A 215,000-nucleotide genomic window follows, 5' to 3' on the forward strand; every position below is an offset into this window, starting at 1 on the left:
CAGCTTTCTGTATAGAAATGTCTTTGGTCCTGAGTTGCACGATGCTTAAAGGGATACTCCACCGTTTTTTCATATTAAACTATGTTATTCTCTTATCTAAGACGAGTTGATACATACCTCTCTCGTCTCAGTGCGTGCACTGAATCGCTCTGTCGGGCGGAGAACTTTGAGAGCAGTTAGCTTAGCCCCATTCATTGTATATGGGCCAAACAGAGATGAAGTTAGAAGCGACCAAACACATCAACGTTTTCTCTGTGTAGTTACACGACCAAGTATGGTGACACTAAATAAAATGTGGCGCTTTTTATAAGCGGGTAAAATGGATAACTATAATGTATGGCGGAATAGCACTTATTGGGAGCACTTCGACTCGGCGCTGTAATATCTTCACTCGTGAAAAGTCCTCTCCCCCCTCTCCCTCTCCCTCTCCCTGATACTTCGTCAACTCTGCACAAAAAAAACTACTAGGCTACTACTGCAGGCGTGCAGGTCACGTTGGTTCTATTGACGGAAATGACAGGGAGAGGGAGAGGGAGAGGGAGAGGGAGAGGGAGAGGGGAGAAGACTTTTCACGAGTGAAGATATTACAGCGCCAAGTCGAAGTGCTCCCAATAAGTGCTATTCCGCCATACATTATAGTTATCCATTTTACCCGCTTATAAAAAGCGCCACATTTTATTTAGTGTCACCATACTTGGTCGTGTAACTACTCGTGTAACTATATTTAAATAGAGAAAACGTGGATGTGTTTGGTCGCTTCTAACTTCATCTCTGTTTGGCCCATATACAATGAATGGGGCTAAGCTAACTGCTCTCAAAGTTCTCCGCCCGACAGAGCGATTCAGTGCACGCACTGAGACGAGAGAGGTATGTATCAACTCGTCTTAGATAAGAAAATAACATAGTTTAATATGAAAAAACGGTGGAGTATCCCTTTAAGAAATGGCGCGCTACTTTCCGCTTAAAATACTTAGAAACCTGTATGACCACTTGCAGTATTCACGTTTTCTATGCATTTACTTATTACCTATTATATTGAATACCGTAAAACTTCAAATAATAGCCAAGTCCCAAATAGACGCCTGTCTCTTTTACACGCCTGGTGTGGCTGCAGGTTTGGGTAAATAAAGGCCGGTCTCAAATAGAGGCCGGGTCTGTTTTTTAGTTTCGGGTTGTATTTAATCCTCTAAAACCGTCGGATCGTCCGCTTTTTGGCGGCCGCCAAAGTAAATTTTTGTCCCTCCAAAGCCTTTTTTGGTCGATGAGTGAGAATGACTGCTGCGCTTGACGAGAGAGAGAGCGCCCCGGCCGCGCGCGCGCACTCTCACGTCTTCAAACAACACGAGCGCTGTCTTGCTCTCTCTCCCTCGCGCATATTAATCCAAATCAATTGACGCGATAGTAAAAGGTCGGAAGACCGCAGTTTCACGTGGAGCATTTGGAGATTTTTAAAGATTAGAGACAGGCCTATACACTCAATGAACAACATCTCAACACTAAATTATAAAGGCCTGTCTCATATAGACGCCTGTCTCAAATACAAGCCGGTGCAGTTCGACGATTTGGGAAAATAAAACCCCGGGCTACTATTTGAAGTTTTACGGTACCCATTACCTACAAAGATATTTTCTACAAAATATTAATTATGCTGTAATGTTAAACACTCACCAGAAACTTGAGACGTTTTTGTTTTGAATGTCAGTTGCTGAATGTCAGATTAATTTACTGTGAAAACAGGCCCATGTTTCCCATTTGATTAACATTAATTAAATCAAAGTCCTAATGAAAGAACTGAAATTTCCTAATTACATCAGTCATTCTCACCAGATAAAATGACAGAGTACTCTGAAATACTATAGATCACCAACATTTGAATTGTACCTGTATAGAGTAAATTAGGTGAAAATATTGAGCCAAATACAACACATCAATGCGTAGACGACTTCACACAAAAGATCAGAGACCTATACCCCTGCAAAGCAATGCAGTTTATGCAATTCAGTGCAACAAAGAATACCCTGACATCAAGGAAACAGAACAATCCCTTTATAAGCCAATAGCTCAACACAGGAGAACGAAAAGTCACAGCCATTTACCTGCATTTGAAGGACAAGGATCATTCGTTCAAGGGCAGTAATGTAAAGACTGTGGAGAGGACTGAAAAGTGAGAATCACATACTCTCTTGAGTAGGTACTTATTTGAATAAGTATTTCCTTTGTAAGCTCTAAAAAAAGTGTTATATGTGGTATGAATGTGTGTAGTATGAATGTAATTTGCATACTATACATTCGCCATGTTGTCATTATCATGTAACCTGTGCAGTGTCAGTTGCATCAGTTAATCCTAACCAGCCTCTCAATTTAAGTACTGTAACATAAAGGGACATTGACAGTCTACGCAACTACCACTTTGATGCTTCAAAAAGTTCATAAAGAGATCATAAAACTAATCCATATGAATTGAGCTGTTCAGTCCAACATTTTCTGAAGAGACACGATCGCTTTGTATGATGAAAGTGGTAGTTGCGTATCTGTCAATGGAGGGACAGAAAGCTCTCAGAATTCATCAAAAAGATCTTAATTTGTGTTCCGAAGATGAATGAAAGTATGGGTTAGAAACGACATGAGTGTGAGTAATTAATGACAGAATTTTTATTTTTGGGTGAACTGTCCCTTTAATCTCAACTGCGTGTTTCCTAAAGGCATTGTTACAACAGTAGTATATAACAACAGCACTGGTAAATTAATAAGCGTCTCGGACAACCCACTCTAAATAATTTAAATCAACATGTATTGATTAATACAAACGAAATTTTACAATTACAAATTTAAAAGCTCAAATAATTTTTTCAAAAGTTGCAGTTGGTGCATACCATGTGATTTGCCTTAATTTACAATACATACATCAGGGTTTAAGGCCTTCAATAAGCATGTCTAATTAATAATAATAAACAAATACAAATCATTTAAAAATATGATTAAAACATGTTTTACACAAACACTTAGCAACTATTTATCAATAAATAAAGCACACATACGGTATATAACCTCGACAACACATGCAGCTAGGTAACTGCAGAGTCCCTTATGAAGGTCCAAATTACTCATAATCACATTAAATACAGTATTTTTTGTGCTATAGTTTTCATATTGGTGACACAAATCTATTGGAGATATTGGCATAAGTTTTGGCCTTAGCTCAGCAACTTTGAAACAGAGAGCTCTGTAACGGTGCACTTATGTGCTATTTAATATGTGCTGGCATGGGAAACATGCTGACTTGGCATTTATCAATCATAAAACAATGTACGACATAAGATACAATGATCTTTGAGTGTAATTTGCGATGTTATCTGGAAACCCAGCCACCATTTATATCAAACTATTGTCTGCTGCTTATAACGTTTTAGGTTTTCATTCTGTTTGGTGGACATTTAGGTTGTTGATTGTATCGGTTTCATTTGGCCCCTGTTTCCTCTGTGTAGTTCCTGTCTCATTAGTTTTCTTGGTGACTAATTATGCCCTTGTTAATCTCCATAGTAACCTATGATTTTAACCTGTGTCTTGTTTACTGCAATTCCTTGTTTGGCTGTGTGTATACCCCTCAGTTTTAAGATGTGCTTGTCAGTTCTTGTTACATGCAGAGTGGTTTTTGTTATCCGTCTTGGATTGTCGTCTTGTGCTTTTGTTTTAGTAATTAAAGTTTTTGTCTTTGTGTCCTTGCACCGCGCCCTAACATAACATCATTCTTGTACATTTAGGGGCTGTTTACAAGACACCATTTTCAACCAAAAATGGAAAAAATATATGCGTTTTGGGCGTTCATTTACACGACAACAGCGTTTTGGGGTCCTGAAAACGGAAACTTTTAAAAACGGGTTTCAAAGGGTCACTTTTTTTTTTTAAACAATACCATTATTGTCTCTGTGTAAAATAAAAAAAATGCTAATTCGTGAAAACGGTTACGTCATGCGCATGTGTATTATGTGTTCAGTCTATAGGCACGTAGTGTTTCTTTACAAAGTGACATCGCCATCTACTGGCCTGGCGTGAATAATACAGCGTTTCTAGTCGTTTTTCGCGGATCCGTGTGAAAGGGGATTCTTTGACAACCTTGTCATCTGTATGCGAAAAACGTTTCCGTTTTTAGTACATTAGACACTTAAGGGCCGTTGACAATACTTTTTATGTATTTTGACCGTTCATTTACGCGACAATGACGTTTTGGGGGCCTGAAAAAGCTAACTTTTGAAAACAGGTTTCAAAGTGCAAGGTTTTGAACAATACCATTATCATCTCCATGTAAACTACAAAATCGCGAATCTGTGAAAAACGGTGACGTCATGCTCATGCGTTTTACGTGTTCAGTTTATTGGTGCGTAGTGTTTCTTTACAAAGTGACATCGCCAACTACTGGCCTGGCAGCAGAATACAGCATTTTAAGACATTTTCACTGATAATTTTGACCATGTTGATGTGAAAAACGCAAAACGTTTTTGGTACAACGATGTCATGTAAACGTACCCTTAGTCTGGCAGTTGTGCTCCAATTTTCACAGCATTGGCGTTTATATCGTCAGAAGAGGTGATTTTTACAGTGATTCACAAATCTAATGACGTTACATTGTGAAATGACATGCCAAGAAATCCCTGCCATCCTACAACTGATGATGCAGCTTGGATAAGCGGCAAAATCCCTTAAATTAATAAACAATCCCAGATGCTCCAGAATATGCCTTCCATATTCCTTTCAGCCACAGAACAGCCTAGAGCTGAGACTGAGCAAACATATATATATATATATATTATACATATATATATGGTTTTCTAAGTAATTAATCAGTGCATCATATTTATAGCCAAATAGTCACTTTAGCTGACAGATAATTTATGTGTTTGAACATGGTAAGGCGGAAACATTAAATTCAGAATCTACTGCTTTCTAAAAGAGCTTTAGTGACACAATTAATCAATCAACCAATCAGACCAAAATCGTTATGTTTGGCCAGATTTTAGTGCTTCGCCTCTATAGTCTGTCTGTTCAAAGCATGCCTGCATCAATCTTTGCCCTATTACCTTGATTAATCCTCATGTTCTATTGAGATTGACTTTACATTCTTTATGTTTGGGGTCACAAAGTCTCCAGCACCTTCTGTATAACAGGTTTGTGCATTATTCAGAAATGAATAGTGAATGCCTTTTGAATTACCATTTAATTGGACTTCATTTGAATTGAGGTAGCAAACAGGAGGCAGAATTGCAATTTGAAAAGTAGAAATCAAACAAATCAAATATAATCAAACTTCAAAGATAATTTTAACTAAAAAAGCCAAGTTGTTTTCTAAACCGAGCCCAGATTTGTCAAGCCAAATTTCAAAGTTTGTATGATGTAGTTTACAGTATATTACATCATATTATTTAAATATCAACATTTTCATTTAATAAATAAATTAATAAATAAATAAATATTAAAAATGTTAACCGTAAATTAACTTTTTGAAAAGTAGGGTATGTTTACATGACAATGATGTACTAAAAATGGAAGCTTTTCCGTCACGTTTTTGAAAAGTTTTGCGTACACGTTGTCAAAACAATCCCAGTTCACACAAAACGGTGAAAATGTCAACAAAAAAAAAGCTGTATTATTCATGCCAGGCTAGTACGATGTCACTTTGTAAAGAAACACTGTAAAGAAAGACGTCACTCTTTTCACAAATTCGTGATTTTGTAGTTTATATAATGACGGTAACAGTTTTGTTTTCAAAAACTTGCACTTTGGAACCCGTTTTTTCAAAAGTTTACGTTTTCATGCTTCCAAAACGCAATTGTCATGGCCAAAACACATAAAAAAACTTTTAGTTTTAGTTGTTCCATTTTTAAAACACTGTCGTATAAACGGCCCCTCAAATACTGAATTTTTTCTACAACCCTAATGTATAATAGCTTGAAATATTTGGAAATGTATCTTTATGTTTCTAACTGTCACCGTCCCACAGGTGGGACGTTTGCCATTTTTTAAAATAAATTACAGAGGAGCCGTACTTTATCAATTTGCAACAAGAATATTTCCATACGCCCAAGGCGTGTTCAGACCTTTATTTTGAAATAGCAATGAACATGAAAAATCATGAAAAAATGGTAGAAACCTCAGTTTGTTTTAATGCCAAGAGATCAAAAGATAGCATCCATTCAATTATTTTAGAAAAAAAGGTCTGAAAATATTTTAAATATAAAGAAAAAAATAATAAATTCACCATGTGTGATGTGGCAGCGAGCTATGGCGCACATGCGTGTTCTTTGTATTTTCATGTCTATTCAAAAAAAGGGGGGTGACACTTAACAGGTTAAATGAGGTATTCCTTAAAACATACACTCACCTAAAGGATTATTAAGAACACCATACTAATACTGTGTTTGACCCCCTTTCGCTTCAGAACTGCCTTAATTCTATGTGGCATTGATTCAACAAGGTGCTGAAAGCATTCTTTAGAAATGTTGGCCCATATTGATAGGATAGCATCTTGCAGTTGATGGAGATTTGTGGGATGCACATCCAGGGCACGAAGCTCCCGTTCCACCACATCCCAAAGATGCTCTATTGGGTTGAGATCTGGTGACTGTGGGGGCCATTTTAGTACAGTGAACTCATTGTCATGTTCAAGAAACCAATTTGAAATGATTCGAGCTTTGTGACATGGTGCATTATCCTGCTGGAAGTAGCCATCAGAGGATGGGAACATGGTGGGCATAAAGGGATGGACATGGTCAGAAACAATGCTCAGGTAGGCCGTGGCATTTAAACGATGCCCAATTGGCACTAAGGGGCCTAAAGTGTGCCAAGAAAACATTCCCCACACCATTACACCACCACCACCAGCCTGCACAGTGGTAACAAGGCATGACGGATCCATGTTCTCATTCTGTTTACGCCAAATTCTGACTCTACCATCTGAATGTCTCAACAGAAATCGAGACTCATCAGACCAGGCAACATTTTTCCAGTCTTTAACTGTCCAATTTTGGTGAGCTCTTGCAAATTATAGCCTCTTTTTCCTATTTGTAGTGGAGATGAGTGGTACCCGGTGGGGTCTTCTGCTGTTGTAGCCCATCCGCCTCAAGGTTGTGCGTGTTGTGGCTTCACAAATGCTTTGCTGCATACCTCGGTTGTAACGAGTGGTTATTTCAGTCAAAGTTGCTCTTCTATCAGCTTGAATCAGTCGGCCCATTCTCCTCTGACCTCTAGCATCAACAAGGCATTTTCGCCCACAGGACTGCCGCATACTGGATATTTTTCCCTTTTTTACACCATTCTTTGTAAACCCTAGAAATGGTTGTGCGTGAAAATCCCAGTAACTGAGCAGATTGCGAAATACTCAGACCGGCCCGTCTGGCACCAACAACCATGGCACACTCAAAATTGCTTAAATAACCTTTCTTTCCCATTCTGACATTCAGTTTGGAGTTCAGGAGATTGTCTTGACCAGGACCACACCCCTAAATGCAGTGAAGCAACTGCCATGTGATTGGCTGATTAGATAATTGCATTAATGAGAAATTGAACAGGTGTTCCTAATAATCCTTTAGGTGAGTGTACTTTATTATCATATGCAAATCCAAATCCTGAAAAAATTTCAATGAAATCAGGGTGGAAAATGTGCACAAAATGTGCAACAAAAAAAAAAAGAGTCACTTTACCAATTTCACCCTTAAATATATGCTCCTTTTTTTATATTGGGGTCTCTAAATCCCAAACAGGCTATTAGGGGGAAATTTACAGCTGTTGTGTGCAGGACTGTAGACCTTCAGGGAATTTCACAGTAAAATACAGACCATAAATGATGGTGAAATGTAGTGATTGACACCCGTTGGAGATGCTTGATATTCTCCTGATATATGGTACATAGCGTATGCTGGATATTTTCAGGCTGCCCTTCAAATCTGAAAACAGATCTCCACACCACTGATGCTTTCCTTTGGTTCCCTCAGCACTGTCCGTCAAAGAGCACGCGGGATGGAGCAATGGCGGTTTCATCCTCAGAGCACCGTCAAGAAGTTACAGCCAAACCATTGAAATTCGGGCATACAAATGAGTTAGACTGTGATTATCTGGCTTCGCCTTTAGCCAGTTTGTTAAAAAATAGTCCAAAACATGCCAGTCAGTTGGTTTTTAACGAGGGTTAATTAGTGTTTTTGAACAACAAACTAAACGGCACATTTGGGAATCAGTGCTGAAAACGTGTAATAGCCGGAAAATGAGCGGGATGGCGTGACAAAAAGCTAATCATGCTTTCAAACTGCTGATAATTTAGCATTCAGTCAATGATGCCGCACGTCCTGCTTTGCCTTTCCAGAGATGATGGATTTGACGTACATTTGAAGGGCAGAGTGGAAATGAAAGACCGCCTTCAAACAATCATTCCTCCGAAACTTTCGACAATTTTAATTTTAATTTTCCTCATCATGAAAGTTCCATATGAAGGGGAAAAGATGCAAAGCAGCATTCCAAGAGTTGTGGCAGCATATCGAAAGGCAATAAAGGGTTGTAAAAATATGATTTCTCTCTCTTTCCCTCCCTCTCTGTAACGTTCGCTTTTCTCACACACTCTCCGCATGATACGACCCATTTGGACTTGTTTGTACTGAGATGTGAGCTTTTGCTGTGCCATTATGAAATATTAGCAATTATGGTCAATTTATTCCTGGTTTTCATCCTCGCCAGCATTAAAATATGTTTAGAGGCGGTGTTTGCAGAATGAGGCTTTTAGAAAGTAGAAAAAGATGGAAATGTTTATCACATGACCTCCACTTATTGCCTGGAAAATGGCTTTATAGGGTCTCAGGATTCAAGCACACATTACCCACATTAGTAATTGCTTTATATGAAAATGTCTTGTTTCAATATTTCACTTTGCAAATGATCATAAAAAGCAGAAATTACTTAAAAAGTGCTGATTTTTAGAGCAAAGGTGCAAGTTTGTCCATATGCTCCAAATGTTAAAAGAGAAAACACTTAAGGATTGTCATGAAACATCTTGAGATGTAGCTAACATTAACAAACAGATTTATAAAACTCAATAGTTCACATTTAATTGAATTAAAATTACTGTACAAACTTGCACAAAAGCAATATCTTAATTTTTCTTCTGAAGTTATTAATTTAATCTAGGTTTTTTTCTGGTTTTATCTCGTATTAAGGATGTTTAGAAAATTATTCTGGGGGGAAAATAATGGTTGATAAAATTGTTTTTGGTCTTCAGGTTTATGCATGGAAATGCTAAAAGGTTCGCATCTGTCCTCTGTTGTTTCGGGCATCTCAATCACTTGATAATATCTGTCCGTTAATATGTATTCACTATCTGTTCACCTCTGTTGAATATCTATTGAACCTTTTAGCGAGCAAAGCGCCGGTGATCTGTTTTGTTTGTGACACAGTGGTGAAATCATATTTGAGGGCCGAAACTTTGTTTTTACGAGATGGATCTATTGCCGCAGGAAAATGTCAAGACCCGAAATGCAGAGAGACCATTACCATAAAATTAACATTTTAATTAAGCCAATCCATAAACTGCATCAAAATACTTCATATTAATAAATGCATTTCTATTTATTGCAATCTGCAGTGGACTTCAAACAAGTGGGCCTGTCCTGACCTGAAATGAAACTTCCCACATACCTCTATAGGGATCCATTATATCCATTACTTTTGGCCATCTTGGCTAAATTATGATCCATGCATATGAATTCCAGGCCAAAGGCTGTGTGATTTTTCAGAGGGCGAATCCCACTGGGAGAAGCGATGAGGCAAAGCGCTTGTTTGGGGCATGATTAGGCTATAACTTCCGAAGTTCTGCAAACAAAAACACAATCAATATTTAATGAGTATCTATAATGACATAGGGAGGAGCTCACAACTCCTTCTGACCTCGGTAAATACTGTAAGTTAACTTTTTTTTTTAAACTTTGAACCAGGCTGACATATACAGTAGACTTTCTTTAATAAAAGTTGTTTTTGGATGTTGTGGTCATATAGGTTACATGAAGCATAAGATCATTTCTTTTTGAATCTTAATAAGGTGCATTCTCGTGCCAAGAAGGAAAGGGATTTAATAGTTGAATTCACACCTTAATTAAACCATGTTTTAGGTGATCAACCTCTGTGGGGCCAGTTATAATTGTGTTTAATATATTCTCATTTTCAACTCAGGCAGCCCAGTAAATGCTGGCCTCTGCAATTATGACTGTTGGCGCCATACTGGCTAATGTTTCTTTAATCACAAAAAGTCAATAGGACTTTTTGTTTTATTTTTGGTCCTTTGGGAACAGTAAAAGATAGATTCACATTCACGTTGCCTCACTGAGTCGAGACACGTGCATGAACCATCGTGCCACCACTTCGACATCAAACCAAATCATGATATGATTTGATCTCCTTAAAAAAAAGGTTAATTGGATTTTTGCATCTCAGGAAACTAAACAGTGTTTTAAAGAAAATCCAAAGTTCTAATCTAGTCTAAAGTATCTATCCATCCATCTGTCTCTCCATCCATCCCTCTGTCTGTCTCTCCATCCATCCATCTACACTCACCGGCCACTTTATTAGGTACCCCATGCTAGTAACGGGTTGGACCCCCTTTTGCCTTCAGAACTGCCTCAATTCTTCGTGGCATAGATTCAACAAGGTGCTGGAAGCATTCCTCAGGGAGTTTGGTCCATATTGACATGATGGCATCACACAGTTGCCGCAGATTTGTCGGCTGCACATCCATGATGCGAAACTCCCGTTCCACCACATCCCAAAGATGCTCTATTGGGTTGAGATCTGGTGACTGTGGAGGCCATTTTAGTACAGTGAACTCATTGTCATGTTCAAGAAACCAATTTGAAATGATTAGAGCTTTGTGACATGGTGGAAGTAGCCATCAGAGGATGGGTACATGGTGGCCATAAAGGGATGGACATGGTCAGAAACTATGCTCAGGTAGGCCGTGGCATTTAAACGATGCCCAATTGGCACTAAGGGGCCTAAAGTGTGCCAGGAAAACATCCCCCACACCATTACACCACCACCACCACCAGCCTGCACAGTGGTAACAAGGCATGATGGTTCCATGTTCTCATTCTGTTTACGCCAAATTCTGACTCTAACATCTGAATGTCTCAACAGAAATCGAGACTCATCAGACCAGGCAACATTTTTCCAGTCTTCAACTGTTCAATTTTGGTGAGCTCTTGCAAATTGTAGCCTCTTTTTCCTATTTGTAGTGGAGATGAGTGGTACCCGGTGGAGTCTTCTGCTGTTGTAGCCCATCCGCCTCAAGGTTGTGCGTGTTGTGGCTTCACAAATGCTTTGCTGCATACCTCGGTTGTAACGAGTGGTTATTTCAGTCACTGTTGCCCTTCTATCAGCTCGAACCAGTCTGGCCATTCTCCTCTGACCTCTGGCATCAACAAGGCATTTCCGCCCACAGAACTGCCGCTCACTGGATGTTTTTTCTTTTTCGGACCATTCTCTGTAAACCCTAGAGATGGTTGTGCGTGAAAATCCCAGTAGATTAGCAGTTTCTGAAATACTCAGACCAGCCCTTCTGGCACCAACAATCATGCCACGTTCAAAGTCACTCAAATCAACTTTCTTCCCCATACTGATGCTCGGTTTGAACTGCAGGAGATTGTCTTGACCATGTCTACATGCCTAAATGCACTGAGTTGCCGCCATGTGATTGGCTGCTTAGAAATTAAGTGTTAACGAGCAGTTGGACAGGTGTACCTAATAAAGTGGCCGGTGAGTGTATATCTATCTGTCTATCTATCCAACCATTTATCCAGCCATCCGTCCACCTGTCCGTCAGTTTATCCACCCGTCCATCTATCCATCCATCCTTCTTTCTTTCTCTTTCTTTCTCTTTCTTTCTTTCTTTCTTTCTTTCTTTCTTTCTTTCTTTCTTTCTTTCTTTCTTTCTTTCTTTCTTTCCTTCTCTTTCTATCCATCAGTGTGTCCATCCATCTATCTATCTATCTATCTATCTATCTATCTATCTGTCCATCCATCAGTCTATCCATCCATCTAGCCACCTATCTACAATTCCTTCATCCATCCATCCGTCTCTCATTTGTCTGTCTATCCGTCTATCCATCCATCCATCTCTCGTTTGTATGTCTATCCTTCTATCCATCTATCTATCAATCCATCCATCCATCCATCTATCCTTCCGTCTATCTATTGTGAAATTGAAATTGAGGGGAATGTGTAAAACGTGTCACTCTGAATAAATGATTTATATATTAAGTTTCTTCTAGCTCACTTCTCTTATGGTGATGGCACCACTGATCCGAGCTGACTCTAATGCTGTTGAACGTGATTTTGAATATAGCTAGGTAAATGAATTATTCACTTCAGCTGAAAATTTCATGAGGAAGGTGATTATGTAAAGTGCTGTGGTCCTTATCTTTGCTTTTCTCATCTATGTTGTTTAGTAAAGTGAAAATGAACTCTACTCTTAATAGGATTTTTACTAAAGGTCGTAACTAAATGCAAACATCTACCTCTCTTCAGGAAATTTTTATAATGTTTGGGTAAAAAAAAAAAAAAAACTGAGAATGCATTAGGCCATCTTGGATTTCTGTCATTAAAATCTGGGAATTCATAGAAAGCTTACCACAATACATTAATAAGAAATATTTCAGATTCTCGGTCACAAATCAAATAACAAAAACTGTGACGCTGTCCAAGTACAGACCAACCCGATCTCATGAGATAACAGTATTTTACAAGGTGGTGATTTCGTATGAATTTATATTCTAGAAAAAAGAACGTCCAACCCTAAACTTAACCCTCATTGAAGAGGACGCAGATTATACAAAAACGTACAAATGACATACAAATCCATAAAGTTTAGCCACGAATTGAGCAAAATGTACAAAGGAGAACTACCAGGAGATTTAGATGGTCAGATGTTCTTGCTTCCTTTGAAGCACAAGATGCTCTTTGGATCATTCTCAAATTATGCTGGAGAACATAATAATCTAATAATTTTCCACAAACTTGTGGAGTTCATGCAGCTTAAGCATGTTAATGAAAGGGATAGTTCACCCAAAAATCATTGACTCCCCATCATGTCGTGACAAATCTGTGACATTCTTTCTTCAGGGGAACATAAAAGATCATTTCAAAATGTTTCAATACAATATAGTAAACTCTCTAGTCTAACATTCTTTAAAATATCTTCTTTCCTTTTATTTTTTGCTGCAGAAGCAAGTAAATTATACAGGTTTGGAATGACATGAGGGTGAATAAATGATGACAGAATGAACTACTCCTTTTAAGGGAAAAGCCGATGTATCAGAATTATGAATAACTGTATTTGATCTGAAGATAAATGTTAAAGGTTAAAGACTTTTGTCTAAAAAAAAATGCGAAAATCTAAAGCCTTTGATGAATGCATCAAATTCAAATGAAACGCATGACGAAGCTCTTTTGAAATAAAGCTGTGATCTACACTGCCTGTGACAACCTGTTCTCATTCACAGTCCATGCACTGTTTCTCTGCGCATGTGACTTTGTGTCTCACAATCCGAATGCTTCTGTTCCACAATGCACACATTGTTCATTCAGAAGGAATTGCATTACACTTTCAAGTTTGTGCTACTGGGCACTTTATGTGTGTGTGTATATATATGTGTGCACATGTCTGTCTGCTGTGTACCCGGGACAAAGGGCAGTTAGCATTTAGAAGAATTAAGGACTGTCAGCCGCTATCTGATGGTGTGGGGAAGTCCTTAAATCTCTGAGCCGGTGCGATCAGTCTCTGTCCAGCCGTCGAGCGAGAAAAAGATAGATGCATTCAATAATCGTGGTCTTGAGAAATCTGCAGGAAATGATTAAGAGTGATAAATAGGGGACAGGGTTTTTTTTCTCACATCCATTTGACATTTTTATGCCTTTGGTGCCACAGACAAGGACAGAGGAGAGAGAGTATAAGACAACCAGCTGCCATTGAGTCAGATGTCATTTTAGAAACAATAAAGGGAGATTGTTTGAAAGCACTTTCTAACCACACTTGAGCAGCAGTCAGCATAGAAAAAGTTTGAATCTCGTCTTGAAGAGGCCGTATTATGCCTTTTTTTAAAGTCTTGATTTTGTTTTTGAGGTCTACTAGAATAGGTTCAATGTTCAAACACATCATTTTTCATTGTTGCAGCACCTCACTTCCGAGTCTGTCAGTAACGCTCTGTTTAGTTTTGATTTCTTATGTATGATTTAGCAAAAATCTTAGTGAGGTCGTATGCATTCGTACAAATTAGCCACCTCGTAAAATTTGTATGAATTAGCCACCTCATAAAATTCGTACAAATTGCCGTGAGATCGGGTTGCTGTGTCATATACGGCTCTGAAACGAAAGTTGAGGATCCAAACGCAGTATTTTTTGAAAGGGTAATCAGTCAACAATCAGTCAAGTTACAAAACAGGAAAAGGTCATAAACACGGACAGACAATACAAAACACACAACAGGGAAGGCACAAGCAAACAGGATAATCCAAAAAAAACAGGCGATCACAGATGATCAAAACCAAGGAAACAGAAAACCAGAGAGAGCACTCATAATTGCAGTGTTCACACATACAAGACTTCGCAATGAATGACTGAGTAGACCAGGCTTATATAAGCAGAGGTAATGAGCTAATGAGACACAGCCGAATGCAATTACTCATGATGAGTCCATGCAGTGAGTTCTGGGAAATGTAGTCTTTGATGGAGTGGATGGAGATCCAGCTTGTGATCGTGACATCCTCCTTCTGAAAAGCGCAATGTACTTTGATTGGTCTGATTCCCGCGTTTGGGAAAAGTTTGGGAAAACTTACCATAACTACGAGCTTCAACCAGGGACGGACTGGGACTAAAAAACGGCCCTGGACTTTGACTAGGCCCGGCCCAAAGCAATCGGTGCGCGGAAACTCGACAACAACAACAATAACGCCTACCATGAGTGTCACTTTAACTGTGGCACATGATACTATACCATCCAAATTATAGCTAACAGCATATTATACAATCTATTCCATTCTGTCTTAAAATGAATTTATTACTTAATAATCTTAATTAGTTTATGCAGTAATTAATCTTAGCTACTGCGCAAATAATAACACCACATCTAAATGAAAATACACCATTACAAATGTAACTTCTGTATTCAAAATCTTCAAAGTTTGTAAGCATTAACTGTAACATTACCAACATTTTTAAAAGTAAAAGCACAACATATTTCTTAATATTAGCAACTGCATGTGGCATTTTACAGCTAAAATGTTGAAGTTTAGCTGTTTTAACTACTGTAATCATTAAAAATGTAGCAAGCTGAATATCACTTCCTAACATCATCCCTAGCAAGTAACTTGCAAAGTAATTTCTGATTAATTCGGTTCGGGAGTAGTAGAGATAAAAGCCCGCCCGCACTGACAATTGATTGGTTGGGTCCTTACATGCGCTTCGTGAGGGACACGCGCACACTAGCACACACGCGCACACACGCAATCTCTCGCTCCCTCTCTCTCTGCCGTGCACGCGCTACGCATGCGCGCTCTTGCTCGCTCTAGATTCCGGGAGATTTTAACTAATTTGCGGACATCAGGGAGCCGCTATCAATATGCGGGAGACTTGGGATGTGTGTGGCGGCTGGTGGGCCGGCCCGCCGGCCGTCCTGGAGTACCGGCCGTTCTGTGATTCTCCAGATCACACAGATGGCCAGTCCGCCCCTGGCTTCAACACACGCTATAATACAACTCAACTCAGGCCTCATCCACTTATTTTTGCATATGCCTTGGCTGGGAATTATTTAAATGAGGAATATTGTGACGTGTTGGTTCCAGGAAGAGAACTGAAGACTACTATGGAGGCGTTTCAGGGAGTTCAGAAACAGTGCGCATTGATATAGTGAATAACTCCCTTTGGGGTGACTTTGTGCTTTGTAACTTTTCAGACATTTTTTATGCTTAAACAGCAGCATTACACACCAAAGAAAGTTGAACATTTAAAAAAGGCATAGTACGTCCTCTTTAAAACTTACATGGGATGAGAATGTGTTGCTGTAAAGGCATACTATGCGTAAAAGTGTTTAGATGCAATTAATGCATTGACATTTTACATCGTAGTGTCTAACTTTCCATGGTTAGCTGATAAAAGGATGTAGTATGAAAACAAGGCATGTTTTCTATCCCTCTTATATTTCTTTTGCATTCATCTGAGAAACAAGAGGAAACTTGTTACTTGAATTTTCACAAGAACTTTGTAATAGGTGATAAATATTATTTTTCTTGTTGTCTCTAAGTTTATTTCAAAGCTTTTTTTCTCTCAAAGCTTTTTTTCTAGATCAAGCAGATCTAGTTACAATTCAGCATCATGAGATTTCTATACTTAAAAATAGCGCATAATCAATTATATATATTTAAAATCTCAGTGTCTGACTCTTTCTTGATTTTATGTTAGCAATAAAGCACTCACTGAGAATCTGTGCCGTTGTAGGATATCAAGTGTCACAGTCTCTAAGACTTCTCTTCACATTAATAGGAGTGTCAGGTGAGAGTTGCCTCATCACTTCAAGATCTCTTACCCTGACCTCCATGGCAAATGAGCCATACACTGAGGCAGAAGTCAATGCAGGACATGATCTATAGACAGACAAATCTCTGAACAGCAGTTTCTTTCTGTCTAGGTCACTTAGTCATCAGCAAATCAAAGTGGGTCATGACATCTAATATTAAATAAATAATTCAGAATAATTTACTCACCCTCATGTTGTTTCTTTCCTCTGTGGAATGCAAAAGTGAAGAACACCCTGGTCACGCTTTTTTAAATAATTAGGAGTGAATGAGAATTGGATCTGTAAAGCTCTGAAATTACAAAAATTATATATATATATATATATATATATATATATATATATATACATAAAAGTACCATAGGTTGTCCTTACCACTTGTCCAGTATTTTTCCAAGTCCTCTGAAAACAAATGATAGATCTGTGTAACAACCAGTCTAAAATGTAAGTCATTATTAAATGTCAATCTTGACATCTGTCCTATCTCTCCTTGGAGCTATACATATCTGATGCATTGACGAATCAATCTTTTTTGAGTCAGCTCTTCAATGAATCAGTTGATCCATAAATCACATTGAACCGGATCATGAGTGAAATTTGGATTTGTTCCTCACACAAGTCATCAGCCAACTACACCAGTAAAAAATTCTCCATTTTTGTTCTACTGAGCAAAGTAAGTCATAGAAAGTATGACAGAATGTGTATTTTTGGGTGAACCATTCCTTTAACTACCAGTTAGCTGATTACTAGAAAAAGACTTAATTGTAGTATTAAAACAAGGCATGATTTCTCTCTCTCTCTTAAATATCAGTTGCTGAGAAACAATACTAACTGGAAATCAAGTTTTGGGACTGTTACAGCACAAGAAGTTGTGGATTTTGGCTTCAGAGTTGAATCATTGAATCAAGGCACATGTTGACTAGAGCTCAGTTAACAAACCAAAAAAGGGCCACTTTTAAATGAAATACAATAGATGACACAGAGCAACTCAAGTGACTTTAATAGATTATTTATCATAAGAAACCGTACTCAAGGAGTCCCGAAATCCCATGTAACTGTACAGAACAGCTCTGCCTAATACAGTGTTTGTTTGAAATGTATGAAATCCCAGGCCATTTCTTTTTTATATAGGTCACTCGAGAGAACTGATAAATGGGATTGTCCAGACTAACTTCTTATCTGTTCGTTTATATGCCTCATTAAGCAGCACTCAGAGAGTTATTGATGTGCTTTGTCTAATTCATCATTTATGTTTGTCTTTAGTCTGACAATCTCTCTCCAATATCTTATCTCTGGCTGGAAACAACACTTTCCAGTGATCATCTTCCTCGGAAGTTTGAGTAAGGAGATAAACTTTTTTATTTATATATCATATCTACAACATTCAAGTGAACACCGGAGTACAATGCATTGGAGCATGTGTAGTATAACACAGAAAAAGATCCAGTGATTAAGTAAATATATAAACAATATTGGTATACATTTTCTTTTAAAAATCTAGCTTGAATTTTTATTAATATTAATTATTATGAAAATGTATTAGATCAGGATAGATCAGATTAAAAAAGATACATCAGATTTGTGGGAAAATATTAGGTTAGAGTTATTCTAATTGGATTTCAAACTACATCTTAAAGGTGTATAGATATCACTCGGTCTGCAAAAACTTGCCAATGGAATTTTAAGTAAATCGTATTTGTCTGCTATGTCAAGGCTCTGACAAGCAGGCAGAATACATGCTTTTCTATGTGAAGTTTTATCATCATGTGTTATAATGCTTATTATGCATTCCATGCTCTTTTGATTCAATTGTGCCTGGGAAAAATGACCTTTCGCCCACTAAGAGAGCTTCTTTATATCTAGGCAGAAAGATTGTGCCTTGCAATTAATTTTGATGAATACACTTTTGTGGAATAGTCAGCGTGAAGGCCAAATTTCCGGGCGCAAATGTTATCTTGAGTTTCAGGCCCATATTTCCTCCTTCTGTCACTGTTTATGTCTCTCTTCCTCTTTCTCTCTCCCTTATGAAAACTGCAAACATTGACCAAGCTGTTCCTTTATTCATTTAATTGATCTTCTGCCAATCCACACAAATGCGGTTGACAATTAGCTTATTAGCAAGACAAAAAAAATTAGAATTGTTGGATCACAGAGACCCAAGTTTGATGTCCCAATCCTTCTTTCTGACCCAGGGGTGTCCAAACATGGTCAGTGCCACTGTACTGCAGAGGTTAGCTCCAACTTGCCTCATCCTGCCTGGAAGTTTCTAGTATGCCTAGTAAGTAGGGTTGCAAAATTCTGGGAATTTTCAAAGATGGAAACTTTCCATGGGAATTAATGGGAATTTAAGGGAATTAACAGGAATTTATGGGAAAACATGGGAATAAAGTGGGAATTTTCAAAGTTGAGGGTTGGCTCTTCATAGGGAACTTAAATATAGTTGAGGAAAGTATATTTTAGCATAATCTTGACTAAAACAAACAGATGCCATTCAAATACACTTGAATATCCCTGCCATTCCTCAATCACATGCACATAGAACACTGCTTACTGCATGGCTATTGAGACCACACCCCCTACTGGCACTGTGCATGCCTCCATCACATGTACAGAAGACCAAAGCACAAGACTATTGAAGGCACACATTTGAGCCTGTGGACTAAACAAAGTGAAGTAAGTTTTGATGATATTATGGGGAAATATATTTATTAAATGTTTAAATTGCAAATATCACATACAAATGTATTCATCTAGTAGCAATGCTGATAAGTTAGATGCTAAATAAGCTAGCATAACTTTATTTACCACATAAGGCAGATGTTAGCTACCTCATGTGGCTGTTTTTCTCTGCCTCCTGCAATATGTTTTCAAGATCATTCCAGTTGTTTAGCTAGCCTTACTATTTATGTATCTGTTCATGCCATTGCATTAGTATTCTTACTAGGGTTGGGCTGATGGACGATATCATCGTCCATCGTGATGGCTGACAGACATCACGATGTTTAGCCGACAAATTTTCCGCCCCTTTGCAACCCTACTAGTAAGACCTTCTAAATCGCCCCAATACCCTTAAATAGGGCACTATTTGAGGGGACAGCGATTTGTAGGGGTGTCTGTCTGAAACCATAGTGTACGTTATCGAGTGCATTCATTCAATTCCACAATACACCGCAATAATGAGTGTACAACCAATGTACGATCAAAGGCTAGAGCGAGATAAGAGGTATATATACGGCAGACCTCTCTTCCATGATAGTTTTCCAGCATCCCTCCACCAACCCATCTCCTCACTTCTAACTATTCATATCCCAACCTGGGATGGGGGGGAGTACTCTGGGTTCGGGCCCTCCCCTCGGACAGCAAGCCAAATACACAGAACCTTTACTGCAAGTGTGAACTCGTGAAATGATAACGAGTTTATTTTATGCGTTTGCATATGCAATAGCCTAAACCCTTTACTTCCACTTGTAACGTCATAAAACATGTCTCCACGGATAGGTACAGTAATGATTTTCTTCAACAAAAAGAACATTAAAGATTGTGAAATTAAGGTGGTGACTTTGATGCATGTGGAGTAAGAAGCCGCTCTATAAAGAGGGCAGAAGATTCAGAGGTGTGGTGATGTGGTTCACAATTTTGTTCTGTTCCTTGACCTCAAGAACACCCCTTGAATGTACTTCAGAAACGGCAGGGAGGAGAGACAAAGCGATGGTAGAATAGCAGCGGTGACAAAGAGCAATCAGCAAGAAAAGTGACTACTTTAGCAATAGGGCTCATTTTATGCAAATCTCAAATTAACTTTATGATGATGCATGTAGGATGTAAATTATATACAATTAAGCTTTATAATTGACGAGCATTCCATTTCTTGCTTTATGTCTGATTGGGTGAAAAAAGTTCTCAAACTGAGGAACTATTAACTAAATGGGACAGCTTTAAATGCAGTGCGAAGATGCAATCAAAAGCAATATAGAACAACTGTAAAACTGCCACATGCGCACACTTTGGATTTGCAGTCAATTACAAAAGCAATGGTTAAAACAGGTTGACAAAACCTTTTGCCGAAATTCCTTGACGCATATGCAGCCTCAATACAATTCAACAGATATTATCACCCTGAAATAGAAGCACAGATGGGGCCAGCAGAACACACACTCCCCACTGTTTTTATGCAAACACTTATAGTTATAGCTTTGTGCCAACTAAATGAGCACTAAAGCACTGGGGCTGTTCATAGAAAAAGATATGTAGGTTTGGGATTTCATTATACGATTAAAACACATGAGCAGGGTTATGACTACATCATATAATTTTAAATTCAAATTATAACACATTTATAAAAGCCTATAAAAATTTAATCTTATTAATTATCATTTTAAAAACAAACCAAACTAATTAAATAAATAAATGTAATTAAATAAAAATAAATAATAAAAAAGAAGATAGATTAGGGCCACAAACAAAGCCTACGTCTACATTAATCCAATTAACACTAATGTTTTCCAAAGGTATTTCATCCTCACTGAAACACCAGAAAACACTCAATTCACCATACTGCGCATGCGTAAAACCTCATAAAAGCTCACTGAGATGATATAGACAAAACAGACATCATCAAGGTCACACACAATTCTTCTGGCAGGATCATTTTATTTAGCAAAAAATCTCACCATTCACTGATGCCTACAGGTCGCACTCACTCACCATTATATGTTTGGTCTAAAACGCGACTGCTCTCATGTTTTGCCGCTGGACAGCAATTTTGAGTAAATGTTCTGTCATCTTTGCAGGACTGTAATATGAAGAGTGTACAAAGTAACATGTCTTTAGCAACAGTGTGAACGTGAATAGCACATAACAGGCACAATACCGGTATAAACATACAGTAGATATCTATCGGTTCATTATGTGTCACGTGACTAATGCGTCATCGTTTACAAATACCTCAGTTTTCACAGTCCACACTACAATGCGAAAACACGTTTTGCGACGTTTCAGTGTGGATGAGAACATTTTGGAATACGCTTGAAAACCCTAGTGTGGACAGAGAGCGTTTTGAAACAAAAACACCGTTTTCAAATTTATCCCCTTGGGAAAGCGTTTTCAAACAGCTGTTTTCGCAGGACAAAAACGCCGCCTCAGTGTGGATAAAAGGCCAAAACAGAGAGAAAAAGAAGCGTTTTCAAACAAAAATGCCAAAGAAGGTATCACCTCATCTTAGAGAAGCTTAGAAAAGTGGTGAATCATGATATTTTTTCTGATATCAGCTGACGTCTTGGAAATCAAGCAAGAGATTCTAGATGTAGGCTATTGCTCACAAACTCATCCATGATATCGGAGATCAATGAAACAGCATTTATGACACACTGAAACATTGTCTGGTTCCGCAGCCTGCCACATACTCTTCCTTAATGGACAAGAATGTCAAGGGCTGATATTTTCTGACAGTGAACTGAAACAGGTAGTGAAAATTATTCCTCTGCTTAACCCCTTTATGACAATTACACCCCTCTCGAGCACTGAAACAACCTCCTCTGTCTTAATGATCCTCCCTCTGGAGAAAATGATTGTCGTACTATGAAACCAAGAGATGAGGACAGTCCAACCATAAAGTCTGCCAAGACAGCCATCACTCAGGCCCTGTAAAACAGATATACAGAGTCTAACCTTCAGGACCATCTCCTCAGAGCCTCATCCATTGATCCAAGGTTTAAGGGCATGTACACACTACAATTTATGCTGCGTCAGTGAATACTGCAAGTACAACAATTTCAAAGGTGATGGTGCATCGTAAGGATGTAAAGGAAAAGGGCTTGTGAAAGTCAGGTTCTGACTCGTACTAATAATAAAAGTTGAGAAAACACTTACAGCAACACACTATGTTGTGGGGAATATGACTATTTTGTCTAAAATAACTTAAAAACTGGAATCAATCCTTTTAAATAATGCAAGTGAATTTCAGCATCATAATATTATAACGCTCATTATGAAAAATAGATATTAATTTTGAGATTTACTAAAGATTACATTTAACAGCTGTGGTATTTTGTCAAGTATTTAGACACGAGCCGAGAGACATGTCATCCACTACATACAACTTTATTCTTCTTCTCTTTTTCATCACAATCCCAGCCTGTCTCCTCACTAGCGCCCTCAGTGTTCACTAACAGTTATTAACCGGACACAACATTTCCCCTTTTCTTAAAGGAATTAGTCACTTAAACACGGTACCCGCAACCGCTGTAAAATACCCCCGTTAAGGATCATAGCTGAAAACCAAAAAAAATTAATTTAACAGGAAATTAGGCTATTCTTCTCTTAGCTATTATAACTCAGACCTCAAAACAGTATGACATTTTCTCACATAACAGAACAGTATGAGTTAAACAATCTGAGTATATATTTTTTTCAATTTGCACAGTTCACACGTCAGTATTCATCTCTCAAAGTCTGTTAACCCCCGAGGTGGGTTTCGGACTCTGGGGGTGCGTCTAGGGCCTGGTTCTTGCCCAACATGCACATTCTCGGTCACAGTGAGACCATCCAGTGTAGTCTCATTGTTCTCACTGATGCAAGCTAGAGCCTCCTTTGAGAAACGCGCCAGTTTTGAAGCATTCCATTTCCGACCATCGCTAAGAAGATAAGTACCTGGTCCGACCTTCTTTACGACTGTCAGAGGTTCTGTGTATTTGGAAGACCCCTTGTAAACGTGTTCCGGTCTCCTGACTCGCACAGCATCATTCACTTGGAAGGTGGGCACTTTTGCTCCTCGCTTTCTGTCTATATACTCCTTACTGTTTTGTTGATTTTGTTTCACAGTTTCTTTGACTTGCTTGTGTGATGTAATTTTGTGTGAGACAGGAAAGATGTTAAGTTTAGTGCGCATCTTCCTATTTCTCAGCAACTCAAATGGAGTAGTTCCAGTAGTAGCGTGCGGTGTAGCTCGGTAGATCTGTAAGAATTCTGTCACTGTTTGTTTCCACGGCTTGTGTGCTCTTTCTGCCGTCTGGAGACACTCTTTTAATACCCTATTAAATCTCTCAATCGCCCCATTGGCTCTTGGGTAGTAGACGCTGGAGCGCAGATGCTTTATCTCTCTCTCTCTCAGAAAGTTTGCAAATTCATGGGAAGTAAATTGACATCCATTGTCAGAGACTAGGTAGGTCGGATTTCCTTCACGACTGAACACTGTAGCTAAAAAACAGGTAATCACCTCTGTTGTGACTGTAGAGGCGAATGCCACTTCTGGCCATTTGCTGTAGTAGTCTGTGAGAGTGATGGCATAACGACAGTCCCATGTAGCACGTTCAAAAGGACCGGTTATGTCAATGGCCACCTTTTCCCATGGTCCCTCTGGCAATTCGACGGGTGTAAGTGGTGCAGGTGCAGTCTTCACTGTTTTGTCATTGTATTGGCATGATACACATGAAGCTATCTTACTCTGTACATATTTGTCCATTTGTGGCCACCAGTACAGTTCTCGCAGTCTCTGTTTAGTGCGCACCACTCCCTGGTGCCCTTCATGTGCCAAGTCTACCACTTTGGATCGCAGTGATGTAGGCACGATCAATCGGTCAGTACCTCTCATGACAAATGCTTTGTCTACAGCCAGTTCGTCTCGTACATTGAAGTATGAAATCAGCTCGTTTCTGACGTTCTTTCTGCATTTTGGCCAGCCTTTCTGTATTTGCTGCCGCAGTTGAGTCAGTTCAGGACAAGTGTCACATGCGGCGGTGAACTCTGACAAGGATATAGCATGCAAAGATTCCATAAAACGGTCGCTACTATGTCCGGTTCCACTTCATCTTCTCCTGTGGTGGCCAGTGGAAGCCTGGACAGGCAGTCAGCAGTCACATTCAGTTTCCCAGGGCGGTAAGCAACATCATATGTAAAGCAAAGTAGTCTTGCAGACCACCTTGCAATTCGCAATCCAGCACGGCCAGTACCCCTGGATGTGAGCAGGGTAGTAAGTGCTTGATGATCTGTGCGTAACACAAAGTGATGTCCCCATAGATATGTTCTCCACCTTTCTACTGCCCAAACGCATGCCAGTGCTTCACGTTCCACAGTGGAATATTTTCTTTCAGCCGGAGAAAGTGTTCTGGATGCAAACGCCACGACTCTCTCTGTGTTATCTGAATGAAATTGGCTAAGTACACCCCCTAGCCCGTAATCAGAGGCATCTGTAGTTACATATGTAGGCAGTTCAGGGTTGTATAGTGCTAGGGCAGGGCTACCAACAATCAGTCTCTTGATGTCTGTGAAACTATGCTCTGCCTCAGCAGTCCAGTTGAACTGCCGTTCTGTTGACTCCCTGAGTGTTTGACGAAGCGGTTCAACAACAGTAGAAAAATCAGGAATAAATTTACTGTACCATGATGCCAGGCCTAGGAAGGATCGCAGCGAGGATGTGTCATGTGGGGCAGGTGCATTGGCCACAGCTTTGATCTGATCTTGGTCTGGGTGAAGCCCTTCTTTGGATATGGTGTGGCCTAGGAACCGCAAAGAAGTCTGGTTGAGTTTGCACTTCTGCATATTTAGCTTAAGTCCTGCCTCGTTCAAGGCATGCAGCACCCTCCGTAGGTTGGCATCATGCTGCTGTTGAGTGGTTCCGTAGCAAATCACATCATCCAGGTATGCCTGTACTCCTGGTATGCCTGCTAGTATGGTCATCATCATCTTCTGAAAGGCTGATGGAGCTGAAGCAAGGCCAAATGGGACCCGACAGAAACGGAAAAGACCATCATGTGTGATAAATGCAGTCATATCACGGCTGTCTGGGTGCAGTAACATTTGGTGGTAGGCGGAGGCCAGGTCAATGGTAGAAAAGACTGTGGCTCCTCTAAGTTCAGAGAATAGCTCGTCCATGTGTGGTAACGGGTAACAGTCACTTACAATGGCTTTGTTAGGTTCCCTGAGGTCAACACACATGCGCAGTTTTCCTCCATCTTTTCTCCGCGTCACCACTATCGGAGAGACCCATGGAGATGCATCAATGCGTTCTATGACGCCCTTTTCCTGTAGGTCTTTGAGCTCATCGCTCACGGCCTGCCTCACCGAGAAGGGAAGTCTTCTGAGTTTTTGTTGTATTGGCACAGCCTCTGGTTTGGGTTGAATTTTGTGCACAAATCCCTTTGCACAGCCAATCTCCTGTACCTGGATCTCAGGTGTCATCTGTGGTATTGTGACTGGTACAGAAGGTGCCCTCTGTGCAATAGGACCCTCCGAGCTGTCAGCTGTAACAACTTTTGTGCCCTCAATACGCATGTGCAATGCCACAACTAGATCTAGCCCTAATAGAGCAGTGCCTGACTTTACCACTATGAATGAGCCTATAGTAGAATGCCCATCATGATTAACTGTGGCAGTCATACACCCTTTAACGGGTATTTTCTCTCTTGAATATGTAAACAGGTTCACTGTAGGATCAGAAAGTTGACATGTAGGAAAAAAGGTCTGATAAGTGCTCTCTAGAATAATAGAGACTGATGAACCTGTGTCTACTATTAGCTCAACGTCATGACAATGACCATTTGTGTTCACTTGCACAGTACAGAGAATTTTATCTTGCACAGTATCAGTCATATAAAGCACTGTCAGTTCGTTTATCACTATTTCACGCACCTCCTTTTGTCCGGATCGACACATTTTGGAAAAATGTCCCACTTTTCCACATGAATTGCACGTCACTTTAGCAGCAGGGCATGAAGGTTTATTTGCTAGGTGGCTGGTAGATCCACATCGATAGCATGAGCGGCGACTCGTTGTAGGCGCCATTGATGAAGGAGGTGTCTTTTGTTCTTTTTGGCGGGCCTTCCTATGCTGTTTATGTATGGCCCTCACCGACGCAGTAGTAACCGCCGTTGCGCTCGCGGCATGAGTAGTACTGTCGGAGAGAACGCCCGCATTCCGTAGCCCCGCCTCAATCTGCAGAGCCAGCGAAGTAGCTTTAGCCAGGGTCAGATCCGCTTCTAACAAAAGTCTGTCTCGTACGCGTGTATTGGCAACACGCTCTATCAGTTGATCTCGAAGCATTTGCTCCTCCATATCACCAAACTCACACAGTGCAGCCAGTTCTCGCAATGCAGCTAGGTACTGATTTATCGACTCATCTGGTCGCTGTGCCCTCTGACGAAATTTGTGACGTTCCGCAATCACATTTACTTTAGCAACAAAGTGATTTCTAAGTCCCTCCACTGCAGTAGCATATGTGGTACCTGTATCTGGTAGTGCGTAAAACAGTCGTTGTCCCTCGGTGCCAAGTGCATGGAGAAGAACAGCACGCTTTCTCGCCTCTGGCCACTTTTCCCCATTGGCATCGATTACTAACATATAGTTCTCGAACATTTTCAGCCATGTAGGGAAGGGAATAGCAGGTTCGCCTGGGCAAGGCATGAACGGTGTAGGTAAAGGCACATTAATAGCCATCCTCGTCGCCAAAAATGTGGTATTTTGTCAAGTATTTAGACACGAGCCGAGAGACATGTCATCAACTACATACAACTTTATTCTTCTTCTCTTTTTCATCACAATCCCAGCCTGTCTCCTCACTAGCGCCCTCAGTGTTCACTAACAGTTATTAACCGGACACAACAACAGCGTAATTCAATTATTAATTTAAATTAATTTAAAGATTGAATATAGCTGAAAGCAAGCATTGTCTAAATGTCAAAATAGAAAAAAGCACAATTACTGTAAATATATCTGCTAATATCCAAACCTGAGCAATGTCATTAATTTAAAAAAGTTAAAGGGATACTTCACCCCTGAAAAGATGAATGTGTATTTAAAATGGGTAATTTATGTAGAAGAAATGTGAAAATTTTTAGACTGAGAAAAGCCAGAAAATGTATTTTTAGCTTATGTGGATGAAAGACCACAACTCCCAGAATGCACTTGCTTCGCTGTCCCAGGAGGCCACGCCTACCGGTAACAGAGCGCAGTAGTTAAACAACAAGTCTAGGCTACTAGTGAGTCTCCGTGATGAGTCTGCCTGGGATTTCGAGATCGTACAAAATCTCCGGGATTTGGCTTTTGCGTTCTACAGTCGCCATTCATTATGTTTACTGTGGCGAGCAGGACGAGGCTAGGGCCGTGGGAGAACGGCGCGAGGCCGGTGGCGTGATTACCGATGAGCGAAACCTGTGAGACGCACCGGTCTCGTATCTCTCACGGAGGAGCGGGAATATTCTTAGCAATGTTAAAACGCACATCAACCGATCACTTGTTTAGCGTTCATGTAAACACTACATTCAGATTCACCAATCGGAATGAATTCAGTTAGATTGAAACAAAAGGTGTGCATGTAAACAATGAATGGCGACTGCAGAAAGCAAAAGCTGAATCCAGGACATTTTGTACGATCTCGACGGTCGGACATGTCCGGGAAAAAGAGGATGGTAACCCCTACTACTACTCAGCTTTCTCCTACTAAGTTACTCAGCTTTCTCCACAGAACAAGAGCCTGCTAGCTTAGCTTCCAAAAAAAGATGTCTGACTGACACTATGTGTACATTCTGTGAGTGAGATCCCACCCTCTATGGGCGGGTTGAGAACATGCGGGACAGCTCCTTCTACTGGCTGTAGTCTTTCGCCTCTGGCCAAAAAATCCTCAGATGACGCAAAATGACGATTTTTGCATCATCGGAGGATTTTTTACAGACAAAAAATACATACATCTCTCGTCTCAGGGGGAAACGAGGGTAGAAAGCACAGTAATTTGAAAATACTACAGGTTTTCTACAAATACAAAGCTTAATGCTAAATCCTGAAGTATCCCTTTAAGTCTTTTGCCGAGATCATAAGAATGAGGCGATGTCATACAACACAGATGATTGCATTCCCGGATGCAGATCTGCTTGAATGGTGGAAGACCAACAAGAAGAATATTTTTATATTGCTAAACTTGCAAAACAACACTGCTCAGTGCCAATTTTATCCACTGCAGGAGACCTTGTCACCGCAAGCAAGTCACCTTGCAACAGAAAACGTTATTTAACTTATTTTCTTGCAGCCGAACTCGAAGACCTGAGATTAAGAAACCTCACATACGATATAAAGCTTCTGCATGTTGAATCTATTTTGAGTTCAGTTGGAAATTAATTCAAATGATTTGTATATTGCTCAGCATATGCTTACTTTAGAAGTGGGAGTAGTTTTGGCCTCCCAACAAGTCATTTGTGTTACAAACACACACACATGTCAACAAAAACAATTTGTACTATTACACATTTACTACTTATTTCCGTCATTCATCAAGTGCAGTAAACACTCTCACAGACACAAACTACCTGATCGCTCTCTACAGTCATCATGTTTTCAGGCCATTTCAAGTTTGATTTTGACGGTGAGCAGTGATATACAAGTGGCTGAGTTATTTACTCATTTTTAATTAGTCTTCCCATTAACGCCATCATTTTGCTCGTTCAGACTGATTTGAGAACGCGCATGAAAACAAGAGGCGGGAATTATCGCACGAACCAATCATATCCAATAATAACCGATCATATCCAATCACATCGCGATAGAGTCATTGCCTCCTCTCACATGACTTTCCCCCATTCATTCTCAATTACCCCCCACTAAACCCATTTTTCGAGGAGGCACTGCCTTCCTTGCCTCTTTGGAGGAAACGCCTCTGATGCAAAGGTTTGTGATGGATCAGCGGGGTCTCGACTGGACTGCATGGTTTTGACTTTCACATGCTAAAAGAACAGATGTGCATGCAGCACTGTTGGGCATGACCTAACAAAGATAACCTTTAATTAGAGAACTGAGTAGTACATGAATTTAGTTGCCCTTTTGTCCTCATAAAAACGAGAAAGTGAGTCACTCTTTGATGCCAGAAGTAGTCAAGATATTGGGTCACTGTGAAAAATGTAATTTTCAACTCGTCGTTGCAGATATTGGAACACCACAAAAATGAAGTTATATTTAGAAAACAAGAGAATGGGTGTTATTATATGAGAGAGAGAGAGAGAGAGAGAGAGAGAGAGAGAGAGAGAGAGAGAGAGAGAGAGAGAGAGAGAGAGAGAGAGAGAGAGAGAGAGAGAGAGAGAGAGAGAGAGAGAGATGAAAAGAAAGTGATTAACACCAGTGATTATGTATTTGAAAAGTTTTTAATGTCCCAGATATCATGCTGGCCTTAAAGGCATCTAAACCCTGGAACATCACATATCAGTGCTGTTAATGGCTCTCACTTGACGGCTCTAAGATTTGCTATTTCCAAGATTTTGCTATTAATTGGCACTCTATTGAGATCAAGAGGATTGAGTCATTATTAAAATATCTAACATCCATCTTGGGTGATCAGCTCACAAGTAGACAGCACATTTAGTACTTTGTGATCCGATCAAACAAAAAACACATTCAAAGGTCAAACAAGCAAGTAATTACGTCGCAATTTATAGTGCAAGTGTAAATGCATAAAACTGAACAAGTTACTCAACTATCAATGGACCTTTTTCACGTTTCTAGGGTTCTCGAGGTCGATAATCTCGCCACAGTTGGGTAAACTTCAATATGGTGAATGGAAACTAGTCTAGAACAAATACACTCACCTAAAGGATTATTAGGAACACCATACTAATACTGTGTTTGACCCCCTTTCGCCTTCAGAACTGCCTTAATTCTACGTGGCATTGATTCAACAAGGTGCTGAAAGCAGTCTTTAGAAATATTGGCCCATATTGATAGGATAGCACCTTGCAGTTGATGGAGATTTGTGGGATGCACATCCAGGGCACGAAGCTCCCGTTCCACCACATCCCAAAGATGCTCTATTGGGTTGAGATCTGGTGACTGTGGGGGCCATTTTAGTACAGTGAACTCATTGTCATGTTCAAGAAACCAATTTGAAATGATTCGAGCTTTGTGACATGGTGCATTATCCTGCTGGAAGTAGCCATCAGAGGATGGGTAGGCTACATGGTGGGCATAAAGGGATGGACATGGTCAGAAACAATGCTCAGGTAGGCCGTGGCATTTAAACGATGCCCAATTGGCACTAAGGGGCCTAAAGTGTGCCAAGAAAACATCCCTCACACCATTACACCACCACCCCCAGCCTGCACAGTGGTAACAAGGCATGATGGATCCATGTTCTCATTCTGTTTACGCCAAATTCTGACTCTACCATCTGAATGTCTCAACAGAAATCGAGACTCATCAGACCAGGCAACATTTTTCCAGTCTTCAACTGTCCAATTTTGGTGAGCCCTTGCAAATTGTAGCCTCTTTTTCCTATTTGTAGTGGAGATGAGTGGTACCCGGTGGGGTCTTCTGCTGTTGTAGCCCATCCGCCTCAAGGTTGTGTGTGTTGTGGCTTCACAAATGCTTTTCTGCATACCTCGGTTGTAACGAGTGGTTATTTCAGCCAAAGTTGCTCTTCTATCAGCTTGAATCAGTCGGCCCATTCTCCTCTGACCTCTAGCATCAACAAGGCATTTTCGCCCACAGGACTGCCGCATACTGGATGTTTTTCCCTTTTCACACCATTCTTTGTAAACCCTAGAAATGGTTGTACGTGAAAATCCCAGTAACTGAGCAGATTGTGAAATACTCAGACCGGCCCGTCTGGCACCAACAACCATGCCATGCTCAAAATTGCCTAAATCACCTTTCTTTCCCATTCTGACATTTAGTTTGGAGTTCAGGAGATTGTCTTGACCAGGACCACACCCCTAAATGCATTGAAGCAACTGCCACGTGATTGGTTGGTTAGATAATTGCATTAATGAGAAATTGAACAGGTGTTCCTAATAATCCTTTAGGTGAGTGTATATTGGAGCAAATGGAACACAAAAAAATATCAAAAGAAACTCATCCACGAGAGCATTTCACATTTCTAAGACTTTCCATAAAATGAAAAATATTTAGAAACTGATTACAGAGGTCAGAAGACAGAAAGATTCCCTCAGCCGTTGTGTTAGAAACCCTCATGCGACAGTGTTAATTAATTTTATGAAATGTCATGCCAAGGTATTTTAACACAAAGCATAGAGTTATAAATGCACATTTTATACTTTTACGAAGTAGCACTTACATACAAATTTGTAAACAAAAAAAAAACAAAAAAAACATTAAGCTGCACCCCTAAACCATCCCTTGTCGTTTGAAAATTAACAGATGAGAATGTATGAATTTGCCACCAATTTGCCAAAAAGTAAAATAGTTAAGCTACCATGAGACGAGGAAAGGACGAGGCTCCACATTTGAACTCAGATTGCATCAATAGCTTGTGCTAAACTCAAGGCCACGGCTCCAACGCCCCCATTTTGAAACACCCTAACAACAGAAAAAGACACAACATCACCTCTTTAACCTCTCAATATGATAGCAGTCCATGTTCATCAGTTCAGCTGATCAGCTGGACCTTCCTGTCGGGGAGTATGTCACGCATCTCTACCCTTAACGATCTCATCCAGACTGTGGGTGTGCTTGAGATTCACACAGAAGCTCGTTGAGCTTAAGGATTCCACAGGGACATGTTTTCTTTTAATAAGACAAAAAAGATGCCAATTATAGGCCCTTTGGTGCTTTCTGACCCTCCAAGCTATGCCTTAAATTGGTTCGTTTCAAACACATCTCGCTGGGCTGCTCTCTCCCAGCCCGAGAGTTATGAACCCTTCTCTACTCCTTTTCTAAACAATCAGCAGCTTTTTGGGGGGAAATTGAGGGGATGGTGAATGTAAGTAGAGAAAATTACATAAGCAAGTTGTTTACATACCAGCCTCTTTGGTGCAAAAATTCAGCATATATTTACTTAAACTTAATCCTTGCAGAAATAATGAATGATAGAACATGCTTAATACACATTTTGTACTCCTCGCTCCTATTTAAAGTCCCCATGAAATCAAAATTGAAGTTTTTTGGCTTTAAGTATGAATATGTTAGCCTTACTGTTATCTATAAGCTAGTGTGCTCCAAAACATTGAAAAAATCGCATTTAGAAGATATAAGCATTCAAAACTAGTCTTTTACTTCCGCCAATATGGATCAATGATTTTGATGACATCACTCTGAACTTCAGCTTCTCATCAGACTTTCTGTCCAAATGCTCTCTAGAATCTGAAGCGTCCCGCCCCCTACATTATAAAGTCGCTGAAGCTGCGGCTAAAATCGGTCACTTGTTCACACATTTACTATTTTCTACATGGTGAATACCACGTAGTGCACTAAACAGGGGATAGGGAATGTTTAAGACAGTGTAAATGCTTTCCATTGGGGCAAATGAAGTCTGGTTTTCACGTTAGTGTCACGTGAACCGCTGCAGATCCGGTCCAGAGACACCATAGCACAGAGCAGATCATATGCGCCAGTCTGCGCAGATCACAAAACGTATGGGACCCATTTGAATTCTGCACAGAATGCTGTATTTTAAAGCAATATGGAAAAGGTTAGAGATTATGAGGAAAATACGGCTTTATTGAGCTCAACAGTACTGGCCAAACTGTGATAGGCCTATAAACTAAACGCTTTTGGCTATTTTAAAAAAGGTGAGGAGCTGTTCGAAATGTCCCGCCCTGTCTTCCTGTTTCAGTGGAAATTACGTCAACACATTGAAATATGCTGCACGTTTCAAGCAGTGGCGGAGCCAAAATGATGGACCGTCCCTCAGTGGCGCCAATTCACTAAAAGTCAAGTTATGCGGCTTCATGCAGGTTTTTTTAAAAAGAGGATTCAAATGTCATAAAATAATCCCATGCAAATCATGCTATATTTGTTATGAATGTATACTGGGTTTGACGAGAAACAAACCGAAAATGCTATTTTATTTTATTTATTTGGGTGAAAATCTTGGCATCGCCATTGCTACATACACGCGAGCGCGCAGCAGTTCGCGCCAGTGCGCCCAGGAAAAGGTAGCATATGTTTTATTTTTTTTAGGATTTCAGCTTTAATTTTAATTACACAAGGCTACAGTATAAACCGCATAAGAGTATGTGTATTTATCCAACAAAGGTCGTCAGACAGTCAGAATGACAGTTTTTGCGTGAACAAATAATAGGCCTATACCCAAGTCAATGTATTATTCTTTTCTTTTTGTATTAGTATTTAAAGATATTTAATTTACAACTAATTTAATAATTTATATCTTGATGTATTTTATTTAGAATTATTTTTTTAGCACTTGGGTATGGCAAAGTAGCTTACAGTATAAGCACTGCCAGGTTCTGCAACAGAGAGGACAGCCGAGTCCCGATCCACCAACAGGGCTGAGGCTAAAGGGGTATCCGTTAACCAGGCAGAAGGGTTTGCAATGTTGCTTTACTTTTGTAATTCCGCTGGGTGCCACTATGTGTAGGCTAGTAGCAGAAACGACATACTTCAACTTTAATACCTCATTTTAAGCTTCAAGCGCTATTGCTCAGTGCGATCACGTGAAAAAGGAAATCAAAAGCATAGCAGGAGAGAGAGAGACCTGAGTCCCGTCAAACAATATCACGAAGAGAAATTACAATGTCTGAGTCCTGTATCGGCAAACGTAGCTTATACAGATTTCAGAAAACCCCTTGCTCACAAATATCACATTCAAACAATATTGCATAGCCTAACCATGCCACGGCGGGCCAGACTAAAAATATAGCTTACCTTGTATGGATGTTTGTTCTAAACAAGTCAGTCAGCTGGGTTTTGAATTGAAGATGTCATAAACTAATCTGTTTTCTCTTTTCAAACGACAAAAGTGTCAAGTTGTTACGGCGTCCTGTCATCTTTGTCAAGATGTTTTTCTTTAGGCCTATTAAATGCATCATAGATAGCGGTTTAGCCATTTTTGTAATAACATAAAAAGGGCGCTGCTATTGAAATCCGGATATTACTTTTACTGTATATTTGCGCGAAGAAGAACACGGGGTTTCAAGGTACCGAGCCGGCCTTTAAATCAAAACAGATAGACGTTAACTGGGCATGAGCCCCAGTAAAATTGTATTTACAAATCTTTGTCTGACAAAGAAGCTTATGTGCAGAGAATATTTTTCTCCCTACAATATTTAAAAGCAATTTCGTGTAGTAGTTCATATTGCCTGTGCTGGTTTAGAATTTTTATTTTTTTTTTTATTTTTTTTTTTATTGGTTTGGTTTGTCGCTCTTCAAAAATGAAAACGTGAAGCGGTGCTGCTCAGACCGATTGGTCAAAGTATCGCGAGAGCGATACTGAGCCGCATACTTGCGGCACTTTGATGTCACACACCGATCGGTCTGGGCATTTCCGCTTCATGTGCACGTGGTAATTAATAGGTTCGCGATTCATGCTGAACTATTCTGACAGCTCACTCACGCACTGACTCGTTTGAAGCGGTACTAAATGCTTTAGAGTACAGGAAATCAAAAGGGAACTGGATTAAGAGGATACTTCCCTACAACCCATTGAAACCAAACCTGGAAAACTATTGTCAGCGACGAATAACCTCTTTGTGAAGTTCCACACCTGCACGTGCACTACTCAGGTAAACACATTTTCCGATTATTTTCTCAACTGAGGTGTCAGCCACAGCGCTTAGCCAAAGTGTATAATATTTGGTAGATAGGCAGCACTGAGAAAGTTGGTTCATCCCTACGTCTTTGGCCCTTTTTTGATCTACAACGAACGAAATACGATTGAAGCCGAGACGTCAAGGTGAATTAAAAAAATAACTGAAATTTACAGCTCAATGACCTTTATATTTGTTAAAACGACCTTGAAGCGTCTTTGTTTTTAAGATAATTGTTGTTGCGAATGCATAAACATAAATGTTCTTCTGTTTTTTTTTAGTGTAACGGGTATAATAAGAGAAAATATTATTGTAATTGTGTTATTTTAAGGTTAAGAATGTCATTGGCTCCTGTAGTCTATTATGATGCAGTACCAAAAGACCCCAGCAGGGGGTGGGGCGAGCATGGAGAGTTAAAGGGGTAGTTCACCCAAAAAGGATTTTAGACAATTTTATTGTCAAAACTTACACACCCTCAAGTTGTTCCAAAGCAAACCTCTATGAGTTTCTTTTGTCTGTTAAACACATAAGGAGATATTTTAAAGAATGTTGTTAACCAAACAGCTGATGGGCCCATTGACTTCCACAGGAGAAAAATACTATGGAAGTCAATGGGTGCCGTCAACTGTCTGATAACCAAATAACTTCTTTCGTGTTCAACAGAAGAAAGACACTCATACAGGTTTGGAACAACATGAGGCTGAGTAAATGATGACAAATTGTCTTTTTTGGGTGAACTATCCCTTTAATAACAGGCTCAAGGATTCCCTTCCCCCACTCTTATAATACACCTATTGAGGGAAACGCAAACGAAGTGTTGCTGTCTGTTCTTTAAAACATCTATGTTCCCATTTTCAGGGAGACTACATAAGCAACTTTGGTTCAGGACTTATCATCATGATTTCAATTTCAATGTATGGATCTTTGGAAATTAAATAAGTTCTTGCACACTATAGGTTAGATCAGTGTATTGATTTTCCTTAGATCTGCATATTGATCACTTTAAATCAATTGTCATACATTTGGTCACTAGTGAATGTCTCTCCAGTCATTCCAGGCCATTTAAACCAGTGATTTCTGAGTAGTCAGACATTTGACAGGAAAGATTGCTTCATGTTGTTCTCAAAAGACACATTAAGAACTATGAAATACTCTGGATTAGTAAGAACATGGAATCAATGCAAACATAGGCCTAATTACTTTACTTTGTGGATATTTTTCTTGCTTTAAGCATATTAAGCCTGCATGAAGCGGAGGTTTCGATAGGATGTTCTTTCTTGTTATATCTGAGTGAAAGTGCTTCTCGAACAAGAAAAAAACTTGTGGTTTGCTATTGCTGTAATATTATGTGAGTGACAGGTTGATCCCGCCCTCGTGACAGTAAACACATCATCATAAGACAAGAGAGGAGCTGCAAGAGGGAGGGACGATATTTTGAATAAAGATTATGAGGGTGCCTGAATTTAAAATAAAATAATAATGTGCACGGATAGATAATTTATAAACACTGCAATATTCAATAAAAAATGTGTCCATTTGGATTTCATGGTGACTTTAAGATGGTTTTATCTTACCCCATGAGTGTGCTCTGAATACTGTCGTACGTGAAAGTCATTCAGTCTGTGAACCTGTCTCTCTCTACTACCTTTGGCTGTCTCTCTCTCTGTTCTGACTCCTCACCTGTGTGCTGCCGTCATGTTCAAAGCCTCACACACATACACACAGGTGAAAAGAGGTGATGAGTTGGTAGCACTGTGAAAAGTGTGCTGGGGTGGATGCTGAATGACTGCGGGTCCAGTTGAGAATAGACCTTTCAGTGTGTAAATAGATGGATATTTGGAGCTAATTAAAGGATGATTGAAATTTCAGGTGGCTTCGAGAACTGTGAGTCACGGACGCCTCAATTAAGGGCATTGTGATAGAATTTGTGGGTGGGGTTGGGGGGATTCGGGGTCATTGGCACAGTGAATGGCACAGGTCGTCTCAGTCCACAATTATTTTATTACATTGAAATTACAAGGAAAATGACAGGAATAGGCCTATATTTAGCAACTCCTTAAAGAGATAGTTTGCCTCATTTGTTTTTTTAAATCTGTGTAAGTGCTGTTGCCTCATTTATAAATACGTGTGTATGATGATCCGTAAGTGTTCAACAGTTTCTGAAAATGTATAAAATGTCTGTCTCTGTATGCACAAAAATGCTCCTAGACAATTCAGGAAATCTTTTGATATAATTTCAGTTATGTGATTATTAAAAAGCAGTTAAGATGTTGTTCATTTTTACATATATAATTATATTAAAGGGGTCATGACATTTATAAGGAATCAAAATTGCCTTGATCTTTTGACATATGTATACGAGGTCTTTGTACCATTAAAACATCCTGCCAGTTTCATAGCTTAAATTATCCTCCTCATCATAAACAAAGCATTTATTTAATCAAGCTCTAAAAATGGCTCGTTCTGATTTTGTGAAATCTGAGACGTCACATGGCAATATACATTTGCATATGACTGCCTTTTAAGAGCAGGACATTGATGGATAGTTATACACTGGCACATCACATCACAATCAAATAGAAGACCCATTATAATCACTGACCATGTCTACAGTATAGACAAGCCTTAAAGGAGCCGCCTCTTAAATATATATATATATTGCAAAAAAACGTTATTAACATAGTAATTGAACCTCAAGGAACATATTAAAATAATCATACAAAAACTGTCATGACCCCTTTAAAGCATAGTGATTGACTATTAATCTTTAATAGTGAAAAGTGTGTAAAGAGTGCGACAGAAAGTGCATACGCAAGCTCTTCAGTTGGCATGCGCACAAGAGGATTTTCACATCAGTTTCTGCCTTTAGGAATCCCAAATCACTTTTGACATAGATAAAGTCCATGATATTTAATATCAAATCTGATCATGTGTGCTCTTTAAAAATGAGGCCCCAGGTATGGAGTGACATGAAGGTGAAAAAAAATTACTGAATTTTCACTTTTGTGTGAACTATTACTTTAATCAGCATTTAATGTACCAAAAACATAGCTAATAGGTCCTTATGGAACGGCACAGAATATTAAACTGCAGTAAACTTGGCAACTCTAGCCCAAAGCACTAAACTGTCTGCTGTCTTTAGCCAGCTAGCATATTTCAGCTAAAATTCACTTTCATCTCTGCATCCCCCCCTCCCTCTCTCTCTCTCTCTCTCTCTCTCTCTCTCTCTCTCTCTCTCTCTCTCTCTCTCTCTCTCTCTCTCTCTCTCTCTCTCTCTCTCTCTCTCTCTCTCTCTCTCTCTCTCTCTCTCTCTCTCTCTCTCTCTCTCTCTCTCTCTCTCTCTCTCTCTCTCTCTCTCTCTCTCTCTCTCTCTCTCTCTCTCTCTCTCTCTCTCGCTCTGCTCTGCTCTGCTCACTGAAACTCAATTTCATAGAAGTATGAGATATTGATTCCATAGGCAATGTGCTTGTGTCCAAGCTGTTACATTAGCTGTAGCCCTAATCAGGAGCCTGAACGTGCGGGGTTTGGGCATAAATCTCTCCCTTTCGCTCTCTCTCCTTCTCCAATCCCTGGAAAAGACCCTTTCATGGTGATGTATTAAAGCCAAGTAGATCTGAATATCCTTCAACAGGCCTCCAAACACAAATCAAAGCGCTGGGCAGGAGCAATATGTAAAACCATAGGCTTTGTGTCCATTGAGGGAAATCCTGCTGTGTTAGGGGTAAAAAATATAATGCGTCCCTTGTCAGTAAGGCTCAAATTAAATAAAACACTGTTTAGCGGAGCAAAGAGCTGCATATGTCGGACTTAAATACAGTGAATTTGCAATGGGAGGGAAGCGGCTAAGGGTGGTTAATTTTGGGTCTAGAGCCATTTCTCTGGCAAGCGCACCATCATTGTCAAATCAGGCTCACCGGAACATAGCAGGTCTTGGCAAAATTCACAATCTTAAGAATTGGCTCCATTTTCATTCATGAGCTGAAATTTGAATTGAATTGGCCCCGTGATCCCACATGATGCTTATTTGGATAGGCAGGAAAATACAATTCAAACCTCAAAGGGTTGTGTGTTTTATTTTTTAAACCAGCTTTATGTTCAGCTCCTTCTTCAAGAAGTTCATGTAAATCATCTTGGAAATCAATCAATTCTTGGAAATGAAGAGTCCTTAAGACTAGGGCTGCAACGATTCGTCGATGTTCTCGACAAAAATCGATAATAGAAATAGTCGACAATGAATTTCATTGTTGAAGTTGTCGCCAGACATGTTTTTTTTCCGACCGAGGCATCTCTCTTCATTACAATCTCTGCCGAGAGTAGCACATGCGCATTAGCTTCTCTGCTGAGCGATAACATACAGAAATGGCGGCGTCCAGCGCAGCAGCTGCGCGTACCAAAACATCTAAAGTTTGGGAGCATTTTAGCCTGGATACGGCGAATAAAAAGATTACCTGCATGGTTTGCAAAGCAGTCCTTGCGTATCACGGCAGCACCTCGGTGATGCACTAACATTTAAAGAGAAAGCACGTCGGACAGTTGAATGAAACAGAGTCTGACTCGCCTCGGTAAGATTTAAATAACATGGAAGCCAATACGTTTTGTTTTGGATGTACATTGTACATTTTATAAGCGTATTTTCGGTAAAAAATAAAACAAAAACAAAAAGGATTTAACGTTATGCCCGACTGTGCCTGACAAAAGTATTTTAAATTACTGTTTTATTGCTGCTAATGTGCCTGCCCCTGGTTTACAGGAAGAAAATGTTTACTTGATTTTAATTTAATTTTTCTTATAAAACAAATGTGCCTGTCCTTTATGAAAATGATAGAGTTTCTTTATTTATGTATTTATGTCTATTGACCGAGCACTGTGCCTAATTGGTTTTAGACAGGGCATTTTTATTTACTTTTAGTATGAATCGGCCTATCAGCAGCAAAGTTCAATAAAATATGCATTTTTAATTGAAGTACCCCCTTCTTTCTTGTGTTTACTATCATTTTCCACAGAATTAAAGCAATCTCATGCTAAATTTTTGAAAAATGTAATAATTATTCGATTAGTCGACTAATCGTTTCAATAGTCGGTGACTAGTCGACTATTAAAATAGTCGTTAGTTGCAGCCCTACTTAAAGGTGCTCTACGTAACTTTTAGCGGCCTCTAGTGGTGATGTTTCAGATTGCAACCAAATTTTACAAGAGCGCTCGTGCTCGAACTCATAGACAATACCGTCTATTACGCAAATATCTCAGCGAATACTAGACGGATTCGGCGAGCACCGAGCTCGTTGGGACCATCTAGTCGAGCTGAAAAGAACCATATAAGTTCCATAGTTTTTGCTGGTGTTTTCGCGGAGATATTAGCAGAAAACCATCGGGCGCGCTGCAAAATTGCGGACGCCGGTGACGTCACGATCTCAGAAAATCGCTCGTATCTCTGGAACGCAAAGACCCAGAGAGCTCAAATTCGGGGGAGGAGGTCCCAGGGGAACCCTTGCCCGAACGCTAGAGTGGCGGGCCTCGGGGATGCCCCCTACCGGATCGCCGTTCGCTGGGACCCCCGATTTCGAACGGCTATAACTCGGGGAGCCGGGCGAGTTTGACCTCGGAGGTGGGCTCGTTCGAAAGGCCCCGTCCAGCACTACGAACGATTAGATTCTTGGGAATATTGATCAAAGATTGACTAAGATATAAGCCAAAAAACGTGCGCCTTTAACCGGACGTAACTCCCTGACGTCTACAATAGACTGTATATAAGGAGAGAGGCTCGGGAGCGCGCATGCAGGTCACATCCGTTGGATTTCGCGGTAAATCCGACCCGGAGACTTCACATAGAAATAGGAATACTGGCCTTCAGAGGTAATAGCAAAACTCGACAAGTGGATCATTTTAATGTGTGATTGCAACCCCTTCACACACAGGCAATAAAAAAAGGATTCATTTTAGTTGAAAAGTTACATAGAGCACCTTTAAGACACGTCCCATTAAATTAAAGAAAATGTATTTGTTAAAATGAAATATATTTAATGAATAATTAACAATGAGTTGATTGATTATTGAAATATGTACAACAAATAGTTGTAATGCAGCCACAGCATGAAGCAGAGTGAATTTTTTTTAATGAAATGTTATTGAAAAATAAATAAGCTACTTTTAAAAATTAAATTATGGATTTCTTTGAGTTTTGTTATGGATTTTCTTTGAGACAGTTTGAACTTAAAAATGTTGAAAAAGTGTCTATTTCAGTCATATAAATTGTTTTGGTTTATAATTATTAAGTAAATCTATATAACCTTTTCAGTTTGTGCAACAAACTGATACACAAGTTAGACAAACTAAGTAATGTTAATGCTCAGCTTAAAATGCAAAAAGCTTATTGAACTTGAATCCACAAGTAAAAAAAAAAAACAACTTTATTCTTGAGTTTTATCAACCAGAATTATTTTTTTAATACAATTTACCTTAAATTCTAATTGCGATTCTACATCCTGTTTGCTACCTCAATTCAAATAGACAATAAAAGAGTCTAAGTTCAATTCAGAATGGTTTACTTACAACTTTGGGGGCAGTGACTAAATTGATTTATTAAGAAATGCATTTACAAGTACCGTACACTAGAGATGCGCGGTTGGCGGTTATAGCCGCGGACTCCGCGGATAAACCGCGGATCGGGCGGATGACGTGACGAAAATTTTTTTTTTAATTAAATTCGGGCGGATGGCGGGCGGTTTCTAGTCTCGCAGCTGTCATCAGCAGCGCCTTGTATCAGCGGATGGCGGGCGGGTGCGGTTTTGAAAATTGGTCAAAAACGTTGGTGCGGATGGATGGCGGACGGATGATGAGTTTTGTGATGCGGTTGCGGATGAAATAATAGCCCATCCGCGCATCTCTACCGTACACTGCTGTTCAAAAGTATACAGAGAAACACAGTAGTGTTGTGAAATATAATTGCAATTTTAAAATAACTGTTTTCTACTTTAATATATTTTTTTACCAATTCTATAATGGTAAATTCCCATTTTTAGCAAAGTATCGATTTCTTTTCTTTTTGTAATCTTACTGAGCTTGACCCCGAACTTTTGAACGGTATGCATTTCCAAAATCAAGTACAATGTGGTTGTTAATAAGAACCACTTATGGAATTGATATTCAGAGAGACATCTCCATAGTTCCCTTTCGAGGGAACTCGCGATGCGTCACTTGACGCTTTGGGAACGCCCCCAGCGTGCATGCGTCTGAGCATCAATGTCAACTAGTCCAATGGAAAGAATGAGCGTCACGGGCGGGTGACGTCATGACCAGGAAGGGATAAAGGCTCACCCGGTGAAACGCGGCATTAGCTTCTGCGTCTCAGCAAGCGATCTGTGTCATTTTGTCTCTGTCTATTTACTGTTGTCTGTTGCGGAAAAGGATGGAAACTAAACAAGTGTACAAACAGTGTGCTTCTCCCTGCCCGCGTTATTTAACGGGTGGGGATACACACGAGCTTTGTGTCGTTTGTTTGGGAGTGGAGCATGCGGTCTCAGCCTTCGAGGGGGCTGAGTGCCAGCATTGTGAGATGTTACCGCTTCGCATGCTCCGCTCTCGCCTGTCACTCTTTGATAAAGAGAGTGGGCAGGCTCGCGATCCACAGGGATCAGGACCCGCGTCTGCTGAGGCAGCGCGGAGAATGCATTCCTGGGGATCGCAAAAGGATCTTTCGGAGGGGTTGGAGACGGGTCCGAGGGCTCTTTCTCCTTCCTTACCCGAGAGATCCAGTGCTCTCTCCCCGGTGTCGGAAGCACGCTCTGCGGTTTCTTCTGCCCGGGGAGAGAGCCCTCCATTACTTTATTGCTCTTCCTCCGAGGAGGTTGATGCGATGAGTGTGGAGAGTGTAAGCACACACATGGGGGAAAGAGATTCACAATATATTTCCCCAGCATATGATGAGCTGGTGGATGTTATGTCGCGGGCTGTAGAGAAATTAAATATTGAATGGCCATCTGAGAAGAAGGGCGCTCGTCCTAAAAGCAAATTAGATGAGCGCTTTTTATCTTCCACCACATTATCTCCACCACGAGGGCTTCCATTTTTTCCCGATTTGCACAATGAAATTTCTAAATCGTGGAATAAACCATATTCATCACGTCTTTTCAGCCCTCATGTTAACACTTATTCGAGAATAAGAGGGCTGAAAGAGTATGGTTATGAGGCGATGCCCCAGGCGGAAGAGAATTTAGCCAGTTATCTTTCCCCTGGTCCCGCATCGTCTCTGAAAGCCTCGGCTTTGCCCACTAGACCGCTTAAAGCCACTTCGGTGTTAGTGGGCAAAGCTTATACGGCAGCAGGTCAAGCTGGAGCATGTCTGCATACTATGGCAGTGCTCCAGGCTTATCAAGCTGACCTGCTGGGGGATCTGGATAGTAGTGAGGGAGTCAGTCATGACGATATTCGTGAACTTCGTCGGGCTACCGATCTTTCTCTCAGGGCTACTAAGGAGACCGCCAGAGCAATTGGGCGGTCTATGGCAGCCTTGGTAGCTACTGAGAGACATTTATGGTTAAATCTGTCTGAAATTAAAGAAAAAGATCGAGCTTTTTTATTAGATGCTCCGCTTGAACCTTCTGGTCTCTTCGGCGACGCAGTCCACGCGGTCGTCGAGAGATTTCAGGAGTCAAAGAAACAAGCGGACGTTTTTAAAAAGTTTATCCCTCGCCGGGTCCAGCCCCCTGGGACTGCTGGGCGTGAGCAGCCCCAGCCGTCGAGCTCATCATATCGTGTGCATCAGAAAGAGAGTGTTGCGTCTCGTGCACCTCCACGTAGAGACTGGAGACGGACGCAACCCTCTCAACCGAAGTCTTCTAAGTCGAAGCCGGATCTGAGGACCGTTCTTCAGGCGAAGAAGACTTCGGTTCAGAAAAAAAAAGGTCCTGATGTTCATGCATCAGGCCTGTGAGGACAGCGCCGACCGAAGTGGAGCGGTGTACACCTCATTATACGGTGCCCGTTCCATTTCGGGGTCCTCACGAGACGGTTCTGCCAACCCTGCCACCCTTGGTGCTTCAGGGCGCAGCGGTCTCCAGCGAGTCGCTGATGCTATGCTGCGGCACAGCATCGGTTTCGCGCCCTCTGAGGGGGGCCTTAGAGCGGCCAGTTCAGGTAGTTCCTGCCATTATGTTTCAGGCTCCGGAATTGGCTGTCTCGATAACACCAGAGACCAGCCTCGAGAGGCTGGTTCCCTTAGTAAATTTTCTGGCAGCGTGGAAGCTTCTGCCGAATATTTCTCATTGGGTCCTGCAGATTGTAGAGAAAGGATACAGAATCCAGTTTGGTTCTCGTCCTCCTCGTTACAACGGGGTGCTGCCCACAGTGGTGCATCCCAAGCAGGCTCTGGTAATGGAGCAAGAGGTAAAGGCCCTGTTAGCAAAGGAAGCTATAGAACAGGTGTACTCACCCGACAGAGAGTCGGGTTTTTACAGCCGTTATTTCATTGTTCCAAAAAAGGATGGGGGGTTGCGTCCCATTTTATATCTTCGTCTGTTGAATCGTTCAGTACAGAAACTCAAGTTCAAGATGCTGACACTCAAACAGATCGTGACTCAAATCAGATCCGAGGACTGGTTTGTCACGATAGATCTGAAGGACGCCTACTTCCATATCTCCATCCTCCCTCAGCACAGGAAGTTCCTAAGGTTTTCTTTCGGGGGCAAAGAATACCAATATCGGGTTCTTCCTTTCGGTCTAGCTTTATCACCCCGCACGTTCACGAAATGCGTGGATGCAGCTCTAGCCCCTCTCAGGCTTCAGGGCATACGTATTCTGAACTACATCGACGACTGGCTGATTCTGGCGGAATCAGAGCAGTTGGCGGTTCGGCACCGAGGTGTCGTTCTCGCCCATATGCAGATGTTGGGGTTGAGGCTCAACGCCAAGAAGAGTGTTCTTTCTCCAGTACAGAGAACCACTTTCCTTGGTGTGGTATGGGATTCAGTGACGATGCGGGCCACTCTATCGCCCGTTCGTGTAGCTGCTGTCCTGACAGCCACCAAAGAGCTAAAGCTAGGCCAGTCACGCACTGTGAAACAGTTCGAGAGACTGTTGGGTCTCTTGGCGGCAGCGTCCAACGTGATTCCTTTTGGCCTGCTGTACGTGAGACCTTTACAGTGGTGGCTAAGGACCAGAGGGTTCTCCCCGAGGGGAAACCCACTTCGTATGATCAAGGTCACGCGGCGGTGCCTTCGTGCCTTAATTATATGGAGGAAACATTGGTTCTTAACCCAGGGTCCGGTATTGGGAGCTCTTTGCCATCGTGTTACGATCTCGACAGATGCTTCCCTCACCGGCTGGGGAGCGGTAATGGAAGGCCGCTCGGTTCAGGGTCTGTGGAAAAGTCATCATCTTTCGTGGCACATCAATTGCCTGGAGATAATGGCTGTCTTCAATGCGTTGAGACAGTTTCTCCCAGACCTGAGGGGCCATCATGTGCTTGTACGAACAGACAACACATCAGTGGTCTCTTATCTGAACCGTCAGGGGGGTCTGCGGTCGCGTCCGCTCTGCAAACTGGCGCACCAGATCCTCCTGTGGTCTCTGGGGAAGGTACTCTCCCTGAGGGCAGTGTATATTCCTGGGGACCAGAATGTGGGGGCAGACATCCTGTCGAGGCAGGAGCTGAGGCCAGGGGACTGGAGACTCCACCCCGAGGCGGTGGAGAAAATTTGGGAGTTTTACGGCCAAGCAGAGGTGGATCTGTTTGCGTCTCAGCACACGACGCACTGTCCACTTTGGTTCTCCCTTACTCACCCAGCCCCCCTGGGGCTGGATGCTATGGTGCAGACGTGGCCGAGGCTACGTCTGTACGCATTTCCCCCTGTTGCTCTGCTCCCAGGAGTTCTGGAACGAGTCCGCCAGTACGGAATAAGCCTACTGCTTGTAGCACCACGCTGGCCGAGTCGGATCTGGTTTGCGGACCTGATCCATCTCTTAGACGGTCCTCCCTTGGAGATCCCGATCAGGAGAGACCTTCTGTCTCAGGCCGGGGGCACAATATTTCACCCTCGACCAGAGATTTGGAACCTGTGGGTTTGGCCTCTGAGGGGGCCCAACTCATAGAGAGTGGTCTCTCAGCTGAGGCTGCTGAGACCATCCTAAGCTCCAGGAAACTATATGCGCTGAAATGGAAAGTTTTTTCTGTATGGTGTCACCGACATCAGTGGGATCCGGTTAACTGTTCTGTGAACACAGTACTCGAGTTCTTGCAGGAGCCTTCAGGCCCTTTCGGTTTCCCCCACTTGCCTTGAGTTTGCACCGGGGATGGTCAAGGCATTCTTATATCCAAAACAGGGATACGTCCCTAAGGTGCCGACCTTGATTCCGAGGCCTATCGTGCTGCAGGCTTTCTGTCCTCCTCCTTTCACATCTGCGGACCAGGAAAGGCTGAACCTCTTGTGTCCAGTGCGAGCACTGGATACTTATGTTCATCGGACATCTTCTATGAGGAAGTCCGACCAGTTATTTATTTGCTTTGGATCACCTAAGAAGGGTCTTCCTGCTTCTAAACAGACGGTTAGTAAGTGGATAGTCGAGGCTATTTCACTTGCATACGAGTACTCTGACCATCCGTGTCCCTTGGTGGTCAGAGCTCACTCAACGAGGGGTATGGCGGCCTCTAAAGCCTTGTTATTTGGGGTTTCCCTCCAAGACGTTTGTGATGCGGCAGGCTGGTCCTCACCGCTCACATTCGTCAGGTTTTACAGTTTGGACCTGGATGCTGCCCCAGGTTCTCAGGTGCTTAGTGCTTAGTTCCAACAGACTGACACTCAGGTACTTGGAATTCTGGCGTTTTGGGTATTCTCGTTCCCAAAGCGTCAAGTGACGCATCGCGAGTTCCCTCGAAAGGGAACGTCTCAGGTTACTACTGTAACCATAGTTCCCTGAGAAAGGGAACGAGACGATGCGTCACCCTGCCATACTTCCTGCTTCCCTGTGATCGGCTTGCTTCGACTTTTTGAAGCTAATGCCGCGTTTCACCGGGTGAGCCTTTATCCCTTCCTGGTCATGACGTCACCCGCCCGTGACGCTCATTCTTTCCATTGGACTAGTTGACATTGATGCTCAGACGCATGCACGCTGGGGGCGTTCCCAAAGCGTCAAGTGACGCATCGTCTCGTTCCCTTTCTCAGGGAACTATGGTTACAGTAGTAACCTGAGACGATATCCATTCACACTGACAGGTCAGTCATGACCAGTGATGAGAGCTCATCTTTTGCATAAATACTTTCTGCATGCTGATATATTGATGGAATGTACAGTAACAAACAGAAAACTCGAGAGAAACTGCTGTGTCATAAAACTGACTCATATTTCTGATCTTGTTGAAGGAAGATGTGTTTGATTCTCCGTGGCATTACCTTGAGAATGCAGTAGGCCTGCTCTTTCAAAACAAGATTGCATTTTAGTGATCTATCACTCCAAATACTCTTCCATCTTCTTCTCTTGCCATCTTAGCACAGAGTGAAGCACACAACACTAGCTTTACATTCATTTAGCCTGTGGTTAAAGCACCTCTTACTGAGATTCAGAGTAGGACAGACACTGAAACATTTCCCCAGACAGGAACATTAAGTACCTCCTTGAGCAGAAAGAACTCATATGTTAAAGATGTATAACTGTAGTAATGCATATGAATTGGTGCAGGCTGATTAAGTTTGACCCTCTGGAGATGTCTCAGATGTCTTGGATATGGCAATTTCATGCCTAGCAGTCTTACGTCAGGTTACTTATTTCATCTCTGAATTTCAATTGTTTTTTAATCTGCTATTATGACTGGCAGGTATGGGCTGGGATGGCACACCTATCTCCCTATTCAATACTATCAAGATACTTGAGTGCCGGTATGATATGTATTGCGATTTGTTTCCACTACCCGGAAATAACCTGATTTATTAATATAGTCTTGTAAGCGTGGTTTACTTGCGTTGTAAGGTTATTGGTTTGCATGTAGACCCGGACAACAGGTTATTTGAATAAGCTGATTTTTGTGAGTTATCAGCGTACTGGTGTTCAATGTCTGGTTGAGAAAATGTAAAATAGCACTGCATAGTCTTCACTGTATAAATAAAATGTAGATTAATCCTTATTAAAGTTACAAAAGTTATTCAGTCAAGAGCAGGAAGTGTTTTTTTATTCTTTGTCCTTTGTTTGATCAAGATTAAAACGAAGAGCTGCACGGATCCAATATACTGTTACACATGCATTTTATTTATTAAAGGAACACTCCGACTTTTTGGGACTTTAGCCTATTCACCTTATCCCCCAGAGTTAGATAAGTCCATACATACCTTTTTCATCTCCGTGCGTGCTATAAGTCTGTTTGACGCACCCACCGCTAGCCTAGCTTAGCACAAAGACTGGATGTAAATGGTTGCAGCTAGCATACTAATCCAAATAAGTGACAAAATAACGCAAACATTTTCCTATTTACATGTTGTGATTTGTATAGTCACAGAGTGTACAAAAAACAAAGTCACATGAGACACAGACATATTTTAACCGTATAAATACTGGGAACTATATTCTCTGAAGGCGAAGCACTGCTACTTGGGCGGAGTGATAACCGCAGCACCTGAGACGCGCTCTCTGCTCCTCACCATGGCACGTCTCAGGTGCTGCCTTCTGAGAATATAGTTCCCAGTATTTATACGGTTAAAATATGTCTGTGTCTCATGTGACTTTGTTTTTTGTACACTCTGTGACTATACAAATCACAACATGTAAATAGGAAAATGTTTGCGTTATTTTGTCACTTATTTGGATTAGTATGCTAGCTGCAACCATTTACATCTAGTCTTTGTGCTAAGCTAGGCTTGCGGTGGGTGCGTCAAACAGACTTATAGCACGCACGGAGATGAAAAAGGTATGTATGGACTTATCTAACTCTGGGGGATAAGGTGAATAGGCTAAAGTCCCAAAAAGTCGGAGTGTTCCTTTAACAGATTATGTTTGCTAGGATACTCGCGGAGACCTACATTTTTTTGACGTCATTTTGTGTGTGTATGTCCTTTCAAGTGCAAGAAGACGTGAAAGAGAGCTCAACACAGCCTTCTGGGCGCAAACTTTGTATGCGTCCATACAAAAAAACTCCTCACACTATTGAATTGAGTTTTCTTTCGTGTCGTCTTGCGTTTGAATATTTAAATTGGCAAGGCTTAAAAACACGTGCAAATGATAAACTTTCGTGACGCAGCACTGGCCCGATAGGCCTCAGGCTGCTGAAATAAGAGGTAACTAACTTCACTAACTTTGTTTTTCGTCTATAAGCAAGGACTAAAATAAAACAATTTAATGTGAATTAATATTGATTCTGGAATTAGAAGATTTTAAAATGGTAAAAAAAAACAAAAGCGTGATAGGTTATTCGTTTTTTTCCACAGCTAGAACATTCTGTGTGGAGACTCTCTCTTCTTACGAGTGGATGAGTCAAAATGTCTGGGGGAATGTGACTTTGCCACACAGCATTGTGTCATTAGTGTGACCTGTCATGGTTTTTTGCAGTTTGCTCATTAAAAGTCTCTGTCGCTTTCTCCAGTGCCGGATCAGCTGGAACTTAATCAGTGATTCCTTATGCAGGAATTTTTTTTTTTTTTTTTTTTTCAAACACACTACTGAGTAATTAGCACTAGGGAAGTTCTTAGAATGGGGAATGCTCATAAGTCTTTTCAAGTGTTTAGACATAACACTTTTTAGACAAAGTGTAAGAGAAAATTAAAGTTAAAGTCTGGTCACATGCAGACCAGTTTTGAGGGTTGGGGTGATAATGGGCTAGATTTAGGGACGGAAGAAGGTTCTTCATATGCAAATGTTCATTGGCAACACTTGGATATCCTGAAAAAAGGGTCTAATAATCAGAATTTGTATACTGAAACTTGCTCTAAAGCAGCTGTTGCTTTTATTCTATGCGAAAATAGCTGGCTTATCTGACTGTTTTGTAATTACAATATTGATCAGAGTCCACAAGAAGGAGGAGAGTCTCTTGACACTAATGCTCCTGTTCTGGAGAGAAGGAAAGAGAGAGAGAGAATGGCAAGTGTGTTTTAGGTGTAGATGGGAAACATAAAGAGTTTTTAGCAAAACTCCTGAAGGTTAATGGAAAATTATTATCTGATTCATTTCATTTAATTAGCCACAATTTATAAGCAGAATATGTATTATCTACTAAATGAGTGTCTGATGGCTGGTAAAAAGAAAGCTTATTATAAAAGTATTTTTTTCAGTTTTGGGTTTATGAAAATGAAAAAGAAAAAAAAGAGAGAATATATAAAAATATATATATATATATATATATATATATTATTGTCAAAATGTTTGCTTAAAACAAACAAACAAAAAAAACTTTTAAAGAAATACTTTTAAAATAAATAAATACGTAAATAAATTTGCCCCAAAAACACAAAATTGGAAAATTGGGACCTGGATCAAGAGGTGGATTGATATTCATACAGTTTCAGACACTAAGTAATGTAAGTTGCAGAAACATATTCTTTATCTGCTATTCATTAAACAGTGTTTGAGTCATTTGTTTACATCATAGAGAAGTGAGAGAGGTAAAGAGATGGAAGAAATCAATAAACTAATTTCAAAGTTTCAAGAAAGTTCATAACTTGCAAGACTTGCAAGGAGCCGAAACAATGGCCATTTGTTAATAGGTTTTCTATATTTCAAGCAACCACAGTTAGGACTGACACATGCTTTAAGACTTATGTTAACTAATGTCAACTACTAAGGGTGTAATTGTTGACCTGGTTGAGTCTGAAAGTTTGAGTTACTTTGTTTCACATCTATATCTTAATACAAGCTGTTTGTGGCTTTTCTTTGTGTGCTTTTCTTTTTTCTTTTGCTTTGTCTTTATAAGAATGAAAGGATCAATCAGACTGCCAAACAACTGTTAGTGAGTTAATTGTAACAAAATATTAGCATAGTAATTGTATTCAGGATTATAACTGAATATTTCATTGTGCTGTTTGAAGAACGATAAAGCAAAAACATTTTACAACATATGACTTTTTTTTAGGTTTGAAATGCTTATTTAAATGCAAATATGATGTGTAAATGTGTACGAAACTCAAAATGAGAAACAAAGTGTGCTATTCTGAGGTTTCATTTAATGAATTCATTTATTCCCTGCATTTTTGTTGTTGGTATTTTCTTTCCCCTTTAGTCTCTCCAAAGTATGTCTTGTAGTTTATGAAAGTACATTTCATTTCATTTATCTCTCAAGGACACACAATAAACATGCTGTTCACAATATGATATGTAGGGAAAAGGTTATATAGGTCGGGAAAAAGAAACAAATTTTGAATATTAAGTTAATAATACACATACGTATTTGTCTTTATGCAGAAGATATACAATAAAATTGTATTGTAAAGTATTGCCACTGCAGGCTGTGTTGTTTATGCTATATCAGGCTATATCAGTCCAAATGCAATGATACAATACCTATTTTCATACCTCTGTGCACCCTACTCGCACAGACATCACACTTCACCAGCGTGTTTCATGCTATGAGTTGCAACTGAAACAGCAGCCGCCTTTACAGTTCCTCCTGAATCAAAACAAGAAGTTTATGCTGTGTTTACGCTTTAACTAACGTAATTAAGAGATGGAAACCTGTGACTTTATACTCGGAGTGGTTCGTGACTTGAATGTATGCGTTTCAATGGCAACACTATCAATGCTGAAATGAATCTCCAGCAGTCAGGTGGTACAGGTCAGTGCTATTTAAGTGGTTTACGTTCATTTTTATTGTAATGTTATTGTAATGTGCTTTGAGACATGAGGTAATTTAATGCCATCTCTTGTGACTCATTTGTGTTTTGAAGGAGGCGTGGCTTTGGAGACACTGAAGGAAGGGTGGGATCTCATGCTTTGAAAGCTAACTTGCTATTGCTAGCCTCTTCGAAATTTCCTTACCCTACCTTTAAGACCAAAAGGTTGGGCAACTCTGGAAAATACTACAGAAGAAGCTCAATTTTCGATGCCAATAGTATTGTTTGATGTTGTGTTCAGAAACACTGCTCTAGGGAAGAAACTGTTCTTATTTCTGATTCTTTTTTGGTTTTGTCCTGAATCACTGTTTGGAGTTTAGCGATTTGAAGAGTTGATGAGCAGGACGTGTGGAATCAATGACAAAGTATGTTTCTAAGCTTTTCTAGACCTTGACCCACAGAGTCCCTGAGGGAGCAGCAGAGAGATCGCTGAACACGACAAATGAAGCCCTGTGGCAGATTGTATTTATTCAAAAGCTGTAGGAAGTACAACATCTGGCGACTCTTAAAAAAACAACAACAAAAAAACACTTCCCTTTCACATCAAATCCTGTCGCTGATGTTAAAGGAAGTCAGCAAGTAAGTCTTAGCAAGTCATTTCTTGTCATCTCAAGCCACTTCTTGTCCTGTCTGTGGACTCGTTGTTACTCACACCAATAATGCCAATCACACCAAAGTGCCATCTGCAGACTTGCAATGAGTCGTGGGATATGAAAAAACACCAGTGTAGAAAGATTTGAGGAAGAAAGGGTCTGTAGCACTCTAGGACTATGGGTCAGTCAGTGTGTTTGATTTCACGGCCTATTTGCCCTGTTATCAAATTGCACGAAGTCCAGTAGGGAGTCAATTGGTTTGAGTTGGTTAGCACAAGTCGCTCAAATGTTTTCATGACCCCAAGAGTCAAGGAGTGTTTGTAGTCATATCAAGTTTGGGTATATTTTGGACTCTTTTTGGTGGCTGAAACAGGCTGGAATAGAAGCCCAGGACTTTGAATTGTCAGTGAAAACTGTTGTGAGCTGGTCAGCACAAAGCTTCAGGGAGGAATGGAGGGACACTGTCTGCACTGGTTGTGTTTTTGGTTGTCTGTCCCCTAAGGAAACCCTCTCGTTGATCATTAGTGAGGATTGGGATGTGGTAGGACTGTTATAATCGTAGGAGGATACTCATGTTTGATTGATGTGGGCGGTATAAGGTTGGAGGAGGCTGGTCTGACTTTCCATTCTGCCCTTGATAGGGCAATTGGATGGTAAAGGTTGTATGTCAATTGGAGAGAAATCTCATCTTTTTGCAGTTGGAACAATCCCACAGGCATTTACATATGAGGATGGGTCATTGGCTGAAAACTTCATCCAGCTTTTTGCAGAGTAACCCTGGTTTGGCAGCTCTGACTTCACTCACTAGTTTGTACTTGGCTGCCTTGTAGAGGTTTTTATGCCCACTTCTCTAGGCCTCCTTTTTTGCCAGCAAAGCTGTTCCATTGTAAATCAAGGCTTGTTGTGTACAGCATTGGAAAAAGCCAATCAGCTACAGCACATTGTTTAGAGCTGTCTCACACAGACAGGTCTCGATAAAACAAAGGGCAATTGAAAAGTCCTTATGTATGTTTGAAAGGCATAAGGAGCACTAGTGGTCCCACTTTATTACCCCTACTTTATCTGAAGACCAGCAATAATTGCTGCGGCAATAGTTCAAGATACCTAATAAATCTCATTGTAAGGAAAATGCAGCAGTCTCTGTTGGTACCATGTTCCTGGATTTACGAAAGACCTTTTTTTTTAAGTTATTAGATGTTTATCTATCTGTCTGTCTGTCAATTCCTGATGGATAAAATCAAGTCCCGCCATACATTTTTCCTTAATTGAGAAGCTGTTTCACAATAGGGAAGAAAACACTTCCCTTTTATGCCAACTTTAAAAGGACAACTTTGTATCTTACCTGAAAGGTTCATATTAGTACTTTAGAGTAGTAATATGTATAGTTAAGGTACTACTGTGCAACTTTTAGGGGTAAATAAGGTGCAAAGAAGTTCCTTTTGAGGGTCCTGTGGTCCCAATGACAAGCTATTGTACCCCTTTTTCTGATCAATCCATCTATTTATCTATCTGTCTCTCTATCTTAGTATCTGTCTTTCTATCTAGGCGTATATAAACTTTCCAACCTAAAGGCTTTTTAAACTTCTTCAACCTTTCAAACAAGGCTTTGTGAAAGCAATATTCAAAATTTGTCTCGACAAACTTTTCTTTTCTTGTTACTAGAGTTTTAACCTGAGCAAAGAAACACAGCATGTTACTCATTTCACATGCAATAGGGATGTTTCTTAAAGGCATAGCAGATGTACTGTTTAATTCTAAGTTCTAGAGAGAGCGTTAAAACGTCATGAAAAAAAACAAACTTAAAAATTACTTTTTTAGGCACAAACTGCACTAAATTTATAAGTGGAACTCAGGGGAAAAAATGAAACAAATGTGCTATATGACCCCTTAAGGCTGCAGTGTGTAACTTTAAATAGAAAGAATACATTTCTGAGAGAAACGTGCTGGTTAAAACCTTCTTGGTGGTATAGTGTCTGGGCGGAAACACCTCAAACAGCAAGCAGCCAGAAATGTGTATGTACTTCATTCTCTCTTCCCTCTCCATTGTATTCTATCATTTTTCTTCTCTATCAATAATCGCTGTTTTGACCTTTTCAGTCCATCTCTTGTCTATAACCTTATTAGCAACCTTCGTGGACCTTTATTTGAGAGAATGTGTTAAAAAGGGGGAACTAATCAGATCTCGGAGCTGACAGTGGCCCGGCAGCAATCAAGCGTAATGGAACAAGCCTGTGAATCAATAGCACTAGCAGTGATCGTGGACTGACAAAGGTTGTTTAGTAGTAGGTTCGTGCTAATTGAAATCAATGGGTAATCTGATGACAGTTCTTTGCCTTGATCCCATGGAGGATTCAAATGATAGGTGAAGAATATTGAAATGGGTGCGCAAACTGATTGGCTGTATCTCTTTTTTGCTGATTCACAATTTAGAAAGCTAATCCGTTCGATGGGAGTTAAATAACTTGGATCAATAGGAGTGGTCATTTGGATTTAATGGTGATTTCTGTACATCCATGAAGGTTTGTCAATATACTGTTAAACACCTTATCTGACAACATGACTCTTCACTAGTGAGGGATTTACTGAGAGGGCACATCTCTGTGACTAAGTGAGTTAGGTTCGTCAATCTGAAGGCTGATTTAGTTTGTTTCTCCCCATCAATTTCACATTAATCTTTATGTATGATTCCTATGAGTCTTAACCAATTAAGTATTCTTGAAAACATGACGTATATTCTGACTATCAGACAGTGGTTTTTAATAATGGCTATTATTCTTTGAAATCTATTCATAAGTGGTGCTCACTAAGGCAATCAATATTATTTATTAATTCACATAGGTCCTATTCAGTGGCTGTGTTTACACTGCAAGTCTTAATGCAGAGATCTGATCTTTTAACCATATATAACCTTTTTTTTTTTTTTTTTTTTGCCTGTTTATATTCATTTTAGACATGACTGGTATCCAATGTCTGTGTTTAATCCCTGCCCAAAATGATTATGTTGGTGTACGCGTATTTTCACTAACTCTGCCCACTGACGTCTGGTTGGGCAAGACAAAATTACGGAAGATGCTGGTTTGTCAACAGTGGCAATAGTGTAGGGTAAGGCGTGTGGCAGAAAGTTTAGATGCTCTCCCGCCTTTTGCCGAACTCGCTCTACTCCCTTTTCCCATCACATATCAGATCTGCATTATTTTCAATAAAAATTAAGAAAATTTTGAAAAAGTTGAAATAAAGTGTCTAACGTAAGTGTTTAGGGGTAGGTGAGAGCTTTATTGTCCCAAAAAGGCGGCATCCATTTCATTTCAATATTGCCTTTCAATATTTACACTTATTGCAAAGAAAATACTGCCATTTTTACATAGTGTAAATCAAATCTTTGGCTATTTTAACTTAGAGTAAATAGAATCTAGTTGCTGTTTACACTTAGTGTTTTGAAATGACGTGAGGCGAGGATCAGTAGGCTAAATGATGATAGAATTGACATTTTTGGATGTTCTATCCCTTTAACAAAAGTAAACATTTGAAATCTCATACGCTGCATAGATTCAAATAATACGGTGCTGCACACGTCACATTGATGAAATGTCCTGTTGGCTGTTGTCCCTCCCAATGTCAGTTTCATCAAAAGTTTAAAGATGTGTCAAACGGGAATAAAATGACAAAGCAAGGTCAATAAGCGACATTTTAAAGATTCCGTTAAAGCAGATTCCCTCTCAGCGCTCCGAGTGCAGTTCTCTAAGCTCCGAGTCTCCGCTGGGAGACGTCTCTGAAGTGTCTACAGTCAAGGGGGCTATTAGTGAGATTATGTGGAGTGCAGTGTTTGATTTAATTAATCTGTTGGGAGAAATACCCGTGCAGATTTACTTACATCTGTTTTCCTAACGTTACTTTGACGATTCCCCATGCATCCCTAATTAAACGCATAAACATTAATGCAGACGTGGTCGCCAGTATCCCGCTGATAAGATGAAAACTGCAATGAGATGTCTATGATCTATGTTTTGTTTCGTTATGGGCCGCATATATTAACAAAGCCTGTGTGTTTCTCAGCCTTGGTGGTGGACGATCAAGTTAAAAGGCAGCTGTCAGTGATTCGGTGAGTTTTGTGAATGTGACATTTGGCCTGGCAGAAAGGTCCTTGAAATGCAAAGCGGGGTGATTAGAAAAGAGAAACCAGTATTCTTTATCAAAGCGCAAGCTGGTCCTGTCATTTGGCTCATTTGAAATCCGGGCATCGCCGCTGTATTTGTCCAGTGCTTTGATACATGCGTCTGCACACTTTCTTATCCCTCGGCTTAAGTCTTCAATTGCCATGGACAAGGACACTGTGACAATTTAAGGCCGGATCTCTATCCTCACGCCTTGCGTATTCATCCTGACCTATTCCAGCACATCTGCAGGCTTTAAGTTTCAGACTCAATTAATGAAGCTGTTAGATTTGATTGAATAGGTCCAATGAAAATTGTGATTTTATGGAAAAGGTGAAACAAAAAAAAAAACTTACAACTAAACAGTTTGAAGAACATTGGATAATATTGCCTATAGCTATTATGATGAGAGTAAATGTACTGCATCGAGTAAATGTATGTTTGAGATCTCTATATTAATCCAGTTGATGTCTACCCTCTAAATAGAAATTTCATAATATGTTAATATCAATTTAAGAGCAAAACATTAAACTATATTAGGGAGTGGAAATGGCTAATAAGCCAGTGTATGCTCCTCTGCTGCAAACTACTGGTTACAGTGGTGATTTATTTATTGGAACTAAAAGTGTTTGTTTGCTACGTCTTAGTTTTCCTACATCTTGCAACGTTTAGTTTTACAAATGGGGACAATCTTTGATAGATAAACAAAAAATGTATTTGGCCATCATCACATTAAAAATAACATTTAAACTGGAAAATATTTAGAGCTTTGAAGCACTGGAAAAGTCTTTTAAAGTGCTTGAATTTCACTCTTAAATGTTTGTACAAACCCTGATATGAATAATGTAAAAACATTTGACTACTTCTACCACAATACCATGGTTACAGTTAGCGTTACATAATGATAAACAACCATAAATGTCAACATTTAATAATAATTGCTATGAACAATGCATTTGCCAAGTAATACTTCATTGCTGTGGGATGTTGTTGATGCTTCCAACTAAGTAATGTTTTGAATGTTATTATTTAATCTACAGTCACGGGTGTGCGTGTGCATTTGTCTGTTTTGAGCGTGGCTTAAGTTATATAATCAGAATTGAGAACTATCTGGTTTATTACATAGGAAGTGTTTTGAAGGTTCTTTGAGAGCTGTACATCTCTCAATAATAGTATCCTTGGAAAGTTATTTGCTGTGTAAATGATAGTGTACCGTAGTCACAGAGGGCACTTCTCCACTGAGAAGAGAACAGCTGGAGTCTGCTGCCTCGCTGAGTCGTCTGCCTGACTTCCATTTTGAGGGTCACATGAATCTTGCTCTGGGTTATGCTGATATTAATGCAGAGCAAAGCTTTGGACTTTATGTAGGTTGTGTGACCTTGAGTATGATCTTATGTTTTATATTTCAAGAAACATTATTCTTAAGTTCCCTGTGCTGGTTTACTTAGATTTTGGAATTGTCTTTTTAAAGAAAAAAGTAGAAACCGAGCAAAAAGAAAAACGGTGAATGAAATAACCCATTGTACCTCTGTATTTAGACATGTTTTTGAAAGAAGCTGGATATTTGACAAGAAAAGTTATTAGATTCTGATTTACAATTTGTTTTATATACATATAACATGCACTGAAGAATCATGCACAAAGTTACAATGACAATGTGAATTTTAGTTTTTTCTCTCCCTCTTATTTATCTTTTGGTTATTACCTTTGTCTAGTAGCGTCTATTATTAGCCTCTTTTTTCATATTATCATCTAAATTTCTTATTTGACTCGGCAGTCACTCCCAGCGGAAACCTGATTGTCTCAGAGGTTTTTCGTTCAGAGCTCAACTGAACACTTTAGACATTGTTGAGATCTCTTTTGAATCCAGAAGGGGTCAATGACATGACGTGTACATTTGTGTACATTATTAAGCTGATGATTCTTTTTTGTATCAATATAAAACATGACTGTGTTGCACTGTAACCTATTCCAGTTCATACGAATGTGATGTCATGTGATTTATTCTGTTTTTGATCAGTTTATACTTTTACTTCAATAGAGACTGTTGATTAAAACGGTTGTATTTAGGGATGCACCAACATTTAGGTCGGAAAACGAATGACTTGTTCATAAATGGAATGCAATTCATTTTAAAATATGTTGTATGGTGGAGAAAATGCTGTATTACTGTTACCACAAATAAAGCTCTTTCAGATTATCCTATGTTAGGCACTTGACAAAATAGCATTGACTACGTTTACATGCAGCCAATAACCTGCTCAAAACCGGGATATTAGCAATAACCCGGTCGCGCACGGCCATGTAAACACCTGCAAAAACCCGAATATGCTTATATCCCGGATTTTAAAAACCGGGATATGAGACCTGGGGTACCCCTTTTCTAACCCAAATTTTTGGTCATGTAAACGCGCATCGGCATATCCCCATAGTGATTTGTGTTCTGCGCATGTTCTATTCGCAAGGAATCTTGGTCTTTTGAGTAGAGGAACTTCTCAGCGCATACAAAAACCCGCGTGCAGTATACCGGAAGTAAACATGGCGAGACGCAGCACAGCATACTTTTGGAGCGAGGTCAGTACCAGCACCAAAGCGCAAACAAAGGCGATCGTGTTGTTGTCTTTGGATACAGGAAGAAGAATCGGAAATGACGCATATTGCGTCTTAAGGTTGTCCGTACGTCTTGACGCTAACCGTGCGTCGCCGTTTACATCGGGATATTGCAATTCCATGTATACAGGAGAAACTCTCTCTGCTCACGCATGTAAACGGGTTATCCCTAATGTTTCAGAAACCCGAATAGTGACCTTAACCCGACCATAACCCGAAAATTGGCTACATGTAAATGTAGGCATGGTACAAACATTCCTCGAATCAAGAAAACGAGATTCAAACAATAAGACGAACCATGTTGAACTTTATAACAATGATTATAACACAGAAGTGTTTGATATTCGAGATTTTCGTTATTGTGATTTTTCTGTCCCATCTTTCAAAGAGTCCATGATTTGTTCCAGTCTGAAGCCGGATGAACCTGCAGATGGCCACAGAACCGGACTGTCAGTGTGACAACTGTCACATTGTTGAGTGATGTCAGGCAGAGATTAGTAGTGTGAGATTTGGAACGTCGTGACGTGCCGACTCGTGTTTCAGCAGCTGAGGCTCCATTAAGTTATCATCAATTGGGGCAGAGCGGAGAGGCATGCTACAAGTCGGCCTTTTTGCCAAAGAAAATGACACGCATCCATCCCTCAAAAAGCGTTTTTCCACATTGTTTTCCTCTCTCACCTCCATTTCAGAGAGTATTACAATTACCAAACCCCCATCAGCAACCCAAAATGATTCAGACAGCGAGGAAAAACCAGAGCCAGGCAGGCTTGATTCTAGCTTGGAAAACAGCAGGCCTTAAATTGGGTGGCATGTGACACTGCCCTTGGGGTAAAAATCTGTCGCGCACAGCTTTTCCCTGACGCTGCTTTTCCTGGCAGTCTAGACACGATGGTCCTCGTTGAGAACATTAGATGGTTCTGCTGAACCTCGGCCGGCTATAGTTTCATTAGATCCATGCGTGAAAAGGGAAGTCTGCAATGCATGCATCCAGCTAGACAAACATTTGATTTTGCTTGCATAAATCATGCGATGCAAGTACGAGACTGTGTTTGTATCTGAGTGCTGCGGTTACAAGCATCATATAGCAGATTTTGAAAGCATAATAAACTATGCATGCCTCCCTGTGGCATTAGATTAGGCATGTTTATATTTGCAACAGCCAGTAAACAAATCTGATGATGAACCTAACCTCTAATATACAATGGACATATAATCTCTCTCTCTCTCTCTCTCTCTCTCTCTCTCTCTCTCTCTCTCTCTCTCTCTCTCTCTCTCTCTCTCTCTCTCTCTCTCTCTCTCTCTCTCTCTCTCTCTCTCGAATCCCACGAATTTAGTTTCCAAAATAAAATTTAAAACATGTATATCATCTGGACTGATATACATATACAATTTTATGCAATGGGTATTCTAGTTCTTTTAGTTCGCAACAGCAACACATGCTTGGTTTACTTATTTTTATAAACCAGACTGCCTGCTTCTTTTCCTTGTGCATTTTTTCATCTGTACTATAAACTGAATTTCTAAGTTTGTTGTAAACTGGGTTTACGGCAAAACAAGCTCGCAAAGAGATTACAACCACCGCGTCTTCCTCCCTTTTGTGTAAACAGAAATTGTACAAAAGAGTCTCAGTTCCTCCTCGCATTGCTTAGACTAGTCCATTCTGTTTCAATTCACATCTCCTATTCATCACCGGATAGATAAGACCAGGCAGATACGGCCTGTTCACAATATCAACGCTGACAAACTGTGTTTATACTGGTGTGCAATGCAATGCATTTATAATCTGTGCAATGTTTAGCTTATTTCTAAGACACATCTTTTAATTTTTTATTTAATGCATCTGTATGAAACCACCTTGTGGACTAAGTTGCAAAAATTGTCTGTTCTTGGAAAGAAGTAGTTTTAGATTATTTATTGTACACGACATGGGGTATGGCTGGAATATATGGCTGGAATTGGCATTCCAAAGCAACATAAGGCCAGTAATGTGGAATGATCTAACAATGAGACACATCTGTTTCAAAATGGAGACCATTTCAACTGAAGTGGAATATCACCCTCGGGCTATTTTATATGTCTTTGCACGTGTACATGAGTCGGTCGTGTGTCTGAGTGTATGCGTGTGTCTGCTCGCTGCAAAACTTCAAAATGAACTCGGGAAGCTGGGGCAATTATTAATTTATCTCTGAGATTTATATCACACAGTTAAGTGTAAGCTGGGTATTTTTTGTCTGTTTTACTTGTGGAATTGGGAATGACTTGTGTTCTGGCGTGAGGAAACTGGTTTTGATCTGTCTACACACACACACACACACACACACACACACACACACACACACACACACACACACACACACACACACACACAAAAAAAAAAAAAAAATCAAGTATTTGAACATTTCACATTTCTGTCAGGCTTTTATGTGTAAATCATTTAAGAGGAGATCTATAATACTGGGAGAGAGCTATCCCATAGCATTCCCGTCCATCTCATTGACAGTTGCTGCTGGGCTGGAGCAGGAAACATGGAAGTACGTACAGTAATGTGTGTGACATTTTAATCTCAATTGTTACATATTTTAAATTTGCATAACACCTGTGTTGTTCTTGCTTCTAAGGGAACATAACAGGCTAGCTAGCTTCTCCCATGTTAACTGGTCGTATAAGATTACAAGCTTTCTTACACAATATTCAAAAGGAAGAGACAAATACCAAAAAACATAAATATGACATATTTTGAGAATGTTTGCAATTTCTTATACACTTAACACACACTCTTTCCTGAGGGCAAATGTAGTTGGGTTTTTGTAGTTGATTTAATTTGGGAGTAATTTTAGCCCACAGAACTACAGTAGCAATATAACCTGGGGCTGGACACAGATGCTAGTTAACATGGATTCACTTCAGATGAGATGGTTGGTTATCTTGTGGCTGTGGTCACTGGTTCCTCGTGCACATGGTTTCTGGCTGTCACATGATACGCGTCTGTTTTACACTCCTAGGCATGATGCAAGCAGCTGTCTTCTGTGTCTAGAGATGTTTTCTGATGTTTTCTGATGTTTCTGAGTAGCAGTCACCATTGTTGGCAGTTGAGTCAGTACTTTGACAGAATCTCACTTGTCAGTTCAACCTCTGTTGCTGAGATGGTGATTGATGGTGTAGGGCTGCGCGATATAGGCTATAGTTTTATCATTAGCGCAGGTTGTGCGATTGTAGTTTAACTGTACGGACCAGGCACCATATGATTCTCACACATGATTCTACGATTGCAAACATCTTTAACACCTGATAGCAAACTTTTCCCATCATGTTGCGAATGTTTATCATTTGCACGTGTTTTAGGTCCTCAGTTTAAACATTCAAGCGATTTTAAATCATTCGAGTGCAAGAAGATGCGAAATAATAGGGGCTTATTCTCTCTCTTCTGTGTCTATTTGTGCTTGAATGGACACAAACATGCAAAATGATGTCGTTTCAATAAGTATCCTCATAAACGCAGTCGCTTATGGCTTACTGTACATGAACGTAAACAATTGAGAAAGAAAACGGATGAGAATCATTACATTTGATCCATGCATTAGGTCTTAAAGTGACAGCAGCCTAATATTCCTGCTGCTGTCTGTCATTAATCTTAATTAAACAACAAAATACAAATAAAAAAAAAACACTTTTTTAGCTTTAACAATGATTCATTATATTTAATTGATACAGTGAAGACTATGCAGTGTGATTTTTACATTTGATTATTGAATTTCTGTACCTTATTGTTAAGCTTACCTGAAAAAACATAAAACACTGTTTATTTAATTTGTATCTTTGTTCTATTGTATTTCCCTATGATTGTAATTTATTATTTTCTATGCAGATGCACTTCCCTACAAAATCACCACAATCATTCTAGAATTTTTCATTCTTTCCAAATAGAGCTACTCAAGTCATCTGATGAAATTTTCATATCACAATATATATTTGCAGAAAAACAAAAGATTGCAATGTCTTTATAAAAATAAATGTCGTCTTTTGTGTAAAAAGTCCTTAAAACAAGGCACATTTACATTATGCATGTAAGATATTTTTCTTTAAGTTTACTTTTTTGGTTAAACCTGCATAAATCTCATAATTGATAGAAAAATGTAGTGTATACATGTAGTAATTTTAGTCAATGCATAGGTATCATAAACTAACAATTATACGGGGGGATGTTTGCATTTTTCAGTGTACATACATAATTAATTTACATATAGCTTAACTAACACTATTATTTTGTTAACTTTGACATCCCTAAAAATGTAAAACATTACATTTTTAATGTTACAAATGTACCATATTAGCATTGACAAAGATTAATGTGTGTTAATTCAGGCTTTCTCTTGCATGAATAATGTTGACGTTTACAACCTTATTGTGAAACATTAGCACTTTTACTTGGTGCAGAAAAACGTGTGTGTTCTCTCTTAATATCTTACAAAGCTTTTGCTTTTCAAATAAATATGACTCATTTTAAGATTTATCATTTTTAGATACTTATCTTGGAAACTGACTGAAAATATGAATATTGCAACGTTCAAGGTCAAAGCCTCACCTCGCGAACACACAGAGCTCTGTCGAACTATTTGCAGAGGGCATATTTTTTGGCCTTGTGAATGTGAATAACCTCTTATTCTTTCATCTCAGCCCAACAGAGTTTGTTAACTCCAGCCGGATTTTCTCTCTTAATTCTCTGTTTCTATCTTGTGCTGTAGGGGAGTGTATGTATGTGTGTGTGTGTGTGTGTGTGTGTGTGTGTGTGTGTGTGTGTGTTTTCAATGACAGTTCTCCCCAGGGGCTGTTTTTTAATTACATCATTTGGTGATATGGTTATGTCTGCGGCAGTCTGTTACAGTTAGTACATGTGACAAGTCCCAAATCACTGTAGCCACAAACGACGGCTCCTTGAAATACCCTGCCTGATTCATGCTATTCACATAACTCACTTTACGTTTGGATTGAACGGTCACATATCTCACCAATTCGGATGATCAAAGATGACAATTTATTTGAACGGTTTCACACAGATGATAGATGAGGCTGGACCAATACATTTCACCCGTTTTTTTTTTACTAGAATATTTATTATGTCACCAACTATGTCAATCAATTTCTATGATTTACATTCACAAAAACATCAAATGCAAGTTTGTGCCAAAGCAACAAAAGAAAGCAATTAAACCATCCTCATCAATCTGAAGAACAGGATACTTTGCCAGTTTGTTCGCGGACTTGAATTAGCGCTGACTTGTGTTCTGGCTCCGCCGCAGGGCTTGTGATTAACTGGCCACAGGCCCGAACAATTGAGCTTGATTTGACATGAAACCGCAACTGACTTTGATTGTGCCCAATACTGGACAACCGCTTGTTTTCTGATCAGTGTGTGCCAAACTTTGAGCGTTTAGAGGCAAACTTTTTGATATAGCAATGCTGGAAGATTCAGATGTGATTAGCATGAAATATTTGATATGATGAAGAATTGGACAGTGTTGGTGTTTTGGTAATGGAGGAGATTCCTGTTTCATATTGACTGGGGTCGGTTTTAAAAAAGCTATTTAACTAAAGGTTTTAAGGAATAATTTGCCTTTATAATTGTTGTTCCAAACCCAAATTACTATGTTGATGAATGTGCTCTATTCAATGAAAGTGAATGAATGAACTGAATGGTCTTTTTTGAACACTCATGCATTTGAATTCAATGACAAATTTCCAAGTAATCTTTAAATGGTGTATATTATTAATTCAGAAGAAATGTGAGGTAAGTAATTACAATGAATTAAACATTAAAGTTTGGTAAATGGCAAAACAACTACATTTGCATTAATTGAAAAAAAAAATCCTCTGCAAAGTTTAGAATATTTAAATTAATGTAAATCAGACCTTATAAAATATTGTTATATTTGTTATTTGACACCATCAATTAATATATATATATATATATATATATATATATATATATATATATATATATATAGCCTACACACGTGCATTATAACAAATGGTTTAGATTAGATTTAGCCTATACATTTTACTTAATGTAAATTAATATTTGTATTAGATTTTTAGGAATAACAGACTAAAGATAATTGTCAACAATGGAGTAAATACAGTATTTATCAATTGAATAATTTCCTTCAGCTCTGTTCAGCATCTTATGGAAATGCTTTCTGGGAATGCTTTATTGACAGAGAATGTATGTACTAAATATATGTCTGAACTTTCAAGGCTTTGCTACTTACTGTTAGGAACAGCCAAACTGTTGTGGAACACATTCGTGGAGGGAGTGAAAATGCTGCCTAGAAAGGGATCTTTTGGTTTTTTGGTTTTGGAGCTCTAGAGTTGTATAGTTCATGACGGACACATCTCATGTTCCTTCTCTAAATCAATCTGAATCGTTATATAACATCAGGGATCGTCATCCATATTCATTAAAAGTTTGTCCCTTTTGAAAGATGATGTATTGCCTCTGGGGGGAAATATGCCTGAATTACCTTTTTGGAGGTTCTAATGAAGTGTCTATATATCCTCAGGGTTTTCAGATGAAGAAGATACTCTTGTGCCATTATCGTCTGTGTTAAATATATACCTCTATAAACAGAGAAGTAATTCATTCGCCCCAATTTCAGTTACAAAGTATTTCCCAACTGGTGGGTCCTGGGTGTTCTTCTGTAAATAAAACAGAGTTAAGCGTATAATCATCCAGAGTTTGGATAGCTAATCAAAGTCAAGTATTTGAGGTTTTTTTTTTCTTTGACGGTATTGGGTTTTGTTTTTTTGTCGCACATCTGTCGTTTTGTAGAAGCTAGCCAAAGTAGCCAAATGTCAACATGGACGGGTTCTCTAAATAATTGATTTAAACATTAATTATTTATTCCATTTTTTATATAGTGTTGGGTTACCTGTAAATTCTGAAACAAAGCCAGCATTTTCCATTTTTCAAAGTCTGTCATGACTCATGCCAAAAGTTTAATTAAATAAAAAAAATAAAAAAAAGATAAAATGAAATCCTTTGCAGCAAGATGTCATCATGTTTCAAAGGATAGTTGTCATGGACAACAGTGATTGCACTACAAATCACATAAAATCAAATGGCAGGCCTCTGTTTTTCTCCAGGGTATGTCAAGGACATTTTTTTTTTCGTTCTACTCCACCTCGCCATCTTGACATTTTGCCTCCAAAAGGTTTCTTTTTTTTTTTTTTTTCACCACTGTATATCTTTAATTTTCAGTGTCAGCAAACCTGCATGTGTTGTATCTCTGTTGATTGGCAGGAAGACAGATGTGTCTGTGTGTTTATGTCTGTCTATGACCTTGATTGGGCCACAGAACTGAGAAAAACCCGATCATTACGCCCCGTGGCATCACCAGCTGAGAGGAAGAGCAATTTGCACACACTACACTGTAGAGGCTCCTCATGCTCATGTTTACTGATGGATTGAGGACCTGAAGGACTCAACTTGAGTGCCATGTTAGCCTTTGTCCTTCAGCTAAACCCAGGTGCACAATGGGAATCTTTTTTCACCCTCTCTCTCTCTCTCTTTCTCTCTCTCTCTCTCGTACGATTGTCGGTTGTCAAATTTTTTTTTGTTTTTTTGTTTTTTCTTGTTTTCTAGTAAATATATAATCAATGTAATGTTTCTGCAGTTCCTCATTGAAGCAGTTGCACACGTCACCTTTAATTCAAGATAAGTTTTAATATTTCATATAATCTGAGCAAGTTTAAGCAACTGCTTTAAAGATGTTTATATATAATACAGTTCAAAAGTTTGAGGTCAGTATTTTTTTTTTTATGAATCAATACATTTATTAAGCATGGATTCATTAACTATAAAAAAAAAGTAAAAATCGATTTTCTTTTGAACTTTGTAAGAAAATCCTGGAGAGAAAACTATGAAAGAAAACCACAAAAATATGAAGCAGCACAATGTTTTCAACATTATTAATAATAAGAAGAAATGTTTCTTAAGCAGCAAATCAGCATATTAGAATGATTTCTGAAGGATCACGTGACACATGTGACACTTAACTCAAGTGCTTCAGACTCAGCTTTGATCACAGGAATACATTATATTTTAAAATATGTTTAAATAGAAAACAGTTATTTTAAATGGTAATAATATTTTACAGTATTACTGTTTTTACTATATTTGTGATTAAATAAATTAAGTCTTGGTAAGCATATGACTTTTTGTAACAAAAAAAATTACTGTATTTTTACTGGAAAATACAGATTAAGAAAATTTTAATAATTCAGATATTGGGTACACGACAAGGCAGACTGTGTGATATCAATGGTCTTTTATGCCTGTACTGTGTAATATACTGTATACATGATATGATGTGAAAGAATAATATAGCGCTTCCTAATTTTGTAAACGTGAATGTCTAAAGTGGACCATTGAAATAAAGTGTTACCAAAACTACTTGCATCTCGTGTGTATTTGTTTAGCATTTAATGCATTCCTTAGGAACCGAAACGCACAAGCTTCTGTTTGAGCGACTGAAATGCTTTCATTGTCATGTTGCATATCAATTTTGTATAACATATGAATAAGATCGTATCAGGATTGTCTGAACATCTCTCTCCTTTCTCTTTCTCATACATCTGCTGTACGTCATCAGTTGCTGTTTTTCATTAGATGGTCGTCATACAAAATTCAATTGTCTACTAGATCTCTCTCTTTTTGTCACACCTTATTCTTATTTAATGTAAGTCTTTTTTTTAACACTATAAACATTTGAATACATCCTGAATGTGGTAATTAAGACCCCACTTCCCCTCCACAATCTCATTTCCCATGAGTCCTCGATAATGCTATGGATGGCAATGTGAGAGTCATCACTTTCTGTGCAAACAAAATGGCTTATCGCACCTTTTTTTGTATTGACACAGTGATAATTATCACGCCGGCCATGATGGAAATCATCAAAGCACCTTTACTCAGCTGGTTTTGTGGCTTTGTGCTTTGAAGGCCCTGTCAGCTATTTTTAGTATGTCTGCGGTATCTTCTCATCACTGGAGATACGCGTTGGGCAATTACCCCATGCTCTGAAGAGAACAGGGTGGCTCTGAAATGAAACGCCAGCTGTTTTTTTGTTGTTTTTTTCTGAGCAAATGCTCTTCTGAGTCGTCTGGTAACCAGGGAGAATCAAGTGTAAAGAGTTCAGAGGGAAAAAAAGCGGCAAAAAAGATTTGAGGACAGCAGTAGGAAGTGTTCTACTCCATGAGCTGAAACATTAATGATTAAATGAAATCTGAGCTGAAGCTCAAAGAGGGGGATATTTAGGAGTGAAGATCCCTAGTTACGCCACCATAACAGTAAATAAACCGAAACTCAGCGTATAGGCTACTTGCCTCACAAACAATATATATATAGAGAGAGAGAGAATGCTTGAAATATCCATTTTTGAATGAACCTATTCTAATCAAAAACAAATACTCTCTAATTATGTAATCTGTATGAAAGTTGCATTTTCTCTCTCTCTAAAGGTGCGTCAACTTCATCTTTGGTGTCGCCACTGACTCTAGTTTATCAATACATAATTGAAACGTCTCATTGCTCATTACCGACATGATAATCTTTTCTATTTATCGGTGCTTTGTAACAAGCTTTAAGCGTGTGCTTTTCATTTCAGGGTGAACAATCAGTGAGTCAAAAGCAATGTAGCTTGAAAGCCTGTCTTGAGTTTCATGCATGAAGCTTGATTTGGAGGTCTATGGGAATTTTGTGCTGTTTGAGTGTTACTACGAGAAAACCGTAAGTCCGATCGTCAGCACAAGTAATGGCAAATTCAGAAGAGAAATGTGTTTGCACTCTAAGAATAAGATAAAGATCAAATCGCTCATGCTAACCTGTCTATAGGACATACATTTGACAAGATGAAAAAAATCGCACTGCCTGATAGAGACTTAAATGATATATTTTACTTCAGCTAATTCAACTGAAAGGTAAATCCTTTATCAAGCTAATCAAGGGATGAACTTCAAATTGTTGTGTCTTTTGAGTATTGTAGCGGGAGGATACCTAAGGCCTTGCACTGGACTGATTCAATTCTGAATACATGATATAGGGCCATGTTAATACGTATAAATTGAGGTTTTAGCTTTAGCTGATGTTGTTTTGTGTTTGGGTATTGTCATAGACAGTATAAGAAGTGGACAGAGCCATCTCATTAGAACTCAGTTGAGACAGTTGAAGCCCATTTTTAGCGATTTCTGAGCACTTCCATTCCTGACGCGCAGACTCAAACCGACTCAAACTAAGCTTGATGACGTGAGCAACCTGTCTGACAGACGTTAATCTTCTAGTAGCTGTGCGTGAAAATTGCCAACGTTAATCTTGCAGAGACGGGGAACTTGAGCAAAGCGTTCTTTGGCGTGAGTGAGCAGGAGTAAGTATTCCGTTGCTTTTATGGACTCATTATCTATGGGCTTCTCCCTTGATGGGACGTCCCCCCGATTGCCTGCGAGCTTCTCCTCCTGTCTGTACGGTCATTTCTGTACAGCGCGACAGAGTCGAGTGGTTATGACGCAATCGTTAGCCTATTTTTACAAAAACTGTTTCTACGGGGCCAATAATGTAACATAGAAGGTAATGGAGCCCTTTATACATTGTCGTGTTTCTTTAGAAATAAATAAATATACACGGCTTGTAAATATACACACTTCCTTGTTGCGCAATACCACTATGTAAAAGGCCAATGAAATCGATGTTGTTTGGCAGATTCCGCAAGCAACAACCAATGGAAAAATTGCAGATGGAGAAATATTTTTCTTATCCAATCAGAGGAAGGTTACCATGACGTATCTAGCAAATCAGAGGACTCTGTAGCCTTGCAAGGGGTGGTACTATATAGTTAGGGATATGACGCAAACAGCGTTGAATGGAGAGGAGGAGACAGAGCGAACGGAGGCTTACGGAGCGGATTATCAGAGAAATATGAGAGAGAGACAGAACAATTATAATATATATATATATATATATATATTTATATACATACAATTATAACATTATTTATTGTTTTAGCACTTTTATGATGGCAAGCAGTAAAGATTTACGGTGGAACAAGCTCTGGAACAATTACTGGAGAGTGACGAGGAGAAAGCATTGCTTAGAAAATTCTAAGCATTCCTAAGAAAAACGCCTAGGACTATTTGTAAATAAAGTTACATTTTTCATTGTTCTTTACACATTTTATTTAACAATTACACATGTCTGTCAAGCAAAGGCTTTAACAAATATATTTTTTGTTCAAAAACTGTATCTGTCAAGCAAAGGCTTTAACAAATATATTTTTTGTTCAAAAACTGTTCACTATTGTTGTGTGATGTGTGATTTTCAGAAATAAATGACAAAAATCTAATTTCCGTTTTTGAAATTCTCTAGTTTATTGTACATTTTTCACTCATACTTCCTTTATAAACACATTGCATTGTTAGCTTAGGGTCTTCTGAATCCATAGATACCAAACACATAGTGTTCCATCTCCATTATGGTTTATAAGCCCAAATGTAAAAATAGAGAAAACGGACCAAAAAGGGCTTAGTCCCCAGAGGGTTAAACGCCTCAGATGTGAAGTTATTCGCTGTCAAAGTGACGCCAAAATGAATGGGAGTCAATGGAAATGCTAACGCAAGTGAAGTTCTGCTACAAGTTGGCGGCACCCGGCCGGCTTTAACTTTCGGTCGATGGATTACCCCCTTGGGTATTGTGTGCAGTTACTGTTAGGGTAATTGTTGATCATTATTCCATAAGTTGGACCCTGTTTTTGATACAAGCCATTTTTTTCCACCCCAGTGAGCTTATGAACTGTTATTATTGTGAATCACTCTCCTGTATGACTCAGTAAGTCAAATGACGACAATGTAGTTGCAGTCACTATTTTGACTTTGCGTGAGTCATTCAACTGAAATCAAAGTGCCGTCTGATTACAGTTAAGTAGTTTCCATTGAATTATTGCATTATCTCTTTGAGAAGGCCACATTAGGGTTAGAGAGATTATTGTTATTGTTATAATTGTTGTATTCATGTGTTCTGTAAAGTTTTGAGTCAAGTCAGCTTATTGGGGTTTACAGTGTACGGCAGAATACCGTTAAACAAATTGAAAAAAATGATTTTGTGGGGTTTGTGTAATGGGTTTGTGTAATGCACTATCATGTACAAATAATAAGATCAGGAGCTTCTGTTAGGCTTGAAACTGAACCATCTTTCCCTGTCATGTTGATAAACTTCCAAGTTTTTCAGGCGTATAATGGATGTTGAATTGTTCATTTATGAAGCCATCAGGTTTGTCAAGTCAGCACTCAAGTGGTGATTAAATCGCTCATTTCTGCTGTGTTGCTGGTCCTTTATATGGCATTATGGAAGATCAGAAAGCGATTAGCATTTTCTTCCATCCATTTTCTTTCCTTGTGTTTACGCCTCTTGTCTCTTCTGTTTGATGTTTTTTTTTTATGTTTTAAAGGTCTCCATGTGATGAATAACACATGAGCTACATGGTTTCAGTCTAATAATCTTTCTGAAGAAGAGGATGTTTTGCAAAAAAGGGCAACTTCAGTATTCTTTTGTAGGTGAAAATTGTGAACAGAAGAGATTCAGCAATTAGTGGATTAGTGGGTAGAGTGTTGCATGTAGATCATGCAATTTGTTTCCAATTAGTGAATAAAACATTGGATTAAAAGAATTACAAGAGTACAAATCAATTCAATTTTATTTCTAGTTTGTACTAATGGTAACTTTGAAAAAGACCATGTTATTGAAGAAGTTGCTGATTGTAACAGATAGTTGGGGCAATTAAAACAACAATACAATAAATGAACAATAAATTATATTAACAGACTTTTTCTCAAGAGCGCACATCAAAGTAATAATATTGCTTTAATACTTAAATATTACTGAATAGTTTTTACTGTTATATAATATTATTTTTGTCAAGAATAAAAGTGCAGCCAGTGTCTAAGCAAATTCTAAATTGAATTAATTTGAAATTGATTAAAACATTTTTATTAAACTATATTGATCATGTGTAATTTCTCCTTTCAAGTTCAAACAGACCATTCAGTGAAGCGTTTTTGTTCTGCTTGTTTTTTTTTTTAATGTTATATGTAGCTTTTAGGGGTGTAGCAATACCGTCATGTCACGATTCGATACATATCACAATACTGAACTCACGATACGATATTATTGCGATACTCCAAGACATATGGTAGAAGGTTAACAAAAAATATACTGTTGATTTAAAATGCTAAATTTGGTTTTACATTGGGTGTGTAAATGAATAGGGTTGGACTTGGTGCTGGAAACTCAATGCAGAGGACAATAATGACACCAGAATAACAATATTGATGATTCTGAAGCTGAAAACATAATTATTTTAGACGAATATGCTTGCACTCTTTCACTGATATATTTAAAATAATGTAGGCCACTTTTACTGGTAACATAAGACATTTAGCATTATCAGGACCCACAAATAGTCCCTCATTGCATTATTATACATTATATTCCACATTATATATAGAAGTTTAATGTACTGACACTAAAACTCTGAAAACTAGAATTTTTTCACACAGTAATTTTTATTTTGGATGAACTATCCACGATACATATTGTTGCATTTTTGTATTGTGATACATTGTGACACGATATATTGTTACACCCCTAGCTTTGCTTTATTTGTGTCACGTATGCTCCGAGACAAGAAGAATGAGGATCCAAATGCGGTATTTATTGAACTGGGTAATCCAAAATACAGGCAAGGTCAAACACAGGCAGGCAGTCCACACAAACAAACACAAAAAGGCAGGGAACAGAGTCAAAATAGTAATCCACGGAACAGGCAAGAAATCCAAAACTAAGAGACATGAAACCAGGGAGAATGCTTGGAATTGCAGTGTAAAGCCCCGTACACACCGGGACGAATATCGGCGCGCGTTATTCGTCAGCGTTTTTCAACGCGTTTTTTGTGTTCACACCCAAGCGATTTTCGCTGACGATGAGCCGAGTGAACATGCAAATTCATTCCCTGACATTAGATGGCGCTTAATGTAAAACAGAAATAGTCCTATTTTGTAGTCGCTGTCGCGTTTGTCATATAGTTCTTTATGTTCCGACACCAACGAGACCAGCAGCTCTACATTCATCTTGCCTTGCATCTTCCTCGTCTTATTTCTTCCCGGCAGTGTAGACGCTACTTGGCGTATATCTTCTTCGCCGTTACGTATGTGTGCTCAGCAAGACCGTTTTGTGTTTGAGCGCCCCCAAGTTGTGTTTTACTGTAACTTCAGAAGCTCCAGACACGTGAGCAAAAGCGCCAATCTCATTGGTCGGATAGTTTTTGACGCGGCGCGTCAAACCAAAAAAACGAACCCGAGGCGTTTTTTAAAAAATGACGCTTTTACGCGTGGCGTTTTTCGTGTCGGTGTGCACACTCACATTGGTGCCCTTTGTTTAGTCACAAGGCGTTAAACGTCTGCCAATATCGCACGTAATTCGTCCCGGTGTGAACAGGACTTTACACTAAACATGACTTCGCAGATAATGAATGAGAAAACCAGGCTTATATGGGGTGAGCTAAACAAGATAATGAGGCACAGGTGAATGTGATAATGGATAAAGAGTCCGGGCAGTGAGTTATGGGAAATGTAGTTTGTGAGGGAATGACAATAGTCGGATGTGGAGCGCCCTCTGGTTGCTCTCAAGGGCACTCCAGCTGGTGACCGTTACAATTTGGCTTTTTTTTTTTTTGGTCATTATGCTTTGCATTTAGTTTGTTTGAATAATTCTTCTGCATATGTTGATTAATGGTGGCTTCAAGTCCTCCTGGGAAGTTCGTACTTACGAGATGGGAAGTCGTGTTTACAACGGTTAGGTGCATTCAAGTCACTTCCGTCAGAGTAAGATGGCGGTGTACTTTTTCTTAATTAATTACAAGAAAAATACAGCAAGGTTCTTAAACTCTAGTTCTAGAAAATGAAGAACAAAGAAATGTGCATCAGGTGTACTTTGTTTTTTTTTAATGCTTTTAATTAATTTATGAAGCCACTGCAAACTTTATCGTTACATATTACATTGTTATATTATGCCATCATATTCTGTGCAGACAATTAGAAAAGCCTAACAGAAACAGAACCAGAAAATATGAACATATTACACCAGTCCTCAGGTCTTTACACTGGCTCCCAGTAACATTTAGGATTGATTTTAAAGTATTATTACTGGTATATAAATCATTCAATGGGCAAGGACCTCAATATATTGCAGATATAGGCCTACTCACTGAATATAAACCCAACAGATCACTCAGATCATTAGGATCACATCAGCTAGAAATACCAAGGGTTCACTCTAAGCACGGGGAGTCTGCTTTTAGCTATTATGCCAACTGGCTTCCAGAGGAGATCAGATGTGCTCCTACAGTAGTCACATTCAAATCCAGACTCAAAACACATCTCTTTAGCTATGCATTACTGAATGAGCACTGTGCCACAGTTCGTCCGACTGTTTTTACTGTATTTTATTTTATTTTTTATTCTAAACGGTTCTTTTAAATTAGTCTTATTTCTTTTGATTATTTTAATCTCTTCTATGGAAAGCACTTTGAATTACCATTGTGTATGAAATGTGCTATATAAATAAACTTGCCTTGCCTAACAATATTACTGCTAAATAACATTAAGTATAGTATTCCGCCATGTTTCTCACTGACACGCCCCCAACTCGTAAAGATCGGGGCTTAAAAATAATCCCGAGCTTCCCACTCGTATTTACGACTTTGTGGTTCAACTCGTAAATACGATGCTTACGAGATGACTTGAACTCACCAAAAGTGTCAACCATAAGTCCTATGATCTTTATACTTTTTCCTTTTTAGGTTAGGTGTCTTGCTCATGGACACCTCGACACTTGGTCAGGTGGAACCGGGGATAGAACCACCAACCTTCTGGTTGGTAGACAACCTACAAGAACCACTTTATTTATGTTGGGTGTTAAGATTAACTCTCACAAATACTAGAGCATTTTCACTCTAACACAATCATAAAACTGCATCAACTGCTCAGAAACAGCAAGAACAAAATATTCTATCCCATTATTCTGCTGACACTCCCATCCCCTTTCTTCCCGGGCTGGTATACTGGCCATTCACATATTTAGCGTCAACACAGATATGAGATGAAGCCTGCAAATTCTGCTGCCAGCTCATGAATTGAGAGATAAAATACATGAGGCTTCAGGTGTTATGAATTACTGAGGTCTGTTCTTTTCGCAGGAGGCTGTAATGGAATAACCCTGGGGACACATTGCCAAGTTGAGCCATTTAATGGTCTTGGGTCATAGAGCCTGTTTTATTATAAAGTTTGTGTTAGCTGCACTGCAGCTTGTTAAATTTGATGTTCAAAGTGTAACAAACGAGAGGCCGTGCCCCTGTCCAGATCTGCATTGTCAACACGCAGGCGCTCCACGATTTCTTACCGATAGTCAGATAAAAGGCCTCACAATAGTGAATAATTTATAGCTGTGTATTAATTTCATGGTCCAATAAGATGTTGGACTGTGGGTGGGTGAGTCTGTGGGAAAACGTCTCCTGCTCTCAGCGAGATGTGAAAACACTGGCACTGACTGCAAAAGGCTTGAAGGTCTCACCAGTGTAATTGGGTTTGACGACTTGTGCTGCAATTTCCTCAGTGCTCGGATGCCACCCGTATCTGCGCTATTTATAAACTATCTTGTTAATTGTAACGCGGATAATTAAGCAGCACTGTTGATTTCCAGCTTAATTATCCTGAAATGAATGGAAATCAGTTTGATTACCTCTTAATGTGGCACACATGGTTTTAAACCACAGCGTGTATCTATCGAGGCATGTTATTAACATGTGATATGTAAGGGATAATGTACATCCAGCCGGTTGTTATCGCAGAATAAACCCTGACCGTGATCAGGACCCTGAGATTAGGGAACTTGCATCAGCCTGAAGGTGTTTATTCTGCGATAACAACCGGCTGGATGTACATTATCCCGCTTATTACACGGCTATTTGCCACATTAGTAAATAATTAGACACGATATATTGACTTGAGTGGGAATATTTTATTAGCTCTTTAAACACAAAGCTTCTGCGGAGAAAGCCGTTGCTAGCGAGCGGCAAGCTAGACGGACATTTAAGGGATAAGGTACAGTCATAACAATTATTTCACGGCATTTCGCCACATAAATAATTATGGGGATAAGATATGTTGATTTGAGATGAAACTGTTTTAAAATCTTACCTGTTTGTCATCTTATAATCCATTACAGTGTACAAAACAATCGTCGCAAAATGGCAGCAGCTGCGTTTGTGTGAAACGAGAGAGCCAGTCTGCGATACCCGGATGACATCATTAAATAACTGTAGACAAAAATATTGATTTGAGTTGTTTTATTTTATTAGCTCACCAAATGTGTTATCGGGGAATAACATACCGTGGGATGGCGCGCTTGACCAACTTATTTTATTTCAGCTAGTTGCCAAAGTAACATTTCTCATTTTCATTTAGTTTAACGTGATGTACTTGATGTAATTTAACTTGATGTCATTTAAATGAAAATGGAAAATACAAAAATAAAAACTAATTAAAAATATTTAAGACTATAATAGCATTTTAATGAGACTAAAATATACTAAGAATGTATTTATCTATTTATAACTGATATGGAAATGGATTTCCATTTGGCTCTCCTTTTCAAGACCTCCAGATTCTCCAGTATTGTAAGTATTGTGGTCATGTTCCAGATGAGCTACTCTGTAAACTTCAGAGAGAATTAACACTATTTGAGGTGGTGTGGTGTGGGTGCCCATAGTGAATTTGCATGATTAAATTAGGATGTGCACGCACATATGCCAGCCCATATTTTTCCCATCACACGCATTTTAGTGCTGATTTCCAGCCTGCGGCCCAGCTTTAGTAAATTCAGTTCTCCTGCGGAGCAGTTCTCTCTGTGTCTCCTGTCGGAAATTCAAAGGTACCTGAGGATACAAATACAACCATTAGAATAAGTTAATAAATATTGAATAAATACAATTACAGTATCTGACTTTGAGAAAAAGCAAAGAAAAAGACTTGAACAGAAACATCCCATTTTAAAGCTTACCGCAGTGCGTGAGGCCTTAAGCGATGATCAACGCAAGTTTAGTTGACAATTATACACACCTCATATCCCAAATGCTAAGTTGTTGGACATTGAAGTACATCCTGAATCAAGTGCCAAACTCTCCACAAAATGTGATTATTGAGCTCCTATAGTCATGCGTAGAAGAAGGTCTGGACTCCATAGCAGCTTTCATTGGCCAAGGACCTCCCAAGAGGTCGTCTGACCGATATGCAAAACAACCAATCACAGTTCGATTTGTTCAGTGACATGTTTAGGGGCATGAAAATGTCAAATTGATGTTCCCAATAACAGACCGGCGTGCAATTCATTCAGGAATGTCATGCAAGTTTCCTGCAACAATAGTGCCGTAAAAACTTCACTTCACTTTTGAAAATCCATCGTTTAGTTGATCCTGTTAAGTGCTCATTGGCCTGGTTTCCATTATAGATTTGTGCAAAACTTTTGCAATATTTTCTAAATGTTGATAAAAAAAAAACAATTTCGAAATGACGGCATTTCCATTAAAGGTGACCTATTATGCCCATTTTCACATGATGTAATATAAATCTCTGGTGTCCTCAGAATGTGTCTGTGAAGTTTCCGCTCAAAATACCACCCATGTTTTTTATTATAGCTTGTCAAATGTGCCCCTATTTGGGTGTGAGCGAAAACACACAGTTTTTGTGTGTGTCCCTTTAAATGCAAGTGAGCTGCTGCTCCCCACCCCCTCTTTCAGATTAGGGCGGATCCATTACATGTGCTTCGGATACTACGGGATCAATTTAACAGCCGAATTTCTCTAAGGCAAAATGTCAATAATACCCAGTAGCTGAGTGCACCCTTAAGGCCCTTGCACACTGAGTCCGAAATTTCCACACATTAAAAAATAAATATGACCTTACGTTATGTCAATCACGCTTGCACACTGCCTCCGAAACTTTCGTGCATCATAAAAGAAATGAGGCACGAAATTGCGTTTGCGTTCACGAATACGAAAAAACGCATATACGAGGATTTCTGACTCGGTGTGCAAGGGCCTTTACATGTTCGAGCTGGAGTCAGACACAAATGGAGACTCAGGAAGAGGCTGCAACTTTTAGATGCACCTGGATGTTTCTGAATGGTTAGTGGATACATTTATGTAGTTGTTGTGGAGTTACGTTGATTGATTCATCTCATCGACTAGCAATTTTATGTGCCATCTTGTTAAATCTATAAACTGTTGTATAGGTGCTCGTGTGTGAACTGTATTAGGATGCCCACAGAGCCGGAAAATTTAGAGACGATGGTAACTTAGTCGCATTAGCCGTACAGCATTCTAGAAAGCTCATTCAGAAAGGAAATTTGGAAACATTCACAAAGTATGAAATGCCATATTTACTTGTTCTCGATATGAAGTTAGAGCACGAAGCTTTGGTATTGACCCATCCTTCAGAAATAACTTATTTGCAGATCCGGCATTGTACTGACACTCGTTGGTGAAGCAGTCATGCGTGAAATGATTTTGCAAATATATAACATTTTACCGACATTCTTCGGCACATTTCTGTCAAAAATGAAATTCAACCATGGTGCCCTCAGTTACTCGGATGCCGGGATTCTATGGAGACTCGTATGTTCGTTGGTACATCCAGCAACAGAACATGTATAATGTTTTAGGCGCAGACATTGTAATACTAGCTGATACAGAAAGTAAACAGTAATGGCGGACTGCTGCTTCTCACTCAGGGCGGGATGATCACCAGATGTGGGTGTCTTATGTAGGAGTAGGGGGAAATCTGAAACAGCTTGTTCTGAGAGATTGATAATGATATATGGGGATTATAAAAAAAATATTGGGTGGATATTATTTACCATTATATGCTGGTTGTTTACACACACTGTGGACACACATCTGTGTCCAAAACACCTTATAAAAGTCAATTTTGCATAATAGGTCCCCTCTCGCGATAAGTCATTTCAAAAGTCGTGGCAACGAATGTTGGTAGGTTAAGGTATATCGAAGCCACTGCACTAGCAATAATTTTTAATCGAAGGAGACGTAGCTGTATTATCCAAGCATTAAATTAATGGCAAGGAAAGCTCCTTAAACTTAGGAGCGGCACAGACGAGGTGTTTCTCCCTCCTATCTGCTTCAAGGTTTTGATAAATTGTGTAAAGAACTCCGTCTTGTCTTCTGTCCAAACATACCGCGCCATCTTTAATGAATGATTTTTACGTACTCCAGGTGACCTGTAAATGCTTTCCATTGCAGTTTTGCTAAATATTCCTTTTTCAAAATTGCCTGAAAAACTACCTCATGCGAGCGTAACAACTTTATTGCAATATATGGGAGTTTTTGCGAAATTGTAAGTTTCCACTGGGTGTATTTTCAGTTTTCAATTTGCACAATTTAAAGAATGCGACACACGTCTCTCAGATTCCTGGAGAATTAAACCAATCAGATAACGACTTGGAAATCCCCAAAGTTTTTCCCATTTTGTGTGCCATAGCATCAGACGTTCAGCCAGTGGTCCGTGGCCTGAGACTACTAAGATCCTACTTGATCTGATTTAACATTTACAAAGACATTTGCCAGGAACCCCACAAAATGTATATAAATGACTCCCATGGGTAACAAATTTAGCTCTGTGAAACTAATCTAATTCTTTGAATATATTTCAATTTTAAAAAAAAAATTAATCAACTTTAATATTTTAGCAAAATTTGGAAATGGTAACACTTTAACACAATAAAATTTCATTTGTTAACATTAGTTAACTCAACAGTTAAGTTAGCCTATCTGTTAATGCACTGTGAACTAACATGAAGAACAACTGTATTTTTATTAACTAACATTAACAAAGTTTGATAGATGCTTTGAAATATATTGTTCATAGTTAGTTCATGTTAACTAATGCATTAACTAACAGTGTAAAATGTTACCAAATATACTTTCTTGGTGTTAGATCTTTTTTTTTTTTTGCCAATCACTTTACTGAGGCTAGATATGATTTCTCATGATTTTAACTATAAACTTAAAATATTTTGTGTCCAACAGCTGAGAAATGAGTGGCTTTGGTCTTAAACTGGCTCTAAAACACAGCTGAGACTGATTTAATTCTGCAGTGTTGAAAGAGCATTACACTTTTGACATTAGTACGTAATCCATGTCTCCCGGCTTAGCTTTGTGCCACAATTTTGCATTGTTTTATCTTTATCAATAACATGACAGGGCATATTCCCAATGTCGTGTTGTGCAAATGCTCTCTAGTCAGCAAGGTTTAAGCCTTAAATAATCCTTTTATTTATTATATTTTTCTGTTTATTTAAAAAGGTTAAAGGCTTACATAAATTGTTTAATGTATAAAAAAAGCACATTTATTTTGATTTATGTAAAGAAATAAAACCATAGACCATACCAAATTTAGGTAGTTGGGGGTGGACACTGTATGTTCAACTGTACGTTTTACAACCAAAATACTTTGTAACTTAAATTTTTTTAACAGTATATCTATTTTATATATTTTTTTAGGGATGCAGCACTGATTATTTAATGCAATGCCATTGCATGCATTTTTAAGTGCGACTTTAGTGTCTTTTTGGGCCACTATAAGTGCATGACACTTATTTTTCAACTGACAACAGTGCTTTCATGAATCACACTGCTGGACTGCTACTCTTTATGTGTTATAGTGGTTATGTATGGTCATATGACATCAGAAAGATTAACAAAATTATATAAATCTTCTGCACCTGTTAGGCAAAATAATGATCCTTGACCTGGTATGTAGCGACGCATCCCTTTGTTCTGAGGCGTCTCACACAATTGAAAGTCTGTGGGCGGATTCGAGCTTGCCAGTCTCGCTCTCCAGACCTGTAAGCATTTTATGGGCAATCGACATTCTAGTCTGGATGACCTTTCGGCAGATTCAGACATACTTGTGAATGACAAGCACATTGATCCTGTAGCAAAGCACTTTGTCTCCCATTAGGAGAAAACAAGAACCTGCGCAGGTGATTATGAAAGAATACATTCCCATTACAACAGAGATGGATCAAACTACTGCAACAGGAATTCACGTGTACTTTTGTTTCCGACTCACTCGGGTGGATATACACACATTTATAATTCAGACTGATCTCATGAAATGGCGTATGTATGACACGCCAATTCGTATTTCCATTTTTGGCGTGCTATCAACACGCATAATCGCTTTTCAGCGTGTTTATCAACGCCTTTGACTTAACTTTATATTACTGTATTATGTATATATAAATATATGACCTACCCCAACCCCGTCCCTAAACCTACCTGTCACTGGGGTTAATTCCATTTATGAGTCTTCTCCTACCATCCTAGGAAAAGAAATATCGCTCCACAGATGTAGATATAGTTTTTGCTTCGTTTCGCTCGGACATTTAACGGCGTACACATACACGCGGAATCACTCGGACATTTAATGCCGTAGACATGCACGCAAAAGATTTCAGCGTGGACATACACGCGGATAGCTCAAAATGCGTATAGATAACACGCCACTGGACTTGAAAGTGGCGTGTATGTTTAGGCAAAGTCATGATGTCATGTTGTATGATTAATTTAAAACATTTAATACATCATTTCACTGTCATTAAATGGGTTAGCTGAGCTCACCCAAAAAATCTGTCATTAATTACTCAGCCTCATGTCGTTCCAAACCCGTAAGACTTTCGTTCATCTTCAGAACACAAATGAAGATCTTTTAATAAAATCTGAAGAACACGATTGCTTTATACGCTGAACAGGTTTAATTTATAGGCTTTTATTCACACATTCATCAACTCACACACATCAGTTTTGGTAAACGGAAGCCCAAGCATGATTTTTTTGATGTGCGAAAACCAATGAGGTTCATTCTCATGTTACGCAGCACGTTTGAGCTTCTGTAAGAACCAATGAGGTTCATTCTCGTGTTGCGCAGCACGTTTGAGCTTCTGCAAGAACCAATGAGGTTCATTCTCGTGTTACGCAGCACGTTTGAGCTTCCGCAAGAACCAATGAGGTTCATTCTCATGTTACGCAGCACGTTTGAGCTTCATCAAGAACCAATGAGGTTCATTCTCATGTTACGCAGCACGTTTGAGCTTCATCAAGAACCAATGAGGTTCATTCTCGTGTTACGCAGGATGATTGAGCTTCCACAAGAACCAATGAGGTTCATTCTCGTGTTACGCAGCAGGTTTGAGCTTCATCAAGAACCAATGAGGTTCATTCTCGTGTTACGCAGGATGATTGAGCTTCCACAAGAACCAATGAGGTTCATTCTCGTGTTACGCAGCAGGTTTGAGCTTCCACAAGAACCAATGAGGTTCATTCTCGTGTTACGCAGGATGATTGAGCTTCCGCAAGAACCAATGAGGTTCATTCTCATGTTACGCAGCAGGTTTGAGCTTCCACAAGAACCAATGAGGTTCATTCTCATGTTACGCAGCAGGTTTGAGCTTCCACAAGAACCAATGAGGTTCATTCTCATGTTACGCAGCAGGTTTGAGCTTCCACAAGAACCAATTAGGTTCATTCTCGTGTTACGCAGCAGGTTTGAGCTTCCACAAGAACCAATGAGGTTCATTCTCATGTTATGCAGCAGGTTTGAGCTTCCACAAGAACCAATTAGGTTCATTCTCGTGTTACGCAGCAGGTTTGAGCTTCATCAAGAACCAATGAGGTTCATTCTCGTGTTACGCAGGATGATTGAGCTTCCACAAGAACCAATGAGGTTCATTCTCGTGTTACGCAGCAGGTTTGAGCTTCCACAAGAACCAATGAGGTTCATTCTCGTGTTACGCAGGATGATTGAGCTTCCGCAAGAACCAATGAGGTTCATTCTCATGTTACGCAGCAGGTTTGAGCTTCCACAAGAACCAATGAGGTTCATTCTCATGTTACGCAGCAGGTTTGAGCTTCCACAAGAACCAATGAGGTTCATTCTCATGTTACGCAGCAGGTTTGAGCTTCCACAAGAACCAATGAGGTTCATTCTCATGTTACGCAGCAGGTTTGAGCTTCCACAAGAACCAATGAGGTTCATTCTCATGTTATGCAGCAGGTTTGAGCTTCCACAAGAACCAATTAGGTTCATTCTCGTGTTACGCAGCAGGTTTGAGCTTCCACAAGAACCAATGAGGTTCATTCTCATGTTATGCAGCAGGTTTGAGCTTCCACAAGAACCAATGAGGTTCATTCTCATGTTATGCAGCAGGTTTGAGCTTCCACAAGAACCAATGAGGTTCATTCTCATGTTACGCAGCAGGTTTGAGCTTCTGCAAGAACCAATGAGGTTCATTCTCATGTTACGCAGCAGGTTTGAGCTTCCACAAGAACCAATGAGGTTCATTCTCATGTTATGCAGCAGGTTTGAGCTTCCACAAGAACCAATTAGGTTCATTCTCGTGTTACGCAGCAGGTTTGAGCTTCCACAAGAACCAATGAGGTTCATTCTCATGTTATGCAGCAGGTTTGAGCTTCCACAAGAACCAATGAGGTTCATTCTCATGTTATGCAGCAGGTTTGAGCTTCCACAAGAACCAATGAGGTTCATTCTCATGTTACGCAGCAGGTTTGAGCTTCTGCAAGAACCAATGAGGTTCATTCTCGTGTTACACAGCACGTTTGAGCTTCCGCAAGAACCAATGAGGTTCATTCTCGTGTTACGCAGCACGTTTGAGCTTCCGCAAGAACCAATGAGGTTCATTCTCGTGTTACGCAGCACGTTTGAGCTTCCACAAGAACCAATGAGGTTCATTCTCATGTTACGCAGCACGTTTGAGCTTCCGCAAGAACCAATGAGGTTCATTCTCGTGTTACGCAGCACGTTTGAGCTTCCGCAAGAACCAATGAGGTTCATTCTCGTGTTACGCAGCACGTTTGAGCTTCATCAAGAACCAATGAGGTTCATTCTCGTGTTACGCAGGATGATTGAGCTTCCACAAGAACCAATGAGGTTCATTCTCATGTTACGCAGCAGGTTTGAGCTTCCACAAGAACCAATGAGGTTCATTCTCGTGTTACGCAGCACGTTTGAGCTTCATCAAGAACCAATGAGGTTCATTCTCGTGTTACGCAGGATGATTGAGCTTCCACAAGAACCAATGTTTTGAAGATGAACGAAAGTCTTACGGGTTTGGAACGACGTGAGGGTAAGTAAATAATGACAGAATTTAAATTTTGGGGTAAACTACCTTTTATTGGTTACCACAAAACACTGTATCTATGTCTCAGGCTCTTTCCCTATAATGACGTATATGGCACAAAGTTTGGTCAGAGGAAATAAATGCCCTCTTGGTAGCAAAAGCAAATAATCCCCTTAGTCCTTTCTCTTCCTCTCACTCTGCCTTTTTCTATGTCTGTCTACTTGTCTCTTGCTGTATATCTCTCTCTCTCTCTGTCTCTGCTAGACAGTGCTACTTGTATTTATGAGTAAAATGGTTTCACAAATCAAACTAGTGAGAAATGATTAGCTTTGCATATTCGGTGCCAGTCGGCACTGTGCTGTCTGCTAATACTGTTTGAGCCACCCGTAAATTTAATATTACCCTTTTCTGCTCTCAACAGAACCAATGTCTTCAATCTGCTGAATGTGTGCGATCACCAAATTCAATGAGTCCACAAAAACAAACATTCACTGTGAATGCTGCATTTGATTTAAAACAGTACATTCCAACATTCTTACATCACAGTAAACATCTGGGATTTAAAATCTAATTTAAACATGGAGATACATTTATTTATATTTATTAAGATTTTATAATTTAATAGTAATAATTGCTGTTATTTTTGTTTATTCTAATATTATTTATTTGTATGATGAACCTTTAATAATGTTAAAAATATGTTCTGGTCCCCATTGACTTCCATAGTGTGAAAAACAACAACACTATGGAAGTCAATAGAGACCAGAAACTATTCGGTTACCACATTCTTTAAAATATCTTCTTCTGTGTTCAACAGAGGAAAGAAACTCATACAGGTTTAGAACAACTTGAGGGTGAATAAATGATGACAGAGTTCTAATTTTTGGGTGAACTATCCCTTTAACACGCCTGCTATTCCAGATATTTCCTAAACCACTAAAAAAGAGCTGAAAGCTAGTAGTTTCCCCGTTCTATAGCCTTCTGTTCTCATAGGGCCTGCATTAGTGCGAAGCGGCGGACCTCTTTCATGGTACTCTGCAATCATTTTTTCACTTCTTTACAGGTCTATCTCTATTTAGGCAGCCAGGGACTATTCCTACACAAGCCTTAAAAAGAAACTTCTACTCTGATTCTTGAGAGCCACTCTCCGGGAAATCTAGTGATTGTAAAAATGTCTTCTTTTCTGGAAACTACAGGTAGTAATTGGATTCATTCTCTGGTGTGACCAATGGCTTATAAGTGCTTCCCAGTTACTAGTCCCTCCTTTACTGACTTGCTGAAATAAATGAACCTCAAGGTCTGACAAACATGCAGAAAGTATTGAGGAATTACAATTTCTGTGTCACAGCAACACTGAAGTGCTTTTGCAATATGTATAGGCTAATTATCAAACTCTTCCAATAGACATGAAATGTATTAACTAACAAACATGATGAATAACTGTCAGGATGGGTCCGCTAATTGCACTTTTGTTTTTTGGGGGGGATGTTATTGGTTCTTATCCATTCTTGCTTATTCATTGAAGTTAAGTGTGCAGGTTGAGTCCATATGGTTGTGCTAATGAGGTCAGAAAAGTCTTTAGAGTAGCACAGCTGCCACTTAATTAGTCTTTGTGTTTGTGTGAAAATGACCCAGTGTTAATAAGCCCATTTGCACTCTCTGCCTCTCATTCTTCATTTTCTTGTTCTTTCTTTGCTCGTTCTTCATGTTGACTTGTTGGAAATCAAATCAGGTTTTGTAGATCTTAAAACTGCCGATTTAAAATTGAAATTGACCCTATTTGCTTTCTAAATGCATGTTGCTGAATTTGCGTTTCACCAAGAAATCAGTCTCATTCTAAAGTAAAATGGCTTTGAAAGGTTTTGTCTCAGGATATCAGACTACTACCACCTCGTCTGATTCTTTTGCTCTGTATTATTGCGTTCTTAGGCTAGTTGATACTGGCAATCTTGGTCTAGTTACACTTAGAGTGTTATGACTTCCCTCCACGACTCTATTCTCCCTCAAGTCTGCCTCTAGTTTTTTTATGTAATATTGCTAAATTATAAATATGAAAAACCCATTGGGCTGAGCATATGTTGCGTAAATGCTGAGCATTTTGAGATCCCACTTCACCTTGAGGTAAGGTTGTTCAGTCAAACTTGTAGCCTTGGGCAAAAAAAAAAAAATGCTGTTTTAAATATAGAATATGTCGTTTTTTTTATCTCTTACAGTGTTTTTCTAAAGGACAGCAGATAACAGGTTCTGATACACAATGTAATTATACCTTAATGTATACCCGATGGTCTAAATTCATTTGTGATTGTAGTCCTAGATTATGTTCAACATATACAGAGACTTTTTCTGGAATAAAATAGAATATTATATAATACATTATATTGTTTTTGGTTAATTAAGTTTTAATACATTATAATCGGGCATGTGAGACCGTGCTTAATTTTTTTTTTTACTTATTATAAAGTTTTCTGAACTTTTCAGATCTGACTAAATTTGTCAAGCTTCTTGTGGGGTACTAATTATTAGTCCTGTTTGACTATAGATCTATATAGTAGACTGTATGAGTAACATTCACAAAAACTTTCTATATACTGTAGAACATAAGCACCTGGTTTCACAGAAAAGGCTTAAGACTATTCCCAGACTGAAATGCATGTTTGAGCTGTCTTAACTGAAAGCAGCTTGCACTGAGTTATCTTAAAATATGTCAGTGCCATTGTTTTGTCTCAATATATACACCAGTGATGTTTTTTTTCTAAGGCACGATTATAAAAGCTACTTAAATGTTCTAATTGAACATTTAAAAGCCGAATCCTAGCTTATTCTAAGCCCTTTCTGTGAAACCAGGACAATGTGATTTCTGGATTACTATTTAATAACTGCATTTCATTAAATGTAAATGTATGTATCGGCTGAGCTAACCTAGTTTTATTTACTTACATAAACGTGTACATATATTTTAATGTTATAAAATGGCTTGATTATCTTGATAATGATATGTAATTAACATGAAGACCACAAACCACAAAGTACCGCCTTAAAATACTTAACTTTTCTTTATTCGGTACTATTTACTGAATAGAAAGTTTTTGCATGTTACTCATGCAATGGGGGATTAGTTTGCACCAGTATTTTATGTTGCTTCATAAAAGCCTGTTGTGCAAAATATTGTGTTGATAAATTAGGTTAATAGTGTGTTTTCACCATATTTCACACCTACTGTGCTGCTTTAACGTGGGCAGTGTGAAAGCTTTACCTGCTACATAGTTATTGTTAGTCGCCAAAATAATTAGGCTGTGAAACAGGTTTTATTGTTATCATTATTATTATTTTATGAGGTTGGGTGTAGATGTCACTATTTTTTTATTTACTTTTTGGGCTGATTAGATTTTTCAGCAGGACTTCTAAACTGAATAGCCTATAGCATTTTTTTCACCTATATATGTTAGTGCTCTTGTATCCATGGCATTGCAGGATATAGATTTACATTTGTCCTCTGTAATGATTGTTTAATTTTTTTGTTCTTATTAAAGTTTAAGCTTAAACACTGGAATGTAAAGGGTGTTTTGCATATAGGCTTGTTTTTCTCAGACTTTCACTAGTGACATATGAATATGTGTTCAGGGCAGCAGGGTTTTTAGCTGACGTAAGGCTTTTTGGTCAGTTGAGACTAATTCTGTACATTGACCGAGTCCAGTGATCTACACAGTCTCATTTTAAAAAGATCTATATTTTATCATTAAACCAGTGGGCTTCTCACCATTTGTCAATACCCATCAGCATGCCATTCTTCCATCCAAATAACAGAAAGCAAACATGTCATAAATCCACTATCAAATCCACTTAACTTGAACACATCCTGGCTCTCTGGAGTACCTTATGTGGAAGTATGAGCTTCATATTGCATTTCTGTGTGGTCCGAGAGCTGTTTTAGCCATATAAGGATTAAAACTTGATTACACAGACAGCTGACAATGCAGTTTGAGAATTGAAGTAAATAACAGTCAATCCTTAAACAGCTCAATATGAGAAGAAAAAGAGCATTTTTATGTTTATTGATTTAGTATTTTAAATGTACTTGCTGAAAATGGAATCCAAAGTCATTTTAATGTGGAGAGCTGTAATAAAATGTAGACATTAGAACACTGGGTAATTTCATCAGTTTAACCAATTAGAAATAAGCAAAAGGGGTCAAATCACCATCAAACATGACCACACCCTCCTGAAGTGAAAGTTAGTTTACATCATAAATGTTCTAAAAAATAATTAGATATAATGGACACATAATCTGTTATGTTTTTATTTTTGTTAGGCTATGTTTTCAGTATTTGTTAACATATAGGCCTACATTTGGTTACCACATAAAGGCATGTACAAAATTTAACCTGATGTTTTCCATTAGTGTTTCAACCCGGCCAGTTAATGGAGATGGTTACAGCAACAGCATTCTCTGTACTTAAGATTAATTAAGACGTTTTATGGAAAAGTTGTAGATTTCTGAAATACTTTCATTTGTATAGATAAAACTGAAAAGTTTGCGATTTTTAGATGCAAAAAAAAAACACACAGACGGGGTTAAAAGAATTGAAACAATGTGTCAAATTGATTATGAAATTGAGCAATAGTTGTAATAAATCTTTAAACCATATACATTCTTGATGTTAAACTTTCAGAACAAGTGTGGATTGAGCTATTCTTTCATAGACGTGTTTGCTTCTTCCGCTTCTGCTGTATTTTCTCAATTTTTATATACTTTCCCCCCTTATAGTTCAAGGCATGTAACCACATTACTTTGACAACAATTGTATTGACGTTTCTCAGTGTAGCGCACAATAAAGTGATTTAAAAAGTAGTCTTGTAAGCAAGTTTTATCCCTTGTCCTCACTGGCTGGAAAAGTCACAAAGCATGCTGGAAAAGATGCAGGAGAAAAAAGTTTGCAAAATGGCTGAATCAGGGAAAATCGTAGAACATTGGACCATACCAATAACCGTGCTTTATGAGAGAAAATAAATAAATAAGGCAGGGAGACTTATTACCTTACATGTCGTAATGGCGTGCCACAAGGATTCGTGCACGGTCCTCTAAAAATGCCATGCACAAGTGGGTAACGTCTTACTTTTGACTAATACTATTCAAGGAAGGCTATTTAGAAGAATCATGAAGAGATGAGAATGCGACTCGGCCACAGCCGATTTGTTTTTCGAATTTCACATTATAACCCACACTGCATTGCTTCCAATGGGACATTTCCTACATACATCGCATGAAATTCTCGCCTTTCTCATTATGCTAAATACCAAACAAAGACAGAAACAGCCTCTTTGGAGCCATTAGGTCGAGCATGATTGGTGGCTTTCCATTTCCTGTGTCCTCAACCAGAGATGGCAAGTATTCCATAATTCAGCTCCATCCTGCACACTTCCTTGTGCTTTATTGCATCTCATGAGTGACACACAGCGGGTTTATTATTCACTGTGTCTTCTCCCGAGCGTGCTACACCTCTGCAGTGTCACTTGAAGTGTATATGGCCATAGGCCAGGTAATACTCCATGGTTTCCTGAAAAGTAATCACTGGTGGGCCTGTGGGCATTTTAGTGTGAGGGCACTGTATCCACACCAGATGTGCTCTGGGAACTGCTGTCCACCTTCTTTACATCTGGGACTAGTCTAAACGCGTGGTGTCTGCCAATTAGTGCAAATATATGTCACACTCTTTACTAATTATAGCTCAACTGACATGTAATAATATCACAGGGTGTAAATGGTTTACAGAATGTCTTAAAGGGACAGGACTTGGTTTTGGCGCTATGTTAATCACGAATAATAACATACCATCTACACTAAACCCTAGCCGAAACATAATCGCTAGTGTTAACAAAAGCAAACGTGAGAGAAAACGCATTTGCTGTAGCAGCAATGCCATTGTATCTTGCTTCTACAAGTCTTCGAGCTATAATATGACTTTTTTTATTGTGACTTTGTTTCACAGGACTCATACCCAAGCATGGCTGGACTGGCCATCGGGCATACCGGGCATTTTCCCGGTGGGCCGACGTGCTTTGTGGGCCGATACATCTCGTACTTTAATTATTATTTTATTTTTTTGTCTGAACGGTCATAAAACTCGTACATCGGCGGCCCATTGCGTTTAGTTTTGTTTAATTGGCGGCTCTGGGATCTTTGTGCTGGTGTAATGCATTGGACAAAAAAGTCAGCGTAGGTTTTTTTTTTTCTCACAGACCGGCGCATGATGAAACGCGTAGATCAGCGGCCCATTGGTTATTTTCTTGATTGACACTGGGCTGGTCCAATCACATCTTTAAATAGCTTTGAGTGAGTGAGTGAGCGAGCAGTGTCAATGTGTATCTGTCAAAATAGTCAGAGCTATGGAGAAGAAACGCAAGGAATGTGCAGTGAAATAGCGTGAAAAAAAAAGAAACTTCAAAGGCCCTTCAAGTGGCTGATAAGGATAGAAAGGAGGATAAGGAGAGAAATAAGTGAGTGTAGAGAACTGTGGTAAGCAGAACTAGGCTACTTTCAGAACACTTAGGCTATGTTGAAACCCACTACCCAGTTACGCATTATTTCCACATCTGCATATTTAATGATTACGCATTTTATTAGAATTGTAATGAGACGAGTTTGTAAACCATGTTTTTCGCCAAAATAAAAGCTTGATGCCGTTTCCGTCAAAATAAAAGATCATGTGTTTATCTCTTTCAAGTATAGAAATTAGTACGAAACTAATTATGAAAGTTGCTTTTATTTTTCAGTGCATTTGTTTTACAACATATGGCTATTACTGCCATAGGATTAATATTATAACTATATAGTAGTGTAATGTATACAGACACTATATCACAACTAAAAGAGTTTTGAGTTTTTCTTTGTTCAATTTGCACACTGACTATGGGATGGAGCTCTTTATTTTGAACTGTGTACCAGATTGATGAATTTAACATTAAAAAGCACAAAATTTTCTTAAGTCCCTTTGATTCAAAGGAAAGTCTGTTCACTCGGCGGCCATATTTGCAGCTATTTCGGACATCCAAGACCAAGACCAATCTATTTAAATGGAATAATCCTGAAATCTCAAAAACATATTTCAAATCAGGAACAAAATCTGACATGAATTGTCCCATAAATGTAGCTTCTTATGCTCAAATACCATATTAAAAAGCTTATTTTTTTGGCTAGACCAGCCAATGCACATGTGCAGCCCTAAGCGCGAGTCTCAAGGCCCGGGTATACTTATTTTTTAGCGTTCTGCTCTGTCGCATGCACAGTTGCATGAGCCTTTCAAAATATACTCTATGAGCGCGGAAAGACGCAGTCGGGACCTGCGCACTCTCTAGTGGATTTTGTTTTCGAGTGCTCAAGTCCCTCGCACATGCGCTGTTGTACATAAACCGTCCGCTCAGTCACAAAAATTGGGCTACACACGAATGGGGTGTGCAGATATTCACGGACCCTTCTGATGACGAAAATGGCCCTGTCCCAAATGGTACACTTCAAATGCGCTTTTGGTCTTGTGGACTTACAATGGCTGCCTCGTGCCCGTTTCCTTTAAGTCCATAGTGTAGGGCAGGGATGGGCAACATCGGTCCTGGAGGGCCACTGTGCTACAGAGTTTAGCTCCAACCCTGAAAAAATCACCTGCCTGTAACTTTTTAGTACTCCTGAAGACCTTGATTAGCTTGTTCAGGTGTGTTTGATTAGGGTTGAAGCTAAACTCTGTAGGACAGTGGCCCTCCAGGACCGAAGTTGCCCATCCCTGGTGTAGGGTGTCCCATTTGTCATTTTAGGTTTCAGCAGGGGTCTCGCGAGCACCCCGTTTGCGGTCGATATGCGCCCTCGATGCGCACTTTTCCTGAGCCCGAACTGATGCGAGCCCCGCAGCAGACTTCTTCCCGACAGTCAAAGCGGCGTCACATCACGAAAGTGCGGACTCATAGGAAGACCGCGAGTGCTTAGGGTGCCATTTGGGACAGGGCCAATTACGGTACCGGATGGCCGAAGTATACCTTGGACTTCAGGTTTCAATGGGAACTGGAGCTTCTAACGGCAGATGATGCAATGACTCTTGACCAATCAGCTATTGATCTCTCTTTTATTTAGAAGGCGGGACGTACTCCGCCATATTGCGCGTTGCGGTTTCTCTCATTCATAAATAATAGCAGTGCAGTCTTTGTATTAGTGTTGTCAAAATATTCGGTACTTCGGTACCAAGTCAGTACAAAAAATTTTTAAACGTCACGGTACCAAGTACCGGTGGAACCGAGTACCCTGTCAAACCCGGTTCTGGATGCACATGCATGCACGAATGGCGTGAAGTTGCGTCCTCTTCATGAAAGCGCGACCGGCGACCGGCGGCGCTGCTGATGTGGAGTCTGTGTATATTAAACTGCAAAAAGACTATTTAAATATTAACCCTGCATGTTCTGCTTGTCTCTGTGTGAATGAATGGCGCAGACGCGCGGTTTCATTTAACGTTACCACACACACACACACACACACCCACACACACACTGAAGCACGAGTGACGCTCGCGCTGTTTTCAGTCTCTGCTGCCTCACCGAAATTGGCACCGAGAACCGTAAAATTTTAATGGTATCGGTACCGACTACTGGAATTTTGGTACCGTGACATGCCTACTTTGTATATATAGTCTTTGTTTAAAATGCTAGTGCAGCGTTGTACCGGATGAGCTACCAAGCAAGTTTCCTACATCAGAAAAGCCATACATACACATGCATTAAACTGGTTATTTAATACAAACATCAAAATGTATTAGGCCTAGTTTACAAGTTTACATAGTATTGTGCAAGTTGATGCATGAGAACCAACCAGATGACTACAATTTATTTCTATTGAGTCAGCAGGAAACTATGGGATATAGGGAGACAATAATTGCTTAAACGGAGCATTTGTAGACCATAATTACTCAGTCAGCACTATAACGAATATGTCATTTAATGATCTGCTGCAGTATGGACGACTTCTGTCAGAATGCAAGATGAGCCAAATCCTCTGAAGGACTTTGGGTCAGATTCAAAGCTGGTGCTCGCTGAATGAAAAGTTCCATAAATCAAAATGATGAACAGATACAATACCTCTGAGAGAGACATCATATTAGCCCCAGGAGATAAATAGCATTGTGGTGTTGTTTTTTTCCTTTATCATAATTGGTTAAAAGAGTATTGATCATGTCACAATGTTGTGATTTCCATCAGTTTTACCTGGTGTCTACTGTGAAGACTCCCCTGACCCGCATCATATGTGAGAGAGGACCAATCAAACAGCAGTAGAATTCAGTGTCAGTCACTTGGAGACAATAGGAGCAGCACAGCTGTGGCCTGTGACTCCAAAGATTTACTCTCCAAAAAGATGATATTGCCACATGTACGACGGGGCCATAATGAGGGCGTTCTCATATTGCTCTGTCAAAAACAGACCAACACACTTGTAAAAATTTGTCATGACACCTCTGGTGGCTGGAGATTCAACAATACAAAGTTACCAGACTGGAAGGTGCAAGAATGTAATTTTCAGTTTCTTGGAGGACTAACCTTGAATCTTTTTTTTTTTTTTAGACCTGTATCTTTAGTTTAAAAGAATAGTTTGTTTGTTTGTTTATTTATTATACTTAATGCATTCATTTAAAAATTTGTAGTTATTTTACTATTATTTTTAAAGCTACGGGACAAACCTAAATTAGTTCCCTGGAAATCAACAATTGACATATCTTTGAACGTTACCCCAAAAACAATTTGTATGTAACTTTTTATGTTTGTACACTCGTAACTTGTGCAACTTTTGTTTGGTTTCTAAACCCGTAAGGGTAACATTCAAACTTTTATACAGATGTATAACTAGACATGCATGTTTATTTTGTCCATATTCTGGGCCAGACGTAAAGAAAAAAAAAAGTGCAGTCATGGATTATATAGCATTTTGTCAGTTTTTGACAACCTCTATTTTCTGAATCATTTGGCCGTCAAACCTGAGCGACTCCCTTACACAAGACACAATTAAAGTTCAAAATTACTTGGCCGAAATGTTGAAACCACGCTCGGAGAAGAAAAATTTTGTTATTTTCCCATCATGCTTGCTGTGGCGTTCCATCAACTGGGTTTGGATTGCATCCTAAACTGCCCATAAAACAGCTGCATAAGAAACTGCACAATTATGGAAGCCATCTGGAATAATAACGCTGGAGAATGAATATGATTAACGCTAAAATAAACAGATGGCAAAGTGTTAGATTGCTGTTCGACAAGCACATAATGAGAGGCAACCTTAAGCCCAATTATACAAGCAGAACTCTGCTAGAGGAGACGGGCTGGGGAATGGAGGGCTGCTAATTGAAGCCATCACTGCAGGGCGAGTGTAAGACTAGATTCACTAAACAACGACGATCATGCGTCTGGTCATCTGTCAGCCCTTTGAGAGGGAAAAAAATAACTGTATGCTTAGCGATATTGCTGTAGATCTAATGTTTAAAGGTTTCTTGACAAGACGTCAAAGTGTACAATGGCTTATGAGTATCATAGTAATGAGCTGTCAGGATCGCGAGCCGTCATGGGATAAGATTAAAAACAATTGTCCTTAGAGAGAGATGGACAATTGGTCTCAACAATAGCGGACGGTGTTGACGATTCCTTTACCATGAGACTTTGCACACTATCTATCATGAGATCAATGTGCGATCACACCTTTGTGGTTTTATCCCTTTTTTGCCATGTTCAGAATCAGATTAATGCAAGACATGCCAGACTCTCCAAAATCCTTAGGGTAAGATGCACAAAGACGATCTGGAAGGTATTGGATCAGTTAGTAATTGACTTGTGGGGGATGGCAATGGTGGGCGGTGGATGAATGAATTTTGTCTCTGTTCGGAGACCAAAGTGTATGTTGCCTTTTCTTCCTGAGAATGTAAACAACAACTGAAATTGTATCCTGGCCTTTCCATAAAAGCCCAGACCTCTTGTTCATCTCGCATCTGAGCAAACTTCTTTTTTTTTTTTTACCTTGTTTGAGGCACAATCTTGAGTCAGCCTGCCCTTGCAAACACATGAAGCTGCAACAAAGTATGAGACTTTAATCTGGTGGGTTTTTGTCTCATTATTGAAAGCTGAAAAGACTGGGACTGGTGTACTCAGTGGACCAGCAAGACTTGACAGGTAAAGTTCATCAAACAAGATGGTCTTGCTAGTTAAAAGGATCATTCATTATCATGTTGTTCCAAACTTGCCTGACTGACTTTCTTCTGTTGAATGCAAAATAAGATTTTTTTTTGTTTTGTTTGCCATACATTGAAAGTCAGTGGGATCCAGTGTTTTTGTTGTTGGACCCCATTGACTTTAATTGTACAGACAAAAACAGTCTTCAAAATGTCATCTTTTTGTGTTCAGGAGAATAGAGTCAATCATACAGGTCTGGAACAACATGAACCGAATTTTCATTTTTAAATTAACTATACGTTTAAGCTGATGTGTGGTGGTTTGACAACAGCATCTGAAACACAAAAACCTGGTGTTTGCAGCAGGAGTGGCGAATGAATATTTATGGGGAAACGGATTTGAAATACTTTAGAAAGTGTGAAATCAGTGGGCAGATGGGTAAGAAAACAAGAAACCATCTTTTTATAGTGCTTGTTTCTCTCTACATGCAATTTATTATTTTGACTCCTACACTATTGCCACTAGCTGTCATTAACTGATGCATGGCTAATACGTTGTTCCTAGTAATTTATCAAAGTGCTTAAGTATTCACGATGGCAATGTAGGAAAGTGTTCTCTTGCACACCTCTTCTCATTCGCAGATCTAGCGACGTGCTTGCATAAATCTTCCTGAGTGAACGCTGGTGATGGCCAGATAGGCAAAGGCTTCAAAGGCTCAGATTCAGCTATTGTTTATGAAAATGTAGAAGCGCACTAGAGAGCCGATGCCCACCTTCATGTCGTCATTTAGATCCTATCATAGACATGGTAGAAGCAGAGATGGAAGTTGACTGCAGGTTCAACCTAATGATCTTGTTGTGTAAATCAAGAGGTTTTTAACCACCAGGACATGGACTCTACAAGACCTCTGAAGGTGTTCTGTGGTATCTAAGACTTTAGCAGCAGATCCTTCAAGTCCTGTAGGTTGCGAGGTGGATCGAACTTGCTGGTCCAGCATTGGACTGAGATCTATTCAGGAAATCAACTATTAATCAACTAATCAATAACTAGGCTAGTCTAGGTAGAACTAGACCTCAGAGTGTTTGAGAATAAATCTTCAGGAACGAATGACATAATTGAGGTGTTTTAATGAGAGAATTTTGGCCCATCATTGTCAATTCATAAATACATCTGTGCAATAACACTGTCACCTCAACACCAGGCCTGTGCTTTGTTGACTTTTTTTAATCTGATTGTCGGAAATTAAATTGTCTAATCTTTCCATGCTGTTTATTACTTGATATGAATGTTTAATCTTTGCTGTGTTTCTTACATCCTCAGATGACTGAAATGATCTTTCATCCATCACCTGATTAAAAGAGAACTGTTTCATCATCCATGTTTTTACACGAATGGCATTTATAATTATTAGCACTGAACACAAACCGGAATGTGGTAATTAAGACATGGAATCACAGTGGAATCTTTGTCTGCAGGCTTATAATTGGAGGCAAAGCTCTCGGATTAGTCTCATTCCAAATGATCAGTGACACCCAACTGGGGAAAACACTATATGCATAGTAAAAACCTAGACATGGTTGGAGAAAAAGAGAGGACAGGGAGAGTCCCCCACTTCTAAAGTCTCAATAGTTTAATTAATTATTAATCACTGCATGAACCAGCACGTCAAAGATTAAAAACCATCAGCAGTGCTCAACCGATTATTAAAGTGGTGGTTTTGTTTGATAGTATAAATGCAATTGGAATTTTTATTGAGCAATGGGTGGAAATTTAAAACAGATTATTTTTTAGCATCACTTTGTGAAGTTACTGGAATGTGAAATAGTAATCACATAGACTAGAGAAGTTTAGAAAGAACTGAATTGATACTATAACACTCTTAATATAAATGGATCAATGATATAATACAGTTCACTTGACTTGAACCATCCAGAGATTGTCATTAAATAATTCATATGACTTTGAACACCTCTGCGATTGAAGACGAGAAGCATTTCTTGTATGACTGTTCTTTGTGGATCTGCGTAAGAAATATTTGTGATCTCACACTTGTTGGTGATGTTTGTATTGATGCGTCACAGGTCTGCGAGTCGAAACGTGCATGGAGATTGGCATTGTACATTTATCATGGAATGAAGAAAAGAGTATCTGTCATGCTATTGTGACTTCGTGGAACAATGGGCCGAGAGGCCATGTATTCCTGAAATAAATTTGAATTTGAATTCATTCATTTAAGGTACTTTTTTTGTCAAAATTTAAAGTTTTCACAGTGTACTCTTATGTCACTGGTAGTTCTTGTAGTGCTAGTTTAGACTCTGAAGTAGGAGCTAAATTAGTTTCTCAAAAACCGAGTACTTCCGCCAATAGTTCTACTAATGAAAAGGTTCCTCTGGTGCGAAATCCCCTATAGTGTACCTTTAAAATAATTACGAAAAATAATAAATAAAATAATTGTAGTTGAAGTTATTGTCGGAAAAAGTATGGAGGAAATTTAAGTTGTATGTACAACAACAAAAAATGGGATGTGTTTTAAACTATAATGATTTCTCCTCCTCTGACATCCATATTTGGCATTGACCCAAATCCAACTCAAAGACCCAAATCAAACTCAAATCGTGATAAACTACATCAGAACTTTCAAAATGACTACACAGGGGGCGACTGCTATGAGTGTAACTGAAGTATCGTAAAATGCTTTGCTGCCGCACACATTGAACTAATTTAATCCTCTGGGTTCAGTCTAATTACTCCACCACAATGACTTCCTCAGAACAGAACTGTAAATGCATTATTCTAATGGTGCTTTTGCAGTAATACTCATGAATGTTTCTCACTCATAATGAGATATTAGCTGTGTCATAACATGATGCAGAGTGCACAGAGCCTCTCATAATGATATAATGTTTAAGAAAGCTGAATTAAAGCGCAACTGCAGGAACTAAAGTTGAAAATAGTGTTTACCAATAATATTATATCTTACTTTTCACAGTTTAATCAAATCCAAATGGATTAAGTGTCGGAACTACATTGTTTTCCACAGAACATTCTGTTTTGCTTGGAAATATGTTGGCTTGTAGAAGTTAAAGGTTTTGTTCATGCAATTACTTATTGTTTAGGACAACAATTTCCATATATAAAGAGCTGCTTCTTTGTGGTTTAAAATGTCTGTTCATAATGACTGTTCCCAGCTAACAGGGAATGTTCTCAGAACTTTGGCTAACTTTCTGGAAAGATTCTCTCAAAGTTATGAACAAACGTTCTTCTAGTAATGTTAATGGAATGTTCGTTCAGAGTTATCATGGTCTTGCAAATGTCAGCACAAAAATCTAATAACGTTTGTTTTCTAAAACATTTTTATTTTTTTAAATGTTACTATTTGTTTCAGAACATTCAGAGAATATTCAAATGGAATGTTCCAATAACGTTCGCATAACCAAAAAAAAACATTTATGAGCAAATGTTCCTTTAGTAACATTAATAGAATGTAAAATGATTTTAAAAATCAAATAAATACAAAATAAATATATATAAAGGGCTTTTTACTATCGCTGTATATTTACCAGATATAATACCCAACAATCAGAAACCAAAGTTAGAAATAAGTTTCTTCTATAAAACTTTTTTAAAAATGTGAGCAATTAAATAAATAAATAAATGATATATAACTACAAATAATAGTTCAATCAGTGAATTATTTGTTAAGCCAAGTTTGTGAGTCTTTTTTTTTTAATGGTTCTGCTCAAAAGAGTCATTTGTTTGTGAATCGGACTACACTAATTGTGATGTATGCAGATGTATTGCGACGTATGCGATTGTAAATCGTATCTATCGGATTTACAACACGTAAATTCATCCATTTCTCCCGAAATTCATGAAAGTAAGTGGCTAGTGAACTTGGAGAAGAATAGAGTGATCTTTATAGTTACCTACACAATGTGTATCTGATATGAATAAAACACCTCATCAAATTATAATATAATTGAATGGATTGTTATTGCTGATTCTAATGACATCAGTGTGTATTTTACAAAAAAATATATATATTTTGTTACTTGTTGTATAGTTGTGATATATGAGCACGTCCATCTCTGGCTCAGCGCACTGCACGAAAGTACATTTTAATCTGACAGTATGTGAAGTCACTGTACATTCGAAAATACCATATGTGGGACCGTACTCCCAGGGGCACATAAATGAGGATCCCACTAGTAGTAAATGGTAAATGGACTGCATTTATATAAATGTTACGACTAGTTTCAGACCATTCAGAGAACATTCAAATGTAACATTCACAAAGTGTTTGCAAAATTATAAAATTTTATGTTCCCTTAATATTAAAAAAATTGACATTTTGAGCGGTAAGAGAACTTTCAGAAATTATGTTCTTTTTATTTTTCCATTACTCAAAATCATATCCCGGACGAGCCCCCAAGATTGTGTCAAACCCTTAAATCTGTAGAGGATTTCAAGTTTAGTGGTGCATCTCTCTATCTCTCGATCTCGCTCTCTCCTTTGTCCCTCCCTTTCTTTCACAGGATTGGATCAGACTAAAGTGAGAATCAATAACTTAATGGGAACATAAGCAAAATGTTCTTAGAACATATTTTTGTTTGCTGGGTTTGTCCCTTTATTTATATGAAAGAGAGTTTCATTCTGTTGCTTTGGCAGATCACTTGTCTGCATTCACTTTGAGTTTCCTAGAACTGCTAAACGAATCAATTGAAAACACCTCAACAGTGTCACCTCTCTGCTTTTGAGAAGAGCTTACTCTCCTCTTGTTTTGAAGAAAGTGCCTCTGCATTACTTGCGAGATTGCGAGGTTCACCTTTTTGCCTATGTTCTTTGTTTGTCACCAAATAACAAACCTTTCACAGATGCCTCTCTCTGTGTCCTTGATGAATTTAACTCCCATCTCAAAGGACCAAAAACTCAATCAATAGCATGTATCATTTCTAGTTATTTGTCATTAATGTAATATCTTTGGCAGTTGCCAGTGCACGCACATGATGTCAAGGTGTAACAGTCGGCTTTTGTTTCTGCCTATTTCTAACATTTCTAAACATTATGCTATAGTTACAAGGTTTACACACTTTAATAAATAGCGTATTCCAGTTTGTGAATACATGACTCTTATGAACCGGTTCTTTTTAGTGCATACATCGCAATTACTGTAGTCCGATTTACAAACAAATGACTATTTTGAGCAGAACCATAAAAAAAAGTCTTACAAACTCAGCTTATCAAATCATTCACTGAATTAACTTTTATTTGTTTTTATATTTATTGTTTTATTAACTTAATTGTACACATTTTTTAAAGTTTTGCAGAAGAATCTTATTTCTAACTTTGGTTTCTGATTGTTGGTTATTATATCTGTTAAATATACAGCTATAGTAAACTCAATTTTTTTTATTGCTAGTTAAACTATAAGACTTGAACGATGAGTCTACCTCAGTCAAACAATGTGACAGTAGGAAGTGTACAAAATACATGTGTAAAATACATTTCTGTTTATGGATGGAAAATTTGCCACACAAAATATATTCTTTAGATTTGTTAGTCAGTGTAATAACAAATAATATCTTTCAAATTAAAAAATGGAGGGTTTATTTAAATGGGAGTATAAGTTAGACTAAAACTTCTTAACCAATTTACAAAAATAGAACAAATGTACGAATGTTTCATCTTTGTGAGCAAAATGTACAAGTACTATGAATATCAACATATTCGGTATATACAGTGTATAATTAACAGGGTATATCCAACGCTATCTCACGATCAATTCGTATGAGTGAGTAGAAGGTGGCTAATTCGTACGACCTCACTTTTGCAATTTGTCTAAACCCCAGTGATTAGGTCATTCGTACGAATTCATATGAATGGGCAACTCGTAAAATATGTACGATTTAGCAAAAATCATCTGAATTCGTACGAGTAAGGTCGTATGAATTTGTACGAATTAGCCACCTCTTAAAATTCGTACGAATTGCCGTGGTATTTGTACGAATGGGTTGGTATATTATGCAATATTTTAAAGAGGACGTCTTTGGTCTTGTTGGGAATAAAATATTTATAGGGCAACAACCACACTCTTTTCCAGTCTACATTGTCAATTAATGCCCGGTACACATTGTACGATTTTGGGCTCTGCCAGACGAAAGATGACCAATCGCGGCGATTTCTTTGGACGTGGCTCCTAAACAGTGGTCCTATGTCGTACAGTGAGAGAGGTTCAAAGTCGGCCGTTGTCATGGTCTTGCGATTTTTACCATCCATATTCGTCCATATTCTCCTCTTTCGCTTCCTCTTTTTTTCAGCGCACATAAAAATGTACCACCAGCGCATGCTGATGACGTTTTATTCTTCTATACTAACGTGTGTCGTAGCCTACGATTCAATAAGTGTCATCATCGTACAGTCACCCAAGTTTATTAGATCCATGTCGTACAGTGTGATTTGTAATGATCTTATAGGATTGCCGAAATCGCACAGTCGGTAGCAGGCATAAGACGCGCGAGACCTGATGCACCACCCAAGCACAAGCTTGCAAGCGTGTCTACGCACACGTTCAGAAACGCACATGAACACAGGTCCTCACCTTAAGGCTCAGCCCTGGGTCTCTCCTCACACACTTCATGAAGCGGTGCAGTCACAGTAGTGCCGCTACTGCACTGCGGCTCATTTGCCCGCAGACGCCACCAGCGCGAGGTGAGGTCACTCAGTTAGCCTCCTGACCGATCGGATCAAGATGATTTGGCATAATTGTGTTATCACCTGCTGAGCAAAGGGCACCGCTTTCGAAGACGGCAGTATTGGATTTCTGCAAGCTTTTAGTCTGCCTATGTCAATGTGATGTAGTTTCCATGAAAATCAATTCGGAGGCGGGGGTGTATTTGACTTATAATCCCAGAACTGGAGTTGTTACTGCTGACACAAGAAATCAGAGGGAGTAATTATGAGGAAATATGGACGCGCTGTTTTTTTGCTGAGAGAAAACGTCTCTCTGCACAACTTTATAACACCGTTCAATGGGTGCTAAAACTGTTAAAAGCTTAACTATAACATTTTTGTGAGTTCATTATTCATTATAGACAAACCAGATTGGTCAAAGCTCATTTGTTCACTTATTGCCCCTGTCAGCTTCCCCCGCATTCACTGTGGTTCCTAAGGCTCGGAGAATTCCCCTTTACAGGTCTGCAGGAATTGATCAATGAAGTTTCCCACAGACTCTTTGGTTGATGCTTATTTTAGACTGAATTAGGTGAGGATTCATTAATTGGATTTTCAGCTCAGTTTTTCCCTGGGTCTCGCCACAGAGCTCTGGGGGTCATATCCTGATTGAGTTGTTACAGAAATAGTTTACCCAAAAATAAAATACTGTCATTATTTACTCATACTCATGTGGTTCCAAATCTGTCTGTCTGTCACCCTACAAATTTGATTAAAATATGAGGAACAATTTTCAGATATGAGGGAAGAACAAAACCCTAAACTTGGTTAAAGGGGTCATATTTTGAACAATTTCACAAATAATTCCAAAGAATCGATCATTGGACATTTGCTTTTCTTCTTGTGTCTTTATATGCACTTTTACAAGTTGATTGTACTGAAATGTGTGTTGGCAGTGCCTGTACACAACCATCATATAATGATAAAAATTCATCCAGTGTTTTTGTTTTAATCTCCTTATATGTTTTCCCCTGTCTCAAATCGAGCCGTTCGACCGTGTGACGTCACACGCTCGGACGCCCCTCCCACGATTGTTGATTGACAGCATCGTTTCAACACAGACCCGCCCTGAGCGAGCTGTCATCATAGTCCGCTATTGTTGATACGCAGAATGGCGTCTAAGCGATTGTGGTGTTCTGTTCTTGGGTGTAATAACGAACACAGCAGTCATTTTGATGTTCCTAAATCCGAACCGCTGAAGACGCAGTGGCTGATTTTTGTTTTCGAAGGGAATATTCCCCACGATCAACGTCAATGCTTTCATGTTTGCTCGAATCATTTCTCACCAGACTGCTTTATAAACAAAGGTCAGTATGAGCTGGTTTTGCTAAGAAGCTGCTCCTGAAAAAAGAATCGGTAGCAACTATTTATGTTCCCTCTGCACCTCCAGAAGAAGTAAGTGTAAAGTTTTATTAACCTTTATATTAATCTTTGCAAATCGCGAAAAAAAGTTTTTCATGACCATTAGTTGTAACGTCAATCTGTCAATGAACTAACGTATACATCAGTAAACACATAGCGTTCGTATCTCACTACTCTACCCTGCCAGTACAAAGAGATATCAAAGTGACATTACGTTAACCAACCATTCAGAAACGTCCTGTTCGAGCCTTAATTGTCGAACTTTTTGCGGCTGTCATCTTGTTCCGGGTCCGACTCCGGATCAAATTGATACGGTTGCACAGATGTGTCCTCAGAGGCTCCCGCTGCCATTCTCTCTCCAAAATATACCCTCAACTGTTGTTAAGGCAACACTCCACGTGCGTTGTATCAAAACGCCAGCAGAACAGAGGGGCGGAGTGAGCGAAGCTCATTATCATTTAAAGTCATATGCACTGAAACGGTGTGCTGAAAACAGAGCTGTTTTTGACCAGGTAAAATTAGTGTTTTCTTAAAATACTAATGAGAATTTTTTATAAAAGTATATTACAAAGTTTTCATTTAGACCCTAAACATTCATATTAACCTGTACAAAAATGGCATTATATGACCCCTTTAAGGTATGTATCTAACAAAATCCATCGACAAATAAAAAGCTACAGGTTTTATTTTACATAGAAAAAAGCTCACAGGAACAAGCATTGGAACAAAATCAGTTTTTAAAAAAGAAAAAAAAAAATTCTGGTTCTCTCATGTTATTGCATGTGTTCTTGACATCAAAACATGCAAACTCAGGTAAAGGGTTTAAACTTTTTATTTTGAAATCGCGATGAACAAAAATCACTCCGAAACCCACTCAGCGCATATATTTATTTTATTAAATCAATATAATAATACTATGAAATGGTTTTAATATATCGTGTAGCGGCTGCAGCCTTATAGAAAAGGGTCTAGTAATGTGGTCCATTGATTCTCGTACGTAGAATGTGCCACTTCTGGTATTTTGCTGGTTAAACGAATTGCAATCGTGGGTTGTTTTTAAATCGAGCACTTTTAATTTAATTCAAGGAATCGTGACAGCCCTGTCTTGTAACGAATGTCACTTCAGTTCTACGTACAGAACAACGTAATGCAAACATAAGAAATAGTCACGTTTTAATATCGCGAGATCTCGTCACACCCCTCACTGGCATTACCATTCACACTAAGATCTCTCACACATATTACGTAAGGTATCCGCCCATATCGAGCAATACACACACAGCATTTAAACTTCAGTGGTGACATTGAAGGCTTCAATAATTGGATTCGGTAGAGATTTCTGAGTAGTTTAGGCACTTCCGAGTTACTCCAACCATTAAACTGAGTACATCCAGAGCATTCAAAGGACGCATTTCCAAACTGTCACTACAGTGGACACTGGCCTTTATGGCTTCAGACACGAGCAACGCAGGACAAGGAATTTCACCCGCTCTGCAGGGGCCGTGCCAGCCTAATGTATATTCAACAGCGCAGGAAAAGCCGATGGTCCCTATTGAAAATATGTCACCTCATATTCAAGCTTTGAGGCAGGAGGGCAGACTGCCAAGCAAGAGGAGACCGCCGTGAGGAATACAGCTCTGACCTGAGGGATCTAAGCTTGGTGACCTTTGAGCATTTGATAGATGCTTTGCTGCATCATCGTGTACTACAGCGCGCAAGAGGTCGACAGACCACTCGATAGACAAGAAAGGAACAAGGACAGGAAGGAGTGAGCTTTTCAGATGGAAATCTCCCCAACACACTCTCATAAGGAGACTTTGCTCCAGTGATTTATATCCCGCGCCATCAAAACATTGCTATGGCAATGTGTTGAACTAATTTAGGAGGATATTATTAGTTCAATTGAATTTAAGAGTCATTTTTAAGGGTCAAAATTGAATTAATATAGATACGTTTGTAATGTATTTATTTGCAGAGGAACTTGTTTAATTTAGGAGGATTTCATTCATTTGCGTATATTTGTGGGGTTCAAGTTTTAGCTTTTTATTTGATCAGAATATCTGAACTGCAAACGTTCATGCTCCAGGAATGATAAAGGAGCTACTTGTGCACCTTTTCCAAATCTTCTGAGTGAAAGAAGAATCTGAAATCTATATTTTTTTACTTCCACCGAATTACTTCAATATTTTATAATCTTCTCCTCAAGACACATTGAGTCAGGTTTGACATTAGTGATGTCAAATGACACTAGCTCTTAAATGGTCTCGTGACCGATTGCGACATGTCAGTCTGAATCTTTCTGAATGACATTTGAGAGACACACACTTTCAGCAGATAACTTGAACCTGAAAAGAAGGATTTCTACCTTCCTCCTGATTAGTCCGTATGATCCCATCCCTGCAAGGGAATGTAACATATTGTAACATCTCAGAAAGCCCGCTCGAATAATCCATTCTGCTGAACCCTTTCCTTTTCACGGTAATGCCCTATTAGTGTTGACGGCAGCCCTTAATGTGCGGCTGAAGGTGTGAGATACCACGCTTTCTTTGTTTTATTTATGACGCATATTTTCAGGTTAGGTAACATATGGAGCTGTTCAACAGGAGGTTGAACAAAATAAGGGCAAATGCAGCTGCAGGCTTTGGATAAGGTGCTAAATGATGCGTTTCCTGTTGAAGATGAAAACAGGACTTTATACGTGAGTTGGGCATAAGTGCCTGTTAATGAAGATTTATCAGTATTTTACTAACTGATATTATATTTTATACTTTTTTTTAAATATTACTATATTTACTAGAATATATAGAAATAAGTAAAAATTTATTATAAGGAAATTAGTATTTAACAAGTTAATTTTCATCTGCAATCAGTTTTCATCTGCAATCAGTTTAAATATATGTGTGTATATATATATATATATTATATATATATATTATACAGTGTGTGTGTATATATATATATATATATATATATACAGTGTGTGTGTGTATATATATATATATATATACACACTGTATAATATAATTAAATTATGAATTATATTACATTTTTATGTGTATATATATATACATATATACTATAATGTAAAATAATTTAGAATTTAATTGTTTACATGAAAATTAATTTAAAAATAACAATAAATAAAACTGAACAAGTATCAATTTTATTAGTAACTATTCATTTTTGTTTATTATTTAATGTTTATTTAAACAATTAAATATATATTTATATATATATACACTTAACTAAAGGATTATTAGGAACACTTGTTCAATTTCCCATTAATGCAATTATCTAATCAGCCAATCACATGGCAGTTGCTTCAATGCATTTAGGGGTGTGGTCCTGGTCAAGACAATCTCCTGAACTCCAAACTGAATGTCTGAATGGGAAAGAAAGGTGATTTAAGCTATTTTGAGCGTGGCATGGTTGTTGGTGCCAGACGGGCCGGTCTGAGTATTTCACAATCTGCTCAGTAACTGGGATTTTCACGCACAACCATTTCTAGGGTTAACAAAGAATGGTGTGAAAAGGGAAAAACATCCAGTATGCGGCAGTCCTGTGGGCGAAAATGCCTGGTTGATGCTAGAGGTCAGAGGAGAATGAGCCGACTGATTCAAGCTGATAGAAGAGCAACTTTGACTGAAATAACCACTCGTTACAACCGAGGTATGCAGCAAAGCATTTGTGAAGCCACAACACGCACAACCTTGAGGCGGATGGGCTACAACAGCAGAAGACCCCACCGGGTACCACTCATCTCCACTACAAATAGGAAAAAGAGGCTACAATTTGCAAGAGCTTAGCAAAATTGGACAGTTGAAGACTGGAAAAATGTTGCCTGGTCTGATGAGTCTCGATTTCTGTTGAGACATTCAGATGGTAGAGTCAGAATTTGGCGTAAACAGAATGAGAACATGGATCCATCATGCCTTGTTACCACTGTGCAGGCTGGTGGTGGTGGTGTAATGGTGTGGGGGATGTTTTCTTGGCACACTTTAGGCCCCTTAGTGCCAACTGGGCATCGTTTAAATGCCACGGCCTACCTGAGCATTGTTTCTGACCATGTCCATCCCTTTATGGCCACCATGTACCCATCCTCTGATGGCTACTTCCAGCAGGATAATGCACCATGTCACAAAGCTCGAATCATTTCAAATTGGTTTCTTGAACATGACAATGAGTTCACTGTACTAAAATGGCCCCCACAGTCACCAGATCTCAACCCAATAGAGCATCTTTGGGATGTGGTGGAACGGGAGCTTCGTGCCCTGGATGTGCATCCCACACATCTTCATCCACTGCAAGATGCTATCCTATCAATATGGGCCAACAGTGGAATGCTTTCAGCACCTCGTTGAATCAATGCCACGTAGAATTAAGGCAGTTCTGAAGGCGAAAGGGGGTCAAACACAGTATTCGTATGGTGTTCCTAATAATCCTTTAGGTGAGTGTACATAATATATATAAACAATTAAATTAATATAATTCAGGACTTCAATAATTCAATAAATATTAAATAAAACATCTGTAATACATTTTTTTTACTTTTTTATAAAATGTTCTTAGAATTGTGAGTAACCTCCCAACTCATTGTGGTTTTCAGTTTGATATGGAAAAAAAGTGAATATAATAAGGAAGTAACAGTCGCAAGCCGAAATATTTTAATTGTTATTATTGGTTATAAGATATACATATTCAAAATATGAAATGTCTTCTTTTCATGTTTTTCATGCGTTTGCCCGAGAGTATTCTGGAAATGTCACCAGGAAAGGTTTGTCAATTATATGTATGTCTGTGTAAACGGAATGTCAATCTATGCCAAGAATACATAATGTCATTTCCATCATGGGTCCTGACACATGTCAAATGCCATGCATCAACCTGCTGAATGGCTATTCCCGTCTGGAAAAGAAGCATCCTCAAATGTATTGCAAAATACCCACAGATCCAATGTAGAGCATCTTGCAGATTTGAAGATGCAATGAAACAACAAAATGAGTTGACCTACCAAGGACAATACTTTGTACTACGTTGAATTACCATATTAGAAACATGCTCCCTCTAGTGGGAATTGCTAACCTCTACAGCAGTTATGCAAAATAATGCAAGGTGCTGGTCTGTAGCATTAGGATGAGGTTGACTTGGTCTGTTGTAATGATGTAACAAGTCTACCTCACAAGCCCACACATATGACCGACTCATAACAGTTCATGAGTTACACAACAGCCCTGAGGAAACAAAGGCATTTCAGGCAACTGCACAATAACTTGCAACTGTAAAGGACAAAAGGTCGCTCTGAGAGGAATACTGCGAATCTGTATGCAGACAGTAAAGCATTATAATGGTATTTGAAAGTGAGCAATTGAACAGCTTGTGTGGATAAGCTATTTAATAACTCTGCCCCATGTCATTCCGACCATGGATTATTTTATTTTCCCTGTGAAACACAAAAAGAGATGTTTGGGAGAATGTCCACATTTGCTGATTTATACTGGCAAGCTCCAGAAATCGCAGGACTAGAGTAAAATATTTTATAAATTGTTCATGTTGATTGTTCTTAAAGAGAGAATCCATTCCAATTGAAAATTCTGTCTTCAAAATATCTGAAGAAATAAAGTCATGCACACAGGGTTTAGACCAATTTCAGGCTTGAGAAAATTATAGCAGCATTTTTCATTTTGGGGTGAACTATCTTTTTAAGACATGCAATTGTTATTGACCGATCATTTTCCCTCTATAGAAGTTCTCAAATTTCATGAAGTGCTGTGATTAGTCATGTGACAAATGAGTATCAAGAACATCTGGCATCAGTGACATGTAACAGCACAATATAAAAGGAGAGGAAGAATATTGTTGCAATTATTGTTGAATATACTATGCTTATGGTGCTTTTTGTGTTTCACAGAACAAAAAATCCTAATAAGTGGATCCAAACAACACCAGGGCGAGTAAATTTGACAAGTTCCATTTTTAGGCAATCAATTATTTTAAGCGATCAACACTAGTGTAATTTCTTTCCCTATTGTAAATTATTGCATTTTAAAGTCTGTATCTGTACTTTGTATCACTTTCTGGTATACTTCATTTTTTTCAGGCTGAAACTGATTCTCAGATTATTACAAGGCAATTTAACATATTTCATCGTTAATTGTTCCTAACCATTTTATAAGTCTGGAGTTCTTCTTGATTATGGTATCCTTCAAATATGATTGCTAATGAACGTTAATTTATGATGATTGAGAACTGTTTGAGCCATTAGTGTCACCGTTGACTGTTTGCAGCACGACTCAGGAAGTGGAAATCATATTGATGACCTCCATATGACACACATCTAGCGGAATTGACAAGATTTGTTTCATAGTTCGTGATGAGCAACCCTTCAATGAGAATCTAAAGTTAGGATTTAGGTTTGTCAAGCTAGCTTGCAGGGAATGTTCTAGCAACTTCAGCTAATACTCGTGCAAGGTTCTCTTAAAGTTATTAACAAACCTTCTAGTAACGTTCAGACATTCAAAACTAGCATAATGTTTGCAAAATGTTCCCCTAATATTCGTATAACCAAGAAAAAAAAACATTTTAATGGTACGTTTACACGACAACGATGTACTAAGAACAGAAACTTTCCCGTTTTCCATGTACAGACGACAATGTTGTCAGTCACAGGGATCCGCGAAAACAAAACGCTGTTGTTGTGTAAATGAATAGACAAAAGCGCATAAAAAGTTTTCCGGTTGTAGTTGAAAATGGTGCTGTGTATGGCCTCTTAAAAATTTTTTAAAAATCTGGACATTTTGAACGTTCAGAAATAATGATTTCATAACTTAGGGGCCGTTTACGCAACACCGTTGTGTAAAGCTTTTCTTCCCGCAACTAATGAAAGACAGATGTAGATATGTTTTTCCACTCGCATACTATCAACAAAACTATTAAAGAAGCCGTGTTTGAGCAGTGGAATGGAATTAATGAGGACGGTTGGGTTCTGAGGCGTCCCTGAAGAGCGTCTATTGTTGGAGATTACGGCTGACCCAAAAACTCAAAAAGTTGAAAAGACTTGTTGCTTCCTTAGCTTCAAACACACAAATGTCCTGGGATCCAATTTAGTTTTCTCCTGCATCACTTTTACCGTAAACTGTTACATGTGTGAGCATGTGACTGAATACAATTTTGTGGAAAATATGAGGTGTAACTAGCAATTGTGATGATTCACACACTTCACCTGTTTAGTCTTCTCGTCTCGGCAAACTCTTGTCTTTACAGAGTCTATTAAAAGATGAAAGGCAAAACCCATGTCCGCCAAGCATTCAATGAAAACATACACCCGTCTATATGTTAGTTTCCATTTGTTTTGAACTTTCCTTTTTCATACCAGCTACAGTACATGGTAGAATTATTTTTTAAATCTGGGATCAAATCTTCTGTGCTACATAAACTATAAAAATCAAATACATATAAGAAATATTTATATATTCATGATTTATATATCATGATTTATATATAATAGATTTGTTAATTTGTGTTGTTCATTTATATGCTCACAACAGGGCTAAAGGCGCACCGGGATTCAAAAATTCAGCTAAGCACTTTTCTTAACAACCGCTTTTGATGATGCACGTGGAAATTTGGCTGATCCCTGATGCAATCATGCTAATTTATGCACTAATGCGATCTAATATTTTTATTTTGTAGATTTATGTAGCAAACAAGAATCGATACATTTGTCTATAATTTGAGACAAAGGTCGTGTTAATGGTTTTCTGTTTTGTTCAAGGTAATTAAAGCTGCTGTTGAGGCGAAAGACACAATATTGTACATGATAATAAACAGCTAGCTGACTTTTCCATTTGTTGACATGACATGGTTAGATTCAGATGGTAAATATCATATATCCAATTGGGTGTCCACCTTAGAGATAATCACCATATTTACAACAAAACCATCATATTTAAAAATATGATATTAATCATATCATATAATAAAACATTTGTATTTGTTACTGTAATGCACTATTAAATTATTATGGAATCTCATTTAATGCTTTCTGAATCTTTCCTTTTTAAATAACTTTTACTTTTTTATGTTTAATGAACATATTTTAATGACTGTATATTTATTGAACAAAAATGCTTTCTTTTATTTATCAAAAATAGTACAAACTTTGCTAAAGGGATTGTTTTGTAAAAGCATTAACTTATACATTACTCTTTTTAAAAACATATTATTTTAGCCAAAGTATTTGTATAAATAATGTGTGCCTTTTGCCCCATGCTGGCTTTACCCCGTTTGGGGTAAATGGCCCACCTTGCCACCACATACATTCATAACATTTTTAAACAAACAAACCACTTTTATGATTTATTTTCACACCAAATCAGTATATATACTGTATGTATACATACATGTACATACAAATCATAGACTAAACTGTTTTCATAGGCGAATGAGCCACAAATGTGTCCGTTTGTTTTGCAACAAATTATCCCTGATTGTAGCTACTAATCATAGGATAGCGAGCATCACTTACTAGCACACAGAACCATTCAATAATAGAGATTACACTGAGATTAATTCTCTTTCTCTGTGCATGGTAGAAAGAAGGATGTTATGTTTGACTTGTTTGATGTGAATTTAAGTGGGAAAGGGGTTATGGCCCCGCGGGACGTAGAGAGAAGCTCACTAACTGGGGGCAGAGAGACTGACTGTGAGGCCGCTGGCAGGAAAAACAATTAGGATTTTGAAGGATAAGGTCATTGCTGCTGATTTACAGCTATGGATCCGAGGTGTATTCAGAAGCACTGCCACGGGCAGAGAAAATGCCTCTTCAATTAGTGTATTAATAATTTTCCAAGTGTGACTGGGAACAGAAATATATAAATGTTAGTTTTGGTAGTGTAAAAGGCCTCTTAAGTCATAACGTACTTGCATAAATCAGCATTTTCTAGGAATATATATTTTTTTTCTAAAATGAACAGATTGTTATAATTGCAAAGCAAACCCCTTCAGGTTCCATCTGCTTTTTGCTTTTAATGTGCTTGATTGCTATCTTTGTCATTGTAAAATAGTTCACATATTTCAAACCAACTCCCCATCAGATTTTCAAAACTCCTTGAACTGCAAGCAAACCCTTAATTACAATCATACGAAACCCAGATCTTGATCTGAAGGAGGCGGCAGCTGTTGTCAGATGGGTTAGAGCCCTGCCTCAGTGGCCAGTGGCCATTAAAAGATTTTGCCATTACTTATCTGTTTTAGCTACCAGAGGAGCTATCGGACAGAGCTATTCACATCCACCAAGTCACCCCATCCAGGTCACAGCCAGGCGATTGATGGAATATTTCAAGCTTCACTGTCTGCAAAGTAGCAAGTACACACACACACACACACAAACCCACACACATTAATAGCCCACCTTGATACACTTGGCTGAACTATCCTTTTGAATTTCTTAGCAGGCTTCTAAATCGAGGTGTCACACACCAGCTCCGAGAGAAATGTGTTGTCATTCTAGACCTTTCCTCTCTCTGGTCAAATCAGCTTTGATGAACCTGGGCTTAACATTTGGAGATCTCAAAAATATTTAACTTTATTAAACTTATTATTACTACTATCATGTAGTGTATGAACTTAGTTTTCCCTTTAAATAAACTTTTCAACATTGACACTGAACCAACATTTAATCTGAATTGAGCTGAATAATGACACTAAAGTGCTGCTTTACAGCTGAAATTGATGGGTTTTGCAACATTAACTGTTATTTTCCTGTTTATCTACTAAAGTGCTATATAAATAAATGTGACTTTATTAAGGGTGCTGCCCCGGAGGCAAGTTGTTGAACCAAATTTGCACCTTTTTTTTTTCTTGACACTATATCATTAAAGTAGTCCATGGTGCAAAATAATCGAAATCTTCTAATGTCATACAAACCTATTTACATATTATTCAGTGAAAATCTTGATGTGCAACATTTTTAGCAAAGCCTTAACAACTTCATTGATCTTTATACATCTGTTGTTACACAGAGCAGGCATGAACATTTAGTTGTCTGGCGTCTCTGAGACCCCCAAAGATGAGTATTGTAATTTTGCATGCATGTTATTAAGACAATACTTTTTAAGGTGTCATTAGATGAGGAAAAGTAGAGCAAGTAGCCTATTAGTGGCCTTAGGGTCTCTCAGATGCCAAAAAGAATATAAAGCTGAAAGCAGCAATTTCTCAGTAAATTAGGACCTTGTGGACCTTCAGTGAGACTGCTTGTCTAGTGTTTGAGGATGTATTTTCTTAACATAATATTTGGTAGAACAAACATGACAGGAAGGAGCTGCCAAACATGCTCTGTACAAAATGTTCCTGTTGTGTATGTGTATGCTAACACAAAAGCTGAGGCTTTTACAACATAGAAAAAAAGCAACTTTTCTGTTTTATGCTGCCAAATGTGAGGTATACAGCATTACTCCATTACACTCTGAATTTTGATTATGCAACATAGCACATTATATATATAGTGAACTTTGACCCTTTCTATTTCCCCAATCCATTAGTACACAAAACTCATAGCTAAATGGAGAAAATGGAAACAGGACAAATAAACTTTGTGTTTATCAGACTTGTCTTTTTCCTCATACCTCCCCTTTACAGTATTTTCTGCTCAGTTCAGTGATTCTGAACACTTTTTATGCAGCAGGACGTCTCACATTCAAAAGCAGATGTTTCGTGATGTGAAAAATAACAGCTTTTCATGTCAATAAAGATACATTGATACACCATCTCGCGCACATACAAGTAATTATATGATTAGGCAGAATGAAGAGTGATAGTCAATATTTTTATTTTACTACATTCTAAAACATCTGACTTCTTATTTTGCTGTTTCAAAAAACACATTGTTCCTCGTTATTTAGAACGCAAGTTGCGACAGCAATTCCTTTTAAAATGATTTTTTTTTTCTGCGAACCTGTTGAATCGATTCCCAAATCGCACTGAACATGAACAATTCATTCACGAATTGGAATGATCCGATTGCAACGATGAACGACGGATTCAGTGATTCGGTAACACTTTATTTCGATAGTCCACTTTAGACATTCAACTAACTATAAGTAACATTGCAGCTACATGTCAACTAACTGTCATTAGAGTATTAGTAGACTGTCTGCTTAATATCTGCTAACACTTTATTTTGTTGGTCCCCCAAAAGACATTCTACTGACTATAAGTAACTTAGCAACTACAAGTCAACTTGTTCTCCTATCCTGAACCCTAACACCTAACCACAACCTAACAGCCTATTGACAGTTTACTACAGCCTACTTAAACTCTAATGACAGTTAGTTGACATGTAGTTGAAAAGTTACTTATAGTTAGTAGAATGTCTAAAGTGACTATCGAAATAAAGTGTAACCAGTGATTCTGTTATTATAACCTTTATTTTACCAGGAAAGAAGCACATTGAGATTAAGAATCTCTTTTACAAGAGCGTCCTGGCCAAAACTGACAGACACAGCACGTTTGAGTGTAACAAATAACATCCAACAATACATACACATATACACACACAAGCAACTCTAATAAAATTTCAATATCAAATACATAACTAGCTAAAACATCTACAGCCCGATGTTTCATTCTCCAAATCATTTAAAACTATTTTAAAAGTGTCCAACGAGACCAAGTTCCTTAGTTTCAATGTACTTTGCAAACAATTCCAGGCAGAGGGAGCAGCAAATTTAAATGCCTTTTTTCCAAATTCAGTCCGTACCACTGGAACAGACAGTAAAAATAATTCCTGTGACCGGAGGCTATAGCTAGAAGGATTCTTTTTACAGATGTATACAAAGATATGAAGGAAGTAAACCCAGGATAGACTTATAAATAAAAACATGCCAATGTTTTTGTCTTCGGATGGACAACACAGACCAGCCAACCCGAGCATACAACACACAATGATGAGTGAGAGTTTTAAGATTTGTTATAAACCTCAGTGCACCATGATAAACAGTGTCTAAAGCATGTAAACATTGTGTAGATGCATGCATATATATCACATCACCATAGTCCAGTACCGACATAAAAGTCGCTGCAACAAGCCTCTTTTTTGCCTCAAAGGAAAGACACGATTTAATTCTAAAGTAAAAACCCAATTTCACTTTCAGTCTTTTTTCACCACAATGGTAACACTTCACTTCAAATAATTTGAAGTTAACAAATCACTTAACTGATCATGTCTGACAGAAAACTAACACATAGAATAACATTATAACTTTCAACACACTCAAATGCAGTTTAGTAGTGTAACGTTAGACCAAGTGAAACAGCGCTGCGTTACCTCACAAGTTTAATTCATCAAATAAACTGACCTGCACTCAAAAAAATGACTCTTTAAACTTACTCAATTTAATTATGGACAGTGGTTCCACACAAGCAAATTATTTTTTATTAACATTAATGGAATTTGTTGAATCTATGTAAGCTCCTTGTGTTGTGACAACACAACTGAATCAGAAAAAATCTATGTGAAATAGTAATGTCCAAACAAATCAATGGAATTGCTTCCCTGTGACTGATACAGACTTAACTGAACCGATATAGACTTTCATCGAACCTTCATACAAGGTTAAAAACTAGTTCAAATGTGGCCATTGTGGACATATTTTCAACATCATTTATGGTCTCATTTAGACATAATTACTTTGACTATTGCTGTCAGATGATCTTAGTGAGAATTAACAGAAGTTTAGATGCTGATGTTTCATTTGAAGTGTTACCATTGTGGTGATCAGTGTTTGCTTTAGTTGGGCTCTTGGTCCCCTTAATTTTGACTTAAGCTTTTCTGTGGCTGCTGTATCTCTGTGTTTGTATAACACAGTAGATGTTGCAAAGAAAGTCAAGAATAAGTAAGATCAGGTGTTATCAGCTTCATGTTGATGTTGATGATGAAAGCTTCACAAAACATGCATCTAATCTTGTTAGACACTTTCGCGTTTCTAGCCACCACCATGTGGATCTGATGATTCACAACAATGGTGACAATAAAAAAATGGTCATGCTGCAATGCATGATGGGTAGCTTTCATAGTTCAAAACTCATCATTGATTCCCAAGCTTTTTTGTTTTGATTGTCACCGTTGTTGTGATTCATATCCAAAATCATGATGTCTGTGTGTGACTACATACATTTGCTCAAAACATCATGTGCACATGCTTTTTATATTTTAAAAATATTTCTTATTCTATTGGCACCAATATTGCACTTCCACAAGGTTGGTAATGCCAAACATAAATACAATTTTTAAACTAAACATTTGAAACTTGATTTGTGATGATTATTTCATCATCAACATTGAGCTGATAACACCTGATCTAACTTTTTCTTGGCTTTCTCTGCCACAACAATTGTGTTATACAAACACACAGTTACAACAGCCAATGCAAATTTAAAGTAAAATCTAAAGGGACCAAGAGCCCAATTAAAGCAAACACTGATCACCACAATGGTGACACTTCAAATGAAACAAATATCTAAATATCTAATAATCTAAATATCTAAACGTCTGCTAATTCTCACTAAGATCATCTGACAGCAATAGTCAAAGTAATTATGTCTAAATGAGACCATAAATGATGTTGAAAATACGTCCACAATGGCCACATTTGAACTAGTTTTTAACCTTGTATGAAGGTTCGATGAAAGTCTATATCGGTTCAGTTAAGTCTGTATCAGTTACAGGGAAGCAATTCCATTGATTTGTTTGGACATTACTATTTCACATAGATTTTTTCTGATTCAGTTGTGTTGTCACAACACAAGGAGCTTACATAGATTCAACAAATTCCATTAAAGTTAATAAACAATAATGTGCTTGTGTGGAACCACTGTCCATAATTAAATTGAGTAAGTTTAAAGAGTCATTTTTTTGAGTGACAGGTTAAGTTAATTAAATGCAACACAATAGTGTTTTGGTGGTAAAAGAAATATATGTGTGTTACTTTAACAAAACATACTTGTCTCTCATTAGCAATCACGACCTGCTTCATACCAAAGTCATGTTAAAAACATCAGTGTATTCACTCATCCATAAACATTATTAGATCCTTTGGCATGACGACAAGTTCCATGATTTCACTTATCACTGCATCATCAACCTACGCCTTTATTATTGTAAGAGTTTAGCGACCCCTAGCGGCGAAAAAAATTACATATTGTAGCTTTAAAGGGATAGTTCACTTTGAAATAAATTTTTGGTATGTTTTAGCTTACCTCAAGGGCATCCAAGATGTAGGTGTCTTTGTTTCCGCAGTAGTTTCCATTTTGATATTAGGTCAAACCGTTCTTGTCTGTCAGTCATATAATGCAGGTCTATGGTCACTTCCTCAAAGAGCATGCACAGAGAAGTCCAAATTAAACATGATTTAATGACTCGTAAATGTAAGTACACCACAGCCACGTTCAAGTGATCTGAGGGCGAGGGCGCTTCGGTCTGCGCAAGCGCCGGAAGTGATCTCTTGCACGGTTGCGAAAAAAATTCAACGTTGTCTGTTGATATATTGAAATCGTCTTCCATTGTGATTTCCTAAATATGTTTAGATCTTCACAGTGAAAGGTAACACTTCCGAAATCTCTGTGTAAACAATGAGTGACGTACATGCGCGAGAGATCACTTCCGGCGCTTTCCGGCGCTTGCGCAGACCGAAGTGCCCACGCCCTCAGATCACTTGGACGTGTTTACAAGAGGTAAAAACGATATAAATACTGTTCGTTTTCTCACACAAACCGCTCGTTTCGTGTCTTAGGCCATCAATGTGTACTTACATTTACGAGTCATTAAATCATGTTTAATTTGGACTTCTCTGTGCATGCTCTTTGAGGCGGTGACCATAGACCTGCATTATATGACTGACAGACAAGAAAGGTTTGACCTAAAAATATCCAAATTGAAACTACTGCGGAAACAAAGACACCTACATCTTGGATGCCCTTGAGGTAAGCTAAAACATACCAAAAATTAATTTCAAAGTGAACTATCCCTTTAAAGTAGCTTACTTTGTCAACACTCTCTGTAGGCCTCCTTGACATTAAATTTCACAGTGCATAATCTTTTTTATTATAGCAGATAAACATGACAATATTATATTGTGTAAACACTCTTTGGTCTCTGCTATAGGCTATGTACCGGTAATAAACCCCTCCAAAATATTCCTGTGAATGATATTTCAATTACAGCCATTGTTTATCGCGCGATGTAATCATGTTCTATAATATAGTTACATGAAATTAGGCCATGTTTATCACAGATGATAAAAAAAAAAAAAAAAGGATTTCACACTCTAACGCATCATAAATGATCCTGTCTGCAATATAATGTGTTTTATATAGATTTGGCAAGAACACTCTGAAGTCATCCACACCTGACACTCGTTATTTTATGTGTGTTCACTCTAAACAAGAGCGGCTTCTGATTCCCAGCATGCTTTACTCTCTGACTCTGTGGGAGGGTTGCAGCTGCCAGTCCTGTGCGACTTCAGACTACAGACACAGTGAGTCAGCAGAACGTTTTGTGAAGTAAATTTCACAATTAATAACAAAGAAACAACATTGAATTAAACATGAAATGTAGAAGTAGAAAGACTAGTGTTTTCTTGTAAAATCTTTCTTTTATTAACTTTGAATTATTTTTTTTATACTTTCGCCGCCGACTGCATGTGCTCCTCCCCAAACGGACGAGGCGTTTATACCCAAGTCCCTCACTCGAGACGTTTCACTCGACGGCCATCTCGGGCAGCTGTTTCAGTCATACAAGACGTGCAGCTGCTGTCTCTTTGAATGGGGAAACATCAAATTCTCCAAAGCTGTTCACCAAGCTTATGATTAAATTTATTTTTTGAAATCTCCTGTGAAATGTGACAACTGTATCATAAATGTGGTTTCTTATGCTCAAATAGAGATAAAAAGGCTTATTTTTCAGGCTGGACCAACCAATGCGCATGTGCAGTCCGAAGCGCCAGTCAGTCTTCTAATATTTAGAAGGTGTGACTTTATCCCAATTTATACGCTGTGTCCAAAATCACATACTATATGTATGTCCCAATTCGCCTGCTTGTGCACTATTTTATGATGGGGTCATATAATGGTACATGCACTTTTACTAGTTGATTGTACTGAAATGTCTGTTGGCAGTGCCTGTACACAACCATCATAAAATGATAAAAATCCATCCAGTGTTTTTGTTTTAATCTCCTTATATGTTTTCCCCTGTCTCAAATCAAGCCGTTCGACCGCGTGACGTCACACGGTCGGAAGCCCCTCCCACGATTGTTGATTGACAGCAGCGTTTCAACACAGACCCGCCCTCGCTCGTGAGCGAGCTGTCAATCATAGTCTGCGCAGACCGGCGCGGTCATTGTTGATATGCTGGAGCACTGTCTATGAGCAGAATGGCGTCTAAGCGATTGTGGTGTTCTGTTCTTGGGTGTAATAACGAACACAGCAGTCATTTTAATGTTCCTAAATCCGAACCGCTGAAGACGCAGTGGCTGAGTTTGTTTTCGAAGGGAATATTCCCCACGAGCAACGTCAATGCTTTCATGTTTGCGCGAATCATTTCTCACCAGACTGCTTTATAAACGAGGGTCAGTATAAAGCTGGTTTTGCTAAGAAGCTGCTCATGAAAAAAGAATCGGTACTAGATATTCGCGTTCCTGCTGAACCTCTAGAACAACTGAAGTGAGTGTAACGTTTTATTAAACTTTATATTAATATTTATATTAATCTTTGCAAATCGCTAGCTGCACTGCACGCTTCACAATGAATGCGTCTAAGGCAGGGGTGGGCAAACTTTTTGACTCGCGGGCCACAATGGGTTTTAAAATTTGACAGAGGGGCCGGGCCAGGTGCATTTGGAGGGAGTGTTTGGGCCGGATATACTAAAGCATTAAATGTAGTGTGTGCAAACCTCATAGCACAGTAAGAACACTACAACCCAATTTATTAACTGTCTTTCAAATGTGAAAAATAGCCCTTATCAGTTAATAAATTTGTCTCAAGGAATATGCAAGATATGGCATTTACATACTATTTCGCAGATACTGTGAGGAGGAAATGTAAATAGATTAAAATAACATACGCACTGTGATTTATCAAGATTGCGTCTGTTTTTAATAAGTTTCAATCGAAGGTGCAAAGTTAAAGTAATCAACATTTATTGAAAAATGGAATCACTTTCAACATTCAAAACATATTATTACACAATGAAATACTCAAGCTCAATAATATCTACTTGTGTTAAACTCCGCAAAATCATGGATGGATTGTCCTGACCGCGCGCTCTACAAACTCTCCACGGACGCCCTCGCCTTCACGCGCAAACAGTACACGTGTATCGTTGCCAAGCACACAGACATAGGCTGTATTAAATATCCTACCTGCAGCTGAAAATTTACATTTAAATTAAGAGCGATGTGCGGCGTGTTAATTAAGCTACTGTACCGCTGCTGTGCGTAAATGCGCATTGCTCTTAATTAAAAGACGCACTTCCAAACTTTCCATATGCATTTTTTCATAACACAGCAGAAAAAATCACCATTTCAGTGGGAACAGTGTTGTTGGTCTCCCTTTTTTGCCAGTGCATCAAAGTCTGGAGTTAGTTTTGTTGTGGCAATTCTCAGGACAGATCTGAGGTGTTGGTCAGTTAACTTGGATCTGTGATGGGCTTTGTTGATTTTCATGACGCTAAACGTCTGCTCACACACGTAGGTCGAGCCAAACAACACCAGCATCTTCTGCGCCGTCCTCCGGAGGTTTGGAAACGCGGTCTCGTTAAGTGAAGCGTAAAAGTCATTCAGTTTAAGAGACTTGAACTTCTCCTTTGAGACGGAGTCAGACTGAAGATCGATCAGTTCCAATTGCAGCTCCTGCGGTGCTGATTCGGGGTCTTGTGACAGGGGACAGGACACCAGTTGAAGTGACTTGTCAATTTTTTCAAAATCACAGAACCGACGGCAAAATTCTCTGTGCAGATCGTCCAGTGATTTGCAGTATTTCTTCGCATTTCGGGCGGCCTCTTTCTGCACGGCTAGTGTGGGGAAATGTGCGAAAGATTTGTTTGACATTTGCCTGGAGAATAAAACCAGCTTGGATTTGAAGGCTTTCACATTTGTGTACATGTCGTGCGCAAACTGATCTTTCCCCTGTAGCTTCACGTTCAGCTCATTCATGTGTGAAAATATGTCCACAGCAAACGCAAAGTCACAAAGCCAGTTTGTGTCGCTCAGCTCGGGGAATTCTTCGGATTTCCCCATTAAATTAAAAAATGAGCGAATCTCGTCTTTGAGCTCCCAGACTCGTTGAAACACTTTCCCCAAACTTAACCAGCGGACGCGAGAGTGGTAAAGTAGGTCCTGGTGATCCGCATTAGTTTCTTCCAGGAACGTAATGAACTGACGATGATTAAGTCCCCTTGCTCGTATGAAGTTAACAAGTTTTACAACTGGATCCACGACGTGATTAAGCTGCAATACAGACTTACACAGAGACTCCTGATGAATGATGCAGTGAAGTAAAATAACATCCTGGTCAGGGTTTTCTTCTTTCACTTTATCCTGGATTCTTTTCAGCAGCCCGATGTTTTTTCCAGTTAAATTTGGCGATCCATCCGTGGTGACATTGGCAAGTTTATTCCAAGGTAGCTTCATTCTCTCGATGACAGCAGACACCTGTTCATATAAGTCCTCTCCTCGCGTTTTCCCTTTCAGTGATTCCATGCTCAAAAGCTCCTCCGTTATCTCAAAACTGTCGTTAATCCCTCGGATAAAAATTAGGAGCTGAGCAGTGTCTTTTATGTCGTTACTTTCATCCAGTGCTAGTGAATATAACTTAAAGGACTCCGCCTTTTTGTTTAACTCGCTGACTATATCTTCGTCAATCAGTTCCACGCGGCGAGTCACTGTCCTGCGTGCTAAACTGATTTTTTCAAACTTGGCTTTGCTCTCCGGACACAAGAGACCTGCTGTCTCTACCATGCACTCTTTCAAAAACTCGCCTTCGGAGAAAGGCTTGCTAGCCTTTGCTAATTTGAATGCCAGCAAATAACTTGCCTTGGTACTTGACTCTTGAATTGCAGTTTGTCGGTGAAAAAAGTTCTGTTGACTCTGTAAATTAGCTGCCAACCTCTGAGCAGTAGCCGCCCGTTCTTGTGTTGACTGCTTGCTAGCATAGTTTGCATGCTTCGTGGCAAAGTGACGGCTGATATTGTACTCTTTGAAAACCGCTACAGCTTCTTGGCATATCAGACATACAGCCGTTGATCGGACTTCAGTGAAGAAGTATTTTGTTGTCCACTCTTTATTAAACACTCGGCATTCGCTGTCCACTTTCCTTCTCTTTGGTCCGCTCATTTTTACAGAAGGGCTTAATGGTGACGTGAAACGAAGTGAAAATTAAATTGAAATAAAGAGAAATACGCGCCACTCCAACAACGGTCAATGTGTTTTGAGTGCGCCATCTATTGGGGAAACGTGGGCATTGCAGGGAAAGGGGAAAAAAGGAGGTTTTTACTATAATTTGGACAAGTTCGGCGGGCCGGATTAAAAAGCCTAACGGGCCGTATGTGGCCCGCGGGCCGTAGTTTGCCCATGTCTGGTCTAAGGTTTACACTTAGGGTACATTACGGCATGTTTTCTATGTATGATGTTCTCAATATAATTCATAATCCCACGTTTATACTGAACAACGCGTTATGGTTATTGTGTTATTGTGTTACAAACGGTGTATGCACAGAACAGAGAGGCGGGGTGAGCAAAGCTCATTATAATTTAAAGTCATATGCACTGAAACGGCGTGCTGAAAACAGAGCAAAAGTAAAATAAGTGTTTTCTTACAATACTAATGAGAATTTGTAATTAAAGTATATTACAAACTTTTAATTTAGACCCTAAAGAATCATACTAGCTTGTACAAAAATGGCATTATATGACCCCTTTAAAACAAAATGTATGGATATGAGAACATCTGTAGCCTATATAACTAAATTAAACAACAATCTCTTAAATATTTTCTCATTTCATTCAACTTTAATTCCATGAAAAAAGATATTAAACATGGACCTTTATTTTCATTAGAAAGGCTTATTTCTGCTATTGTAGGCTCGTTTTGTAATTGTAAGCAATTAATTTAGACATAATTTAGGTGTTGTGCCTAATTTCGACCCCCTGCCAAATGATTACCCCCATCGTTGAAGTCATCGTTCTATTATTGTCAACGAACCGACTCGGCCCTCGGATATGACGCCATTTCCACACTTGAAGCGTTCTGGTATGTTTTGCGCGTCCGAGTCGGAGAAAAACATGGACGCCACCCGGAAAGCTGTTGCTATGGTAGCACTGGCCAAGTACCAGGCGCTTATCAAAACTCAGCCATTTGAACTTGAAATTTTCACTTTATTTCATGTTTTAGTTTATCTTCTGTTAGCAACACTAGCCACGTTAGTAACACCTGTTTGAAACAAGACTTCATTCAATATTGCACTCACAACAAGACCGATTCCCATACCCACAGGCAGTGATACGGACGCAGTAAGGTATTGCAGTAATACGATTGATTAAAATCTTAATTTAAACAGCCAAAGCGGTCCAAAAACAATGAAAACAATTCATACTAAAGTCACACAGGGCGCAGCCATCTTGGATTCCGTATCAGAATTCTTGCTCGGTGTCCTCACGGTTGTCCGAAATCTGAGCGGGAAAATCCGAGGAAAGGGGGCGTGTTGGTACGTGTTGCTTGGCAACGTCTGTCTTCCTAGTCGGAACTCCGACACGGATAAATAATAGAACGCACCATCGGTACCTGATTGCCTAATCCCAACCCCGCCCCTAATCCTACCCCCTCCCCCACAACTAATCCTAAACCTACCAATGCTAGGGGGGTAATAATTTGGCGGGGGTCGAAATTCGGCACAACACCAGCACAGACCTGCCTGACCAGAATTGCCTCGCAACTCGTGCAAAAAAAGTTACAAAAAAATTCTGTGCTCAACGCCACTCAACGAACACGCACTGTTGCCCACCCTGCGATGACGTCATTTTTCCGGCTCGCACCTTCGAGCTCATGCGGACACAGCAAGTATAATCCAGGCTTAACTGTACGTTCACACCGCCGCCGACTTGAGCTTCCAAAGCGGCCGGAAGTCATTCATTTTCAATGGAAGCTGGCTTCTCTCAGCTGCAAGGAGCGTCAAAACCATCGCCGTCGCGTTTTGGCCGTTTTTAGCGTTTTTAGCGTCAATCAGAAAGTTAAAAGAAGCTCAACTTTATGGTATTGAGCTATGACGCGGTTCAGCGGCAAGCAGCGGCAAAACGCCAGCAACCAATCGGAATATAGACATCATTCGCGCTGGCTGATTCCAGAGAAACATACGATGTATACTTTCGTTCCTACCAAAATATTAGTTCCGAGGAGAAGCTAATAATCGCCGTTGCTGGGGTTCCTATTATTTATGACATGACGTTGTTTGCTTATAGGGACCGCATGAGGCTTAGGCGGTAAAAGCAATTTTGCAGCCACAGAGATTTTTTGTTTAAAGCCCTTAAAAGTAGGTTAACATCTATACAGCTCTAATAGAAACACATTCTTTAGTATGTCTATTCGGCGGTGAGAGCTATTATATTTATGTGTTTTAAAGTTGTGGAGTGTTTTAACTTCGGAGAAGCTCTCTGTGGAAGCAGAAACTGATCTCCTCTGCTCTGATGAAGTGCTCTTATATCTTTTACTATGCTTATGCATTTTTATATCATAGGTCATTATTTCCCATCTGTTTAATCATCAAATCCCTCGTTGTAAGTTTGTCATGAGTGGGAACTGATGTCAAATAGTGCAGGCTCCTCGTGAAACACTTACCTGCCGAGAAAATCAGCATTCTAAAATGAATGTCATAGATCAGATTTGTTTTTCCACCAGGTATGCATCAAGGATAAGAGTCTGAAAACCTACTTTACTTCTGTAAAGTTCTGATTCATGGGGATGGAAAGTGGAAAAGAGCAGCTTGGACATTCTGCTAAACATCTAATTTTGTGATCAAGTCACGCAGGTTTTGAACAATATGAGGGTGAGTAAAGGAGGGCATTTTTTGTTTTTAGGTGTATTGTTGGATGAATAATTCCATAAAATAAAAAGAAACAAAAAATAAAAGTCATTTTTAAAAATACATCATTGTTTCAACCCCATATTCCACATTGCAGTTTCCTCAGGGAGAGATATCTTTTTTATGTCCTGAATAACAGGTGCTTGAGCAGAAGTCATAGTTTTATTTTAAAAGAAGTTGTATGCAAAATCCCACGATGTTCTTGTTTTGTAGGCCTCTTGAATGTAAAATCAATGTTTTGGGCATAATAATTCTATTTATGCGCCATCTCATGTCTGCCAACCCTGCTTCTTATTCAGATCACTCCGCACTGCAATCTGCCCCATTGATTGAAACTTTACAGTAGCGTTATTTGATTCTCTTGCAATTATTAGCCACAAACACATACTTTTGGGGATTTTGTGGAAGTACATCTCATTCACTGATAGTTATGTAAGTTGTGCACTTATGTGTGCAGAAAAGTTTCTCGCACAAAAGGAGAGCAGACATTCTGTTACATATATTAAAGATTCACAAATTATGATTTAGATCTTTTAGTTCACATTAAATGATGGCAAAGAATATTCCAGAATATATTGCCCCTATTCTGTTTTCTAAAATATAATGCATTACACAGACTGGGTTAAAAATATAAATTTCTCGATTTTAATCTATTCTCAATTTTACTAACTACGGTAATATCAATTCTTAAATCCCAAGAATTTATATTTTACTGTATACTGTTTTCAGTTGATGAATAAACAAAACTTTGTAGCGCCTTTCATAAATCACAATAAGCTTTGAGCTTTCTTACTTTTGATATGAAACTGTCTCAGCTTTCAAAGTCCGTCAATTTTATTATGAAATTCAAACAATAAATACTGTTTAATGTGGCGTGACAGATCGCTGTAGCGAGTCAGTTCTCTTCCGCTTTACTACTAGTTACAGAACGAAATAAACATGAATGAACATCAGAAGGAATGTTAAAAGATAAAGTACAGCTTATGGAAATTCGTACCATGTCTCATGTAATCTCTCAATCAGTGTTTCGTCAATAAAACAGCTTGTCAACCAGGGGTGCCCAATCCTATTCCTCAAATGACATTGGCATATAATGGCTTGATCATTTATAAATCCTAAATGTGATATAATGAGAAATGTAGATTTATTTTATTTTTGTTTGTGCAGTCATATGCTAGAAATATAGAAGATATTATTGATTTCCACGAACAAAACAAAAATTCAATCAATTCAAGAAACATCTGTTCCAGATCACCTGTTTTATTGATTTTTAAGGTAACTCTGTCCACAGATTTATTAGTTTTTCTTTCCTTCATAGCTTTTAATCCATACAATAAAAGAATATTGCCAACATCATTGTTTAAACTAGAAGTGGCCTCTACTGTTCATCCTCATACTGTTCTGCCACTTCTTCACGAGCGTGTCTCATTTTTTGATATGGTCAGTGACATTCTAACTCTATTAACATCATCGTCGTTGGGTTTTGATAAACTCATTGACTGAAGTCGTAAATTCATTGGGAGTTCTTAATGGCAACAAAGTGGAGACAGTGAGTGCGCATTCTACCAAGTAATTGTTGGAACGTAAATGTGGCTGGAGCTGACATTGTAATGCAATTATTACATTATTTAAAGCATGAAGTGTTAAATGGAGTTGACCCCCAGGGAACAGAGAGTTGCTACCCAATTACATCTTAATTGAACATGATCGTGCACATATTAAACACATCAGCCAAGTGAGGTACATCAATTTCTATTATCCTGACTTTAGAACTCGTGATTCACGAGTAAGATTGTGTAAAGCCTTGAATGCATCAAATTAAGGCACAACTTTGCCTATCCAGAGCACATTAGGAATGTGTAATATATCATTATATTTTAGCGTTACACTTTATTTCGATGGTCTACTTTAGACATTCTACTAACTATAAGTAACTTTGCAACTACATGCCAACTAACTATCATTAGAGTATTTAGTTGACTGTTAGTTTAGGGTTAAGGTTAGAATAAGTTGACATAGTTGCAAATTTACTTATAGTCAGTAGAATATCTGTTGAGGAGCATCAATATAAAGAAGTGTTATCAGATATTAAAGGTGGGGTATGTGATTCTCTTGTTTGTACATTTGTTCAAAATAACTTGAAATCCTATTCCTAACCCACTTACAGCCACTGAGTTAGAAGCACTGAAATGAAAATTAAGCAATTTAATCATCTGTGGAACGGGCAGGACTCGAAAAACTCCAGCCAATCATTTCCAAGACCACCAGAATCATTGGACAGTAAGTCCGTCAATCAAACGGTTGTACCACACCCCCTCCCCCCAGCGCGCGTGACCCCCGTCGTGCGCATACTCAAAGTTTGTGACACATGCGCATCTCGTCAGTAAAGCCGGTTCCATGATTAGTAGTAAATCGTCATTACAATCTCTCGCGCATCTGAGTTTTCGCTCGTGCATGATTGCGAGTCCATGTTCTTCGAATGGGTGGAGTCAGAGCCGGCGTTGGAGGAAAGAAGGTAGGACCATTTGAATTGTATATTTTCAAAATCTGCCGGTCGTTTTCCAAATCACATACCCCACCTTTAAGCAGACAGTCTAATACTCTAATGACTGGTAGATGACATGTAGTTGCAAAGTTCGTAGAATGTCTAAAGTGGACCATTGAAATAAAGTGATGCTAGATTTTTTTTTTTTTTTTGAGGTTGCAAAATCTTGATGCATGCAAAATAGTTTTTTCTGGATCCGCCGAAGTGATCTGAAATAATTTACATGATAGGATGTGTCATGACTTGTGTAGTCTCGCGTAGCCAGACCTTCAGACTGACGGCTGAAGGTCTGGAATTCATAGCAGCTTTCTTTGGCCAAGGCCCGCCCATAAGGCCGTTTGACCGACATGTCAAACAACCAATTACAGTTCGTTTCGTTCAGCGTCACGTTTCGGGGCGTGGAAATCTCCCCACAACAACAGACCGGCGTGCAACAAGTCAGTCAGCATAGAAAATCAAAGAAGGAGAAGAAAACTTCAAGAGTCTATGCCGTGAACCTTGCATACTTTTGAGAATCCTACGTTTAGCTGATCTTGATAAATGCTCATTGTCACTCATGTAAACACAACAGTTTTTCTTCCGCAATCACATGTCTGCGCTTTGTTTCCCGGCGGACCGAAAATAAACGCGACACTCGCGCCCCCCGGAAATCCGATAAAATTCAACCAATCAGATGACGACTTCGACATTCCTGAAGTGTTTCCAGTTAAGTGTACCATATGCATCAGACGTTTAGCCAACGTTCCGTGGGCGTGACGTCTGAGGCTGAAACTATGACTTGTGAGATCATCTCTGATCCAGCAAAAGAGTTTATGAATAAGTGTCAAGAGAGTCAACAGATGCTTTGAAATGGTAAATAGAGAAGCCCTATTATTCATATATTTAAAGGCATTTTCAAAGGATTATCATTTTACTAATGCGTTTCAGTCAAGGAGGTACAATCTGCAGTTACAGAGCCGTGTGTCTGGTCTCCTGTGCGTCACACTAATTTGCCGCCAACAGCGATTAAAGCATTCACCAATGAATGAGCCCGTGGCCATTAGCTTAATGACCAATCACGCGGATATGATCCGGTAGAGTGTATCTGACGCAGCCAGAGTCAAAAGAATGACTCATACATAGACCAGGTGTCTCCTGCTTTCCTTACATTCTAGAGTTGTGTTTCACTCGAAGTCGTCAGTTTTCTGTGAAGGCTAGTTTGGATAAATTAAGTTAGACATTCACTTGAAATGAACTGGATATTAATTTGTGGTGGAATAGGTTTGGTTTTTCGTTATTCATTATAAGTTTCTCCTTACCAGAGAGTCAGAACACGTTTATTGTGAATTCAAGAACGACGTGATCAGAAAGCGGTTCACAAATATATGCTGCAACACTCATTCTCAGTTTAATTTTCATAGTTCTATCTTCAAACATTAAGAGGGAAACGGCCCAAACCTACACAGATGGGTCAGAGCTATTCAAACATGCTCTCATATTTGTGTAGACCATGCAAAAACATTGACTTGGCTTCTGTGACCCACTTCAGCTTTAGGCTGAAGAAACAAAATCCACCTTTTGTCAGTCATTGATTGGCTTGGTTCTGCTTTTTGGCCCTTTTTGTTCAACCATGTGACATAGAGCAACCTTTTTAGGTTCATTTTGCGTCTCCTTTGGTTGTAAACTAGTGGGGGATAAAGAAGCTAAGTAAGAAGGAACGGAACGGGTGAAGTTTTATATTGTGCCTTTTGTAAAAGTGCCAAAGCAGCCTCAGTTTTGAAAAGCCCAGCACAAAGCATATTCCTTTATAAACAATGCAAAGTATGGTGGGGTGAAGCAGAAAAGTGCTAAATCCTCTCAAAGAGGGGATGAATCTTTCATGAATGAGACACACTTCCCTTCTTAAAAGAGCAGAGTGGAACACGCTCTCACACAAACACACACATCTGCACACACTCGACACTTATAAATAAGACGCAGCCCGCGCTCAGACAACAAAATGCGAAGCTGTTTGGATTTCTCCCACTAACGATGTGAATTATAAATGAGACTCTGTAATTTGGAGGAACTTGTGAGCTGGTGATTCCTTATCAAGCTTCAGTTTCTGCTGAACTCTGAAAGAAAATAAGAGAGCGTTTTTTGGGGAAAGAGTCATTTTTTATCTTTTATAGTTTTGTATAATTCAATAAATCTGGTTCCATTAACCTGTAACATATACACGGAAAAGTTTGGTGTCTGAATTTACGTTTTTGAAAGATGTCTTCCATGCTCACCAAGGCTACATTTATTTGATCAAAAATATAGTATAAACAGTAACATTTTAAATTGTAATTTATTCCTATGAAGCAAAGCTGAATTTTCAGCATCATCACTCCAGTCTTCAGTGTCACGTGATCCTTCAGAAATCAGTCTAATATGATCATTTGCTGCTCAAGAAACATTTCTCATTATAAATGTTGAAAACAGCTTAATATGTTTGTGGAAACTGTGATATTTTTTTTTTCAGGATTCTTTAATGAATAGACAGTTCAAAAGAACTGCATTATAAATATATTTACTGTCACTTTTGACGGCAAACTTTTGAACAGTTAGCATGAATACTCGCACACACACAGAAAAACTACTCAATTTGTACAGAAAGCACAAACAAATATAGAAAAAACACCATTGGTTGCCAACTTTTTTTTTAAATAAAAGCTGAGGGTTAGTAAATTGCATTCTTTTCGTTTTGGGGTAAACAATCGCTCTAATTAACTTTATCAAACTTCGCTCTAAAGAGTCCTTTTTTTTAAATTACTTCTATACAGTATGTACTATTAGAGCCGTGATATATTTCTTCAGGAAAGCTGTATTCATCTAATTTGTGGCACCTGCAGAATCTCATTTGCTGAGCAAGACACCCACGTCCACTGTAGTCACGCAATTCTACGAGGTGCTATAGTAACCTTTTCTGTTTTCATTATTTTTGTATAGTGCACTTACAACTAATTTCACAGTTGCATGGATACAGGGAAATTTAATTTGAACAGGTAAATCAATTTTGAGTCTCTGATCCACTGTATTTAAATGTAGGACAATGGGAAAAAAATAACTTTATTGGACTTGTGTCTTGAGGGGTACGCAATGCTGTTATTATTATTTCTTGAGGTTAGGGGGGTTGAGTGTCTCACTTGGTGCCCTAGGCTAAATAACACATTTCCGTCAATAATTATAAACATTCAAACCCGCTGATTGACTAATGGAAATTCATCTTTTTTTATTGTCTCTTTATATTAGGAGGCCCCTCCCGCAGCCCTCAGTGTAAGCAGGGAACGAGGACCACATGGATTGCACAAGTGAAGGACTGAAATATTGTTCCAACCTGAACGCCACTCCAGCAGGTTGGAAAAGATGAAGGAAAAATTCAGGGAGCAAAAACAACTCAAAATAAAATGTCTGTCACAAGGTATTGTAGACACACAACACCCACTAAGGAAACAAAATAAAGGCCCAAATTAATAAAGAAACACAACAATAAATACAGAAGACCTGAGGGTTAAAAGAAGTTCACGTTTTATTACCATACCACATGGCGGAAAGACAGACAGTGAAATGTTGTTGTTTTTTTTGAGAACTATTGCACTCCATGGTTAGCCAAGCACTGCTGTGTTCTGAGTCTTCACACTGATCTTCCACAAGAGATTTAAACCGCATTCAACTGCAGGTTGGCTGCAAGCAGCGAGTGCACTCGGCATGGTGTTCTAGAGCAGCGTTTCCCAACCACTGTGCCGTGACAGGTTGTCAGGTGTGCCATGGAAAATTAAAGCATTCTAAAAAATAAGTAAAAAGGAATGCAACAAATAAGAATATATCATCGCTGTCTGGCCGAAACCTTGTATCTCTACATAGAGTAGTGCAGGTATGATGTACATTTGTAGGCCAAAATGCAGAAACAAGTTAGCATTTTAGCACTTCTGACTCCATTTTCCCAAAGTCAATGGGTTTTTGGTTAAATGGCTGAAGTAAGGTCTGTGAAATACAATAAAAAGGTCCAAATGTGTGAGAGATCACTGTCACACCGCAGCACACTTTGAAGCTGCACAGATGTCGCAACTCCTCTGGTGTTCCTCTGTCTCTGAACAACACTGCTGGAATACTCTATCTATTCAACCTAGAGCTATAGAGATCTTACTAAGTCTCATCAAAAACAATACAGTTGTGCTGAAGGATGATACGTTAAAACATAAGCCTTATCATCAGTTCAAGCCCTGTGGTGCTCTGATGTCCTTGACTTCAATATACAAAGTGAAAATAGTTATGTTAAACGAGAACAGCATTTGATGTCAATTAGCGCTTAATTTGATCTGTTTTTTTTTTATTTATAAAAACCGATGAGTCAGTGCATGAGTGCTCAGAGAGAGACTGTTCAGCTGCAGGAGAGACATGTAAGAGGTGGAGCAGAATGTGGGCGCTCTTTCCTCTTTTATTTGCCCCTACATGCATTTTGTCTCCTAATTCCCACCTCTCTGGTTTGAAATTTACATTTCCCCTTCCCCACAGGGCGGCTGATGGATGCAAAATGGCATCTGAAGACACAGGCGGCTCAGAAACAAAGGCTGGTGAGTGCCGCCCATCTAGAGAGCATACAGCAGTGTATAGGGCACTGAGCAGTAGTCTTCAGAACACCCTTGATGAAGAGAAACAGGTGAACAATAACAATCTAGGTAATCTAGTCTAGTCTAATCTAATCTGAAGTCATTTCATAGCTTTGTATGAGGAACTGATTGATATTTAAGTCATTATTCAGAGGTAGTCTTGTCAGCGGTAGCTCTTAAATGTCATTTGCATGTCTACAATCAGTGATGTGAGGGGGGAAATATATATGTGTGTGTAATGTGTATATATATTTATCTATATGTATGTGTGTATATATATATATATATATACTTTGTTTAGTATTATTTTGTTTAGTTTTTAGAGGCAATGCACTCGACACGCGCCAAAGTGATGATTTTAGGCCCTATATATATATAGGGCCTAAAATCATCACTCGACACGCGCCAAATGCGAGTAAAAATCTGCATTGATGAGTATATGAAACGGTGTCACTCGCCAGTTGGCCGGGAACATTTTTATGGATTCTAATAATGCAAATGTTCACTTATGCTAAGCACTGTAAAGTTATTGTCTTCCAAAAGTAAGAGTCGACTCCGAGTCGAAAAAATGAATTTCGTTTTTCAAACGAGTCATAAGCCGTTTCGTTTGTGACGTCAAGACGAAACATTAGCATATTGCGCGCGCAGACATGCATTGCAATTTTTTTGTTTCAAATAGAGATTGTGATTCTCCCATATTATTCTAAACAGACAACTAAACAAAATAATATGTAATTTACTTGAAGTTCTGGCAAAAGGGTTTAATTAATTGGTGAGCATAAGAAGAAAAAAAATCTTACAGACCCCAAAACTTTTGAACAATTTATTAAATACTTCTAAAAACTTGGAATATAGTGCTCGTATTAAATGGACTACTTTTATGGTTTTTGGCACTGTCATTATGTCTCTTATGTCTACATATTCATTAACAATTCTCTTTTTATTGAAGGATTTACTTAAGCAACATGAACTATCTGTCACCAGGCTTGATAACTTCACAGTGCTGCAAACAGATAGACGTGGCAATGGGTTTATTTGCCCACATCAATTGTACCATTAGGACGCTGATCTGAAAACATCCTTCATGCTCTTTCCCAGGTACACAATCAGCATTTAATGCCTGTTAGCGGCCCAACACATACGTTAGCACTCAGAGACTTTATCGTCTGATGAATTTGTGAATTTGTACTTGGCTGAACAAAATCAATGGCAGAAAATACTATATGTGGTCAAATGCGTAGTATCACCATTGTATTACCCATTTCTGTGACTTTTTGGCATCATTCTTTGAGGACGAGTGGGCCGTTTTATACACTGTTTTATCACTTATAGAGCTTTCAGCCTTGACAAACTGGGCAGCCCAGGCACTAGCAACGACTTCAGATGTATACGCGTAACATTTTACATAGAGCATATTTTAAAAGTCCCTTGAGACATTTTTAAATGTCTTTAAAGTGGGGATTGAGTGATGTTTGCTGTATTCTCTTGCCCCCTTCACTTTCTCCCCTCACATAGCCATAGTTTTCTCTGTTGTCGGCGTAGCATCTTTAGCAGAGCCTTTCATGCTGTTGTCAGTGGAGCGTTACGAGTCGACAGCAGCGTTCAGCCGAAGCGGTTCAAGGCCATTATGTGACGATCTCTGCAACTCTGAAAAGAAAAAAAAAATCTGAGCCAGTCCTACACTGCACCAAAATAAACTCAAAAAAGGGTTAGGTAATAAGCTACATCCCTTTCTTTTATGGGGGTGATGCAAAACTGGAAATAAGGGATTCGTCCTGTTGGGGTGCACGGAGGCAGTGTGAAAAAGCTTTCACGGTGAAAACAATTTGCAGGGGATAAATATTTCAAATCTGTCATTAATTACTCACCCTTATGTCGTAACAAACCCCTAAGACATTCGTTCATCTTCAGGAAAACAATTGAATGAAATCTGAGACCTTTCTGTTCCTCCATTGACAGTCTACCCAACTACCACTTTCAAGGCCCAGAAAGGTAGTAAAGACATCATTAAAGTAATCCATGTGACTCTAGTGGTTTAACCTCAATTTAATAAAAACAACGTGAGTGTATTGTTTGTGCAAACAAAAAACATTTAATTTACCACTAATTTACTAAATATTCTGTCAGATTTCATTAAACCCTTAGAACCTGAAGCTAAAATAGGTGTTTTTCACATATTTTGATTTTTTGACTGTAAAATTCTAAAACAATGTGCTATCTTCATGTGCAAGGTGTCATCTTTTTCAGAAAAAGATTAGCTTTCAACAAATCACAGTTATTGACCATTATTGTGTGTGGTGAGTTTGTAAATAGAATTTAAATAGACAAAAATAAAAAATAACGAGAATACATTTTCTGATTTTTATTTAGAAAAAAAAAAAACAGAAAAATCACAAACGAAAGAAACTTACCCTGAAGAAGGCTGGTTGTGCCGCTACGCGTGGGTTGTATTTTCCCCCACATGTTTTAATAATTTTTTCAATCATGATAGAGCCAGTTTAATAAAGGCTTTTTAATTTTCTAAAGAAGAGTGCCTTGGATTCCCTTTTCTACATGAAAGAAACTAACACTTTAAAGTTGAAAAATGAAGTATAATACATCTATACAAGTCTTTTTTGTGATATTGGGTTGCACAGTTTTCATTTAGGACACTTTTTTTCATACACGCACACATACAAATGCGTCCATTCATAGGCACGCACACACATACACATGCATACACCACATGTAAAGATACGTGAAAGAGTAACGGCCTCCCAAATTTCATTAAATATCATCCCAATCCCCTCTTCTGCTGTCTACCACTTCTTTCGCCATGTATTTGTTAGTTTCTTTTATTATTTTATGCAATCTAAAACACTCTAACCTGCCGCGCTTCGTATCTCTCTGTTCAAATCCTTCCTTCCCGCTTTGCCAGAAAGCTGCTGTCATTTGCTGACGGAAAGCATGAAATTACCGTAATAAGCCGTATATTGCCGAAAAGGGCATGTTGTCTCCTGTCAGGGGCAATTTGAATGGTTTTGATAGTGCGAACGGTTAAAGAGTTACGGTACAATGAATACAGCTTGCTGATCTGTGTCGGCGGCGACACAGCCGGTTCTAAAGGGTTAAAAGATCTTCATCTGTGTTCCGAAGACGAACTAATGTCTTACGGGTTTGGAACGACATGAGGGCGAGTTATTAATGACATAATTTTTATTTTTGGGTGAACTATCCCTTTAAAGTGCGTTCACGCCATGTCGGAGTTCATGGTAATTACATGGCGTGAATGCAGATTTATTTCCTGATAATGACCATTGTCAAACGCAACGCTGTATAAAGGCCCATTCACACTAAGGACGATAATTATAAACAATAACAATAAAGATATCGTTTAAAAAAAAATTCTAAATGTAAATAATAATCGACATGTTAAACAATAAAAACATTGCCAGCCAAACAGGATCCATCCTGCTTTAAAAAGCCCCAGCATTTAAAGTGGCAGGCGACAAAACTGAAGTGTGCTTATAATTAACATAACATTATTGTGTATTGGTGGACGCTATAATATAGTTATGTCCATCTTTTTTTAACTTGGTCGTTCATCTAGGCTCAAAGCTGTATGCTAGGAACTGTTTTTGTTCTGGGAAGCTTTGCGTTTCAAAAGCTAATTATTTATTTACTTATGTGTAAATTGCCATGTAATAATTAGGATGATATACATCCAGCCGATTATTATAGCAAAATGAATATTATCCCGTACTTGACTAACAATGAGCAATGCATTTGTTACAGTATTTATTGATCTGTCAACGTCAAAACAAATGCAGCTGTTCATTGTTGGTTTCTGTCAGCTCAGGTCCTTTAGATAATATTAACAGGTCCAATGTTTTAATAATTTTAATAATGAATTAGCAAATGTTGAAATTAACATGAACTGATGTTAAAATATGCTTTTAGAAGTATTATTCGCTGTGTTTATTAATGTAGTTAACTAGTGTTAAAAAATGTTTACCTTAAAGTGATACCAATATTTATATTAGATGTTAATTGTAATCATTTCAATTAAAAAACTATTTACTGATAACAGTGACAAACAAATCAATGAGAAACACTGTTATAAAATGTGCAATTGTGCCGTTCTATGTTTGCATATGGACCATTTTTTAGCTTTATCTTTTAGCCCACCACAACAGTCTTGTAAAAAGATGTTGCCAGATACTGTAATCGAGTACTTCACACTCACTTTGACCCGGTCATTCAGCAGATGCAGACAGTTTTCCACTTCAGAGCTCCCAACATTCAAGCCTTCAGTCTTGCCTCATTGGACAGCAGATCAATATTGAGATTGTAGTCATTCGGTGATGATCAACCTGTAAGTAAGGACAGTCTGGACACAAGCCACTGTCCTGCTCGTGCACTTATGAAACTTACTTTTATAGGACGCTTTCAAAAGACTTCTTCACAAACAGTTGACATTGCAAATTATTCTGGACAAAAACCACCTTCTGTATTTAAACATGAAGACAAAAAAGGCCTGTTCACACCAAGATGAATGTTTGATGTGAAAATACATTTTCCTATTATTATCAAAACAGATTTTGCTGCTGAAAATGTATCTGGAAAATGTGATAACTATTTAAATGTTTGTGGTAAGTAAGGTTTAAAAAATAAAATGATACTTTTATTTAGCGGGGATGTATAAAATTTATTTAAAAAATGACAGCAAAGAATTTATAATCTTACAAAAGATTTCTATTTCAAATAAAAAGCTGTTCTTTTGAACTTTCTATTCATCAAAAAATCCTGCTGTTCCCACAAGAAATATTAAGCAGCATGTTTTCAACATTGATAATAAGAACCATTACTGAGCATCAATAATAATTGAAAACAATTGGGGTGTAAATCATATTAGAATGATTTCTGAAGGATCATGTGTTACTGAAGACTGGAGTAATGATGCTGAAAATTTCAGCTTTGATCACAGGATTACATTTTAAAATATAAGAAAATAGAAAACGGTTATTTTAAATCGTAAAAAAAATCAGAATATTAATATTTTAACTGTATCTTTGAGCAAATAAATGCAGCCTTGATGAGCATATGAGACATTCAATTTATATTTTATATATTTATATTATACTTGGTTTGACTTTCCATTTTTATACATAAACGGACAAATCACGTGTGAAAATCGGACAGAATGTTCATGCCAAACACTCGTGTTGATGTGAATAGGCCTTAAAGGGTTAGTTCGCCCATTTAAGACATGAAGTTGAATGCAATCCTTACCAGCACTAGTGCATACACACTGACCCACTCTGTAGTCACCTCCCTGGTCAGAGTTCTGGCCGCTGGAAGTTTTTCAATGAAGTACTCCCGGTTATTTTCCGGGGCCACAAAACTGTGCGTTTTTACGTGAAAAAATGATTTGCGTTTCAAAGCTTGATTAATTTACCACACAAAAAACACGCCGGTCAAAATTCATACCTCAGTTTTAATCGGCACTATTTTCTATCCATTTCTATCAATCCGCGCTGCTGTCAACAGGCTTGTTCGACTTCATGCAGCTCTGCGCAGACCGATCGGCGGCTGACTTGAAGCAGTGCATGCCGGTTAGAAATGTTGTCCGACTTGATACAGCGCCGACGCCACGTGACTGTGACATATGCCATCAAAATACCGCGAGAGCGATTCGAGAGTAGCCGGACAACTCGACAACTCAGCCAGCGCAGCTTCTGAAGAGCGGCTGCTCTGGGCTGCACGAGCTCTGATGACGACACAGCTGTTCCACGATTGGCCGGATTCACCGCATGACAACGATCACGTGCGTTTCGTGTTTATTCTCACACCTAAAGCTTACAAATCAGTTTTTGTATAACAGTAAACACTCTTTTCATGTAGTCGTGATGTTAGGCTATATTGTGTTATGTTTATCAAAATAAAAATGATTAAAAAACGTCGACTGCACTTCACTGATAGTAGCTAGGCTTATTTTGAACTTTATTCTTGTTCAAACAGATGCTGTATGAAGCAGTACATAAAGTATTGAATGAAACTGTGTCTGAAACATCTGTGTATTTGGCAAATATTGAATTTATTTCACTTCAGCTTTGGTAAAGTATACAAACACCACGTGAGCGGTCACTACGGGAACCAGAAAGTGTCCGACTTCACGTCTCCGTTTGCAGCTCCTCCCCGCCTGCACGCGGCTACTCTCGCCGATCGCTTACATCCAGCCGCAGCCGATGTCGAACACACCTACTGTCAACAGTGCGCACGTTCAGATCAGCTGTTCCATAGTGTTTACACAATCGATTGACAACGACGTAAAAAGTATTAAATTAACAATGGTGCGAACTTGTAAATTCCCAGGCTGTGACCACAAGTATGTGCCGGGATCACCGTTCAGATTCCATCGTTTTCCTGTTTCGAATATAACTATGAGACAGCTTTGGCTTGTTGCCATCGGCTACTCTGCGGGAGCTAAAATATCCAGAATAAAGGATTTTCGTGAGTGTAGTGCTCACTTCAGCGAAGACGATTAAAACAGAGTTTTGCTGTACCAGTACCACGGGTAAGCTCTATTTACTAACTTTATGATCCCATGTCTAAACTGTACGGTAAACAAGCTGATGTTTAGACTCCATTATAAAACACGTGAAAAGATGTCTAATATAAAAAACAGTATATAGGGATATTGGTACAATTTGCTGAGAAAACTATTTGATTGAACACATACAATTGAGGTTTTGTGTTGCAATCAATAACATTGTCGTTGTGCTAAAATTACTTTCATCATCTGATCCGTCTGACATTGTGCTAAAATTGGTTTCATCATCAGAAGTTTCGCAGTCAGATGTTGTCAGCGAGTCGCGCTATCAACAGCTGATCGGAACGTGCGCACTGTTGACGTTGACAGCAGCGCGGATTGATAGAAATGGATAGAAAATAGTGCCAATTAAAACTGAGGTATGAATTTTGACCGGCGTGTTTTTTGTGTGGTAAATTAATCAAGCTTTGAAACGCAAATCATTTTTTCACGTAAAAACGCACAGTTTTGTGGCCCCGGAAAATAACCGGGAGTACTTTATTGAAAAACTTCCAGCGGCCAGCACTCTGACCAGGGAGGTGACAACAAAGTGGGTCAGTGTGTGTATGCACTATAGTGCTGGTAAGGATTGCATACAACTTCATGTCTTAAATGGGCGAACTAACCCTTTAAAGTGAAGAAGAAATAATCAGAAATGTATTTACACCAGTGCTTCTCAAAGTCCGGACTCCGGTCCGGATCCAGACCCGGAGGGAATTCAATCCGGACCCGCCTCCATTTCGTATTTCAAGAGCCCTAATTGTGTGTAAGGGATTAAAAGTCTGGATTTCCTATTTTGATAAACGCATGTTAAAATCATTTGTTTATTTTTTATGATGGTCCAAAATTAAAACGAAGGCGAGATATTTAAAGTTTTCCTCCGTGATTTAGTTGCCATGACATCCAGTGAGCGTGTGAGTTTTGACATAATCGGGCGCGACCGCGACGCGACACTTCCCGGCGTAAGCGTTTGAATGGGTGTGGAGGATGTCATTGTCCAGGAAAAGAAAAGTTGACGAAGAAAATTGAGTTTTCAAAGATGATTGGACAGAGAGGTATGCGTTCACAGATATCCCAAATCTCCCGGAAGTTCCCGGAGTCTCCCGCATATTGATAGCGGCTCCTGATGCCCGCAAATTAGTTCAAATCTCTCGGAATCTAGAGTTCGCGAGCTCCAAACCGTGCAGCGCGCGTACGGCAGAGAGGGAGAGAGCGAGAGACCTTACGTGTGTGTGCAAATGCGCGTGTGTGTCTCATGAAGCGCATGTAAGCCCCATCCCCCCCCCCCCCCCATAGTTTCGGACCTTTGACATTGATGAAAATTCAGATTTGGACCTTTGAATATAGACTTTGAGAACCCCTGATTTACACTATAATCAGACTTTATGTAAAATCACCTCAAACCTTGCAAACTTAATACAAGTACAATACTTAAGTAAAAACTGTACATTTTTTAAATGCTAACTAGCAATCCATCTCTTCTAATGTTTCTCTATTCACTAGCTAATGTGTTTTTGGTGGGCACATCACGCCTCATTCAACATCCCCCTCGCTTTGACCTGGTCTTTACCTCAGCTACCCTGGGGCTGATCCACACAGCTGCTGTAGAGAAAGTCACTGGCTGTCAAAGCTCAGGTCTATCTCTGTGGCTGTTTGAACCCCAGTCGACGGAGGTCTGCACGCTCAATGATGAGGGCAAAGCTAAATGTGCATCGTTCAAGGATTTATGAAACGTCTTTGGAGACGTCAGCCCATGCATTTAACGCTGGACTAACCAGCTTCACGTCAGTTCTGCTTTGATCTTTTTATTTTCTCTGGAGGAGCCCCAAGGTAAAGCCATGTTAGCAGAAACTTTCAGGGTCAATAATAAAGCTACAATAGCTTCAGGTGAGGTCTGACGTCCTGCTGGTGTTGAACAATACGTTGAGCCGTCCTTTGACGTCAGTGGTGATTTTTATCATCCTGAGACTGAAAATACCCTTCAGAGGTTCTTGTCTGAACAATAATGTTGGTGCTTCACTAACCACGATGAACAGGACCACATAGTTGAAAACATTTTTTTTATATATATATATATATATCTATATATCATGTAAGGTTCATTCTCTGACTCTTAGAATTGATTATGGAACATTTTTGCTGCTGTGCCTTTAAGACGTTTTTAGCTCAAACTTGTGAGTTGTGGCTTTACTGACTATATTTGTGCGCTGCACCATCCTTCATTAGCATCCAATTTACAAAGCCTGTATTGCATTCAGAGATCCTGTGGATATGGGAAACTTGGAAATATATATTTTAAAGTTGTGATTTTCATAGATTTTTCTGGTTGTTATATATTTTTTATTGCTAGATCCGTTCATCCATCCTCCAAACCTTATCCTCTCTAGGGTCACAGGGTTGCTGGAGCCTATAGGTATTCAAATGTTCTGTATTTATCCAACATTTAATTAGATGCATATGTGTACTAATAAATCATTTAATTAGTTCATAAGTTGTAATTTCATTGGCCAAAATGTGTAGGAACCCTGAACAATGTTTCAGGTTCACAAAAAAAAATTAAACTATCTATCTAAATACAAAGTTCTGTTATGAAACTCTAGATGGCACAGGCTAATAGGTCCTTAACTCAATCTGCTTGCAATCACATCATTCTCTATAGGCCACAGCTGATTGGTTCCTGCTGTATTAGTAGCCAATCAGCTTGCTGCTCAACCTTCAAGTACTTGGTCAGCGTTTGCTGTAGTATAGCAGTTGCAGTGCGCTTCAGAAACCCTCCACCTTCCCCAGCTCCACCTGTATAGATCTGCTACAGGTAATTCTATCTATCCGTCTCTCTATCATCTGCCTGTCTATATATCTGTTTGTCTATGTCTTTCTATCTATCTATCTATCGTTCAATCTATCGTCATTCTCATTCAACTTCCTGTGGTATATGTCCTTCAGGCTACATTTATGAAAACCAGCTAGGTGTTGTTGATTTGTAAATGTGGACATCATTTGTTCAAATATGTTCAGTTTTCCGTTGCAGCTTGGTTTCAATAAATGTTCTCTTTGAACTGTGGAGGAAGTTTTGAGTTCTGAAAGACACAGAACATGTTCATAGTCCTCTTTTATTTGAAAAGATCAAGGCAAATTTGATTCCTCACAATATGACCCCTTTAAGCTACTAAAACCCAGTAGGTCGAGATCTACCATATAACTTTACACAGAGTTCCTCCTCAGGTTGTTCCTTGACATTTATCCTCCAAAGCTATTTAGCGCTCTCCAGACACACACCCCATCTCAGTTCTCCTTATAAAAGTCGATTTCATTCCGTCTCTCAGTGACCATAAATCTCTGATCCAATGCCTTGGGTCGTGTAGGTACATTCTCATTTTCACTGACCCTTTTTTACCTTCATCTCCTGTCCGTTGCTTCCTTCCTCATTAGGAGCTTTCCATCTGCTGAAACAGGGCTTTGAGATCTCTACTCTCCTAGTCTCTGATGTTCAATCTCCCTCGGAGTCTAGAGAAGGTCTTCCTCAATCTGTACCATCTCCCTTTTTTTGCCCTTTTAATTCTCCTTGATCTGCAATATCTCTGCTTTTAATAAGCATGATCATTCTCTTTCTTCCAGTGGAAAAACCTTGGAGTCATTTAAGAGTCACTCGAAACTGATGGGAGTATGTCACGGTTTGGCAGCGTTCAGCTCGTCGTGTAACGGTTTCATTTCTGTTATTTTTGTTGTGGTGGCTTGTATCTTGTTTTCTGTCTCTTTTGAATCATCAGAGCGCTTATACTCTAGAATTCTTTATATGTTTGCTGGGGAGAAAGACAGAGGAGGGCTGCTTTCTAAAGGATTCATGTTGCAAACTTTAACAGAAAAAACATTCTTGGTCGTCTTTGGTGTATTTCTGTGCCTGACAAAGGGTGTCAAAAGTCTGCGCCCGACAAAAGATCGTCAAACATCACCAGGAAGAAAGATGTTGCTTTTGAAACCTAAAAGTCATTTGGGAATCAAAGCAACGCTCCAGGATGAGTTGGACAACATTTTGTTTACAGTCTAAAAATACATATATCGTTTTAGTAAAATGAGGGAATGAATAATTAAACCGAAGTAAAACATGCTGACATACAAGTCGTGGGAACAAATTGTTAATTCATGGCCTCAATACCAACTAGTAGTTAAACAAGTGGTAATCTTTCTTAGTTATCCAATTCAAGATTTAGACTAATCTACCATTTTATGTAACCGACTTTAAAAAGTTAGGACCAGCCTTGAAGAAAAACAAATAGATGACTAACTTTTAAGACTAGATTAAGCCGTTTGTGCAACCCGCTACAGGTCTTGAAGCCCAGTTCCGATTTGGAAAAGCTTAGGCTGAAAAGGAAGTAAAAATGATGATTTGCAATGAACGCAGATGAAATGATAATACAAGATTTTGCGTTCCGCACCATTTTTAAAGGTCAGCAAAACATCGGGGTTAAGGCTTCGTCCTCCATTGCGCCATTGAAAAGAGTCATGTGATCGTGGTTGGTGCCATTCGCCACCGTCGCTTATTTAATGGCTCACATTGACGGGAATATCCGATCTGTCCGCTTACATGGCAGTTGCTCGTTTCTGATTCATATCAGATGTATTAGATTTAGGCCTGAAACCGACCTGAGAATATCGGAATCCATTTTTTCCTGGTTATACGTTCGTAGTTCATATCCGATCTGTGCCACATGGGAGGAAAAAAAATTTGATGTAAATGCGGCCTAACATTAGCCTGGCTCCGCCCTCCTACGCACTTCCGCTCAATTTTATTTTCCTTCAGTACTACGTCTGGTAATGTGCTGTAGACTTTGGTTTCCAGAAATAATTTTTTTACCGGTCCAATCAGCGAACAGAGGGAGTGGCTGAGAACGATGACGTTGATGTAGCGCGTCAGTTTGAGTTGGAGTTCAGTAATGGCAGCGGAGAAAGACGTGAGAAAATCTATTCGGTCCGTTGTTGCAAAACTGCCGAATATCCAGAAGTTAAAGCCGGAGCAAGATCAATGTTTGCTAAGTGTTGTTGGTGGCCATGATGTTGTGGCCCTCCTCCCCACGGGGTTCGGGAAAAGTTTAATTTTCCAGCTCACTCCGCTAGTGGTGAATGTCAATGAGTTAGCTAAGGCGAACGATAGGATGCAAAGCCGATAGTTGTTGTCGTCTCCTCTTGTTGCACTAATGGAGGACCAAGTGAGGGAGGCAGAAAGGTTAGGAGTTGGTGCTGGGCAGCTCGGCGTGCACGATGATCACTGTACAGCATTTGCGGCAGATCCGAAACGACCGCAGCGGCGTATTGTTAATGATTACACCCAGCTTCGACAGTTGACTGAATACATCACTGCCCTTATATTAGTGTCAAATATACATTTAGAATTTAGAATTGTTCCTTGAACTCTTAAATTCGATTAACAAAACATGCAGCTCTCGTTGACAGACATCTTATTCTAAACATAATCCTCTGATCATTCGGACTTGTTTTTTTTTATTGCTTAAAACAATACACAAGTAATAACAGAAAACATAATACAAAAACAAACAAAAAATAATAATAAAAACAAAAATAAAACAGTAGGGGGATAATATAAAATAAACATGAACAAGTTAAGAGAATTACATGACACTGAAAAAAGGAAAATAATTACAAACAGATAATGTTTTTAAGGCTTTTTTTGTTCTCAGACAACTTAATTGAAAAGAGGTATTTTTAAAATTCTTTCACAAATATAAGAAAGAGAGGTTTAGCATTTAGATATTTAGATTTATGAATATGGAATTCGGACTTGCATAGCTGTCAACCCTCCCGTTTTTTCCGGGTTTCTCACGTATTTTAGCTCTTTTCCCGCTGTCTTCCCGTTTTATTATTTTCCCGTAAAATATCCCGTATTTTTACGCTCTGATTGTGTGAGACATGCTCGGGCAGATTCGGCTTGAAGTCGTTCATCCTCGGATGCGGCGCCGCGCGCGCTGTTACAAAAAAAGCTGTGAACACAGCCAAGCGAAATGGGGTCTTGCCGGTCTTGCGCACCCAACGCGTAATCTTTGCCGCGCTCGTGCGGACGCGTCAAGTATAAACAATTATACTCCGTGTCAGCGCGCGCTTTGATCGGTAAAGGAGCACAGACCTCTCCCTAATCATCTCCAGCAGCCCCCGAAGCACCACGTACCGTTTCCCTCGTAAGCTGATATTAGTATTTAAACATTCTCTGATAAAAAATGTTTAAAAAATGACACACTTTCTCTAATACACACACACACTGTCTCTTTCTCTCTCACTCATTTGTAGTTATAAACTCTTTAGACTTTTAATGATTAGTGCTTTATTTTTAAAGTTTGTGGTGGGTAAGAATCGTGTAAAAATAATTCCCTTATTTTGGGGATGGATTCCGGGAAATCTCCCTTATATTCAATGTTCAATGTTGACAGCTATGGACTTGTTGTTTCCAGCCGGTTTCGGCGCATGACATACGTCACGACCACACGTTAGCGATTGGCTATGGCAGATCCTGAGTGACGCTGGGCAGATCCAATAGTTTTGAACTTTAACAGAGAACCCGCCTACAAGGAAGTAAACGTTTCTCAATGGAGCGAGGCCAGACTCTCTGTACAAATGAAATGTACGAGAGTCTGGTAGAACCAGGCTAGCCTAACATACCAAACACCTTGTGTTCTCCAACATTGCTCATTTATGACAGTCGGCTTTGACGCAAATTGCCTCTGAAAGCGTACTTACAAGTGATAGAAGGCTATCAGAGACTTCTGCACCACATTATTGTCGCCATGCTCAAAAACTTTCATACAATTTGTCGCCTGTCCGGAGCTGGGATATCAGTTTCAGGGTCACACCACAACAGGGTGCAGCGCTTAGGCTCTGAGTGGGCCTGTGAATAACTAAGAGTCTGATTGGGGATGACACTTCTTAGATGGGGACAAATGGGGGGCTGGGCCCTCGGCTTGCTTCCGCTGACCCTGACACAACTCCTTTTGTGGTGCTGCAAGGGGTGGGTCACCTCTGTGTTTTTTTTTTTAAGAGAACCAGATTAAAAGGTTAATGGATTCAGTTCAGAAGACCTGCCAATCCTTTACAGTGCGCACACCAGTGTGAGGACAGATTTGTTCGGCATATTAATGCAGGATGAGGATGTTTTTGAAGGTGCCTCTGCTGCCCCCTTTGGGCAAATGTGTGACATTACAAGCTCAAAACATTGAGATGGGAGCAAGCAACAAATATACCACTACTTAATAAACAAGTGTATGCTACTTTTCTTGAAGTTCATAAGCAGCATACTTATCACTTGCAAAAATAGTATATTCTTTAAAGGTACCATGTCAACCATAGCTACAGCTAAAATGGCACATTTTCTACTTGTATTGATACTGCTGTCAACTTTTAATGAATTAATGAAACCTTCTTAACATCTTAATCTTAACAATGGATCTTAACAATGAACTTACTTGGTAAAGGCATCATTCCTCCAGTCTTCAACGTCACATGATTCTAATATGCTGATTTGATGATCAAGAAACATTTCAGATTATTATCAGAATCTGGAGAGAGAGAGAGAGAGAGAGAGAAAGAGAGAAGAGAGAGAGAGAGAGAGAGAGAGAGAGAGAGAGAGAGAGAGAGAGAGAGAGAGAGAGAGAGAGAGAGAGAGAGAGAGAGAGAGAGAGAGAGAGAGAGAGAGAGAGAGAGAGAGAGAGAGAGAGAGAGAGAGAGGTCCCTTCCCTTTGTTATGGGGACAAAATGATGGGGGGAAAAAGATGGCAATATCCGAAATCGTTATCCTTGCAAAGTTTTCTGTGATGGCTAGTGATTGCATTGTGTCAGTGAATGTCCTCACAAAGATAGATGTGCAAGAAGTGGCCGCTTGGATAAAAGAACTGAGTCAGTGACCAGAAACGATGTTCAGACTGTTCCAGTTTATGTCCAGCTGGCAACCTTTCCTTCACCGCAGCGCATGGCTGACTGCAGTGCTGTGCTTTAGAAGTCATCATTTTACTAAAGGTCTGTATCTTCATTTACATGCAATGTTATAGTAGTAGTAGTAGTAGTAGTAGTATTGTTGTATTTAAAAGATGTTATAAGTGATATAAAGATATTCACAATTAATATGTTTTTTATTGCTGTAGTGTAATAATTAATTTGCATGATGGCTGAGTGTGAACTTTAAAGCAATGATTTAAAAAGAGTAACATAATGCATAAGCTGAAAAGTTATATAAAGTGAATTAAATATTTTAAGTATACAAATTATATCATCAGATATTTTTAAAAGGGATACTGCCCACTTTAATGTAGCTAGTTAAGTTTAGCTAATTGTCACAATTTCCTAGGAAGATGAAGGATTAAGTAGCAACAGTCTTTAATAAAGTAAAGCAAACACAGGTAGATCCAAAGGTAATCGCAAACTAAACAGCACGTAGACAAACAATTCCAGGCGGACAATGAAGGAAACAAACTGAGGGACTTAAATACACAATGATAATGAACTGAATGCAGACAGCTGTGCTCATTAAATAAATCACCATGACAACAGATAGTGGCGGGAAACTAGGGCTGAATCTGAAATCGCCCCTAAACCCGCAATCACTAGTTCCTATGTTAGTCCACCAATACAGTTCACTTGAAGGAGTGAATGAAAACGAGTGAGTGAATTCGGACAGCCATTGAGCGTACATCGGCCGTACACTCGTTATTGCGGTGCATTGTGGGATTGAATGAGTGCACTCGATAACGTCCACTATGCTTTCGGACACCGCTACAAATTTGAGGGTATAGGGGGCAGTTTCGGATTCAGCCTAGAACAAAGGAAACTAAAGATGAACTAACTATGAAACCAACTAAACATAAAGCGTTTGTGGTCCGACAACCAGCAGTGTAGCCGAAAGGTCTGTAGATCCTGGTAGAGCCAAAAACTGAAGGGGCCGGGTGACAACAAAGGCCCTGGAGGGCAGTGCGGAGACGTAACCTCAAAAGTCTGCGGCACAGGCAGGGCAATTTCCAGCCAAGCTGGAGCCAGTGGGACGAGAAGGCATGGTGGTGCCGATGGGACGGTGGTCCCGGGTGGAGCCGAGGGAGCCAAGGCGGAGTTGGAGCTAAGACCCTGGAGGTCTGAGGTGGAACACAAGAGTCGACAGACCTTGGCTGAGCTGGCGAACTAGAAGTCCACGGTGGATACTAACAGGTAAGAGCCAATAGCCGAGAGACTGAAGGGCACCATCGTAGGCAGGGTCGAGGGACCGACTAGTCTGGGCAGAGGAGGTGGGAAACAGAGGCAAGTTGGGTGTATTCTTAACGGCATAGCAGTCTCTGAGCTGGGTTTGGCCAGCGGACTGGGTGGAATTGACAGAGGGAGGCTGTCATCCTCATCCAGCTCTTCTCTATTTCCCACCGGCTCATAGGTAGAAGTCGGCACACACACCTGATCAGACTGAGCGACTACTTTCAGCTCCGGGACAGACGTGGCCTCATGCTCGGGCTCCGTTGTGGGCATTGGCGTTGGCTCAGGGTCCGTGACGGGCATCAGCGCGTTCTCCAGCTCTGCGGTGGGATCGGGCTCTGGCTCTGCATTGGCCGTTAACGCTGGCATCAGCTGAGCACTGCAGACATCGGAGGATCGCCTCTCTCCACGTTCCTTCACTCATGTCAGGTTGGTCGGGGGGGGGGGATTATAATTGGCTCCAGTCCAATTCAGAGACTTTAGTGTCTCATCGTTAACGTCCGTTTTCACAGCCAGTTGACAGAATCGGGCAGTGTACTCCAAGATAGAGAGATTGATAAACTGGGGCTGCGATATCCATTTTCTTCTCTTTTGGGTCCAGTATTCTGTCACAATTAGTTCCAAGGAAGATGAAGGATTAAGTAGCAACAGTCATCAATAAAGTAAAGCGAACTACTTAAACATAACTGTTACACTAGTAACCTGCAGTGTAGCTAACTACTTTTTCAAAACAGTCGCTTGACTGTCATTGAACTACTTTTTATCATGAGTAGCTTGACAAGCTACATTTTCAAAGTAGCTTCCTGACATTGGTCCATGACAGTGTGATTGGCAAGATAGGACATTAGATCTCGCTTTGACCCAAGAGAATGTGTGAAACATAAAAAATCATAGTCCTTCACTCTGAAATAAATCGGAGAGAGGTGTCACTGTCCACCATTATCTTAGATCCAACCAACTGATTGATGCAGCGTGTTTTCAGCCTTGTCATCAGCTGCTTTAATTGAAGTCCAGCATTATTTACAGCCCGACTGACCCGGCAATCTGTGCAGTGTGTGTGAAAGCCGTTTTGAACTGCGACACATGAATATTGCATACAAGTCGGCGTTATACGATTTACAGTTTCCTTTGTTCTGATGGTGGCATCAACAACAACTGGGTTGTATTTCATCATCATAGATAAAATATTTGCAGATCTAACGAACCGTTTGATGGACTGCATTGATGCATGTGACAAAGTTTGTGTATGGGAGAGATTTTTTTTTTTTAGAAGCAATACATCAAATCACCAGAGCATCATATAAGGCAAACGCACTACGAATGAGCCGCGTTTTCTGATAGCATGGTTATAGCACTTGGGTCTTTGATTTATATTAGAAATTATATTTATATTAGAAAATTGTTATATGGATATTATTGAGCTCCAAACCTAAAGGAGTTATGCAAACATTTAACAGTACTCTACTGGTAGGCAGACAAAAGTATAAACATTATACTTTTTTTATATATATGGGTCTATGTACAGTAATATATTGCAAGGGGATCATCAAATTTGGGGTCTGTGGAATCAAAAATTAATTAAATAAATATACAATTATGAATTAATGTAGTTTTTTTTTGTTTTTTTTTAGCAAGAGGATCATCAAATTTGGGGTCTGGAATCCAAAAATAAAATATATATATAAATATGATGTCATATTTTTGGCCATATTTTTGGGTGGAATTATTCAAACATAACAGTATTATAGTAATAGAAAAGGAAAAAAATATAGATTTTTGTTTGAAATTTTTATTTATTTATATAGGATTATAGGGTTGTGAGAATATTTTTATTTTTGTATAAATGGGTCTTTATACATGAAAATATTATATTTATATTTTAGGAACAGGGCCCCTTGCAAGAGGATTGTCATATTGAGGGTTTGTGACATCAAAAAGTTAGGATTTATGAGAGGATTTATGAATAGAAGAGTGGATTTATGAATGGTAATGCAACTGGCATTGGTAAGTCACTTGACATGGCGGTTGTAGTATGTCCAAATTTCATACTTTTTTAACGATCCCGGAGTAAATTCAAATGTAGCACCTACTCAGACAGTATGTGATTTCAGACGCACCCCCGGTCTTTGATCTTAGCGCGTGGATGGGATTATCCCAGAATGCTCCAGGTGGATTTTCAGATAAAAGCATCTGCCAAGTAACCACAAATTTTAATATACCATCATTGAATTTCAGTAATCTGGTCAGTCTTGGTAAAAAAAATGGGTACTGTCCCCGGTGGCGTGTTTGGGAGTGCTATTACTTTTTTGAAAGGGATTTTGTGTCATATCTCCAATAACAGTCCTTTGCTGGAATTGCAGATTGCCCTTTTGAAGAATTGAATTGAGTCAGTAAGAAGAATGTTTTTTTTTATTCCCTTTTTTTCCCCCTTTCTTCTTGAGAAAACACTGGAGGACCACTTCTGCAAGACTTCAAGAGATTCTTGATTACACTATTAATTTTCATTATTTTGGGACCAGAAAACCTTGAGCCTTCATTAAATGGACACACTAAGGTGAATCTGAGTTTTGCTGATTTAAATTAAATTAAATTAAATTAAATAAACTTTTAAAAACAAATTTTTACAGTCACTTTTTGTATGGTAGTTTTTACTTTAGAAAAAATGTCAAATGAAATGTGACCTGGAGATTCACCTGTATACAATTGAAACAGACAAAATCAGAGTAGCATAATATTTATGTGTTTGTTTGTTTGTTTGCTTGAGTTTGAAGAACTTTATATCTATTCAACTCTATACTTGAGCCCACCACTGTTTTGAGATCAGGCCCAAAACTTGATTTTGCACTATCTTGGGAGATATGAGTGGAAGGATAGAGAGAGAGGAAGACTGACAGTGTGGAAATGTATTGAGGATCTATTCTTCTCTCCACTCCCTCTTAGTTAAACCCTGAGAAAAGCTTTGATTTCCCCTGAGAGAAGAGACAGAAGAACACACACACACATCCTTTGGTCCAAGTTTATGTCCTCCGTGCAAGATGTGGTCCGCTGCCCTTTACGACAGTATTGACAGTGACTATGTGAAGTGAATGATCGCATAACGGGCTGGACCGTGGAAGTAACACAAAATGTCTTTAAAATATTACATGTATTTTCTGTTTGCACATGGATGACTTTTATTTTAAAATATAATAAATAGGCCTGTTCACACCAAGAACGCTAACTATAAAGGTTACTGTCTATAATATCAGCATCCACACCAGGACGAAATCATTCTGTGTATTCTAAGCACGCGCTTCAGTTTTGTCGTCTGCCGCTTTAAATGCTCGTGCTCTTTAAAGCAGGATGGATTCTGATTGGCTCTCAGTGTCAGCTATTCTTTTATACTCAAAATCATTTTTAGAACTATGTCTTTATCGTTATATGTACCATCCTTGGTTTGAACGGACTTTAGTCCACCCTGTTGTCGAACATACTAGACGATTAGGGTGTAAATATAAAATCTAAATAGTTTTAAATGTGTGATGTGAAACTCTAGGTCATTGGCTTACCTTGAATTATAAATTAATTGTACATATTTTAAATTGAATTACTTTCCTATTACTTTGTCCATGCAGACAATCACATGGGATTGTTTCAGTATAGGTTTTTCAGATGTAGCCTATTCCAAGTATTAGTGTCAGTCTGCAAACACTGAAAATGCATACATGAATGGATTAATGATAATAATAATAAATGAATTCATGCTTTTTTTTTTCTCAGGGACAAAAATATGCATGCATTAAAATGAACCAATGACTTCTTAGTGAAGTGGCATAATGGTTAAACATCTGGACCGAAAGCCAAAAAGGTTTGAAGCACACACTTTGAGCAGGGCACTTGGATAAAAGCATCTGCCAAATTATTATTTTGTCATTCGTCAAACTTTGAGGCGTTTTGAGTGTACATTTTTAGACATGACCAGCAGATGGAGCTCATGTAAAGTATCTTTCTCCACGTCTAATATTCATTACTGCTAACTAACATGTTTTCCTATATAATTAATCATACAAGTATTTTCATATCAAGAGAGAAATATATGGAAAATAAATATGCAAAATAACTTGAAATTGGCTTTATGCAATTTATTACAAAACAGTACAAAACTACACTGTAAAATATTTTGTTAGGGAGCCTAAAAATATACTTCATGTTTTAAAAAACGTTAAAAAAAAATAAAAAAAGATGTAGGCCTACCTAATATGACGTAACAACATTAAAGGGTCTGATCAGACAGAAATAGTTCCTTAGTAACAACTGCACATTTTAATATTAAACATTGTACAATAATATAAATAAGCTCATCATGATAAAACCATTTAAATATAGTTTAAATACTGCTTGGAGTAATGTTACATTCAGTGTTTCAGTCAAGTGAATTCTATAACAAAACCGCTTTTGTCGACAACATCTGCGTCTGCGGTTACTGGCAGCCGGCTGTTTTCTGCTCTTCTGTGATTTCCCATTAACTGCATGAGGTCAGCTCTCAAATCCCAGGATTGGGCAGTGCCGGGTCATGTGACCGGATGGAATTCCACTTGCAGGGTCTCTGGAGTTTCCAAATCCCCCGTTCTGTTCTCCCTTGCTCTTCCGTACTTTCATTTCTGGCTTTATGCTTTTTGTGTCATTGGGCAATTCGACATCTTAAAAGTGTCTGTGTTATTGGTGTTCTCTCTGTTGCAAAAATCACAAACAAAAAAAAGTCACATTAATCTAATGCATAATATATGAAATGTACTATATGTGAAGATTACCTTGAGAATTGTCTTAGAGCATTGACATTAACTTTGGTATAATCTCTAGTTATTCTTAAGTATACCGTCATGTTTAGTGTATATATGATAACACTTTACAAGTTCACTTTACAAGTACCTAATTTCATTAGGTAACATTAGTTAATGAACATGAACTAAGAACAATCCATCTACATGCTATGTAGATGAAATGAAATGTTAATTAAAATCAAAAGTTGTATTTGTTAACATTAATGCACTCTGAACAAACAATGAACAGCTGTATTTTTATTAACTAATGGTAACAAATGAGACCTTATTGCAAAGTGTTACAGAGTATATTTGGTGCCATTAGATTAGTGTGGCAAATATTGTCTGGTATTATTCTACTACCGATTAAAAACAAAGTGACGTAATAAAAATGTCGGTACCTCTTCCAGCAAGACTGCAGGTTCTTTCCTTGCAATGTGTTTGGATCCAAGCAGCGCTCGATGACTTTACTTGAATTATTCGCTTGTTTTAGTTTCAGTCTGCAAACATTGAAAACACATCAAATTAATATGATTCAGTCTATGATATTGTCAACAAAGTTAATATGTGTATCCCTATGTCTACTTAGCAACTGTGTGAAATGCAAGGTAATTTATGGCATTCTATTTAATCTGATTGGAGCTTTAAAAACACTGTCTTAATTATGCATTAAGCCAAATACATTGCATATACATACACTGCATATAATATGTTTAATATCACATGCATATATTATGTTTTGTCACAGATTGACACTTACATGATTTCTACTTTGTCGCAGTATGGCCTAATGGGTAAAATGGAGAACTCTTCAATAGTGTCCTTTCGGAGACCTTTCTTCAAACTTTCCACACACCAGCATCTGTCCCGTACGTCAGCTAGAACTGTTGGGGAATGACATTGAAAGATTAACTCAAAATGGATGATTCTGATTCTGCACAACAACAAAAAAACACTCTGGCTGATGTTTAAAACAAAGCAAACACATTAAACCGTTATTGTCTTACCTCCACTCAGCTGAATACACACTACCGCGAGGAGCAGCAGAGGAAGGACTTTGGGTAAAAATGCCATAACTTGTTTGCTAGTGGAAAAAAATCAATAAGAAATGCAAAGATCAACTCCAATGGTTTGATGAGCTTTCAAAGAAAGTAGCAAGTGCTGCTGGAGCTGAAGTGAAAGTGTGAGGAGTGAAGCCTCTCCTCTGGGTTTTATAGGCCATTGAGAGGGAATCCCACTCCCACATCATTTCCCAGCAGTCGTGCAGTTTGGAATTTCCAAAGTACTGCCTGTTGGAGCAAGGAGTGAGAGAAAGTGATAGAAAGAAGAGGGAGGGAGGGGGGAATTGAGTGAAAACACAGTTCCAAATAAATTTAGGAAAGAAATAAAATGACGACTTTTTGACTTGCAAAGTTGGACAAAATTATTGATTATATATTTACAGAATGTATATATATACTTCTTAATGCTGCATGATTTATTTTGTTAGTCATATGTTACCTGAATACATTTGGTCACGCCAATGAAAGTTTTTTTAAAAAAGCAATGATTCAACATCCATAGCGGATAACATAATGACGCATATCAGTGTCAGCGCATCCAAACACATGTGAACACTGCTGCTATCTGACATGTTGAGGCCGATACCTCATAATCATGATGTCTGACAGAAGCCATATGCCTTTGGGATTTTTGGGAGATTTTGGGGTCATTTCCCTCAATTACATTAAATGCAAACTGCACATACCATATGGGAATACATTTAGTCCAGAACTTTATCTCACTCTATATATGTCAGATGCTCACCTTTTAGGTTCAATATATGATCCATCATATCTCTAAGAAATGCTGGGTTGTTTTAACCCAATTTGGGGTCAAATATGGACAAACCCAGCCATTGGGTTACATTTTTAAGTTACATTTTTAACCCAATGTTTGAGTTTGTCCATATTTGACCCAAATTTGTGTTAAAACAACCCAGCATTTTATGGATTTAGTTTTAATCAGGGTTGGAGGTAACGCATTACAAGTAACGTGAGTTGTGTAATCAGATTACTTTTTTCAAGTAACTAGTAGTAATTAACTCATATCTGAGTTACTTTTTCAATTAAGTAATGCAAGTTACTTTGTTTTCCCATGACTTGAGTGACAGCTCTCCTGTCCTCGTGTTGAGAGAAATCGTGAGTAAGTGCAGAGGTGTTGTGTGAGTACATTTACATTTACTTGAGTACAGTACTTAAGTACAATTTTGAGGGATCTGTACTTTACTCGAGTATCATTTTTGGGGAGTACTCATGACTTTACTCAAGTACATTTGAGAGGCAAATATTGTACTCTTTACTCCGCTACATTTCTATCCATAACCGTGAGTACCCGTTACTACTTCTAAAAAAAAAAGAAAAGGGGAAAAAAGAAAATCTCGGAAACCCTCAATTTGTTGTTTCCCTCTCAGACGTGATTGGATTGTGCAGGCGCCACTGATTGGGACAGCCTATCAGCAATCACCTTCAGCTTTCCGCCAAAGTCAACTCCATGGTCAGATTTAGATAAGAGACGAAACAATGGATGAGGACGCAGCAGGTCCATCCCGGGAATGTGCCAACCCGTGGCCCCACCTCGCCAGACTATTTTAATTTTCTGAACAAGTTAATGATAGTTTTCGCTTCAAGTGTTTGCTGTGTTTACCAAAACAGAACTTCATCATCGCCTACAAATTCATCCTCCAACTTGCGGATTAAAGCAACATGGTAAAAAGATGGAAATTACTTGATTTTACTTTCAATTCCTTTTACATTCTCCAAGCCGGTATTAACATTTTTCATAACTCCATGTGGGACGTTTCTGTACATAAATGTATGCACTGGGGCAATAGTAATGCAATATTTGCATTATACTCAAGATACTTTTAAAAACAAGTACTTCAGTTCTTTTACTTAAGTAGACATCTGACTGTAGGACTTTTATTTGTACTTGAGTAAAATTTAGCAAGGGCTATCTGCACTTTTACTCAAGTAATGAAGCTGTGTCCGCCTCTGAATGTGAGCAGGCATTTACTCATCTAACTTCAACAAAAAACAGATTCAAATTCCTCAAATGAATAAAAACGGTGAAATGCAAACTCAGAATATTACACAAACCTGCAATAATTAAATGTTAAATAATACAAATACACTTATGTATTTAGTCTCACTCTAGTCTCATACCTTTGACAATCCAATTCAACTACTAAGTAAAGATGATTTTAGATAAACATCACATTGTCACATTTGCTGTGTATATAATCCACAAGACGAAAGGAATTAAAGCAAAAGGAGTTTTAATGAACAGTAACATACTAGCATAACACTCTCAACATCAATGCAAGACCAAGGACCGAAGAAACTGAGGTCTTAAATACACAGGAATGGCAATCAACAGAACAACGAACAGGTGGGGACTAATAAAAAGGACTAAGGAACCATAACAAAGAAGTGGTGGGAAAACTAAGTCAAACCTAAACACAGGGACAAGAACTAAACCAAAACAGAATCTACACGTGACACACATCTGTGTTTTAATTTAAAGAGTGTTGAACTTTGTTCTCGTGCATCTTATTCTTCTGTGATTCAGAATGGCGGCGCGGCTGAAAGGTTTGTTTGAGCGGCGCCCTCTACTGTACAGGCGAGGATGTGCATTTACTTCAGCCTGAGGCTTATTCATTTCAATTTTTGTGTGAAAGGGCCTTTACATTTACAAAAATATATAACTTGTTTTTAAAAAACTTACAAGCCCAGCCTAGATGAGAAAAAGTGACAGAAAAGTAATGTAACGTATTATTTTTCATCAAAAGTAATGCAATTAGTTACTTTTTTAGGGAGTAATGCAATATTGTAACACATTACTTTTTAAAGTAACTTTCCCCAACACTGGTATTAATACGTTTTCCTTTAATTCCTTCAATTAATTTTTTAATTTTATTTAAATTGTATGTTTAATTCATAAAATGTAATTAAAATTGTATGAATTAAATTAAATGATTGCATAATTCTTTCATGTATTATGCAATCGGCAATCCTGCTCCTGCCGATCGACTGTCCTGCACAGTTCATCAGTTCTTGGTTAGGGTTGGAGATGAACTGTGCAGGACAGTCGATTGGCAGGAGCAGGATGGGGCACCCGTGATTTAAAACATTTCTTATATGGAACCTTTAGCATAAACACAGTTTATGTCAGAACCACACCGTTTTGGACACTACTGACTTCCATTATATGGACTAAAACATATTTATCAAAATATCTTCTTTTATGTTCCACAGAAAAATTGAAATCATACAGGTTTGGAATGACATGAGGGTGAGTAAATAATGACATGGGCTAATGTTACATTTTAGGTGCACTATCCCTTTAAGGTCACTTTATCTTTAAGTTAAGCAACATTTTGCCAGTACTAACAGTACTAACCTCATTGAAGAATAATGTTTAGTTTCAGAAATGTTATGTGCTATTAAAAAAATATTACACATGATATTTTTGAGTCGTTTTTAAGGCTTGATTTCTTTAATGGAACCACCTGAATGAATACCCTACTACAATATTTAGTTTATGACACAATGAGTTTAATATTTTTACTGAAATATGCTTTTTTATTTGAAGTTGACTCTCAAATGTGGACTGAAATGACCTTTTTGTGTGTGACTTTGATTCACGTTGCACAACTTGTTACTGCAAAGCTATCGCTCATTAAACAAAGCAACATGCTTTATAATATGAGTACTGGCAGTTATCCACAACATAACCATGAGCTCTACTCTTCTGCACAATACTTCAAAATAACTGAAACTCTTTCAAATGTCAAACAAAACTCCTCATCATTAAACATTAACAGATGTTTCCCTTCACTCAAAAACACATAAAATAGCACTTCATTCCAATGTTTACTCTCTACAAAGCACTAACAATGGTGTCTCTAAATAAAACTGCATAATTGAACTAATTCTTTTCAAATAAATAGCCTTTTTTCCTTCATTTTATCAGCTTAATCGGTTCCTCAATTCAAGCCTCAAAACTGCTTAAGTTTCTTTTTTCTTTTCTTTTTTTTAAATAGGAAAATGTATCTCTTGGTTTTTATTAGTGCAATGTTCTCAATATTTTATATACAACACTGGACCACAATTTCCTTAATACAATATGCACATTATTTTTAATTATCACCTTCATTTTTTTTTTTATTAGAATTACAAGACCCATGATTCATTTTTTTACACTGCAGCGAAGAATGTCCATTGTCCACCAGTGAAAGCTAACGCGAGATTTAGACCACGCTTTGAGAAAGCATGATGAGTAAGTTGTTTTGACCCATTTTCAATGGATGAAGCAAGAGACAGGAATGCAGAGAGAGAAAGCACAGCCGTTTACCACTTTTCACTTGTCAACCGTTATTATATGTATTTAGTGGTTTAAATATTTTTATCAATTTCATGCTTTCCTGCTGAATATAGGTAATTCTTTCAACAACAACAAAAAGACCCCAAACTTTTGAACGTTAGTGGAATGAATCTAAACTGAACCAAGCTAAACCTGATTTATCACTCATCCCATCATGCATCATCGCAATAATACACATCTACCTGTTCATGGAAGAATTTCCCATGGCAGCGTTGAAACTGTTTCGCATTGGATGTGGGAGTGTGACAGTGGTGAAAGGATCTGAGTTGGTACGAGAAAGGTTTTAAAAGTTCAATGCCTGTTCCGTTAGATGGTTTTATTCAGCGTTAGATAAGTGCCAATGATGACTTGTTTATTAGGGGGAAAAACTTCATTTTAATTGCATAGAGACTTGTTGCATACCTCAGTCAACTTTTGCAGAGTCACTGTGAAATAAGCAAACACTTCAAATTGTTCATAAGTTAATAAGATCAAGATTCTCAGAACTTAGGAAGGAGGATGTGCCATTCCCACATAAAAAAAATCAGGAGCTGGGAAGAACGGCATTCTTGGGAAGTCATGATCAACTCATTCACCCAGTATGCATACTGGTTATCATTGTGTGGCCCAAAAATCCCCTTACCAGTGAAGCAGAGAATTCAGAAAAGCAAATTGAGACATACATAAACTATAAATAAAAAAAAATAAGAAGATATGTTTGAAGATTGCGAAATAGCTTGGCTGTCTAACTGCTCTCTCTGACCATTGAACTCTATGATAGCAATCTTATGTTTACTTTATCGGGATACTTAATCCACACACAGAGCTCTCTCTGCTTTCAGTGTGTGTTGAAGTGATTCAGTCCAGAATGGTTGTGCAAGTTTTTTCAATCTGCCTGGCAGCAACACCACATTCTTTTTGGGTTAAATAAATCATGGCCAGTGTCTCCGAGAACTACAGTGGCTTAGGGGAAATCGAAACCTAACTAGTTTGTGTTTAGTAGAACATGCTGACTGCAATTGCTTTCTTCTGTTGCTCTTTTTTCTGCATTTAGTGCATAGTCATTTTATGCTAAATGATCATATTATTTGTATTATTATTATTTTTCATTCATTAATATAGTCTACAGTTCATTTAACTGCACATTTACATTTGTGATAGCATAATGCTTCAAGAGCTGGTCATGTTGTCACAATGGAAATCTGCTATTAAATGGCAAAAATTTCAAATCTTTTAAAATTACATATCTTTTAAAATGTAAATTATTCCAGTAATGCAAAGCTGAATTTTCAGCATCATTACTCCAGTCTTCAGTGTCACATGATCCTTAAGAAATCATTCCAATATGATGATTTGATGCGCAAGAAACATTTCTGATTATTTTCAATGCTGAAACCAGTTGTGCTGCTTAATATTTTTGTGAATATATCATTTAAAAAAATCAGGATTCTTGGATATCAGAGATATTGAAAATATTGACTTTAATGCATCAATTTTATGCAATAAAAATATTAATTTCTTCAAATCTTACTAATAACAAAGTTTACACATAAACTTTGAACGGTAGTGTATATATACAGCATCGCGATATTTAAATGTAAAATACTGAAGATAATTCATGAAACATCAAAAATGGAAAAGGTAACACAAAAAATGTTCAACCATTTGCCTAACAGAATGGTATTTAATTGACAACCTGATATTAATGAAACCTATATTATCAGCCTGTTCTCACATAAATGCGTCTCTATAGCACGCATTGTGTATTATCGTCCAATTTATACGCGAAAATGAGTTTTTACGTGCATATGATCCGCAGTTCATTTGCGTGTAATACACACACCCCACACCACTAATTCTACCCAAACGTATAACACGCACACCACACCGCTACTAAAGCTACCCTAACCAACCCATGTGTATCCCATGCACGTAAAAACTCATTTTCGCATATAAATTACACGATAAACACAATGCGTGCTATAGAGACGCATTTAGTGTGATCGGGTTGATATTATAGTTGTTGGGATGGATCCCTGGTGACAACTAGCCCCAATTTCTGCTCAAAAATCACAAGATTTAATATAAAACTTTAGGGATGTCCCTGAAGCCAAATACTATGTTCGGAAAAGATATGACACATTCTATGGAGCCCCTAAAGGGACATAGTGATAGAAAAATATATATTTCAATGCTTTTGCATTTTCTCGCAATTATATAGTTACATAATTATATTGCGGGCATCATGAAGCCGCTATCAATATGCGGGGTATTGAAATCACTTTTGAATGCCTGTTTTTTACTTTCACTTTCTAATTCGCGATCTCGTGTACTTGTAAATATTTGTCAATTATGCTCAGGATCTGTTGTGCACCAACTCCTCCAACATCGTCCTGTCAGTCATCTCTCTGAGAACTGATTAACTGAAATCTGATGTAATGTAATGTAACCGACTACCGCAGCAAGCCTGACCATGTCCCTTTAGGGGCTCCGTAGAATGCATTATTAATTTTCCGTGCCTTTCCAAAACCGGATTTAAGCTTCGAGCACATCCCTATTAAAATTAAAATAATTCATTGCAACCGTTATGATTATTGCAGCACATTCATGAGGCTGTGACTACTAGTCCTCCTCATATCATGATTGCACACGTCTTCCGGTCTGGTCTGAGCGAGTGTCGCCCCGCCGTGTTGCGCTTGTGCGAACAGCCAGTCCAGAGGCTCCTGATTTGAACTGTCCGGGCCCTTTGAGTCTGTCAAGGTTAGTGATTCGTTGTCAGGTCCATTGAGAGCCCAGGGCTTGCATGCCAGTGACATGCTGGGGTATTTGGCCATGCGTAGGGGTGGCAGACGGGAGCCCTGGAGGGGCCCGCTGAGAGGGTAGGTCGGTTGGGACAGCTCTCGTATGGAGTCCATGTACTCATCCAGACTCTGCTGAAGCTCGCTTTCCTGGAGCTCTGCGATCGTAGGGAGAAGATCCACAGAGGTCAGCCGCCTCCTGGGCTTCATGCTGGAACTGAGAGAGCGTGTCAAAGAAACACTGGATTATTCAAGCCTGGTTTATTACAATTTCATTACTATAAAAATTAAACCATGAGAAGAACATGTTAATAACATTCCTCTAACATTAGTATTTCGTTTCCTGAGCTTGATCAGCTGTGAATGGAAGAGTATCCGTATCACCAGGAGGTTTATTTGAAATATTTTCCAGGCTGTTATGATTTCCAGGCCTGTTATCATTGTGTTTAGCTGTTTTTGTATAAGTTTGATTTTGCCACATTATCCGCGTTTCCATCCCCCCCCTCCTCCTCCTCCTCCTCCTATACTTTACAGTTCCCGCTGAATTTCATCCTCTGAATTTAAGCTTAATAAAGCCTGAACCTCGTCGTCGGTCCACCAGTCGTATTTTTTAAACTCCATTGTTGGTTTGAATAGCAAACAACTGTTACTGCACGCACCGCAACAGACTTTTAAAAATGGTGGTTGAAATTAAATGCTGCAGAGTCAACCAATCAAAATGCGGCATTAAAGCAGCACTAAGTAGGAATTCCGTTTTTGTCAAACAGCGACCCCTAGAGTCGCTGTGGAGTACTTGTACTGTCGTGAATAGCACTCACGCAGAGATGGCTCGCACTCACGGCCGGATCCCCTCGCACTCACGGCGGCCCGCCGGCCCAAAGTTGCAAGGGTGGTTTTGCGGCTCACAGGCACCAGGGGGGTGCGAGACGACCACCATTCAACACGAAATCAGTATTATAAACATTACAATGACTCCAAAGCTGTTCGGTTAAGGTAAAAAAGTTACTTAGTTCACCTTTAACTCAACCAATCAGCATGTCCAGTGCCCAAGTCCCACCCCTGAAAATTCTTGAACTTTGAAAAAGTACCAGCTCACGAGCAGGGACTTTCTGAGGGGGAAATATTTACCCGGAACTTCATTTAGACCCTGGCTCCTGCGGTGGAAACACAGAGTACCACCCCAAAGTCCCTAGTTCCTGGGGGAAGTTCCTGCGGTGGAAACGCGGCTATTTTCTCTTTAATCAACTGCTAACATTAGGGGAGACCAGGAGCGGCTGTAACAGACTGAATTCATTTAGTCCCAAACCAGCCCGAGTGATTTTAACATTTAATCAGCACATGCTCACTAAAGTAAAGTCTTTATGCAAGAAGACAAAGCATGATTTTTATGGACATTTTGGAGGTCCACTATTTTTTTCCCCCTGCTATTTAAAGTTAAAATTCCTTTGAATTTAAAATAATAAGGATTTTATCTCTAGGTTAACTGTTATGAATGACAGATTTGTTATGGAATAAAAATTGTATGGCATCTGAATCTTTAAAATTGGTAATGAAATATTTCATATTGTCTAGGTTAAGACAATATGAAAGTTTAAGTTGATCATCTATATACTGTTAATTGTATTATGTGTGTGTGTGTCTGTGTGTACTGTTAATTGTATTGCGTGTGTGTCAACGCACACCTGTGTGTTTAGATATGTACACATTTTTAACACGATACATATATTATAGTTTTGCTTATATACATGTTTTTAAATACAAGTAAATATTTTTTATATTTATAAAATAATTACTATTTGTTTAAATCGATATGTATTCTGTGTCTGGGTCTTCTCTATTGTCAAAATAATAACACTGTAAAAAATATTATATGATCAATAAGGTATGACAACACATGTTTTTACATTGCTTTAACTCATCAAAATAAGATTCAACTCATTGTTTTCAGTCAATTTAATGTCATTTAAGTTGCAATGACTTAAACGTTAAAGTTGATTGTACTTAAAAAAAATTAAGGCAGGAACTTTTTTTTACAGTGAAATAAAATATCTATAATCGTATACTATATACAGTACTAGTCAAAAGTTTGGAAACATTTCCATTTTTATTGTTTTCAAAAGTCTCTTACGCTCCTTAAGCCTGCATTTATTTGTTCAAAAATACAGAAAATATTGTGAAATACTATTACAATTTAAAATAATAAAATATTTTAATATACTTTAAAATTCAATATTTTTTTTGTGATGCAAAGCTGAATTTTCAGCATCATTACTCCAGTCTTCAGTGTCACATGATCCATCAGATATTATTCCAATATGCATTCTAATATGTAGTATATTAAAATACATGTATATTCTTACACTACAACAATAAAAAATATATACTAGAGGTTAAGTTGTCTGGTGGAGAATAATTCCTTGTAAAGGCTCACCTGTATGTATATCTTGAGTGTGTTTGTCCAGATCTCTGCCCAGAAGAGCAGCTTCACGAGCAGGTCAGTGTGTCTTGTGTTCTGCTGAGGATTTTACACACAGCCTAGTTAGTGACTTTAAATCCTCTAGCATCCAGAGCGAATGTACTAAAAATAAGCAAAGGAAACCCATGGCTTTAGTGGGTGTGTGTGTGTGTGTGTGTTGTTTTGGATGTATTTTTAACAACAATTCTTACCTGCATGTTATATAACCCTCTGATTCGTATTTTACATTATATAGCACTTTTATAATTCGTTTTTGTATGATATCCGCTTCTCTGATTTTGCATTTCACTCCACTTTATAAAGTACAAGAAGTGTTGTGCAGTATTTGTTGAGTCTTTAATCTTTAGTTTTGAATGCATGTTTTGAGTCTTTTTCTTCATTGACATTTGACTGAACTACTCTGGACTCCTAGTTAGTCTAGTTCTAGTTTTAACAAAAAAAGATGGAATATTTTCATTGTTGTTATCATGATTCACTGAAGATGATTGCGAAACTCACTCCTGAATTTGTGCCATCTCTATTTCATCATCTAGACATATTCCCACAGAGCAAACAACAGATCCTTGGTTCGGATGATTAAAAGACACATGACTGTCAACTATTAGAGTCCCTGCTATTCCTTCAGGGTTTTAATAATACATGTTATAACATGTAGTTCAGGTTACTGTGTGAATTAAAAGACTTAGTTCTCACACCTACGACTCAGAGAAAACATTTTAGTAATGAGCATTTGATAATTGCATGTGACATTTGCAATTACAATATGAGAGACACAATCAACATGAAAGGGTCTGCATTTCCATGTAATAATCGCCTTGTATTGCCCAATATGTGGAAAATAACTAACTTAAAAAACTTAAAAGACTGATTTTTATGTGAATGACTAGGGATGTTTTTGCCGGGAAAATCAAAAGGAAGTGACGGTTACGCACGCTCCCGAGAGTCTCTCTTCCATTCCATGACCTTGTTTGATGTCCATGACACATGAAACAAATACTTATAGCCTACAATATTCAGGCCGAAAAATTTTATATTATGTACTGCAATGTCAATGTGTCATGAAAAGAAAATACACTCACCTAAAGGATTATTAGGAACACCTGTTCAATTTCTCATTAATGCAATTATCTAATCAACCAATCACATGGCAGTTGCTTCAATGCATTTAGGGGTGTGGTCCTGGTCAAGACATCTCCTGAACTCCAAACTGAATGTCAGAATAGGAAAGAAAGGTGATTTAAGCAATTTTGAGCGTGGCATGGTTGTTGGTCCCAGACGGGCCGGTCTGAGTATTTCACAATCTGCTCAGTTACTGGGATTTTCACCCACAACCATTTCTAGGGTTTACAAAGAATGGTGTGAAAAGGGAAAAACATCCAGTGTGCGGCAGTCCTGTGGGCGAAAATGCCTTGTTGATGCTAGAGGTCAGAGGAGAATGAGCCGACTGATTCAAGCTGATAGAAGAGCAACTTTGACTGAAATAACCACTCGTTACAACCGACTCGAGGTATGCAGCAAAGCATTTGTGAAGCCACAACACACACAACCTTGAGGCGGATGGGCTACAACAGCAGAAGACCCCACCGGGTACCACTCATCTCCACTACAAATAGGGAAAAGAGGCTACAATTTGCAAGAGCTCACCAAAATTGAACAGTTGAAGACTGGAAAAATGTTGCCTGGTCTGATGAGTCTCGATTTCTGATGAGACATTCAGATGGTAGAGTCAGAATTTGGTGTAAACAGAATGAGAACATGGATCCATCATACCTTGTAACCACTGTGCAGGCTGGTGGTGGCGGTGTAATGGTGTGGGGGATGTTTTCTTGGCACACTTTAGGCCCCTTAGTGCCAATTGGGCATCGTTTAAATGCCACAGCCCACCTGAGCATTGTTTCTGACCATGTCCATCCATTTATGGCCACCATGTACCCATCCTCTGATGGCTACTTCCAGCAGGATAATGCACCATGTCACAAAGCTTGAATCATTTCAAATTGGTTTCTTGAACATGACAATGAGTTCACTGTACTAAAATGGCCCCCACAGTCACCAGATCTCAACCCAATAGAGCATCTTTGGGATGTGGTGGAACGGGAGCTTCGTGCCCTGGATGTGCATCCCACAAATCTCCATCAACTGCAAGATGCTATCCTATCAATATGGGCCAACATTTCTAAAGAATGCTTTCAGCACCTTGTTGAATCAATGCCACATAGAATTAAGGCAGTTCTGAAGGCGAAAGGGGGTCAAACACAGTATTAGTATGGTGTTAATACATCCTTAAGGTGAGTGTATATTCATTCAAACTATAGTCATATAGCCAAGACTAGCCTATATAGCCAAGTCTCAAATCTACTTATAATCAAACAAACTATCGTAACAGTTTGATTTTAATTACCTCATCTGTCGACATGATGTGCAAACATCCAAATCGCCACGATCAGATGCTTTCTTTGTCGTTTTCGCACCGCATGCAGTCATTTTTGTTGTAGGCTATGACTATTTTTATTTAGAGCGTGCAGCACATATTTACACATTCATCTCAACGTCAGCACCGTGGACGGCGCCGATATGTTTGTTAACAGCAGATTAAAATGTATTTCAAACTTTTTTTTACTTTTAAGCAAAAAACGAAAAATAACTTGTGAAAAATAATAAAGCGACTTGTGATTATAACGGAGAATTGAATCACTTTCAATATCTTGTAAGTTACATGTCCACACGAGCGAGCACGTGCAATAAATTGCTGGCTGCTGTTCACTTAACGGCCACTGGTGTCGCTAATAACAAGGGTTTCTGAATTCTATTGTCACTGCCTATCGTCTTCAGGAAAATGTGAATGAAATTAAGGCTACTCAAAACTCATGATCATTTTTATCCAGTGTGTTATTTATTGATATTATACATTTACATTTAGTTTTACATTGATCTCAATCTCTAAATCTGAGATTACTATAGTTGTCATTTGATTAAAAAAATATCATTTTTTGTTTTTAAAAACAGTTCAGCTCTTGAAAACACATCTATACTGTTAATTAATTGTACTAAATTAACACTTTTAACCAGAGAGTGTTAATTTAATATACTTGCATTCATTTTGATTTTTTTTCTGTTATATTTATTTATTATTGTAATAATTATAACTGAGTATTGTAGTTTATTTGCCAGCTTTTTAAATGCATTCTGTTGAACTGGAAGTTCTGCCCTTATCTCTGAGTCAGAAATGAGTTCTTGATTAGACCATTCATGAAGAAAACACTCAAAGTAGGCTACTTCAGGGATGATATGGAGAAATATTCTGTAACAGGAAAGGAAGCAGCCCGATGATTAATGCATGACACCCGGTACTGACATCTCTAAAGACATGACGTCACTCGACATGCTTAGACCATATTAAGACCTTTCACTGTGACTGTGTCTTGGTTCTGGTAAAGGATTACGAGACATGGGAGGAATTCGAATTCCTGAAATTCTGTGGAAATGCACTGACCTCAAGTCTCTAATACTGCTCCATAAAGGTAGATTATGAAGATGCCAGAGGGTGCACAGACATTTCCGGACTGAACACTTCTGGTGATTTACAGCTGACCGTAGTGCTCATATTGCTTCTCTTTATTATAATTAAGCTCTAAGGAAGTGTTAAAAATGTTTCATGGAAAGCATAGGCTTGCTCAACACACACTCACAAGGAAAAGTTAACTCGGGCTTTACTTGTCACAGTTATATATGCTCAGATTTGGTTTCATTTTCTATCAGTCTGTTTAGTCACCTGTTTTTCTTTTCCTTAGTTCTCCTTCTCCCGCCGCTAATCAGTTTCCATAGATATTCATTTGTTCATCTCAGCTGTTCATAGTTAATCATTAAGTTCCTCTCCTTCCCCTTGTTGGTGTTTGTGCATGGCACACTGTTTAGAGTTGTTGGCTTATGTTTAATAAAGACTGTTGTTATTTATACCTTGTTCTTCATCATTGGACTTAAACCGTTACAATACTACTGTTCTGAATCACTAAAACGTCACTCTCAGGCCGATATTCACCTATTAAATCCAGAGAATTCAAGGCTAAGTGTTTAGGGTTGAAATTAAACATCTTGGTTTTATTTTTAAGACTGACGCCTATAACCATAACATGATATAACATAACCAATTTTCCAAACCGGATCGCTGGGATGGAACCAATATTATTTAATTTTATTTAAAAGAATTGTAAGAACAAAAGTGGCAGAAGCCTGATATTTCCAAAAGAAGTTAATGAGTAAACCAACTTTTTAGATACAATACCGATAAAATGAAGATACAACAGTTGCGTTTCTCTGAACTCATACTGCCGTTCCTATATCAGTGGAGTTTTTGAAAGTGTTTGAGTTAATGATTGAATGACTCACTAGCTTGTTTCATTCTTTAATGAATGCATGTTTTTGATTGAATCTGTTGGAATGATCATGTCGCACTCTCGACGAACCAGCATTTGAGAGCGAATCAGTTCCTGAATGAGTGTTTTTGAACTAATTGCTTGAATGAATAATTTAGGCCTATAGACAGTCACTTGCTGCAACTTACTGGCTTAAAGTCCGCACGAAACAGGAGTTGTGATAGTGTTTTTTTTCCCCTATAGTGACGCATATCCAAATAAAATGGCTTTTCAAGCAAGAAAAAATGTGATACGGGACTTGATTTTGTCCATTGGAAATTGATTGGGTGGTTGTAGTTTGCTATTGGTGTGATGTCATGTGAGTGACATGTTGATCCCGCCCTCGTGCCAGTAAACGCATCATCAGAGAAGAGAAGAGATGTCGTCGCAAGAAGGGGAGCTGTTTTGATTAAAGATTTCGAGGGCACGTGAATTAAAAATGATAATTTATAATAAATACTGCAATATTTCGTAAAAAGATAGCAAGAATGGTTAATGCTGTAATTGATGTCATGGTGACTTTAACTATATGTAAACGGACAAGCAGAATGTTACAAAGAGTGAAAAGTCCCAGTGATACATCAGCACTCTCAGAAAGCTTCTCATCAGATTTGAGGACCGGAAGTAATCTTTCTATGAAATATGATGTACAATTCTAATTCTGACATGTAAACATAAGCATGCAATTCACATTTAAATTGCATGTAAAACATGATTGCTGATTTAAAGAAGGTGAGAAAATAACCTACAGGGAGGAGAAGAAAATGGAGGAGTTGGAGGGAAAGCCTTTTATCTTCACCATGTGGAATTGTATAAACCTGGAACATTCAAATGGACAAATCAGTGGAGCAGAGAATACATATACCAATGTAGAATATAAATATTACATGAAGCAGCCAGCAACATACGAACACGTCAATCCACAGGCTTTGATCTCCATCTGCAGCTTTGTAGGAACAGAGATACCAAACGCTTCTGCTTAGACAGATTCATCTGTAACCAAAAGAAGGAATACTTCTGATTTGATTCCAGTCACCACGGTCCAGACTCCAACAGCGCAGAAAGAGATTTGGTTTCTGAGACGCTATTAGACATGAAACAACTGCTGCTGTAATTGCGTGTTTATGTGTTTCCTCCACAGGCGTTTGATGCGTCCGAGATGAACTTGCTCTGTGTTTGCCTAAACAACATTATTCACAATATGGCTGCTACTGCAATGGACACTTTCACGTCTACAGCTGGATTTATTTGGGCGTTCAAGTCATCTCGTATAGATCGTATTTACGAGTTGAACGCACTTGAACGCCACCACAATGTCGTAAATACCAGTGCCAGCGGGATTTTCTCTAAGCCCCGATCTTTCCGAGTTGTGGGCGTGTCACTGAGAAACATGGCGTAATACCACAATACTTAAATATTAGGCAGTGATATTGTCAAGGTTTTCTATTTACAGCGCAGTTAAGCGAATTGCTTGCACAGAATATGATGGCATTATAATATAACAATGCAACATGTAACGATAAAGTTGGCAGTGGCTTCATAAATTAATTAAAAACATTAAAAAACAGAGTAGCCTACATCTGATGCCAATTTATTTGTTCTTCATTTTCTAGAACAAGAGTTTAAGAACCTTACTGTATTTTTGTGTAATTAATAAGAGAAAGTAGCCTACTCCGCCATCTTGCTCCGACGAAAGTGACTTGAACGCGCCTGCCGTCGTAAACACGACTTCCCACCTCGTACGTACGAACTTCCCAGGAGGACTTGAACGCACCAGCCTATAATGATTAAGAGGAAAAAGTTCAACCCAACTTAAGAACAATGATACATACTTAAAAATAAAACTTTAGGTAGTTATCAAGCACTAGTGTAAAATCCATGCTGAGATGTAGACCGTATAGGCTACACCTTATTTTTCAAAGTGTTTTCTGTAAATGTGCGAGACTAGCTCATATGCAATACAAACTAGTGTATAATTAAGACAATTTTCTACATTAAAATAATATGGTAAGAAATAGCAGTTTTCAATATCAAGCAATCGACCTGTTTTGTGCAGCAAAAAGAACTGAAAGCGGTAAGGTTGGTGTGATTTTTTTTATTTTTTTTATTTTTTTATGCTCACCAAGGCTGCATTTATTTGATCCAAAATACATTAAAAACAGAAATATTGTGAAATATTTTTGCAGGTTCAAATAACTGTTTTCTATTTAAATATATTTAGAATGTAATTTATTCCTGTGATGCAAAACTGAATTTTCAGCATCATCACTCCAGTCTTCAGTGTCACATGATCCTTCAGATTTTGATTTTCTACTCGAGAACCATTTTTGATTCTTAATGTTAAAAATGGTTGTTCTGATTAATATTTTTGTGGAAACCTTTTTTTTAGGATTCTTAAATACAATGTTCAAAAGAATAACATTAATTTGAAATATACATATTTTGTAACAGCTTGGCCTTAGACTTTACTATCATGTTCTACTTGTTAAATTAATAAACTACTTTATTAACATGAACTAGCAATTAAAAGTAATTCTACAGCATTTATTAAGCTTAAAGGACAACTCCGGCGACTTAGCACGGCGTTCGTGGTTCGACTGGTCGAGACTGTTTTCCAAGATGGCTCCTGCCTGTAAACGCGAAGTGTATGTCTTTATAAAGTATCTTCTTATTAAACTGTCTGTACACTTACAAAGTCCTCAATGCTTCGGTTTGCATGTAGGGACTCTCATTTTGCTACCGTGTTAGTGTGGGGCTATTTTGAGCCTTGTTAGTGGTATTAACTAGCGATTTATTTTTACTTACTCTATTCCCTATATACTAGCGTTATAAGCTAAACAGTTTTTAGATATAAAACTCATACATTCGATTATCATGAAAACAAATCCCAGAGAACGGTCGACTCGGTACCAATGTTATTACATCATTTTGCGCCTGAGTTGTCCTTTAATTAATATCAGTTCAAGCATTTACTAATAGGCTACATTACTAAAATCAAAAGTTGTGTCTGTTAAAACTATTTAATGGAACTGAGCTAACATGAACTAACAGTGCAAAGATGAATAAATACAGTAACAAATGTATTGCTTATTGTTTGTTAAAGTTCGTTGATGCATTAATGATATAATGGGATCTTATTGTAAACACTTTTTATCATTTGTAATATTTATACTATTATATAAATTATGATTTTTTTATTCTCTTTGACTTGAGAAACATGACTATATCATAAAGACATCATGAACAAATAAAGTGATAATGATTCGCTGTGGAGAAGAACGCATATTCCCCCTCATCCAGATGTTCCTGCATGTCTCTTCCATGGAACTGAATGTGTTCGAGCTCAAGTATGCTTGGACTGGACCGTTTTGGAGGAGGCGGATTGTAATATGATTCATAACTCATCTCCCCAAGAGAAGCATTATTTTGTCAGCTGTCAGGCGTGTAGTAAATAAGCAAGTTTAGGCTGTTACATGATTTCTTGGATCAAGTTCAGGGTGCATCCATTACAACCGCAGGGGTTTTGTTTAATCCTAAAACTTTTAATAACAGTAGAGTATATATCAAACTCCTTTATTAACTCAATTATGTAGCAACTGTATACTTTTCAGGCCTGTGTGAGGATATAAAATCGAGTTTATCCTATAAAATATCCCGTGACTGGCATTTCCCGTCATTCCCTTAGATTAGGCTATTTGTGGAATGAAAGCAGTCCCCAGCAGAAAGATTAGGGTTATGTCTAATTTAGGAGTCCTGTTACTGTAAATAAGGCCTGGAAAGTTATCCAGGGCTGTCCTGGGATTATCCCCAGCTTCTGTGATAAATCTGGAAAGGGCAGTTCAAAAGATTGGCGTGTGACCTTTCACTTTGTTTGCATTCGGATGTTGTGTAAATGATTACAAAGGGTTATTACTCTTCTCACTTCAGTCAAGAAAGTTTAAAAACCAAATCATTATTTTAAATGCCACACTGCCACCTAGTGACAACAGGGAAGTCCTGAACACATCAAATGCCTTTTTGTTCAGACAACACCTTGTTCAATCCTACAATCAAGACAAATATGGTCAGTTGACCTTTGACATCTATTGGAATTTAGAACCGATTCAACGGCTACACTCAGAATGTATTACAGGTCTAGTTCACTGTAAGGCCTTTATTAACCCCATGGAGTCGCATGGATTACTTGTATGGTGAATGGATGGATCATGGATGGATGGATGTGCTTTTTGGTACCATTCACTCCCATTATAAAGCTTGGAAGAGCCATGATATTTTTAAATATAACTCCAATTGTGTTAATCTGAAAGAAGATGAAGTCAAAGTTCATATTATTATTATTAATAAATTTCTGTATAGGTACATTAATTAACCACAATTTATTTTAGGATTCCAGAAGGTTCCAGAAATGTATTAATCAATAAAGTAACGTTTAAAATGCTGTTTAAGGCATATTTACGTTTTTTTAAAATACTGACACTAGGTGGCAATGTTGCTTATTACTGCAAAATATTTTGGTCTCGAACCTGAGTCTATGCTTTTGATGCATGAAGTACAGAATACAGTCTTCATTGGGAACGATTTAATAAAGGAGCCTATGCATACTGAAATATAATTGACTCAAAATTATGACTAAGCTAAAAAAAGACTCTATCTAACTAAATTTCGAAGATTAGCTACAGTTAACTGAAGGGGAGAAAAAAGAAATGTAAACTGACACGATAGACTAGTAGATGAGAGACTTGGCATGATACATTCATAACGTTTGGTAAATCCACAGCATACTCGAGATAATAAAATTTCCATAGGCTGTCTTTCTGTTCAGTGTGTTATTAGGCTATACGCAATGACAATTGCCAAAATGCCAATAATGAAAAATGTCTCAGGATAAAAATCAATTATCAGCTAAATTATATAGGCTAGCTATGCGGGGCAAGGATTGAAAGTATAGACTATTCTTGTTACGATTTTATTCTTCTTTTTTTCTCACAGTGCAATTTCTAGATCTTCACATTCATATGATCACGTAGCGTACAGTAGGCTAAACTATTACTTTGGCCAACAAATATTGTAATGTAAAATAAAAATAAAACTGTTGTCCGGAGAATACAGTAGCCTAGCCTACGTCATGGTTAAAAGCTTGATTATTTAGTGCACTTGTTATGTAATTGTTTTATGTCTCTGTAAAACCTTTGACTCAAAAAGAACACATTGGAAAAATATGTTTAACTTATTCGCCTATAGTTTAACAAAGAACAAATAAGAGAATAGCCTACATTTAAAATATTGACTAATGAAAACAAATTATGATGTTCTAGATGAGACATTGTAATAATAATATAATTGTAAATGATATTGCCAAATAATTGTAGTCTACGAAACGATTCCATCTTTCGAGTCAAACGTATTTTATACATGTATATTTAATAATTTAATTTAAATGTCACTTGCTTTAAAACCACCTTTTTTTATCCGCGTAGAGCGCAAGGACTCTTTTTGCAAGACACCTGAAAATATCAGGCTACTGCCATTTTCATTAACATAGATCACCCCCACAGATGCCCGACGTAATTGTGAATATCATGTGTAATAGGAATTTGTCACATTGATCAGCCAGTTATGTGCTGCGATGCGGCTGACATCATACAGCGGCGACGGCCGCGGGTGCGCTTCAGTGATTCACACGCGCGCGCGCACCCACACACACCGCCATAATAACAGCTAAAGCTCCGTCAGCATCAGCACCATCAAGACAACCGCAGGGAAACCAGTGAGTATTTGTATTTCATTTCCGACGAAAGACAAATGGTAGGCTGTGTTATTCGATGTCCATTTCGCCTTTGTCGTTGTTTCTAAACGGCTGATATTAGAGAACATAGAATTTATTCCGTTAATTAAAATTTTCCAATCGAAATTCTTTTAGTGCATCGTTAGAATCAAAAACATCCATCATTATCCTGAGGAATAATATCTCGGTGAACGCGCAGCTGTTGCGTATGGTCCATTGTTAGTGCATAATGCGTGTGATGAAATAGGCCTACAAATCGCGTTTTAAGCGTTTGTCCTGAATGTACATGCTGTAGTCGATTATAACGTTGTTTATGATTTGACGAGATTTCAGTGCTGCTGGTCTGTGCCCAAACCCCGGTGTGGACACACACACACACACACGTATGCTGATGTGCGGTACATGTTGGGCATCTCGGATAACCTTGATAGAGCCAATAAAATCCGCCTGTTCTTGGCCTGCTTCACGTGCAGTGTTTGTGTCAGAACAGCAAACATCAGTTTACTTGTTTGAATACAGTTTCAAATATAGTGCGTTGTCTAAAGAACATTATTAGGTGTTAACAATGATGAAAACCAACGGATGTTTTTTCAGCAATCCATTTTAAATTGATAAATTGTACATTTAAAATGCATCATAACATAAAGTAGGCTACTACGGGAAAAACACATTGATTGATCTATGGAATATGTTTGGTCCCCATTTGCAAAGTATGGTTTACATATATAAACAGGGCATATTTGATGCACAGGCTATTCTTCCGCACTAAATGTCACATAAAAAAGTTAATCGTGATTGTTTTGGGGTTTTTTTATAACTCAGTCATATCGCCCTTTCATATCAACATTTTTGGCTTGATTAATCTCTAATATGAACCACATTAAAGAGCTAAATCTGAGCTAATATACAATCTTTACTTAATTCACTCCAAAATGTTTTTAAATTAATCATTTCAATTATGGGAATGGCATATAGGGGCTACCATGCCCGATCACAGCTAGCTTTTTACTGGCCAATGTGGAAAATCGCAAAATGGCTTAATATGGACTGACATTTCCATCTATCACAAGTGGTTATTGTGTTTATATGTTTTGTATTCTGTAGAGAGCTCTATAACAGCCTATTAGGATGGAAGAAGATAACGAGAGAGAGGTAGTTTTCCTCAGTCAGCTAATGAGTAAGACGTGAGTGTGTGTGTGTTGGTGAATTATCACAGTCGTAAGTGTGTCATAATGAGATGAAGAGAGATTCACAGTAACTGAGTAACAGCATCACAGAGCTCCAACAGCAGACCCCTCAGACACAGACTTTTTTTTCCCAAATATAATATCTAATTGTGTGTGTTTGTTTCAGATATGGTGAAACTAGGCAGTAACCTGGCGGAAAAGGTGACGAGACAGCCGTCGGTCGAGGACGGTTTCGACAACATCCCCCTCATCACTCCACTGGAGGTCGGACAGTTACAGCAGCCGTTCCCTGATAAGGTAATTACCGTTCGTGCAGTAGAGAGCAGAACCCACGCATAGAGCCATATGAAAGACAGCAACACACCTCTGTTATTCATTACTCTGCATAGAACTTCATTAAGAGGAAGAATGTCATAGGAAGCCGGAGGTGGACCGGCAGACATCCAGTATCGCTGATACCATCAAAGACAACTAGAAACCACCCTGTTAGATCCTAGCGGATGAAAGAAAGAATTCATATGGCACCATCAAGATTCATTGTCACCGAGTATGATACACTTTGTCACTGAAAGGCTTTGCAAACCATCTGATCTTGCAAACGCACACACACGCTCATGTCAGGACTCTCACAGATGGCTAGTATCTATTCTTAGCTCTGTAGGAGGCTAGTGCAACGGGTGGAAACGCAAAGCAGAGTTTGGATTTAACTTTGCAATGACTCATCTAAAAGATGACAAAATGATATAGTAGCAGGAGCTCTCTGCATTTGTAATGTGCTGAAGTAACATCCTGTGCATCCTACAACACAGGCTCGCTGGGAAAATGTGCCTCTGTTTACATTTTTGTGAAATTCCAAAAAATGAACAGTACATAACACTCACCTAAAGGATTATTAGGAACACCTGTTCAATTTCTCATTAATGCAATTATCTAATCAACCAATCACATGGCAGTTGCTTCAATGCATTTAGGGGTGTGGTCCTGGTCAAGACATCTCCTGAACTCCAAACTGAATGTCAGAATGGGAAAGAAAGGTGATTTAAGCAATTTTGAGCGTGGCATGGTTGTTGGTGCCAGACGGGCCGGTCTGAGTATTTCACAATCTGCTCAGTTACTGGGATTTTCACGCACAACCATTTCTAGGGTTTACAAAGAATGGTGTGAAAAGGGAAAACCATCCAGTGTGCGGCAGTCCTGTGGGCGAAAATGCCTTGTTGATGCTAGAGGTCAGAGGAGAATGGGCCGACTGATTCAAGCTGATAGAAGAGCAACAGTGACTGAAATAACCACTCGTTACAACCGAGGTATGCAGCAAAGCATTTGTGAAGCCACAACACGCACAACCTTGAGGCGGATGGGCTACAACAGCAGAAGACCCCACCGGGTACCACTCATCTCCACTACAAATAGGAAAAAGAGGCTACAATTTGCAAGAGCTCACCAAAATTGGACAGTTGAAGACTGGAAAAATGTTGCCTGGTCTGATGAGTCTCGATTTCTGTTGAGACATTCAGATGGTAGAGTCAGAATTTTGCGTAAACAGAATGAGAACATGGATCCATCATGCCTTGTTACCACTGTGCAGGCTGGTGGTGGTGGTGTAATGGTGTGGGGAATGTTTTCTTGGCACACTTTTGGCCCCGTAGTGCCAATTGGGCATCGTTTAAATGCCACGGCCTACCTGAGCATTGTTTCTGACCATGTCCATCCCTTTATGGCCACCATGTACCCATCCTCTGATGGCTACTTCCAGCAGGATAATGCACCATGTCACAAAGCTCGAATCATTTCAAATTGGTTTCTTGAACATGACAATGAGTTCACTGTACTAAAATGGCCCACAGTCACCAGATCTCAACCCAATAGAGCATCTTTGGGATGTGGTGGAACGGGAGCTTCGTGCCCTGGATGTGCATCCCACAAATCTCCATCAACTGCTAGATGCTATCCTATCAATATGGGCCAACATTTCTAAAGAATGCTTTCAGCACCTTGTTGAATCAATGCCACGTAGAATTAAGGCAGTTCTGAAGGCGAAAGGGGGTCAAACACAGTATTAGTATGGTGTTCCTAATAATCCTTTAGGTGAGTGTACATACAATTCACTTCAGCTTCCAGCTGAATCGAAAAGTAGTGGCAGTAAAACACCAATGACTTTTATTCACACAAATCGTAATTATTATTTTTGTACAATTATTGATTCATGAATACTTATTTTTCCTTGAAAAAAAAAGTGTCATGCCTTAAAAAAGCTTGAATGTAACTACACCTGTGCCTCATTTAGTATACACGTTTCCATGAATATGCAAATTAGCCCCGCCTCCACTCACTCACACCAGCTCAGAGATCCACTCGTTGACGATCACACGTTGACATGATTGGTTACAAGGTAGTTTGTGACGTCACAAACACCAGAGCTTTCAAACCGTGTTTTTGAGACTGTCTTTGGTTCACTGCATTTTTAAGGAGAAAATACTCAGCAATGGTGTTGACTGATGAACTTACACATGGTTTGTCTAAAAACACCACATAGACATATTAACAACATTTAAAAGATTGATTTTCACCACACAGGGACTCTAACAATTTCAGTTAGATTTAGAGCAGGGTTTAGTGTATAGGGCGTTAACTGAGAAAGAAAACCACGTAAAATTGAACTCATCCATTTAAATGAATGAATCACAAATTTGGAGTACATAAGGCTTGGTTGGACTCTACTTTGGCTTTTCAATACTTTTTTTCGACTCATTGTGTGCGAGTCACAAGCTGGTAGACAATCTCAATCCATGTCAAGAACATGATAGCTGGTTGACAAGCTAGAAACCAGCGATGACATTGGAAAACACTGCTACCCGCTTCAGGTTTTCCATTAGGGTTTCTAAAGCTTACTATGAAAGCAGCGAACCCATTCTTGTGGTTTCTGCCCAGCCCCCTCTCATTCTGTTCATTATGTGGAACTTTTAATAGTTCATTCTTTCTCTCTGACTCTATAGGTGATTGTGAAAACCACAACAGAGTATCAGCTGAAGGAGAAGAAGAGGAAGATGTATGTGCCCAGCATCAAGAAGCTAAACATAAACCTTTATGATGAGATGTCAGAGAAGCTCAAGGTAAAGCAGTTTTAAACATTCATCCTACACATCTGTCTCTTTGTTTGTGAGGGTAATCCAAAAATGGGAATAAAAACAGAAGGCATGAGTTCATGTGTGAGTGTCTGTTTTCCAGCTGACTGGGTTGATCATTATTACCTTGGCGTTCCTGGCGTGTCTGCTGCTGTTGGTCATGTATAAAGCGCTGTGGTACGATCAGCTCGGCTGCCCCGAGGGCTTCGTTCTCCAGGTAAACACACTAGCTCTGTCCCTGCTGATGGAGATCATCTGTGCTCTACTTTAGAAACCATTTTCGGTCTGAAATGTAGATGACCGATCACACACTGCATTGAGCTAATGTCTGCACTTGTGGCTTTAGTGAGAACTAGCCTGTGGCTAGTATGACCCTAGCATGCCCATATGACATCTCAACATGATTTTTTTTTTCTGAACGCATCCTACTTTTCCACTCTCAGGGAAGCGTCTCCGAATGGTGGTATTTTAGCTACCAGTAACACAGAAAATTCACTAGGCAGCCTACTAGGTTTTGGAGCAGAGCGATTAAGTATTAACTGAATCTTTAGTTCGTGTGATATTTCGTTTAACATATTTAGTTCACAGCTCAGCCAAGCTTAGTCGTCTTCAGACAGCATCTAAAGCTTTGTCGGAGTGTGAGAATGTCTTTAATTAGTCTGAAGCATGACTAAACTGTGATTAAGGCCTGCAGGGGTTTCCACCTCTCCCCCTTTGATGCAGATACCACTGCTGTAATTAGCGTGCCACACTAATGTAGCGTTGCTAACTTGAAGAGCGGGAAAACTGCCTCTTGTTAAGATGGAATGAGGTTTATGGAAGCGTTGGCATGTTGACGTCTCTTGATTGACGCCTTTCAGTCACAAAACGCCTTATTTTCTATTATTTTGCTGCGGGATGGATGGGTAACTGTAGGCACTCTTTGCTCAACTGTCACTTTATGCTTTTAAGCATCTGTTTTACAAATTGGAAATGTAATAAACCTTTCATAGTTCGCATTCCATAGAAATAGTCAGAGCCACATTGAGAGTTTTTTTTTATATAATTTCTAATAATAATAATTTAATAAGTTCTGTAAGCTTTTTAGTTTTGGTATTAGTATGTACTTTAAGAATGTTCCTTTCTTCTTTTTGCATTCTATACATAAGAATATGTATTACATGGTAAATTAGTTGTTTTTTCAACATTGACCAAAAAAAAGGTAGGTTGAAGACATACTCTGCTCGAAATATTACACGGCCAAACTTCTCTTTTATATTATAGAATGTACATTTTGCACTGTATGCAAATTTTCTGTATTACAGAAAGCCCAGATGATCTACTATTTTCTCAAATGAGTATTTTACACCAGACCACACTGCGTGGAGGACAGTTTCCCACAATGCAATGTACATTTTCAAGATAACAGATGAAAATAATATGTAATTTTAGAATATATTTTTACTTGGATGGAGATGGAGATAGAAAGACTTTGTCCACTTACACAATATCGATTTCCCCAAATATATTCATGCGTGTAAATGGAAGTGTTTCAGCGGTTTGTCCGCTTTACCGATGCTACATCAACAGGAGCGCAGAGCTCTGTGACATTCACCTTTATGTTTGATTTATTAGAGAACCTGCCTGACCTTCTCCGTACTAGTTAATGTATTCCCGTCTAACCTTTTATTTGCAAACGTCCACTTTCTGATCCAGCACAGACACTGCACCCCGGCGGCTCTGGAGATGTACTACCCTGAGCAGAGCTCCAGGGGCAGCTTGTACACCGCCATCACCCACCTCAACCAGGCCAAGAAGAACATCCCAGAGCTGTCCCCTCCCTGGCTCCCGGTCATGAAGGACGACGTCAACCACCCCGAGAAGTAACTCTTTCATTCATCTGAAAGGGTTTGTGAGGACACAATCCAGAAATGTTCATGGTGACGTCAATCGGAAAGGGGTTTGTGTGTGTGTTTTGTGTTTAATATGTGGGGAATATGATGCGAATAACTATTTAGATTAACTGTGACGCACACAAATGTCTGAAGTGAAGCCTGTGGGGGGTTCCCAGGTTTCTACTTTCTCAGTCTTTTGCAATACAAATGCTTTCAGCCACTCCGACTTCTACTCCCGATGCTCCATACCCGTTTAGAAGAAATCTAGGATGATCCGTTTTAAATGTCACTGCGCCACGTTTTCCGATGGCACGTCTCATTGTAGGTTTAGTCGTGCTGCTTGTAATTCTGCGACGTGTTAGGCGTTAGTTCTCGCTTATGGTTTCATTTGGAGTCATTTAGATTAGTGTAATGAACTGTGCATTGGCTGTGAATCGTGCTCTAATGAACTGCAGTGCATCTGAGAAACAAGTGCATTGGCAAGAAAAAGCATTCCAAAAACTCCGATCTTTTTCCCTAAAATCAACTCGAACTACTGATTGTTGTCTTCAAGCAATGTGTCTTTGATTTAGAAGAGAATAGTGACTTACACTGGAGTTTTGGTTTCTTTTTTGTACATTTTACTAAATGAGATCTGACTTTTGATCGTGAGGACGAAATGATTGGTGCAAACGGTAGATTTTATACACACTTGCATGCTTGCCTTGTTCCATCCTAGAATTTGAAAAATGAATGTAAATTGGAATAATGGTAAACAACCATTTTTAGGTCTTAAAAAATTGTAAAATGTTTCTGTTTGTTTGTGTGCTGAAACATTTACACACTAAGCACCAGCAGCTATTTAAATGTTTAATTAATGTTATACGTTTTCAAGAGAAAGTTCAAGAATGTGATCACGCCTCATGAATGTATAAACTTAGAATATGTTTCCCCCTTTGTTCACTTATTGTGCTTTATATTTATCTATGGTGATCTGTATTATTTTTTTCAATGGCTGTAAACATGTAAAGTTCTAATGTGTATTTATTTATGTATTTATCTTAGTCATTTGCAGGAGAGATGAATTGGGGTTCTTGTAAGGGTCCGCAGATGAAATCATAAACCCTGCAGTATTACTCATTTCTGTGTGCGACAAAAATTCATCCATCCTCAATGGATAATAACAGAATAAAGGTTTCAGTATTCACCAGCGCTGTGTTCTGTCATTGCATTCGAGTTTCTGTTGTACTTCTAATGCTGTATAGGTTGCCATTCAGAAAATCCAGACCCTTGATTCTAAAACTGGTGCTGTAAATTAACAGGAAGGCATAACACATCATTTATTAGTAGCAGTCAGAGGTGAACAAAGTACACAACTTCCTTACTTGAGTTAAAGTACACATGCTACTGGTCAAATATGACTTTTACAAGTAAAAGTTGTAAAGACCGATTTTTACTAAAAGTAAAAGTACAGAGGTACTCGTTTTTAAAAGTACTTAAGTATCAAAAGTAAATGCATTGTTTTATTATTGTTGTATGTAATACTTACAGTACCTTATGCCTCTGAAGCAACTTAGTGAATACACCAGTTATAGCATCTGTGGAATAAAGAGCTTTTAAAAGGTTATAAAACCTATAGAAATTAAACAACTGACTTGACAAAAAAAAGACAGCCGTAATCATCATCTTTTTTATTTATTTTTAACAGTCCTACCACCCCCAACAAAAGAAGTACACATCTATGAAGTGAAGTAAAAAGTACGATATTTGTCTTTCAAATGTAGTGAAGTTAATGTAAAGAGTTTCCAGAAAAAATAACACTCAAGTAAAGCACATACTCAAAGTGTAGGGGTTTTTTTCCACTTTTTTTCCTTCACTTTTTATTTTTTTTTATCCAACAAACTTTAGTAGTATAGAATTTATATCTTAATAGATCCAAAAAAAAAAAGTAAAAGAAAAAACAGACAAACATGCCAGAGTGTACAAATTGATAAAAAAAATTTATATTCATTCGAGATATGACAAGGCTTTCTTGTTGACACTGTTCTCCAGACTGGTGCAATAATCCTTGATCTCCTGAAGAAAATGCATAAAATTTGGCTTGGATCCTGACCATTTCTTTCTATCCCAAAATAATAAAAAGTTGTACAATAAAAGCTAAATTATTATTATTACTTTCATTGGAATAAAACATACCACGTTAATTAATTTAATTATAACATGGTTTCTTTCTAATGAAATTTTCCACATCCACCAAAAGAAATGTGTGTATACAATCACAAAACAGATGGATAATAGATTATTTTTCTATTGAACAAAAATCACATGAATAATCAATATCTAAATTAATTCTCTCTAACACCCTTTTAGCTGGATATATACCATGTAAAATGTCTTTTACTTTATTATTTAAACAGTATGCTTCACAATACCAAGCTTGATTCCAGTTTATATTTCTAAATACACTAGTCCACAATGAGCTTTTATGAGTAGCTGTTTCACCTGGTAAAATATACCTAATATGTTTATTAGTAGGCTACAACTGTGTTTCAGAATATCAATGTCTCCTAGAAACATGCTGTCTTTATATATTACCTCAGAATAATCACTTCCACAAGTTCTAACGAAATGTATAACTTGTTGAGGTATGGCGCCAAATACAAGAGCATACTCTTTTGGTGTAACTGGAAACCCACATTTACCCAAGAATTCACTATAAGATAATAACCAGATAATTACCATTTGAGTTTGTCTATAGCTGTCTAACTAATATAATATTATTTCCATACCAACTATTATTAAAAAAAAAAGTGTACTTAAGTACAGTACTCACGTGAATGTACTTTGTTACTGTCCACCTCTGGTAGTGGTATATTTACAGTCATTCTCAGTGCATTTCTTAATCTTAATCAGCTCTAGAATAAAGTTATTGTCCAGCTAAAGTTAGTTTTGATTGATTGATTCACTTCCGTTGCAAAGATCATTAGTTATTAACTTAGGGGCCGCTAACACGACACCGTTCTAACAGAAAACACTCAACGCGCTCCGGCCGCAGTGCCTGGTGGCAATGCGAAGAATGCAAACCCTGAAAAATAGATTCCAAGGTGCAAGCCTAAAAAAAAAAAAAAAAAAAAGGTTATATCTCCGCAAACCTCAAAAACGCATCACGTGTTTAGCCTATAGGTATGCGCGTTTGAATATATTTGTGTGCAGGTGTGTAGTCCTTCTTTACAAACCAACCCTCAACAAACTACTTGTCTGGCCTTAAAAATTTATAATAGAGAATTATTTATCACTTCGGCGTAGTCACGTGAACTGGAATTATCCCAACAACGTTTTATCTGTACAGAGGTAAAGGGAAGGAGGCCTTCACAGGGAGGGACTAGCGACACTTCAGGACTGCGTTGTCGTCGTGTCCAGGCGCAGGTCCTTCATCAGATCTGGATACGGCCTGGATCCGGCGGACTGCGGTAAACCTCGGAATAAACAGAGAGACTAATATTAGCGTAGACGCCATCCTTCTTATGATGTAACAAGTACATCAGGATTTATGGGAAGTGTTCCCGGTTCCGGCTAACCTATATGCCGCCTAACATTGAATTATAGAAGTCTATAATGTGTTATGTGTATGCTAGGCCAAAGAGATGTGTTTTTAGTCTAGATTTGAACTGACAGAGTGTGTCTGCTTCCCGGACAATACTAGGAAGACTGTTCCAAAGTTTTGGTGCTAAATAGGAAAAGGATCTACCGCCAGCAGTCAATTTTGATATTCTAGGTATTATCAACTGGCTGGAATTTTGAGATCGCAATAGACGTGAAGGACTATAATGCGTTAAGAGCTCGCTCAAGTACTGCGGAGCTAAACCATTTAGTGCTTTGTAAGCAATCAGCTATATTTAAAAATGTATACGATGTTTAATAGGGAGCCAATGCAGTGTTGACAGAACCGGGCTAATATGGTCATGCTTCCTGGTTCTGGTAAGAACTCGAGCTGCTGCGTTTTGGACCAGCTGTAGTTTGTTTATTAAGCGTGCAGGGCAACCACCCATAATAGCACTACAATAATCTAGCCTTGATGTCATGAACCCATGAACTAATTGTTTCCGCATTTGTCATTGAGAGCAAATGACGCAATTTAGATATATTTTTAAGATGGAAAAATGCGGTTTTACAGATACTAGACACGTGACTTTCAAATGAAAGATTGGTATCAAAGAGCACACCAAGGTTCCTAACCGACGACGAAGACTTGACAGAGACGCCATCAAGTGTTAGACTATATTCTAGGTTATTACATGAGGAAGTTTTTTGTCCAATAATTAGAATCTCTGTTTTTTCAGAATTAAGTTGTAGGAAATTACTAGTCATCCAGTTTTTTATATCAGCTATGCATTCCGTTAATTTTGTGAATTGGTAAGTTTCGTCAGGGCGTGAAGAAATATAGAGCTGAGTATCATCAACATAACAGTGTAAACTAATGCCGTGCTTCCTAATGATATCTCCTAAGGGTAGCATGTACAGAGTGAACAGCAACGGTCCTAATACTGAGCCTTGTGGTACGCCATACTGAACTTGTGATCGATAAGACATCTCTTCATTTACTGCTACAAACTGATAACGGTCAGATAAGTATGATTTAAACCATGCTAATGCAATTCCACTAATGCCAACATAATTTTGGCAAAGTGAATTGACATGACCATGAACAGAACATTTTTATTAACTAACATTAACAAAGGTTTATAACTGCTGTAAGAATGTATTGCTCATTGTTAGTTCATGAATTTACTAATGTTAACAAGTTAGACCTTATTGTAAAGTGGTACCAGTAGTATTTAACAATGGTGATGGTAAAAATAATAAACTAAATAAAATATTTCATTAAAAAGGATTGAAGTTAATACAAATTTAATTTAATTTAATTAACAAATGATATCAAAGGGAAAAACAAAACTCAAACCTTAAATTATATAATATAGTGTATTTGTCAAAATATAAAAAACGTGACTTATTCATATTTTAATTTTAAAAAGTTTTTACATTTTTATAGACTGTATTTTATGTAACTTATATTTAAACAATTTAAAGTCACCATGAAATTTCCACATTTACTAACACATATTTAAAATCAAAAGTTATATTTGTTAACATTAGTTAATCATGCAATGTGAACTAACATGAACAAACAATGAACAGCTGTATTTTTTATTAACTAATGTTAACAAAGATGAATAAATACTGTAACATTATTGTAAAAATGTATTTCTCGTTGTTAGATCATGTTAATTAATACATTAATTAATGTTAATAAATTAGACCTTATTGTAAAGTGTTACCAATTCATGTGCCCTCATAATCTATAATTAAAATACCTTCCTCTCCCTCTTGCATCTCTTCTCTGATGACGTGTTTACTGGCGTGAGGGCGGGATCAACCTGTCACTCACATGAGATCCACCAATAGTAAACCACAACCATCCAGTCAATTCCCTATGGACAAAATCAAGTCCCGCTCTACATTTTTTTTCTTTCCGTTTCACTCTAAAGACTATCACAACTTCCGTTTCATGCCGGCTTTTAAATATAAAAAGAATGCATTTAAAAAGTAAAAAGCACACACAACTTTCCACACAAGACTCAAATATCATAAAACCTAAAGAACACACAGGATTTCACACCATGTTCCTTACAGTCCCCATTGTAATTTACATTTTCATTCCTTTTGCTGTACTGTTGTGCAGCCGCTGAACCCAATAAATTGTTAAAAAGTAATTATATGAGAATTGCATAGTCAGCACACAGCTGGTGTTGCCAGGGGAAAGGGCGTTCATTTGAGTGAGGGTGTAAAGTGGTTGTGGGTCAAACCCTGTTTGAGGAGTGTGTGTGTGTGTTTCTCAGTAGGATCTCCCGAATACTGGCGCCAGGAGAGAATGCCTTTCTCTCTCTCTCTCTCTCTCTCTCTCTCTCTCTCTCTCTCTCTCTCTCTCTCTCTCTCTCTCTCTCTCTCTCTCTCTCTCTCTCTCTCTCTCTCTCTCTCTCTCTCTCTCTCTCTCTCTCTCTCTCTCTCTCTCTCTCTCTCTCTCTCTCTCTCTCTCTCTCGCTCACTGTATCTCTTTAACTCCTCTCTCACGCACATACTTGCAGATAAAATGAAGTGTCAAAATACTCAACTCAGAATGACAGCCTACCCAGTGAACTGTCCAAACTCATTTTCTGCTGAATCCTCCACAAATACCTCACAATGAAAATAAGACAAATACACTACCAGTAAAACATGTGTCTTTTCCTATTTCCTTATGTTGCATTGTGGAGTAATTATTCAGAACTATATTTATTTTACTTAATAAAAAGAAGGCTTGTTTTTGATTTGACTTTATCTTCTGTTACACAGCTCACTGAAAGAATCTCACTGTGAAAACTCAGTGCCACCTACAGGACTTTTTTTTTACAGTCACTTGATGTGGCACTGTATTAGCAAACTTGTTTTTTGTTTTGCTTGTTTGTTATGCTTGTTTTGCTTTGCTTTTTTGTTTTGTTTTCCTTTGCTTTGCTTTGTTTTTTGCTTTGTTTTGTTGTTTTGTTTTGCTTTGTTTTGTTGTTTTGCTTTGCTTTTTTTTTTTTGCTTTGTTTTGTTGTTTTGCTTTGCTTTTTGTTTTTTGCTTTGTTTTGTTGTTTTGCTTTGTTGTTTTGCTTTGCTTTGTTTTGTTGTTTTGCTTTGTTGTTTTGCTTTGCTTTGTTTTGTTGTTTTGCTTTGTTGTTTTGTTTTGCTTTGCTTTTTGTTTTTTGCTTTGTTTTGTTGTTTTGCTTTGTTTTGTTGTTTTGCTTTGTTGTTTTGTTTTGCTTTGCTTTTTGTTTTTTGCTTTGTTTTGTTGTTTTGCTTTGTTGTTTTGTTTTATTTTGCTTGTTTGTTATGCTTGTTTTGCTTTGCTTTTTTGTTTTGTTTTGTTTTGCTTTGCTTTGTTTTTTGCTTTGTTTTGTTGTTTTGTTTTGTTGTTTTGTTTTGCTTTGCTTTTAGTTTTTTGCTTTGTTTTGTTTTGTTGTTTTGTTTTGCTTTGTTTTGTTGTTTTGCTTTGTTGTTTTGTTGTTTTGCTTTGTTGTTTTGTTTTCCTTTGCTTTGTTTTTTGCTTTGTTTTGTTGTTTTGCTTTGTTGTTTTGTTTTGCTTTGCTTTTTGTTTTTTGCTTTGTTTTGTTTTGATTTGTTTTGTTGTTTTGCTTTGTTGTTTTGTTTTGTTCTATTTTGACCATGACAGTTTCTTCAAGTTAGTTTTTCTTACCTCAATAGTTCTTCTTTTTCATTTAGTTAGATTTATACTTAAAACAAGAAACTAAGCCAAGGTAGACTGATATAATATATACTTGTATAATATATAATTATATACTTATATAATACATAATACATACTAAGTATAATAAATATACTTAATTCTAAATATCATCTTAAGTCACCATGGAATCAAAGTTGACACTTCTTATTTTATTATAAAACTATAAAATTCTTAGTTGTATGGAATATTGCAACATTATATCATATTTCATGTTCTGGAAAAGAAGCTTAAATTATATATAGTATAATCCATTGATGTATGATAATCATGTGGCTTTGGAAGAGTTATTCAAATTACCCAATTACATTCGTTTTAGTTTCTATAGTGTATAAATGCGCCCGTACTGTGTGTAGCATCTGTGATTTACTGAGGCTGTAAAACCACCTTCAATTGAGAAGTGTTGACAGCCTCTGGTTTTTCCGTTGACTTTCCGTTTCTATAAATGTTCAAACTGCGTAAAAAGTGTGTTCTTGTTTTAGCACTATGACAGGGAGTTTATTGCCGTAACAAGAGAACCTCCTGACCCTTTACAGGCCGCGCAAAAAAGCCCTTTCATACGTCATGCACGAACCGAGTCTCTCCGTTTGATCGTTTGCCCTTCAAGTAAAGGCCATATTGCAGTCATAAAGGGATCAATGAGAAATCAAGTGACTTACAACTGTCAAAGCATAATAACAGCTGGCAGGCCTGTCGTGACACTGGGCAACTGCCAGTGTACAGTGTGTGCGCTCTGTGTTTTTATTGAATGTAGGATCTGTTTTGAATGACTGTCTGAATGAATGTCTTTAAGCTGCTTAAGGGCAGCATTTAGCCCTTGATTTATTCGTTTAGGAACGGCTTGGCGTGGAATCCTTTCCCAAACTCTGCAGTTTGCAGCAATTTATGCTTCAATGAGGGAGAAACCCACAGAAACAAATATTTGGGTGTGCTCCATAATGAAATGGCCATATTTGTACTGATTATATTGAGTCATAAGCCAGTTTAAACAAAGCCTGGCTACACAGGCAGCCATTTAAGATCCTTATATTAAACAGCAGACTAGGACTGTCCTAAGGCCATGAAGAGTAAGAGAAGTATGCGGTAATTGTGCCGGCCGTCTAACCTGCGTTCAATGATCTTTGTTTGATCTTTACTTTGTGGTGCTTATATTCAATGTAATAAATGTATGATGTGTATTTAGTATAAAGAGGCAGAGAGGCTTTGAGCACTGTGGCAAAGCATCTCTTTTTGCTTAATTTTTATATTAAAGTTTATCAATGATTTATTTATTATTATTTTGGAGTGTTTAATTGATTTGATTTAATTTCATTCAGTTCCTAAACCAATTAAAGGCAGAATTATAGTGTCGCCCAGAATCGCTGGAGCCGTAACGTCATTTTCCTGTTGAAAAAATGCAGAATTCAATGGCAAAATTAGAGGGTAAAAATGTTAATGACTTACAAATGGGTATGTATCAGGACTTCACATCCACTTACAACCTGTCCCCGATCTCTAATCCAAATTTTTGGCAATTACACACGTGGAGCAAATTCTTAGACAAGTAAATTAGAGGCAGTCTGAGGTCCGGGAATCGTGTGTAGTTACCGCATTCACTCTTTTTACGTTGTGAGTAATAGATGCCAATTTACAGTCTCACAGACAGAGGAAGTTGTTGTTATTTTATCAACGTCTTAATTGTATGAACATGGACTATGTGCCTCAGCATGGACAGAATAATTATTTGAACAAAACTGTGTATGCGATATGAGTCAGAAGACTTTTAAGGTACTTTTATGGTACCATTATGACCTTTCATCTCGCATAATTAATGTTGCTCTTTTTAAAAAACAAAGCCAGTCAGAGTGAAAGCAGTACACTGCAATTTAGACATTATGAAATTATGGTATAACTTTGAGAAAGATATGGCATATACTCAAGGTATTTGCTTGTTAAATGATCACTCAAACATAAAAAACACTGGGGCTAGTTGTCAAATGTGATCAGTTGACTTAACTTAAAGTCCCCCTGTGGTGAAAATCAAGCTTTTAATGTTATTTTTATGTCTATGTGGTTTTTAATATGCTTTAAGTCAAACCATGTGTAAATTCATAAGTCGACCGCATTGCTGAGTATTTTCTCCTTAAAACTGCAGTGAACCAAAGACAGTCTCAAAAACACGGTTGGTGATCAAAGATGAGTTTTGAGGGATAAAATTATTGACTACAAGGGGACTTGAGGAAAACCATTGCCTTAAAATGATTAAGTAAATAAACTTCATGCATAATTGAACAAATTAAGTTACATGAAATTGTCAAGTTCACATAACTTAATTTGTTCAATTACATGAGGTTTATTTACTTAATCATTTTAAGACAAGGGGTTTCCTCACTTTGGGTATAAAGTCCACTGCATGGTGTTTTTTTCTTTGTCAATTTCTGCCTAAAAAAGTTATGGGTCATTTTCAGTTTGTTTAACATACATTTCTGGTCAAAAGATTTTTTAATGTTTTTAAAAGAAGTCTCATGCACATTAAAGCTGCATTTATTTGAGTAACAAGTAAAAAGTAAAAAGAGCTAACACTGTTAAAAGTGATCAGTTGACTTAGATTTAAAAAAGTGAGGAAACCTGTTGCCTTGAAATGATTAAGTAAATAAATGTCATAATTGAAAAATATAAGTTATGTGAACTTGACAATTCCGCATAACTTAACTTGTTCAATTATAGATGCTTTATTTAATTAATCATTTTAAGGCAACAGGTTTCCTCACTTTTTTTAAGTCAACTGATCAATTGTGAAATATATTATTTTGTTTTCTAATTTAACACATTTTCAAATGCAATGTATTACTGTAATGCAAAGCTAAATTATCAGCATCATCATGTCACATGATCATACAGAAATCGTTCTAATATGATGATTTGCTGCTCAAGAAACATTTCTGAATATTATCAATGTTGAAAACAGTTGTGCTGCTTAATATTTGTGTGGAAACCGTGACACAAAGTAGTATCAAACTTTTACATTTTGTCCATTAGGTAGCTCATTTTCAGTCTGCATGAAGACCAGCAATTTCATAACTAGCCCAGAGATTAAGGTTACAAAGGCTCATATATCTCTCCTGATACCTTGCTTGGCCTCCGTCATATCACTTCCCAGACTCTTGCTCTTTCTCCTCCTCATATCATCACACACACAGTTCTTCTCTCTCACTCTCTCTATTATGTCAGTGTCGCCGCAGTCATTGTGGAAGCTGAAGAAAGCTTGGGTGAGTGTTTCTGATGTTGGCACCAGCTCTTGCCTAGTCTGCGAGTTTGTGTGTATGTGTGATCTGCCTCTCCCGCTAAGAAACGCTGAGTACTCACTGACAGCTCTATCACTCGTCTTCAATGGGGTGTAATTTGTGAGAGCCTGGCTGTGCAGGGGATGATGGGTAATTAAGAAGGTGAGTCAGGCCACCGAGTCCGAGCGTTGACAGCATTTAGCCCACTGCTGTATAGTCCACTGTGTTCAGAGTGTCTCCAAGGGTCTGGCATACACAGATCGCTCTAACTGTCCCAAAACAAGATGTTTTAATGGACGTAAAAGAGTAACATGAATAACAATCTCAGCATTATTTGGGTTATGGAGCCTGGGAAGTAACTATATACGACTATTCAGATATTGCAATGATGATATGATGTGCACTCAAGTGATTTTGATTGTATGTGTGTGATATATATAATCAGACTTAGTCACCAGCCACTTCCTAGTACAGGATTGGACCCACTTTTTGCCTTCAGAACTGCTTTAATTCTTCATGGCACAGATTCAACAAGGTGCTGGAAACATTCCTCTTTGATTTTGGTCCATATTGACAATCACGCAGTTGCTGCAGATTTGTCGTCTGCACATCCATGATGCGAATCTCCCGTTCCTCCACATCCCAAAGCTGCTCTATTGAGATCTGGTGACTCATTTGATGATAGTGAACTCATTGTCATGTTTGAGATGATTTGAGCTTTGTGATGGCACATTATCCTGCTGAAAGTATCCATCAGAAGATGATAGACTGTGATCATAAAGTGATGGACATGGTCAGCAACAATACTTAGGTAGACTGTGACGTTTATTCGATGCTCAATTGGTACTAAAAGGCCCAAAGTGTGCCAAGAAAATCTCCTCCACACCATCACACCAGCAGAAGCCTGAACCGATGATACAAGGCAGGATGGATCCATGCTTTCATGTTGTTTACGCCAAATTCTGACCCGACCATCTGAATGTCAGAAATCAAGACTCATCAGACCAGGCAATGTTTTTCCAATCTTCTAATGTCTGATTTTCGTGAGCCCGTGTGAAATGTAGCCTCAGTTTCCTGTTCTCGTCTCACCGGAGAGTCATCGGTGTGTGTGTTCTGCTGCTGAATCTCTTCTGCTTCAAAGTTCAACATGTTCAGAGACGCTCTTCTGCAGAACTCGGGTGTAATGCGTGCTTATTTGAGTTACTGTTGCCTTTCTATCAGCTCAATCCAGTCTGGTCATTCTCCTCTGACCTTTTCGGCCACTGAACTGCACTGGATATTTTCTCTATAAACCCTAAAGACGGTTGTTTGTGGAAATCCCAGTAGATCAGCAGTTTCTGAAATTCTCAGTGTCTGGCACAAACAACCATGGCACATTCAAAGTCACTTAAATCACCTTTCTGATGCTCAGTTTGAACTTCAGCAGATCGTCTTGACCATGTCTACATGCCTAAACGCATTGAGTAGCTGTCATGTTATTGGCTGATTACTAAGCTTTTAACAGTCTTAACCACAAATTATTGGTCAGGAAAATGCACTTAAAAAGCCATTGCTGTCTCAGAAAAACATCAAAGACAGAATGAGGTTTTTGTCAGAATATGGGAAGTTGTGTGTGGAGTCACGAGTTGCATAGTGAAGCTCCAGAGCGTTGTCTTCAGAAATCTGCTGAGAAATATAATAATAAATGCATTTCTAGCACAGTGAAGCGTTGAGGAAGAGACAGCCCGATCTCACGGCAATTCGTACGAATTTTACGAGGTGGCTAATTCGTACTAATTCATACGACCTCACTCGTACAAATTCGTACGATTTTTGCTAATTCGTACATATTTTACGAGTTACCAAATTCGTATGAATTCGTACGAATGACCTACCCCTGACCCCGCCCCTAAACCTACCCATCACGTGGGTTTAGACAAATCAAACGAATGTAACTATAGAATCAATTTTTAATGCGCATGTGAATGCCATCAGGTCACAGGTTCGCGTTTAAAGTCTGTTTAGAAAGAACGCCGTCGTCTTAGTGGCCCCTAATGTTATAACAAATGATAATTTTGCTGGAAGTGAATCAATCAAAACCAACTTTAGCCGGAAATAACATTATTCAAAATCGCTATAAAGCCAAAACAATCTCTGTTACCGTAAATTGTATGTTTATCTCTGTAAAGCTGCTTTGAAACAATCTCCATTGTTAAAAGCGCTATATAAAAAAAAAATAATAAAAAATCGTACGAATTCGTTCGAGTGAGGTCGTATGAATTAGTACGAATTAGCCACCTTTTAATCACTCGTACGAATTCGTACGAATTGGTTGTGAGATAGCGTTGGAAGAGACTATCATTGTGTGAGGAGCCTTTTTATCTGCTGCTATTGGTGAGTTTCTTCACTGTGAAAAGTCATTTAATGCTCTTCTTCCCATAAAAAGCTGTCTGTAAATTGGAAAAGATTATTCCGTACCGAGTCTACAGTTCTACATCTACAGTATTTGTGCAATTCTTGCTAATTTCCTGACCAGTGATTTGTGATTAAAATGGTTAAGACCATTAAAATACCACTAAATATTTTGCCATTTTGGCTTGGCCAAGCATGAATGGCTGGTGCCAATGAAGAAGGATTTGGGTCCAGAGGTGTGGTTACAATATCTACCAGCAAAAGATAATGAGGCATGTTAACTTGCATTACCAGCTTAAATTGAGTACTAATTTCTATAAGGTTTTCTCATAATCAACAGTAAAGTCAATAATCAATAGTTATTTTGCTATAACTTTCACTGACACACTTCAAACTCAGAACATCTGGATTTAAAGAAAACCTTGAGTTTCTCTAATTATTCTCTACTGATGTTTCTCTCTGAGTCTTTTAACTTTCTCTTCAATGGGCTCACAATTTCATTTCGTCTTTTGATTGTGACATCTGGTTGTCACTTTGAGAGTGTCATATTTGTTTGTTAAACAAACCAGTGTCAAGTTATATTTTGAATGCTTGAGATGCCTTGTAAATGAAGTGCAGAGATGACTCCAATAAAATACAACTTATTTTCAACAGTCATTTAGAAGCAACTTTCATGTTCATCCTCTTGCCAACAGACATTCAATTTAGTACATTTCTGCAAGGTTTACCAATAAAACGTATCACCTCTTATCTCATTAGTCAGATGCAAGAACATCTTAATGCAAAACATCTGTTTTATATTCACTCATTTACAAGACAATTTTGTTCATGAGTTCTCTATGCAGGCTATCATTTTGATTCAATCAGGGACATTCTGGTAGATTAAGGAATTTAGATGTAAGCCTTTCTTTTTTTCTTAGCATGACCTCATGTTTTTATCTTGTAGTATCCTACTGAACCGACTGTCACTCTGCCATCCAACCAACAATAGACCATATTGTGTATTGGGGGGGAAAAAAGGAAAAATCATAATTCATTTAGGCTACTCACCATCTTGTCTATGATTCAGAGACGTCAAATGTCATAAAACACTGTCAGGTTTTCTTGACGACGATACCTGAATCTAATCGTGGTGCGAGTTACTCCGTGGGAAATTATTTTAAAAAGCCCGCAAAAGGTCAAAAAGTTTCGCGAGATAAAAACACTGACAATTGCAAACGTTTAACGTGGCAAACAACTTGCTCAGTATACTAACAGTCCCATTCACATAGCAGAGGTAAGAGATTCGTCAAAAATGAGGATGTGAAATAGCCTATACGCTAAAATATAGGCTAGTTTCACTCTCGTTCATAGGCTGTGTGTGAAGTGAACGTCAAAAAGTAGGCCTATTAATCCATAGAAATCCATAATAAAGGCTAGATGTCTTACGGCGGAGTCTCTATCGTCATCACCGGCGGCCATCTTGTCACAGGCGAGCTTTCTGGCGATCTCTGTGGTACGTAAGATGAGTGATCAGCACAAACACAAATACTCTTATCTCGTTGAAATCTTGACGGATTTACAAACGGTTTGGTTTCTTACAAACGTTATTAACGTGGCTATAATTCTGGATGATTATTTATCTATACACTTATTATTCATAAGTATGCAGTGGCATAACTACATCTCTGACATTTATAACAAACCAAACCGTTTGAAAATCGGTAGAAAATTGAGCAAGTTATGGTTATTTAAAAAGTACATGCACCATTAAAACACAATGTTACGAGTGAGCGAGCTGCCTGTGACAAGATGGCCGCCAGGTGCGGACGTCAACCTCCATTGGCCAGCAGCGCGGACGAGACATCTAGCCTTTATTATGGATATCTACTTATTAATCCCCCAAAACAGGACCAACAACCTTATTCTGTTGCTGTGTGAACATGGCTATATTTGATTTTAGAGTTGCAGTGGAATATAATTATTTACATTTATATAAAAATGACTTATATTGAAGTTTGTTCCTCACACAAAGTTATTGTATATGGCTTGACAGACAGGGTCATTCATGTTGTTGTAAGATAAAGAGCTGAATGAAATGTGTCTTTTTGAGTTCCCAAAAACAGCTATGGGTTAAAATGTCATGATGCAGAGTGAGTAAATAATGACCGAAATTTCATTTCTGGCTGAACTCTCCCCATTTAAGATAATGGTCTTTTGTTGCATGTGCCATGACATCTGTAGATTGAAAAGCATCAGGGAAAAAAATAACAAAACGTAGCCTACCTCTTCCATGGTGAACTAATCTATTTGCATTAAATCTGAAGCCGCGGTTCTCTTCCAATATGCCTTTCCTTCTCTCAGTTCATCTATCTATGCCACGCTCACGGGCCGACAGCAGAGAGAGAGAGAGAGAGAGAGAGAGATATGAATGTCTCTCTCTAATTGATAAAGCCATAATAGAAGCCATTTCTCCACCATCTGCTAATTAGAACCATGAAGGGGAAGAGATTGGATGTCTGGAGAAGGGGTCTGCCGTCTGAGGGGGTCTTTGATCTTCTGACTTGTCTGCCATGCTGTTTTCCTTCAAGCTTTCCTGCGCGGCTTGAGCAGACCGCGGCCTCCACTCTTGGGGATAGGAACACTAATGGATCGCTTGAAGAGACCTTTTGCTTTATGACTGGGGCTAAGCAGTATCAGCTGGTCTGAGGCCAGTGGCTGCACAGTTCATGAAGTGCTTTGTCAGATAACCCCATCGGGAATAACAGTTGGCCTTCTCCAGGACCAGGCATGCCAGGGTAGATGTCTAAAAAAAAAAAAGAGAGAGAGAGACCATCAAGCTTTTGAGGTCTGGAATTCCAGAACACACCATGGAATTCCAGAAGTCAGGGAGAATGTATCCGAAAATCACAATTTTGAAGCAAATCAAATGACTGAAATGCAAGTTAATTGGCGTTACCAATTCTCTTGATCAAGTGTGATTGTTGATGACGTGTGACCAAAGCAGCGCTCCGTCGTATCATTCTAATGAGGATAATCAAAGAATAACAGCCCAGCTGTTTTTAATAGAAAGCCTAATCCTCTGGTCCTCAACGATCTAATGCAATCATGTTGCGTCGAATGAGCCTAATAATAAAAATTGATTTGAAAGTTGTTTAGACACAAGTCATGTAGATTATGAAGCATTTACTTCATGTGACATTTCGAGAAGGAAATACAATGAGCCATTTGTCTTCAAAGAAGAAAACGGGGGAGGTCATCAGCGCACTCTTTTGACTGAGTTGTAAATATATCCAATAGCATGTGTTTCAAATTGGCCATTGGTTATGGATTGCTTTACGAGCTGCTTGTTAGTGGCCCAATGGCTTTAGCCTCTGTTGATTTACCCCCAGGGAACCAGGGGTCAATTAGTCGGACACACAGAGGATCCTGTTCTTCAGATGCTTACTTTTACGCTCTGATCTGAGAGCAGTTTTGTAGGAGGACAGCAGGGTTTGTGTTGGAGACACTGCTTCCAGAGCAGCTCTTAGAGTTGGCATTGCTGATAAGAGTCCATTAACTTTCTTGAATTTTGCTGCTGTTTTAAGTGAGAGTGAGTTTGTCATGGCGTTCTTTATGGAAGCCATAAGAGTTGGATTGTTGGACCACATCGCTGAAACAGTTCTACATTATAGACGAGAGACTGGGGTTATAGTTGTCTGCGGATTATCAAACACAATAATTGTAGGGTAAAAAGTCCAGTTAGCTCTATGGAAAAATCTCACATGAGTAAATGATGACTGAATTTTTATTTTTGAGCAAACTATCCCTTTCCGTTTGCTGGAGAAGCCTGTTTGTGCCTCTGTAGAAAATAAACAAATAAATTCATACCCTACATAATGAAAAAAGAGTTATAAAATGAGATTTCACAATTGCGAAATATAAAGTCACAAATTCACAACAGGGAGAAAGAAAAAAAGGTAATTGTGAGATCAAGTTAAAAATGAAGTCACTTTGTGATAAATTCCCAATTATGAAAAAACTAAGGGGGCATTTGCACAACAGCATTTTCAACTAAAAACATGGGAAAATGTTTATGTACATTTACACGACAACGGCATTTTGGGGGTCTGAAAATGCAAACTTTTGAAAACGGGTTTCAACGTGCAAGTTTTTGAAAACGATAATGTTATTAAACTACGAAAACACGAATTTGTGAAATCGGTGATGTCACGCTCATGTTTATTATGTGTTCAGTCTATAGGCGCTTCTTTACAAAGTGACATCGCCATCTACTGGCCTGGCATGAATAATACAGCGTTTTTGGTCGTTTACACAGATCCAAGTGAGTGTGGATTGTTTTGTCTATGTTGTCGTCTGTACGCAAAAAAACGCAAAGGAAAAACGTTTCCGTTTTTTTGTACATCGTACTGTGAGATATAAAGTTGAAAGTGAATAAAATATAAGGTTTAAAATAAGAACAGTCACAAAATAAATCATATTGTGAGATATAAAGTCACAAATAAAATAGCAAGTGCAATTATGAGAAATAGTCACAATTGTAATGACCTTTTTTCTGTTTAACTCTGGGACAGAAACAGCACCCATAACAAGCTGATTTAAAACGTTTCGTACTTTTTTTGACGTCCAAGCGCTCAAAAGTTCCCTCGATGTCTCCTCAGACCCAGCTAGACCCTCAGGTGGAAATCTTGCTTTGATTTATCTCACAAAAAAGTGTGTTTATCTGGCTGTGCATTGTGTTATGTATGCCTTTACAACCTCATCAGTGCTCATTGCACTCACATCTGGCAGTTAATTTTACTTTAACACCTCTGTTTACACGTCATTACTGTCTAACGCAGCCATGGGGGACATTAAAAACTTGTGATGGAAACATTTTTTTTTACCCCTACTGTCTAAGCTGCCTCTATACATGTCTGAATGGGGATTCACATATCAAGTATGGATTTGTGGTCTTGTTTTTTTAATGCTATTATTATGTAATTGCATGCTCTGTGTATACTGCAAAAAAAAAAACTACGTTTAACCAGGAAATGAATGCTTTAATATGATATAATTCATTTAACTGTATTAAATTACAGTTGTACTAGCATATATAATCACATTAGAAACAAAACCTATAGCTCAAATTGTTTCTTTGTTGTTGAATCAATGTTTGATTTCCACAGAGATACTTCAATACGAGTTTTTGCAACAAATTCAATTGGCATAAATGATTGTGTTAAATTACTGTGGCAATCTACAGAGAAATTCCATAACAGGATGTTTATACTGAAAATAATTGATGTTTTTCTGTTTGCCAACCACACTGAAAATGTCATTTCCTATATTGAACAGGAATATCTGGCAGAAAATGTAAGATTTGCCGATTTATACATGCAACACAGTCATGCTAGAATAATTGATATTTCAAAACAAACAAAAATAGCAGAACTGACTGCATATGCAGTATTATTGAACTATATTTCCGAGCGATATCCCTGTGTTTGAGACACATTTTGAGAGAATGAAAGTAGGATGAGCTCTATAACCTCAAACAACATGATTATGGGCTTTCAGAAGCCACAGACAATAGAATAGACCAAACATCCCAACTCCTATTGTTCTGAGTGTTTATATTGTTTTCAGGCCCAAGAGAAGCAATTACTTCTACTAAAGAAAAACTGTGTTCTTTGGAGAAACAGGGAATGAGAGAAAGTATTTTAAACGTCTCAGGAAATCCCCCACTGGAGAGAATAAAATCTAGTTTTTATTCCAAAAATGTAACAATTATACCAAACATTTCAAGGGTTTTTCAAGTAGTTTACATGAAGATGAAAATTCAACAAAAATACAGAAATACAATATAACTTTCTTTCATGGAACCTGTCATGTTTAATCTTGGTGCATTATTATAATGGCATCATTGATGTAAAATCTGAAGTCGGAATAAGCGCAAATGACATTTTCATAGCCTTGGCGTACTGAATTTCTTTTAATCACCTGAATTGTAAGGAAAAGCTTTGCGTAAATATTCAGCTTAACATCTCTTTAGTTTTCCAGGGGAAAAGAAAGTCATACATGTTTGTAACTACATGAGGATAACCACATGATAACAGAATTTTCTTTTTTTTTTAGGTGAACTGTCCCTTTAAGACCTTTGATGTCCTCTGACATCAAGAATTGAATTTACTTCCCTCATTATTGCAAAGCTTTTTTGGGGTCTTATTTCAGTCATAAATCATTATCAGGCTTTCCCAAAAATCATCATGCCCCCTTCATTGTTCTTCTCCCAGGGATTCTTTCAGTTTTCTTCAGGGTAAATCCTATGGACTTAAAAGCCTCTCCAGTGAATTACAAAGACATACCACCAAAAAAAGCACTGAGAGGGTCAAAGGAGGAGGCATGTTCCTGGATTGTGCCCTACTGCATCCAGGATTTTGAGGGATGAAGACTGTTTGGTTAACTTAAGTCTAATGCTCACAGTCAGGAAAAAGAAGAAAGATTGGCTTCATAAACCCCATGAAAACAGAACCAGACACGACTGTGAGTTTGTGTGTGCTGAAATGCTTCCTATTTCCTGTTGTACCATCATGTTATAGTTTGTTTGTCATCTGCGAAACGTCTGTAATAAAAATCAGCATGATGAAGAAGAGCAATGGATGCATATCTAAATTACTTTTATTACAACATCCTGTAGTCCTTTGAGAGCTGTACCATAATCAGACTTAACATTGTTTGTTTACTATAAAGTATAGTATCTTTGAACTGAATGTCAGATCAATTGCATACAAACTCAATAAGTTTGTTGACATATATACACGCGCGCGCACACACACACACACACAAATTGCTAGATCTTGTGGTCTTAGGTTGTTCTGTGTTGAATAATGTTTTCAAGCTTCAAAAAGATAAAAAAGCACTATGAGAGTATCACATTCCAACGCTATCTCACGACCAATTCGTACGAATTCGTACGAGTGAATAAAAGGTGGCTAATTCGTACTAATTCATACGACCTCACTCGTACGAATTCGTACGATTTGTCTAAACCCACGTGATGGGTAGGTTTAGGGGCGGGGTCAGGGGTAGGTCATTCGTACGAATTCATACGAATTTGGTAACTCGTAAAATATGTACGAATTAGCAAAAATCGTACGAATTTGTACGAGTGAGGTCGTATGAATTAGTACGAATTAGCCACCTCGTAAAATTCGTAAAAATCGGGCTGCACATTCCACATCTTCCGAAGTCACACAATAGCTTTGTGTGAGAAATGTATTCATCGAGCAGATGCTTTTCTCCAAAGCAACTTACAAATGAGGATCATCATATTGTTAGCGTTTCTCATAAAATGTACGCGATTATTCACTTTTGAATGTTCCTGTTAACCACTGCAAACGAATCACTGGGCCAGTGAGTCGTTTGAAAATCACAACTGATTCATTAAAAAGATCCGATTGAAAATAATCAGTTTACGAGGTCTCACGAGTTTTCTTTTGAGATTATCAATCATGAGGTTAAACATTTTATGGTGCATTTAAAAAGAGTGAACTGTATACTCTTCGAAAATGCACTTTTTTCCCCAACAGATCAATTTGATTTCTGTTCAAGTCTTGGTCTGATGCACATTTAAACACATTGGGTCTCATTCATGAAACATTCGTAAATATACGAGTAAATATGCGAGTGATTTGCGCGTAAAGAGACCTTCCCGAAAACTCTTCTCCTGATTCACAAATACTTCGTAAACGTCAGATGTGATAGTGAAATGTGTGTGTGTGTTAATGAATTCCAATCAGTCGTAAATGGGACGGCGTGCACGTTCATTCTCAATTACCATAAATCCCGCCCATTAAATCCTACTGACAACTATATATGGGCATCATATTATGACATGAATGCGAATGTAAAAAAAATTCTCAGATGCAGAAATTGAAGTTTTATTATCAGAAGTTCATTCAAAACGCCACATTTTATTTTCAAGCGTACATAGTGGCGTATCGGTAACCTGACTCCGCCAGATGGATTTGCTCCGCATATCCATCTGGAAACCTTCCGTTGAAGTAGTTTTGGTAAGGGGCGAAAATACTGGTTAGCTGATTGGCCTATGTTGGTGATAGACGGGCCAAATCAACCAATCAGATCAACGAAGCATATGACGTACTAACAGAGCGTATCTTTTCCTCTGAGAAAAGCCTCCAGAGCAGTGTTTTGCTCTTCTTTCAGTGAAGAAATACTCTGTAATTCCGATAAAACTTGCTCGATAGCCACGCTGATGCTAGTTTCATCCGCTGAAGCCGACATGTTCTTTAGACTGAACTGACGCGCTTCTCGTTGCGTCACACCTCAACCCGCCTCAAAGCCAACGCTGATTGGACGTTCGTTTGGTGAACTGCTCCCAAATTTTCTTTAACGGAAAGTATCCAGACTGATCTGCGAGTGAAACCTTGAAAGCTCGCGAGATCAGGATGGTCTCACGAGGCTAGCGTATCGGGCCCTAAAAAAAAGGAAGCTTGGCAGCATATTACAGATGCAGTTAATGGAGATTCATCTGTTAATCGAACATTCCCAGAAGTGAGAAGAAAATGGTTCGACATTAAGCTTGAGAGCAAAAAAACGAATTAGTTCACTTCGGAAAAATAGTAGCCAATTCAAACTGGAGAAGGACCACCATCGCAGATGCTATTACTGGCTCTCATAATAAGAAAAACCGTATGTAATTACCATATATAATTTTTTTTCAAAATGCTGTGCAAATATGTACCCGATTAAGGTGAATTAAAATGCAGCCTTATTAATGAGCAAAACGTTCGGGTGTTAAGCGCACTATTTACTAGGGGTGTAACGATTCATTCGTTTTCTCGATGCATCGATTACAAATCCTGACGATGCATATGCATCGATCTTGAAACATGTATTTCGAATCGTGAATCGTTTATTTCGGTCAATATTCGATTTAAAGTGCTAAGAATCGAATAATTTGCGATTCTATATCGATTCAGTGCTTTAAAACATATAAACATTAAATGACTACATGCGCGAATTAATGAGGCGTTGTGCGGCGTCATTTCGCGTCCTCACAGCTCTCACATACTCGCTGCACTCTTACCATCTTTCACTGGATTTCGCTCGCGCTCGGTCCCATATAGCTCTCATCTACAGATTTTTGAGCAGTCCGTGTTTGAGCTCTCCTCAGGACAGGTGTTCACATGAGCAGATGACAGCTCTCTATCGAGAAAGCAAGCCATCGATAAAGCTGTCATTGCGCGGTCACTGCTATGAAACAACGCGTTCGTTGCGTGGAAACGTCACCGTTATTTTCTTTAAGATAAGATAGGCTACTGAAGTTTTACGGAAATGGGTCATACCCGTCCTGAGCAGTTAAAGTAAAACCCCACTTATTCAAGGGTGCGCATTTATTACATGGAAAGAGAAAACGTATAATAGGTGTCTAAAATGCACACGCTTCCAATTAATCATGAATGATGAATGAAATGTAACTTAATGTCGTTAAACTGAACTGATGAAATAACTACAACATTAATTACACTGAAATAAGAGCGCGTGGTTTATCCATCAATCAGATGCGCATTAAAGTTGCATTCGTAATCGTTAATATAGCACAAGTAGACAGCCGGCGCGTTTTCTTTCAGAATCACAAGGACAATCAGTCGAGTAGCTATTCCATGAGGAAACGTTAGTTAAGGTTTAGTTGGGATGGGAAAGTTCATGGTATTTTTAGTCTCACAATGGAGGATGTTTAATGTACCATGAACACTTTAAGGTTGTGTATCCATTCCTACAAAATAGTTTGCATGATGAACTAACTATACTTTTAAAGCCTTTTTAAATCTTGGTTTACATTTTTACAAATGCTAATTTATAGGCTTTGGAAATATTTTTTATAATAATAGATTCATTAAAAACTAACATGGACTAACGTTAACAATTAGACAAAATGTCGGGGTTTTTTTTCACCCTCTGACCCCCGAAGGCAGCTGTATAATTCACACCCTGACTAAGACCCATAGGGGGAAGCATTTAAATAATCCTATGAATGCATATAAAAAATTAAGAATCGAATCGAATTAATCGAATCGCATCGAATTTTAATGTGAATCGCATTGAATCGAATCTTTCTGAATTTGCAAAAAATCGTTCTTGAATCGAATCGAAAACCTATGAATCGTGAATCGAATCGATTCGCTGCCTACCCAAAGATTCACAGCCCTACTATTTACGCGTGGCTGGGAGCAGGTGTAGATTTCTTGTGTACCAACTAACATTTGGAAAATACGAACATTTTAATGAATCCTAAAATTTACGCCAGAACCACTTTACACACGATTTACACAAAAATTCGTTCTGCTCGTGTTTCATGAATGAGACCCATTGCAGGCACAAATTACTCCTATCAAATGGCTTGTTTAGCAGCACACCTTACACATAAAAACAGTCCTCAGCACTGCAACAGTTTCATCGGGGTTGCTAGGTTCTTTCATTTACAATAATTGGGGCTCTGAGGGTATTTCGAGTTTATATTTGTAGGGATAATAGCAACGAGTCAACTGCTCGAGGGGAGTCTGTTGTTTTATTGAACGAGGACTAGTTTCCAAATCCCAGTCCTAATCATCAGAACTCAAACAGCAACAGTGGTGAGCTTTAAACGGCAACTTCTTCAACACGTTTATCCAGTTCCATTTAATTGTGCAATTACTTTTCAGTACAATCATTTGGCTCATATCAGGAGTATTTGTTTCCAAGTTCTGCGGTTGCTCTTGTTAATGTTTGCGACTAGGAGTCGAGCGGGAGAATCCGGTTCCAGATCAGCGTGGAAGAGCAACTTCTCCTGGAGCTAATTACGCAGGGAGGAGGAGGCCGTTTTCTCATTTATTTGACCCAACATCATGATGCAATTTGGTTTTATCACCGACGGAATACTTATAGAGCGGCTGTGCGATTTCCTGTAACAAACACGTCTGTTGTGCCATTAGAGTGAGTGATTTCACACAGCAGGTTGCCAGTCGTGCACAAGTTCCCTCATCACTTGGGGGGGAAAAAACAACCGCTAATGGAAATGTTGAGCTAAAAATGCTCAGTCATTCAGCCTTGTTGTGGGTTTATTGCTTTTCCATCTTGTACTTAAGTTACTAATAGGAAGGATGACACGTAACGCAGATGATTTGTAGAAAGTTAAAAGAAAGCTGCGTTTACTTAACCCAGGCATATATGCATGAAGGAGCCTGACCTGATGACTGAAAACGGGCTGTTTACGTTCATAAACATTCACATGGACAGATCATGGTTGCTCGAGTCAAAACTGAGCCACCACATCATATCCAAAAGGAGCCAAATTAGCCATATGCACAAAATATTGGTATTAATGAAGAACCTTTAAAGGGATACTCCACTTTTTTTGGAAATAGGCTAATTTTACAACTCCCCCAGAGTTAAACTGTTGAGTTTTACCGTTTTTGAATCCATTCAGCCGATCTCCGGTTCTGGCGGTACCACTTTTAGCATAGCTTAGCATACATCATTGAAGTGGACAAGACCATTAGCATTTCAAAAAAAAAAATTACCAAAGAGTTTCGATATTTTTCCTATTTAAAACTTGACTCTTCTGTAGTTACATCGTGCACTAAGACCGACGGAAAATGTAAAGTTGCGATTTTCTAGGCTGATATGGCTAGGAACTATACTCTCATTCCTGCGTAATAATCAAGAAACTTTACTGCCGTACCATGAGTGCAGCAGGCGTAATGATATGACGCAGCGCCTGAAAATAGTTCCGTTGTGTTGACGGAAGGTGGCCTATTTTCAGGCGCTGCGTCATATCATTACGCCTGCTGCACTCATGGTACGGCAGTAAAGTTTCTTGATTATTACGCAGGAATGAGAGTATAGTTCCTAGCCATATCAGCCTAGAAAATTGCAACTTTACATTTTCCGTCGGTCTTAGTGCATGATGTAACTACAGAAGAGTCAAGGTTTAAATAGGAAAAATATCGAAACTCTTTGGTCATTTTTTTTTTGAAATGCAAATGGTCTTGTCCACTTTAATGATGTATGCTAAAAGTGGTACCGCCAGAACCGGAGATCGGCTGAATGGATTCAAAAACGGTAAAACTCAACAGTTTAACTCTGGGGGAGTTGTAAAATGAGCCTATTTCCAAAAACAGTGGAGTATCCCTTTAAGGGAGTGTTTGCACGTATTGGCGTTTTGGCCATTAATTTACGCGATAACAGCGGTTTGGGGGCCCGAAAACGCAAACTTTTAAAAAAAAAAACAATACCGCTATCGTCTCAGTGTAAACTACAAAACATGAATTGGTGAAATCGGTGATGTCATGCGCAAGTGTATTACGTGTTCAGTCTATAGGCGCGTTGTGTTTCTTTACACAGTGACGTCGCCAACTAGTGGCCTGGCAGCAGAATACAACGTCTTTAGTCGTTTTCACGGATCCGTGCGAACGGAGACGTTGTCGTCTGTACTCAAATAACACAAAGGAAAAACGTTTTCATTTTTAGTACATTGTTGTCGTGTAAACGTATAACGGTTCTTTATTGACATCGATGGTTCTAAGAAGAGCCATTAACATCCATGGAACCTTTCCATTTCACAAAAGTTCTTTCTAGTGGAGAGAGGTTGTCTGGATTGAGTAGCCTAAACTAAGAAGAAAAATGGTTGTTTTAAGAACTGTTCACTGAAAGGTTCTTTGGGAATCAAATATGGTTCTTTGATGTATCGCTATGAAACCGACTTTTGGAACGCTCTTTTTTAAGAGTGTGGAATCTTTCAATTGCACAAAAGGTGGAAAAAGCTTCATCAGATTGTTCAGATGTTCTTAAATAAACTGTTCACTGAAAATTCTTTGGGCAACCAAAAATTGTTCTTCGATGGACGACGGCATCACTACAAAAACACGCTTTTTGGACCTTTATTTTTAAGAGTGCGGAATCTTTCGATTGCTCAAAATGTTCTTTATAGTGGAATAAGGTTCATTGGGAATTAAAGTTTTTCACACTAGAAAAACTATGGGTCCTTTAAGAACTGTTCACTGAGAGGTTCTTTGGGGAACCAAAAATGGCTCTTTTGTGGCATCGCTGCGAAATCCCCCATTTGGAACCTTTATTTTTAAGAGTGTGTTTATTATGAAACCCAGATTCACTCTTGTAACGTTCAAGTAAGTCCACCGAGTTCTTCGGGCTTCATTACTAGGCACGCAAGCATAGAAGTCTACCTCTGTGGAGAAGCATATTATTGTTAAATCCCAAGTGCCCAGGGACATCCATTAAGTAAATTCAAAGCTAACCCACCACGACTCCAGCCAGCTTGACCCTCTTTGGATCCTCCGAGTTAAATAATACAAGCTATTTCAACACAGGAGATCAAGAAGATATGTGCCCAGCGAGAAGCCGAGTTTCACGTAAAGTACCCTGTGCTGGAGTGATATTAGATAAATGAGATCAAAATTGCATTACTGAGCTCTTTATGGAGCTGTGAAAAAAACATCGCCCACAGGTATGTTGCTTGGCCTCGTAATTCGCTCCAGAATCGTTACCATCTGGACTGACATTGGGGAATGCTTCTCTCTTAAAAACCTCAAAGCAAATGATACAAGGAAAATGCCATGTTCATAACCTGGTTTAGTGTTGCTGGACGCTTACGCACACACACACACAAGCGCTCACAAGCTCTCAGGAATAGCGAGGCTGAGATAATGCCGCTTTCTGGCATCTGGGTCGTAGGGATCTTTGTGGAGCCAGGACTCTTTTCTGCATTAGATGTTGCTACTCATAATTAGGTAAAAACATAAGCAGAGGCTGCTCTACTGAATGAGGGAGCTTGTAATTACAGTAAATCCTCTTGAAATCTTCAAGATGCCCACAGACCCAAAGTATGGCTAAACAGTGAATAAAGGTCAATAATAAAAGAGTTAATGAATGAATTAATCAATCAATCAGTAATAAATAATTCAATAAAAAACTAATTTAAATCTCCCATAATGCTTTGCAATGATCACCAAGATGGTGATGCATGGTGAGAAAAACACTTATAATATTTATAATTGTATTTCATTTAATAAAGAAAATTATCAATTAAAAAAAGAATATGTATATATTTATTTAAAAAAAAACAAGAATATATATATATAATATATACATTGTCTTAACTAATACCACCAAAAATTATGTTGTTTTAATTATTATTTTATTATATTTTTTACGATTAAAAATTTGAACTGGCAGATTAAACTTATTATTAATTGTTATTTAATTATCACTTTTTACAATACAAATTGTTCAAAGTAGATTTATAAAAAAATTCTATAAAAAAAAAGAAATGTTAAAATAGTGCCTTATAACCGCCTAGTGAAACATTTTCAAAATTTCAAAAAAAAATTTACATTTAATATAATTAAAAAATATATATTAATAATTAAATGAATTGGCAAATAGTTCTTGATAGCAGTTGTTGTTGTAGTCACCTCTCAAAATTAATAATGTCTGAATGACGCACATTCCTGAACACCACGGGGTTTTCACTAAAGAGGATGCATCGCTGACCTGTCAGCACACATGAGGAGCCATTGAGGGACCAGTGAGAGCACCTGAGGGTTCGGCAGGAGCCGCCCGCCGTCCCGTCGCCCCCGCACCCCGCCACCGTACGAGAAAAAGCTGTTGTTAATAAAACTTTAAAAGAAGAGGATGAAAAGGAGGAGAAATTGAGCAGCCCGGGCTGTATTATTTCTTCTCAGTGAGGGAGCTGCCCTCTCGCTGGGCAGGCCGGCAGTGTCAACCCTTCGGGGAGGGAGGCGTGAGGACGGGACAGGGATGGGATGGGTATTTGACCATGGACGCCCCCGGGGCAAAGCAAATCATTTGCTTCTCAGAGGCTTCAAAGAGAGGCAATTACACTTAAGTAACCGTATGAATAGATTGTCTTGCCGGGGAGCATTCTGGGAGGAAAAACAGAATTGCTTTGAGGGAGACATACCACACCTCATCCAAACATCTTCCACCAAACCAGCCCAGCAACTGTCTGTAATTTCCCAGCCAATTAATGGAATAATGATTCTATTAAGCCATTTGCATTCTAATTTCTGAAGATTCTATTCTGGAATGTAATGCCTTTATTAAGCCAGGCACTTTTAAATATTAACTGTTGTAAGAAAAAAGGTTTCAGTGGGGTTCTAGACTTCAATTTAAAGAACGCTTTATGCGGTTCTAGATAAGGAGAAATGTCTTAAATGATTGCAGAATATTTTTATGTTTAACTGGTTATTTAAATTTTTCTAGTGATAGAGTATATTTACGAGCTGCTTCATTCATAAAATTGAATTAAAACCAAATTAATTTAAAAAAAAGTTGCTGCCTTAAATTTTTAAGTACAATCAACTTGGATGTTTAAGTCATTTTAACTGATATTACATTAAACTTACTTTAAACAATGAGTTGAATCATGCATAACTTGAAAATTGCTTAACTTATTTTGTTGAGCAATGTAAAAACACATGTTGTCATAACTTATTCATTATATCTTTCTCTTTTTTTCACTTTCAAGTCAAATGTTTGACTCTCAAGAATTTAAAAAGCGTGTCCAATCAGTAATTCGGTGATAAAATCACACATTCTGAAGGTGACGAAATTGCTTAGTAGGCCTACAATTTTGATTTGTATTTATTCATATTTGATTTAAAAATGCTAATTTGAGCTTTAATCATGTTTTTAAACAAACACCTTTGCTTGAAAGCGCGTTTTCAGTTTCAACTGACTGTCGAAATTTGATTTCTTTGAACTCAATTTTTTCAAGGTGAGCAAAAGTAATCCGATTACTCGTGACAAGTCAAAGTAGTTTTTTACTTTGATCCAACGACAATTTTTGTTCAGTGTACGCCCGGCTATTGAGAGAGAACGGTACCCACAAAGTCAGCAACCGTTGAGTTTGAGAGAGAGAGAGATTATTAGAGAGTCCTTTGAGTCCAACCTCACCTGTGGAGAGAGGACTATAGGGCTCAGTGGGCAAATAGAGATCACAGCAGCTGCCAGAGCTGTTAGCCAAAGCGCCCTACGGAGAAGAAGAAAAGAGGATGCGAGGCCTTTCAGTTCACCGCCACTTAGTAACAGCAGCCTTGTGGAAAAGCTTGCGGAATGGGAAAGACAAATCCCCGTGCACCTAAATATTAGAGGTCTCTTTCTTACTGCGTTATATATGGGTCTAATAGCAAACGTCAAACGGGACAAAACAAGCGCAGCGGCTGAAATATAGCCATAGAGAGACGTGCAGACGGACGTGTGGACAGACAGGACACACACATGAATGTCTCAGCAGGGTGAAATCTATTAGAATGCAGATATCAGCATAAAGGGTCATACATGGCAGATGCTGAGTGGAAAAACTTTAGAAATGCTCGCGGACAAAGGAAATTTGTAGTGTGAGAACAGTCTGACAAACCACTTCGGCATAATGAGCTAATTATGTTTGTTTGGAATCTGAAGGTGAATGGTAGGTTTGTTATGAATAATAATTAGGCCACCTAATAAAATAGAAGGGGAAAAAAGTGTTTTTTATAACAACATACATGGCAGAACAAGTCATTGTGTCATTGGATGTACTCGTTGGCGCTGGTTCAAAACTTTTTTCTGTTTCTTTTTTTGTTAAAGACTCAACAAAGACATTAAATTGATCAAAAATGACAGTATAAAGACATTTATAATGTTACGAAAGATTTTTGTTTCAAATAAATGCTGTTCTTTCGAACGTTCTATTCATCAAAGAATTCATAAACATAAATGTTAAGCAGCACAACTGTTCTCAACATTGATAATAATAATCAGAAATGTTTCTTGAGCAGCAAATCAACATATTAGAATGATTTCTGAAGGATCATGTGACATTGAAAATTGAAAATGAAAAATATCGCAATATTACTGTTTTTGCTGCCTTAAAATATAGGCAAAAAGTATCTGTTGTGTCATATGTGATGTAGGGCTGTGAAACGATTAATCGCAGCCAAAATAAAAGTTTGTGTTGTTCACATAATATATGTGTGTGTGTGTGTGTGTGTGTGTGTGTGTGTGTGTGTGTGTGTGTGTGTGTGTGTGTGTGTGTGTGTGTGTGTGTGTGTGTGTGTGTGTGTGTGTGTGTGTGTGTGTGTGTGTGTGTGTGTGTGTGTGTGTATATATTTAATATATACACTCACCGGCCACTTTATTAGGTACACCTGTCCAACTGCTCGTTAACACTTAATTTCTAAGCAGCCAATCACATGGCGGCAACTCAGTGCATTTAGGCGTGTAGACATGGTCAAGACAATCTCCTGCAGTTCAAACCGAGCATCAGTATGGGGAAGAAAGTTGATTTGAGTGACTTTGAACGTGGCATGATTGTTGGTGCCAGAAGGGCTGGTCTGAGTATTTCAGAAACTGCTAATCTACTGGGATTTTCACGCACAACCATCTCTAGGGTTTACAGAGAATGGTCCGAAAAAGAAAAAACATCCAGTGAGCGGCAGTTCTGTGGGCGGAAATGCCTTGTTGATGCCAGAGGTCAGAGGAGAATGGCCAGACTGGTTCGAGCTGATAGAAGGGCAACAGTGACTGAAATAACCACTCGTTACAACCGAGGTATGCAGCAAAGCATTTGTGAAGCCACAACACGCACAACCTTGAGGCGGATGGGCTACAACAGCAGAAGACTCCACCGGGTACCACTCATCTCCACTACAAATAGGAAAAAGAGGCTACAATTTGCAAGAGCTCACCAAAACTGAACAGTTGAAGACTGGAAAAATGTTGCCTGGTCTGATGAGTCTCGATTTCTGTTGAGACATTCAGATGTTAGAGTCAGAATTTGGCGTAAACAGAATGAGAACATGGAACCATCATGCCTTGTTACCACTGTGCAGGCTGGTGGTGGTGGTGTAATGGTGTGGGGGATGTTTTCCTGGCACACTTTAGGCCCCTTAGTGCCAATTGGGCATCGTTTAAATGCCACGGCCTACCTGAGCATTGTTTCTGACCATGTCCATCCCTTTATGGCCACCATGTACCCATCCTCTGATGGCTACTTCCACCATGTCACAAAGCTCTAATCATTTCAAATTGGTTTCTTGAACATGACAATGAGTTCACTGTACTAAAATGGCCTCCACAGTCACCAGATCTCAACCCAATAGAGCATCTTTGGGATGTGGTGGAACGGGAGATTCGCATCATGGATGTGCAGCCGACAAATCTGCGGCAACTGTGTGATGCCATCATGTCAATATGGACCAAACTCCCTGAGGAATGCTTCCAGCACCTTGTTGAATCTATGCCACGAAGAATTGAGGCAGTTCTGAAGGCAAAAGGGGGTCCAACCCGTTACTAGCATGGGGTACCTAATAAAGTGGCCGGTGAGTACATGCATAATACATGCATGTATATATTTAAGAAAAGTTAATATAAATGATATATATATAAATATATATATATATATATATACGTACATATACATGCAAATATTTCTTAAATATGTACATGCACGTGTGTGTATTTATATATACAAAATAATTATACTCAGTACACACACATATATTATGTAAACACAAACTTTTGCCTACTATACAGCTCAGTATTGGAACACAGCCTTTATCCTGTAAGTGAGCGCTCTTGTTTAATAAGAAAATATCATCCTCTTTTTGTTGTGTTTTTTTTTTCCTCACACAGTAGCACAAACTTCAGCCACTGTGATGTGAAAGCAGTCATAATCTCTTAATCAATTCCTCATAGCCACTGCTAATTACCCAACTCTTGATAACAGGCCTCAGAAGAGCCTTTGAAATGCAACAAGTCAATTACCTGTAAGGTGGATTAATGTAAGCTTACTGGGCCTGTGATCTTCCTCTCGACCCTCCCCTGCCTCTCCGCCTCATTCTCCTCACACAGCAAGACTCACATCCCTGTAAGGCATTACCCACGCATCTCATTTACATCGCCCCGCAGACAATTATCACACTCAGAAAAGTGCAATTGTGTTTTCTACCTCATTAAGCAATAGAACAACAAAGCCCCCAGTTCCCTCTCCCCTTCGCTCGGCTTTTCCTTCCCTTTTTCCCGCACACCTTCTGTCCAAGAGAGGTGGAATGGAAAAGTGGAGCAGGGAAACTAAGGGTCTTTTGAAGCTCTAAAGGTCTTTTTGAAAAGAAGTGCATATAACTTACTCTATCGCTTAAACTTTTGTGGTCGGAGCGTTTTTTTTTTTATGTTTTCTGATTTGAAAGAAGTCTCTTCTTCTTACCAAGGCTGGATTTATTTGATTAAAATTACAGTAAAAACTGTAATATTGTGAAATATTATTACTATTTAAAATAACTGCTTTCTATTTCTGTATATTTTAAAATGTAATTTATTCCTGTGATGTTAAAGCTGAATTTTCAGCATCATTACTGCAGTCTTCAGTGTCACATGATCCTTCAGAAATCATTCTAATATGATGATTTGCTGTTCAAGAAACATTTCTGATTATTATTATCAATGTTGAAAACATTTTTTTTTTTTTTTTTTTTAAATCCTATTGACCTCAACCTTTTGTTTTTGATGATAGAAAAATTCACCAGAATTTTTTTTATGTATGTATGATCTATTCATGTATTTATTTATTCCCCAAGAGATTTTTAAATATTAAATGTAAATAAATTAAATACTTTAATAATGTTCTTTATTTTGAATTTACTATTTTTTATTTATTTTTATTTTATCTAAATTATAATTCACCGAGTTTTTTAAATAGGCCTACAAAATATTAAATGTATACTTTATTTAAAACATTTATTTTATTTAGTTTTAATTATTAATTATTTGTACTATTTATTTATCTCATTTTAAATGATAAAATAAATATTTTATCTAAAATATATTTAATTTCGTTTTTATATTTACTTATCTTTACAGACTACTTATATATATATATTTTGTTTGTTTACCTGTGATTAAGAAAACCCGAATAAACATTGTTTAAAAATGAGTGGACTGGATACAGATCCCTCGCTCAAGCCAAATCCCAGAGAAACTGTGTCTTCTTTGTCCGAATCCTAAGAAAAAGGTTTCCCTGGGCCTTTGGTTTCGGTGACTAATGAAATAAGCTCGGCTCTGGAAGGAGCGCTGATCTTTTATACTCCTCCCGAAGCGACTTCTGTCTTACCTGATCCAGAAATCCAACTGTGGCCTGAACAGAAACTGCAGAGCTGGTCTGGGATCAGCGTGGCCACTGTGAAACAGACATCTGCCCAGAGACAGCGGCTCCGACCTCCTGCCTCGTGTCCTGTGAACATTGTTAAAAGCTCAGCGCTCCCTCTCTATTCTCATTGAGAGAGACCAAAGAGTGTTTATTCAAAGAGTCATTTCAACCCACCGGCCCCCTGGTGCCTGGCTTTTTCATGGTAAAACTTTCAAATTGTAATCTCAGGAGAACCAAGCACACATATTTGTTCATGCCTGATCTCCCACATAATCGAATGACACCAGATGGCAAGCCGAAGGACGTGCCAGTGGACCTATAAAAGAGGGGAATAAAATGCCATCATAAGAATACCCGAGAGTATAAAAGTAATTTTATGAGCCTCTAAAAAATACTCTGATTTTCAGGCCCAAAGCAATTCATCCAACCTCTACCGAAACTTTTAAATCAGTAACAAAGCTTTTCTTTGTTTGTGTAAAACGTTTAAAAAACGTGACGCCTCTTCTCATATTGCACCAAAGAGGTTAAAACCTCAAATTAGCTTTTCGATGACACCTTCTGATCCCCAAATGCTCACTTGTAACAGCTTGAAATGAAAATGCAAATCACGTTATTTGACTGGGAAGACAATCAAAGGAGCAGATATAAGTTTTGCGGCCACATATGGGGTGATTTAGGTCGATTTGTATATGCATAACTGCATGTGACACAAATAAGCATGGTTTCATATCGCAATATCAAGTCCAGAGTCCTTCCAAGTGCTCGGATTCGTACACTAGCTGGCGGTTGAGACGTGACCCCGCAGTTAAAGTGTAATTCAGGCAGCTGTGGGAGTCTGCATGAGGAATAGTGCGTCTCTGGCGACTAACTAACTATGAAAGTGTGGAGACATTCCTGGTTAGAGTGACCATGGAGTCGCCACAGTGGCGTGCATGTGTAGACACACACACAGTTCCATTCATGATTGATTGGTGTAAATATAGAATGGCCATAGCACTGACACACACAGGCTCTGTCCCAAACCCCACTGAGCTGCCTTGCTGGACACTGGCATCCTAACTGAAACGGCCCTCATTAGTGATTGGTTTGGAATGTGCTCTACTTAGGCAACGGTATACAA

The 215,000-nt window shown here is 38.5% G+C and overlaps 3 protein-coding genes across 3 annotated transcripts; 1 reads left to right on the plus strand and 2 right to left on the minus strand.

Annotated features, from left to right (window-relative positions):
- The first annotated feature begins 22,216 nt into the window (after window positions 1-22,216).
- Window positions 22,217-181,930, plus strand: caly (calcyon neuron-specific vesicular protein). Its single transcript, XM_056253545.1, has 5 exons — window positions 22,217-22,221; window positions 175,912-176,042; window positions 178,739-178,855; window positions 178,971-179,084; window positions 180,563-181,930. Exons 2-5 carry the CDS (start codon window positions 175,914-175,916, stop codon window positions 180,731-180,733), a joined length of 531 nt encoding a protein of 176 aa, XP_056109520.1. The 5' UTR covers window positions 22,217-22,221; window positions 175,912-175,913; the 3' UTR covers window positions 180,734-181,930.
- cxcl18b (chemokine (C-X-C motif) ligand 18b) lies at window positions 153,162-154,889 on the minus strand. The gene is made up of 4 exons (XM_056253547.1): window positions 154,692-154,889; window positions 154,445-154,568; window positions 154,086-154,184; window positions 153,162-153,595 (listed from the first exon to the last, which is right to left on the minus strand). The coding sequence occupies exons 1-4, from the start codon at window positions 154,756-154,758 to the stop codon at window positions 153,532-153,534; spliced, it is 354 nt and encodes a 117-aa protein (XP_056109522.1). The 5' UTR covers window positions 154,759-154,889; the 3' UTR covers window positions 153,162-153,531.
- On the minus strand, window positions 161,514-164,419 carry si:ch73-6k14.2 (protein DEPP). The gene is made up of 2 exons (XM_056253546.1): window positions 164,317-164,419; window positions 161,514-162,102 (listed from the first exon to the last, which is right to left on the minus strand). The coding sequence occupies exon 2, from the start codon at window positions 162,093-162,095 to the stop codon at window positions 161,679-161,681; it is 417 nt and encodes a 138-aa protein (XP_056109521.1). The 5' UTR covers window positions 162,096-162,102; window positions 164,317-164,419; the 3' UTR covers window positions 161,514-161,678.
- Window positions 181,931-215,000: the final 33,070 nt, after the last annotated feature.

Source organism: Rhinichthys klamathensis, unplaced genomic scaffold (genome assembly GCF_029890125.1).
Source record: "Rhinichthys klamathensis goyatoka isolate OS25496 unplaced genomic scaffold, OSU_Roscu_1.1 h1tg000107l_1, whole genome shotgun sequence".
NCBI classification, from domain to species: domain Eukaryota; kingdom Metazoa; phylum Chordata; class Actinopteri; order Cypriniformes; family Leuciscidae; genus Rhinichthys; species Rhinichthys klamathensis.

Coding starts and splice junctions, on each gene's coding strand:
- caly (XM_056253545.1), top strand. CDS start 175,914: ATGGTGAAACTAGGCAGTAACCTGGCGGAAAAGGTGACGAGACAGCCG. Junction 178,856..178,970: donor AGATGTCAGAGAAGCTCAAG/GTAAAGCAGTTT, acceptor TCTGTTTTCCAG/CTGACTGGGTTGATCATTAT. Junction 179,085..180,562: donor CCGAGGGCTTCGTTCTCCAG/GTAAACACACTA, acceptor TTTCTGATCCAG/CACAGACACTGCACCCCGGC.
- cxcl18b (XM_056253547.1), bottom strand. CDS start 154,758: ATGGCATTTTTACCCAAAGTCCTTCCTCTGCTGCTCCTCGCGGTAGTG. Junction 154,185..154,444: donor TGCGACAAAGTAGAAATCAT/GTAAGTGTCAAT, acceptor CAATGTTTGCAG/ACTGAAACTAAAACAAGCGA. Junction 153,596..154,085: donor CTGCAGTCTTGCTGGAAGAG/GTACCGACATTT, acceptor TTTTTGCAACAG/AGAGAACACCAATAACACAG.
- si:ch73-6k14.2 (XM_056253546.1), bottom strand. CDS start 162,095: ATGAAGCCCAGGAGGCGGCTGACCTCTGTGGATCTTCTCCCTACGATC.